The sequence below is a fragment of the Saccopteryx bilineata genome, chromosome 5, assembly GCF_036850765.1.
Source record: "Saccopteryx bilineata isolate mSacBil1 chromosome 5, mSacBil1_pri_phased_curated, whole genome shotgun sequence".
Taxonomy (NCBI): domain Eukaryota; kingdom Metazoa; phylum Chordata; class Mammalia; order Chiroptera; family Emballonuridae; genus Saccopteryx; species Saccopteryx bilineata.
Window position 1 is genome coordinate 53,633,856 of NC_089494.1, and position 240,248 is coordinate 53,874,103.

Sequence of the window (240,248 nt, forward strand, 5' to 3'; positions counted from 1 at the left end):
GTATCAGAACATCAGGGATAAGCTCAGCAGTATTAAAGTTAGAACACCCACATGTTTGCAAACTTCAATGTCAATAAAAAGAAAAATCTCTGTAAAATAAATGCTTGTTTTTAGTTGTGGGTGATACGGAACAATCTGTACTTCGTTCTAAAGTTCAATCAAGGAGGCTTTCCGGGAGGTATATTACTAGTACTGTATGAGTGTAGAAAGCAGAGGTGGAGAGTGCTTCTGATAGTCAAGCAGCGGCATCCCAGGGTTATTCAGAAAAGTTCATAGTTCAGTTATTCCCAAGAAGCCTTCTTGCTGCAGACCCATAATTAATGGTCCCATGGCTCTTCTCTTTCCTTGACGCTTTCTTCTTCTTCAGGGACTGCTGATTCATTCTGGCCTTTCAGATGTTTAACCCCTGAAATTATAAAAATTATGCTCAATTAAGTGAAATTTATCCTGACAGGTCCACTGATTTAACTGCTAGAGATAAAGAAAACGAGTGAAAGTTTTCACTGGTATATATGTGTTTTCTCTAGGAATTTCAATAATCTAATCTTATGTAAACATTTTAATTCACCAGGGAATATAAACATACCCAGCCAAATTTCTATTAGAGGAAGGCTGTCTTTTATAATTTAATTTTTCTCCATGAAAAATTGCATCACAGCCTGTTAAAACCGGTTAAAAGTCTACTTACAGGCTCTTATTATAATTCTGATATATCATTTTAGTTCAAATATTTCTTTTGGCATCCCTGAACGCTATTATGACGAGAACACCGAAACCCCTAGGAACAAAATTGTTCGTGTTTGCCGTTTCTGTAACTTGTAAAGAGCAAAAGAATAATAATATTGTTACTGGGAATAAGAACATACCCAGATGATTATGAAACTTCTGTATTCAATATCCTTCAATAATTCTCCCCACCACCTACAGAGAAAAAGGAACATTGCCATACCTTCGCCTGCTGTACAGGCTTAAATGATCTGGCCTCTCTATTTATTTGCCTCATTTCTCACTGGCCCTTCCTGCTTCTGCCTTTCACAGTAACACACTCTTTAACAATAAAACCTACTCTTCTACGACCCTTGACCATCCCAAGCTCCTTCAAGCCTCCATGCTTTTCTCATTTTAGTCTCTGACAAATAGTGTCTTCCTCAGAGGCGGACTTAGGTTGGTTGAGGCCCCGGGCACAGAAGAAAATATTAGGCCCCTTTAAAAAAAAAAGAGAGAGAGACAGGGAAAATAAAAATACATGTTAACCATATTTTTAAATAAATAAAAAATATTATGTACTATTAATATTAAAATTGCACATATGAAACCAAACTTGGTGTTATTACAAAAAAACGTGTAAAGTTGGGGTTTTGCGGGGCCCTTCAGAAGTCAGGGCCCAGGGCGCGCACCTGGTGCGCCAGCGTTAAACCCGCCTCTGGTCTTCCTACTCACACACCTGATAATCTCCCACTCACCCTTCTTGTGTGGGCTTGTGTCCGCTGTGGAGGCTTCCTAATTTGCCAAATAGAATTATTTTCTCTTATTTCTCTACTGCTCTTGGATCACTTTCTCTTGTAACAATCACCATATAGAACTGTATTTGTTTACATATCTTTCTCATTAGAGCAAACCTGATGTCAGGATTATGTAGTTTCACCTTAGGGTGCCTGGCAAACAGTAGGTGCTCGTTAATATTTATTGCACAGATGGTTGATGGAATTAATGAAGTAGTAAACAATGTGATATATGTTTTTGGCTATTCCACAATAATGTATACTTTAATTTTTTTCCAAAATAATTAAAATTTCGAATATAAACCAGAAGACAACTACTAAAACCATGTTCAATCTACAAAACTATTTTTAATTTCACTTGGGTTTTTCTGTTAAAACTTTATACTAGTTATCTTTGAATATATGTATCCTGATTTATTGATGTCACCTCATTAAAAAAATAAAATTATTAAAAGAAAAAAAACTTTATACTAGCTGATACTCTGTGCATTTGGGAAGTTTTATATATTTTTTATATTTTAGAAAGTTGGTTTATGAGATTTTTGTGTTAGTGAAAAATGTACCAGTTAAGAATTGATAAATGAAAGAAAGTCACTACTCATACTTCCTATGAAACAAAGAAACTAAAAAAAAAAAAAAATAGTGTGGATTTTCATGTACTGCAATCAGCAGACCTCAGAGTGCTGTTTGGCAAAGAATGACGTCCTTGGGCTTTGTGGATTATCTTGAAAAATATTTGATCAGTTGTAATAATATTTAAATACTTTAATTTTATCTGTAAACACAGATCACTCAAAATTCCTGTTGACCCAAGACTGTAGAAAGATATTGGTTATTAACAAATGGAACTTATTTCATATTATTTAAAATTACGTGGTAAAAAATAAATAGGTCTAAATGCTAAGGAGAAGGAAAGGAGTTCAAGAGCATCCAGTTAATCACTGCTAGGTTCTTCCATGCCGGAGTCACTAAGCTCACAATAACACCGTGAGATAAATACTTGGATGCTGAAATTTAAAGTCTGAGAAGATAAAATTTGTTCAAGGTTATAAAGATAATGTAGTTCTAAGAGAAGTTCAGATACATCATAGTCCCTCGGTGTATACTGATTGAGTGGCTGACTGGCTGAGACATAAAATTCCACTGTCAGGAGACTCCAACTTATCTTCACCTTTAGTTTTTTGGAGGCTGACCAGACATTCTTAACATTCTCTAGGATTTATTGTAGGGTTACAGTATCTATTAACCTAGCTCAGGTGATCTCGGGATCCACTCTGAAATGTAAAGCACAGTAGTTGCTCAGCTGTCTGCCATTCTCTCTCCTCAGCTGAAATTGCTTGGACCTCCCTGGGTTTGCAAAGGTTCTAAGGTTTTCAGAGCACCTCTCTTTGCTAGTATTCTGTGCAAGATAACTACAGAGTAATATAGTTGTGTTCAAGGCAATATTCTTTAAATTAGGGTTAAAAACTTAATGCCAGCATTGATTTGTCTATATTAGGGTGTTAAACGTTTAAAAAATCAGTAATAAAAATATCCAACTTATTAAACCATTAATCAACTGTCAATCAATTTCTCATACTTGAGTATAAGTCTGCTTGTTTACCTTGATCCACATTTAATTTCTTTTACAATACTACTGATCACAAAGTTATGTAAGTAAGCCTTTTTAAAAGTACAGTCACTCACTTGGCAAATGTTGGAAGGTGCCTTTCTTAGCCTTATTTGAGTGTGACATTAACTATTTCTAGGTAAAAGGCTTTGATGAAGCAAGAATTGGTGACATATCCCAGAGCTGCTCTGTAGAACATTTCTACAAAACCACAAATTTTGGGGCTCCCAAAGCAGTTTATACCATCATCTTTCCATTGGATAATGGATGGTTGGCAAAGTTATACTTTGAATCTTTTTTTTCCCCTAACAGCATTATTTATTTGCTTATAGGTACAATAATGCTGAGATTAAAGTGTGAAGTCTGTGAGGATTATCCAATAATTTCTTTCTCCCTACCCCCTCCTCCCATTTCCAAACATGCATATACTCTGTTTATAAATTTTCTTTAAATTTGCATTTGGTATTTGAGTGGAGGAGGTGGTAGAGGTAGAGGAGAATAACTTGATCTGGGGATGTTGATGAAATTCTCAGAGCCTCCTCCTCTGCCAAGTGCTAACAAGTATGGAGGAAACAGCTCACCTGCATGGGGCTGACTCTCGGCATGGGCAAAGGGCCTGCCAGGGCCAACACAGACTCAGCCAGGCCTGCACCCAGGCAGAAGACAAAGGGCTCCCAAAAAACACAGCGTACGTTCGTTCTTTTCTCCTTAGCAAAGGGAGCACATGGGAAAGGAGACCAGGTATAAAAGCGGGATATGCAGTAGGAATACATGAAGGAATGAAAGAAAATAGAGTTTGAGGAAAGAAAGGAGGCCAAGTAAATAGAAGGAAAAGAAATAAGCAATGCCCCCAAACAGGACATAATAATCACGGTCTTCACTTTGTAGCTCAGGAGGTTAATGTGAGTTGGATGAGGTTTTGAAGAGGTGACTGAGTGAAGAATTATAAATAATGAATCCATAGAGGGAGGCTTATTTATGGCAAACCACAGCTCAATATGTTTCCCAATAAATTTAGAGGGAAAAAAAAGGCAGGTTTATTACATTTATAGATGAAACAAAACTTGAGAGAAAAGATGATGTAATGAATGACAATATCTATGGTATTTCAAAAATTTTCTAAGCTGGAAAGATGGCCTAAACAACTATGGTAGAGGTCAATAGGGAGTTTTGTTTCTAGACAGGTTATTTTTATTCTAAAATATGGAGAATGAGGGCGACCTAGATTGATTATAGTTAGGGGTTTCAGGTGACCACAATTGCAGAATGCTCCATTAGAATCACCTGTTTCTAGGAACAGAGCTCTTGGTGGTATTGGCGGCCTTCCTGACAGCGGAGTCAGCAGTTTGAGAGAAGGAACTACTCTCTAACCACATGTTAGTCAGAACTTTCCTGCATCATGGTGCCTAATTCTTGGCTGAGTTTCAGGAGTTCCATTGAAGAAGGTAATTGGGATTAAAAGTAATATTATAAAATCACTTTTCTAGAAGAATATATACCTGTATATAACTAGAATGTTTAAGTATGGAGGGAATAAGGGATAAAAGAGGCTGTCACTAAATTCCTAACAGATGGGAGAAAGAAAATTTACTTGTGAAGTAGCTCCTGAGAACAGAAATGGGATCAATGACTGAAATTTACATGGTGAGGGCCAATTACAGCCCAATATAAAGCAGAAAATTTCTGAACTCTTTTCGTTTACCCATCAATAAACATGTGAGTCAAAGCTGTGTTTTGATCTCTGAGTGAGTTATAGAAGGAACCCTGCATTGAGTACTAGGGTAGACTAACAACTTTACTTACTCTTAAATATTATTTATGCACAAAGGTGATTTTTTTAACTAAAAAATTTGCCTGCTGTGAGTACTCTAAGTTACAAAAAATAATTATAATGTCAAATGACATAAGTGGCGCAAATCCACATTTTAAAACTAATTCACAACAGGAGTAGCACATATAATGGATTTTATTTTTATGCCCGCATACTTCAGACCTTAGAAATCATCTTAAAGCCCTCTAAAGAATCTGTGGGTGGATTACAGAGAGCCTCTGACACCTCTAGGAATTCTATTTATAGTTGTATTTGTGGCTTTCGGGGAAGAAGATCCCTAGTTTTCAGCAGAATGTTTGAGGGATCTCTGACACACAAGTAATTGTGAATATGAATCCTACTCTCATCTCTTCAGTTTAAAGATACCCTCATCTAATAATTTCAGATAGAAAAATGACTTAATTTCACAGAACAACCATTGGCTGAGTTGGGGCACAAACTAGGATCTTTAATTGCTATTGGGGTCTGTTCATCTGAGTCACCGGGACACAGTCTTCCACTGTCATTGATCTTTTTTCCAGTTAAACCTTGAAGGAAAAGTTGGTACCTCAAGATCATAAGGCCCTTTCTATTTCCAAATTGTTTCAAAAGACGTTACATAGCTGATAAATTAGATGTAACTTTTCAGTCTTTGTTGTTGTCATTGTTTTTTGTTTTGGTTTTTTGGGGTGTTTTTTTTTGCATTTTTTCTGAAGCTGGAAACAGGGAGAGACAGTCAGACAGACTCCCGCATGCGCCCGACCGGGATCCACCCGGCACGCCCACCAGGGGCGACGCTCTGCCCACCAGGGGGCGATGCTCTGCCCATCCTGGGTGTCGCCATGTTGTGACCAGAGCCACTCTAGCGCCTGAGGCAGAGGCCACAGAGCCATCCCCAGCGCCCAGGCCATCTTTGCTCCAATGGAGCCTTGGCTGCGGGAGGGGAAGAGAGAGACAGAGAGGAAAGTACGGCGGAGGGGTGGAGAAGCAAATGGGCGCTTCTCCTGTGTGCCCTGGCCGGGAATAGAACCCGGGTCCTCCGCACGCTAGGCCGATGCTCTACCGCTGAGCCAACTGGCCAGGGCCGTTGTCATTGTTTTTAATAGAATTTGGAGTTAGGAAATATAGAATTTAATATTCCAGGAATGTTCCCAGAATAAAACCAAGATAAAAATAACTTTCAGGTCAGTAGAAAAGAAGCCGCCTTTCTCTCTGCTGTGTTCAAACCTGGGACTAGACTCTGGGAGACAGAAATTATATCACGGATCATGTCTAGTCTGGGAGATGAGATATAGTAGCCAACAAACAATATGAATTCATATAAAAAAGAAGCCTACCTCCCTCTGTGTGTTAAACATGAGAGAGACACAACTACAGATCAGATGGGGATGTATGTCATGGTATGCACATAAATGCCATGACTCTCCTGTAGATGAGTATGCACATAAATGAAGTTAATTCAGTGAAGATATGTTATGAACTAGTAGGACAAATAATACATTTGGAGAGTTCTGATATGAAAATGAAGAGCTCCAACTCAGAATATAATTTTGACAGCCACTCATTGAGCAGTACACTAGTTAGATTAAGAGAAAAAGCAAATCTGATTTCTATATGGAAAAACTATTAAAAAGTGGATTAATTTTCTGAAAGCCTACTATATACAAAAGAGTGATTTCAGTGGCCCTAGAGAACAGTTTTCTAATAGTTCCTTGTGTATTGACCCTTCAAATTTTATCAAAATAATCATGCTAAATATACTTGAGAAATAGAATTTAATCTATAATATGGTACAGCAAAACTCCTCAATAAAGGCCCAATGTCTCACAGATGAAAAATGGGCTCTAAATTTCCCAAAATGCTTTCACATATATTTTATTTAATCTTTTTGTCACTCATTTATAATGAATAGCTATACATCAATACACTGAAGTTCACAGAGATCAAATGATATTGATGTTATTCTAAAGCTGAACACATATCATGTCCTGAACTCACCTTAAATCTCTCTCTTTCTATTTTAATTGAAGTAAAATATATATACACAGCACAGTTAATCTCTGTTTTAATATGATGACTGGTTAGTTAAGATAAACTGAAGATAAACACACAATTATTTCACTTAACTCCCTATTACTTAGGGAAATATTTTTTCTATGGGAGAGTCAATGTGTAATATGCTTCTCTCTTCGTAAGATATAGGAACAGAACAGCATGTTTATTTGATTTTCATAAATATTCTATATTTTATGTATATTTTAACCTATCATACATTTTACCAAAGCTAGTGCACAAGAGTAAAGCCATAGTGAAAGATTTAGCAGTAAATTCTGAGGAGAGGGTGCGGGAGAAGGTACACTTATATACTGTTGTTCGAAGAGTGGATTCAAATAAAATCTCTGGAGAGTAATCTTGTTCACTTACCAAAATGTAAAATGTCTGCATCTTTATCAGTAAGTCTGAGGTTGGGGCCAGGCAAAAATATATACATATAAATTTTGCAAGAATCATGCTACTCCACCTAGGATAAGAATCACTTGATAGACTGAGTGCCTCTTTTGCCCTCTACAGTCAAGTGTCCTTCTAATACCCCTTTTGTCTTCTAAGCTAATGCATTCCCCATGAACTCAGAAGTAGAGTTCAATTTTTATGCCTTCACATAATGGAGCTACATTGTGTTGGGCAATTTCACTTTAGGAAGAGACAGAATGACTCCCTAGCTTGTAAGACTTGACTGCCATTGATCGAACACAATAGCATATCTAAAATAAAGAATGCATCAACAAGCAAAAGTCAGTGGTTAGCCTTGAAAGCACTAAAAATAAAATAATGAAGGGAGAGTTGCATTTCCAACCAGGAAAGCAAATGCTGTTTGTGTTTCTTAAGCGTATCCACAGGAGGATGTCCTCTGCTGGTATTTTTAAAGGCTGTCTTCCAGTCAGGGTTATTCTTATTGAAGAAATGGTTACTAGGTGGTACCACAGCCTGATGCCAGTAGGTGCCCAATCACATAACCAAATTATCCAGTTCTGGTTCTAGGTTCACAGAGAGACCTTCTGATAACAACCAGGATTGCTTGTGAGAAGAAAAGACCTTGACTAGACTTAAAGATAGCTAATGGATCTAGCTGAGAGAAAAGACCATTCCAGGAAGATGGAACAAGAATTGCAAAGGCTTGAAGTTTAGAGCATGCCTCACAAGGTCAAAGAAGAGCAGTGAATAAGCCTGGAGTGTCAGGAATGAGGTGAATGAGGGAGATAAGGTAAGCTTAGAGACATAAATGCAGGCAGAGAGGAGGAGGAGCCTGACTATGAAGGACCATATAAGAAATTATAAGCATTTTGGCGGTTTTTCTGGGGAGCCACTGGCAGAATTTTCTTGGTATAAAATCATGATCTAATCTACATTTTTAAAGAATTACTCTAGGGTCTGGGATGTAAGGAACTTAGAAGCCACCACTCTGTTCTAACAAGTAAAAGCTGAACAAACTGCCTGACCTGTGGTGGTGCAGTGGATAAAGCGTCGACCTGGAAATGCTGAGGTTGCCAGTTTGAAACCCTGGGCTTGCCTGGTCAAGGCACATATGGAGTTGATGCTTCCTGCTCCTCCCCCCTTCTTTCTCTGTCTCTCTCTCTCCTCTATAAAATTAATAAATAAAATAAAAAAAAAACTGAACAAACTGAAAAAAGCAAAAACAACAATAACGAAAAACAACTCTTAGGTCCATTAGAGAAGCAAGGTCACAGGGAAAATCACTGCCCAAACATGCCAAAATATAGAAAGAGAGACAGAAGAATATGAACACAACTGACTAGAGTAGAAACATATGCAGTGACCAGTGCCAGGGTAAGAAAACCTAAACTGTAATTGTTGAATGGCTGGAGGCTCAGTGTGGATAAGACTAAGTGACTAAAACTTTGTGTGGGGCATAAGACATGGTCAACCATAAGGGGACATCACACTTTTATAACTTTTACCTCTCAGAGCTCTATTGGTTTCTCACAATAAAGCATCAAAGAAAAAATTCCTCATGCTTCTGACAGGGAAGAGATACAGTGGCCATTGTTTTATTTTTTAAGTGAGAAGAGGGGAAACAGACCGACTCCTGCATGAGACCAGGATCCACCCAGTAAGCTCCCTACTGGTGATACTCTGCCCATCTAGGGCCCTTGCTCCACAACTGAGCTATTTTTAGCACCTAAGGCAGAAGCTGTACAGAATCATTTTCAGCCACTGGAGCCAACTTGTTGGAACTAATTGAGTCATGGTTGCAGGAGGGGAATAGAGAGAGAGAGAGTGAGAGAGAGAAGAGGGAAGGGTGGAAAAGCAGATGTTCACTTCTCCTATGTGGGTGGAGTGCAGAGCGCATTCCTAGCAGCTGTGGCTGATACAATGCTGTGAGAATACTCCAGCTCCCAGAAACCTCCTGGGCATACCCAGGAAGGGAGCTCACCTGCTATAAGGAAGTGACTTAGTGCCAACCATGCAGCTCCCTGATCTTCTCAGCCATTGGCTATGAAGGACACACTGTAACATCCTATTGGATGAATGCATGTATATAAGCTAGCTTACTTCCTGAATAAAGTGGATCTGTGTCACTGAACTTGGTCCCCGGAGTCAGGTTTTTGTGTCTCCATAGTCCTCAACCCCAGCAGGACTTGTCCACACTCCTGTGTGCCCTGACCAGGAATCAAACCCAGGACATCCACATGCCAGGCTGATGCATTATCACTGAGCCAACCAGCCAGGGCCAGTGTCCATTTTTAAAAACAGAGAACAAACTCTGTTCTTATTTTTTAATTTAATTTTTATTTTTTACTTCGTTCACCTATTTAGCATCCAAATTAGGGAAAAGCAAGCACACACTATGTGCATGGTTGGCTTTAACCAAATTCTTTCCTCAGTGACATAATATCAGCCCTCATAAGTTAAGTCTCATCATTATAGAAGAAAAGGAAGGAGGCAGGGAGAGTTATATGTTATTTAATGAAGACTGGCTCTTTTAAAATTTTTTTATTAATTGTAATTTATTGTGTTAACATGAATTCAAGTGTCCCACTCAATATAACTCCCTCATCCCCACTCTTTGCTCCCCATAGTCCCCCTCCCCCTTAGAACTCTGTTCTTCCTAACAAGGTCTGGCTTCAGGAGAAACTATGGCTTAACCTTCTGTGGTTTTATCAGAGACCAACCTACCTGGAAGAAGGAAATACCAATTCAACTCTTTGCTAGTCATTTTGTGTCACCTAATGGGGGAGGGGGAGACTGAGAAGCATTGGTGAAGTTCATAGTTCAGAGGCACAGGCTTCCCACAAGTCTGAGACCTGATTATAAACTATAGAATACTTCTTCCCCACACCTTATCAATATGTTACTAAAAATCTACTTACCAGTCTCTTACCCAATACATCATGTTTACTTTTCCACAGAACAATCGCAAGGCATACTATAGGCATGATGCACAGTTTGAAGAGACTGAATAAGCACAGAACCAGAGTCATATATGGTAGGAATATTGGAATTATCAGACCGAGATTTTTATTTAACTATGATCAATATGTTAAAGACTTTAATGAAAAAAAAAACATATACAATATGCAAGAACAGATGGATAATATAAGCAGAGAAATGGAAATGCTGAGGGAGAATAAAAAAGAAACACTAGGGATCAAAAAGACTATAATAAAAGTAAAAAATATCTTTGATAGGCTCTTTTAGTAGACTGGACTTGGATGAGGAAAGAATATTTGAATTTGAAGATATGACACTAGAAACTTCCAAAACTAAAAAGCAAAGAATTAAAATACAAAAATACAAAACAGATGTGCAGGAGCTGTGGAAAAACTACAAAAGTTATAACACAATTGTAATGGGAATATCAAAAGAAGAAAGAAGAGAAAGAATCGGAGGTAATACTTAAAGCCACAATGAGTGAGAATTTCTAATTAATGTCAGAAACCAAACCACAGAGCCAGGAAGCTCAGGACAAATGCCAAAATAACTACAGCTAGGCACATTATTTTCAAACTACAAAAAATCAAATATAAAGGAAAAATAACTCCTGAAATAAACTAAAAGAATAATCTTACCTTGAAAGGAACAAAGATAAGAGTTACAAACAACTTCTTCTTAGAAATCATGCAAGGAAGAAGAGAATGACCAGAAGTATTTAAAATGTTAAGAGAAAAAAAACCCCCACCAACCTAGAAATCAGTACCCTTTTAAATTGTCTTTCAAAAGTCAATTGACTTTCTCAAATAAAAATATAAGAAATGTTTTTCTAGGAGGTCTGTCCTGCAAGACAGGGTGAAAGAAGTTCTTCAGAGAATAGAGACAGATGGATGAGGCAGAAACTTGGATCTACATAAAAAAAAAGAAAAAGCATCAATAAGGGAATAAAGGTAAAATTAAAACTTTAACTTTTCTTATTCTTTATTGATCTAACACAAGGCAGTTGTTTAAAATAATAGCAATATATTCAATTATGTGTGCTAATATATATGTGAAAATGTATATATTCACAAGTATATATGCCTATATGAAAGTAAATGAAATTATAGTAATGATACCAGGGACAGGAGAAAGGAATAGAATTAATTTGTTATTTTAAGGTATTCGCACTACCTCTGAGGTAGTCTAGTGTATTTAAAAGTAAACTTGAATTAGTTGTAAAATATATATATTGCCATTTCTAAGACAACCACTAAAAACAGTAAAAAATAAAAGTATCATCGATATACTAAGAGAGAAAATGGAATCATGTAAAATGCTGAATTAAAACTACAAAAGACAAAAAAAAGGAATTGAAGACAAAAAATAGGAGCAAGAATAGGGGCAAAAAAATTAAAAAATGGTAATAATCCAACTACATCAGTAATTACTTTGAAAATCAGTAATCTAAAGGAACCAAGTAAAAGACATTGTGAAAGTGGATAAAAAAATAAGACTTAATAGATTATCCACAAGGAATTTACTTTAAATATTAAGACATGTAGATTAAGAGTAAAATATACTTTGCTAATGTTAATTTTAAAAAGCAGGAGTAGCTATATTACTTTCAGAAAAAAAACAGACTTCAAAATAAGGAATGGTTTCAGAGATAAAGATCATCACACCTGACAAAACTACAATTGCTATGAAACCCAGTTTTCTATAATTCCTGAACTCTAGGCATGTATAGACAAAATGGCTGCTTTCACATGAAATTGTTAACATTTGCCATGTGGGCTTCAACATTTCCTAAAAGATCTTTATTTTCGCAGTCATTTCTAAATCACTTTACTCCTCAAATTTCCAAAAACCTCATACCCTCTTCACACTCAGTTGATTTTACAGAGAACATTGAAGCAATTGTTAATAAATTGACATCAGCATGACCAAATCTACCAATATATCTGGATCTGTACCCATCTCTGGCTTTTCTTATAAAAATCACCTTTTTAAAAAAATTCTCATTTTTCACAGTATCCTATTACCTTTCAAGGAATGCTCAAAAAATTATAATCTTCCCAATTGTTTTCATCCCATAACAATATTCCCATAACCACAAAAACATGTTTTAATATCTCCTATTTCAAGAAACCCCTTTAGCCACTGCTCCATCTCTCTCTGCTTCTTTATAGCAAAATTCTTTATACTACAGTAAAGAGACAGTGCCACTTGATAATTCCTACTTAACACACTTCAATCAGACTTTTATGCTCACTACTATTTTTGAAAGTTCTTGTCAAGTTTTCCAACAGACTCCATCTGGGGAAATCCAGTGGTTAGCTTCACACCAATTTTAGATAAAATCTTGGCAATGTTCAGCACAATTAGTCACTTCTCTGTTGAATCACTAATTTGACCTCAAGATGATAACACTCCTATTTTCCTACCAACCTCATTGGCTACTCCTTCTTGGTCTTTTCTGCTAGCCAGTTCTATGCATTTTTACCCCAACAATGCCATTCAAATTCAGGATTTGTTTATTGAATATCTTTCCCATTTACACTCACTCCCTAGGTAATCTCATTCAATACTACTGCTTTAAATATAATCTATAAATTCAAGACTTCCAATTGTATATCATCAGTTGCAACCCCTAATCTGAGCTCAGATTCATATAACCAACAGCCTAACTGTGCTCTGCATTTTAAATGCTTAATAGGCATTTGTTGGTCAAATAAGTTTGTAAATATGATATATAGGTTTGCTCACTTATAGTTTGCATTGGGTGTGGGGAACAGGCTGTAAGCAGGCAGGGTCAATATACCCTAAGGCTTAGTTTAAACTAAGTCTTTCCCACCCTAAGTGACTTTATATCAGAGACTTCCTTGTTTGTATATTGGATTAAAGGTTTTGATTTAAACTATAAAATAGGGCAGACCGGGAGCTTGCTTTCTCTTGGTTCCTGAGATTAGCATTAGAGAGAGGAGCAGAGAAAGATCAGGCGGAGGAGAGGAGAAGAAGCCAAAATGGTGGAGTGCTGAAGAAGAAGCCAGTTAGTGCAGTTAGTGCAGAGAGAAGGAGATGGGGAACAGAGGTGAATAAGGCTGGTGAGATAGAAACCTTTGATTCTAGAAACTCGGATAAGTCAGTAGCTTTTTGAGTGCTGAATGAGTGGGTTTTGGAGCCCAGTGTGTGTTTTTACTTGCCTGCCAGGTGCAAGCTAGGATTAAAGATAATGGCCCACCAGTTCTTGGCTCCATTGTTTCATTACCATCAGAATCAAAGGTGAACCTGCACGGGCCAGGTGGCTGTGATAGTAGCTGTGGCTATTGGCTTTACATTTGGCGTAGTCTGTGGCAGGATTTGGACATGAGTATGGAGCCACCACCCTTGAGATGCATGGTAGAGGACTGGTTGGTGTTATGGTTCCCCATGGCTGTTCTTTTGGGGGCTGTAGGCTGGCTGACTTTTACAGTCATGTGTGAGGAAACCAAGAGCTCTGTGGAACAGGCTTCCTGAGACCTGTAAACTGAGCAGTGGAAAGAGCTGGAGCAAATGTGGGCGAAAGAGATGCAGACCCTGGAGCTGAAGCAAGCACATGAGAAGGAGGCCAACCAGGTTCTCAAGATTTGCTTGGAAATGGAGCAGCTGCTGGCGAAGGAATCACAGATTCGTGAATTGGAGATTGCCCTGGATGTTGTGGAGAATCAACAGCAGCGGGAGGCTGGGGCTGAGGCTGGAGCTGGGGCTGCAAGGTCCGCAGAGCAGAAGGTGGCGGCGGCCCAGGGCTTAAGCCCGGCAGCAGGAGCTGATGTTTTTAGTTCCTCTTTGGAGAATGAGGAGAATCAGGCTGAAATTGTAATCCGCAGCCTCCAGAAGGTGAGACCCCAGCATCAAGGAGTACCTACTATGCCCCAGGTAGGTCTGCAATTTTGGGACATAGGAGTGAATGCTATCATGCTCTCCAGAGCAGAGATGGAAATGCTGCCTGCTATTGCCACGTGGTCCTTTTTAAGACAATGTAAAACCTGCCAGGACAGCAGGGATGAGGGTGGTGGCTGAGGCCCCATGTGCGTAGACTGATTCCTGGACTATGACCGGAGTGGGCACTGGCTCCTTTGTTGGATGGACTTATGGATTTTGGACAATGTGAAATACCCTGATGGGAATGGGGGGCAGCTTTGCTGGAATCACTCCCTTGCCCCAAGAAGCTTTTCAAATGGCTAGAAAGAAGGCCAAGGACATTTTGTGCTTTTGGCAAAGTGCTCAGAGACTGGTGAAATGTACCTTTGTAATTGTTGAAACTGTATGATTTGTGCTGTCTTTGTAATTTGTGTAATGTACTTAATTTTCTTGTACCAGAATACCTGTGCTTTAGATTGTGAAGTGAGCAAAAGGGGTGGAATCTTGGTCAAATAAGTTTGTAAATATGATACATAGGTTTGCTCACTTATAGTTTGCATTGGGTGTGGGAGACAGGCTGTAAGCAGGCAGGGTCATTATACCCTAAGGCTTAGTTTTAAGACTAAGCCTTTCCCACCCTAAGTGACTTTGTATCAGAGATTGCCTTGTTTGTATATTAGATTAAAGGTTTTGATTTCTAAACTACAAAATGGGGCAAACCGGGAACTTGCTCTCTCTCAGTTCCTTAGATTAGCATTAGAGAGAAGAGCAGAGAAAGACCACATGGAGGAGAGGAGAAGTAGCTAAGATGGCAGAGTGCTGAAGGAGAAGCCAGTTAGTGCAGTTTGTGCAGAGAGGAGATGGGGAACAGAGGTGAATAAGGCTGGTGAGGTAGACACCTTTGATTCTAGGAAACTTGGATAAGTCAGTAGCTTTTTAAGCACTGAGTGAGTGGGTTTTGGAGCCCAGTGTGTGTTTTTACTTGCCCGCCCGGTGCAAGCTAGAATTAAAAATAATGGCCCACCAGTTCTTGGCTCCATTGTTTCATTACTATCTGTTCAAATCAAATGTAAACCTACAAGGGCCAGGTGGCTGTGATAGTGGCCGTGGCTACTGGCTTTACAGCATTCTAAACTTAATATATCCAAAATCTGACCTTGATTCTGGCCTCAATCTTCTTTTTTTTTAAATTTAATCTATTGTGTTTATATGGATTCTAGTGTCGCCCGAATGCAATCTTTAAACATACAAATATAAGCCAGCATCTGCCTTCCACCAAACAACTTTTTTTCAAATCTTTCTCATCTTTGTTAATATTTTTTTTACGCCAAGTGTATTCTTGGCCTCTTCTTGTTCATTTCATACTCTGCTTCCAATGCTTGGCCAAATTTTGAAGGGTCAACATTCAAAATGGTATGCAAAATCTAATAATTTCTCATCAATTCCAGCACTGTCACTTTTTTTTTAATAATTTTATTTTTTAATGGGGTGACATCAATAAATCAGGATACATATATTCAAAGATAACAAGTCCAGGTTATCTTGTCGTTCAATTATGTTGCATACCCATCACCCAAAGTCAGATTGTCCTCTGTCACCTTCTATCTTGTTTTCTTTGTGCCCCTCCCCACCCCCTTTCCCTCTCCCATTCCCCCCTCCCCCCGTAACCACCACACTCTTATCAATGTCTCTTAGTCTCACTTTTATGTCCCACCTACGTATGGAATAATGCAGTTCCTGGTTTTTTCTGATTTACTTATTTCGCTTCATATCATGTTATCAAGATCCCACCATTTTGCTGTAAATGTTCCGATGTCATCATTTCTTATGGCTGAGTAGTATTCCATAGTGTATATGTGCCACATCTTCTTTATCCAGTCATCTATTGATGGGATTTTTGGTTGTTTCCATGTCCTGGCCACTGTGAACAATGCTGCAATAAACATGGGGCTGCATGTGTTTTTACGTATCAATGTTTCTGAGGTTTTGGGATATATACCCAGTAGAGGAATTGCTGGGTCATAAGGTAGTTCTATTTTCAGTTTTTTGAGGAACCACCATACTTTCTTCCATACTGGTTGTACTACTTTACATTCCCACCAACAGTGTATGAAGGTTCCTTTTTCTCCACATCCTCTCCAACATTTGCTATTACCTGTCTTGCTAATAATAGCTAATCTAACAGGTGTGAGGTGGTATCTCATTGCCGTTTTGATTTGCATTTCTCTAATAGCTAAAGAAGATGAGCATCTTTTCATATATCTGTTGGCCATTTGTATTTCTTCCTGGGAGAAGTGTCTATTCATATCCTCTTCCCATTTTTTTATTGGATTGTTTGTTTGTTGTTGAGTTTTATGAGTTCTTTGTATATTTTGGATATTAGGCCCTTATCTGAGCTGTTGTTTGAAAATATCATTTCCCATTTAGTTGGCTTTCTGTTTATTTTGTTATCAGTTTCTCTTCCAGCACTGTCACTTTATCCAATCCATCACTAGTCTCTATCAAGAGGACCTCTATAGCATTCTAGTGGTGTCCTCACTTTCTTTCCTTTCATCCGATAGTTGATTCCCCAAACAATTTAAAGAATAATCTTTTTAAAGTCAAATCAAATTACATCATTCCTCTGATGAAAATGTTTGGTGACTTCTCATTATCTTCAGAATGAAATTCCAACACCTTATGATCATTATGATCCTTCATGATTAAGTCCTGACTTCTGACCTTAACTCCCTCCAACCTTCTTCTCCCTTGCTTAGCCACATTGGTCTGTTTTTACACACAGACATTATACAGACTAAGAGCCTTGTCCTCCTCTGCTCTCTCCGCTGGATTCTTCCTCCTCTGAGACACCCCTGGTGACTTTTCCTTCACCTCATTTGGGCCATCAGGTCTGTGCCCAGATGTCATCATTTCAGAGAAGCCTTCACTGACCATTCTATCTAAAATACCTCATGGTTCTTAGCCTTACTTTCTATCCATTTACTGTGATTTATCTATTTTTTTTCTTTAGAGCAGTGATTTTCAATCTTTTTCGTCTCATGGCACACATAAACTAATTACTAAAATTCTGCAGCACACCAAAAATGTATTCTATTTTTTGCCAATCTGACAAAAAAATATAGGTATAATTTTGATTTATTTACATCAGATGGCTATTGTGTTGGCTGTTGTCATTTTTTAATTTGACAATCTAAGGGAAAAGAGCTCAGTGCCTCTGATTAAATAGTACTACATGTTTTAAAAGTTCTTGTGGCACGCTGGTTGAAAATTGCTGCTTTTGAGCATTTATCAATCCCTGGTGTCATATTTATTTATGGACTTGTGGTATGTCTTTCCCACGATAATGTTAGCACCATGAAATCAGAACCAATATATTGTTTTATTCACTGATTGACCTGCAGAGCCTAGACAATGCCTGAACATCGTGGATGCTCAATGCATTTTCAGTGAAAAAAAAATTAGCTACTTCAATCTCACTTTCATTAAAAGTATTTCCTATTCAAAGTACCTAGTCATATTTTTTTCAGATGAGGGAACTTCTGCCCTATCGATTTACATCACATTTCCTATGATAAATAGAAATGGTACAATGTTTGGAGCTAGTTTGTTCTTGCCAGTTTCCTATACTATAATATTTTAGATTACCAACTTAGACTCACTTAGCAATTATCACTTTGAAATTCCATCTACTTGAAGAAAATGTGCAGTAAATCTTAAAGATAAAAACAAGAAGTGGTACTTTCCCAGTATAGTATGATGCTCTGATCACCACACAATTAATCCCATTTGGATATATGAGAAAACCTAAGTAATGTAAATGAATTTGACCAAATATTTTGTTCTCCTCAGTGATTCTCTCTTCCCTTCATGTTTTTTAAATTGGAAAGTGCTAACCCTGATGAATTGATAGTTGTATCCAGCCTCAGCCCAGTGCTCTCCATACCCTGAGGCTGTTTCCCTCTGCTTTTTCTGTGGAGGGCCTGAGCTTGCTTGGCTTGTCCTTACCGACTTGCTTCTCAAAAACAGCCTCTGTTCTGCCCCTCAGCCTCTGCCTGACCCAGGGACATGGAGTTCACACTCTGTGCCTTGCAACTCTTGCTCTGACCCTGCTTTTATGTTCCATTTCCCATTGTTTTTACAGGCATTCTTGTTCACAGGCAGTTTTATTCTCTGACCACTCTTTTAAATAATAGTAATTCACCATATTACTGTGGGGCTCACGGGCCTACTTTCTTTGATTCACTGACCCACAGTTGGTCTACTTGTCCACATGGAAGATTGCAGTCTATCTTCATTTTACACATACCTTTAACAAACTTTTCTTGGCTGAGCTGATACCATTTTTTTTATTTCTGGTTATTTCTTTTCAAATTTTACTAAGAATACTTGATGCAAAGAAGTAGTGATATACTGAAATTCTACAAGGAGTAGCCATTTTTATATAGTTTACATGAAGGAGAAAAATATTAATATAAATTTTTACTTAAAATGATATTTTTCTATTATTTGTACCCTAGAGTATTCAAATGTAGTAACTGGAAGGGAGAATTATTTACTTGCCTAATTTACATAGTTTTTTAACACATGAGTATTACTTACTTGGAAAATTATTTTTTAATATCAAAATTGAAAATTGAAAACCCCCTTACCCTCTCAGACATTATAATTTTTTTTTTTTTTTTTTTTTTTTTTTTTTAGTGAGAGTAGGGGAGATTCAGAGACAGGCTTTCCTAAAAGTGGCCACTGGCTCACTTCTGAAAGGGAGACAATGAAAAGCTGATGTATACTCAGTATGAGTGGATAGTGTTTTTTGACTTGTGGGCTTCAGTAGGAGGTAACTAGGCCATCTAATTAGGTGATTGTAAAATGCCAGTGTCTGTAGATCTTTTCTCTGGAACTACTTATTTTCTATATTGGAAAATAATCTAATCTTCTATCTAGGATGTAAACTCTTTTTGCCTCCATTCCAGAACTGAGTGAGCAAAGGAGTTGGGGTTATATCATGCATGATTAAATTTTTGCTTAGTTTCTTTATTTAATTAATTAATTTATTTATTTTTTCTTCTTTTCCAGGTGAGAGGAAGGCAGATAGACAGATTCCCACATAAGCTCCGACCGGGTTATACCTGGCAACCTGTCTGGGGCTGATGCTCTGCCTGCTTATCTGGGGCCATGCTTGCAACTGAGCTATTTTTAGCACCTGAGGTGAAGGCTTCATGAGCCATCCTCAGTTCCTGGGGCTGATATGCTTGAATCAATCAAGCCATGGCTGAAGGAGGGGAAGAGAGAAAGAGTGAGAGAGAGAATAAGGAGGGGCAGGAATAGAAGTCAATGGTTGCCTCTCCTGTGTGTCTTGACCAGGAATCAAACCTGGGACTTCCACACACTGAGGTGACACTCTACCAATGAGCCAGCCAGCCAGGGCTCAGACATTATAAATCAATTGCTCTAAAATCATGACTTTTGGCTGAGTAGTATTCCATAGTATATATGTACCAAAGCTTTTTAATCCACTCGTCCTCTGACAGACACTTGGGCTGTTTCCAGATCTTCGCTATTGTGAACAATGCTGCCACAAACATGGGGGTGCATTTCTCCTTTTGGAGCCGTTCTATGGTGTCCTTGGGGTATATTCCTAAAAGTGGGATAGCTGGGTCAAAAGGCAGTTCGATTTTCAGTTTTTTGAGGAATCTCCATACTGTTTTCCACAGTGGCTGCACCAGTCTGCATTCCTACCAGCAGTGCAGGAGGGTTCCCTTTTCTCCACATCCTCGCCAGCACTTATTCTGTGTTGTTTTGTTGATGAGCGCCATTCTGGCTGGTGTGAGGTGATATCTCACTGTGGTTTTAATTTGCATTTCTCTAATGATTAGTGATGTTGAGCATTTTTTCATATGCCTATTGGCCATCTGTATGTCCTCTTTGGAGAAGTGTCTATTCATCTCTTTTGCCCATTTTTGGATTGGATTCTTTGTCTTCCTGGTGTTGAGATTTACAAGTTCTTTATAAATTTTGGTTATTAACCCCTTTTCAGACTTATTGTCAAATATGTTCTTCCATTGTGTAGTTTGTCTTTTTAATCTGTTCTTGTTGTCGATGACATCGGATCATTTACAATAACATGGATGGACCTTGATAACATTATACGGAGTGAAATAAGTAAATCAGAAAAAAAACTAAGAACTATATAAATCCATACATAGAAGGGACATAAAAATGAGACTCAGAGACATGAACAAGAATGTGATGGCGGTCAGAGTAATGGCAGGGTAGGAAGCGATACCGATAAATCTCCCCCAAAACTCAACAAGATCTTCAACCAGAAACAGAAAAACCTATACTTGGAGCTTCCAGATGCTTCGCAATACACCCAAAGGTATGATTGAGTGAAAAATTGGCTAAATATATAACCAAACCCCGAAGGAAAAAGGGAGTAAGAAATGCTCCGCCTTCCTCACTAACCTAAACAGGGCGGCTTTCTCTGGTAACTGTGAATATAGAAACTGAGGCGGGCAAAGGGGGTGAATAGATCCAGGCCGCCGCGGCACAAACGGCTGAACCAGGCTGTGGCACACAGATCCAAGCCGAGGAAAATCTGATCCTGTGGCAACCCGGGCAATACAAGCTAACACTCACACCAAACCCAAACAAAGAAAGACAAGCGGCGTGGCCATTTTAACCGGTCTCCTGGTCGGTGCGCAGTTAGTGGGCGAGAATTTCTTCCTAGGCCCCGAGAGTGGGTGCCCGTGTTGCCCCACAGAGAGGCAGGGTCAGAGGCCTTTCTGTGGGCCGAGGACAGAGTCTCTGGGCAGCCCCAGCACCCTGGGAAAGCCACGCATGGGAGGGAGTGAGAACTACTTCCAACGGTGGAGATTTTCCGTGCTGGTGAGGGTTTCACTCAGAGGGAACTGCGGCCGGCCTCATATCCTGGTGTGCGCGCGCAGATAAGGAGTGAGCGATTCCTCCGAGTGCCTCCGCAGTGCGCGCCCGTGTTATCGCAGAGAGGGGCAGAGTCAGGGGCCTTTGTGTGGGCCAAAGCGGAATCTCGGGCCGCCCCAGCGCCTTGCAAAAGCCGCGCACGGGGACGGAGCGAGACTCAATTCCAACGCTGCAACTTTTCCCTGCGGTTGGGGGTTTCACTCAGAGCGTGAGACTGCTGGCTGGATATCCTGGTCGCAGACAGTGAGTGAGAGTTTCCTCCAAGCGCCCCCCAGAAGTGGGCGCCCGCTTGTGTTACCGGACAGAGTGGCAGAGCCAGTGGTCTTTGAGTGGGCGAAAAGCCCGCCTGATTATGCTAGCAGCTCTGACTGACTGAGCCTTACCCAGAGCCCTGTGCTGAGTGGAAATAGAGTGGGGAGTTGCCAGCTCTTTGAGCCTCTTACTATCCAGGCAGAGGCAGCAGCAACCCCATAGCTGGATTATCAGGCTACTAATTGAGGAAGGAAAGACTAGGAGAAAGGCTCCAGGAACACGGACTCTCTCACTGTCGGAGCCTATAAATGCTAATGAGCCTCGACTCCCACGAGACTAAAGCACAATACATGACATTGCCATAGAGACTTATCAACTGCAAGCCTCTACCTGAGCGTGCCAAAGGGGCAGAACCCGGGGTACAGAGTCACCGACCAGGAAGAGGGAGAGAAAAGAAAAAGCAAGAAGATAACCTCTCAAAATCAAGAATAATCTGCAGACTTTATAACCTATCCCATTTTATTATATTTGTTCGTTTGTTTCTCTTATCTTCATTCTTGATACTTTTTTTTCTTCCTCCAATTTGGCCGATTAACTCTCTACTGGTCTTACTCTCTCCTCTCCTTGAACTACACTACCCATAAGTGTTACATCTCCCATTATCTTTTCTCTTCTCTTCCTTTCTCTCTATGAGGGTTGCACTCCAAAACCCTTAACTCTCTCTCTCTCTCCTTTCTTTTTTCTTCTTTTAGTGGTTCCCTCTTTTTTTTCTCTCTCTCTCTTTCTTTTCTCCCTCTATATTAGTTTCTTCCTTTCTCCTTTACATCTCCTCTCATTCAAACCTCAATAACAAACAAATTATCTTATCTGGGACTCAAACCTATGTTTGTGGCATTTTGGGGGGTTTTTACTTCACCTTTTTAACTCACTAGCAGTGCTCCCATCCCTGGCTCTCCATATTATCTAGTTCTTGTTCCACTAAATACAATAGTAAGTTTTTAATTTGTCCCCCCATTTTTCCATTTTCCTCTTATTCCTCTCATCATAACTCTTAGACAACCAACACCTAAAAGCAAATCATTTTATTCTTGACCCAAATTTTTTCCTTATTTGCTTTTTGTGGGTCCATACGCTCTTTTTTTTTCCTTTTTTTTTTTTCTTTTTTTCTTTTTTGCCCCTTTATTACTTTTCCCCAATTCAGGCCCTTCATCACAGGCATTGTTTGTTATAACTCACAGTCCACCACAAGATTTTCTCAAGAAAGAGAGGAGAGGAGAGGAGAGGAAAAAAGGAGGGGGGGAATAATTTCCTTTTTTTTTTAATTTTTATTTTATTTTATTTTTCTTTATTTCATTATTAATTTTTTAAAAAAAACAACTCTTTTCGATTTTTTATTTTTTTTTATTTTTTTTAACTTTTTATTCTTTATTAAATCTCATTAATACTATCAACAAAACCACCCTCAGATGCCATTAAGGAAGAGAAAATTGAATATCATGGATACAAAAGAAAGAGAGGTAACACAGCTAGATGAGGAAAAATCTATGGAGAAAAAATTTAATATATTGGAAACCTTGGAGCTAAATGACAGAGAATTCAAGATAGAAATCCTAAAAATCCTCCGAGATATACAAGAAAACACAGAAAGGCAATATAGGGAGCTCAGAAAACAACTCAATGAACACAAAGAATATATGTCCAAGGAAATTGAAACTATAAAAACAAATCAAACAGAGATGAAAAACTCAATTCACGAGCTGAAAAACGAAGTAACAAGCTTAGCTAATAGAACAGGTCAGATAGAAGAGAGGATTAGTGAAATAGAAGACAAGCAACTTGAGGCACAACAGAGAGAAGAAGAAAGAGACTCAAAAATTAAAAAAAATGAGATAGCCCTACAAGAATTATCTGACTCCATCAAAAAGAATAATATAAGAATAATAGGTATATCAGAGGGAGAAGAGAGAGAAAATGGAATGGAGAACATACTCAAACAAATAATAGATGAGAACTTCCCAAGCCTGTGGAAAGAACTAAAGCCTCAAGTTCAAGAAGCAAACAGAACTCTGAGTTTTCTTAACCCCAACAAACCTACTCCAAGGCATATCATAATGAAATTGACACAAACCAACAGCAAAGAAAAAATTCTCAAGGCAGCCAGGGAAAAGAAGAATACAACATATAAAGGAAGGCCCATTAGATTATCATCAGATTTCTCAGCAGAAACTCTACAAGCTAGAAGAGAGTGGACCCCAATATTTAAAGTCCTGAAAGAGAGGAACTTTCAGCCACGAATACTATACCCATCAAAGCTATCCTTCAAATACGAAGGAGAAATAAAAACATTCACGGATACAGAAAAGATGAGGGAATTTATCATGAGAAAACCCCCACTCCAGGAATTACTAAAGGGGGTTCTCCAATCAGATACAAAGAACAAAAAAAAAAACAGAGCCACAAGTAAAAGCTCCAAGAAGAACACAATAAAACCAAATTTAAACTGTGACAACAACAAAAAGAAAGAGGGGGAGAAGACGGAGATTAACAGTAGCAAAGGACGATGGAGTGCAAAAGTACTCACAAAATAGTTCGCTACAATGAACAGGGTAGGGACCCTTTTCATTACTCAAAGGTAACCACCATTGAAAAAACCACCACAGAAGCACATGAGATAAAAAAGATAGCAATAGAGGAAAGATGTATGGAATACAACCAAATAAAAACAAAAGATAGAAAAACGAAAGAGAAGGATCAAACAAGACACAAAACTAACAGAAAGCAAGATATAAAATGGCAATAGGGAACTCACAAGTATCAATAATTACACTAAATGTAAACGGATTAAACTCACCAATAAAAAGGCACAGAGTAGCAGAATGGATTAAAAAAGAAAATCCAACTGTATGCTGCCTACAGGAAACTCATCTAAGTAACAAGGATAAAAACAAATTCAAAGTGAAAGGCTGGAAAACAATACTCCAAGCAAATAACATCCAAAAAAAAAGCAGGTGTAGCAATACTCATATCGGATAATGCTGACTACAAGACAGGAAAAGTACTCAGAGACAAAAATGGCCATTTCATAATGGCTAAGGGGACACTGAATCAAGAAGACATAACAATTCTTAATATATATGCACCAAACCAAGGAGCACCAAAATATATAAGACAGCTACTTATTGATCTTAAAACAAAAACTGACAAAAATACAATCATACTTGGAGACCTCAATACACTGCTGACGGCTCTAGATCGGTCATCCAAACAGAGAATCAACAAAGACATAGTGGCCTTAAACAAAACACTAGAGCACCTGGATATGATAGACATCTACAGGACATTTCATCCCAAAGTGACTGAGTATACATTTTTCTCCAGTGTACATGGATCATTCTCAAGAATTGACCATATGTTGGGCCACAAAAACAACATCAGCAAATTCAGGAAAATTGAAGTTGTACCAAGCATATTTTCTGATCATAAAGCCTTGAAACTAGAATTCAACTGCAAAAAAGAGGAAAAAAATCCCACAAAAATGTGGAAACTAAACAACATACTTTTAAAAAATGAATGGGTCAAAGAAGAAATAAGTGCAGAGATCAAAAGATATATACAGACTAATGAAAATGACAATACGACATATCAGAATCTATGGGATGCAGCAAAAGCAGTGATAAGAGGGAAGTTCATATCGCTTCAGGCATATATGAACAAACAAGAGAGAGCCCAAGTGAACCACTTAACTTCCCACCTTAAGGAACTAGATAAAGAAGAACAAAGACAACCCAAAACCAGCCGAAGAAAGGAAATAATAAAAATCAGAGCAGAAATAAATGAATTAGAGAACAGAAAAACTATAGAAAAAATTAATAGAACAAGGAGCTGGTTCTTTGAAAAGATCAACAAAATTGACAAACCCTTGGCAAGACTTACCAAGGAAAAAAGAGAAAGAACTCATATAAACAAAATCCAAAATGAAAGAGGAGAAATCACCACGGACAATGTAGATATAAAAAGAATTATTGTAGAATACTATGAAAAACTTTATGCCACTAAATTCAACAACCTAGAAGAAATGGATAAATTCCTAGAAAAATACAACCTTCCTAGACTGAGTCAAGAAGAAGCAGAAAGCCTAAACAGACCTATCAGTAGAGAAGAAATAGAAAAAACCATTAAAAACCTCCCCAAAAATAAAAGTCCAGGCCCTGACGGCTATACCAGCGAATTTTATCAAACATTCAAAGAAGACTTGGTTCCTATTCTATTCAAAGTCTTCCAAAAAATTGAAGATGAAGCAATACTTCCAAACACATTTTATGAGGCCAACATAACCCTCATCCCAAAACCAGGCAAGGATGGCACAAAAAAAGAAAACTACAGACCAATATCTTTAATGAATACAGATGCTAAAATACTAAACAAAATACTAGCAAATCGAATACAACAACATATTAAAAAAATAATACATCATGATCAAGTGGGATTCATCCCAGAATCTCAAGGATGGTTCAACATACGTAAAACGGTTAATGTAATACACCATATCAACAAAACAAAGAACAAAAACCACATGATCTTATCAATAGATGCAGAAAAGGCTTTCGATAAAATACAACACAATTTTATGTTTAAGACTCTCAACAAAATGGGTATGGAAGGAAAATATCTCAACATGATAAAGGCCATATATGATAAACCATCAGCTAACATCATATTAAATGGCACTAAACTGAAGGCTTTCCCCCTTAAATCAGGAACAAGACAGGGTTGTCCACTCTCTCCACTCTTATTTAATGTGGTACTAGAGGTTCTCCCCACACCAATCAGACAAGACAAAGAAATAAAAGGCATCCATATCGGAAAAGAAGAAGTAAAGGTATCACTTTTTGCAGATGATATGATCCTATACATCGAAAACCCCAAAGAATCCACAAAAAGACTACTAGAAACAATAAGCCAATACAGTAAGGTCGCAGGATACAAAATTAACATACAGAAGTCAATAGCCTTTCTATATGCCAACAATGAAACAACTGAGAAGGAACTCAAAAGAATAATCCCCTTCACGATTGCAACAAAAAAAATAAAATACTTAGGAATAAACATAACAAAGAATGTAAAGGACTTATATAATGAAAACTATAAACCATTGTTAAGGGAAATCGAAAAAGATATAATGAGATGGAAGAATATACCTTGTTCTTGGCTAGGAAGAATAAATATAATCAAGATGGCTATATTACCCAAAGCAATATACAAATTTAATGCAATTCCCATCAAACTTCCAATGACGTTTTTTAAAGAAATAGAGCAAAAAATCATCAGATTTATATGGAACTATAAAAAACCCCGAATAGCCAAAGCAATCCTAAAGAAAAAGAATGAAGCTGGGGGCATAACAATACCTGACTTCAAACTCTATTATAGGGCCACGACAATCAAAACAGCATGGTATTGGCAGAAAAATAGACACTCAGACCAATGGAACAGAATAGAAAGTCCAGAAATAAAACCACATATATATAGTCAAATAATTTTTGATAAAGGGGCCAACAACACACAATGGAGAAAAGAAAGCCTCTTCAATAAATGGTGCTGGGAAAACTGGAAAGCCACATGCAAAAGAATGAAACTTGACTACAGTCTCTCTCCCTGTACAAAAGTTAACTCAAAATGGATCAAAGATCTAAACATAAGACCTGAAACAATTAAGTACATAGAAGAAGACATAGGTACTCAACTCATGGACCTGGGTTTTAAAGAGTATTTTATGAATTTGACTCCAATGGCAAGAGAAGTGAAGGCAAAAATTAATGAATGGGACTACATCAGACTAAGAAGTTTTTGCTCAGCAAGAGAAACTGATAACAAAATAAACAGAAAGCCAACTAAATGGGAAATGATATTTTCAAACAACAGCTCAGATAAGGGCCTAATATCCAAAATATACAAAGAACTCATAAAACTCAACAACAAACAAACAAACAATCCAATAAAAAAATGGGAAGAGGATATGAATAGACACTTCTCCCAGGAAGAAATACAAATGGCCAACAGATATATGAAAAGATGCTCATCTTCTTTAGCTATTAGAGAAATGCAAATCAAAACGGCAATGAGATACCACCTCACACCTGTTCGATTAGCTGTTATTAGCAAGTCAGGTAATAGCAAATGTTGGAGAGGCTGTGGAGAAAAAGGAACCCTCATACACTGTTGGTGGGAATGTAAAGTAGTACAACCATTATGGAAGAAAGTATGGTGGTTCCTCAAAAAACTGAAAATAGAACTACCTTATGACCCAGCAATCCCTCTACTGGGTATATATCCCCAAAACTCAGAAACATTGATACGTAAAGACACATGCAGCCCCATGTTTATTGCAGCATTGTTCACAGTGGCCAGGACATGGAAACAACCAAAAATCCCATCAATAGATGACTGGATAAAGAAGATGTGGCACATATACACTATGGAATACTACTCAGCCATAAGAAATGATGACATCGGAACATTTACAGCAAAATGGTGGGATCTTGATAACATGATACGAAGCGAAATAAGTAAATCAGAAAAAACCAGGAACTGTATTATTCCATACGTAGGTGGGACATAATACTGAAACTAAGAGACATTGACAAGAGTGTGGTGGTTACGGGGGGGAGGGGGGAATGGGAGAGGGATAGGGGGTGGGGAGGGGCACAAAGAAAACAAGATAGAAGGTGACAGAGGACAATCTGACTTTGGGTGGTGGGTATGCAACATAATTGAACGACAAGATAACCTGGACTTGTTATCTTTGAATATATGTATCCTGATTTATTGATGTCACCCCATTAAAAAAATAAAATTATAAAAAAAAAACAAAAAAAAAAGAAAAAAAAAAAACTAAAAAGCTTTGCACAGCTAAATACACCATTAACAAAATAAAAAGACAGCCCACACAATGAGAGAACATATTCACCAATATGTCTGATAAGGCGTTAATAATCGAAATTTAAAAAGAACTTGTAAAACTCAACATCAGGAAGATAAATAATCCAATCAAAATGGGCAAAAGAAATGAATAGACACTTCTCCACAGAGGACATACAGATGGCCAATAGGCATATGAAAAAATGTTCAACATTACTAATCATTAGAGAAATGCAAATTGAAACCACAATGAGATAGCACCTCACACCTATCAGAATGGCGCTCATTAGCAAAACAACACAAAGTAAGTGCTGGTGAGGATGTGGAGAAAAGGGAACCCTCCTGCATTGCTGGTGGGAATGCAGACTGGTACAGCCACTGTAAAAACAGTATGGAGATTCCTCAAAAAATTAAAAATGGACTGCCTTTTGACTCAGCTATCCCACTTTTAGGAATATGTCCTATGAATATCAAATCACTGATTCAAAAGAAGAAATGTATCCCTATGTTTATGGCAGCATTGTTTACAATAGCCAAGATCTGGAAATAGCCCAAGTGTCCTTCAGTGGATGAGTGATTAAAAAGCAGTGGCACATATACAACAATGGAATACACGGCTGTCAGGAAGAAGGAAATCTTACTTTTTGTGACAACATGGATAGACCTGGAAACTATCATGCTAGGTGAAATAAGCCAGCAGAGAAAGAAAAATATCATATGACCTCACTCATTTGAGGAATCCAATGAACAATGTGAACTGAGGAATGGAATAGAGGCAGAAACAGGATCAAAGGGACCAGAGGGAAAGCGGTCAGAGGGAAAGTGGAAGAGAAGATGGAATCAGAGAAGGGAAAGAGATTAGTGAAATTATATACACATAACACAGCATTATAGAGAACCGGACAGCAAATCCTGGAGAGAAGGGGGAAAGGCATTGAGGGGAGGGGGCAAAAGGGAGGCTGAGGGGAACACGGGGGTGGGGGATATATATTCGGTGGGACACTTGAATCTATGTAAACACAATAAATTAAAATCATAAATAAAATTTAAAAAAAAAAAAAAAAGAATGTGATGGCAAGAGGGGTGGGGGATGGGGGGAGGGGGGAGGGGGGATGGGGCAAAGAAGGAGAGAGGGGTTGGGGAAGGAGAGGGGCACAAAGAAAACCAGACAGAAGGTGACAGAAGACAATTTAACTTTGGGGGAGGGGTATACAGCACAATCAAACGTCAAAATAATCTAGAGATGTTTTCTCTCAACATATGTACCGTGATTTATCAATGTCACTGCATTAAATTTAATAAATAAATTAAAAAAACAAAAAATAAATAAATAAAATCATGACTTTTGAAATTTCAAGTTTCTTTCTTGAAAGAGAAACAATCTTTTTTGGGGGTGTATATAAACTGTATTCAATATACAAAAAATTTACAATTTTTGTATTAGAAAATTTCTATAATTATTAATAAAAATTAAAGTGATATTTTTCAAAATCCTGTGTTGAATTTTATTTAATTCCATAGTTTGAGAGCAAGGATTCTGTTAAAGTATGTTTATACATTATCAAAGATTTAAAATCATTCCATGTGTTCTCCAAACTTACTGTGTATCTAATTTACATACCTTTTCTTAGAAAGTTACTCTATTTCTCCCTTAGTAATAGAAACTCCTTTGAGAAAAATATACTATGTTGAGAAAAAGAAATTATACTTTATATATAAACATAAATATATATATGATAAGATAAATAATCAGGATTTTAGTGGTACAATGAAATAATTGAGAATGAACAGCACTATTATTTTGGTTTGATACACTGGAAAGAATTTCCAATTTACTAAATAGACTCAGTCTCCCATTTACTTACACAAGGAAGCAGGACTTCACACATTTGATGCAAAACTGGCCAAATGAATTTATATATACAACAAAGGATATATTTATTGACAATATTTTCTTAAAGTATCTCTCATAAAACATCACACTTCCTCTGATTATTTGACCAAATTAGCTGGACTATATCATGAATGGTTCCTCTTTCTTTCTTTCTTTCTTTCTTTCTTTCTTTCTTTCTTTCTTTCTTTCTTTCTTTCTTTCTTTCTTTCTTTCTTTCTTTTCTTTTCTTTTATAAGTATGGATAGTTTACCGATCTCACATTGTAAAGTTTGTTTTGTCAGATGAAAGTACTGGCAACTTCATCAATTTTGCAATCTTGTTTTGGAATTTCTTCATTTGTTAAAATAGGGAAATTCAAAAAACGAGTGTGGTCAGACTCTCTGCTTTACTTCCAGAAGGCCTTAGTAAAGAAGTTCTATGGAAGGGGTATAGCCTGTGTTACCGCTCTTGCCCTTCTAGTCTCTTTCACCCATAACTATTAGCCTAAAGGGCTGCCTTCTTGTAAGCAGCTACAGTGCTTGGGTAAGTGCTTTTTCTCAATCTTGGAAGCATGACCTTTTACAGTTGAAACACCTTTAAAAGATAGTATTGAATTTAAATGGCAGTCCAGCTGCCTCCCAGCACACAGACATGCATGCCCACCACCACCACTGCCATTATATTTAGATGTGAAAACCAAGGCCTGCTTTCTGAAGAAACACTGCAAGATTCAGTAACTCAGTCTAGAACGTTATTTGTCAGTCTTTTATTTCATATTCTTTATATCGTACCACAGCAGACAGAGAGTGAATAAACTTCTGGCTCCTGGAGTCCCAGCAGAGTTCACTTTCCTGTCTTCTCTTCCCTAACCACGACCTGGTTGTCTGATGTCAGTGCAAAACCACTAAGAGGTAAAATGTATTAGATAGCATGTGGAAGCTGGACTCTTTAGAACGATACTCTAATGGATCTTTTGTGACATGCAAATGGATTATTAGTATAATAATGGAAGCATAGTACTAATTCTGATTCTATAACTTGACTTGAAAAAAATACCACTAGTAGTATTGATTCTGCGTGTTTTCATCCTAAATCCCTTACAAGTCAATTTTCATCACACAATCCATTTTTATAATTGGAGGCTGCATGTTCTAGAAATTTACCAATAGTACTACCAGATTAAAATTAGGAGGCAGAAATATAAGTGTTGGGCAGATAAAATATATTATGCTCACTTTGTTAAAGATGGCACTGCCCACGTGGAAGCCCGTGGTTGCCCAGGTAATATTAATATGTTTTGGGGGTGGGCTGAGGGCAGGCAGGATCCTTGTAGCCTGGTGGTTGGTTTTAGGACTAAGCCTTTCCCACCCTTTTTGTGGTGGAGTGGTACAATCCCATCATGCCTCAGAGAAATGACTTTGTATTAGAGACTTCCCTATTTTGTATATTGGATTAAAGGTTTTGATTTCTGCACTATAAAGTGGGGCAGACCGGGAGCTTGCTCTCTCTCGGTTCCTGAGATTAGCATTAGAAGAGAGAGCAGAGAGGACAGCAGAGAGAGGCCACATGGAGAACACCAGGAGAAGCAGCCAAGATGGCAGAGTGTTGAAGGAGAAGCCAGTTTGTGCTGAGTTTGTGCAGAAAAGAGGAGGTGGGAAACAGGTGAATAAGGCTGGAGAGCTAGAAACCTTTGATTCTTGGAAACTCAGATAAGTCAGTAGCTTTGTGAGCACTGAATGAGTGGGTTTTGGAGCCCTGTGTGTGTTTTTACTTGCCTGCTGGGTGCAAGCTAGGATTAAAGCTAATGGCCCACCAGTTCTTGGCTCCATTGTTTCATTACCATCTGTCCAAATCTAATGTGAACCTGCACGGGCCAGGCAGCTGTGATGGTGGTCCTTGATACTGGCTTCACAATAAGGTATAATGTTCTAAGGAAGATTTACTAATTTCTCAACAAGTAACATTATCCCCCAGATATTCTTATTTGTTCTTTATCTATTGTTTAGTCCTTTGGGCAACACTCTCTACCTTCCCCTTCCTGTAGTGAATGACTGTTTTCCTCACCTTTCTTCAAGAACCACTCTTCCCCACACTACAAACATGGCATAACAATGAACACTGCCTTCTCTGTTCTCACATCACCCTACTGTCTGGCCATTAGGTGTACCTGACCTATGCTGGGCCGATCATAACTCTTCCCCTATGATCTTGCTGTCTGAAACCAAATTATCAGGAGAGAGCTTTTAAATGATAAACAGTTTAGAATATTAAATTTGTTTGCTCTTGATAATCTTGTTTCCTACTTAAGAAGACAGCCTGTCTGCAGGGGACTGTGGGGAGGAGGAAGTTGACAGGCAAAATGAATGAAATGGAAGAGTTGGCAGCTTCATTTGATTCTCTTTGTTTCCTGAGGCTGACTGCTTTCCTAGTGGATTGTTTTCCCTTAATAATATAAAGAAGTCAGGCAATCTAAACTGATTAGGGATCATTATTTTTATTTTTTATTAAGTAAGAGGCATAAGGCAGGGAGGCAGAGACAGACTCTCACATGTTCCCTGACCGAGACCCACCTGGCAAGCCCTCTACAGGGTGATGCTCTGCCCAATTTGGGCCACTGCTCTGTTCCTTGGCAACTAAGCTATTTTCAGTGCCTGAGGCTAGGCCAAGGAGCCATTCTTAGTGCCTGGGGCCAAATTGCCAGAACCATTTGAGCTATGCTGTGGGAGGGGAAGAGAGAGAGAGAAAGAAAAAGAAGAGGGAGGGGGAGGGGTGAGAAGCAGATGGTGGGTTCTCCTGTATAACCTGACCAGGAATCGAACCCAGGACTTCCACATGCCAGCTGACACTCTACCACTAAGCCAACTGGCCAGGTCCAGGGATAGTTTTTGACATGTGAAACCCAAAGTGTCCTGAATAGTCTATTCTATCTGTCATTTATCTTTTATGGAATCTCCTTTTGGTATGAAAGACAGAAGGGGAAATGAAAGGCAGCTGGTGTATTCCTTTTTGTTTTCTTTCTTTTTTTTTCTTTGTCTTTCTCTTTTCTTTCTTTCTTTCTCCCTTTATTTCTCGCTTTCTCTCTCTTCTTCTATTTCTTCCTCCCTTCTCTCTTTTCTTTCTTTTAATCTTTTTTTTAAATTTTATTTATTCATTTTAGAAAGGAGAGAGAGAGAGAGAGACAGAGACAGAGAAGGGGAGAGGAACAGGAAGCATCAACTCCCATATGTGCCTTGACCAGGCAAGCCCAGGGTTTCGAACCGGCGACCTCAGCATTTCCAGGTCGACGCTTTATCCACTGCGCCACCACAGGTCAGGCTCTCTTTTCTTTCTTTCTCTCTCTTTCTTCTTTCTTTCTTTCTCTCTCTCTCTCTTTCTTCTTTCTTTCTTTCTTTCTTTCTTTCTTTCTTTCTTTCTTTCTTTCTTTCTTTTTCTCTCTTTTTTCCCTTCCTTCCTTCCTTCCTTCCTTCCTTCCTTCCTTCCTTCCTTTCTTCCTTCCTTCCTTCCTTCCTTCTTTCCTTCCTTATTTCTTTCTTTCTTTCTTTCTTTCTTTCTTTCTTTCTTTCTTTCTTTCTTTCTTTCTTTCTTTCTTTCTTTCTTTCTTTCTCTTTCTTTCTCTCCAGCTTTGAATGAGATTTATGCTGAGCTGAGAACCAGACAATGATGAAAAATGTTTCATTGTACTCAGGAGTATCTTTCAAGTAACATCTAAACCTTAGACTCATTACTGAAATTAAAGGAACAGAGAAAATTTAAGACACTATTTTCATAAAATCACTAATTGTCTCTTTATACGCCAAGAATTTTTTGAAGGATAAGCATTATAAACTTGAAGAACAGAGGTCAAAACTATCACAACTGATTTCATGCCTTCCTTCGTTCCAAGGCAATAATTTTATTACTACAAAACCTTGTGTGTTTATGATTAGTTCTTGTTGTATGGATTTTTAAATAACCTGATAAAATAATTTGAGTGATTTTAAAAGACATGTTTTATCAAGAAGTGTCACAATTTAGGTTTATAATTTGTCAGTTTTCTCAGAGTAAACATTTACTTTAAAAAATATGGAAACAGTAGATCAGCTATTGATGCTAAAGACTCTAGAAAAACAGCAAAAAAATTTTTTTTAATTCTCTAGTGAATTCACACTTGTGCTTCTACCTTACCATATTTCAATATGGCTTTGAAAATACAAGTAAACAGCGTCTATATTCTTGTGCCATGCTTTTTTGTTCACATATATATTTTCCCACTCAATTTATACTTGTTTATGGTCACAGCCATTTCTAGGTAAAAGCAAACTTCAGTGTAAGCACAGCTCACCCCAACTTCCTCCTGGGGCATCCAATCCCTGTTAGTGCGTAGTATTGTTTTGGAAGTTTCTTTCTCTGACCTTGCTTTATGTCTTCATTCTCTATAGTCAATAGTTACAGTTATCACTAGCTAACCTGATCTGAGGCTCCCTCTGCTGTCCATATTATTTTTCTGATCTAATTCTATCATCTTGTTTAATAATAGCAATATCTTATATTATTATAGCACTTTACAATTTTTTAAAGGGAAAAATGCATATCATTTTATCCTTCGCATAACATGGTAAAGTCAGAAGGGTTATTTCTATGATCCTCATTTCACAGTTGGAGATACTGGGAGATTGCCAGTAATGAAATGAGTCACCCAAGATGCCTTTTCAAGTCAATATCAAAACATAGCACCAGAACTCAAATTCCTGAATTCTAATCTAGTTCATTTCCCAGTATGGGATTTAATTTTTCATTCCCTTTGGGTCAAGATATCATTCTTCTAGTCACTAACTCTTCCTAATTAAGAATCTTTCTTCATTCCTTTGCAATATACTATGGTGAACATTTTAATCATTTTTTTCCAGAAGAATATACATTTATTTATTGTATTTTTTTAAAAAGGTTCAAGTAATGGCAATTTTAATATCGGTGTCAAGAAAAACCATGCTAGGCGGAGATGTTTCAGAAAATTAGGACTTTTACATAAAGATCATATTTAGATAGGTTTCTTTTCTCTGTCTATTTGTAGGACTGATGAAATTTAGGAATGAGGCAGATAGTAATTTCAAATATTCTGAATTGCTTTTCTCATAAATTATGGAAATGTCCTAGTAACTCCAACATCTCCTAAACTACTTTCTACACCAATATTACTGCAACATTGTAAATGACCTTTGTCCTGATTTTTTTTCCTAGAAATTATCATCACCAAAAGAATGTAGAGAGACAAATTACATCTGTTAAAGAGTCAACTACTCGAATCAAATTTTTCAGTGTTTTTCCAACAAAGTTATTTTAGGGAGCATATTATGATGTCCCAATTATTTTTAGATATTTGTTCTTAGATTAATATTCTGTACACAAATAACAGTTGATTAGTGTGTGTAGAGACAGTACAGCTTGTACCTTTTTGTTACATACCAGATATCATCGTAAGAAGCCACATCCATCATATTTGACAAAAACCCAACAGTTTCTGTGTGTGTGATCGTGCAGGAATACTTTATTATTTATTTTATAAAAATAGCATGTGACTTTTGTTGGAAACCCAGTAAAGTATAAAGTAGACAATAGATCATCCATGATCCTTCTACTTAGTGAAAAATACTGTTTTTACTATTTCCCCTCAGAGTTTTTTCTATACATTTTTATCATGTTAGATCAAAATGCAATTATCTTTCTTACTTTCTTCGTTTAATATTACATCATAAAATTTCTCCTTAATATAATATAATGAGTTATTAAGAACTATTTGTAGCCTGAACAGGTAGTGGCACAGTAAATAGAGTGTTGGCCTGGGATGCAGAGGACCCAGGTTTGAAACCCTTAGGTTCTTGGCTTGAGCCCAAAGGTCGCTGGCTTGAAGCCAAAGGTTGCTGGCTTGAGCAAGAGGGCACTGGCTCAGCTAAAGCCCCCAGTCAAGGCATATGAGAAAGCAATCAATGAACAAATAAAGTGCCACAACAAAGATTTGATACTTCTTATCTCTCTCCCTCTTGTCTGTCTATCCCTATCTGTCTCTCTCACTAAAAACAAAAAACAAAACACAAAACTACTTTATAAATAAATACTTATTAATGGTTTTGTGGAGTACTCTTGTTTGAATGTACTATATTTTATTTTATATTATTGAGTTTCTTTGAAAAATTAATTTTATTTTTAATTGAATTTATTGGGTGACATTGGTTAATAGAATTATATGTTTCAGGTGTAGAATTCTATAATACATCATCTGTACATTGAATTGTGTGTTCACCACCCCAAGTGAAGTCTCATTCTGTCAACATTTATCCTCTCCTTTATCCTCTTCTACCTCCCCCTGTTGCCAACAGCAATCAAGGCTCAACCAGGATAGTACATGCAGCCCACACAGGAGTACACCTGGAGCATCCAGTTTGGATGACTGGGCATGGGGGGCTGTGCCACTGAACCCTACAGTAATCGCCATACTGTTGTCTGCATTCATGAGGGTTTTTTTCTTAATCCCTTCATCTTTTATACCCAGCCTCCCAAACTTACTCCCCCCTGACAGGTGTTAGTCTGTTCTCTGTTTATATGAGTTTGTTTCTATTTTGTTTGTGAGTTTATTTTTTTCATTAGATTCCACATATAAGTGAAATCGTATGGTCTTGTTTTTCTCTGACTGGCTTATTTCACTTAGCATAATAAGTCCAGGTCCATTCATGCTGTTGCAAAAGATAAGATTTCTTTCTTTTTTATGGCCATGTAATATTCTATTGTATAAATGTACCACAGTGGGGTTTTTTGGTGTTTTTTTTTTTTTTGTATTTTTCCAAAGCTGGAAACAGGGAGGCAGCCAGACAGACTCCCGCATGCACCCAACTAGGATCAACCTGGTATGGCCACCAGGGGGCGATGCTCTGCCCATCTGGGGCGTCGCTCTGCTGCAACCAGAGTCATTCTAGCACGTGAGGCAGAGGCCATGGAGCCATCCTCAGCGCCCGGGCCATCTTTGCTCCAATGGAGCCTTGGCTGCAGGAGGGGAAGAGAGAGACAGAGAGGAAGGGGAGGGGGAGGAGTGGAGAAGCAGATGGGTGCTTCTCCTGTGTGCCGTGGCCAGGAATCGAACCTGGGACTCCTGCACGCCAGGCCAATGCTCTACCACTGAGCCAACTGGCCAGGGCCAATGTACCCCAGTTTTTTATCCACTCAGCTACTGATGAACACATGGCTGCTTTCAAATCCTGGCTATTCTACTGTAAGTAATGCTGCAATGAACAAAGGGTTTGCATATGTTCTTTCAAATTAGTGTTTTGGGTTTCTTTGGATATATTTTCAGAAGTGGACTCACTGGATTATCAATCACTTCAATTTTTAACTTTTTGAGGTAACTCCATACTGCTTTCCACAGTGGTTGCATTGATCTGCATTCCAACCAACAGTGCATGAAGGTTTTCTTTTCTCCACATCCTCATCAACACGTTTGTTGATTTTATTGATGATTTCCATTTTAACAGCTGTGAGGTGATATCTTATTGTGGTTTTAATTTGCATTTTTAAATGATTAATGACATTGAAAATCTTTTCTTATGTCTGTATGTCTTTTTTGGAGAGTTATCTATTCAGGTTCTTTAACCATTTTTGATTAGTTTATTTTTTGGTATTGAGTTTTATAAGTTCTTTATACATTTTGGATATTAACCACATGTATTATTGCCAAGTATGTTTCCCATTCAGTGGGTTGTTTTTTTCATTTTGTTGATGGTTTCCTTTGCTGTGGTAAAACTTGTTAGTTTGATGCAGTCCTATTTATTTATTACTGTTTGTTTGTTTCCCTGGCCTGAAGGGATATATCAGAAAAGCTGTTGTTATAAGAAATGTACAAGATTCTACTGCCTAAGTTTTCTTCTAAGATTTTTATAGTTTTGAGCCTAACATTTAAGTCTTTAATATATTTTGAGTTTATTTTTTGGGTGGTCATCATAAGAAGCCACATCCATCACAGTTGACAAAGATCCAAAATTAATAAAATTAATGAGCATGTTTCCTTATTTCCAGTACTTAAGACCTCTCTAACTTAAGAAGAGATTGTGTTCCAAAATGTATTTTGCTAGTTGTTTGGAACTCAATCATTTTTTCTGTAAGAACATAAGTAACAATGTGAGATAATTATTTTTATTTCTTTAGGTTGCTGGCATACAAATCCTTCAGAGGAAAACACTGACACATGTTCTTTTGATAAACTCATTGTGGAAGCTGGAGTTTTGGGGTCTGGGCAATCACTTGGTTTCTAGGATTCAGAGTAAATGATAGGGTTGTTATATATGTAAAAGAAAAGAAATACTAATGTTTTTGGAAGAGAAGAAGGGAAGGATGCCACAGGAGCTGGACAGCTTTGAGAGAAGAGGAAGAGAAGACATCTATAATATTTAATCGTGTGTGAGGCAACAGAGACCTGAAAAAAGAGTGCTGTCTCATGAGAGATTTAAGAGTCTGGGACATCCCCTTGCCTGGGGTGCTGGTGGAACTGTCCAGGGAGCACGTTTAATATGGTGGCATAGGTAAACACAGCACTTGAATCCTCCCACGAACATATCAGAATTACAACTACACTACAGAAAAACCATCATTCAGAACTGTCTGAAATCTGGCTGAATGGAAGTCCTACAACTAGAGATTTAAAGAAGCCACATCAAGACTGAGCCAGCAGGCAAACGCCATATCCGAGTTTCCATCCACCTGACTCACATTTTTTTTTTACCCCACTGAAGTGATTTCCTGGGACTTTGCCCCACACAACTTCTGGGTCCACTCAAGGTGTTTACAGTGGCTTTTCATACGAATGGCTTCTCTTGCCTCATGCTTAAGACTTTCCTAAAATCTCTCAAATAAGCAGCATCTGCATCTCTTACTAAGGCCCCAGAATTGGCACTAGCAAGAGCTGGCCTTGGGTCACAGCTTGGCCTCTCCTGGGCACCTCCAGGTCCATCTGCACAATGCTCTGTAGCTCATGCCAGGTGACCTCAGGCAGGGCACAGGTAGTGGCTGACTTTGTACCTCATGGGCGACCCCAGAGCCAAATCAAGGATGACTTGGTTTCTGTGACCAAATACATTTCGAGTTACAAGAGGTACCAGAAAATTTTCCTTAAATTCCATGTGAACCATAAAGAGTAAATGGCATTCTTAGTCCAGTAGCAAACTAACTTTCTAGTCTGTCAGGTCACTCAAAATTGGTATGTACAGAGGGTGCACAGTGAAGAGAGATTCACAGTCATTTATCTTATGTGTGAGAGATTCTCTAATTGTTATGTTTTTCTATGATTTACTTTAAAACACATCAGAATAGAGAATATGGTAGGTGTGAGTATATGTGTATCAGAGTGAGTGTGTGTTAATTTTATCTCTCTCTTAGGGATGTTTGATTAATATTTCAAGAACATTAATAAGAACTAATAGTTCATTAGCGCTTGAAAGATTCTAATGGAAAACTTACATCAGAGGAAAATCATGTGTAACTCCAATCAATACCAGAAAGTTTATTAATTAACATATAATGTGTTAGTAATATTTTTTCTTCAGGAAACTAAGTGGTGTTCAAGATATTGGGTAGATACATTAAAGGAGTAACTTTGCATTTGCATAAATAGGGTTTTAAAATCTAGTAAACCGAACAGCATGCATTCTTCAAAGTGAAACATATTCTTGTGGTTGCAATCTGTTCTGTGTGCAATCTTCATCATCTGATCCTGACTAGGAGTTTAAATTAATTCTGCCATTAGGAAATTGTCTCCTGCCTGACCTGTGGTGGTGCAGTGGATAAAGTGTTGACTTGGAACACTGAGGTCACCAGTTCAAAAACCTGGGCTTGCTTGGTCAAGGCACATATGGGAGTTGATGCTTCCTGCTTCTCCCCCTTCTCTCTTTCTCTCTCTCTTTCTCCTCTTTAAAATGAATGAATGAATAAATAAATAAATAATCTTAAAAAAAAGAGATAGTCTTCTTTGTCTTGAGTAAACTTTTCATGGAAGGTCTCTGTTGGAAAACTTAAAAAGAGAGAGGGTGTAGATACATTGAGGTTTCAGAATATCTTGTGTGGCTTTGAGGGAAGGAGCTGTTTTTTAATAAAGGCTTGCATGTGCATCAGAATTAGAAGCCAGCCATGCTGATTATCTAAAGGAAAGAAATTGCAGCCAAGAAAACTAAAGATATAAAAGCACAGAGGCTGGTGGGAGTTTGACATACTCAAGAAAAAGGAGGAAGGCATTGAAGACCAAAAATAGGAGTGCATTTAAAGTCAAGTGGAGAGTTGTGAAGGGAGGTCAGCAGATAAGAGTAGATAAATTATGTAGGGCCTGATTAGTCATGATGAAGGTTTTAATCTACAGGCATACCTCAGAGATATGGTGGGTTCAGTTCAAGATTACTAGAATAAAGCCGGTATTGCAATAAGAGTCATAATCCTTTTGCTGGAAGATCTTGCCTTTTATTTGTAAAAAAATTATAACATCTGTGAAGCACAATAAATGAGGTGTGCCTGTGTTTCTAAGGATAGCAGAAAACCCCACTGGAACAAAAATTATTTGTTAGTCAAATACTATTAATATCATGGACTGTAATCACATCTGATTAAAGGAGCCAGAAAAGTAACATAAATGGATAAATGGATACAGAAGCACTATGATAAAAAACAATAACTCAAGTTCAATAATAAATGACAACTGACAAGAGACTTAACTTGTTAGGGCTGCTACAGTGAATGGTGAAGACTTTGGCAAATGAAGATCACGTGCTTTATCCTGTGAGCCTAGGTGCTGGGGGGGAGGCAGGGAGGGAACAGCCTCAAAATCAGATCCAGACAACTGTTATCATACCAAGATGTGAATCAAGTGTTGCCCCATACTCTTGCTTTCTAAGATAAGCTATACACCTGAACCTTTGCATTAAATCTATGTCTAAATGATGAAAGTTAATAATAAGGAAAAACGGTTATATGGGATAAACAAATCATGAATTTATTTATTTATTTATTTATTTATTTATTTATTTATTTATTTTTGTATTTTTCTGAAGCTGGAAACCGGGAGAGACAGTCAGACAGCCTCCCGCATGAGCCCGACCGGGATCCACCCGGCATGCCCACCAGGGGCGACACTCTGCCCACCAGGGGGCAATGCTCTGCCCATCCGGGTATCACTCTGTTGCGACCAGAGCCACTCTAGCGCCTGGGGCAGAGGCCAAGGAGCCATCCCCAGCGCCCGGGGCCATCTTTGCTCCAATGGAGCCTCAGCTGCGGGAGGGGAAGAAAGAGACAGAGAGGAAGGAGAGGGGGAATGGTGGAGAAGCAAATGGGTGCTTCTCCTGTGTGCCCTGGCCAGGAATCGAACCCGGGACTTCTGCACGCCAGGCCGACGCTCTACTACTGAGCCCACCGGCCAGGGCCCAAATCAGGAATTTAAATGAAGCTATGGGCTTCCACAAATAATCTCTGATCTATAGAGTAAATGTTTAGTTTTTAGTATGCATTACATCTCTCTTCCACTTTCTTATAAATTGCAGATTATTTATTAATTATTTCTACTTTGCTTGTTGAAAAGGAAATCTTTCAGGCTAATCCCGACACTTTTTTTATTCTACATTCCAATAGTTCTTCATTCAACAAGTATTTATTGAGTTTCCACCATGTTCTATATACTTGAAATATATAAATAAGCAAAACATAAAGATCTCTGCCCCTGTACACTTTATAAAGCCCTGGGATGATAAAGGACAAGAGGGAATAGTAGAAAACAAAAAGATCACAGAAGAGATTAAGGATGGAGAGGTAGAGAAAATGAAGTGATAAATGTAATAAATACATAAGTTATTTGGTATCATAAAAGGTTATCAATGCTATAGGAAAAGAAATATAGAGCAAGTAAAGAGGAATTGGAAAGCTGGTGGTTTTGAGAGGATTTCTACACACATCCCCAACTCCAGTCTCCTCTGGGACATGCTTCTGCTATCTTTCTAAAAGTTCATTCTATCCTCTTTCTATTGCATTCTTCCTTTAGTTAAAAAAAAATACTCCTGTGTTCTCTATCCAAAAACACATGAGCAAACAAAAGCCTACTTTAATCACACATATTCTTCTTGCTATGTCTCATCTGTTAAGAAAGAAGATGTCTACACTGCTGGTCCCACTTTCTCAATTCCTGTACTCTCAACCATGAATTGCAATATGACTTGCACTCCAAATCTCTTTACAAAATCTGTTTATAGATGACCTTTGATTGGCCAAATCCAATTGGCTTTTATTAAGCTTTAATCTTATTTCACCATTCCTAAGCCTTGCTATTGTTAAATGTTCACTCCTTTTTTTCTTTTTTTTTCTACAGAGACAGAGAGAGAGTCAGAGAGAGGGATAGATAGGGACAGACAGACAGGAATGGAGAGAGATGTGAAGCATCAATCAGCAGTTATTTTTCATTGCTACACCTTAGTTGTTCACTGATTGCTTTCTCATATGTGCCCTGACCATGGGCCTTCAGCAGACTGAGTAACCCCTTGCTCGAGCCAGCGACCTTGTGAGCTTTGCTTAAACTAAATGAACCCATGCTCAAGCTGGCGACCTCGGGGTCTCAAACCTGGGTCCTCTGCATCCCAGTCCGATGCTCTATCCACTGTGCCACCGCCTGGTCAGGCAAATGTTCACTCCTTCTTGAGGATTCAACTTCTCCTGCCCTCTGAGATACAATTCTACTGGTGGTTTTCCTATTGCATTTAATTAATTATTTTGTCTCCTCTGTATTCTACTTTTCTGTTTTTACTATCTTCTTAAATATTAGTATTCCCCAGGGTAATTGATTACTTAAGATTAGAAAAACATCCTTCACAAATACAGGCACTATAAACTCAACATATCTAAACTATACACTCATTTATTCTATTTTAATCCTGATTTTAGCAAACTGTTTTGAGTATTTTTCTCTGGGAAAGAAAGCTCAAACTTTTGGATAATTTCATCTACTCTGGGAAACAGATTGTGTATTACTATTTTCAAATTTTCAAATTTTCATTTTTTTCTCCATTATTTCTTGAGAGAGAAGGAAAAACATCAGCTCATTGTTCCACTTGGTTGTGCACCTACTAATCATTTCTCATACGTTCCCTGCCCAGAGCACAAACTGGAGACCCTGAGATCAAGCTGGACAGTCTGGGATTGAGCCAACAACCCAAGTATGGAACTGGCGACCTCAGCGCTCCAGAACAACACTGTATCCACTGCACTACCAGCCAGGGCCTACAGTTTTTTTTTTTAATTTTTATTTATTTATTTATTTATTTTTAGAGAGGAGAGGGAGGGAGAGAGAGAGAGAGACAGAGAGAGAGGAGAGACACAGAGAGAGAAGGGGGGAGGAGCTGGAAGCATCCCATATGTGCCTTGACCAGGCAAGCCCAGAGTTTTGAACTGGCGACCTCAGCATTTCCAGGTCAACGCTTTATCCACTGTGCCACCACAGGTCAGGCCAGGGCCTACAGTTTTTATTTTTAAAATGTAACTGTGAAGACAGTGCATGTATGAATAAAGAATTGGGGTATCAAAAATTTAGTTTGCAACTTTACATGTTATGAGAAACTTACCAATTATTATCTAAAAGCATCTGACATTTAAAACCTGGCATATTGCCTAAATTTATTCTTAGAGTAATTAAGATCATATTATCATTTCTGGAAGATTACACTTGGGATGTTTTCATCTATTAATCCTAGACTATCTTTTCAAATAAGATTCAGTATAAATATTAAAAAAAAGCATTTAGAGAAACTGAGTTTATCTAGTTATCAGAAGTTAGAGCAGAAAGAAATTCTCATCTGGTTTTTATCTACTATAAATAGCAAATGTCACACAATTTACCACTTGTTTAAAGTTGAAAACACACCCTTCACCAATTAACTCTCTGTAGCCTTAGTTTAAGAAGATATATTCAACTGAATATCTTTATCTCACACACGTGCAAATCACAAACTTATTGTCCAAGAGAATTGCTTTACAGTAAGATGACATAACATCTGGTGGCAAAATAAATTTTGCCTATGGTTCGAAAGTGTTACCCAATCATAGCTAGCACATATCTTTTTTTCTTCTTCTTTTTTGTGAGAGAGAGAAATAGACAAGAATAGACAGGAAGGGAGAGAGATGAGAAGCATCAACTCGTAGTTATAGCACTTTACTTATTCATTGATTGCTTCTAATTCGTGCCTTAATCAGGGAACTCCAGCCAAGTAGTGACCCCTTGCTCAAGCCAGAGACCTTGGGCTTTAAGCCAGCGATCTTTGATTTCAAGCCAGTGACCATGGAATCAGGTCGATGATCCCACACTCAAGCTGGTGACCCTATGCTGAAGCTGGGGAGCCTGCGCTCAAGCCAGATGAGCCCACGCTCAAGCCAGCGACCTTGGGGTTTCGAATCTGAGACCCAGGTTGATGTTCTATCCACTGTGCCACCACCAGTCAGGCCAGAATTAGCATATATTTTTATACAAAATATTTTTATTCATTAGGTTTGTTAAGTTTCCATAGACAAGAATGTCCAAATGAAACATATAGCACATACACTAAAGGAAAATAAATCCATTTCTTCTTGAGAGGTTAAATATTTACACTTGAAATAATTTGCTGTTGTTCAAACAAAAACCAAATTCAAATGTATAATATACAAATATGTGAGTATTGAGATAGTATACTACAAGTGTGTGTTAAATGGCAGTATGATTTATATTAATTTTATATTTTAATTTATATTAAACAAATTGTTTTAAAAAATGTTTGCTATTGAAAGATAATTCTGGACACAAAGTGAAACTGAGGAGACTTATTTACTAGAGAACAAAATTATTCAATCTAATTTTCAGAAATTATATATACTATTATTTATTTTAGTAGTAGAAAAGTGTATGATGACTAAGGCAGATTACTATCAAGTTACATAGCATTGTAGTGATGACTATTATTGTCAAAGGAAATTATCATCTGGTTATCTACCATGCTACTCTTGGAATATTTGTTTATGCTTTCAGTAATACATGCTTTATGCTGTGTAGTAAAAATGAGATTTTATGTATAGATATATCTATATTTGGTTGCATTTATTAAAAGGCAGAAAAGCTAAATGTGAAACAAAGTACACAATCCACAAGCAATTATAATACATGAAACATTTATCTCAAAACTGGCAAATTTTTAAATTTTCTGGAAAAAGGCTAGCTTTTCCAGCTCAGAAGTACACACAGTTAACAAATGAGTATGCTCAGGTTTGAAACAAGTTAAGATATCCAGAGATTTGTGGTAGTTGGGCCAGTTAAAATCACAAGCAAGAATTAATCTGTTCCTCTTACTACCCTTCCAAGCTACTGTTGAGTGGTAATGGTCTTTATGGATTAGGCTTTCTATATACCTAAAACTTTGAGCAAGAATTTACTACTGATTTTCCTTTTTTATGGCAATATTTAGTTGTTCTTGGGTTGAGATCATCTAAACAGCTGGGATCTCTTTCAGAGCTGTCTGGCTCCAGCTGGACATGCTTTTGAAAAAAAAATACTCTTGTTCATAGCTGGATCTTCACTGTAATCACAGAATTCAGTTTACATAACTAAGACATAAATGGTGTTTTTGCCCAGGACTGGTTGACCCAGTTGTCTAGAGAGAAGAAAGCCCAACTGCTTATTCTTCTTTTCTAGCATTTAAGATCATCTCACTTTATTAAAAAGGCCTAGGGATCTAGTTCCTATTGGTATTTTGCTAAGATAGTGTAAATTAATTTAAAAGGCGAAAGATTTATGCGATCTGAAGAGAAACGAGAGCATTAGTGTAAATTAATTTAAATAAAAAATGTATGCACCAAAGAATAAGTGTTATTCATTTAAATGACATGTTTATAGCATACTTGCTAGTAGTGACTCTATTAGTGAATTTGTTTGTCTTAGTCTTGATTACATTAAACCAAACATGTAGAGCTAAGAAAAGAACACATTACTAAAGAGAAGAGAAAGGAAAAGAAAAGAAAAAGAAAAGAATGAATTTAGTTGAAATATCTACACAATTTTTCAGCACAAGAGGGATGAAGTGATAAGAAAACTGTCAAAACCTCAGACAGCCTTGGCCTGATTGTCAGTTTCAGCCTTGTCAGGGGAAATCATCTATTCCCTGGTTAGAGCTTTGCTTGATATCCCCATCACCTTTATTGTTACCCATGAGTTCTGATGACCAATTAGACAGATAAATACCACTTATGGGGCTGCTATGGATGAACATCAACAGCCCTCGTCCAAATGTCACTAAACAGTGCTTTTCAGTTTAGTGACAGTTGAGAAGTTTCTTGAAACTCAATTGTGGACTAGAAAATTTCTATACAAAGAGTCCTCCAAACATGTGTAAAGAATTTGTTTTTAATAGTCTAAATCATGGTGATCAGAATCTACTGGAAGTAAAGTCTGCGAGTAGGAAATGAGGAGTTGTTACAAGGTTTGCTTGTATTATTATTAGTTACCCCAGGAAACCACAGATAAAAAATGTTCAAGGCATTTGTAAAAAGGATTTTTCTGTAAAGCTTTAAATGTTCCATGTGATGTCTGTCTACAGTTAAGGAATGCATGAAGACTTTTAAGATTTTCAAAATAAAAGTTAGGGAGAAACCCTTACAAAAGTTAAAAGCAACTACTGAAAACTACTAGAAAATATTGTATCACTTAAAAGATAGCCAACAAGAGGCCCTGGCCTGTTGGCTCAGTGGTAGAGCGTCGGCCTGGTGTGCAGAAGTCCCAGGTTCGATTTCCGGCCAGGGCACACAGGAGAAGTGCCCATCTGCTTCTCCACCCCTCCCCCTCTCCTTCCTCTCTGTCTCTCTCTTCCCCTCCCGCAGCCGAGGCTCCATTGGAGCAAAGATGGCCCCGGGCGCTGGGGATGGCTCCTTGGCCTCTGCCCCAGGCACTAGAGTGGCTCTGGTCGCAACAGAGCGATACCTGGATGGGCAGAGAATCGCCCCCTGGTGGGCAGAGCATTGCCCCCTGGTGGGCATGCCAGGTGGATCCCGGTCGGGTGCATGCGGGAGTCTGTCTGACTGTCTCTCCCCATTTCCAGCTTCAGAAAAATCCAAAAAAAAGAAAGGCAAAAGAGATCACTCTTATCCTTGAGGATGGTGTTAGCATTTGGACCAGTCATTTAATGACATCATTTGCAGCCATTTATTACCACTGTTCCGTTTCTTAGTCTGTGATTACATCTATGGGGGCTCATTGAATACTTACTAACTTTGTGTAGTTTATAAAGCTTTGTAAGTATAAATATTTCTAATTTTGAGCAACAAAAACAAATATATGTTATCATAAACTATGAACTTGTGACCAAAAGTTGTGTCATGATTGATAAATTCACTTCTTATTCTCATTCCTTTAGCAAATCTTTATACAGTACATTGAGTGCTAAACAGTGTACTAAGCTGTGGGGATCCAATAATGACCAACATAGACATTATTACTGTTTCATGTAGCTTATAGTCATTTAGAGTCCATTAAAATTAACTCAACAAATACTTCCTGAGTATGTTCTATATGCCAAGCATTCTTCTATGTACTATAAAATGCAAGTAAACAAAGAAAAAATTCCTGACCTTGGTGAGTTTATTTTTAATGGGAAAGTTTTAATAATCACAAAACATAAATAAATGATAAAATATGCTGAAAAGATAAAAATATTATGGGAAAATATAGAACAAGGGAACAGGACTCAGGTATTCAGTTCAGTCTGTAATTTTAAGTAGGGTAGTTCACGTAACTTTTATCAAGAAGGTGACACATTTGAAAAACAGCTTGATGGAACTAGGGAATTAATTGGTCATGGAGATATATAGAGGAAAGAAGTTCTAAGGTAGGGGGAACAGACAGTGCAAAGACCTGAAGGCAAAGGGATTGCTGGCATTGTCAAAGAACAAAAGGGAAGCCACTGTGCTCTATCAGAAGGATCTAACGGGAAAGTAGTAAGCAAAGAAGGCAGAGAAGCAATAGGATCCAGATTCCAGGCCTTGTAGACCTTATGAGGACTATAAAGAATCACTCTGGTTGATGTATTAAGAGTAGGCTGTGTTGTACAAAGGAAAAAAAACAGGCTCATGAATAGGTTATTTCATTAATCCAGATGAAAACTATTGATAGTTCAAACTAGAGTGATAATAATAGGGGCTGGGAGAAGTGGTTAAATATCTTTTGTGAGTAGAGTTAATGGAATTCCCTAACAGACTGGATATGAAATGTGAGAGCAAAAATGAAGTCAAGGAGACTTTGGTCTGATCAACTGGACTGGAGATGTCATTAACTGAGAGGAAGAAGTTCGCAAGAGGAGTATGTTTTGTTTGTTTGTTATTCCTTGATAAGATAGTTGGTAGGGAAAAGGAGAAGATCAGGGTTTCCTAAGAACATATTAAGTTTGATATGTTTGCTATGTATTCGTGTTAATATCCTTTATATTGCCAAGATAGTTTGATATGTGAATATGGAATTTAAAGGATATAAATTTGGAAATCATCTGCATATAAAAGGATTTGGAGCCACTAGAATGGATGAGATTAGCAAGAGGGTGAATTGTATATGGATAGATATGAGGACCCAGACTAATCGTTAAGTCACACCACCATTGAGAAGAGCACGGAAGAAACAAAAGGAACTGAGAAGAAGCAGCCAGTGACGTGGTAGATGTGGTGCATAGAAGCTAAGGAAAGTACTTTATGGAGAAGAAAGTTATCAGCTGTGTCCAATCCTGCCAAGTAAATCTTGTGGTAAGAATAGTAGGAGAAAAATCATTAAAAATATGATTAAATTTACAAGAAATCATTTTTAATAGACCTTCTCAGTGATACCAGTGATATACAGTTGCTATTAACCAGCTAGTAATAAATTTTCTTCTAATTCTACAAATACTAACGCATGGTATTAATGGTGACATTTCTCTCTCATTGCTTCAGATATAAATTTTAAAAGCTTAATCTTAATTTGGAACATATAGTGTTAAATATAGAAATATTTAAGTTAATGTAATCTAAACTCACCTCAATAGAGGGAGAAATTCTTCATATAATTTTTGTATCACTATAGACCAGGGGTCCCCAAACTACGGCCCGTGGGCCACATGTGGCCCCCTGAGGCCATTTATCCGGCCCCCGCCGCACTTCCGGAAGGGGCACCTCTTTCATTGGTGGTCAGTGAAAGGAGCATAGTTCCCATTGAAATACTGGTCAGTTTGTTTATTTAGATTTACTAGTTCTTTATTTTAAATATTGTATTTGTTCCCATTTTGTTTTTTTACTTTAAAATAAGATATGTGCAGTGTGCCTAGGGATTTTGTTCATAGTTTTTTTATAGTCCGGCCCTCCAATGGTCTGAGGGACAGTGAACTGGCCCCCTGTATAAAAAGTTTGGGGACCCCTGCTATAGACCATCCAATTTATTTAGACTATATTCTTTACCTGACAAGAAAAATAGAGAAAATTTACTCCTTAAAAATCATCTTATTCCTCATAAATTATGTGTCATATTGTAGGTCTTATACAGTTACTAGTAAAGTTATATTTGTATAATATCATGGAGATATATGTATAGATAGGCATAGATATAGTCATTAATATGGCATCCATATGTACTGATAGAACCTTATTGTTTTAATCCTTTAGTTCCTATCTTGATTTAAAACAGTCTCTTATGCTGGTAACCATTGTTAATACTGTATTTTCTTCCATTTTCACTATGAAATTGATATCATACAAAGGAAAAAACAAGTCTCATTGTAAATCTAGCTTCTTTCATTTACTGTTTTATGATGGTTAATTTACCCATCTCATAAGCATTGAATTCTGTAATAAAAGGTTGGAACATTTCTTTTATTTCTTGCAAAAGTGGTATCAATTTACATTGTAATAACAGTGTATGAAGGTTTCCTTTCCCATGCTCTCCCAAATCTTGGATACTCTCTTTTTAAAGAGAATTCTAAATGCATAAGTCATTTTATTTTTATTTCTTCAATTATAAAAGAGATTTAGCTTTTTTGTTTGTTTGGAGGCACTAATATTTTTCTATAAAGCATTCACATTTTTAATTCATTTTAAAAAGTATTAACATGTTTCTTTTTGATTTCTAAGAGCTTTTGATATAATGATGATGACACTTTGTTTGCCATGTTTTCCAGCCAGTCAGTTATTTCTTAGTAATGATCTGGCTTTCAGAAATTTTTTTTCTATTCATTTCTATAGGCTTTGTTCTCAATTTTTTTTTGGTAAATTTCTAACTTTTCTTTTATGTCTTAGATATATTTTGTAAGTATATTTCATGTTATCAACATTGTTTTCTAGGTTATTTTATACCATTATTTACATTTTTTAAATCTGTGAACCATCTGAGTTCATTTTTTTATGTATTTATCAATACACTTTCATTTGATCAAAACACTAAAATATACTGCAGGGCAAGTAGACCAAGAATGCGGGTCATATGATCAGCTTTCTTTTCTGTTCCTTTCCTACTTTAAAATCGTTCCCTTTGCAGTATGTTGTAGTGTAGTTTATTCATTGAAGAAAACACCTCATGTTTGAACTTCGACAAATATAACTGAGGCCAATTCTGTCAGAGAGTCAGAGTAGACAGTTGCTTTGGGCAGAAAAATCATTTCATGTAGCAGATTTTTTAGGGTTTTTTTTAGTGTGAGAAGTTAAAGGCAATAAAATACAAGACATTTCCCATTTTGTCTAAAGTGAATTGAATGAGAACTTACTTATCTCTTAGCAGTACCATGTTTGCACCCATATTCACATTTATAATCCTTTTGGGACTAGAGAATGAAGCTATATAAATTCCTAATGGATCTTTCAGAAAATGTTTTGGTTTTTTTTGTAGCTACACATATTGTACAATGAAGGATAAATATTCAGAATATTTTACTTTTATTGGATTAAGATGTGTGGCTATCTTAGTGGAGATAAGTGTGTATAAGAGAAAACTTGCAAAATAAAATTGATAACAAAAAATTAATTTTATATTTCATCCGGTTATTCAACTCTATCAATTAGAAGATTTAAGCCAAAAACTTATAAAGAATTGGAAATATGAAAATTTAGTTTTGATTTTTTTTTCTAGACTTTAGCAACCTAAGAAGCTAATGGGATCATAAAATCAGTAATTCTTGAAATCTTTCTGACTCTTGAACCCACCAAATCCACCCTGCCCTGGTCCTGTCCCAGGCATTCAGGACTTTTCAGGGTGTAAGGATGTAACCACGTTCCCACCTAAATGTATTCCAGTTGCACTGCACTGATTCAGTCCTATCAAGTACTGTGGTCTCCCACTGGGTGTCACCAGACTCCACTCAGTAGAGCAGCTCCCCATCAGGTACATCGTTGCTTCGTCAAGTGTTGCTAACCAAGGTTCTCCTGACACCAAGGGAGATCGTCTGGGGCAAAGTAGGACTATCCTTTCTCTTTTCATTTTGCAGTCGATTAGAGGTCCCTCTAGTAATATTGCTTAGCTCTTCAATGTCCAATAATGTCTTTACTAAAACAACTCTTTCAATTTCTTAGTTTATCTTATCTGCTTTAGTCTCTCATATTATTTCTAATGCTAGCAGAGTCAACATATATTGAGTATTTATATTCTTCTAGGACTCAGACATAAGGCCAATAAAGAGAGCAGGAAACAAGTGTGAGTGACAGAATGGACCCTGTGCTCAGAATCAGCCCCTCAAAGACTAAGGCTCTCTTGCCAAGTCAAGCAGAAACTCAGTGAGCCTTTGTTCTTCAGAGTAATTTTCCAACTTAGTTTTCTATGCCGAACACATGCAAATATTCTTTAGAGACAATGCATCATGATGTTGTCAGACATAAACAGGATCGTTCTTAAAAACTGGGTGAAACCTTTGCTACAAAATACTTTTGTAACACTACTCCCTCTGATCACCTTGCTAAGTGTTATCATTTTAAAAGCAAATGACTCCCAGTATCACAGGCATACATTCATCTGTTGATTTATGAGTGTATTTCTGTCCTTTGTATGGGTGCAGTGAGGATTTCTAACCCACACAAGAGCTTCTTATGAGCAAACAAATGTCAGAGTAGTAGTTAAAGAGTAATGTATAATAACCCTGCATAAATTTCAATGTGTTTGTGTCTGCTTTGTCAAAGTAATAGCTCTGTGTCTATTTCTTAAAGCTACTAAAAAAAAGAAAGAAAAAAAGGCATTGAAAAAAGGATGTGTGTGTATGTAGTTAGAACTTGTTTTAGCATTTATTTTCCCATAAACTACAAAGGTTCTGCATAGGTGGCTTCTTTCCAAAACATTTATGACAACATGTGGGATATTGGTACTGTGCACAATAAGATACGCAGTTACAGTGAGATGAGCACTGCCTTACATGGGATTTGAGGTGTATGTGGCGAATCCTAACCACTAGACCACCAGGGAACGCTGTGATTTGAGGTGTATGTGAAGAGCTGTCTGAGTAGCTTTACAACCATACACATTAGACCCAGTTAGTGTAATTGCTGCTAAGTACAGTTTTTATTGATGGCATAATATTTTTAAAAGAAGCCATCCACATGGCTTTTAAAATAAACCAAATAAAAGCTCACCTCTATTTTAACCCTGCTAATTGTTTCTCAAAATTAAGACCCTCTGATTCACTGTATCAAGTGATCATTTTCATCTGTTCCAACATTCTTCAGAATCAAACTTTTAATAGTTGCTGAATTCATGTGAATTATTCTAGCATTAGAAATATAAGTATTTTAAGAATTTCTATCACAATGGTCAAATGTTTTTTTGTCCAGATATCTCATATAACCGCTGTACCATAATGGGTTGCACTCAATGATACATAAAATTTGAGACAGGAAAAGGAACTTCTAAAATACTGACAGCCACTATTTATTGAATGCTTACTATTTGCTATTTATTTCCTGTAATATATCTCACCTTCCATTTACAGATAGGACACCAGAGAACACTAGGCTCAGAAAGAGTACAGCTCTTGCCTAAGGAGTTGTCTAACAGCAGCTGATGACTCAGAAGCCGGATTCTTCCTAAAGTTGCACACACAGCACTCAAACCACATCGCCTTGCAAAAATGCAACAGCATCTTCACAAACCAGCAAAGAAATGGATGCAAAAATTTTAGAGAATTAATGTCTACATGATTCTACAATTATATCTAATAGCTAACATTTATTGAGCATGTATTAGGGAATTAGTACTATTCTGAAACATTTTAAATATAGTTTGCTCATTTAATTTTTATAACCTTAGGGGCAAATATAAACTCAATTTACACATCATAGAAAATTATCTATAGCAGGGGTCGGGAACCATTTTGGCTGAGAGAGCCATGAACACCACATATTTTAAAATGTAATTCCATGAGAGCCATACAACAACCCGTGTACGTTACGCATTATCCAATAAAAATTTAGTGTTGTCCCGGAGGACAGCTGTGATTGGCTCTAGCCACCTGCAACCATGAACATGAGTGGTAGGAAATGAATGAATTGTAATACATGAGAATGTTTTATATTTTTAACATTATTATTTTTTTATTAAAGATTTGTCTGCGAGCCAGATGCAGTCATCAAAAGAGCCATATCTGGCCAGCAAGCCATAGGTTTCCAATCCCTGATCTATAGTATTAGGAAATTTAAATAACTTTGTCAAGGTCACATTTTACTAATCAGGAAACTGAGGCCAGAGCTATAAAATGTCCGGAAAAAATCCATTCCAGATCTCCATGCCTGTGTTTACATTTTACTGTGTGCACACACACACTATATACACCCCCCATGCTTCTCTTTTCTTGATAATAGTTTACAAAGTGAGCCACTAAGTAAGGTTGCCTTGTTGTATATTATATTCCATATTTTCTCATTAAATCATAAATTAGACCTAGTCTCTGAATGAAAGAAAATGTAGTTATTTTTCTCCTCTTTGAAACATAAATGTGTATGTATACATTTGTGTGTATTCACTGTGATTCACGGTGTGACCATAATGCACTATTTCTCATCTGAGTGAACGTTAAAGAAGGGCTGGCCTGGGAAGGGAGAAGTAAGACTATAACAGTGAATTGCTCTCCAGGCACACTCTATAGGACCAAATGGTAGATTAGATAAGACAACAAGGAGGAATTACAAATGCTGTTGAGGCTTTAAATCTTGGAAATGAGTGATGGGCAAATGCAGCTAGTAATGCCACTTACAAGAATTAGGGAAGCCAGTGGTTCTCACTTGGCAGTGAAAATGTAGGCAATTTTAAATGGCTTGAATTTAAAGTACAGTGACATTGGGAGAACTTATCTAGCAGATATTCTTAATTGGTCACCTGTAACTTTGGTGAAATTGCCTAAACTTTATAAAATTTTAGAAGTCACCTTAGCTAACACATCTGTGATAGGCATTGTTCTGTGTTTTAAACTCCAGTAACTCATTTAATCGTCAAAAGTACCCTATGACTAGGTTGAATAGTGACCTCCTAAAATTCATGTCCCTTTGGAAACCTTAAAATGTGACCTTATGTTACAAAGAAATAGGATCTTTGCAGATGTAACAAATATGAGGTCATAATGGATTAGGTATCTGATATCTTCAATGCAATGATCAGTATCCTCACAAGAAAAAGACAGGACACACAGAGACTCGGTGAGCAGGCCATGTGAAGATGGGGGCAGAGATGAAAGTCATGCTGCCACATGTCAAGGAACATCTGGGGCCACCAGAACTGTGAGAAATAGAAGGCTTTTTCCCTAGAGCTTTTGATGAGAACATGGTCTTACTGATAACTTGACTTCAGACTTCTTGCCTTCCAAACTGAAAGAAAATAAATTCATCATTTTGAGCCATCAAGTGTTTGGTAATTTGTTAAGGCAGCCTTGGAAACTGGTACAAGCTGTATGCTTTTATAGCATCGTTTTACAAGTGAAGAAAGTGAAGCAGAGACGCAGAGTTCCATGCACTCTCTCGAGGTCAGGCAACTAAGAGAGCTAGAATTCAAACCCAGATTATCTAGCTTCAGACTTTTGCACTTAGCCACTACTTTTTTTTATAACCTGATTATAAAGAGTGACATAGACTGTGTACATAGAACTAGAGACAAGCACAGCATTCTCTGGAGGCAAACTGTCACTCAGAATATATAAATATTAGGCTCAAATCACTTTTCCCTATCTAGCTATTTGATTATAAAACCATTGTTTGCTATGCTATAAAAACCTAATATGCTGAAATACACACATTTAATATGCATAGCCAAAGAGTTATTAACAACATGAATTTATGTGCAATAATCTATAACAACATTTATAACTATTTAAATCTTCCTCATCAGAATATATTATTTACCTAGCTTCTTTATAGCTCAATTTAATAGGTTTTTGGGACTTACAATTCTGTAGATTCAACTAAATTTCTGATCTTGTCTCCATATCAATAAATTAATATGTTGAAACTTTTATAATTCTATTAACCACTGTCACCCTAATAAGTTTAATAAAAATAAATAATATAAATAAATATGATTGGCTTGTAGATTGTGTAACTATGGTGAAGTCAAATCATAGCAATTTCTTTCAATAAAAACTGAATGTTTTAGCCTGACCTGTGGTGACGCAGTAGCTCAAGTGTCAACCTGGAACACAGAGGTCGCCGGTTTGAAACTCTGGGCTTGCCTGGTCAAGGCACATACAGGAAGCAACTACTATGAGTTGATACTTCCTTCTTCTCCCCACCTCTCTTTCCTTCTCTCTCCTCTCTCCTCTCTCTAAAAATCAATAAATAAAATCTAAAAAATAAACTATGCTTTATATGACTGAACATGTATTGCACTTTCAGAATTCTGGGAAATAAGTTATTTTTTTCTTGGTACTCTTTGGCTCATTTGGATGGTTGGAACAGAACCCCAGATTTCCCAGGAACAGTGTTCACTACAGTTTATATGCATCTGCCACATGCGAGGCGTTACACATACATTACTTTATTTAACCCTCACCTTTGAGAAGTTTATCTCCAAATTATAGATATAAACAAGAAAGAACAGACAGGATAAACAACTTGAAGAAGATGACACAGATTTTGTCAGAGTTGGAATTCAAAGCCATGCTTCTCCACCCTTCTCTTTTTCAGCTGCTTTGGCGATACCAAATAAGGATGGTCACTAGTGCCATACAGATGAGATGCACAGGATTGCAACTGATTAGTTGTAAAAAGACATTTACTTCTTTACACCTTCTATTTGCCAGCCCTGTAGATGGAGTAGAGGAACCTGGTGCCTCTATGAATAACCTCTTGCCTCATGGAAGAATGTCTATTCAAGTGGAGCTCATAGACTCATGAAACTTACTTTGGTTGACATTGTCCAGAAAAATTACTTGCTCAATGTTCCAGAGCCTGCATTTTTTTTTCTTGCAAAAGTAAGACAATACAGGCACACGTCATGGTGAAATGATTGAAGACAATAAGGAAAGTGGCTCACAACTTAAACATTAAAATGAGAAGCCTTTCTGTTGTTTATTTCTTCAGTTTCACCTCATTGCCTACCTAAAATGACCCATTTTTCTCCTGAGTTCTTAGTTCATAAGCATTATTTCTATTTGTATTTTTCTAACTCTATGAACCAGGAGAGGAAGCTAAACAGTCACAATTTGTTTGAGAATGATGTAATAATTATTGGATGTGAAGCTTTTCATTCTGATTCCACTGGCAATAAAGAAAATACACACACTCTTCACCTTTGCCCATGTAATGTTTATTTAGAGAATCAAAACATTCCTGGGGGATCTGCTAGCCAATTACCAGGGGCAGAACAGAACATGTTTACACTGCACACAGTGGAGTGGCTCCATAAGATCTGTTCTGCTCTATTGACTAATTATCTAATTATGTAAAAAAGTATATCTCAGAGATTGGAAGAAATTAAAATGCCTATCTGTAAAATGAAGGATGCTGATATATATGCAAAGGATTATTTAGTTTAGTTTCTCAAGTGATTCAGCAATTAATAAGATGAAAGAAAATTTTGACTTTGACAAGGCTTTGTGGATTTAATTTTGGAATATTTTTATTGCTGATTTTAAAAAACTGATATGTTATTTAAATCGATTTGCATTAAAATAAAGACTATGCTTTTCTTTTTTATCTTGGTTCAGCTCTTACAAAAAGTCATTTAAGTTCTGTGATATTTCAAATTATTTCAAAACAAATATGGTAGCAATATTTAAGTTATATTTGGGGTTCTTTGAGATCATAAAAACGTTTTAGTTTTAATTTGTCAAGTATGTATTGATGTTTGTACTTCTTTTAAAATTTATAAATAGACTATTTTTTAAAACTTTTCTCTACTTCTAGAATGCATCTGCATGTCCAAGTAATTATAGAAGATCTATTAAATAATAATTAAATGACACTTTGCCTACTATCTTCTATGATAGCCCAAAGTAAAATTAATTCTATTATTATTAGTTTTTGCAATGATTAGATGAGTAAGATTGCTACAAAGAAGTATGCAGAGATCCACACTGTCAAATAGATTAAGAATCTTTGACAAACCGATCTCTTTCTCCTATTTCTTCATGTTATGATTTATTCAAAATCCAATAATTTTGGATTAATAGAAGAAAGAATATAACATTGAAAAAAATAGCATAAGTAAAATTCTATAGGCATACATATTTGAGAAAGATCAATAGAAAAATATTTTGGTGAAGATTATTGCACAGTGCTAATTAATTTATTATAAAGAGGAGAAAGTCTGTCAAGAAGGAATGGTAAGGTTAGAAGATTTAGGAAAGAGTGGATCAACTTCATTAAATACTTTGTAGGGGATGGAAGAAATCTTGCAAGTTGGTCATTCCCTTTTTGTTTCTGAGAAATATTTTAACCAACATTTATGTTTCATTCAAGAGGTAAGGTGTTGACCAAAGCAAAATTGCTATGTAGACCAACTTTGTTTTCATAGCCCTCCTAATGTCCTGGAATGAATAGAATACCAGGACATTATGAGTTACTGAGCTCAAGACCTCTCCCATTTCCTATTGTTTCACACCCTCACTAACTGAGTGGCCACTGTAGATCATAAGGGTAGGTACCAAGTCTTCAGAAAAAGAAAAAATGAGAGGGCATGAGCACTTGTGTTTTCATATAATGAGCAGTACATATCACACTGAGTATAGAAACCCTAAAAAAAAAGTGGAATTTTAAATCTCTTATTGGTACTTTTACTTTCCTGCCCTATAAAGTACACATTATAATAAAAATAGTAAAACTTTTTTTCTGAGTGACTCATGGTCATTGTTTTGATTATCTTTGGTTTAAACCGTGTTGTAGTATAAATTTGAACTGTTTCTGCTTCTTCCCTCAGACAGCCAGCTCTTGCATCTCCTGTAGTCATTTTACTTGTTACTTCACTGCTTGTTCCTTTTCTTCATTACCTCTGGATTGCCAGGGTCTAGGAGAACCAATAAGCTCAGCCTCAGATTTAGAAGATGCAAGTGCCATTTCCAATTCTCAAAGTCCTTTATCAATTTCAGTCCAGCTGGATTTAAAGCTGACGATGTCTTTTGGTGTTTATAGTGAGGAAAACATGTGAATATTTTGCTTTACAGCAACTCAGTGGAAGTCAGTAAGAAAATATTGTTTCATTTTGAGAACAAAATTTTTAAAAGTTGTTTGAGTGTGCAGTGAATAACATTTTTGTTAAAAAACCAAAAAGGATAGTTTCAGCATACCTGTGAGGGATAAGAAAAGCCCAGGATGGCTCCAATTGGCAATCACAGAAAAAAGAAAGGGATGCAGAATACTGACCATAAAGGCAATGTTTATCAATTTTTTCTTGGGAGCCTAGTCATTCCTGAAACAAAACTTTGGACACTCTTCTACTTGGTATTTTGTCTTTTTTATGGAAAAAATACCCCAAATTGTAAACCTTCCTCAAATTTGACCTAGGGTATTTTAAAACTTGATAACTCACTGTTTAAAATAACAATAGCTCAGAGCCTTGCTCAGAATTTGAGTTTCATAAATATTTGTATATTGATTGACAGCAATGCTGACACTTTTATTAAACCATAATAAACACTCTACAGAAAGAGGGCAACCTGCTCTGAAAACTAAAATGTGGGATATTTTGTCATGAGGACCTGCAGGGAAAGAAATGAATGAAACTCTTCTTAACACTATCTTGCAAATTAAACGTTATTTTGAGATTCAACAAGAAGACATAGTTTAAAAGGAAAGAATATTTAGAAAATTTTTATAGATCAACACAAGTTTATAAAGAATGTAATCCTGGCCCTGGCTGGTTGGCTCAGTGGTAGAGTGTCGGCCTGGCGTGCAGGAGTCCCGGGTTCGATTCCCGGCCAGGGCACACAGGAGAAGCGCCCATCTGCTTCTCCACCCCTCCCCCTCTCCTTCCTCTCTGTCTCTCTCTTCCCCGCCCGCCCGCAGCCAAGGCTCCACTGGAGCAAAGTTTGCCCGGGCACAGAGGATGGTTCTGCGGCCTCTGCCTCAGGCGCTAGAATGGCTCTGATTGCGGCAGAGCGATGCCCCAAGATGGGCAGAGCATTGCCCCTGTGGCATGCCGGTGGGATCCCGTCGGGCGCATGCGGGAGTCTGTCTGACTGCCTCCCGGTTTCCAGCTTCGGAAAAATAAAAAAAAAAAAAAAAAAAAAAAAAAAAAAGGATGTAATCCTATCTTAAATTTGCTCCACTAAAAACCAATTCTTTAGTTTATCTTGATATTTATATAACATTTTCCTAATTAGATTTTCTTTAGTTTATTTTGGAAGATAATATATTGATTTATTTCAACTTTGCATAAGTCATAAATATTATTTAGAAGGTCTAAATACATTAAAGAGAAAAATAGGGCTGACACTAGCAGTAGTCATTCTTTTATAAATAAGAGCATCAGAAACAGGCAGAAAAATGAGGCAAATAAAATCTAAAGTAGACAAACCCTTAAGAGTTAATTCTGTAAATCAATTTTGTTGTCCCTTTCTCCTTCCCCCATTTTTTTAAAGCATTCAAGAGGAAACCGTAACATACTGAATAATCTTAAAAATTGTCTAAAAGTTCTCCGGATAAAATTCCAACTTCTGAGCACACGACACACAGACTTGGTCCAGTGTTCTCTCCTCTACAAGCTCTACCCGAGCCTCTCCCTGTTCTGGATTGACATGCCTTTCACGTTCTGCACCTCTGCATCTGCTCAACCGTTCACTTGAAATCCACCCTTCAGCCTTCTCTGAAAATCTTACTCATCCCTCAACTGACAGATGTTTATTTCTTTACTCTGTGATAAAGAGAACTAGTGATTTCCATCTCTGCATTCAAATATCTTTGACCACATTGATCTTATAGAACATATTTTCTTACAAAACTATTTTTTTCCATTTGACTACATTTTTTCTATGGACAAAGGCTGCTTTTTATCTTATCTGTTTTGAAATTATTTTTTAAAGATTTTATTTATCCATTTTAGAGAGGAGAGAGAGGCGGGGGGAGGAAAGGGGGGAAGCAGAAAGAATCAACTCCCATATGTGCCTTGACCAGGCAAGCCCAGGGTCTTGAACTAGTGACCTCAGTGTTCCAGGTCGATGATTTATGCACTGCACCACCACAGGTCAGGCAATTTTATCTCATCTTAAAGTAAAAGAGCCTAATACATGGTCTGGTAGATAGCAAGCATTTTATAAATGTTTGTAGAATGAGTGAGTGACCAAATAAATGAGAGAATAAAATCTACACCTGGGATTATATATATATGGCTAAATTAAGTCATTCAATTAACATTTTTAAAGCAGAAATATTATTCCCTCATTGATTCAGCACTTACTAAAAGCCTTCTGCAATTAAAATAGAAGACAAATATGAATACTCCTAGAAGACAAAGAAGACATTGGCCCTCTCCTCTGGGAATTCAATTTATTTAAAAGGGATGACAGATACACAGTGGGTGGGCAGGTGGGGGTGCAGAGCAAAACACAATTTTTGGGATATTGGTTATTTTAAGCAAGTTATTTTTAAGACATGAAAGACTCGGGAAAATTCTTTGACATTCCCAAGAAGTTAGAGGACCTGCTCCAGGAAGGGAGATATCATCATAAAGAACTATAGTTTAACATGAACGAGTGTGTTATGGATACTGAGGAACCTATCAAGGCCCATTTGATTTGGAACTCTCTGTGTCCCGTTGGTAAGATGGCCTAGTTAACATGTGTTTCCAAACAGTTGCTTTGCCATCTGCATGAAAATTGCCTGTCTGATTTTGAAGTTTCAAACTACAACTCACCCACACCCTTGTCCTTAGCTCATGATGACATATGAACCTCAACTCCCAGATTAGTTCCAGGGTGCCCTGTTCTTATGGAACCACCATATGTACATATATATTAAATTTAGTAATTTTACCCTGTTAACCTGTCTCATGTTAATTTTATTAAATGGGACCATCCAGAAGAATTTAGAAGACTAGAAGAAAAATTATTTATCTCCCCCACAACACAAAGACATACGTATAATAAATTCCAAATCTCACAGTAGCACAGCTCAAGGGATTTACACAAAGAAAGGACCTCTATTTAAATTTGGACAGAGAAAGGGCCTCTATTTAAATAAAGCTGTAGGACAAATGTGCAGGCTAGAGAAGAAATGTTATTTTCAAAGAACTAAATACAATTCAGCTTGCTGCGTCATGAAATAAAAGGAGGCTGGGGCAGGAGGTGAGGCTAGACAGATATGAGGGAACCAGATTGTAATCAGCCCAGCACATTATTTCCAGGGCCTTATTTTAAAGGAATTGGTGCACATTTGAAGGGCTGTAAAACAAAGAGACACTGGGTCAGAATTGTGTGGTTGGCTGTCAGGGTAGTGGGAAGGCTGATTGGAGAGAGACATGATTAAGGGCAAGCTTGGTTTGAGCACAAAGTTTTTATTACATATAGGTCTATATGGTCAGTTTAATATACAAAAATATTTAAAAAATGAAGGTACTGAGCATTTTATAGAAACTATGGTATAAAATATCTTGTAAAAAATTTTCATTAAGTTATGAGGTTGAAGGATCTTTGGATTTCAAAGGGCAAACAGCATAGAGGGATAAACAGAAAATAAAGAGCCCTAATGCTATTTCAATAGGAAGGGAAAGCAAAAAAAAAAAAAAAAAAAAAAGCTCATGTCACAATTTAACCTTGTAAAGTTGTAAAGGAGAGTGGCATTTAACATGAAAACTCTGTTCTTCTGTGAGCTTCAATTTCCTTTAAAATAAGATATCCTACTTAACTCTAGATATTCGTTTGTGAAAAAAATTACACAAAACACATTGCTTTTGTTGAAGCATGACACAAATATAAGGTAATATAAACATTACTCCTTCTAATCTCGAATTTAAGTAAATCAAGCAGCCATTCTCCAAGAAGGCTGTATGCCTATTACTAATTCTGTATCTATAAAGGGGCAATACATATCTCATCCCAGCAATCGGGAAAACCGTATTAAAGGTAGGGAGGCAAGCCTATAAAGACAACATCTGACTAGTCTATTAGGCATTGTTTTTTTCTTTCTGGAACTCCCATTAGCATTAATAAAAGTGGAGTATGCACATCTTAACATGGTAATAGAGTAGCATTACCCCTCCTAGGCACTAACAGATATGATGCACATACATTTCTGCAGAGCAAGAGAGAGATTTTTCTATTTTTAATAACTATATACTGATGCAACCATATATTTTACAATATACTGACTCAAATAGAAATTGAAATTGTACTTTGAAGGCTCCTTGAATAAATGGCTGATTCTAAGAAAATATATAAATGAGCCATAAGTATCTTTTAGTACCATAAAGTAAGCCTATGCTAAGACAAATAAAAACCCTACAATAATGGGTATGTCAAAGGGACACAAAATCAAGTGGAAAAGCTCCCAGTAGCCAAAGCTAGAACTACTTGAGCAACAGAATAAAGTAGTATAGGGTTAAACCCCAAAGTGTAAAATAAGTATCCATGAGTTCAAACTAATAAAATGAATAAACAGGAGAGAAGAGGCAGTTCTCCTGTGTAGAATTCCAAATAATTCATGTAGATACATATCCTTCGAGGAAGTGGAGCATAACTTTCCACCTTTAAACATGAGTTACACATGGTAACTTCTTTCCAAAGAGCACCATATGGAAAGGGGGTAAAAAGAGGAGTGACTCTGTTGTAGAGAATCCTGACAAACACTACCTCAGCCGGGTGATCAAGATCCACATTTACAGTAATAAGTCCTGTGGATAGTATATGTCCTTCATAGCACGGGATGGAAAGGTCACTTCGCCTCTACAGTCTTTTTACACAAAACCCAAAACTTCAGACTCATCACGAGAAAAACATCAGACAAATACCAAAAGAGAAAAATTCTAGAAAATACCTGCTTAGCACTTCCCCAAACTGTCAAGTTCATCAAGAATAAAAAATGAAAAGCCAGGCAGAGGAAAAAAAATCATATGATCTCACATATATGTGGAATCTAATGAACAAAGTGAACTGAGGAACAGAATAGAGGCAGAGGTGGGGTCACAGGGACCAGAGGGACAGCTGTCAGAGGGAAGGGGGATGAGGGGATGGGATCAGAGTAGGTAAAGGGATTAGTGAAACTATATATACATAACACAGAGATATAGATAACAGGACAGCAAATTCTAGAGGGAAGGGGGGAGGGAGTTAAGGAGAGGGGGGGCAAAAGGGGTATAAAAAGGAACACAGGGGTGGGGTGAGGGAGTTATATTCAGTGAGACACTTGAATCCATGTAAACACAATAAATTAAAAATTGATACAAATTTAAAAAAAAGAATGATGACAAATTGTCACAACCAAGAGGAGCCTAAAGAGACATGATACTAAATGTAATGTAGCATCCTGGATGGATTCCTAAAACAGAAAAAGGTGAAACTAAACAAATACAAATAAAATATGGACTTCAGTTAATAGTAAAATATCAATATTGACTTATTAATGGTAACAAATATACCATACTAATATATGATATAATCACTGGAGAAACGGACTGCAGGGTATATGCAAACTCTCTATACCATTGGTTTTCAGCCTTTTTATACTTGGAGACCAGTGAAAATAGGAAAATTATTTTGGAGACCAGTAAGGAAGAAATCACCCTGACCATAAGCAAATTCAACTAAGATCATTGAGTCTATAATATTCATACAACATTAGGGTGGTTGACTCTTTCATGGGCTTGCATGAAATTTCTGGCGGACAGATCCACAGACCAGCGGATAAAAAACACTGTTCTACACTATCGTCAACATGATTTGTTTATTCTTTTTATAAAACTAAACTTCTAAAATTTAAAGTTTATTTGTAAAAGTATTATTTGAGCTGTTTTAAAAATAATATTATTAAGAGTAAAGACAAAGTTGTGAACCAGACACAAAGACAAAGTTTACAACCAGAACTAAATGTAATCAAATATATGAATTTTCCAAATGCTTCAGAGCATGATGTCTACATAGTCCATTAGTGGGACCTATTTAGATTTTGCATGGCAGCAAAGATCTTTATGATGATCCTTGTAAGATTTAACTGTCTACAGTATGTGTCATTTTAAATGCTTTGCAAGTTATTATAAGCAAGAGGATTAGAAATAGTGAGCTGTGTATTCCACTTTTCCATGACGACTTATTGTACTCTGCAGACACAGGTGTAAACATGACTGCTCCTTCTGTGATCAGAAAGTGGCCTCACTCCCTTGCCCCCCAGGACTAGTGTGTTTCCTCACATCTCCTGATAACTGTGCCAAATCCTTACTCAAAGATTTATGGTGAGCTCTACCTGTCGTCTTGCATGTTGCTTTGTCTAGATGAGTCTTCCAGAGGGCGGGGACTTCATCCCTGCAGCCACACCAGTCCACTGCAGCACTGGGCACACAGTGGAGAATCACTTGTGATTTGTAGCAGTATATTATTTTACGCAACTGAATTTTGCTAATTGCATGTTAGGGAAAGACTTAAAGACACTGTTTAAACCAAATACAGAAGTTCATCTCTTCCCCTGCTTCCAAGGTAGGAAGCAATTTTAAAAATTGTATATTATTTATACAGAGTGATGCAAATTTAAAAGACTAATTTTGAAATAGGTAAATGCATAGACACATGAATGGAACTATATTAACAAATAATGGTCTCTATTTTAAAATGTAAGTGGCCAGAGGTGGATTTAATGGTGGGCACACCAGGCACGCACTCTGGGCCCCAACTTCTGAGGGGCCCCGCAAAACCCCAACTTTACACTTTTTTCTAATATAAGGGGCCCAATATTTTTTTCTGTGCCCGGGGCCTCAACTGACCTTAATCCACCTCTGTAAGTGGCACTACATGTGATTAAGTTTCTTGTCTCAAATTTCAAATTTGCAATTTAATTCATCTCAAGATCCTGTAGCCATTTCAGCCTAATAATCCTTGAAAACTTATATAAAATATAAAATCCACTCTTACTTGCTGACATTTTTCTTCTCATTTCACCTTCAATGTTTATCTTAAAATAAAAAGACCTCTTAGTGACTTTCAAGAAGGTACATTCATTCTCAGACCAGGTCTCCAAACTGGCCCTGCCTTCTGCATTCAAAGATTGGAGGAAAGATGAACATCAAATTCAGTGGAAGAAATTAAACAGAAGTGAAGGAAGTAAATCTGGAAACAGAAGCATGTTTGTTTGTTTGTTTTAATGACTACGATTTGTATATATTTAGAATGTTCTTTGTTATCTAAAAGTCTGTTAAAATGTGTCTCCAGTTGCAAATAAGCCCCACCCTACACAGTAAATAAACTGAGCCAGTACAAACAAACAAAAAGGACATGATTTAGAGAGGCAAATGTGATGACCTGGAGAACACCCAATGAGAGAAACATTTAAAAAAAGAATGCAATGTGGAGAAGGCCTGATGAGAAGCCAAGAGATCTTTCTACCTGCTCTCCTTGATTTCAACTTTCAATGTGTAAAGAGTGATGGTAACAAGCTGGTCTATTCCTTTTGAATATATATATATATATATATATATATACACACACACACACACACATACATATATATATATATTAGACACAATTATAGGAGGCTTAAATTCAGAAAGAGTAAAATGGTCAGAATTTGATATAATCATTAATTTACTTACATTGTTTAATTACAAGGTGAATTTATGTGACATGATTTCCTGCTTATCTCTCTGGATAGAAATATTTATTGTAAAATTTTTAGTATCCCCAAATTCACCAATAAGCATCATTTTGTTCCTAATTTTTTTTTTTGAAAAAGAAGATTTATTTATTCAAACATCAACACTTCTGAAAGGGCTATTAGTTATCTGGGAAGTGAGGGACACTGTGTTGGAGGGGAGGGGTCAGGTGAAATGAAGCCAAAGCCAGATTCCGTTAAAACAGAAGTGACAAAGAAAAGATTAAAGCCACAAATCCACCTGAGGCTGGTGCACATAAAGGTGAAGTACATGTTGCCAGGCTTGGTAATCCACATTCTTATCAGAACCAGGCACCTCTAAACTTGAATTCTCAATTCCCCCTGGAATGACAGCAAAGCTCCATCAGATATTTCATTCTCCTTTAAGTCCTTTCATTCTTCCTTGGTCTCTTCCCCAGGCTTCTGCCCCCATTCTGCCAGGTTCAGTGGAAATGGAGGAGTGGATTGCCAGGGTTTAAATAATATTTAAATTATTTCCTACATATTGCCTGCCTGTCTAACCATTCTCTCCACATACACATTTTTTCCTGACAGCAATCCTGGGTGGTAGGTATTATCTTCTTTTTTACGGATGAGAGAAGAGAGCAAGTTAAACTTGCTGACTTACTGAGGTAGAAAAGCTAATAAGTGGTGATGCTGAGGTTTGAACCCTGATCATTTGCCCCTCATAGTCTATAGTTGTTTTATGTCAATTCTCATAAAATCATGTTCATAGCCTTCCCTGATTTGAAAATTATCCTTTATTTAATATTACAAGTCACATCCTTGCCACTGTCCACTTCTTACTGGACCAGTTTAAATTTTTCCAATTTAAACAACCTCCTTGGGTTGTTTCTTCTTTGAATTTATTGCTTTATTATGAAAAAAAGCTAAATGGAGATAAAATATATAGATCATAACTATCCTTGAAGAAAAAAATGTAGAAGTTGCAACACTACAAGCATTCAAAGAACAACCTCTGAACACGGAAGTAGCTAAACTGTCCTGTTAAAGAAATAATGAAGAATGAGACGAAGAAAGTGCTTTCCAGAAGTACAAGAAAAAAATATGACTTGCTATGCATTTAAGAATGGTAACATAATATGAAGAGGTTATGCTATACAAAGCCATTTTCCAATCAGCAGCTTTGTTTCATGTTCAGATTTTCTTTCAAATCAATAGCACTTGCTCTGCTTCCCTCAACTTGAAGGCAAATGCATTCCAGTAAAACAACATAAACACAAAATGGGGGTGGAAATGAGTCAGTCATTTCCTGTTCCAAGATTAAAACCTACTTTACTTTTCTGAAAACATGCTACAAGCTATCCAACAATAATTTAATTGGCTGTTCTGTAAATTACAGGGTTGACCACCACATAAACACCAGGGAAGTGCACATGGGTATTCAGAAGTCAACTATCATTTTTTTGATAACCTTCAGAACTTTCTACTTATATAATTATAAAGCACTATGCTGGAGAAATGAGTAGTGGGGAAGTGAGTCTGTTTTCTTTTTCTTTTTTTAAGAGAGAGGAAGAGAGAGAGAGTAAGAGATAAGCATCAACTCATTGTTCCATTTAGTTGTGCATTGATTGCTTCTCGCACGTGCCTTAACAGAGGTATCAAATTGGTGACCTCATGGTCTAGCTGGAGACTTCAGCTCAAGCCAGCAACCTCAATGTTCCAGGTCAACACTCTCTCTATGCCACCACGGGTCAAGTACTTTTTTTCATTCTGTTTTCTATGCAAAGCAACTTCTGTCATTTTATACTAATATACATCATAAATTTATGACTCATTTGTTTAGATGAAAAATATGCTCAGCACAAGATATCTGAAGGACAACAATGTATCTAACAAGAGCATTCATAATATCCTCTGGATTTAAGGGATAAGATCCCATATAATATGTTTAATTGATAACTGGTTAAATGGTGGCATTTGTGGAGATCAATGTCAACTAGAGGGAGATGTGTGTTGCAGGTCCTTCTCTGCCCTTTTCTATTTGTTATGTTTATTACACATGTGGATCAAAATACCAAAGACAAGGTATCTTATCCATGAATAGGTAACACACAACTGAGATAATAGAGAACAGAATGGATAATAGAATCATGATAAAAATATGACATGTTCACATGAAAACTGCATTTTAACAAGAGGGAAAAAATTGTTTTTTGGTTAAAAAAACAATTTGTAAAGGGGGAATGCAAGGTAAGCAATGTGTCTTAAAAACAATACATTAAAAAGACTTAAAAGTTTTGAATTTATAGTAAGCTCATTATTTGTCACCAATGTATATGGCTGCCAGAAAAAGTTAATATGATTTTGGGTTGCATTAATAGAATTAAATGATCTGGGATGAAGGAGGTGACAGGCTTAATTGAAGTCAACACTCTGGTCTGGTCAGACCACACCTTAAATATTAGGTTAGTTTTGAATGATGTACTTCTAGAATAACATAGGCAAAGATGAGCTTATTAGGAGATCAAGTCTGACACAATAGAATACTACTTGGCTGTAAAAAAGGAAACCTTACCTTTTGTGACAGCACAGATGGACTTGGAGAGTTTCATACTGAGTGAAATAAGCAAGTCAGAGAAAGACAACTACCATATGATCTCACTTATATGTGGAATCTAATGAACAAGATAAATCTATGAACAAAATAGAAAAAGAGGCATGGACATATGGAACAGACTGACAGTTGTCAGAGGGGTAGAAAACTAGATAAAAGAAGGTGAAGGGATTAACCAAAAACATATACATAACACATAGCTACAGACAATAGTGAGGTGATAGCTGGAGAGGAAGCGGGTTGAGGAATAGGTGGAAGTGGGAAAAATGAGGGGAAATAGGGATAGAAAGAGACTTTGCTTAGAACAAAGGACACAGGATGCAATATGCCGATGAGGTTTTAGTGAGTTGTACACTTGAAACTTATATGGTTTTGGAAGCCAATGTAATCCCAATAAATTTAATTTTTTTAAAAAGAATGAGTATGAAAGGACTAACTAGAAAGCATAATCAACTTTTAGATATTCAACCTGGAGAGAAGAAATTTAAGAATGAGGCAAGAACTTGATAGATGTCTTGAAATGCGTAAATGGTTGTCATTTTAAAATTTGCCACAAATAGCAACATGATATAGAACAAGAATCCAAGATTACAGTTTATAGGGACCGTATTTGAGAGGAGCTCTTTCTAATAGATTAGAGAGAAGGTGGCTTTCCTACAAAAATAATTCATTCACCAACACCAGTGTTGAGTATATTTTTAAAACTTATTGAAAATATATGTGTAAGCATGGTTTATGTCTCAAGCATATGTTAAACCCTGAAGATATGGTAGAGGGCAAAATAGACAGTCATTGCTGCCAAAATGATCACTCACATAGATAATTTCTGGTCTAGCCAGAGAGACAGACACTAAAAAATTAGACATTGTGGGCTATGTGGATAGAGCATTGGTGGGCATGTGGATATCCCCAGTTCAATTCCCGGTCAGAGAAGACATGAGAAGTGACCATCTGCTTCTCTTCCCCTCTTTCTCCCCTTTATCTTTCTCTTCCCCTCGTGCAGCCAGTGATTCAGGTGGTTCAAGAGTTGGCCCCAGACACTGAGGATAGCTCGGTTGGCCTGAGCATCAGCTCCAGACAGGGGTTGCTGGATGAATCTCAGTTGGGGTGCATGTGGGTGTCTGTCTCTCTATATCCCTCCTCTCACTTAAAAAAATTTAGACGTTGTGATTATTTGCAGTGAAAGAACTATAGGGAATTTATAGCTATCACTAGGAGCATAGCTATAGAGAATTTAGAATGGAAAGTTAGGAAAGGCTCCTTTCAGAAATTGACCTTTAAGGGAAGGTCCTGTATAATGAGTAGGAATTAGCCAAATAAAGGCATGATGACAAGAAGTAGTAGGCCAGGAAAAACATCCTAGGGGTAGGGAGAAATGTGCAAGTTCTCCCCAGATAGACAAAGAGATTGGTGCATCCTGCAGCTGGCAAAACACTAACATGGCTGTGACCTAGTGGGTGTGGGGACTTAGTAAGCTTTCAAAATTTTGCTCTGGAACAGAGATTTTATCTAATAGTAATGAGGAGTTATTAAAGAGTTTGAACTGGAAGGTAGTATAAGCATTTTTGTGTGTTAAAAGTCCACTTTGTAAATAATCTGATGTCATCATTTCTTATGGCTGAGTAGTATTCCATAGTATATATGTACCAAAGCTTGTACCAAATGATGACATTGGATCATTTACAATAACATGGATGGACCTTGATAACATTATACTGAGTGAAATAAGTAAATCAGAAAAAACTAAGAACTGTATGATTCCATACATAGATGGGACATAAAATTGAGACTCAGAGACATGGACAAGAATGTGATGGTAACTGGGGCGGGGGAGGAAGAGAGGGGGTGGGAATGAGGGGAAGAGCACAAAGAAAACCAGATAGAAGGTGACAGAAGACAATTTGACTTTGGGAGAGGGGTATGCAACATAATCAAATGTCAAAATAATCTGAAGATGTTTTCTCTGAACATATGTACCCTGATTTATCAATGTCACCCCATTAAAATTAATTAAAAAATATTAGATACTTTAAAAAAAAGTCTACTTTGGCTACAGTGTAGAAAATTAATAGGAGGTAAAAAGAGAAAAACTAGGAGAGAGTAACCAATTATATTTGGGCAAAGGGATGATTGTGACTCAAAATACAGTGGTGGCCCTGGAGATAGAAGAAGAGGGACAGTGGAGAGATACTAATGGAGTTGAATCCACAAGACCTGGAAGAGAGTTCCTGGAGACTCCCAGAACTCAGGAAAACACTTAGCAAGATGAAAATTCCATTTCCTGAGAAGGGAAAGAGTGGAGGACAAATCAATCTGTTGTGGAAAAGATCAAAAGGTCAGTTTTGAACATGTTAATTTTGATCTTATGATCTCTTTGATCTCCATGAGATATCTACCTATGACACAAGAAAGACATGTTAGGTAGGCGATTAGATAGTTGAGTCTGGTAAATCTTTAGCTTTGTTACTGTAGAATCACTTTAAATCTTTCATTATCTGACTCTACCCAGGCCTAATATATTAGAATCTTCAAGAGAACATAACTAATATAATACCTTGAGGTTAAATACTGTGAAAATATTTAGTCATCACTAGAAAGTTGGACCAGTTAAATTTTAAGCTCCCTGACATTGTTGAAATCCCACAAATTTATGAACAGAAAGATGGCCTGAATGAGTATTAAATCTATTGTTACTTTTTAGGCATAAATGTGCTGGACAAGCCATGAAACACCCTGAAGAAGGAAAGCCATCTCTAGATCCTTCTATTTACTTTTCTATGTTTGTGTCCAACGGCATTGTCATCTTGGCTGTAAACTAATTGATCCAGGAACCAGGCTCTAGCCAAAGGCAACCACCTAAATGTTCCAGTGGTCTGTGAGATAACCCTTCTTAAGAATACAGTCCAATCTTGCATCATTTTGGATGGTAACTAATTTACCAAATCAGATTTTATCTTTGAACAGAGGAGAGGGGTGAGGGAAAAAGTATGCCAGAAGAACAAAAGCATTAAATAGTAGGAACACAAAAGCTAAGGGAAAACCTGGCAGAGCAAGAAGCAAAGAGAAACAGAAGCAGTCACCAGTATGACAGTTAGTAGAACAAAGCTCAAGAGATAATGGCTTCTGATCAAATGACAATGTGGCTGGATTCCCCAGTTCATTACAGTTGAATACAAATAGTATTAAGTACCTACTAAGTGCCTGGCATGGTTTTAGGTGCTAGGCATACGCAAATGAACAAAACTGTTGTCACAGACACCTCATCTAGGTACATCATATTGAGTGCCATGGAAAAAAATAAAGCCGTGTGTAAGAACATAGACAGTGTAGATGGAGGGGCAATTACCAGGAAAAGGAGGTGTTATAATAAACATAAAATCAAATTAACATAAAATGTAAAAAGGAAACTAAGAGTGAGTTAGGTGTAACCAGCCACACCCTTTTGAGATAACTCCATACATTCCAACTGCATGTGAGAATTAATGTGATTGACTATATTTTATGGAAAAGCCCACTAAGTAAGAACCAATTGCCAAGGTGTAACAGGTTTACTCCCTTTTCTGATAACTCCATCTTTCAACCTTATCGTGACAAGTGGCCAAATCAGATAAAAGTAGCTGTAGTGAAGATCAAGGCAGTCTCCTGAGACTCCAGTGCAGACTCCACATCACCTGCCGAGACCCCTTGGCAACTGCCGCGAAGCACTCTGCCTCTCCAAGCAAGTTCGTTTGGGTCCCCACCAAAGCAAGGACGTAGGCTTAGCTGGCCACTTGTCTTAACTGTGAGTGAATTAAAGTCTATGTTATTTAGCTTGTTATGAGTGTCTTTGCCTATTCAAGTGACTCCTAATTACTTTCATTTTATGTCATGAATTACCTAATGAACCCAGCTATAACTTAATTATAAACAACTCAATAGTTCATCATGGCAGGAGACCTCTCTGAGGAGGTAACATTAGCTGCACCATCTCTCAGGCCACAGGGTAAAAAGCATTCCATGAAGAAAAAAATTGAAAGTACAAGTGCTTTAAAATGCAAGTCTGTTTGGCATGTTTAAAAACAGCAAAGAAGTCCATAATGATGAATGTCAATGAATAAGGGCAGCAGGAAAGGAAATGAGGTGAGAGAGGGAGGCCAATGCAACTCATTCAGGAACCTGTAAACCATGGTTGAAGTCTTCCTTTTGTGCTGAATGTAACAGAAAGTCACTGAGGATTTTGATCAAGAGGATGGCATGATCACATTTGTGAGTTAGAGTAATTTACTCTGGCTTTTATACCGAGATTGTAGAGGTGCAGAAGTGAAATCGGGCAGACCAGTAAGAAAGCTATTCCAGAAGCCCACACAAAAAAGAATGGTGGCTTGCACAGAGTAGTGACAGTGAGAAATACAGCAACTAGTTAGGTAAGGAATGCATTTTGAATTAGAGCTAATAAGTGTAGACCATGGGTTGGGGAAAGGAGAAGTACCTAAGGTTACACAAAGGTTTTTGTTTTCAACAAAATACAATTTCAATACAATTTACTAGAAGGAAAAAAATAAAAGTGACAAGAAGTTTGGTTTTGGACATATTAAATTTGAGAAACCTGCCTGACCTGTGGTGGCGCAGTGGATAAAGCGTCGACCTGGAAATGCTGAGGTCGCTGGTTCAAAACCCTGGGCTTGCCTGGTCAAGGCACATATGGGAGTTGATGCTTCCAGCTCCTCCCCACCTTCTATCTCTGTCTCTCTCTCTCTTCTCTCTCTCCCTTTCTCTCTCCTCTCTAAAATGAATTTAAAAAAATAAATAAATAAAATAAAATAAAATAAAAAAAAATTTGAGAAACCTAATAACATTCAAGGGCAGAAATTTGGTACCTAATTGGAAATGGGAGTCTGAATTTCAAAAGATATGTTAGAACCGCAAATATAAATTAAAGCATCATCGCCTGACCAGGCGGTGGCGCAGTGGATAGAGAGTCTAACTGGGATGCAGAGGACCTGGGTTCAAAACCCGAGGTCACTGGCTTGAACTCGGGCTCACCAGCTTGAGCAAGGGGTCACTGGCTTGAGCATGGGATTATAGACATGACCCCATGGTTGCTGGCTTTAGTCCAAAAGTAGCTGGCTTGAGCAAGGGGCCACTTGCTCTGCTGTAGCCCCCCCCGCCCCCCCACCCCCCGTCAAGGCACATATGAGAAAGCAATCAATGAACAACTAAGGAGCTACAGTGAAGAATTGATGCTTCTCATCTCTCTCACTTCCTGCCTGTCTGTTCCTATCTGTCCCTCTCTCTGACAATCTCTCTCTCTGTAAATAAATAAATAAATAAATAAATAAATAAATAAATTTGAGAGTCATCAGCATATCCATCCTGATAGTGTGCCTATTAAAAGTTCTTCCTCTTCGCTACTGCTCCCCTGCACCTTCATATAAAATTCTCGTTATGAGAGGCTGGACATATCTCTGACCTGAAACCTGGCGGATCCGTCAGGACCATAACAATTTAAAGAGGGAAAAATAAATAAATATAAGTGATAGGAGAACTACCTGTCAAGTTCTCATTTGATTCTGAATATAACAGGAAGTCACTGAAGATTTTGATTAAGGGGATGGCATGATCACATTTGTGAGTTAGAGCAATTTACTCTGAAAAGGTCTCATATCCAGGCAGAATACAGAGTGGGAAATTTTATTTTCATTACTTGAAATGGCAATAGGTGGGATGTAGTATCTTTTCCTGCTATTTTGGCATCTGTAGCCTATAACTTTTCATAACTTAATAAGAGAGGAGAATAAAGGAGTCTTGCTAATTTATTTTTGTTTTGTTTTACTAAGTAATTACTCACTGGGTCCTCCATAAATACTTAGTTGGCCGTTTGGTCCAAGTGATATTTTTTTTCAGAACACTTAATCATCTCTGTTGCTGCTTTGCCGTCTCAGCAAATGTTTTTTTTTACACTCAATAATTGCATGTTCCAATGCAATTTGAAGAAGTATACATTTCAGAGCAATTGTATTATTGCATTTAGCATCTCAATAACATTTCCTTTGCTTATTCACCTTTCTTATGGTTGAAATTTTGCAGTGTGCACCCTATGTTACCATTGCTTAATTTTGTCTTGAAATATTTATTTCTTGTTCTTCAGACAGGTGGACTAAATAAAACACGTGGATTTAGCTTTCTCTTCTCTTCCATCAGAAACAAGGCACTTACCTAAGTATTTACTAGTCATAAATGAGGGTCTTTCTAAGTGGCTTCTAATAACACCCTGATAGTCTCCTGAAAGAATTACTTTGCTTTCTCAAGCCTTTAACTCACTACCAAAAATAAATATCACTGGATGACCATCTTGGAGGGCTTAACAGGAGTAAGATTTTACATGAAAATATGCTATATGAATTAAATTTTCTAAATGTTAGAACCCTTATGAGAGCTAGATATAATGAAAACCATAAGCCCTTGGGGCCTTGGTTTTAAAAAATCCCTTTAAAAATAGTACTATTATTTTCTGAGGACATGAGAACAGTATTACTTTATTTAGTCAAGCTAACCAAAAATAGAACAGAGGAAATCATTAAATGAGTGAACATATATCTCATTGTTGCCCATTCATGCCAAAATTAATATATCTTGAAAGTACATGATGACTTACAATAAGGAAACTATCTCCAAAATGATACATATTATCTTCAGAGGAAAATGCCTGATAGTCTCAATAATTACCCTGGCATAAACTACAATGCTGGATTATTTACTACCGTCTCATGAACAAGCAAAAATGGTGTTTTATAACTACACAGGAAGAAAGTTTATTGAAAGTAGCTCTTAATGTCTTCATTTATAGCCCACCTCCCTGAAAAGGCCCCAAATCTAGAGAGGATACAGATTTTTAGTGGAAAATTTCACTCTCAATTTAGACATCTCTCCAGACTCCAGAGGAAGATGCTCAGCTGGCCTCTCCTGTAGTTGAAACCAAGCTGGATAAACCTCTGGGCCAGTGGCCCAAGCGCCAGGCAGGAACATGAGCTACTACTGGATTGGACACACTCTGCCTTATGTCAGGAACATTTTGGTGAGAGAAATAAAAGAAGCCTTTCCTGGAACAGATGCTAGTCAAAATTTTGATACACTTAGATGTTCTTTTAGCAGTTCCAATTTTGGGAGAAACTCTGGGAAAAAGTCAGAATCCGAGTTAGCGTTCTTAGTTGTTATTCCAACAGCTGTTATATGTAGAGCTAAGAGTTGTTTGATTGGGTTCTTAGAGCTGCTCCTGACACCCGGCCATGAGACAACACCTTACATTAAATATTCCCAAAATTCTTGGTTTAAGCCAAGAAAAAAATAATCATCTGTCAATATTAGCATTAGTCATTAAGGATTCTAGAAAAATATCTTCAAGGAAAATATGTGAAGAAGTGTTAAAGAGAAACCTTTCTCATTGTTTTTTAAAAATATGAATTTTCAGACAGATTCTGAGACTTCTATAGTTACCCCTTCTTCAACCATCTATTTTACTGTTGATGAAACCAAGTTTTAAATTGATAATCTTACTAAAATTTACATTACTAAATTGTAGAGCTGAGACTAGATCTAGCTTAGTACCAAGCATATGGTCCTTGAGAACAGACAGCCTGCCAGTGGCCTCAACACTCAACAACCCGAAGCGGCACCTGAACAGTACCTTTCATGGTGGGTGGTGTGTACACACTCTGCTTCCTTTGTTTAGGGGATGCGTTCTGTGACTGTGGATAAAAAGGAAAAGTCTTATATTTAGATCAAAAGACAATGCCATCAGCCCTGTGAGGGAAATAAACACTGTGCTGTATTTCAAAGAGTTGGTGATTTCCCCAGCATGAAATACAACTCTAATCAATAAGAAATTATATACATGTTCACTAATATGCAATCTTAAAAGATATATGAAGCTATGGGGTATATTTTATCATATAACTCCTCATCCATTGCAGTCTTAAAATTGCTTTTAATTTTTTCAGAGAGAGAGAGAGAGAGAGAGAGAGAGAGAGAGAGAAACAAACACGAATCCTTTCCACTTGAAAGAAGAGCAAAGGGGTCGGGGAAAATATACTCCAAAAGCTACGTCCATGGGATAATTTTCCTGTTCATAGGATTGTCAAATGGTTCTACTTGGAATTACAATGTAAAAAAAAATACTTATTTTATGTTGAAAAGATAAATCCTTTTCTAACAAAACTGCTATTTAACACTCCTCCCTATGCACACCGATCAGGAGTTCTTTTTCTCAGATGACCCTTTAACAAAGCAGGGGTTATGGACCCCGAAGTCCCACCCAGTTGACTTGAGTCCCGCAAAATTTACCTACAGTCAGCCCTTCATATAAGCAGATTCAGCCAACTACTTAAGGAAAGAAGTATTTCAATCCACAGTGGGGAATCTGGAGTTTGGAAACTGAGATTGGGAATGAGAAAATACTACTTTCAATTCACAGTTGGTTGAATCTGTGTACGCAAAATCCATGGACTGAAAGGGCCAACTGTATTTATTGAAGAAAAACCACATATAAGTGGGCCAGTGGACCATATATATATATGGTCTATTCTCAAAGCAGATTATGTCAAAGACTCCTTTATAATAGTGTGTCAATTTGTATTTTGATATGCCAAAGGTAAAGGTTTTAGCATCTGGAGCAATCACTTTTGCTTTGCTCAAGGATAAGTAGTTACAATATACTTTGGAAAATTTATTCTAGGTTTCTCATGTATATTAGGAAGAACATAATGTATAGTCTAAAAAAACTCTAAAAACTGTTTCACAAAATTGTAAATGAAAATTAAGGCACTTTTCTGGTACATACTAAAGCTTAATTGTCCTCATAGTATCATCCAGATGTTGGTGTTTACCTGATGCAAAACATTCTATTAAAAAGTAAAAAATTTTATTGGTTAATCAAAGTGTAAGGTATCAGTAAATTTTACTTATTAAAATTCAATAAATTAATAAACTTAATAAAATATTTTAAAATATTTTGTCACTGCAAGATATATTTGAATTGAAATATTGAAAATAAAAATTTATTGAAACTAAAATCTATTAAAAATAAAGGAAAAATATTAAAAAATAATGTTTTAACATAAAAATTTATTTAGCAATTTAAATAAATCTTAAGTAAATACTAGTAATATTTATAAAAAGTAAAAAGATTCAAACAAGTAATTGCTACATTCATATCAACCAAGTAAATGGTACAAGCAAACTTCTCCAGAATAGAATGTTTTGGTACCAGTCCATTATGCACAAGTGCAGGCAGGGTGACTCTACATTAGTGTAAACATGTGAATGACTGATATTTCTGGTGTACTTCTACTATATTTGGTCATACCTAGTTGATTTTAAAAGCAATCTCTTCCAGGATTTTTTTATACATATAATTTTACACACGTATTTAAAAGTCAAGTAGAAAATTAACTCTTCAGAAAAGTTTGGGTGTTTTTTTGTAACAGTAGTAAAACTTAAGTAATAAAAACTATACTTATGTGAGAGTTTGTTTCCAAAATATTTCCATACATAACAGTCTCATTAAATTTGATATATGTGTACTTATACAGCCATTGAAACTGATTACTAAGTCTGCATTGCAACTTATTACATACTTGTTTTAATTTTGGGTGCAAGTTTACTCACTTCCTTGTATTTTATGTGTTCTCTATTACCAGTTCCGCTAGCCTCCTCCAGTTCCTGTTCTCTATCTAAACTCCTACATGTGTATTTGGAGACTCTGGCCTTATGATCTACTCTTGCCTCCACACAACAGAACCCTTTAAGAGGTGTCTGTCCCCCATCCATTAGCTCCAGAATTCCATCATTGGTTATCCGCAGCCTGTGATAGTCATAGGCCAGCAGTCACCAAATTGAAATTATAATACCACTTCTTGCCACTTAAACATGGTTTACTTTAGAACTTTTTTAAAGGATTTGCATTTCATAGGTAACCTACAGGCAGAGACTGAATGGCACATTTTTTGTATGTTCAGTTAGAAAAAGTGAACTAAATAGTTTTACATCACAGTTGAATATCTATTTATAAGAAATTATAAGAAAACTTACCTCTGCTTGTGTGTTGGTCACCCTCTTGTCATCTATTTCTGCAAGAGAAGTAGATGTAATTTATTAGAAAGGTGATATTCTTTCTTATAATATTAATATTTTCAATAATGGTCAAATGATTTAATAATTGCCTATGCTTTATAACATTTGTGGCTTAGTCTAAAGACTGAGAAAGAAAGGTGAGTAGAAAGGGGTGGTTTCTTTCTCCCAAAGTTTTTAAAAAGGCAATAAAAAAAATCCCTCCTGAAATCCCAAATTGCCCACCTTTCAGTAGTCCAGAAAGAAGACCAGGGAAATGACCCTTAGAACCACTACTGATGTCATCAACCTGAGGGTTTAAAGGAATAAACAACCTCCTCTTCTCATGGATTTTGTTACCACTGTCTATAGACTGTAGTTTGTGTCAAGTTTCCTTTAAGCAGAGCAAACCTCCTTTTTCATTCAGTTCAAGTCCTCTGACACTATGAGAGTCAACACTCTCTGGAAAGAATCAGTTACTTGATCAGAAATATTTCTTATGACAGTCTTAGGGCAACTTCTACATAGTCTGTGTAAAAATGTTGTGAGGAAAGAGAAAGAGGAGAAGAAGGTGCTCACGTGTGCCTTTTTCACAAAGGGAGGATGTTCCAGGCTGGGCTTCTTTCCTACCTCATCACCTATTTTACATGGATTCTGTTTCTAGGCTTCTAAAGCCACTTGCTATTTCCTGACAGTTAGGTTAGACCTGAAGCCGAGAGACTGATCCAAAAAACTGAAGGAGGAGTTCATCAAAGAATATATGCTTAACTATTGATCTGTATTTATTGACATAAAAATGTGTGCTATGTAGATGAAAACAATTTGGAAAATATATTATGGCATTTTTATTTTATAAAGCATTGAGAGAATATGGATGTAGAGATGATAGAGAAATTCACCCATATGCAAAGGATATATACCAATATGTTAAATATAGTTATCTGGGTAATTGGATAACATATTTTGTCTTATCTTTATCTGTATTGCTTGCTTTTCTTCTTACAGTAAACATGCATTAGTTTTATAATAAAAAATAATTTATATGTATGTACAATATATATATATATATACATATATATGGTAAATTCTTTATGTCTACAATACAAAGTTGATCTTCATGTATTAATAAACTAAAATAGCCAAGCAAATAGAATGAATAATATGTATAAATATTGTTTATTTGAATATTATCTTGATTACTAGATATAAAAAATTTATGGAACCTTCTAATAATTTTAACTCTTGTATAGGAGAAGGCAGACAAAGAAGGAAACTATTGGTTGAGGACTGCATTCATAATTGTTTAATGTAATCACTAAAAGTACTTGGCTCTGTATCAGTTAGTTATCAATATACTGAATTTAAAGTTCTATCTACTAATGTGAATTTTTTGCTATCATCTTTTAAGTTAATATCAAATATGATCCACCCTAACAATGCACATGTTATGATCCATTGAATTATTAAATGTCAATGGAATTTCTTAAAATTTTGTTATGCCTTAGCAGTTTTTAATATTGAACTTAGAATTCATAAATTATTGTTTAGCAACAAAATAAAGTCCAATAATTTAGCTTTGCTTATTTTCTAGTCTGATTATGAGACATAACACACACTAAGTGTCTTTCTAAGGTAATTTTGTGGGTTTCACTTATTGTATAATTCAATTAAAAAAAGGTTTTAATTCTTGCTGAATTTAATTGACCTAAAGCAACTATTTTTGCCATAAAGACAAGGATCAAGGAAATTCAGCCCTGTGTTCCTGAAACTGAGAAGTGAAAATTACATGGTTTCAAGTCAAAGCAACTCAGACAAAAATACAAGTCAAGTCAAGAATAGACCATGGATGTTTCTGTGATGCACTGATGTAAGTACATTTCCATTTTCCTTAATAGATTGTTATTTAGTTGGGAAGGTTCATGTTTTCTGCCTTCCAACCACCTCATATAAACACATATACACACACACATTCTATGTGCTCATACAACACTAATATACAGGAACAACATACAGACCAAACACAACGTTCTCTCTAATTTGTAACCAAGGAGGTTGTAACTGAAAGAGGAGACCCCCAAAAATATATATGCATACTTCTCCAGCTCTTGATTCTATACAAAAACATTAAAATGAAGTTTATAATATCTTCATGTTTTCTTCAGGGCCTCAACTGTGATTCCCTGGCCAATACCAAAAATATTTAGGAAACCCAAGTTATCAATGAAATGTTAAGAATATATTTCTATCTTCAAATACTGTTTAGATTTCTCATCAAATAAAAAAAATACTATATTTACTAGGATGGGACATAATCAGGAAATATGTGAGAGGTTTGTTAGCTGATCATCCATAATCTAAAATGACAAAAACTCTGAAATAAGCTGTTGTATTTATTTTAGCTTTATCTTATATATATATTTTTTTCTTTCTAAAGGGTCATTTGGTCTGAAAGAAGAAATTCCTTGCTTTGCGAGACAAAAGAAAAGTCTTCATGCATAATGTTTCAAAGAATATTGTCGTTGTTGAAGATGAAGATGGGGATAGAAATGGTCTAGAAAGGTTTGAGCATTGATTAGTTAGAATGCTCTTAAGACGTTTAAACTCATGAAAGGAATAGGACAAACCGAAATCAAAGAAATACAGACAAAAAGTACAAAGCAAGACAAGAATAAATCATGGGTTTCATTTTTTTTTAGATTTACTAATATAAGTACATTTCCATTTTCTGCAATAGGTTGTTATTAAATTGAGAAGGTTATGTGGATATGCACATAAACTACAAACCCAGTTGTCTGATTACTTTAGAAATATCAATGCAATTTCATCAGATTTTGGGAGAACTCTAAAAGTAAGGAAAGCCTAGAGAGTCTTGACTGTACTGTCTGAGAAATTTGTTTCTTGAAGAAAGCACTGGAGAGTGCACATAATTCCTAATATGATTCTTCTACTTTTCTGTCATGACTCTAGACAAGTCACTTAATTTTCATGAACTTTGGCATTTTTCCTATATGTAAAATGGGTTTAGAAAAGCATAATAATTCTCTACTTTCCTCATTTTATCCTAAACTTGTTTTTAGGAATGAAGAAATTGAAAAAATGGGAGCAACACTCTCCACTCCTTAACTATGGAGTGCACATAGTGAATATTTTTTTATATTTGTTTATATTTTTCAGTTACAGTTGACATACAACATTATATTAGTTTTAGGTGTACAAGATAGTAATTAGACATTGATGGAATATGAAATGATCATGCAAATCAATCTAGTACCCATCAGACATCACAGTGAATTCCTTTTAAAGAGTAGAATATGAAAGGGGGCACATAAATACTAATACTTTTTAGTGGAGAAACCTGATAAGCATTATCTCAGCCAAGGTCATTATCAAGGTCAACAACAATTGTCATAATTCATGTTAACAGTATGAAAACTTGATGCAATATGATAACGATGGCACTTTCCCCTCAGTGATTTGCTTTCTAAAAACCCACAACCTCAGTCTACTCATGAGAAAAAATCAGACAAATCTGTTTTTGACAGAGACAGAGAGAGAGGGGCAGAGTGAGGGACAGATACGGACAGACAGACAGGATGGGAAAGAGATTAGAAACAACAATTATTTGTTGTGGCTCCTTACTTTTGATTGATTACTTTCTCATATATGCCTGGATAGGGATGGGGGATACAGCAGAATGAGTGACCCCTTGCTCAAGCCAGTGACCTTGGGCTTAAGCCAGAGAACTTAGGCTTCAAGCCAGTGACCTTTGGGCTCAAGCTAGTAACCATGATTCCACGCTCAAGCCAGTGACCCCATGCTCAAGCTGGTGAGCCCATGCTCAAGCCAGATGAGACTGCGCTCAAGACAGTGACCTTTAGGTTTCGAACTTGGGTCCTCCATGTACCAGTCTGACACTTTATCCACTGCACCACTGCCTGGTCAGGCCAGAAAAATATTAATAGAAAAGTGATGTTGCAAAGATAGTTGAGTAGGAAGCCTCAGGAATAGGTACATCAAGAATAATTGAATTGGAAGAATCTATTTGATATAACTATTTTGGTATTCTAGAGATTGTTGAAGAATTTCAACTTCCAAGGGAAGACTCGGATTGTAAATTTTGATTACTTTTAGTCAATTTTCCTTTCCCTCACTCCCTAACCCCATGGAAGGCAGCTTACAAGAGAAGCTTGCACACTTTGTGGGAGCCAGGGTAAATAAAGAGGATCCTGTTCTCCAAATATCAGAGATCTGTGCTCTGATCACTAACTGCTGCTTCTGATACCAGAGGTGAAAGGAGATAAGGGGATGAGCAGCCATTGTTGTTGCACTCCCTCCCCCCCATTGTTACAAGTTCTTCAACCTCAGGATGAAATGACTTCTGGGGGATTTGAAGGGTTAGTGCCAGTGGTGGGATTCAGCCTGTTCACACTGGTTTGGCAGAACCAATACCTAACAAGCAAACCAGTTATTAAAATGGCACTTGTAATCAGGGTTCTCTTTAAGGTGGGTGCCTGTGCAGCCGCCCAATGTGAAAATCACAAATTTACATTCATTACTTTTTTTTTAATGTTCATCTATACAACAGCATATTCTAAGCACCCATAGTAATGTTCATTCCATCCATAGGTGAAAAAAATTTCACAGAATTATACTTGTAATATTTATTTATTTATTTCATGAAACTCATCATATCTTTGATGAAATACTACATTTTAATCCCCTCACGTGTGGTACTTCAGTAAGCAAACATCTAAGGGAAAGAGAAAAAGTGCCAAACAACCAGGGGGCTGTCAAGCTGTCATTTGTTTCAGTTTTGTGTTATGCCCCAAATCCCTCCAAGATATTATGAGTGCACTGGTGTTCACTATACGGAGAAACCAATAGGAAGCTAGGATACAATGAACCAATATAAATACATATGTCAAGGGTTATCTTATCGGCCATTTTGGAAGCTGTGGAAGAAAACTCACACTGTCCCATGACAAATAGATTTTTCATGCATATTATTTGATCATTTTTAATCTACATATCCTATGCCATTTATTAATCAGCCTAGAAATTTTCACTTAGTATTGATAAAATAAACATATGTTTTGATTGATGTTTATCAATAGTATGAGCACAGTGCTTTGTTTATAAAAGTTTATGATATGACCACAGGTGGACAAAATATTTTCTCACAGGTTTGAAGACAGACATCTTAGAGCAAACAATGTAATAATTTTTTAATTTTTGGGAATCACCACATCAAACAGAGAGTGCTGAACAAGTAAAATCATTGCTCTCTAAGGTTGATTCCATCAATGTATCCAAAATTACAGGTCATAAACTGGGTAAACCATCCACAAAAAAAATATATCTCATAAAGGTTGAGCTGAAATGCCCTACAGATGCACTGCACATTCAAGGCATTGTTAACAAAAGCATCAAGGTGTTTGCTTTTGTTTAACACTTCATGAAGGATTTTTGTAACATTAATGTGCCAAGAATCCAGTACTGTCCCCTATTTCGATCTACCTTGGAATTTAATTCAACAGATTGTAACCCAGATTACAAAAATATGAAAATAGCATTGAAAGAGTACAACACAAGTTCTTAAAATTAATATCCTATAAACGTGGCCATGTTACTTACGATGTACCTGATGATGATGTTATGAAACCCAACAACATTCCTGCACAGGAGGAAGGTCACTGAGTTAAATTTCATGTACAAACTATGTAATCATCTTGTTGAGTTTCCTGCTCTCCTTGAGAACCTGTGTTTCAATGTTTCTAAAGTCATAACAAGAGGAAGCAAGATTTTTAATGTGAGTGCCTCTAGAAGAAATTATGCTTACATTAGTTCTATAAAGAACATGATGAGGAAATGTAAGAAACTGTCTCTTACTTATCAAGATAAATAACTTATGCAGCTTTTATAATATTTGTTATCACTTTGTTATTTTCTGTGTAATGCCTTGATAATTTTTACTCTTTTATTGCCTATATTTAAATTTAATTCCAATTGTGATTCTATGTATGTGTTGCCATGCAACTTCCATTGTTGGTACTTTGTATTTTTTCTATTTTTTTCTTTTCTTTCCATGCTCTGTGATTATATATTCTTTTGTTCCCTTATATATTTGTCTTTTATTCTTGACATACCTTATTTCTAAATACTGATATTGATATAGTTTATACATATTGCTTGAATCACGATATTTTTCTACTTGAGCAATACCAGCTTATTTTTGTGATATTTTTGTTTTGTACCATCTATTGGTTTATCTTTTATAATTTTTTCTTTTTTTAATACTAATTATTGCCTACTCTTTATTCTATACTTTCCTCTGGTAATTGTAGTATGTTATAAAACTTCGTACTCTTTATTACATGTCCTTACTTGGTTTTTGACGCATATATTTTTCAATGAGGTTTTATACAACATCTTGTAACTTCAATAAAGGGTATCAATGTCTGGAAATAAATGTTATTATTAAAATATATTAAAATAAAACATTAAAAAAATTTTTTTGCAGTAGCCCTTAAAAGGATGAAAAGGCAACAGTGTTTGGCAAATCTCTTTTAATAAGAAACCAAAATCGGAATCTACTAAATTAGAATTGGCCCTGGATGATACAAAACAGTCACAAGCACAACCACTCCAACTTGAAGAAAGCAGCAGTCAGTTATTGAAATAAAAAATGATAATTCCAAAATTGAATATAGTCTTCTGGAATGCTAGATATGTGTAACAATATAACAATTTTAAAGAAAAATATGATGGGCTGGTAATTTATAACAAAATATTAGATTGTGAATATTGTGTAAAATATGACTTTATGAAAGAGAAAAGTGTTCATGTGTCAAAAGAATGGAAATGTTTTCAGATTGAGGCATCAGGGGAAAATAAAGAGGTACAACAAGCTTCTCTAAGGAAAAAAATGAAAGAACAGTTTCCATCAAAAGCTCATAACATTTGTAAAGGGAACTTAAAAAAAATGTGAGCAGGATTCAATAACAAAAGTAATAACAATAAATGAAAAATATTTAAGTACCACTTGTAGAGTAATTATTACAGTTTACAGCCTGGCAAAAAAGATGTAAACTGTTCTTAGACATAAAAGATGAGATAAAAATGCAAATTAACAGAATAGGATTGCATTCACATAAAACTGCTGTGAAAGTAGTTCATTTCATTGCAAAGGAAATTTAAAAAGAAATATTTAGCAAAATTATTGAAAATAATCCAAAAATATGTTTGATTATTGATGATGCTTTAAGGATATCTTGCAAACCAGTTATTATTCTTTTCTTAAAAGTTGAGGATCTTGTTATATCACCAAAATTGTTCATTGAGCTAGCTGAAGTGGAAAAACAAGATGCAGAGACAATACGTTCTTCAGTTATAGAAAGTTGAAATAATGTTGGGCTTACTAAGAACTACCTAGAAAAAAACTTAATAGGATTTTGCTCTGATGGTACCAGTGTTATCCTTGGGAGACAATCTGTAGTGAGCTCTAGTATAGCAAAAGAGTTTGCAAACATAATAATATGGCACTGTTTAAACCATCGCCTCCATCTTGTTTTAGATAATTTGATGAAGGAAATAAAGCAAGTAATCATTTAAAAATACTTATTGATAAGATATATACTATTTTTCTTCAATTCAATAAGAAACAAACTGAATTGACCAAAATACAAACAACTTGGAATTGAAATGATAAAGACTGGTAGAGTTTTGGGACCCAGATGGGCTGCTGACAGTTTAAGGTCAACCCTAGCTGTGTGGCATGCTTATCCAGCTCTACGTCACTATTTTTATTCAAATAAAAAGTATGTAAGTATGGCAGTTTGTCTTGAAAATATATATTTTATGACTGATTTGGCATTGATAATTGATATTTTAAATATAATTTCTCTTCTTTCAAATGCACTGCAAGCAAGAAATAGGGACATAATAAAGGCTGAAAATCATGTGATAAGATCTATTAAAGTATTTCAAATGCTTGGAAGGAATAAGGATTCATACAAAAAAATTGATGAATTAATTACTCCAGAAATCTTCAAAAATATAAAATTTGTAGAAAATCATTAATTTGATTAGCTTCCTTGGGAAAGACTTTTAGAAACATCATAACCAATTTGAAAAAAAGACTAATAAAAGCACATTACAGCCGATTTCAAGATAGGAAAAATTTACAATTTCTCAATTTTTTGTAGCCAGATTACAGAAATGTTGAAGAAGTACTAGTTCCACAGAAAGCAGCTGAAGAACAATGGCTCATATTTAATGATGTTTTAAATTACCAAATTGATATTAATAATTATTGAGATTCTGTGGAAAATGTTTTTTTTTAAATCCCAGAACACTGCAATTCCTGAAAGTGTTCAAAGTGCAAAAAATATTATCAGGACTATTGCTGTAAGTTCAGCAAAAGTGAAAAGGGCCTTTTCAAAGATGAACATAATGTGTTCAGAGAAGAGAAGTCACCTGTTTCTAATATATCAAACACAATGACTATTAGTCTAATCCGCCTACCTCTAAAGAAATGGGATCCTACTACTACAGTGAAAAGATGGTTAAGAATAAATCACACAGCTGATGATGCTTGGATAAAAGTGAAAAAAAAATGCAAGTGAGGACGCCAATCAAGAAGCAATATGGAAATAGCTTAAAAAAGTTTTTGTCAGGTATTATTTAATATATTTTCATTAATATTTTAAAACTCTTTCTTACAACATAATCTATTTTTGTGTACTACTTTTATTGTTGTTATTTAAGTATTAAATGTATGCGATAATAAAGTACCTTTTGGTATATCAGATTTTTATACTTAAGATGGTCATTAGGGCAGAGAACCATTTCTTAAATTATTTGAATCCCACCACTGGTTAGTGCCTTTTTCCTCCCCTTCATTTTTTTATTTTTCCCCTTTTGTGAGCCAGATTTTAAAGTAAATGAAATTCATTATTGCTTTATCTCCTGAAATAACCTTTAAATAAATGAGGATTATTATCCTGCGTGTTTGATTTTTCCACAGCTCTTAGCACAGTAGCGCAGCTGACATATAATAGCAGATTGTCAAACAAATATGTCTTTTTTGTGTGTGTGTGGCAGAGACAGAGAGAGTCAGAGAGAGGGACAGTTAGGGACACACAGATGGGAAGGGAGAGAGATGAGAAACATCAATTCTTCATTGCAGCTCTTTAGTTGTTCATTGTTTTCTCATATGTGCCTTGACCGGGGGGCTACAGCAGACTGGACCCCATGCTCGAGCCAGCAACCTTGGGCTCAAGCTGGTGAGCCTTGCTCAAACCAGATGAGCCTGCGCTCAAGCTGGCAACCTCAGGGTCTTGAACCTGGGTCCTCCACATCCCAGTCCGACACTCTATCCACTGTGCCACCACCTGGTCAGGCCAAATATGTCTTAAAGCCTATGTCTCATAAAACAAAACCTTATGTTTGCTGCTTCTCTATATTACAAAATACAATAGTGCAATTAGTTACTCATACACAAGTGCTGAATAGTTTTAACAAATACATATTTAAAGTCTAACCACTATGTTTTACACTAGAAACTAATGCAAATTAATATTGAATGTAAATAGTAATTGAAAAAATACACAAATAAATAAAAACAAGTAAATATTTGATTTGCAAACTTGTTAAACAGAGGTCATGACTTCTATTCTTTTAAATCAGTTTACGAGGTCCAAGGTAATGGCACAGGCACTCTTATCTTGTAACTATTGCCCAAGTCACTTAAAAAGAAATCAAGGAGGAAAAACAGAATATATATATTTTGCTTTGTTGATTTTTAGAGATTGGAAGATATCCGGGACAAGGACAATATCTATCATAAGAGAAATTAGAAATAAATTAATGGTAGATAAATTCAAATTTATATGCTATTTTATTAATATGAACCTCAGACAATAACTAAAACTGAACTGTGAAAATGCATTATTTATTTATTCAGACTATTGGCTGCAGAAGAGCACTGGTCCATATACAGAATGCTTTTGTAAGGAGAGGTTTAGTTTCTTAGCATAAAACCAAAAGATACAGACTTCTGACGAATTTAGATAACAGAGAGCCATTTGAACCTTTATTTTAGGCAATTGTTTTGGAAATGCAAAAAAAAAAGTCAGTTTAGAGGAAATTATAGTACTTCCAATAAAAAGAGTGCTGTAAGTTTCTGCTTTGAAGATTCCTCTGCTCAAATACAGTAACAATGACAAATTATATATAAAAACAGATGACCAAAGTGATACAAACACAGTCCAAGTTTAGTCAAATATCTCTATGGGCCATAAACATAAAAAAGATAAAATGTAATATGCAAGTGAAAAGGCATGGGCCTGAAATACTTTAGCTCTTGAAGCAGGCAGAGACAGCTGAGGGTTCTTTTCCTGAGTAAAGGGATTGACGTCATGAGAAGGAGTGGACAAAAGCCAGACTTGCTGACTGAAACCAGAAGCAAGTTCTATCACCTATGCTGAAAAAAGGCACTGATCTCTGTATCTAGGACAATGGGAGAAAGCAGGCAACTTGGGACAAGTCACCATGGGCTCAGTGACTACATCTGCTCTATTTCTAAAATCACTATGGAACAGGAGAACTGAGATCCATTCTAGATGGATCTGATTCTAGATGAAAAGTCTATAATACTGAATGGAGAAAGACTCAAGAATATTACCAAGGAAAAGTGAGGACAGGTGGTGAGGGATGGGATTCTCAATCATGATAGGCTGAAAATTAAAACCTCAAAACATAAGAAGAAAAAGGATATTTAAGAATGACTTCCATAAAAGCAATTAGAAGATGAATTTCCTCCAGATGAAATGAAAACTTTAAAGCAATGTAAAAATGTCTTCAAAATCAGTATATTTGGGACCCAAGAAAAAATGAAAGTATAGTCTTTTTATTTTCTTTTTTTATTCAGTGAGAAAAGTGAAGGCAGAGGGACTCCCACATGCACCCTGACCGAGATCCACCCGGCAAGCCCACTAGGGAGCAATGCTCTGCCCATCTGGAGCGTTGCTCCATTGTTTATCAATAAAGCTCTTCTTAGCGCCTGAGGCAGAGGCTATGGAAACATCCTCAGCTCCTGAGGCAAACTCACTCCAACCAAGCCATGACTGCAGAAAGAGAGAAGCAAGAGGGGGAGGGGTGGAGAAGCAGATAGGTGCCCTCTCCTGTGTGCCCTGACCAAGAATCAAACCGAGGACATCCACATAACAGGCTGACTGACGCTCTACCACTAAGCCAACCAGCAAGGGCCATATTCATGTTTTAAAAATCACAAAATATTGAAACAGAATTAAGCTAAGTAAATACAGAACAGGTGAATATAAAAAGAAATGATTAGAAATACAAAATTTAATTATAGATATAAGAAATTCAAAAAAGGTGAACATCTCTAGAATGGAGTAAGTATGGCTTTAACATCTTGGGTATTATGTATAAACACATATGTGTTTTTATATAATAGTTTATTTATATTTATAATCATAGACATGATTATAAAAGTATACTTAATAAACATAAGGACTCTGGGTGAAAAAAGTGAAAGGATTAAGCATAGAAAAGAAAAATCACAGACACAGGCCACAGTGTGGAGGAGAGGGGGTAGGGGAAGGTAGAGGAGGTAAAGGGGATAGATGGTGATGGAAGGGGATTTCACTTGGGGTGATAAGACTATACTTTCAGGGATCATTTCTATAGTTTGTAACTTGGGGTGGTGAACACACAGTATATGTACAGATGACATGTTATAGAATTGTGCACCTCAAATCTCTAGTTTTAATAACCGACGTCACCCAATAAATACAATTAATTTTTTTAAACTATAGTTAAATCAAACTGTAGTTATAAAAAAATGTTTAAGTAACCTACAGGAGGGAGGAAAAGAAAAACCAAAACAATAGCAAGGAGAAAAACCAAACACATAAAACAAAAAGGCATTTTATTAAAAGACAGAGATTGGCATGGTGGACTGAGCTGTGACTGTTTATGTAACAGTAACAAAAACCCGAGTGAAAACTGACTTCAGGCTTCTTAATTTTCTGCCAGTTAAATTTTTTATTGTGTGTGGAAGTAAGCATTTAATTCATTCACTTATAACATTTTCCATAATTATTATGTTTTTACTAATAACTGAAATACTGATGGCTACCATACCATGTTAAGAATCTAGGACAGTGCTTTGGCAGACACGTCCTGCTCAAGACAGTGAGCACAATAGCACAGTTCACGGAGACTTACACTGTATTCAGCACCATCCATTGAAACAAATCCTGAGACAGAGTAGACAAATTTCCCAAATGATCTTGAACTATAAAGGAGAAAAAAACCTAAAATTTTCATTTATATTGTTAACATGTTTGTTAGATACAGTGCCATTTATACAGATACCCTTTCTACAAGATTTATCATTATCAACCTAAAGTTGATAATGATAGAGAGGCAGATAAAAACTTGGTACTTCCAAGTTTTTAAAAAAATATAATGAAAATATTTAGTATGAATCATTGCATTATCAGGTTTTTAAAATTTTTATAAAATATTAATCATTCATCTTTACTAAACCTGAATCACCTTATATACATACAAAAATAAATATTTTAAATATATTTGAAGAGTGGGAATAAATATGTAGAGGTCATTATTTACCAGTGAATTCTATATGCCAGTCAAACTTTTTATTAAATAAATATTTTCTAAGTGTTTTCTTAGGCAGTGAGAATTACCTAGTATAGCTGTAAGAATTCCATATGCTTTCACACTAAATTTGAATTGAAATATTGAGATCATGTAAGTTTACAAAGCATGGTGACAAAATAATAATTACTTAACTGTTTTGATTTTTTTGTAAATGTCCATCAATAGAAATACTGAAATTGATGTGGAAATATTTAGTTACCAAGAAGACTATGACTAATGCTTATGAATATTACCACTTTCCCCTGTACAGCTCTGCATTAAAAAAACTCCCTTGTTAAAACACAATATTCCAGCTGCCACAATATTACTACAGTTTGATTCTTCACCCTATCACCTCCTTTAACCTACTAACAAGAGAGTAAACACAATTTCACAGACTTTTATACAATAGCCATTCTATAAGTTATTTTCCTTTTCTTCAAGAGACTCTAATACATTTTGCACAGCAAATAAAATTGCAGAATAAGTCTCAATCACACAAATATTCTTTCCCCATTTCTTTTTCTATCCTGTTGAGCTAGTGCTTGGAACAAAGCTGCATCTTTCTGCATCAGTTTTCTCAGTAAAATTCAAAACATGCAGGCAAGGGCGGGTTATTTTCCCATACAACCTGTGTGTTGCACTGAATTATAAAAGGGTAACTGTGGTTTTGGTTTTGTTTAAAAGCAGTATGTTCTCTATCTTCATGGGCAGTTTCTCTGAAAAATTCAGAGAGAATGTTTTAGATTTCTTTCTTTTTAAAATTAGCCAGGAGAAGCTCTGGCCTGGAGACTCAGTGGATACAGCATCGTAGGGACACGCCCGAGGGGGCAGGTTCCATACCTGGTCAGGGCACATATAAAAAGCAACCAGTGAGTGCACAACTAAATTGAAAAACTAAGTGGAATGAGAAGTTGATGCTTTTCTTTTTCTTTTTCCTTCCTCCTTACCCTTCTTCTTGCTCTTACTCTCAAATCAATGTAAAAGTTAAAAATAAATTAGTCAAGAGAAAATGTGTGACTGCTATAATGCAATTTGATTAAAATTTCAGTCAAATGTATTCTGGGACTCGCACTCTAAAAAATATATGCAAAGCACACCCAAATTAATAAATAAAGTGGGAAAAAATCTTCTACATTAATTTTTTTGTTGTTGTTTTGAAACTTTCAATTTTACCTTTGTTTTATAATTTACTTTATTGTAAAAATAAGCACTGGTTCATGGATGACAGGTAGGCAGATCCAACTAAGCGAAACAAGGTTAGTATTTATTTTGGCAAAGATCTGAGAGAATAAAATAATTAAACAAGGCTGTGGAACAAATGCGTACCTATTGTCAGTGTGACACTACATACAACCAAAGAACCATGTGAGAGTAGCCTCCAGGCAGGTGGTCCTGAGCTGCTAGTCAGAGCTAACACATGCACAAGCAGAAGTTGCAGGGAGGGGAGTGGACGGTAGATGCAGCCGTGTTGAATTCAAAAGACCAAACTGAAACAAAGTCAGTGGGTAGAATGGAGTTTGGAGAGGCAATTCAGTCCTAGAGACCAGAATTCAGATCTCAAGGTATATAGTACATGCTCAAAGCCATCATAATTAGGTGATAAAGATCAGCTTGATGAAATCAAGCATTGAGACCAGGGGCGCAGACACTGACACCCCAGGGCCTAGGCTGTGAGAGAACAGTTACTAAGAGACTGACTGAGAAGGTCCACGGGATAATCACAGAACTGGAAAACTGAACAGAAAATAGAAACGTCCTTCAAATTAAATTTTAAGGTTATGCTTGTAGTAGCATGCACTCATTCACAGTAGGCCAATGACAGCACTTACCAGAACTAGAAAAAACAAGATAAATTACAGAAGGCAGCGAGACTTGCAGAGAGAAGAAAACTACAGACGTGAGACAATTTCAGAGTGAGAGGCTGACAAGTCATGTTTGGCCCTTGGCAGAGGACAACTGCAGGAGAACAGAGAATCCAGAAGAGATTGTATTTGGTGACTGTAGGACTAAAGTAACAAAATTGAAGAGCTGGGGGGCTTCAAACATACAACGTGTCTCCCCCTGAAAACATTTGAGAGATTCTGAAGGGTAGGTGAATAAATAATTCAAAAGCATCTTTAAAGCAGAACATAAATTCCAAGGAGACAAAGATATGCAGGTTCTTATTTTAAAGATTAGAACTGATGCAAAACATAGGTAAACTGAGTCATAGGAAAACTGAAATCTGACTTCACCCTAGCACAGTTTATAATTGGGTTAGGTAATTAGTACCCTACTCTGTCTTGCAGATAAAAAGACAAAACAGCCCTGGCCAGTTAGCTCAGTTGGTTAGAGTGTTGTTTCGATAAGCAAAGACTGCCGGTTCAATCTTTGATCAGGGTATATACAGGAATATTTCTGTCTCTTTCTCTCTCTCTCTCTCTTCTTCTCTCTCTAAAATCAATAAATAAAAATTTAAAAAATGGTAAATTCTTTAAACACTTGAAAAATTTGTGTAATATTTTGGAGCCTCTAAAATTTTTTAAACACAAATGTCCAGCATTCAATGCAAATTACAAAGTACAAAAGGACAGGACTGATAACTAAGAGAAAGAAAAACATACAAGCAGACAGGTGATTCAGCTACTAAAGTTAGCTAGCAAAGACTATCACTAATATGTTCAATAAAAGAAAGAGAAACATTAACAAAACAGACTTACAGAGAAATAATTTTATCAGAGAAATATAACCCATGAAAAGAAACAACGTGATGAATTTCAAAAGACAAGATCTTAATTTAAGAATTCAATGAATGGTTGAAAGGCATATTAGACTTAGTAGAAGATACAAATAAGCTAATGAACTCGTACACAGACCAGTAGAACTGTTCAAATGAAATACACAGAGAAAAAAATGAATTGAAAAGGCAGAACAGAGAATAACAGGTATTTGACACAGAGTCAGGAGGTATAAACTAAAAGTAATTGTAGTCCCATTAGTAGAAAAAGAAGAGATAGATGATGGCCAAGAATTAAAAATAAAAAATGAAATATCAGGTGATACATATTTAAGAAGTTTAATAAATCTCAAATAGGAACAAGAAAAAAATAGGATAAAATATAAAATTACATATAGGTATATCATAGCAAAACTTCTGAAGGCTAAAGATAAAAGAGAAAATATAAAAAGCAGCCAATTAAAAAAATTATCTTCAAAAGCAGTAATAAAATGGACAAAACAATGGAATCCCAAAGACAATGAGATAACATTTAAAATACTAAAAGAAAATCTGTCAACTTCAAAATTCATATGCAATAAAATTATTCTTCCAAAATAAATAGAAATATCAAATCATGCCTGCTCTAAGACAGATTTTTTTTATATTTTTTTCTTTGACTCAAAACTCAAGTAGTGAAGCTCCTGTGTAAGTTCTAATTTTAAAATATTGACTCATACCTCTTTTAAGAAAAGGTGGTTTTTATCTATTTCCTTCATCGAATCACAACTGAATTTGTAAATCCCCTTGTCTATTTTCTTTTTCCTTTTTAAAATTTCTAGCAGGTATTCATCAACTTTATTTATTTATTTATCTTAAATTAATCAATTTATTGGGATGACACTGGCGCACAAAATCATACAGGTTTCAAATGCACAACCCAACGAAACACTATCTGCACACTGGATCGTGCATCTGCTCCAATCTCCTTGTCAACTTCCTGATTTAAAAACACGGCTGCTAGTTTTTTCTTTTCATCAACATATATCTCTCTTTACCCACTCCCAAGAGCTGTACTTGGGGACTAGCCTGAAAATGTTTGTTCTTTCGAGAACTAAGAGAAATTCCAGGAAGTGAACCCAAGTAGAGACACAGACACCTACAGAGGCTATACCTGCATGTTATCTGGACCACAGCACATTTCATGGTCACCCTGTAACTCTAATGACTCTCTGAGTGTGCTTATGACAATATAATCCCTGACATATTTCTGATAAGAAAAGTTTGTTGTAACTTTATTTGAATAACACCTTTAAGAATGCTCAGTGTATCTTCCAGTTAATTATGTTCCACTCCTCTGTCTAATCAATGGGATTTTTTACTTTGGCAGCAAATGGAGATACTCTCCTAAGTCCTTAGTGTATTTTTATTCAGCTTTTCTTTTTAATCTTTTCTAGCTCTACTTTGAAGGGGGGAAAAAAACAACTATGTTCTATAGAGGAATAATAACAGAAAAAATCAATTTATAGTTCTCTTTTGTAGGTCCTAGAGATTTAAATGCAAGAACTTTGGCTCCATCCTTGACCCTCTCAGAAGAAACTTACCATCAGCTTTTTGAAAACTGCAGTGAAATTTAAATTAATTGCATTTCAGCTGACTTTCTATTTTAGTGCCAAATATATCTGAAGATAGAACATCTTTCTTTCCAGAGACCCTTGGGTCACAACCATGGGCTTTGGGTTTATCAGTTCAAGAATAATCACTGACCTACAAGCTACAGAACTGAAGTGTGGTGAGTGCTGGGAGGGAGCTGGAGGAGGAGCGTCCAGGAACATAAATGGTGTGAGACGGAGACTTGACTTGGGCGCAATGCAGTGTACAGAGATGTGTTGTGAAATTGGGCATTTGAAACTGGTATAATTATGTTAACTAGTGTCACTCTAATAAATTCAATTTAAAAAAAATCAAATATAGGTACAAATAAAAGAATTTGCTGTGCATAGTAGCTCAGCTCTGCACTTTGCATGTAAATTTGACATTGGCTTGTGGTTTTAGCATGCCAGCATAGAATCAGTCAGTTTCAAGTGCCAGAGAAACCTACCATATCTTTAATGTTTCTTATTAGCAGGGCTATGCAAATATCCTAAAACAGCTACATGAGAGCCCCTCTTTTTAACTTATTATCAAACTCTCTGTTTTTCCAAAATGAGCTCTAGTCATCTGCCTTTTTGCTGAAAGCCTGCTCGGCTCTGTTGGAGGCCTATCATTTGGGGCTGTGAGTTAAGCCACCTAGCAGTGGTTTCAGCTGTGTTTTTCTTTGAGCTCTTCGGGTTAGTCATAATGGGGGCCCAAGTGAAACCACCAGAGCCATGAATTTATATGCACTGAAAAGGGACATGGGAAGAGGAAGCAAACAGTGGGACTAGATTCACCCTGATGTGCCAATATTCACACAGCTGTATTTTTCTTATGATATTATTTATAGCTTTCCACTTTTAATTGATGATAGTAAAGACATAACCCCAATAATAAATAGATATAGATCTCTCAAAATTCCCTATACCTGGTTTGCTTTAATGGCAGTCAATAAGAGTGAGGTGCAAAGTCTTTTATGTGGAAATATTGAAGGAGATACAAGAAATGCACAAGATAAATCATATTGGTTTATTAAGAAAAAACTCTCAACCAGTAATTGTCTTGTGATAGAGATTAAATATCTTCCAAACTACCTTAATATGCTATTTTATAATTTCTGATGCTACTTCCAAACACAGTAAAAGAAGAACAGAAAAATCAGATTATTTAAAACCTGCTTTTCATTAGTATTCGCAATTTTTATAAACTTAGTTTCTCCTATAAAACCTATTTTATCCCACCACAGAACCAGTTTTTATGAGGGCCAAAGAACTGTTGCATCATCTTACAAGTCATAATTTTCAATCATCAGTAAGGGTTTTTCTGCCTATTTGGAGTTTAAATTTCCCACACTTTCTCCAAGAAAAATAGATTAATTTATTTAATACATTGGTTTTATTTTGGGATAACATCAGTTTAAACAGCCACACTTACCAAGAATTTAAATTTTAAAAATTCCACCTCCTTTTCATAGACTTACCTAAGAACTGATTATAAATAACATTTTACATCAATTTTATAGATTTAATTAAAATATCAGCCGTTTCAGGCAATGTTGACAACCAATCAAATAATTATTTAATGAGCATTTATTATTTTTGCAACAATGTGCTCTATCTATGTCAGTGGTCCCCAACCTCCGGGCCACGGACCGGTACTGGTCTGTGGGCCATTTGGTACTGGTCCGCAGAGAAAGAATAAATAATTTACATTATTTCGTTTTATTTATATTTAAGTCTGAACGATGTTTTATTTTTTAAAAATGACCAGATTCCCTCTATTACATCCGTCTAAGACTCACTCTTGATGCTTGTCTCAGTCACGTGATACATTTATTCGTCCCACCTTAAAGGCCGGTCCGTGAAAATATTTTCTGACATTAAACTGGTCCGTGGCCCAAAAAAGGTTGGGGACCACTGCTCTATGTCATTTTGACCTAATAAACCTATTTCCTTTAATAGTTGGAAATTTGAATAATTTAGGTTTTAACTAATTTAAAACAATAACATTTCATTATCCTACTACACAGGATATCACAAAGATAGTCTTAGCAAAGTCCTCAAATGAAGTCTCATAACCATGTGCCTTTAGGTCAGAGTCAGGGAAAACTGAATGTAGCATAAGAAAATTAATCGAAGGTTATCATTTGAATGATTACAATAGGGAATTTTGAGAACATCTACTTTAGAGGTGGGTTTGCAAGGCGTTGGAATTAGAATAGAACTACCTGCTTACCAATATTTGGACTGCTTTCTCTTTTTGCACACTGGCTGCTAACATTGACAATGATTTATTAAATCTGCTTTACAATTTGCATCCGTCAACCAGAGGAAACATAATAGTTTTTATTTCTAAAAAAGACACTGGAACATAAAGGTGAACTTCTAAATGTTTCTTTACATATCATAAGTTTAATTATTAATGATTGTTCAACTTGAAATCATGATCAGTGTATTTCTAATTTGAATTATTGGTCAATGTAGAGGGAATGCATTTTGACAAAAACTGGAAAACAGAGATAAGATTAAATTTAGGATTCAGTGTATTCTTATGAAGATAAATATGTGTGAACATTTGATCATTTGGAGCTTCCCTACCTTAATCTAACTATTAAATTAAAGCATTTCTTTTTTAAATTATATTCTTATTTCTTAACCATATTATTTGACATTCTCTACTGAACTATAATTTCCTACCAAATCCTTTGTATCTTGGACTTTATAGACATACCATTATAAATTTCAGAATAATTTCATCTGAGTGTCTCTATTCTGAGTAAACCTTTGTAAAATGGCATAAAATAAAGCAATGACCTCTCAAAAAAAAAACAACAAATTTCTCCTTTTTTGATACCAATGGACAGTACATTTATTCCAAAAAGTCACAAGGGGTTACTCTACACATTAACAACAGATGGGTACTTATAATCAACATAGTAAAATTTTTATGGCTTAAGCAGCTGGGGGTATCATATCAACAATGGTAAATATATTGTGTTAGTAAAAGAAGAAATACATTAATGATAATTTGAAGTTGACCAATCATTACTAATTAAGTTTATGATATATAAAGAAACATTTTTTTTTAATAAATTTTTATTAATGGTAATGGGATGACATTAATAAATCAGGGTACATATATTCAAAGAAAACATGTCTAGGTTATTTTGTCATCAAATTATGTTGCAAACCCCTGGCCCAAAGTCAGATTGTCCTCCGTCACCCTCTATCTAGTTCTCTGTGCCCCTCCCCCTCCCCCTAACTCTCTCCCTCCCTCCCTCCCATGTCCTCCCTCCCCCCCCACCCTTGGTAACCACCACACTCTTGTCCATGTCTCTTAGTCTCATTTTTATGTTCCACCAATGTATGGAATCATGTAGTTCTTGTTTTTTTCTGATTTACTTATTTCACTCCTTATAATGTTATCAAGATCCCACCATTTTGCTGTAAATGATCTGATAGTCATCATTTCTTATGGCTGAGTAGTATTCCATAGTGTATATGTGCCACATCTTCTTTATCCAGTCTTCTATTGAAGGGCTTTTTGGTTGTTTCCATGTCTTGGCCACTGTGAACAGTGCTGCTATGAACATGGGGCTACATGTGTGTGTCTTCACGTATCAATGTTTCTGAGGTTTTGGGGTATATACCCAGTAGAGGGATTGCTGGGTCATAAGGTAGTTCTATTTGCAGTTTTTTGAGGAACCACCATACTTTCCTCCATAATGGTTGTACTACTTTACAGTCCCACCAACAGTGAATGAGGGTTCCTTTTTCTCCACAGCCTCTCCAACATTTGCTATTACCCGTCTTGTTGATAATAGCTAATCTAACAGGAGTGAGGTGGTATCTCATTGTAGTTTTGATTTGCATTTCTCTAATAACTAATGAAGCTGAGCATCTTTTCATATATCTGTTGGCCATTTGTATCTCTTCCTGGGAGAAGTGTCTGTTCATGTCCTCTTCCCATTTTTTTATTGGATTGTTTGTTTGTTTGTTGTTGAGTTTTATGAGTTCTTTGTAAATTTTGGATATTAGGCCCTTATCTGAGCTGTCGTTTGAAAATATCAGTTCCCATATAGTTGGCTGTCTGTTTATTTTGATATCAGTTTCTCTTGCTGAGCAAAAACTTTTAATTCTGATGTAGTCCCATTCATTTATCTTTGCCTTCACTTCTCTTGCCATTGGAGTCAAGTTCATAAAATGTTCTTTAAAACCCAGGTCCATGATTTTAGTACCTATGTCTTCTTCTATGTACTTTATTGTTTCAGGTCTTATATTTAGGTCTTTGATCCATTTTGAATTAATTTTAGTACACGGGGACAGGCTGTAGTCGAGTTTCATTCTTTTGCATGTGGCTTTCCAGTTTTCCCAACACCATTTGTTGAAGAGGCTTTCTTTTCTCCATTGTGTGTTGTTGGCCCCTTTATCAAAGATTATTTGACCATATATATGTGGTTTTATTTCTGGGCTTTCTATTCTGTTCCATTGGTCTGAGTGTCTATTTTTCTGCCAATACCATGCTGTTTTGATTATCATGGCCCTATAATATAGTTTAAAGTCAGGTATTGTAATGCCCCCAGCTTCATTCTTTTTCCTTAGGATTGTTTTGGCTATTCGGGGTTTTTTAGAGTTCCATATAAATCTGATGATTTTTTGTTCCATTTCTTTAAAAAATCTCATAGGGATTTTGATGGGAATTGCATTAAATTTGTATATTGCTTTGGGTAATATGGCCATTTTGATTATATTTATTCTTCCTATCCAAGAACAAGGAATATTTTTCCATCTCATTGTATCTTTTTCGATTTCCCTTAACAATGCTTTGTAATTTTCATTATAGAGGTCCTTTACGTTCTTTGTTATGTTTATTCCTAGGTATTTTATTTTTTTTGTTGCAATCGTGAAGGGGATTATTTTTTTGAGTTTGTTTTCTAATATTTCATTGTTGGCATATAGAAAGGCTATGGACTTTTGTATGTTAATTTTGTATCCTGCGACCTTACTGTATTGGTTTATTGTTTCTAATAATCTTTTTGTGGAGTCCTTTGGGTTTTCGATGTATAGGATCATATCATCAGCAAAAAGTGATAGCTTTACTTCTTCTTTTCTGATATGGATGCCTTTTATTTCTTTGTCTTGTCTGATTGCTCTGGCCAGAACTTCTAGCACCACGTTGAATAAGAGTGGAGAGAGTGGACAACCCTGTCTTGTTCCTGATTTAAGGTAGAAAGTCCTCAGTTTTATGCCGTTTAATAGGATGTTGGCTGATGGTTTATCATATATGGCCTTTATCATGTTGAGATATTTTCCTTCTATACCCATTTTGTTGAGAGTCTTAAACATAAAATTGTGTTGTATTTTATCGAAAGCCTTTTCTGCATCTATTGATAAGATCATGTGGTTTTTGTTCTTTGTTTTGTTGATATGGTGTATTACGTTAACCGTTTTGCGTATGTTGAACCATCCTTGAGATTCTGGGATGAATCCCACTTGATCATGATGTATTATTTTTTTAATATGTTGTTGTATTCGGTTTGCCAGTATTTTGTTTAGTATTTTAGCATCTGTATTCATTAGAGATATTGGTCTGTAGTTTTCTTTCTTTGTGCCATCTTTGCCAGGTTTTGGTATGAGGGTTATGTTGGCCTCATAAAATGTGTTTGGAAGTATTGCTTCTTCTTCAATTTTTTGGAAGACTTTGAGTAGAATAGGAACCAAGTCTTCTTTGAATGTTTGATAGAATTCACTAGTATAACTGTCTGGGCCTGGACTTTTATTTTTGGGGAGATTTTTAATAGTTTTTTCTATTTCCTCCCTGCTGATTGGTCTGTTTCGGCTTTCTGCTTCTTCATGACTCAGTCTAGGAAGGTTGTATTGTTCTAGGAATTTATCCATTTCTTCTAGATTGTTGTATTTGGTGGCATATAATTTTCATAGTATTCTACAATAATTCTTTGTATTTCTATGATGTCTGTGGTGATCTCTCCTCTTTCATTTTGGATTTTATTTATTTGAGTCCTGTGTCTCTTTTCCTTGGTGAGTCTTGCCAAGGGTTTGTCAATTTTGTTGATCTTTTCAAAGAACCAGCTCCTTGTTTTATTGATTTTTTCTATAGTTTTTCTGTTCTCTATTTCATTTATTTCTGCTCTGATTTTTATTATCTCCTTTCTTCGGTTGGTTTTGGGTTGTCTTTGTTCTTCTTTTTCTAGTTCCTTAAGGTGTGAAGTTAAGTGGTTTACTTCGGCTCTCTCTTGTTTGTTCATATAGGCCTGAAGTGATATGAACTTCCCTCTTATTACTGCTTTTGCTGCATCCCAGAGATTCTGATATGTCATATTTTCATTTTCATTTGTCTGTATATATCTTTTGATTTCTGCGCTTATTTCTTCTTTGACCCATTCATTTTTTTAGAAGTATGTTGTTTAGTTTCCACATTTTTGTGGGTTTTTCCCCCTCTTTTTTGCAGTTGAATTCTAGTTTCAAGGCTTTATGATCAGAAAATATGCTTGGTACAATTTCAATTTTTCTAAATTTGCTGATATTGTCTTTGTGGCCCAACATATGGTCAATTCTTGAGAATGCTCCATGTACACTAGAGAAAAATGTATACTCTGTCGCTTTGGGATGAAGTGTCCTGTAGATGTCTATCATATCCAGGTGTTCTAGTATTTCATTTAAGGCCACTATATCTTTATTGATTCTCTGTTTGGATGACCGATCTAGAGCCGTCAGCGGTGTATTGAGGTCTCCAAGTATGATTGTATTTTTGTTAGTTTTTGTTTTAAGGTCAATAAGTAGCTGTCTTATATATTTTGGTGCTCCTTGGTTTGGTGCATATATATTAAGGATTGTTATGTCTTCTTGATTCAACTTCCCCTTAATCATTATGAAATGACCATTTTTGTCTCTGAGTACTTTTTCTGTCTTGTAGTCAGCATTATTAGATAGGAGTATTGCTACGCCTGCTTTTTTTTTGGGTGTTGTTTGCTTGGAGTATTGTTTTCCAGCCTTTCACTTTGAATTTGTTTTTATCCTTGTTGCTTAGATGTGTTTCTTGTAGGCAGCATATAGTTGGATTTTCTTTTTTAATCCATTCTGCTACTCTGTGTCTTTTTATTGGTAAGTTTAATCCATTTACATTTAGTGTAATTATTGACACTTGTGGGTTCCCTACTGCCATTTTATAAATTGCTTTCTGTTAGTTTTGTATCTAGTTTAATTCTTCTCTTTTGTTTTTCTATCATTTGTTTTTGTTTGTTTGTGTTCCATACTTCTTTCCTCTGTTGCTACCTTTTTTAAGTCAAGTGTTTTTGTGGTGGTTTTTTTAAGGGTGGTTACCATTAAGTAATGAAAAGGGTACCTACCATATTCATTGTAGTACCCTATCTTATAAGTATTTCTGCACTTCATCATCCTTTGCTACTCTTAATCTCCATCCTCTCCCCCCTTTTTTTCCTTTGTTGTCACAGTTTAAGTTTGGTTTTATTGTGTTCTTGGTGGAGCTGTTACTTGTGGTGTTGTTTTCTTTTGTTCTTTGAATGTGGTTGGAAAATCCCCTTTAGTATTTCCTGGAGTGGGGGCTTTCTGTTGATAAATTCTCTCATCTTTTCTGTATTTGTGAATGTTTTTATATCTCCTTCATACTTGAAGGATAGCTTTGATGGGTATAGTATTCTTGGCTGAAAGTTCCTCTCTTTCAGGGCTTTAAATATTGGGGTCCACTCTCTTCTAGCTTGTAGAGTTTCTGCTGAGAAATCTGATGATAATCTAATAGGCCTTCCTTTATATGTTGTACTCTTCTTTTCCCTGGCTGCCTTGAGAATTTTTTCTTTGTCATTGGTTTGTGTCATCTTTATTATGATGTGCCTTGGAGTGGGTTTGTTGGGGTTAAGAAAACTTGGTGTTCTGTTTGCTTCTTGAATTTGAGGCTTTAGTTCCTTCCACAGGCTTGGGAAGTTCTCGTCTATTATTTGTTTGAGTATATTCTCCATTCCATTTTCTTTCTCTTCTCCCTCTGATATACCTATTATTCTTATGTTATTCTTTCTGATGGAGTCAGACAATTCCTGTAGGGCTTTCTCATTTTTTATTATTTTTGAGTCTCTTTCTTCTTTTCTCTGTTGTGCCTCAAGTTGTTTGTCTTCTATTTCACTAATCCTATCTTCAATCTGGGCTGTTCTGTTAGCTAAGCTTGTTACCTTGTTTTTCAGCTCGTGAATTGAGTTTTTCATTTCTGTTTGATTTGTTTTTATAGTTTCAATTTCCTTGGTAATATATTCTTTGTGTTCATTGAGTTGTTTTCTGATCTCCCTATATTGCCTTTCTGTGTTTTCTTGTATCTCTCTGAGTATTTTTAAGATTTCTATTTTAAATTCTCTGTCATTTAGCTCCAAGGCTTCCGATATGTTAAGTCTTTTCTCCATAGATTTTTCCACATCTATTTGTGTTACCTCTCTTTCTTTTGTATCCATAATGTTCGATTTCCTCTTTCTTATCGGCATCTGAGGGTGGTCTTATTGATAGCACTAATTAGAATTAATAAAGAGTAAAAAGAAAAAAAAAAAGGGTAAAACACCCCACAAAAAAAAACAGTAATAATTTATTATTTCCCCCTTTTTTTCTCTCTTCTCTTTCCCTCCTCTCCCCTCCTCAGGGAAATATCGTGCTTATAATGGAGGGCCTGATTTGGGGTGAAGAGTTCAAGGGGCAAAAAAAAGGGAGTAGGGACCTACTAAATGCAAAAAAAAAAAAGGAAGAAAATCTTAGACAAGCATAAGATGATTTGCTTGTAAGTGATGGTCAACTAAGAGATATAATGAGAGGGATAAGAGGGAATCAGAAAAAAGGACCAAAAAAGAATAATAAAGAAGAAAAAATAAAAATAATAAGTAAAAATCTGTTGTATTAAGTGGAGCGAAGACTAAATACAATGGAGACCTTGGGTTGGGAGGACCCAAAATGCCACAAAAATAAACAAACAAGAGAAAAAAAAATAAAAACAAAAGCAAAAAGGAGAAATAAAGCCAAAAAAAAGCCTTGAGTCACAAATTAACTAATTTGTTCGTGATTGAGGATTATATGGGAGGAAAGTAAAATGAGAAAAGAAAAAACGAATAGAAAGGAAAAAATAAGAAAAAGAGAAAAACGAAGGAAGAAATAAAATAGGAGGAGAAAAAAACAAAATAAAGCGAGACAAAAAAAAAAAAAAAAAAAAACAAAAGAGGAGAGAGTGAGAGTTAAGTGTTTTGGAGTATAACCGTAAAGGAGGGTGAGGATGAAGAAGAAAAATAAAATGCAACACTCATGGGTAGTGTAGTTCAAGAAAGGGGAAGCATAAGATGGGCAGAGAATAGAAGGACCGAGGTGGAGGAAATAAAGGCAAAAAGATAGAAGAAACAAACAACAACAACAACAACAAAAAATTAGTGGATCAAGTTGTAAAGTCTGTGGGTTTTTCTTGATTTTGAGAGGTTAACTTCTTCCTTTTTCTTTTCTCTCCCTCTTCCTAGTCGGTGACTCTGTACCCCAGGCTCTGCCCCTGTGTCACTCTTAGGTAGGGATTTGCAGTTGATGGGATTCTATGGCAATGTCATATAATTGGCTTTAGTCTTGCTGGAAGTAAAGGCTTGTTGGCGTTTGCAGGGTCCAACGATGAGAGAGTTTGCTTTCCTGGATTCTCTCTTCTAGTCCCCCCTTTCTGAATTAGCAGCCTGGTGATCCAGCTATAAGGCTGCAACTGCTTCTGCCTGGGGAGTAAGAGGCTCAAAGAGCTGGGAAATCCCCACTCTATCCCCACTCAGTGCAAGGCTTTGGGAAAGGCTCTGAGAGTCAGGGCCTCCAGTGTAATCAGGCGGGGGTGGGAGTCAATTGTTGTCAAGGTGACTGTTCAGCGCCTATCATTTAGTTGGACCTCTCAACCCAGGCTTTCCACACTTTGTAGCCTGTTTTTGCAGGGAAGAAGAGGCACTAGTCTCTGCTTACGACTAGTGTAGTATAGATCTTATTATCTGCCAAGTCCCTCTTGTTAGCGTTTATCCCTGAATATGGAGGCTCTATCAATCAGAAGTTGCCCCCGCCCCTTTAGCGAGAGGCACTTAAAAATATCACGCCTCTTGTCTTGGATCGCTGAACTGAGAGAGATCTTATCAATTAGAACCGAGGGTGCGCAGATTTTATGGGTTAAGCTAAGTTCAGTGACTGGGTCGCAGCTGTGCTTCCGAAGGTATTTTAGGCTACCTGCGCGCGCCCCTCCCCCAACGCTTGATTGTTTGCTTGAATGGCTGGGTGAGGTGCCCCGCCCACGGAGAGAATCTCCCAAGCCTCTCCCGCTCTCCCCGTGGCTGGCGGCTGGACCGCACCAAGCGCAGGATAATGGAGCCCCCTGGGTGTGCGGGCCAGCAGGGCGCCCTGGGCACGTGGAATGCCCAAGGCACGTGCGCGAATGGGGCGCTCCGGGCACCGGTGGCCAGCGACCCCCACTCGCAGTGTGCGGGCCGCTGGGAACGTCAGCGGTGCTCAACCGGACCGGGCGCGCGCGTGCGCGGCTGCTCGCTGCGGCTCCTGGCGGCTCTCGGGGGCTCACGGCGGCTCGCAGTGGCGGCTCGCGGTTCCCAAGTATATGGGCTGACTCACCGCAGGTGCACTCCCTCGCGGCTTGAATGAGCGTCACTGCGGTAGCTTTCTCCACACCCTCGTCTCTCAGATTCAAGTGATAACAGTCCTTTCGCTATCAGTTTGTGTGGAACTCCGGAATGCTCCAAGGATAAATTTTTCTGTTTCTAGTTGATAAATTTGTTGTGATTTAGGGGAGAGCTGTCGGATGCACTTCTCACGGCACCATTTCCGTGACGTCACTCCATAAAGAAACATTTTAGTTTACTTTTATATCCCAATATCTTTTCTAGAAATAAAAACTATTGCATTTTCTCTGACTGACTGATGCAAATTGCAAAGAAGATTTAATAAGTCACTGTCAATTTTAAAATCCTACTCTACTTTACATAACTTTTGGTAGGCTTAAATAATAAGGATGAGAGTGCCTAGGAAGAGAGTGGCAAACTAGGCACTCTTAGTAATTGTAGCAGTTAAGGAACAAGCTAAGGAAGAGAGACCTGTAAGTAGACAAAAAAACTTAGCCAAGAGGAGGTGTGTGTGTGTGTGTGTGTGTGTGTGTGTTGGTGAGGGGTGGGGGGAATGCATCTGACTTAAGTCATTCTTCAGAGTGAGCATAAATTTGTCCTGGGTTATCCACACTCTATTTAAGTAAATGACACATATATAAACTGCTTATACACTGTAGAGGCCCTAAATAGGAACATAGAACAGGGATAGAGTTCAGTGCCCTGAGGTGTAAGTCACAGTGGCTTCACTGACAAAAGTACTAACTGCAGCACTGTGCTGCACACAACACAGTAGGGATAGAATTAGCCATCCTAATTAATCAGTAGTTGGGAACACTTGAGCTACTCCCCTCCCCTTTCATCCTCTAAAAAAGTTCCTCTTTCTGACTTCTTCATTCTCTCCTCTGCTTCCTGACTTTCTCATTCCTGTTCCTGCTACTCTTTGTGGGTATCAATAAATACCCAAAAGGACTGGGAGTCAGGGCCGTCTCATGAAACCTGTGTACGGGATTGCAAGGCAGTCTCCTCTAGGTCCCTCGTGCACTCCCTCTGGTCTCGGAGTAGTCTTTGTCTCCGCCACAATACATGGCTTACTCTCCAGATAGATTATTTGTACGCTTTCTCTGAACATATACAGTAAAAAATCGATACTGTGCAGCTCTTTCTTCTTTTATATGTTTTATGCTTGATTTCAATGTGGATGGCATTGTGGCATATAAATCATAAAATCTTTTGCTTATTTTAGTTTTTAAAACAACCATATATATGAGAAGGTTTGTTAAAACAGCCATATTTCAGACTTTCGGAGCAGATTTGGCAGGGGGTTGGGGATGTCATGAGACTCTTTGGAAATCGGTTCTTGTAAAATAAAATGTTGGTGGTTTAAGAACATAATTCAGGAACAGATGGATCAAATTTACTTCCACACACATAAATTTAAGTATGAGTGGTTGACCAAATGTATTTTGCCCTTGTCTAAACATAACAACCATGAGTACTGAATTGAATAAATGCTGAACTGTGTGTTCTTTGGCTCTTCTAATATTTGGCCATTATCCTTTACTAGTCAATTCTTTCTTTGATTTCTCTGGTGGCTCATTATTTGAAGTAGCATACATAATTTTAAGGTTAAAAGGAAAGTTTTAAAATAATTTCTTGCTAAGATTTCCTTAAAGATTGACAGCTGCGGCAGATGCTTCAGCAGCACGGCCTCTCACCACCTCCACTTACCCCTGGTTTCAGTTGTGGCTGCAGTCAAGTGCCAGAGATGCTCAGAGTCACGTCCAGCTGACTGAACCTATTTTTTTTCTCCTATTCCCATTTATAGCGAATACCTTCAGCTTCCTTAGTGTTTATAGCGAATACCTTCAGCTTCCTTAGTGTTTTTCCATATGACTTGGTTTCCATAACATATGTTATCCTGTTTGTTTTCACCGCGCAATGCCCTCTCTTAAAAGCTGGTGTGCAGAACTGAGCATAACATTCCAGGTCAAGGCACAAGACATTATAATGCTATTATTGTACTAAAGGCCTATAATGCTCTTGCTCTCTGCATCCCATCTCAAACACGCATGTCATGTTTATTTTTCCTCTTTCTCCCTTGGGTTTTCTCTAGGAGAACCACCAGCTGGTGAAGTTAATGCTCCCGGGAACAATGTATAACCACTAGAGGACTAAAACAGTGGGTGCAAGCTCTAGTTTCTTGTTCTTGAGGTGGGCATCTCTAGAAAGGCATCCTATGTGCTTCTCAAGAGATCCCAACACTATTAAGCCCTCATTTCACAGCAATGACCTGGCTAATGAGTCTTTTCCTTCTTCCTTCCCTGCCCTGCCTTCTCATTCATTCTTGTTTTCTGAGATTACATTTCAGCTAAAGTACTTTTGTATAAATCTTTTTCTCAGGCTCTGCATTCCAGAGAATCCAAACTAAGCTATCTATATTTAGCATTTTATCTGTGACATGGAATAGTACATACTTGGACTTAATTAAACAAAGATCAAGAAGTAGACCAAACCTGTAGAAAATTTGAGTATATTTTTAAATTCTATGTCAGCAATTTCTTTTCAGTGAGTATGACCATAGTCCAACTGAACATAAGTAAAATGGATTAAGTACAGTATATGCTCACAGGCAGGTGGAAGAGAAAGAAACTCACAATAGGGGGAGAAAAAGATAACACCTTCGACTCCTTTCGCCTTTGTCACTTCTGTCTCATAGCCAGTCCCACGTCCTGTTCATTCTTTCTTTTAAACATCTCCCTACCTGATTCAAATGATCATTTCCTGTCACCTGAATTACTGCGGTGCCTTTCTGACTGAACCAGCTATATCCATATGGACTTCTCCAATTCAATTAGCCACACAATTCTTAGAACAATCCTTTTTAAGCGAAATATGATCTTCTTTCTTTTGGCTTAAAACCTGTCAGTGATTTCCTGTCACTTTTAGAATAAAGTTCAAACTTCTTCATATAGCCACAAAGCCTTAAATAACCCAGCTTTTTCTTAAGTCTGCAACTTTTTTTCTGAACTTACCCCTGGAATTCTGTGATACAAATATTTAAGTTATTTTTCAGTTTTGAAAAAATTGTCATTCACTCTCACACCTCGGAGACAGTCCCACTAGCTGTTTCTTCTGATGAAAATCACAACTACACTGTCCCATCAACTTCCTTTAGCCCATCTACCTTTCTTGGTCCTGTCAGCTTAAGTATCCTTTCCTTCAAGTTCCTTTCAGATTCTGCCGAGGCTAAGTTAGATGCTCTTGACTTGTGCTTCTACTTCTGTTTGTGTTGCCTCTGTTACAGTCCTAATTTATCACACTGTACTATGGCTGTTACTTTAGTTGCTTATAACTTTCAACAGAGTGTAAACTCCCTGGAGACTGTGATCTATGTATATACATATATACAATAATGTATTGTTCTATATTATAGTACTGAGATTCAAATAATTTAACAAACAGTTCTCTTCCCTAATGAACATTTTAAGTATAAAAAAATGATATACCAAAAGGTAGTTTATTTCATGCATTTAATACTTAATTAAGAATAAAAAGGTACACAAAACTAGGTTATGTTATGAGTTTTAAAATATTAATAAAAAACATTAAATAAAACCTGACAAAAAACAATAAAACTGTTATTTAAGATATTTCCATGTTGCTTTTTTCATTTTTTATTTTTTTCTGAAGTGAGAAGCAGGGAGGCAGAGAGACAGACTCCTGCGTGTGTTCAACAGGGATCCACCTGGCAAGCCCACCAGGGAGCCATGTTATGCCCGTCTGGTGTATTGCTCCATTACAACCAGAGCCATTCTAGTGCCTGAGGCGAAGACCATGGAGTCATCTTCAGCACCCAGGGTAACTCTGCTCCAGTGGAGCCTTTTCGGTGAGAGGGGAAGAGAGAGATAGAGAGAAGGGACGGGGGGGGGGGGGAGAGTGAAGAAGCAGATGGGTGCTTCTTTTGTGTGCCCTGGCCAGGAATTGAACCTGGGACTTCCACAGGCAGAGCCAACGCTTTACCACTGAGCCAACTGGCCAGGGCCTCCTCCATATTGCTTCTTGATTGGCATTGTCACTTAAAATTTTTTTCACCTATGGGCTGAATGAACATTTCTACAGGTGCTTAGAATATACTGTTGTGCAGATGAATGTTAAAAAAGAGTAAGGAATATAAATTTGTGCCTGACCTGTGGTGGCGCAGTGGATAAAGCGTCAACCTGGAATGCTGAGGTCGCCGGTTCGAAACCTGCACTTGTCTGGTCAAGGCACATATGGGAGTTGATGCTTCCTGCTCCTCCCCCCCCTCTCCTCTCTAGAATATAAATTTGTGATTTCCACATTGAGTGGCTGCCCAGGCACCCACCTTAGAGAGAACCCTGATTACAAGTGCCATTTTAACAAGCGGTTCGCCGAACTCAACAAAATATTAGGTATTAGTTCTACCAAACTATGTGAACCAGTTGAATCCTACCACTGTATATATATCTACTATACATAGATATACATATATACATATATACATATATCTCCTATAAATAAGCATTTTTAAAAAACGCATTGTGCAACCTTCAAGTAAATTACATTTGAGACAAGAAAATTGAGAAATTGCATGAAGGTTATTCAATAAAATGTAAGGAAATTCTGCCATTTGTTACAACATGGATCGACCTTGAGAGTATTATGCTTAATTAAGTGAAATAATTCAGATAGAGAAAGACAATTAAGGTATCATGTCACTTATATGTGGGATCTAAAAAAGCTAAACTTATACAAATTTATTATGTTTAAGTGAAATAAGTCAGAAAAAGGTAAATGTGATATTATCTCATATGTGGAACATAAACAAGCCAAAATTATGGAAACAGAGAGAAGACTGGTAGTTTTCAGGGGTTGGGAGTAGGGGGAATGGGGAGATGGTTAAAGGGTACAAATTTTCAGTTGCATGATGAAAGAGTTCTGGGGATCTAATGTACATCACAATGACTATAGTTAACAATTCTATATTATATACTTGAAAGTTATACTAAAAAAACAGGCATTACATGTTCTTTACACACACACACACACACACACACACACACACGGTAGTTATGTGCCATAATAGATTACCTTACTTTGATAATAATTTTGCAATACATAACTGTATCAAATCATCAGAATGTACACTTTAAACTCACATAATGTTGTATGTCAATTATATCTCAATAAAGCTGGAGAAAATTTTTCTACTCAAAGCAAGAATTCTTTCTGCAGGTTCCAACACACTTTTTCAATATTAGCTTCAACAGTTTTAGTTAAAGGTAGTGAATTAAGAAAATTTATACAATACATTATAAAATCTAACCGTTAGAAAATTATTTTCTGTTATAAGTTAAAATCTACCATTCTAGAGATTCAGTCCACATAATTAATTCTCTTGCCAGTTGATGACCTTCTTAAAAGCTAAGTTTTAGAACTAAGTGCTACATTCCGAATGAGAGTATATTATAGTTCTCTTCATGTTGCAAAAGACTATATTAACTGCCATACACGACAGGTTCACAAAGTCTATGGTCCTTTTAAATCCATGGATTTGATTCACATAATCTCTTTTTCTTTCTTCTCTGTGTATTTGACTTTAAATCATTAAATATAGGATCTTACATTCTTCTCTGATATATTTAATCTTAAAAGCTTTCAATCCATCTAAATACCTTGACAGGATGTCTTTGACTTTGCCATCCAAATCCTCCATGTATGTCTCCAGTTTTGAAGCATTAGCAAGACTTAATTTAGAGTAATTAAGTAAAAATATCAAGCAAATGGCTCAATAGGTGGCAAATAATAAGATAGTTTACTCCAGACTCACATATATTGACTGATCAGTAGGTATGTTTTGTTAAAAAATTATGAATTTTCACAATGCATTAAAATCCATTTTTCATCCTATATATGTATATCAGGAGGTATTTGTCAGCTATCATGTTGACATACATATGGTTTCAGCACTCTGTTTTCTCTCGATCTATCAATGTAATAATCTAATAAAAAAGTAAAAATAAAGTTGTAGGACATGATTTGTTTTTATGAACCTACTTGTGTTTCTAAGAATCAACATTTTAGATTACTCAGACATCTGTAATGAGTTTTGCTTCAGATTAAGTTTAGATTAAGAATTCACAGTTTCTAAACTATAATATTTCTCAATCATAAACATCAGGACTCCTACAGTCTTCTTGGTTTCTCATTTATTTTACTCCCATCTTTAAATGTTGATATTATTAGCTCTTTGGTCATATTTGCTATTATTTTATTTTCTTGTGGTATACTTTATTCTGAGCCTTAGAACCTGCACTTAAAGTAACAAAAAGCTCTTTTCTAGTTATAGTAAGCTTATCTTCAAGTCTCTTTTAATAACGTTCACAGTACATTCTTGCTTGAGGGAAAATTTGTCTTGTAGAAAAAGATGAGAGAAATATATGTCAAAGACTTCTGTCTTTGTTTGCCTTTGTTTTTAAGTTAAGAATACAATATCTGAACAAAACAACCAGGATCCTCCTATTACTTGCTCCTAAAAGGAACTAAAAGTTGTTTCATGTTTATGTTTCAAGGCGTTTATTTTTAATCCTCCACTTGTTCTGATGTTTAGCCTCTCTAACTTAATTCTTACAAATCCACAAAACCCTTTGACATTATGTGTTGCTATGTTCTTTTTAAAAATCTTTATGTTGTTTCTAATAATAAAACATATAAGGATTTATTCTTATTAAAACATGCTAACAACAGAATGACAGGATGTATATCCAGACTTATAGTGAGTTTACCTTGAAAATGCAACTTATAAAGTAAGTACTTCTGAATGTGTCATTTGATACTTTTAGATGTATACACACATAGTGATAGTATTTTTAAAACAATGTTTTATAATATACATTATGAGTCTATGTCAAATACTTTTCCAGTGTAGGTTATATTTATTGTCTTTATTTTCAATAAATTTAGAATTATGAAATGTTGATAATGGCATGCTTAGAAATATCTTAAGGATTATCTTCTAGATAAATATGTTCTAGTTGATTATTACAAATGTCCAAATACTAAAAATTATATTTATACTGAGAAACAAAATTAAGTATTAGTATGCCTGTATAATTATTTCATGTTTAAAATGTTTGTGAATTTTAAATATACATATAGAAGTAAATGATAAATGGTAATAATCCAATAACTGCTATTTAATGAGCACTTACTTTGTATCAGGACTGTGCTAAACCTTTTAACAAATGTTATCTTATTTAGTTCTTTCAACAACTATTGAGTAGTTTTCATTGTCCTCAATTTTCAGGCAATAAAAGAGACAAACAAATAGTGAATGGTGAAATTAGGATTTCAAACAAGGTCTGGGGAAACCTCCGAGTCTTTAAGAGAAGAAATTGTCTAGACTTACAGAGACTATAAAAGAAATAAGAGGATTTTGTGTTACTAAATAAATTTTAACCCAATTTACATTGAATTTGTAACTCCTGCCTCTAAACCTTTTTCTTGAAGAGACTTGTTTTGGAGAATCTATTTTCCCTTCTATTTAGCCACACTCATTATATATGAATAAGCAAAAAAAAAAAAATGTGTTGGAAAGCAGAGTGAAATTAGTGAATAAAGAATAGGTCTCTGCCCCCCCCCCCCCCGCCCCCGTGAGGGCATTTACATTTGGCAGCAAGAATGACAAGAATAAACTCTATGCCAAATAAAATTATACTTTATTACTCCTGACAATTATTTTTATAGCTAAGGCACTTAAATGACTATTCAGAGGTTTATTCTTCCAAAGTAAGATTAAGTTAAGCAGTTATAAAAAACTGATGAAATAGTGTTAAAATATTTCACTTAGGTATTTGATTTTACACTCTTAGACAAAAGTCCAAGAAATTATAGCTATTTGACTTTAAAACCTAGCTTGGTATTATAACAACCATTTCTTCATTCATTCATTCATGCAATAAACTTCATAAATCAGGTACTCTGCTCCATGCTAAGGATAGACAGAAGCAACATGATGTAATGATGAAGAGCCCACATTCTCAGACTATTGAGCTATTTAACAAATACATACATGGACATACAGTCACTTCTTATTCCCTTTCCAAGTACTTATTGAGCAACAACCAGATGCCAAGCACTAGGCTAGGTACAAAATAACATCTAATGCAATTCATTTTCTCAAGGTGACACAGACCAAAACATTACAGTATAGTGCAATAATTAGTAAGGTAATTATTGCCTAAGGGGCCATTGGAGTACATTTTAATACAACAAGCTTTTCATTGCATTCCTAATCTGTACCAAGAGCCACAGTAATTGATATGAACAGTCACTGATTCTGTTGGACAAAATATCATTTTCTTTTCCAACAGCAACCTAGTAAATTTTGAGGACTTATATCTTTTCTCTTTGGATAAATGTGGAGAGATTGCAATTTGCCTACTAGTCCTGAGGACCTACTTGAATCCTGCCAATTTATTGACATTTCCATCATATCTGTGACTTCCTTATAATCTTCCAATTTAAATGTTTTATTTAAATTGCCAGAACTGGTTTCTGTCACTTATAATTAAAGGACTCCAATAAGTATGCATGATTAAAAGATCAATCAGACCAGTTCTGTCCTCAAAACATAGTCCATCTATAAAGAAAAGTGTCAGCATATAGTGAACATTTAATATTACGACACTTTTCTTGTCCAATCTCTGCTCTCCAAACTCAATAGCATTTTTTTAGTTTGCCCAAAGAACTATTCTATTTTCCAATCCAGTCTTTCTAACGTGTTAATAGTTCTTTGGGCAAACTAAAAAATGCCTTTCTCCCACTTAAAAAAATTTACAGCCTAACTAGTGGTGGTGCAGTGGATTGAGCATTGGTCCAGAACGCTGAAGGCCCTGTTGGAAACCCCAAGATTGCCAGCTTGGGAGTGGGGTCACTGGCTTGAGCGCAGGATCAACATGATCCCAAGGTCACTGGCTTGAGCCCAAAGGTCGCTGGTTTGAGCCCAAGGTCGCTGGCTTGAAGCCCAAGGTTTCTGGCTTAAGCCCAAGGTCACTGGCTTGAGTAAGGTATCAGAGGCTAAGCTTGAGTACCCTAGTCAAGGTACATATGAGAAGAAATCAATAAGCAACTAAAGTGAAGCAACTACACTCTATATCCTTCTCATTTTATGTTTCAAATATTAACCCTATAAACAAGGCCCCTTTGACTCTCTGACTAGGCTACATCTATGTCTTGTTATACACTCTAATGGCACCATTTAATTCTCTCTAGCACTTACCATGATTATAAACTAAGCATTTGTATTCTGATTTATTTAATATTTGTCTTCTGTTCCTAAACAGCCCACTTTATAAGGAAAGGAAGTTGGCCTCTATCCTAAGTAGAACAATTTCTTAGACATAGTAGGCTCTCAAAATGTTTCACTACATGAAAAGATCAATGGTTAAGTATATTATGATGTGTACACATTGTCAAAGAAACCCAAAAAAAACGCATACTCTAGCTTAGAGTAAAAAAAAGTTCCTGATTCCAAATCTGAATCTTGACAAAAGAGAAGGAGTGGACCACTAAAAAAAGATTAGAAGAGCCTTTCAGGAATGGAAAACACTATGAAAAATTGACACAGCCTGACCTGTGGTTGCACAGTGGATAGCACCTTGACCTGGAACTTTGAAGTCACCAGTTCAAACCCCTGAGCTTGCCTGGTCAAGATACATACAAGAAGCAAGTTGGTGCTTCCCATTCCACACTACCCCTCTTTCTCTCTGTCTCTCTTTTTCTCTTCTCTTTCTAAAATCAGTAAATGAAATCTTAAAAAAAAGAAAGAAAAATGAACACAGTTGTAAAATAGTAAGCTGTGTCCTGGTACTAGAAGTGGTTTAGAATGTTTTAAAGTAGGAATGAGAATGAAAAGATCAGCAGAATTCTTATCAACTCTTTAAAGATAACTCTAACATTATGAAAAAGAGGTAATAAGAACATTATTTTAATGAATACTTCTAGTTATTATTAAATGACTATGCTATAAAAAATAAAGATATTAATTAGTACTTTATGTTTAGTCAAACTTCTCCCCTAAGTCCTGAATTTATTGGTTCCAATTCTTATATTTCAGGACTTATAATACTGTATTCATATTCACTTCTAAAACATAATTGTTTAACCTAGATTGTAAGACTATTGTAAGATTCTCACAATGAAAAACAGTTTCTTAATCCTGAATATTTTTTTGTTTGAATTTCCCTTTGGGTTAGCAAAATATCTTTTTTCAGAATGCCTCGTGGAAACTCTTCTGAATACTTACATGTTTGAGAATATACGTACTTTGATTTACAAAAGTTATTCTAGTGTAAATACATTGGGTTACACTCTTCTTTAGAACTATGTAGATAAGGCCCCTAACATTATCTGTAATTTAGCGTTGTGGGAAAGAGCAATTTGCTTTCTGTGCCTGTATATTTATAAAATAATATAAATATTAAATTTTAATAATAAATTATTTTATCCCAGTCATACTACAAAAGCTTTTTTGGCTCATTAGATGCCCTTTCACTCTTCAGTAATTTCTTTCATTATTATAATAAAAATTTGCTGCTATAACTTTGGGTTTCTTGCCTGACCAAGTGGTGGCACACTGGAAAGAGTGTCAACCTGGGATGCTGAAGACCCAGTTTCAAAACCTTGAGGTCATCAGCTTGAGTGCAAGCTCATCATGCGTGAGCATGGGCTCACCAGCTTGAGCGCAGGGTCACTGACTTGAGCATGGGATTATAGATATAGACCCATGGTCATTGGCTTGAGCCGAAAGGTCACTGGCTTGAAGCCCAAGGTGGCTACTTGAGCAAGGGGTCACTGGCTCAGCTAGAGCCTCTGAGTCACGGCACATATGAGAAATTAACCAATGAACAATTAAAGTGCTGCAATTATGAGTTGATGCTTCTCATTTCTCTCCCTTCCTCTCTCCCTGTCTGTCCTTCTCTCTCTCTCTCACCATCTCTCTCATGTTAAAACAAACAAACAAACAAAAATTTAAGTTTCCTTTTATTTGTTTGTTTTCTTTTGGTGGAGGGATGGGGGAACAAATTGTTCTTAATTGGGCTGTCTTTGCTCTAACTTTTGTCTAGTTGTTTTAATCTGTCTTTCCCCTCTGCATTAATACTAATTATTTTTTATATCAGTAATTTTACATTTAGATAGCTTATTATGTTTTATTTCCATTTGTAATTTATTCATCAATTCTATGTTGGTGTCTTTTGGTCTACAGTTTTCCATTTATTTTATTCCTTCTCATCTTCTCAAGTTTTAGTTTTGGAAACACAATATTTATGTTGTTACTAATTATATTTGTATCATTAGGTACTGATAAGTAATATCTTTTTCTGTCTCTTACATAATATATTCTTCCATACTGACTTCTTTGTCTATATTTAGCAAGATGTATTGTATTGTGGTATTTACTTTTTCTCTGTGTTATGTTAACAAAATTGCCATTCTATTTTATTTTTTTTTATGTGATAAACTGTGGATTATTCTTCTTTATACAATTTCCACTTTATATTTGACTGATTTACCTTCTTGCCAAATTATAATTAAGGAATGAGTATTTTTACATCCACTTTTATATAACCTAAGGATTTAGTAAGGAAGGAATGAGGAGGGAACACCCCATAGGTACTGGCTTTGCCAATAAGATTCAACATCTTATTAAATGTCCTACATTTGAGTTGACTCTGCCAGTTAGAAATGTATATTATTCATCAGAGGGATACTTATATTCTTCACTTTAAGTATGGAAGTGTGGATATGATGATCTCTAATGGAGTTTCAAGCTTTTACTGAGATCCTATGACTTTTTAGTGGTGATGAAGAGCTTCTACTCCTTAGGGTTTCATTCCACCTCCCAATTTTATAGGATATTCTTAAGCAAAGAACTCTCTAACCTGAAGGTTTTAAATAAAAATTCACAGGATATATTGTACTGCTTTTGGGGTGGAAGTGAGGATGGAGGAGGAGTAAGAAGCTTCTCTGAGATGGGAAAGAATTTATTTCTTTCTTTGACTTCCACTTTTTGAAATTTATGGCATGTGATTTTACCCTTTTACCACTTCTGGTGCTGCTAATTTTTATCTTGTCATTTTTCTTCCTGGTTTAACTTTTAAAAAAATATTATGAAGAACTGAGGAGGGAGAATCTGTAATACAGTTCCATTAAATTCTCTTTATTCAGATTTATGACTTATGCTTTATGTCAGATTTCTCCCTAGAGCATAGCACAGTGGTTCAAAATATCTTTTGAATTTAATTGAAAATGTGAATTAACTTGAGTATAAAAATTGTATTAACCAAAAAGTTTTCGGTTAAAAAACAAAAGCCAATTTGTTTTCTACAATATGTGGTGGAAATTTCTTTAATTAAATTATTTGTCTAATTCGGTGATTTCAACCTTTTACACTTGGAGACTGGTAAAAACAGGAGAATTATTTCAGAGATGACTAAGGCAGAAATCATCCTGAGCATAAGTGATTTCCACTAGGATCATTGGGTCTATAATCATACACAGGGTGGTTAACTCTTCTGCAAACTTTCAGAAAATTTCTGGAGGACCAGTATTCAGACAGGAGGTTGAAAACCACTGATCTAATTTAAATAATAGCATATAAGTTAACTAAACATTGACTATTAATTCTGCTTAACATTTCCTTTAAAAAATGCAATTTAGAGCAAGGCTGAAAGAAATATTTACTTATAAATTATTCATTAACAAATCATTATAGAGTCTGTCTTGTCATCTAACCCTGACTGTATGGATATTAATTTATGGCTTTTCATCTGTGGTCTCTTCTCTTTTTGTTATTTCTATCTCATTTACAGATAATTATTGATCACTTACAATGTGCCAGGAAAGTAGCTTTTTTTTTTAATTTTTATTTTATTTATTCATTTTAGAGAGGAGAGAGAGAGAGACAGGGGGGAGGAGCTGGAAGCATCAACTCCCATATGTGCCTTGACCAGGCAAGCCCAGGGTTTTGAACCAGCGACCTCAGTATTTCCAGGTCAACACTTTATCCACTGCGCCACTACAGGTCAAGCAAAAGTAGCTCTTGTATCTAAAGTTTTGGTCCAATTGTTCGCAATGACCACTTTTTTTTTTTTTCTGGGAATGGTTAAATATCTTCTTTATACTTTCAAGAATTTACCAACTGCCTTTTTATCTGACTTTCTTTTTACCTCATTATCTCCCTTCTGCCAAAGTGTTCTTACCAGTAGAAGTTTTAAAAAGTCAAAGAGAGATGAATAACATCTGCTTTTCTATATTAGAGATTCTAAAATCTTAGGAAAATAACAAGCATTCATCACTAGATAAGGTTAGATGACTTGGGCCATATTAATAAATTCTTAGAAGAAACTTCTAAAGAGTCTGACTCCATCCTTTTTTTTAAACAATGGAGGCCTCTTTTTTCCACATCTCTGAGAAATGATTGTCTAGATCTTGCTTGAGTTACAGAAAATTCATTTACATTACATTTTATCTACCACATGGTGGAGACTTTGATTGTTATAGTGTAATGCTTTATGTTTTATTAATATATGTGTTCCTATAACCTCAACTCATATGGGTTTGCATTAAAATTATGTATTTTTCTTACTCTATTATAAATTACACAAATTTTGGATTATTTGGAAGAGCACTCTTCTGCATTTAAAAAATATTCCTTCTGTTTTCTTATTCTAGGTTCACTGCTAGTTTTTACTGTGCTTTTTCTTTAAGACACTTGACTTTAAACAATTGGAAAGTGATGAGATTATGCTGATTTTATTAGAACAAAATCTTTACTGTCACTATCAGAAAATTGTCTAAATAAATATACAGCTGTATGACATCTACAATGTAAATTGCTCAGGAGGCTGTTTTTAAAATTTTATTTCAAAAATATGTTGTGAGTATCTATGAGTTTGGGGCACCATTCAAGTTTAAGCATATCTCTCAGCCAAAAATTTTCCAGAAAAAAAATTAGAAGTAATAAAAACAATTAGAGTGATAAGTTTTTATTTGTAAATCCTAGATTAAAAAAACTCTAAGTACAAAATATGCTTAGAAAGTTCAGGTAGCTTAATAACTAACATTATTTTAAGTAGAAAAACAGTAAACAAACTAGCTCTCTGCCATACAGAGAGCAATCTCATCCTATAAATCTATTTACTGAAGTGTACAAAATAGACTGTCATGAAACGACCTGTGGAAAATTATAAAGCAAAGCAACATATCCATGTCCCAGAATAATAAATAGAGAGAAAAGTTGATTTGGGATCAGAACACTTGAGTTTGAAAGCAAACAGGAAAATTTGTTTAGAACTGGTTTCCTTATCTCTAAAATAGAAATTATAAGAACACATGATTTATCTACCTAAAGGCACTGTTAAGAAAAACAAATGAGATTATGAATATAGAAGTGCTTTGCGTGCAAATGCAAATTAAAAGGAAGACTCTTGGGAAAGTATGAGTAATATAAGATGTGCAGTTAGATAAACTTAAGTTTAATTCACAGACCTTGGATTGTGCTCTCTGAACATCAGTACATGAATCTACAAAACAAGTATTAAGACACCTTAGGGAATAGTTGTAAATTTAATAAATCTAAAAACATACATATTTATTTGTATTATAATATTAAAGATAATTGTTATATAAATCAGTAAATCCTGAAGGGAGGTAACGTAACTATGAAAAGGTAGCTGACTGACATGCAGTTGGTGACACTAATTCTGAGTAAGGAAGAACAGCTGAACTCTGGAAAACCATCACTCATTGATTGTAGCGGGGACAAGGAGCCACCAAGCAACAAGACTGGGAAAGAGAAGTCATCTTGACTGAGGGAATAAAAGGGCAGGAAATCATCACAAAAGCCAACAGTGGAGAGAATGTTAAGAAGGGAATTGTTAGCAGTTTTATAAGCAGCTGACAAATCAAGAAAGATAAGCATAGAAAGGAAACAAGTTTGTTTCCATAAAGTGACCTTTAAGAGAGGAGGTTTAGTGAAAGCCAAATTGAAGTGGGTTGAATGACTAATAAGAATCTAATAGTAAGGACAGGCTAACCTTAGAAAAACTGAGTCATAAATAGCAGAGAGAAATTAAGTAGCATTATAGAAGGGGTCAGTGAAGGTCAGGACATGGGTTTGCTTCTTTTTCTTCTTAAAATATAGGTTCTGGGAAGCAACCAATGAATGTACAACTGAGTGGAACAAGAAATGAATGTTGGCCCTGGCCAGTTGGCTCAGCGGTAGAGTGTCAGCCCAGCATGTGGAAGTCCACAGTTTGATTCCCAGTCAGGGCACACAGGAGAAGCGCCCATCTACTTCTCCACCTTTTCTTCTCTCTTTCCTCTCTATCTCTCTCTTCCCCTCCCACAGCCAAGGCTCCACTGGACAAAGTTGGCCCTGGCACTGAGGATGGCTCCATGGCCTCCACCTCAGGTGCTATCCTGTTGCAACAGAGCAATGCCTCAGATGGGCGAAGCATCACCCCCTAGTGTGTATACTGGGTGGATCCCAGTTGGGCACATGCAGAAGTCTGTCTCTCTGCCTCCCTGCTTCTCACTTCAGAAAAATAAATTTTTTAAAAAAAGAAAAAGAAATGTATATTTTCCTTACTCCTCCCCTCTCTTTCTTTTCCGCTTCCCCCTCTTTCTCCATCTCTAAAATAAATAAATAAATAAATAAATAAATAAATAAATAAATAAATAAATAAAAATGAAAACTTACCCTTAGATACTTCATAGTCAAGAAGAACTCATATGGTTCTCAGAGAGAAAAAGAAAAGTACAGGTTGTATGTTCACATTCTTTAAATCCCAAATCCAGAACTCATATCATGTCTAATAATGTTTTATTACCTAAGGTATTACTTTCCTGTCTTCTAATTCTATGTAATAATGATATGGAAATTAAAACATAAGCTGCTTACCTCAGATTTTTTCTATCAAGACTCACATTATGAATATTTATAAGCACATTAAAATGATTTATCAAATCAAAGTGCTTTTTTCATTTAAATACATATAGGGTATTGTATTCCTTTTAATATTTCCTTCAGTTGTCTTGTAATTTCATGCTGTGATGAAGAATTAATTATGTTTCTAATGAGTCTCCAATATTAAATGTCAAACAAACATCTAACTTGCTTAAACCAATTTCAACATGCTCTTATTTCCAGGATATGAACTTTTTTAAACATCTCAATTATTTAACATTTTTAAGCTGCTGGTATAGAAACATACCCTTTTGCAACTGCCTACTTTATAGAAAATGTCACCAACTTAGTTACTAAGCTTTGCCTCAGTTCAGAGATGTCTGTTTCTGTCTTACTAATTTAATAAGATAATGGCTCTGATCCTCAGAGTTTGTTTCAATGCTATCTTATGAAATTGCATGACAGTCATAATTATTTTCTTTAAAAAACTCTGTGTTTAGGAGTACAGAGTTCACCATCAGCTAGATCTAAGTTTGAATTCCATCTCTGTCACTGATTTACCATATGGTATTTTGGCACATTACTTAATCTCTCTAAACCCAATTCCTCATCCCCCCTCCCCCCCCCAAAAAAAAATGGAGAAAGGAGCTGTAAGTAAAACCTCCATATTCTGTAATAAACTTACTCTGAAGTATTTTGGGTCCCCACTGATAGGTTAATACCAACAAGAGAGAGCCATTTTTGCCCAGCCAAACATGATGTGACTGAGTTACCGAGAGGCTCAGGGCTGAAGGTGGCTACAGACTGGAAAATGATGTGCCTGGTGGTTGAAACAGCTCAGAGTATTAGCAGCTGTGCCCAATGGAGCAGTAAAAATAATGAGAAGTGGTACAAATGTGATACTTCACCCAAGAGAAAATGTTTGATTAGAAAAAGCAATTTGAATCAGGCTGGAAGACCCACATTAGTAAGGAATAGCTGTCATACCAGGGAACTTTAGGAATCATTATAAATAAGATTATATCTATATCTATAGGTTGGCAAGGTCTACAACGCTTTAAGTTGTATCCATGATGATATGAACTTCCACTCTTTCAAAAAAACTATCAATTTTAAATAGAGCTGTCATTTGATTTTATTTTTGAAGTTGGGTTTTTGTATAAGCAAGTTGTCAAGGTATAAATATGGTTATAACTATAATATATGTAAAGTAATATTTCAGTATCATATATGCTTATATACAACATGAATTTGTTTAATGTGTTATTAGGTAGTTACATAACCATTACTTTTACAGTTATACTAACTTCATTTTACCAGAAAATTCCCTTTTCCTGGTTTCCCAAGCCCCCTATTACTCATTCTGCTTTACTCTCTTAGCTTCTTCATCTCATACCCGTTCAGGCACTAGATGACTCTGGCAATAAATTGATTCATTCTTCTCAATTTCTCACACATTTGTGCTTTATAATCCATTACTTTGCCACCACAGAGTTTAGATTCTTAACACTCGTTCCTCAACTATCCCATTGATCTTCCAACTGACCTCACTACCGGTCCACATTCAACACCACATTTTGCAAGACTGAGCTTCATTTGATCTCATCATACTCTAGCTCAAATGATGTCAGTAATTTCTACTTGGTAAAACAAATTCAAACTTTCTCATTCTTATCCCTCCACACATTGGTTCCCACACACAGAAATTCCCATTGATGTTTCATGTTAATTAACCATCTGCTCCAGTCTGATCGACCTGAGCAATTAACTTTGCCTGACCTACCTCTATGATTTTCCACAAGCTGTGCCTGGAATGAAACTCCACCTTCTTTATAAAGTCAACTCTAAAACCACCAATATTGAGAGTTCTCACTCTTCTGAACTCTTACAGCATTTACTGTTGATTTCATTCATTAAATAATGAATCATCTGTCTTACTGAGTTATGGTGTTCTTTGCCTCTATTTACTGTTCTCATTTCCTTGTCTTGTTTCCTAAAAGTAGTTTAGTTTATAAGCTCACAAATTAGATTCTTGCAATCTATTTTATCTAGCACACCTAGCACAGAAATTGGATTCAGTAATCAATATTTCTACTTTGTCTTAATTTGGATAGATCATTACAGTTCAGAGCTGTACAGTGTGAATTCATTTTTCATATTACTGTTTATTTATTTTTTAAAAAATATTTAAGAAGATAAGATCACAAGATAAAATTTGAGAGAAATCAATAGAAATGGTCATTATTGATCAGCCTAAATGGACATAAAGTTTCTAAACCTTGAGCTATAACCATGTTCTTTTAGCTGACAATAATTTAGAATAATGTCGATTTATCAACATAAACAGCACATTATTTACAGTGCGAAACAACAGAGCATGATTTTTTTCCCTTTGTTTCTCCCAGAAATCTAGAGCTTTATAACATCACACATCTATTCTGAGATGACAAAGTGTTTGCAGTATGACAGTTTTAATGAGAACTGTAATAAACTACTATTAAATACATGATGAGTGAATGTATTTTGCTAAATACAGCACAAGTCACATATTATAACTTACTATTTCTCTAATTTGACAGAAACATTCATGTTGGGGATAAGAAATTAGTTATTAATGACTCCTTCTCCCAGCAGTTCCCATTAGAATGTGTACATCAAAAGAATGATGACTTTATTTTCTTCACCACTGCATCTCCAGGTGCCTAGAACATATATTTAATGCTCAAAGCTTATTAATTTATTGAGTATGTCCAACCTGGGTTGTGCAGTGGTAAAGTGTTGACCTGAAATGTTGAGGTCGCCAGTTTGAAACCCCTAGCTTGCCCAGTTAAGGCACATATGAGAAACAACTACTATGAGTCAATGTTTCCTGTCTCTCACCTCTTTTTTTCTCTTGCTCTCCTCTCCTAAAATCAGTAAATAAAATCTTTTAAAAATTTATTGAATAAACAAACAAATAAAAAATTATTTTAGTTCAATTCAATTGTCTTCAAATGTTAACATTCTAATGTGCAAGTGCTGTACTAGACTCTGTGAATAACATATACAAAGGTGAGTAAGACACAAAACTACAATGTGTCCATAAAGTCATGGTGTACTTTTGACCGGTCACAGGAAAGCAACAAAAGACGATAGAAATATGAAATCTGCACCAAATAAAAGGAAAACTCTCCCAGTTTCATACCTATTCAGTTCAGTTTGATGTGGGCTCACGCACGGATTTTTTAGGGCTCTAAAATTTCTTTCTTCCTTTCATTCCACCTCTTAAATATGAATGGCCATAGGTGCCCACACATGCACACTCATGTACAGACATGAATGTTTTACCCTTGATTCCAGATTTGAGGTTTTGCTTTCTCTCCTCTCTGACTTTGGTCATACTTTAAATCTGTTCCATTGAACAAAGTTCCAGTACATTCCTCACACTCATCTAAAACCTAAACCTAGCCAGACTGATTTGGACTTAGTCTTGTTTCTGAAAACCTACACTGTCTCTTCTCCTCAAAGGGAATAGATAGGTGACTCCTTCATTTTATGCATCAACAATCCAAATGTCTAGGAAGGTTTATTAACCTGCAAACCAACATAGTAAAGTAGAAACAGACTTAGACTAGAACCCCATTAACTGTATTGTCCACAAAATACAAATTATTAACTCCAAATTGTATTGACATATCTTGATTATATACATTTATATATGTACATTTATGTGTACATAATTCTTTTAAAATTGTTTATTAATTTCTTGCTAAATTTATACTTAATAAGTAAATAAATAAACATCCTAAAGATGTAGTTGATTCATTTGGAAAGTCTACTGTTAGCAGAAAATTATAAAACCTGTTGGCCTACCAAGTATTTGGCAAAGACTTCAAAGATGGGCAGACTAGACACTATCATGTATTTGCAATGACAAGGAAACTCTCCTTTTGGATCATGGATGAAAGTGAGATTAAAACTTTGGTTCTGTAATTGGAAATTTGGCTATGAAACACACAAACAATATTTTAGAGCCTAGCTTATAAAATGAACAAAAACTAAATAAAAGTCTAGCCACTTTTAAGTAGTTAATAGAGGGATAAGTGTGTTGACCCTATAATCAGGAACCCAAACTCTTATAGTTATTTATCAAAAACAAAGACAAAATTAGATACTTAATCTGGCTAAATGATGCCTATTGGTTAAAGAAACTGAAATGGTAACATGTTTTAGCTGTAAGGAATCAGAATCAGTTTCTTTTTCAAAAATATACATAATTATTTCTAAAAAATGCCAACTTTTATGTTCAAAATGAAAAGAGCTAACATTTCATTAAGAAACTATCACATAGTGCCAATAATTGTATTATTTCCTTTAGCCCCCATTTAATATTCATATGAGGTGAATAGCATGTATTATTTTCTAAGTGAAGAAACTGGGTCTCAAGAAAATTGTATGACTTTTGTGATCCCTTAAATGCTAAGTAGTAAAACTAAGATAAAAACCCACATTTATCTTACCCCCAAAAGCCTTATCTTTGCTCTCCTATTTCAAAGGTAAAAGTTATCACAAAAAACACATTTTCTAAGTTTTCTTTGATTGAAACCATTAAAAAAATATAATAAAAGCATTAAAAAAAAGTGAACATGTAAAATGTTCAAGATGAAATTATCCTTTTTAAGTATTGAGTCCCTCCCTCTTACCAATGTGTCCTTGTCAAAGGCATAGGTAGTGAAACGAAGGGGCCTAGCTTATATCATATTAAGCAGCACAATGCACTTATAATCTTACATTAAACACCATTTATTCATAACTACATTCTTTGAATTTCAAATAACTGCCTGACATATTTTTGTGTGTGTGTGTGACAGAGACAGAGAGACAAACAGGAAGGGAGAGAGATAAGACGCATCAATTCTTCACTGTGGCACCTTAGTTGTTCATTGATTACTTTCTCATATGTGCTTTGACTGGGGGGGAGGGTGGCTACAGCAGAGCAGTGACCCCTTGTTCAAGCCAGCAACCTTGGGCTAAAGCCAGTGATCTTGGGCTTCAAGCCAGTGACCTTTGGGCTCAAGCCATTGACCATGGGGTAATTTCTATGATCCCACACTCAAGCCAGCTACCTCTCACTCAAGCTGGCAACCTTGGAGTTTCAAATTTGGGTCCTCCATGTCCCAGTCCAGTGTTCTAACCACTGCGCAACTGCCTGGTTAGGCCTGTCTGACATAGTTTATAGATTATTTATATAAAACATTGATTGCATTTTGAAGTATTTTTTTTATTTATTCATTTTAGAGAGGAGAGGGAGAGACAGAGAGAGAGAGAGAGAGAGAGAGAAGGGGGGAGGAGCTGGAAGCATCAACTCCTATATGTGCCTTGACCAGGCAAGCCCAGGGTTTCGAACCGGCGACCTCAGCATTTCCAGGTCGACACTTTATCCACTGTACCACCACAGGTCAGGCGCAAAGTTCACTTAAAATTTTCAAGCCTTATGCTTCTCAATAGGTACAGTAAAACTCATAGTCCTTAGGTAATATGTCTTTATTGATTTATGGGGGGAAATGGCACTATGAAAAGAAAGGCAAAGTACCTTACGTAGGTTACTTAATAGTTGTCAGGACAGGAGACCCTTTGATCTGTATTTTTGTTCTTTTTTTTGTTTTAATTTCACCATCACATGTCTCAATACAGCATTATTTCCCAAAGCATAGACTTCTGCATAACATAGGACATACATGACAGGTTTGGGGGGGTCTATGTTCAAGTGGTCTCCCCTATGAAGGTCAGGTTTTGAGTAGAATTTCTGTTAGACATTAAATAACATTTAGATTTAAAATGAAATGTGATGAAGTTGTTAGTAGTATTAGTAATGGTTTGGGCATTTTATAAAATAAAAAAGCCATAATACACAGTCATAGGATGATGGGACATCCTGAGCCATCAATTATACAGTGTGTTTGAAGGTTGTATGTATGCACGCACATGTATCTTTGTATATATCCAATAATAACCATAAACTATTAAATTTCAATACAGAGAAAGGATTTAAAATCTTATCTCATCAAATCTTTTCATTTCATAAACCCAAAAAATGAAACTCAAAGACATGATTAACCCTTTTGTATAGATAGGTCATGGCAGACTTAAACTAAAATGCAGAATTCTTGACGACCAGAACACAGGCTATTGTTTTTATTTTTAATTATATTTATGTTGCTGCCACAAACACTTTCCATAGATAAAACATGATAATATGACTATAATCTAATCAGTATTCCTTTTAAACAAGAAAATTCCTACCCTACATCCTCATTTTGAAGACCACTAACAAGTGAAGAAGCCAGGTTAACCATTTTAAATCTTGATGTTGCAATCTTTCTTCAGTCCATCATTTTAACTTCGATCATTGCTCAAAACTTTAAGCTTTTTGCTGTTTTGTAATATCTCAAATATTTCAATAATGGCTCATGTAGAGTTGGGTTTTAACTTCTTTGTGTTTCACTAATAATGGCACATAGCTTTCATATGCATGTTTGAACACACTTCTATAAGAGGAAACTATTTAAAACCCATGGCTACTGTTAACAAAAAAAAAAGATTAGGCAGAAAATATTTCAGGAAATTTTAAAGACAATTTTTAATTAGTTCATGTAATTTTGCTCATAACTGTAATCACATTCAACAATAACATTTATTCTTCAGTCTTGAGTGTCACCAGCAGATATAAAAAAACAACTGGCTAATGTATCACTTCAAAAAAAAATCTGTTTATTCCATCAACAATCTATATCATTTGTGCAGACCTTATTTACTTGAAATCCACTTTTAGTCTCCCTCATCTAATCTTTATTTTCTGACTAAGAAATTGAAAGACAATTTTTTAAGTTCTCAGAAAGTTTCGGAAAAGAAAAAATCTTTTATGACCAAACTCTTACTTCCAAATATCATTGTTTTTATGATGTTTAGTAAAATCCTAGGCAATAATAAAAGACAGTAGTTTAAACCTGCTTTCAATGATTTTTCAGTTGACCATTCCTTACTTTCAACCAGTGGTCTCTGGAAACACTTCATCTTACAACTGATAAAATGACCATCAAATAAAGCAAGTGCAGTGACTAGATTGGCTGCATTTCCAGTTGAGGAAAAAGGAAAGAATTATTCTTGCTTCAATAATTTCCAAATGATTGTTTTCCTCTTATTGCTATTGACTCTAAAACTGTGATGCTATATTGTCCAATATTTTCATTTGTAATTTTTACCTTCAAAACAATTCTGAGGTAAGATTGTTCATTATATTTTATATGTGAACAAACTGAAACTCAAAGAGGATGAGTAACTTGCTTAAAGTCACAGAGCTAGTAAGTGACAGAGTTGGGATTCAGTCCTAGGTCTTTCTGTTTCCAAAGGTTACAACTTTTGATTTTCCCATACCTCTAGAACATCTAAGATTGAGGTAGAAGGAACTGACAAAATAGATAGTGTAGTCAGCCATTTATTGTACACCTGAAAATAATGCTATGAGTAATATAAGTGGTAGATAACATGGGTGTTTATATGAGGTATAACAAATGTCCTTAGTTACAGATTGAAACAATGTGCTCCTTCTGACTTTACAAATTTTCAAAACTTCCAAGATCCATACTTAGATAACTTGTCTAGCCATACATGCTCACTTTGCTAAACTTTGAAAATTAGAAAGATATAAAATTCATCAAAAACAAACAAAAATATTGCTCTAGTTACACTTGAATTTATACAGACATATTGCATTGAGGTCATATGACTCTCAATTAGCTAACTATTCCTTGAGACCATGTTTTTGAAACATCTGTCAGAGGTAAAATAACACTCATGCACCAGGCTGTCTGGCAGCATGTTTGTGATTCGGTAGGGATGTAGAGGTGAATAGATAATCTTAATTGCTTGGCTACTTATGTATGAGTCTAACTGGAACTCTTTAATGATTAAGAGCAATAATGGTTTTTCAGGTAGTTGTACTGAGTCTATTATAGACAAATTACCAATATTATTAAGGTAATCATTACTAGGTAAACATTTTCTTTTTATAAGCACATTGTACTTATTTTCTTTTTAGTGGGAGAGATAGAGAGAGGGACAGATAAGGAGAGACAGGCAAAAAGGGAGAGAGATGAGAGGAATCAATTCTTTGTTGTGGCATCTTCATTGTTCATTGATTGCTTTCTCATATGTGCTTTGACTTGGGGGCTCCAGCACTTTGCACTTACTTTTAAAAGGCTCTAGTAAATTGATTTTTAATACCAGTGGCTCCATTGTTGAAGCATTACTTCCAGGAAGGTTTTAAATATTTCATACAAAATTAAATTAAAATGAGAAAGATTTTATCCATTATATCTAAAGTAATGTGCTTAATTCTGAACTCATCACCATTCTCCACTCTTCTCCAAATGTGCTCTGCCTTCTTAGTAAAGGTGCTAGTACTTGTAGCCTTAACTCAAACATTTTTTAATCACCATCTCTCATCTGCCATCCAATTAACTAAGTCCACTGAATTGCCATAAACTCAGACTTTCTCCTCTCATTTATTACTTTTGGTGGCCACAGGGACATTTTTATTATAGAATTAAGTGTGAACCCCCCTGCTTGAAACCATTTGGTGGTTCCTAATCATAACTCCTATAAAATGTTTATGATGTCTTGCAACATGGTGCCCGCCTAATCTCCACCCCAACTTGATGCACTCCATGTTGTATCATATTTGAACTATTCACAGTTCCTCAAATCAGCAGTGCCTTGCACTACTTCTGACACTTTGTCTTGTTTTTTACTGTAATCTTGAATAATCTTGCTTAACTTTTTCTTCAGGTTTCAACACAACTTCCTCCCTCCATTAAGCCTTCACGGACTGGATTATGTATGTGCCATTATTGTGTGCATCTAAAGTATCCAATATTTCTGCTACTACAAACCTCATCATCTTTCAGTGTAATCTTCCATTACCTGACCTAAAGTAGGTATTAAATAACTAACTGTTCAATAAGTGAATGATACTTAGGTACTAAGATGAAAAAGATGAGTGTCACTGAGGAGCAGAATGGTGAAATTTCTGAAAATGATATCACAATTGTAAAGCTAAGTGTAACTGAAAATTTTGATGAGAACAGAAGGCCAAAGAAATATCTATCTGAAATATATATAAAGGGTTTCCATGGAAGAAGTATTACACCTTTTCTGATATCCTTTCGATGGATATATCAAGATCAGCAACTGAAAGACTCAAGAAGGATATTTCAATTACAAATAAGACAGGATTTTCTAACAATCAGAGCTGTCCAACCATAATCATGATGCTTCAAAAAAAAAAGCTAAATTCTTCATCATGAAATGGTTAAGTGCAATCTGATTAATCATCAGTTGGGATTCCTGGAGAAAGTAATCATGTAAAGTTGAGACCAAAATAGAACCAATACTATTATATATTTTATTAATTTTATTGCATGCTTCCTTTGCTTGTCAAAAATATCCTTTTACATACCAAATTAGAGAAAAAGAATAGTTTTAGTGGATGGTAAGGTGAATACTGAGCTTTTTTTTCCAATAGGTAATTACATTTGTGCCAAGATCAAATAGTAAAGTTCTGTTTCAGGGGAAAACAATGGTAGTTCAACTATCCTTTAACTCTTGAATTTGTTAGGTTTTAGATGCTACGGGACTGAATTAATGTCCACCTGCAGTAAAACATAAGAAACCTGTGGATTTAAGTCACTAACTGTACTCCACTTGGTAGTATTTTTCCAGTCTGAGCTGCTGGAAGACATATTTCTGATACATATTCAAGTACGAAAAATTCCTGTTCAAGTAAACAGACTTAAAGTGGCCTGACCAGGTAGTGGCACAGTGGATAGAGCTTTGGACTGGGATGTGGGGGCCTCAAGTTTGAAACCCTGAGGTTGCTAGCTTGCACACAAGCTCATACGGCTTGAGAGCCAGCTCACCAGCTTAAGCACAGGGTTGCTGGTTTGAGCGTGGGACCATAGACATGACTTCATGGTTGCTTGCTTGAGCCCAAAGGTCTCTGGCTTGAGCCCAAGGTTACTGGCCTGAGCAAGGGGTCACTTGCTCTGCTGTAGCTACACACACCCCAGGTCAAGGCACATATAAAAAAGCAATCAATAAACAACTAAGGTGCTGCAACAAACAATTGATGCTTTTCATCTCTCTCCCTTCCTCTGTCTATTCCTGTCTGTCCCATTCTCTGACTCTCCGTCTCTGTCTCTGTCAAAAAAACAAAAAACAGGCCCTGGCCGGTTGGCTCAGTGGTAGAGCGTCGGCTTGGCGTGCAGAAGTCCTGGGTTCGATTCTCAGCCAGGGCACACAGGAGAAGCGCCCATCTGCTTCTCCACCCCTCCCCCTCTCCTTCCTCTCTGTCTCTCTCTTCCCCTCCCGCAGCCAAGGCTCCACTGGAGCAAAGATGGCCCAGGTGCTGGGGATGGCTCCTTGGCCTCTGCCCCAGGCGCTAGAGTGGCTCTGGTCGTGGCAGAGCATCGCCCCCTGGTGGGCGTGCCGGGTGGGTCCCAGTTGGGCGCATGCGGAAGTCTGTCTGACTGTCTCTCCCCATTTCTAGCTTCAGAAAAATACAAAAAACAAAACAAAAAAACAAAAAACAAAGTGGAATTGGTTAGAGAAGTAGCCAGTCTGACCGGAGATGCAGTTTCAGTCCTGGGGACAAAAGAAGAGTGGGAGAATTTGTCTTGACCCAAACAGTCAAGGATCTTGGATGTCAGACTAAGGAATCTAAATGTTAATCCATAAGAGATGAAAGAGAGTATAGGTAGTGAACTATAAGAGTACTAATTGGAAAAGATGAGGCAAGAATATATAGACTAGATCTCAAATGTAAGTACAAATTACAGATGCCTTTATTACAATAGTGTAACAATTTATCCCTCCCTTTATAATCTTGACACATTGATAGTTGTCATGATGTTATTAACCATCACCACTATCCCTCACTAAAGGAAGCTCCTTGTTATTTGCTTGCTGTGAAAGAACACACAGATTAATGCTGTCCTAATAGGATGATTGAGGGCTGTTTGCAGAGAAAGGTTGTTTTTGTTTTTTACCATGGATCTGCACAGAATAGTTCTACAAGTTATAGAACAAGGTGACAATTTCAATATACAGATATATGACATGATGTTAAAAATGCTTTATTTTCATATATGTTTTGTGATACCAAATGTTTGGGGACAATTAGCATGAATATTATTGTATTTGTAATTTAATTTAGAGTGTTTAAAACAAAAAAGTCTAGATCAGAGAGCATATTAATAAACTGTTGAAAGCCAATAATATTTTATATTTCAGTTCTTTGAAATATTATTTTAGTGCTTTTTGTCTTAGTCATTGTTTTCCTTCATCAAAATATTCAACCAAAATTGTTCATAAAAAGTAAAACTAAAATAGGAAATTCCTTTTCCTATTTTAAGAAAAGGAATCTTACTCATTATTATATAATTATATAAAAATATAAATCTGATGACTTATATACAAATAATATTTTAAATTGTGGGTTTTTTACTTTTTCTTGTCTTATTTCAGTTTGTATATATGCCTTAGAATGTAAAAGTTAGAGTATGAAGTCATATTCTATTGTTTCTCGATTTATTTTATGTCAAAGGTTCAAGTTTATTTCATACCTAAGGAAGGTATTTTCTCATTAGGAGTTTGACAATAACATATAGGAACAGATGTTACTGTCTCTCTCTTACTCTCTCCCTTTTACTCTCTAAAGTCAATAACATAAACATTTTTTTTTAAATGTAGGCTCTAAAAACAAAGAGGTCAATTTTAAATACAAGCTGTTGCACAGAAAAATTTAATATTGAAATGGGAGGAAATTACAATAGAAAGTAGATTATGGTATGTCCGGAAAAATTGTCAAGAAAAATGTCAAGCTAAGTTAGAAATAAGAAAATGGAGCTGATGCCTGCAATGAGCTCATTTTTATGTAATATGCCAGCAGTCTGCCCACACTGATAGCTATATTAATAAGAATCCAGGACAGAAATACATGGAAAATAATCTTATCTCAGTCTAAAAAAAGAATAAAATAGATGGAGTGTTATAATATAAAACTATGTGTTTCAATATGCTTGCAAATAATTCACAGGAACCAAAGTAAGTTGTTTCTATGGTTTCCTTATGTAAAAGCTATGAATGAAAGGAAGGATAAGGAACAAAGTTCACTCTGAAATTATTTTTCTTATAATCATTAGGTTCCACTTATGTTGAAATCTTACACATAAACCAAATAGATTTTTGGATGAAGTGTGTAATTTTAAATGCTTTTGATAAGTCAGGAACTGTTTGATTTTTAATATGAACTGCAAGTTACTAACTATTCCTTGATAGTTTATTACAAAGAAATACAAAGTTCAAGAGCATTACTGGGTAAAATGTTTACTTCATAATTCTAAGAAAATGAAAAAGAAAATGACCCTTATTTATCTGAGCCCATATACTAGTCAACTTAGAAGAAAAATAAATGACCATTAGTGGGATAGATACTGCTGCTATATGATGGTATTGAATTGAACTCTTTAACTCCTATGTTAAAGGAGTTATGTAGCCAAATTGATTATATGTCCAGCTTTCTACTATCACCATTTTAATGACTTTTTAAAAACAAATTCAAATAGTTTAAGGAGAGCAAAAGAATAAAATTGATCATTGGACAAACATACTCAGTCTTTGGGACCTAAGTCTCAAATTCATCGTTGTGCAAAATTGTCTATCTCCAGTCACTAGTTGGCTGCGGTGCTGATTCCGAACATGTCCATACTGAAACAGTGGAACAGCCAGCTCCAGTCCTCAACTGCTAAAATTTATCTTTGTTGAGATGATTGCAAGAACTTTTCTCATTTTGTGTATGTACTGCAAAAGCCACTTGAAATTACTCATAAATATTTAATTTAAGAGCTCCTGAGGATTCAGTGGGTTATCATTTGCAGGTACTTGTGAAATGTGAGGGCAAAGATAAACTTTCTGAAATAATCAGGTTAGTTTCAGGTGGTCTCTGTTTTCCTTCCAGAGTAAGGGTTCTTCTTATTCACTCTCTCAGATGTCCAGAACCCTAATCTGCAGTCCTGCTACCCAAAGAAGACTTAACTTAAGCCTGACACACGTGGAAGGGTCTGGTGACACAACATTTCTTCCTACTCACCTGAAATTTAATAATTCTATAATCTATTCCTTCAGGACATTACAAGGTGACAGAAATGTATTGACAATCAGTTGGAGCAAATGAGTTAATAGATCCAGTGACCTGTTATTCCAACTGGAGTAAAGTATTCCAGCTGGAGTGATCAGTGAAAGGTTCGTAAAGAAAGGGGGATCTGATCTGAACCTAGGAGGATAAAAAGAACTACAGCAGCCCGGAAGGGAAGATGACATCTCAGAATGAGTACAAACGTCATATTGGTCAAACAGCATCCAAATGAAATTGTTAGCTTTTCAACTAATGTTTTAAGTCCAAACAATGATTGTTTTAATATGTGTAGGTATATAAGTAGGCAAACAGATATAAATTAATAACAGGGTCTAACTTTAAGAATGAAATAGTGCATGAGATTTTTTTTTGGTTTGGTTGTCTGATTTTCCACTTATATAATTAAAAAATCTAGTATAATAAGTCTAAAGTTATCTTATTTAATGAATTATCAAGGGAAAGAAAAAGATATAGGGTTGCCACTCTAAAACAACATCACTTACATTGGAATAGAAAAAAAGTACATTCTAGTATCACATTAAACAGAACCTCACGTGGCCAGGTTACAATGAAAAACTTGATTATAATTACTTTCATGAGGAAGATAAAAATAAAATAGCAAGAGTATGATATGATGTAGCTTATTTGTAGAAAAAATATTATTAATATAGTAGATTGACCTTGGATAGACAACTTATGTTTAAATTTCACACCTACTGACTTACTACTTCCTTTGACCATGTGAAGCTCACCTATCACCTTCTTTCTGCAAAATGAAGGTAATAATATTCATCTCACAGCATTTCTGAGGACATATAAGTTTTCAAACTATAAGACTATAAAAGGTAAGATACATCACTATTGACCTTCTGAAATTTTCCTTCCAGTTAATTTTTAAATTGTTTTATTTGTAACATAGAGGTATTTTGTCTTTAAGATCCTAAATTTGCCTGACCAGGCGGTGGCGCAGTGGATAGAGCGTCGGACTGGGATGTGGAAGGACCCAGGTTCGAGACCCCGAGGTCACCAGCTTGAGCATGGGCTCATCTGGCTTGAGCAAAGAGCTCACCAGCATGGACCCAAGGTCGCTGGCTCCAGCAGGGGGTTACTCGGTCTGCTGAAGGCCCGCGGTCAAGGCACATGTGAGAAAGCAATCAATGAACAACTAAGAAGTCGCAACGCGCAACGAGAAACTGATGATTGATGCTTCTCATCTCTCTTCGTTCCTGTCTGTCTGTCCCTGTCTATCTCTGCCTCTGTAAAAAAAAAAAAAAAAAAAAATCCTAAATTTACCTCAAAATATATTTTTAATATGTTCCTTCTGTTGGAACTGTCCATATAAACAGTCAAAACAGTACAGCTGGTGTTGGCCTTGACTCCAACTATGGCTGTGAACCATAGAGTTATGGCATTAAAATATATTTGACTGTCTCCAGGACCTTGAGCAAAAAGTGTCCTTTATTGGCTTAGTGAAGCAGGAATTCTGGGTTATTCACCAAGTAAAATGACCTGTGGTAAAATTTGAGATGAGCCATTTTAGTTAAATCATTCAATAGATTTTTCTTCACTGAAATGTGATGGTGAGTAGGTCTCTGGCATTATTTCTTAAAAATCTTTTAATCGTTGGGGGAAGTGGACAGTGCTTAATATCCAGGAAAGAAGAGTGGATAATCCTTGGAGTGCTTTGAAAAGCAAACCGAGTCTGAGTCTGTCCTGCTTGACCTAATGCCTCTGAATGCATGGAAAAATTACTTTCAATAAGAAATTACCAATGGCAAATCAGCAAGGTTTTTGTATTCAGCTTTAGAACCCTCAGCCGAATATAATATAAAGGAGAAAATAGAAAAGAAATAATAAAGCAGTAGTATCAACCATAATCTAACACAATTATTTTTCTTTGCTCTGTTTATTTCTTTCTTTTAATTAAATCTCAGCTGTAGTACAGTTAACAAGTTGTGCAATAAAGTTTCCATAGACTATAAAAGAAATGACTGAGTGACTTTAAACAAGAAATACAAATGATGTGCATATTGTGATGATATATATGAGCTCTTCATGAAAAGACCTCATGTGCCTTATCATTATTACTTGAAAGCTAACAGGTAAATTACAGGATACAAATTAAAAGTCATACCAAACCAATTATAAAAAGTATATCTTGCCTAGTCAATCATCCATTATAATTAAGTCTGCCTATCTCTTATACAAACCAGAATAGGGCAAGAGCAGATCCACTATAAATAGTGTTGTTAGCATACACCATCTTGCTTGATTCTAGCAGCGGAATTAGTGCTGGAGTTACCATGATTTGTGCTTCACGGGACTGGACATTAAAGCTCAGAGATTAACCATCATGCCTTGTTCATTAATTTTAAAGTTAGGACTCTTAGTTCTACACAAAACCACCTCCCAATGTTAAAGTCATGGAAAAGCAGTTTGGAAGTTACTATATGATTTTGGACTGAAGCAGTAGTGTCCTAGACTAAACTGCCAATAAAAATATAGAAGAGTAGATTCAACCTCTATAATAGAATTAGTAGAAAAGACATTGATAGATTTGAGAAATAAGAAAAAGAGGAGTCAGAGGTGATCCCAAGATTGTGTGATTAAACAATTAAAGGAATGAGAATATCAATAACATAAAAGCTGAGGTCAAGAGTTAAAACACTGATTTCAAATTAGAAAACACATTTCAGTTAAACATTGACTTTCAGGTGGAAAGGAGAAATTCACTTTCTATATAATTATAATACTTCTCATACTCATGAATTATGAAAATGGGCATATGAAACCCACCCAAATGAGAAACTAGCCTTAAAACAATTAATAATTAATAAATTTAACTTGTATTTTAAATATACTTCTGATTTAAAATATAATTTAATAAATCTCATCACTTGAATCCATGCGAGTAATATCAATGTTTTTATTTGTGATTTTTCAAATTATTTAATTAGTTTTTGATCTATTGGTCTTAAATTCAAAGGGTTAGAAATTTATATTACTGTTATTATTAGTTTTATTATGTTTATAACCCAAATCACAAAACTTTCCTAGATATTTTTAATGTCCTAGACTTATTGTAACTCAGGTCACTTAATGGAAGTAGATTTTATTATACTGAGAGCTAACCTGTGATGTTTTTACACATAGTTGGGTATTTGAATTATATATACATGTGTACATGTGTTTGTGCATATAGATATGTGTATATGTTTTCTAATAGTCTGTTTCTTCATTAGACAAGGAAAACACAAAATAATGTTTCATTGAGAGAAATTATTCCAAAAACTGGATTCCAAATAATTGTTGTTCTTATTCTTCTATTTTGTGTAGTCAGTTCTATTTTTACAAGCAGATCAATATGTATTTACATGTAAAGAGTGAGATTCTGAAAATTGTTTCCCATAATGATGGAATGAAATGTTCTCAGACAATGAAAAATAGAAAGGTTACAAATTTCCTAGATTTTCTTAGTTTTCTCAGTACATTTTCCTCAGCATTATTGCCAAGGTTGAACTGTAATTATATTCTAACCAGACTGTCAATTTATCTCACTTTGATGATGCAGATTTTGGCAATTTATTTCATAAACAGCTTTGTTAAGCACTATAATTGTCTTTATATCAAATTACCCTAAGTGATACAAAGTCATTGAGTTAACTTCAAAGACATTACACCCATAGTACAAAGAAGACTCATAGGTACAAATGTAACATTTTTCAGCATGTGTTCCGTGCCCCTAGACCATGAGGAAAGATCTGAAAGGGACAGAGCATGGAGAAGGAAGAGACAGCAAACAGACTGGGAGGGAAGAGATCATTCTGAGGTCCCTAACCTTCCCAGCTGGGACATTTGCTCTAGGACGTTCCTCTCCCTCCACCTCAGACTTTCAAGGTTCCTTCTGAGCTCCACATAGACCATTTCTCTAAATTATCAGGGACAACATGTTCCATCTGGTCAGGGTACTTGTATTTTAGAAGATAGCATAGGCCATAGAGAACAATTTACGAATTTGACCCCAAAGGCATGGAAAGTAAAGGCAAAAATAAATGAATGGGACTATACCAAACTAAAAAAGCTTTTGCACAGCAAAAGACACTGAGAACAAAACAAATAGGCAGCCAATGAAATGAGAGATGATATTTGCAAACAACAGCTCTGATAAGGGGTTAATATCCAAAATATATAAAGAACTCACCAATCTCAGCAACAAACAAATCCAATTAAAAAATGGGGAGAATATCTGAAAAGACACTTCTCCCAAGAGGACATACAAATGGCCAACAGATATATGAAAAAATGCCCATCTTCACTAGATATTTGAGAAATGCAAATCAAAACTACAAAGAGATAGCATCTCACACCTGTTAGATTGGGTATTATCAACAAGTCAGGTAATAACAAGTATTGGAGAGGCTGTGTAGAAAAAGGAACCTTCATTCACTACTGGTGGGAATGCAAATTAGTACAACCATTATGAAAGAAAGTATGGTGGTTCTTCAAAAAACTAAGATGAGAACTGCCATATGACCCTGTAATCCTTCTACCCCCAAAATTGAAAATCACTGGTACGTAAAGACACATGCACCCCCATGTTCACCACAGCATTATTCACAGTGGCCAAGACATGGAAACAACAAAAGTGTCCCTTGATAGGGAATTGGATTAAAAAAAGATGTGGTATTATATACAATGGAATACAACTCAGCCATAAAAATTATGACATAGTGCCATTTACAACAGGAATGGAACTTGAGAACATTATACTGAGTGAAATAAGTAAATCAGAGAAAGCTAAGAACTGTATTATTTCACACATAAGTGGGATATAAAACTGAGACTCGTGGACATAGATAAAAGTGGTGGAGCAGGTGGGGGAAGAACATAAAGAGGGACAGATATAAGGTGATGGAAAATAATTTGACTTTGGGTGATAGATATACAACATAATCAACAGTTCAAATGCTATAGAAATGTTTACGTGAAACTCATGTACTCTTATGGATCAATATCACCCTGTTAAATTTAATTTTCTAATGAAAATTTTTAAAAATAATTTTTTTAAAAATTAGGTTTTTCTGATATTCCTTAGAAATCCTTACCAGTTGACACTTGAATAGTCTTAAACATTGTTATTTCTCTGTTTTGCACTGTCTTTAATACTGAGAAGGCAAAATAAAAGCTGAACAATCAACAGAAATTATGGATCAGAATAAATTACAATCTCATTCCCAGAAAAGATGAGAAACATGGAATGAAACAAAACTGTCTGGACTATGTTTCTAGTGCAGCTCTTACTTAAATACATTTGATTGGAGGTCCCTGGGAGTGACAAGCGTCTCCAGGCCTGGGTTGATGATGTCTTACCCATCCTCAAGTATTCCAGGAAAATTTTAGTGTAATCTCTAGAGTCTAGAGCTTGCACTCAAGATACCCATTACCTTTTTTTTAAGGATATTTTTTTATTATTATTAATTTTAATGGGGTGACATTAATAAATCAGGGTACATATGTTCAGAGAAAACTACCCACTACCTTTTGATCACAAATAATATATTTATTTATTTTGTTACATAGAAGATCCCCATGAAAATAGATTATGTGCATATGAATGCTCTAATATCAAAAATACTGCTCCACTTTAACATTATTGACCTTTCAAACTTCCCATCACCAGAAATTCCTAGAGCCTTTGTTTTTTGATCAACTCAGTCTGAGTCTAGCAATATTTTCTAGCTATCATTCAATGTCTGAGGATTATAAATGCAGAGGTTTTTAAACTTCACTGGTTAACTTAGTGTCAGAGTCCTAAAATGCAAGCTTCATTTAGAAACTCGTATGTATAAACTGTAGATATTTTTCAGTTTGTAGAGCTGAATACCATAATCAATTGGAAAGCCCAGGTCTTTATACTGACTGGACTCATTATCATGGTGCTTTTTGCTTTATTCCTCATTTCTAAGAATATTTGGAGCGCAAAGTGTCAAAGAGAAAGTTAATTTCACAGCCCAAAATTGGGCTGTGATAGAAAATTCAATAAATATGATGATCTCAAAACTATTCTACGTTTTAGTTCTGGTCCTAATTTTTAGATGTACAACAAGGTTGTAAATGATGCCAAAACTTCTGGGTACTTACCCAAATCTTCACTAAGCTCTAGGCCTCTTTTGGTTCACTCATGTTTAACAGGCATCAATCAGGTCCATTAAATTTAATTGTAACCATATTGTCTCTGCTTAACCATACATGGAAAAGAATGATGCCAAAAACTTTGCTATTTGGAAGGCCTGGTCTAGGCTGGCTTTTTACTGGAAAATTGTGTACAGTTCTGGGTTGTAAAGGCCAACAGACAAGGAGAATTTAGAGACATTTCATTAAAGCCTGAAAACATTCATCCAGAAAAGGAAATCATAAAGAATATTTTTAATGTATTTAGAAAGGTGAGTAAATAAGCTCTTATTGAACGGAGTAAACAAAGAGAATAAAGTGTGGCATTACTCAGGTTGGTAAGAAACTGCGTTTTCTAACATCTAAAACTATTGGATCTGGGTTGAAAACTATAAATCCTTCTCTGAGATATATAAAATGGAGTGAGTTTCTGGGACTTGGGTTGATTTTTGTATCTTTCATGAAGTTGTATGGTTAGATAAAGTATTTTCTGAAGTTCTTTTACACTTCTTGATTTCTAATACTGGTAATCAAATATATAGTTCCTCATATGTCTACGTAAAGACAAGTATGTTTAAGCAACTCTAGAAATGTGATGGAAAAAATTGCAGAAAGTGGTATTGTCATTTATTTCTAAATAGAGAAGGTGTATGTGAAGTCATCCCTCTAAATAAAAATATAGAAGCCAAACAGTTAACTACAGATTATACAAGAGGAAAAGTAAAGAGTATAAGAATAGACAATGAGATTCTACTGTAATAGCCTCCAAGAGCTTATCATAAATTGAGTCTTACCAGAAAATGAACTGAAAATAAAGCAAAAATAAGCAGTGTTCTACACGGTCACTCACATGGTTAGCCCCAGAAAACATTTTTAAAAGATGAAAGTTTTCTTTTGTGTTTCTCTACCTCCACATCTCAAGTGTCCAGTATGTTTTTACTGCCTCTGGCTGTTTGAAGTTATTCCTAGGAACAAACACATAGTTCTTGCCTTCTCCACCCTAAACACACATCCTTTGCTATGAAGTTTTTTTAGGTCTGATGTCTTTAATTCAAAATGTTTAGTTCTGTTTCCCATCATTTTGAGTTAAATTGACTAATCTATGCCAGGGAGTGATATATCCTGAACAAGTTACTTAGGTATCTGTTTCTGTAGCGTTTCTACTGCTGAGCATTCTAGGCTGCTGGTTAGAAAGGGATTGATGGGACATTTGGCTGCCCCTGGAATCCCACCAATCAGCTGCCTGCCTCATCTTTGTGTTCTGACCAGCATAGATGAACTAGCAAACATTCTGAATTTCTGTGCTGAAATATCTTTCTCCTCTATCACATATAAACAGAATGCATATTTATGTCTAAGTTTAAAATTAAATTATTCTTTCAAATATTATTTTATAATTGACTATTTCTGCAAACTCTTGAAAGGGTTAAAAAAAATAAGCTATGTATAACTTATTTAACAGTGATTGCAATGCACCGATATAATTATATGAATTAAAAGGGTTTGTTAATTACATCTCTGTATGGAAAATTTCACTTCCTTAGCTTCATTAATTGAAAAAAAAAAAGGTGTTTTTTTTTTCAGAGATTTTAAACAACATTAAAGATAGGTGATTCCAAGAACACTTACTTGTTTCCTGGGCAATTTCAATAAATTAGAGATGTGTTTAGCTTGCCAGGATCTAAAGCTGCAATCAATTTTTATTGTCAAAGAACACATTGCATTTGAAAGCTGGAAAAAGCAATTGCATTAAAAAGGCCTTTTAACACTTAACAAGAGTTTTTTATTGTTGCTGTTATCTATCTTGTTGTGTTTGATAGAGTATTCAGATAATATTTGGAACATAAAGAATTGTTGGATAGGGCAGAAACATTTAGTACAAATGATATTTTGAAGAATCTGTTTTACTTTTTTATATCTTAACTATTAAATATCCTGTGTATTCCAGAACATATAAGCTAATAACACTCAATATCTGGTGCACTTTGCAATTTTTAAAGTGTGTTTACATTAATTCTTTCAATCATTACAACAACTAGGTGAAGTAGAAAAGATGGAATTTATAATCTCTATTTTATAAATAACAAAATAAAGCTTGGAGTTATTGTTCCTTATCCAATAACACATGGCTATAAAAACCAGTAGCTAGGGTTGGTTAAATTTAGTATGGTGCTCTTTTGCTGCTGTTTGTTTGTTATATCCTTAGATTTATTTCCTTGGTAATCATAGTTCTAGATCATTTTTACTGAAAAAAAATTATATGAACATTTGGGCTTTTTACTGGAAGAACCACACTAGTCCACAAATCTGATTGCCATACACACTGCTATACACAGACAAAGCTGACCAGTCCCTTGTAAACTATCCTGATTTCCAAAAGGAAGAAGAAGATGCAGGGAGATATTCTAAAACCACATAGTTCTCTGTGAGAAGCTATTTGCATCCAAGTTCTTCCCAAAGGTGCTTTAAAAATAGAAAATGACAGAGTCAATAAGGGAAATAGCACAAGGCCATCTAGCGATTAGAAAGTCTGGTAAGAAAAGGTTTCTAGAGAAAATCTAAATTTTGTTCACAAGAATATTAAAATATCATATAATTCCTAATCTAATAAGATAAGTGGTCTAGGAAAAGGACTTATTTAAAGTTTGGGTTTGCTTGTGAATAGGACTTCAATATCTAATCACATTTACAGAGCTTTCACTATGTAATGCTAACTGAAATTTGCAGGGCCAGGATCATGCCATAGGACATGCAGGGGCTCTAGAATCAGAACTATCTCTGTTTGTGTATGCAATCTGTCACTTCTAGTGGAAGAACTTTTGCAAAAATGACTTCACCTCTCTGATATTCACTTTTCACATCTCTAAATGCCAAATATTTTGCATTCAGAAGCAATAGTTACTAGTTTGGGAGCTCTAATGAGAGTCATATGGGATTAAAGAACTTTCACTATGTTTGAACTGTAATGTCTACAGAATTCTGAAAACTGCTCTTTAATTGTCAGAGAACACCTAGAAATCAAGTTGGGCAATCCTTTTCAAGGTTGGCATAGGGAGGTAAGTTCCAGGACATTGGGGGAAAGTCTACCACTATGAGCAAGGACAGTAATGAAAAGTATCTATAAAATTATCTCAAATTTAAGATTTCATTATTATATTTTCTTATATTTATTTGTAAACTATATGTCCATACCATTTACATCTCTTAATCAGCCAAATAAAAATTAATATTTTTAAATGAGATAATATATTTTGAAATGATTTTAAAAATGTTACAGCCTTTTAAAGATATAAGATAAAATTTTAATTCTTGGTTTTCAACTGGAATTAAATTTGCTTATTTTCTTTCTATCAGATAAACACTTTCCTATATTTGAGGTCAATTATAAATATTCTACTAAAATTTTCTTTTCTTTTTTTATGTATGTTTCTCTAATAAGAAATAAATCTGAAAAAGTCAGATTATTTTGCCCTAGTATTCTTAAAATGGCTCATTTACTACAGCCCATACTTAGACTTGTAGTTCCACTCTTTAGACTCCTTTTGCATACCCTTATTGTTTATACCTACAAAAATCCAATACCAAGTCCTGCCTGGTTATAAATTGATACCATAACCTTTGATGTCTTATTTTACTTTTATCTAGAAACAGCACTTAAATGAAAGATTAAAATTACCTCCATTCAATAAGTAAATAATGTCTGCCTATTGCAGATTATAGTCTTTTATCAGGAATAATAATCAGCTTTACTTTTTACAGGAAATGGAAAACAAAACCTCAACAAATGGATGCAGTCCCTCAGAATGGCTCTCAAATGGAAAATGATGAAAATTGATCTAGTTACTTGTCAATTGCATTATTCAGAGATGACATCAGCAGCAAAGCTATAGCCAATGCTGGGCTCATTGCTCGTCCCATGACAACGTTTTATAAATAAAAAACCTATTCTGTAAAGATATAAGCATATCAAGAGCTGTAATTTGAGCTTTGAAACCTAATTAAACAACTTCCCCCCAGCCTTATGAGTACGCACTGAACCAAACACCTGAACACCTGACAGCAAATGCTAGCAGAACATTTATTTCATAGCATATCAGCACCAGTGTGTCATTTTAGAGGAAAAGCAAGCAGACTGTTGGCTTAGACAGGTCTTATAATATTTATTTCTGGTTTTGTTTATGATCCATTGTATAGACTAATTTGTTAAATTAATGCTAATTGAATTCGGGAATTGAAATATTTTGGCAATGATATGCTCTTCGATGCTCTCCTAACAATTCCGTCCCATCAGTGTGAAACACAAGATGCTTCTTTACCTGGGGGGTTATGTTCATTGAGAATCACAAGTGATGCCGGTGTGGGTCTCCTTTTCCTGATCTGTGAACAAAAGCCCAGTTGAGGTCAATGAGAGTTAGACACTGCTCCAGGGTACCCTACCACACACAAAGCTGTCCCATCCTTATCTTTCCCAACATACAATAGCACATATTTGGAGGGCACATGGTAGGTGCTCACTAATTTTATTTTTATATATAGAAAGTCAGAGAGAAGAACTGTCATATATCAGTATAGCCTTTGTTGACCAAAAAGCTACATTTCTACAGAAAAAGAAGTAGTTGTATATAATCAAATGATGCCACCTAAAATTAATATGCATTGAAAGTACTTGGGATGACTTGCTAATTTTAATGGCTCTCTTTGAGCCTCATAATACTGATGATGCTTTCAAGATTCATTACCCTTATTTCTAAATGAGAAAAGTTTTGAAAACTTAAATTTCTATCAAGTTAAATTTATTAGCATGACTTTTTAATTTTAATATTATATGCATTTCTTATTTTTTAGTATAGTATTTAGAATAAATCAACAAACAATAAATATGGCTTTTATGAGAGTATATAATTCATTTAAAACTGGTATGTTTGGTGTGGAATTTTTTCTTAAGAGTTATAGGGGCATATTATTTTTTAGAATTTTTAATGTATTCTTGATTTTTTAAACATGTAAGTAAATTCATAAACTGTATGTTAGTAGGATACTAAATAAATTTACCAGACATTTTGTCCAACTTGAACCAATACCCCATTCAACATAAATACATGTTCAAGGTTGTATTTATCTGTCCTGAATCTGGGTGAATCTACTTCAGATTATCAAAACATCTAAAAAACTATGAGTCTCAGATTTAATAATTATTTTTAAAACTTGGTATATAATATTTAGAAAAAAATCACGGATAATTTAGGTTTTAAGAAATTAATGAATTAGATTGATGACCCTGTACATTTCTTTGCTATTACCTCTTTACTGTTATAATATAACCATAAATGATCTTTTAAGTGGTTCCACTGCACTGAGAGTCTAAATAAATCTGTTATCTGAAAGGTAATAAAGATGGAAATCAATCACACATGAGAGAGACAGAGAGAAGGAGAGGTACAAATATATAGACACATGGAAAAGGAACCCAGGAAATGTTAAAATACTATTTTTAATATCGGATAAATGTTCCTTAAATTATACATATACCTAAAAATCTTAATTATCATATATTACATATACTTATAATTACTGCTCTGGATACACAATGAAAAACATTTAAATGGAATGTTAAGTCTATAATCTAAAATTATTCTATGATTTGATGCTTCCATTGTTAAATAAATCTTTTTATTTTAAAATAATGAAATGAAAAATTGTTAATTTTAAAATTCTTTTGAAGTTTCTCTAAATGTTGAACCTGTTATTTTAATAAGCAAAAACAGATTTTTGGGTCCAAATCTGAATTGCTAATCTTACCATTATTCATTCACAGGTGCTAATTTTGTATCACATGAAGTGCCGCATTTTAATGAACAGTTTCCCCAGTGCAACTCAAAGGAAATCAAGTGCGTAAGGAAATCAATTTATTTCTCATTCTCATATTCTGGAAAACCACAAAGGTAGGCTAATTCAAGAGGTAGAGAAGCCTTCAATTAATAACAAGAATGTATGTCCGTGTTACTTCATATCCAATAACTGATTCCCACCCAATTCCACTTACCTGCTCTGCTGCTTCGGGAGCAATCTGACTCTGGAATAAAGGCACAGCAAATTGTATCTTTTTGGGACTGTTGGGCTCCATGGTAATGGTGAGAATTAGTTAGAGACAGACGTGAAGAGCTCAGTAAGACTAACCCCAGGTGGTGTCTGGTATGTGTTTCCTCAGGCGCACTCCACCCAGCCACATAGAGCGCTTCGTAATAAATAGCTGTTATTCCAGAGTGAGCAAGTGAAGATGCTGAGGTCTGAGTAACTCCCTCTTCAATTTCCACAGTGATGTCTAGCTTGACTGTTCCCTCACCAATCCCTTGAATCTTCTTAGCACAATACAGAAAAGAGTGATAAGTTAATTTTGTGCCTCTTCACTAATACACATACCAAACATTCACTTAGCAGCTAATTGCAAATGCAGTGCTAGCCGTTGAAAGATTCACTGCCCTGGGATTTAAAAGAAAGGCTCTATCCACCGTACATTACTAATCGGCTGCTCAAAAGTGCAACGTAAGCTCCCTCTGAGTATTGCAGGGATGGGCCATTCATTATTGATGAACATAAAGCAGGAAGTTTTTAGAGTTGGGGGCAGGGTTGAGAATGGAGTCATTTTATTTCTCTTGCAGCAACTTATATTTCAGACACCCTTGCTATTTTATATTCAGCCACCAAGTAGATGAATGGCCACAGAGGGTAAGCCACAACCTATAATATCTGCTATATCTGGTTAATTGAGAATGATCAGAGTAGGGAGAGCACCTGTGGTGTACTGAACACAGAATTGCCACCAGCTGAAAAGATCTTAGTTCAAGTTCCATCTCATCTATAACAAGTTCTGTGGCCTCAAGCAAATCACAGGCTGTGTCTAGGCCTCCATATCATCATCAGAAAAACACGAGACCGGACTCAATGACCTTTAAGGTCCTGTTCTGTTTCAACACTCTGTAATTGTAGTTCACAGTTTTCATTAGAGTGGAAATTATTGAACAGCTAAATTTAGCAATCAGCTTGGAAGTCACGGCTGCTGCAATGACCTCTACTTTATTTTCTGGCGGAGCTGGTTATATCCTTTGATTTGGAAGAATACAGAAGTGCCTAGAAAATATTAGTGCAAATTTAATGGGATCAAATGTTGTGTTTTGTTGCCAATAGTGGGGATATGTATAAAGATAAAAAAATGATTTTAAAGAAAACGAATAAAAGGGGTAATCTTCAGTATGATAGAGGATGATGGTCATATTTATTGGTCAGTGGTGAAGGCAGAGAGAAAGGGGAACCTGCCTGATCCTCACATCCGTGAATGTTAAGGAGAGGCAATAACATAGTCAGAGACCTTTATACCTTTGGCTCCTTTTGTGAAGAAGGCCTGAAAATCAAGCAGCTTTAATGGAGAAAAGAACTAGAGTTTTCTACTTCTTTATTGGAAATACATTGTTTAACGAATATTAGATTTCTTATATGCTTTTGGATTTACATAATAAACTTTAACATTGACTACTATTCCAGTTATAAACAAATGCTTTTTTTTTAATTCTGAATCCATACCAGGAATCCATCTTAATGATTTACGTATGCAACATTCTGTTGAAAGAATATAGAAAGTAATATGCATTATTCAAGTAGATTAATATACTCACTAGGGAAGAAAGCAAATGACGATGAGGATGTGAAAGCACTTTCAGTTAGAAAAGAGTGCTGACCGGCAAGAAATTTTGTAATGGGTTCATTCTTATAGTGTCGAAAAAATTGTAAATTATATTATGTGTAACAGCTTACTTAGAAAGATCTTAAAAGAAAACCTGAATTAATATCATCAATAAGGTTACTTCTCCAAATAATTTTTTTTCAAATTGTATAAAAGGAGCCTAACCAGGTAGTGGCGTACTGGATAGAGCATCGGACTGGGATGTGCAGGACCCAGGTTCGAAACCCCAAGGCTGCTGGCTTGAGCACGGGCTTATCCAGCTTGAGCACAGGCTCACCAGCTTGAGCACAGGATTGCTGGCTTGAGCATGGGATCATAGACATGACCCCATGGTCGTTGGTTTGAGCCCAAAGGTTGCTAGCTTGAAACCCAAGGTTGCTGGCTTGAGCCCAAGGTCGCTGGTTTGAGCAAAGAGTCACTCACTCTGCTGTAGCCCCCCAACCCCCATTCAAGGCACATATGAGAAAGCAATTAATGAACAACTAAGTTGCTGCAAAGAAGAATTGATGCTTCTCATCAATTCTTCTGTCTGTCTGTCCCTCTCTCTGACTCTCTCTGTCTCTATCAAAAAATAAAAATAAATTACATAAAAAGGAAAACAGGAAAGTATTTCTCATGAGGAATTAATTCAAAACTTCATTTCATATAGTAATTAAGAATATGATGCACTTGGTAGCCTTGAGTTCAAACCCTGACTCTGCTACTTATTCAGTTTTTCAACATAGGCAGTAATAGAAATTTCTACTTGTGAGGTTTAGATGAATTAATTTTTTAAAAGAATGTATTACAAGTCTAGCACATGATAACCACTCAGTAAAAGATAGTTATTATTTTTCCTTCAGCTAGACCTTTCAAAAGGCATGAAAAAATATTTTTTAAATCTTAGTCTCTACCTATTTAGAATAATTAGATATCAGGGTAATGGGTGATAAAGTGAAATTCTGTTATATGTATGCATTATAGTATAAATAGTAAAAAAATGATTTTATTAACTAATTGCTCTATTTTGAATAGTTTGACCAGACATAATATATTATAAAAGGATTACCTAGACCCTTTAAGCTTCTTCTTCACCAGGTCAACTTCTGTGTATCCTTCAGAACTCAGATGAGTATTATCCGCTCTAAGAGGTTTTTATAGGTTTTTTTCATACATGTCCTGGGTTTAGACACACCTCTTCTATGTTCCCCAAACACCCAGCATACCTCCACTTAGTACAATAACTATCTATCTGTCTTTTAACAAGTTAGCATTTTGAAATGCCACTTACTCATACAGCAAATATTTGCTGAGTCGACTCCACAGTCTCCTCTGTGCCAGGCCTTTTGCTATGCATTAGAAAAGAGACTGTGTTCAGAAGTGTTTGAGGCGTTTTTAAAGCTAAATTCTTATTCTAAAATCCACTTAAAATGCAACTTTAATTGAAAATAACCTAAAATTTTTAATGTGCTTCTATGGAGAGTATAATTATACTAAATATTAGGTGCACATTTTTCTCCCTGTCACAGATAAGAGTAACAGCTAGCCTTTATTTGACATTTATGTGCCAGGCACTATTATAAATGCTTTACCTGAGTTAATTTATTTAATACTCATAACAACCCTTTGAGATAGATATCCTTAATTTAAAATGAAAAAACTGAGAATCAAAAAGTTTAAGGTATTTGCCCAAGGTCTTCTAGGTAATATATAGCAGACTCACGATTCAAACCCAGGCAATTTTTTCTAGAACCTAAGCTTTTAGTCATAATGGCTACTATAATATAAGGGCCTATAACAAAGTCAATGAAAGGTACCAGAACCTCCACAGTGGTTAAATGTTCAGACCACAGGAGCTCTATGTTAAAAAATATTAAGTTGACATGTTATATCAATAAAAGGGGAGAAAGTAGCATGGTTACAAGATACTAGTAAACAAAAATTCTTACATTTCAAAGTAGCTATCAATATTGAGTAAAAGACTTAGAGTTGGGTATTATGTCTCCAAACTAACTTAAAGTAAGGTAGCTTTTCTTTTCTCTTTCTTTTTTTTTAAATAATGGATTCTATTATTAAAGACTAAAAATGCCTCTAGAACAAGAAATATCTACAGTCTGTCTTCAAGGTAGGTGATACTGTGATTACCCTATAATAATATCTATCTGACCCTATTTTCAACAGCTCCTGAAGACTGCCATACAGGCCATACTCTGCCCCACGGCCAGCTTTTCTGTGGCTTCTTCTACCTTCCCAAAAGCTTTCCTGCCTTCTCTCCTTTTACCCAAATTGGATTCCTCCTCTAATCCCACCACCTTTGAAAGGTACACTCAGATTCTACAGACAAGATGAATCATTCCCTATTTTCCTTTCTTGGTATTTAATTATATATAGTTTTATTTTTTAATTTAGTTATTGATTTTAGAGAGAGATGAAGGATGAGAGACATAGAAACATCAATCTGTTACTGTATGTGCCCTGACCAGGGATTTAACAGGCTGTATGTGCCCTGACCAGGGATTTAACAGGCAACTTCTGTGTATCAGGATGATGCTCTAACCAACCAAGCTATCCAGCTATGGCATTTTATGTTTTTTTATAATATTTTTTTATGTATTCCTTTTACCTCCACCCCTAGGCTGAAAATCCTTTCTGTTCTATCTTAAACGTAAAAAGAACAAGCAAGATGTGGGCTACCTAATAGCTACTAAATATCTCTATTTTGGTTTCATCTCTCTGATTTTGTCAGAAATTGTAAGGTGTTTCAATAGACTGAACCCCCCTCCAAACTGCTGCTCATCTTCTTAAGCACCACAACTCACTTTTATTTTAATATTTTAATGGACACTTAAAGTATATTTTATATTCTCATGTCTTGTAAAAAAGTTATATCAAACACATTCTGTCTTTCTACCTTACTTTGTAGCATTTATATAAACATCAATTATTGTACTGTCATAGACAAAGATGCCATTCAAAGCTATTGAAATTTCTTACTACCCCAACTGGCTTTGTATTCCCTCAAACATAGTTCTGATAACTGTTATGTAGTTTTTCTTTATTTGATGATTGCCAGTAATCATTTTTTAATTGTCATTTGGCTTACTCTTTTCAGGTTGCTATAACAAAATACCAGAGGCCAATGACTTATAAACAACAAATTATTTTTCACACATCGGTAATCTGGGAAGTCCAAGATCATGGTGCCAACACATTTGGTGTCTGGTAAGACCTTGGTTCCTAGACAGCCATCTTTTTGCTGTAATCTCACATGGCAGAAGGAGCAATGGATCTCTCTGGAATCTCTTACATAAGGGCACTAATCTCATTCATAAGGGCTCTGCCCTCATGACCTCATCACCTTCCAAAGGCTCCACCTTCTAATACCATCACATTGGGGATTAGGATTACAATTTATATATTTGGGGATGGAGAAAACCATAAGCATTCAGTGTAACATATTCACCTGATATATAAGTGATTTATTTGTGGAAAGAGGAAAGAGAAGGGGGAAAAGAGAGAACAAAAGGAAAGGGAAGGAAAAGAAAGGGGAGGGGAGGGAAGGGAAAGAAAAGGAAAAAAAAGTTTGCTAAGAAAATCAGATTTTTTTTTTTTGCTCTTTAATGTAGCTCTTACTTAAAGCTGTGTTTTAAATATCTTGAGTTTCCAACTCTTGAAAAATATATGACTATATGCAATACTACTTTGTTTAACATTTGGTTAGCTAAGTGCATATCATCAAAAATCATAACAAATATTTATTAAGCCTGCCTACAAATATGTAGGACTAAATTAAATGCTGGCAATACCATAATGGACAAAAACAGACACCATATGATAGTATCTAGATACATGTCAGTTTAAAAGGTTTCTAACCCTAATACAATTGTTTTCAACTTCCTGTGTTCAACACTCCAATGATGGCAGTCATAAATCAGACAAATTTCCTTTCAGCCCTTCTTCAATTCCAGGTATAACTTTATTTTCCCCATTAAAGAAAACTGATCAGAAGTGAAGGAAGAATGACATTGTTATTTGGATTGTGTAAAATAGTCTCAATTATTTTTATGGTAATCGTTAGAGAACTCTAAAACTTTCATTATTAGTATTAACAAGTTATTAGTGAACCACCAATACCTAATTGAAACCAAGAGGTATATCTTTAAAATATGACTGAGTACCACTAATCTAAGGGAAATGAACCACTGTCTCCCAGTACCCATTTAAATTAAATTTCTCCAGAAAAATCATTAACCATATAATATTTTTATTTTTTACTATATTAATTTTTTTCAGAATATCTTCTAAGTTCATCTATGCCATTTTAAATCTTATATTTTTCAAACTCTCAAACTCTATACTTATAAAAAGCCTTCTAAGACTAAGCTTACTAAATTATAATCTTCAATAAAGTCTAAACCCTCACAACCCTTAAGTATAAAAGTATACTTGAAGTCACTATCATACTTAAATGTTGACATCATTGATTCATTTATTAATTTATGCATACCATATCCTTTTAAATTGTTTCTTAATTTTTTGTGACTTCATATTCTTGATCTTCACTAACTCAAACAACTTTGATTTACCCTAGGATCCCCATATCAATTAATGCTGTGTTTATAATGTCTGTTGAACTGAAGAATTACTACTGTGTTATATAAATACTCAGGATTTTTTTTTCCTTCTAACTATGGACATGTTGTTTTGTTTAATCTATAATATTTTTCTGGATCATCACTCAATGATGTTTAATCTTTATTTCTTGGGGAGGTAGGCTCACAAAGAAACTAGAAAACTTTGAAGGGTTTACAGAAAGTTCATATAATCAATAGCTAGAGCAATAAGTTCACATCAGAGAGAGGGAACTGCAGGGACTTGTTGAGCTGGAGCCTTCTTTGAGGGACCTTTGGCACTGTGGGACTTTGTGATGCCACCTTTGGAGAAGTAGTTCATTGGACAGTCCAAGCAGGAGAATGTCATGACTCTGTCTGACTCTATGGAGACAGAATCAATCACAATCTAGTATGGACCAGGAGCCTTTGAAATTTTAGACCATGTGGACTCTTGATAAGATTTTTAACTCAAATCCAGCAAAGGTACAAGAGTAATGGGAAGAAGATGTGAGATTTATTCCTTACCCATCCCTGTTTTCATTTGTTTTGATACCTTTCAATTTTATTCATCCTCATCATTTAATTTTAGGCTTTCTCTGCCTTTTAGTTGAAAGAAAGAATCATTATCTGAAATATAGAAATTGTCATTAGTTAGTACATAAAGTATATTAGTTTATTTAAAGTAAATACTTTCATAAATATTATTCATTCATCCAACGAATATTTACTGAGCATCCCATTCTATGCCAAGCACTGGGATATAAACATGAACTAAATAAAGTCCCAACCTTCAAATAATTTACCATTAAGATAAGAAGGAAGAATCCTAAACAAGTAAGCATCACAGAACTAGAAATGCTATAATAGAAAGTGGTGATAAAAAATAGAAAGGGGAGTGACGTCACGGAAATGGCGCCGTGAGGAGCGTGTCCGACAGCTCTCCCCTAAATCACAACAAATTTATCAACTAGAAACAGAAAAATTTATCCTCGGAGCATTCCGGAGTTCCACAAAAACTGATAGCGAAAGGACTGTTATCACTTGAATCTGAGAGACGAGGGTGTGGAGGAATCGACCACAGGGACGTTCTTTCAAACCGCAAGGAAGTGCGCCTGTGGTGAGTCAGCCCATATACTTGGGAACCGCGAGCCGCCGCGAGCGGCCTGTCGCGAGCCGCCACCGCGAGCCCCCGCGAGTCCCCGCCAGCCACCGCCGCGAGCGGCCACCGCGAACCGCCGCTGCGAGCCGCCGCGAGCAGCCGCAAGCGCGCCCGGTCCGGTTGAGCACCGCTGACGTTCCCAGCGGCCCGCACACTGCGAGTGGGGGTCGCCGGCCACCGGTGCCCGGAGCGCCCCATTTGCGCGCGTGCCTTGGGCATTCCACGCGCCCAGGGCGCCCTGCTGGCCCGCACACCCAGGGGGCTCCATTATCCTGCGCCTGGTGCGGTCCAGCCGCCAGCGGCGGGGCGAGCGGGAGAGGCTTGGGAGATTCTCTCCGTGGGAAGGGCACCTCACCCAGCCATTCAAGCTAACAATCAAGCGTTGGGGGAGGGGCGCACGCAGGCAGCCTAAAATACCTTCGGAAGCACAGCTGCGACCCAATCACTGAAATTAGCTTAACCCATGAAATCTGTGCACCCTCAGTTCTATTTGATAAGATCTCTCTCAGTTCAGCGATCCAAAACAAGAGGCGTGATATTTTTTAGTGCCTCTCGCTAAAGTGGCGGGGGCAACTTCTAATTGATAGACCCTCCATATTCAGGGATAAATGCTAACAAGAAGGACTTGGCAGATAATAAGGTCTATACTACACTAGTCGTAAGCAGAGACTAGTACCTCTTCTTCCCTGCAAAAACAGGCTACAAAGTGTGGAAAGCCTGGGTTGAGAGGTCCAACTAAATGATAGGCGCTGAACAGTCACCTTGACAACAATTGACTCCCACCCCCGCCTGATTACACTGGAGGCCCTGACTCTCAGAGCCTTTCCCAAAGCCTTGCACTGAGTGGGGATAGAGTGGGGATTTCCCAGCTCTTTGAGCCTCTTACTCCCCAGGCAGAAGCAGTTGCAGCCTTATAGCTGGATCACCAGGCTGCTAATTCAGAAAGGGGGGACTAGGAGAGAGAATCCAGGAAAGCAAACTCTCTCATCGTTGGACCCTGCAAACGCCAACAAGCCTTTACTTCCAGCAAGACTAAAGCCAATTATATGACATTGCCATAGAATCCCATCAACTGCAAATCCCTACCTAAGAGTGACACAGGGGCAGAGCCTGGGGTACAGAGTCACCGACCAGGAAGAGGGAGAGAAAAGAAAAAGGAAGAAATTAACCTCTCAAAATCAAGAAAAACCCACAGACTTTACAACTTGATCCACTAATTTTTTTTTGTTGTTGTTGTTGTTTGTTTCTTCTATCTTTTTGCCTTTATATCCTCCACCTCGGTCCTTCTATTCTCTGCCCATCTCATGCTTCCCCTTTCTTGAACTACACTACCCATGAGTGTTGCATTTTATTTTTCTTCTTCATCCTCACCCTCCTTTAAGGTTATACTCCAAAACACTTAACTCTCACTCTCTCCTCTTTTGTTTTTTTGTTTTTTTTGTCTTGCTTTCTTTTGTTTTTTTCTCCTCCTATTTTATTTCTTCCTTCGTTTTTCTCTTTTTCTTATTTTTTTCTTTCTATTCGTTTTTTCTTTTCTCACTTTACTTTCATCCCATATAATCCTCAATCACGAACAAATAAGTTAATTTGGGACAAGGCTTTTTTTTGGCTTTATTTCTCTTTTTTGCTTTTGTTTTTATTTTTTTTTCATTTTTCTTGTTTGTTTATTTTTGTGGCATTTTGGGTCCTCCCAACCCAAGGTCTCCATTGTATTTAGTCTTCGCTCCACTTAATAAAACAGATTTTTACTTATTATTTTTATTTTTTCTTCTTTATTATTCTTTTTTGGTACTTTTTTCTGGTTCCCTCTTATCCAACTCATTATATCTCTTAGTTGACTATCACTTACAAGCAAATCATCTTATGCTTGTCTAAAATTTTCTTCCTTTTTTTTTTTTTTTGCATTTAGTAGGCCCCTACTTCCTTTTTTTTGCCCCTTGAACTCTTCACCCCAAATCAGGCCCTCCATTATAGGCACGATATTTCCCTGAGGAGGGGAGAGGAGGGAAAGAGAAGAGAGAAAAAAAGGGGGAAATAATAAATTATTACTGGGTTTTTTTTGTGGGGTGTTTTACCTTTTTTTTTTTTTTTTATTACTTTTTACACTTTATTAATTCTAATTAGTGCTATCAATAAGACCACCCTCAGATGCCGATAAGAAAGAGGAAATAGAATATTATGGATACAAAAGAAAGAGAGGTAACACAAATAGATGTGGAAAAATCTATGGAGAAAAGACTTAACATATTGGAAGCCTTGGAGCTAAATGACAGAGAATTTAAAATAGAAATCTTAAAAATACTCAGAGAGATACAAGAAAACACAGAAAGGCAATATAGGGAGATCAGAAAACAACTCAATGAACACAAAGAATATATTACCAAGGAAATTGAAACTATAAAAACAAATCAAACAGAAATGAAAAACTCAATTCACGAGCTGAAAAACGAGGTAACAAGCTTAGCTAACAGAACAGCCCAGATTGAAGATAGGATTAGTGAAATAGAAGACAAGCAACTTGAGGCACAACAGAGAGAAGAAGAAAGAGACTCAAAAATAATAAAAAATGAGAAAGCCCTACAGGAATTTTCTGACTCCATCAGAAAGAATAACATAAGAATAATAGGTATATCAGAGGGAGAAGAGAAAGAAAATGAAATGGAGAATATACTCAAACAAATAATAGACGAGAACTTCCCAAGCCTGTGGAAGGAACTAAAGCCTCAAATTCAAGAAGCAAACAGAACACCAAGTTTTCTTAACCCCAACAAACTCACTCCAAGGCACATCATAATAAAGATGACACAAACCAATGACAAAGAAAAAATTCTCAAGGCAGCCAGGGAAAAGAAGAGTACAACATATAAAGGAAGGCCTATTAGATTATCATCAGATTTCTCAGCAGAAACTCTACAAGCTAGAAGAGAGTGGACCCCAATATTTAAAGCCCTGAAAGAGAGGAACTTTCAGCCAAGAATACTATACCCATCAAAGCTATCCTTCAAGTATGAAGGAGATATAAAAATATTCACAAATACAGAAAAGATGAGAGAATTTATCAACAGAAAGCCCCCACTCCAGGAAATACTAAAGGGGGTTTTCCAACCACATTCAAAGAACAAAAGAAAACAACACCACAAGTAACAGCTCCACCAAGAACACAATAAAACCAAACTTAAACTGTGACAACAAAGGAAAAAAAGGGGGGAGAGGATGGAGATTAACAGTAGCAAAGGATGAAGAAGTGCAGAAATACTTATAAGATAGGGTACTACAATGAATATGGTAGGTACCCTTTTCATTACTTAATGGTAACCACCCTTAAAAAAACCACCACAAAAACACTTGACATAAAAAAGGTAGCAACAGAGGAAAGAAGTATGGAACACAAACAAACAAAAACAAATGATAGAAAAACAAAAGAGAAGAATCAAACTAGATACAAAACTAACAGAAAGCAATTTATAAAATGGCAGTAGGGAACCCACAAGTGTCAATAATTACACTAAATGTAAATGGATTAAACTTACCAATAAAAAGACACAGAGTAGCAGAATGGATTAAAAAAGAAAATCCAACTATATGCTGCCTACAAGAAACACATCTAAGCAACAAGGATAAAAACAAATTCAAAGTGAAAGGCTGGAAAACAATACTCCAAGCAAACAACACCCAAAAAAAAGCAGGCGTAGCAATACTCATATCTAATAATGCTGACTACAAGACAGAAAAAGTACTCAGAGACAAAAATGGTCATTTCATAATGATTAAGGGGAAGTTGAATCAAGAAGACATAATAATCCTTAATATATATGCACCAAACCAAGGAGCACCAAAATATATAAGACAGCTACTTATTGACCTTAAAACAAAAACTAACAAAAATACAATCATACTTGGAGACCTTAATACACCGCTGACAGCTCTAGATCGGTCATCCAAACAGAGAATCAATAAAGATATAGTGGCCTTAAACGAAATACTAGAACACCTGGATATGATAGACATCTACAGGACACTTCATCCCAAAGCGACAGAGTATACATTTTTCTCTAGTGTACATGGAACATTCTCAAGAATTGACCATATGTTGGGCCACAAAGACAATATCAGCAAATTTAGAAAAATTGAAATTGTACCAAGCATATTTTCTGATCATAAAGCCTTGAAACTAGAATTCAACTGCAAAAAAGAGAGGGAAAAACCCACAAAAATGTGGAAACTAAACAACATACTTCTAAAAAATGAATGGGTCAAAGAAGAAATAAGCGCAGAGATAAAAAGATATATACAGACAAATGAAAATGAAAATACGACATAGCAGAATCTCTGGGATGCAGCAAAAGCAGTAATAAGAGGAAAGTTCATATCACTTCAGGCCTATATGAACAAACAAGAGAGAGCCGAAGTAAACCACTTAACTTCACACCTTAAGGAACTAGAAAAAGAAGAACAAAGACAACCCAAAACCAGCCGAAGAAAGGAGATAATAAAAATCAGAGCAGAAATAAATGAAATAGAGAACAGAAAAACTATAGAAAAAATCAATAAAACAAGGAGCTGGTTCTTTGAAAAGATCAACAAAATTGACAAACCCTTGGCAAGACTCACCAAGGAAAAAAGACACAGGACTCAAATAAATAAAATCCAAAATGAAAGAGGAGAGATCACCACAGACATCATAGATATACAAAGAATTATTGTAGAATACTATGAAAAATTATATGCCACCAAATACAACAATCTAGAAGAAATGGATAAATTCCTAGAACAATACAACCTTCCTAGACTGAGTCATGAAGAAGCAGAAAGCCGAAACAGACCAATCAGCAGGGAGGAAATAGAAAAAACTATTAAAAATCTCCCCAAAAATAAAAGTCCAGGCCCAGACGGTTATACTAGTGAATTCTATCAAACATTCAAAGAAGACTTGGTTCCTATTCTACTCAAAGTCTTCCAAAAAATTGAAGAAGAAGCAATACTTCCAAACACATTTTATGAGGCCAACATAACCCTCATACCAAAACCTGGCAAGGATGGCACAAAGAAAGAAAACTACAGACCAATATCTCTAATGAATACAGATGCTAAAATACTAAACAAAATACTGGCAAACCGAATACAACAACATATTAAAAAAATAATACATCATGATCAAGTGGGATTCATCCCAGAATCTCAAGGATGGTTCAACATACCCAAAACGATTAACGTAATACACCATATCAACAAAACAAAGAACAAAAACCACATGATCTTATCAATAGATGCAGAAAAGGCTTTTGATAAAATACAACACAATTTTATGTTTAAGACTCTCAACAAAATGGGTATAGAAGGAAAATATCTCAACATGATAAAGGCCATATATGATAAACCATCAGCCAACATCCTATTAAACGGCATAAAACTGAGGACTTTCTATCTTAAATCAGGAACAAGACAGGGTTGTCCACTCTCTCCACTCTTATTCAACGTGGTGCTAGAAGTTCTGGCCAGAGCAATCAGACAAGACAAAGAAATAAAAGGCATCCATATCGGAAAAGAAGAAGTAAAGCTATCACTTTTTGCTGATGATATGATCCTATACATCGAAAACCCGAAGGACTCCACAAAAAGATTATTAGAAACAATAAACCAATACAGTAAGGTCGCAGGATACAAAATTAACATACAAAAGTCCATAGCCTTTCTATATGCCAACAATGAAATATTAGAAAACGAAGTCAAAAAAATAATCCCCTTCACGATTGCAACAAAAAAAATAAAATACCTAGGAATAAACATAACAAAGAACGTAAAGGACCTATATAATGAAAATTACAAAGCATTGTTAAGGGAAATCGAAAAAGATACAATGAGATGGAAAAATATTCCTTGTTCTTGGATAGGAAGAATAAATATAATCAAAATGGCCATATTACCCAAAGCAATATACAAATTTAATGCAATTCCCATCAAAATCCCTATGAGATTTTTTAAAGAAATGGAACAAAAAATCATCAGATTTATATGGAACTATAAAAAACCCCGAATAGCCAAAACAATCCTAAGGAAAAAGAATGAAGCTGGGGGCATTACAATACCTGACTTTAAACTATATTATAGGGCCACGATAATCAAAACAGCATGGTATTGGCAGAAAAATAGACACTCAGACCAATGGAACAGAATAGAAAGCCCAGAAATAAAACCACATATATATGGTCAAATAATCTTTGATAAAGGGGCCAACAACACACAATGGAGAAAAGAAAGCCTCTTCAACAAATGGTGTTGGGAAAACTGGAAAGCCACATGCAAAAGAATGAAACTCGACTACAGCCTGTCCCCGTGTACTAAAATTAATTCAAAATGGATCAAAGACCTAAATATAAGACCTGAAACAATAAAGTACATAGAAGAAGACATAGGTACTAAAATCATGGACCTGGGTTTTAAAGAACATTTTATGAACTTGACTCCAATGGCAAGAGAAGTGAAGGCAAAGATAAATGAATGGGACTACATCAGAATTAAAAGTTTTTGCTCAGCAAGAGAAACTGATATCAAAATAAACAGACAGCCAACTATATGGGAACTGATATTTTCAAACGACAGCTCAGATAAGGGCCTAATATCCAAAATTTACAAAGAACTCATAAAACTCAACAACAAACAAACAAACAATCCAATAAAAAAATGGGAAGAGGACATGAACAGACACTTCTCCCAGGAAGAGATACAAATGGCCAACAGATATATGAAAAGATGCTCAGCTTCATTAGTTATTAGAGAAATGCAAATCAAAACTACAATGAGATACCACCTCACTCCTGTTAGATTAGCTCTTATCAACAAGACGGGTAATAGCAAATGTTGGAGAGGCTGTGGAGAAAAAGGAACCCTCATTCACTGTTGGTGGGACTGTAAAGTAGTACAACCATTATGGAGGAAAGTATGGTGGTTCCTCAAAAAACTGCAAATAGAACTACCTTATGACCCAGCAATCCCTTTACTGGGTATATACCTCAAAACCTCAGAAACATTGATACGTGAAGACACATGTAGCCCCATGTTCATAGCAGCACTGTTCACAGTGGCCAAGACATGGAAACAACCAAAAAGCCCTTCAATAAAAGACTGGATAAAGAAGATGTGGCACATATACACTATGGAATACTACTCAGCCATAAGAAATGATGACATCAGATCATTTACAGCAAAATGGTGGGATCTTGATAACATTATAAGGAGTGAAATAAGTAAATCAGAAAAAAACAAGAACTACATGATTCCATACATTGGTGGAACATAAAAATGAGACTAAGAGACATGGACAAGAGTGTGGTGGTTACCAAGGGTGGGGGGGGAGGGAGGACATGGGAGGGAGGGAGGGAGGGAGAGAGTTAGGGGGAGGGGGAGGGGCACAGAGAACTAGATGGAGGGTGACGGAGGACAATCTGACTTTGGGCGAGGGGTTTGCAACATAATTTGATGACAAAATAACCTAGACATGTTTTCTTTGAATATATGTACCCTGATTTATTAATGTCATCCCATTACCATTAATAAAAATTTATTAAAAAAAAAAAAAAAAGAAAAAATAGAAAGGGGTGGTCCTGGCCGGTTGGCTCAGTGGTAGAGCGTCGGCCTGGTATGCAGGAGTCCCGGGTTCAATTCCCAGCCAGGGCACACAGGAGAAACACCCATCTGCTTCTCCACCCCTCCCCCTCTCCTTCCTCTCTGTCTCTCTCTTCCCCTCCCGTAGCCAAGGCTCCACTGGAGCAAAGTTGGCCTGGGCGCTGAGGATGGCTCTATGGCCTCTGCCTCAGGCGCTAGAGTGGCTCTAGATGCAACAGATCAGCGCCGCAGATTAGCAGAGCATTGCCCCCTGGTGGGCATGCCGGGTGGATCCCGGTCGGGTGCATGTGGGAGTCTGTCTGACTGCCTCCCCGTTTCCAACTTCAGAAAATACAAAAAAAAAAAAAATAGAAAGGGGCCTTGGAGTGAAGGTGATGGCTGACTCTGGACCACAGACCCTTTTTGTTTGAGTGCACAGCATTTTTTAAAATTGAGATGACATTTTAAAACTAATAAAAAATAAAGACATCCCACTTCTCTTACTAAAATAGAAGGGCTGGAAAACCTGGGTTCTCATATCTATGAAGTCACCTTCAACTCCACCTCTAACACTGTGTGCATGGTATTTATACCCAGCTAGCTCCAGTCAATCCCTGAGTGAGAAGAAGACATGCATGACAACATTATATATCATGCTAAAGAAATGTAAGACTTACAATGAAGGAAACAAGTAAAACTAAAGAGATTTAAATAAGAGAATATAGTAATGGATTTGAGTCCTAAATGGTCACTGTTATGCCTGTTTGGAGCATTGATTTGAAGGAGTCATAATCAGAGTCAAAAGCCTCTGAGGACACTACAATAATCTACTCAAGAGATGACAAACCTTTAGCTAAAGTAGCAGCAGTGAAGATGGAGAGAGGGAGATGAACAGAATAGTTATTTAATGGAATTGGATGATGATAAGGCAAGAAAGAGAGTGAGTTAAAGTGAGTAATATTTCAGATTTAGCAGCTTAGCATACGAAGGTATCACTTACTAAGAGAGAAAATGTGAGGATGACAAGATATAAAGCAATACATCAATTCTAGCCTGACTAGGCAGTGGTACAGTAGATAGAGAATTGTCCTGGAATGTTTCAGACCAAGGTTCAAAACCTGAGGTCACTGTCTTGAGCATAGGCTCATTTTGCTCAAGAAGGGAAAGGGGGTCACTGGCTTGAGCATGGGATTATAGACATAACCCGATGGTCATTGGCTTAAAGCCCAATGTCCCAGGCTTGTGTTCAAGGTTGCTGGCTTGAGGAAGAGGTCACTCAAGGCATATATGAGAAAGCAATCAAAGAACAACAAAGAAACCGCAAAAAAATTTTTTTAAATTGATGCTTCTCATCTCTCTCCATTCCTGCTTGTCCCTGTCTGTCTCTGTCTCTCTCTCTGTCTCTCTCTCTCTTGCTAAAATAAATAAATAGATAAATAAATAAATAAATAAATAAATAAATTCTATTTTATTTAGATTTGTGTTGGTGCCAGTGAGCCCTAAAAATGATCATGTTTCTTCATTTTATCATCATTAAAATTAGTGAAAATTAAATTTTAAATAAGGATGATAATTATAACCATTTCATAGGGTGCATATGAGCAATCAGAGTCATAATTCATGGAAAGTGTTTATCACATAGCCTGATTGGGGGCTATTTAGCAAAGATAATTAAAACATCTCCCATTCCACATAGTCTTCTATAATATGTTCTTACTACTCATTTACCAAAAGGTGGAGTCAAACTCTTCTCCTATTGTTGACTCATCAGTAACCAATAGAATACTGAAAAAGTGATGCCACATGACTGCCAAGGATAAGTCATAAAAGGCCACAACAATTTTACTTAGTTATCTTGCAACAATTTACTCTTTAGTCCCTCCATCTGGAAATGCTCCCTCTTGGAAACCAACCACCACCATGTAAAAGCCCAAGCCACATGAAAGATGTTTGTAAGACTTTTGTCTCCTAGCTTTGGAGTCATTTTTACAATGATGTCAGATATGTAAGTTAAGAAGACCCCCAGAGCATTCTAGTTCTTAAGTGGCCAAGTCATCCCAGCTGATTGTGTCTTCAGAGCTTGCAACATAAAAATGCAAAAAAAAAAAAAAGGTATTCTTGCTCTGCCTTGTCTGCTTACATTCCAGGTGCTTGCTCTTGGGACACTTTCTTTCAGAACCCCAGTGCAGTGAGAAGTCCAAGTGACAAGAAGAGGTCATATGTTGACCTCAGACAACAGCACCAGTAAAGTCTAGCCTTTGAGTCATCACAGCCATCCCATGAGACAAGTGACTGAAGAAGCATACAGATGATTCCAGCCCTCAGCCTTGTGAATCACCTCCAGCTGCTTGTGGATTCCAGCTGAGGCCCCAGACATCATGGAGCTATCCTTACTTTATGCTGTCTGATTCTTTGTAGAGGTCCTGAATAAGAACATAGAACAGGGACACAGTTCAGTACCTCAAGGAAAAAGCCACAGTGGCATCACTAAAAAGTGTACTGAGCATAGTACTGTGCTAAACACAGCATAATAAGGATAGAATTTTAGTAATTCTGATTAATCAATAGGTGGAGTAAATATAGCAAAAGTGAGCTACTTAACCTTGCCCTTTTTCTACTCTAAAGAAGTTCTCCTTCCAGACTTCCTCATTTTCATCTCTGCTTTTTGACTTCCTCATTTTTGTCTCTGCTTCTATTTGTGTGTATCAGTAAATACCCATAGAGACTGGGGGTCGAGGCTATTCTCATGAAACCTGTATAGGAGATTGTGAGGTAGTCTCCCCTAGGTTCCTTGATGTACTCCATCTGGTCTCCAAGTAGTTATTGTCTCTGTGACAATTCTTGACCTACAGAATTTGGCAACATGTTAATTCAGGGGTTGGGAACCTATGGCTCGCGAGCAAGATGTGGCTCTTTTGATGGCTGCATCTGGCTCACAGACAAATCTTTAATATAAAAAAAATAATAATGGTAAAAATATAAAACATTCTCATGTAATACAATCCATTCATCTTCTACTGCTCATGTTCATGGTTGCAGGTGGCTGGAACCAATCACAGCTGTCCTCTGGGACAACACCAAATTTTTATTGGATAATGTGTAATGTATAAGGGTCATTGTATGGCTCTCATGGAATTACATTTTAGAGTTTTGTTTTGTTGGGTTTTTTTTCATATTTTTCTGAAGTTGGAAACGGGGAGGCATTCAGACAGACTCCCGCATGCACCTCACCGGGATCCACCCAGCATGCCCACCAGGGGCTCCATTAGGATGAGAGAGACAGAGAGGAAGGAGAGGGGGATGGGTGGAGAAGCAGATGGGCGCTTCTCCTGTGTGCCCTGGCTGGGAATCGAACCTGGGACTCCTGCATGCCAGGCCGATGCTCTACCACTGAGCAAACCGGCCAGGGCTCTGAATTACATTTTAAAATATGTGGCATTCATGGCTCTCTCAGACAAAATGGTTCCTGACCCTTGTGTTAATTGATTGTTGTTTACACCACTAAGTTTTGGACAGGCAAATATAGTCAAGACTCAGTAATTGTTGGCTACTTTTAAAATTATAACTATTTTTATAACAGCTGGCCATTTTATACATTAGTTTATAACTGAGAAGAGACATGTGTCTTGAAAATATGTGCATAAATATGAGTCATTGTCAAATAAGCATTTGAAGATGTGGGAGTAAATAAATTAATACACATACTATGTAAGATGCAAAGAGAAGGGGGTATGGGTTTTTAAGAAACCTGAAGATTAGATTTAAGGAGAAGGTTGAAGACATAATGGAAACAAATAAAAACTAGTCAGAGATGTAGACAGACAAGGAAAAAATGGCAACATGGAAACTGAGGTTAAAATAATCAGTATTAAACAAACAAACAAAATAACCCAAAAACATTTGTGAAGATATATGCAACCCTATGTTCTATGAAGCATTATTTATTCATAGTGGCAAAGATGTGGAGACAACCAAAGTGCCTTTCTATGAAGGATTCGATAAAAAAAAGATGTGGTAGATATATACTATGGAATACAGTACTGCTCCATCAAAGGATAAGATTAAATACTGCCATTTGTGACAACATGGGTGAATCTTGACAATGTTATGCTAATGGATAAGGCAATCAGAAAAACTAAGTACCGCCTAACCAGGCAGTGGTGCAGTGAATAGAGTGTCAGACTGGGATGCAGATGACCCAGGTTCAAAACCCTGAGGTCACCAGCTTGAGCGTGGGTTCATCTGGTTTGAGCAAGGCTTGCTAACTTGAGCCCAAGGTCACCGGCTTGAGCAAGGGGTCACTTGGTCTTCTGTAGCCCCCCAGTCAAGGTACATATGAGAAAGCCATCAATGAACAACTAAGGTGGCACAACAAAGAAGCGATGCTTCTCATCTCTCTCCCTTCATGTCTGTCCCTGTCTGTCCCTCTCTTTGTCTCTCTCTGGCTCTGTCACAAAAAAAAAAGAAAGAAAAATGAAATACCATTTGATTCCAGTCATATGTGGAATACAGAACTGAAACTCAGAGACACAGTCAACAGAATGGTGATTACCAGAGGGAAGGAGCCTGGGGAAGGTATTAAAGGGTAAAGAATGCCAAATATGGGGTGACAGAAAATGATTTGACTTTGGGTGGTGGGGACAAAATGCAATGTACAGATCATGTATCATAGAAATGTATACTTGAGACCTAACTGATCTTATTAACCAATATCACCCCAATAAATTTAAAAAATAAAACCAAACCATTGGACCTCCAAAAAACATACATACATACATACCATATATAAATAAGTAAAAACATAATGTAACCAGTTGTTTGTAAATTAAAAAAAAAACAAAATTGTAAAATATGCCAAATTTTACTTTATTTCTAAGAGAACTAATTTGATAGATTTGGGTAGATAGATATATAATATATAATAATGAAGTGTGTTTTCTGTGGATGACTGCAGTGGTTCAACATAATTCTATTTTATTTCTTCTATTTTATATGAAGAAGCATATATTCCAGCTACTTTGTGAAGCTATCTTTACATAAGCAATTGTACTAAAAAATAATGAGCTTAATAAAAATTTCACTGAAATTTTTAAAAAGAAATGTAAATATAGTTTTTTTTAACTGAGGACAATAAAGTGTAGGTAATTTATTTCAGATTATACATCCATTTTCTGTGTTGAAATTACTATTCTGGGTTCCTGAGTAGTAAGACAGTCTTCTTTGTAGATACAACAAGGGTGCTTCTCTTTCTTAAAAGTATAAATAAACTAATGAATAAGTAATTCATTTGTAAAACTATTCACATTTTACCAATTTTTGATAATACGATAAACTGTTATAATGGCATTTTATTGGGTTTGGATTTGGAATAACTTCTAAAATCTCACCCCTGGTTGTTGGTTTAGTTTTTAAATAATTTAAGTTTTTTTTCACAGTATATAAACTACAGCTACATTTAAAAAGGTAGGTTATAAACAGTAGGTCTAATGTAATTTGACTGCATATTTTTATGAATACACACACAAACTCATCCATAAAACACATGCTGACATACTCGTATACACATAGTTAACATTTTTGTATATGATATGTGTAAAGCCAGCAGCCAGGGCCAGGGCTACCAATACAGCAGCCTGGCCCATGCAGGTTCGCATTGGATTCGGACAGTCAGTAAAGAAACAATGGAGCCAAAAACTGATAAGCCATTTTCTTTCATTCTAGCTTGCACCCAGCGGGCAAGTAAAAACACACACTGGGCTCCAAAACCCACTCACATTCAGTGCTCACAAAGCCACTGACTTATCTGAGTTTCCTAGAATCAAAGGTTTCTAGCTCACCAGCCTTATTCTCCTCAGTTCCCCATCTCCTTCCTTATCCCAGATACAAACTCTGCACAAACTGGCATCTCACTCAGCACTCTGCCATCTTGGCTGCTTCTCCTGGCCTCCTCCACGTGGCCCTTCTCTGCTGTCTTCTCTGTTCTGCTCCCTCTGCTCTCTCATGCTAATCATCCCAGGAACCAAGAGAGCAAGCTCCTATTCTGCCGCTATTTTATAGTGTAGCTTCACAACCTTTAATCCAATATACAAAATAGGGAAGTCTCTAATACAAAGTCACTTCTCTGAGTCATGATGGGATTGTACCACCCCACATCAAAACGGGTGGGAAAGGCTTAATCCCAAAACCAAGCCCCAGGCTACAAGGATTCTGCCTGCCCACAGAGACACATTAATATCACCTGGGCAATGGCCTCCACGTGGGCAGCACCACTTTAACAAAGTGAGCATAATACATTTTATCTGCCCAACAATGTGATAAAACTACTTAAAAGAACCTGTTTTGAGATTCTACTAGGGATTATCTGTGGGTGGTGAGATTACAGGTTATGTTTTTGCTCTCTTTTCTTTTCTATTTTATACAATGAGCAAGTGTTAATTTTGTAATAAAAAATTAACTTCCAGAAAAACAAAGATAAGTTTTTAAATAATAATTTCTATAAATGGTTTTAATTCCCATCCATAAAAAGACAGTCCTGGGGCTGCAAGATGGCAATGGAGTAGGCAGACATACCAACTTCCACCTCCCAGAATCAAAGTGGATTACAACTTAGTTTTAAGAACAATCATCTGGAAAAAGCAACTTTGGACTAAACTAAGAGGACTCTTTAACCAAGGATCACTGAAGAAGCCACATTGAAACTGGTAGAGAAACTAGAAATGCGTAGAAGGCTTCTCAACTCCCAGGAGCAAGCAGCAGCTGGAAAGACTCTTGTGGTGGGAGGTGAGTTTAGTGGCAAGGAGAGGGTCCAGGGCCACAGGAAAAAAGCCCCAGCTTGCAGCCCCAGAGCCTAGAAGAGGCTTATGGACAGTATTTAGCTGTGAAACAAGCCAGCATACTGTTTGTAAGAAAGAGGCAGATTTCTCAGACCCAGAATTTTTAAGGGTCTGCACAGAAAACTTCTTTTACAACCACTCACCCGGGGCTCTGGGGGACAGGGAGAACTGAGAGGACCTGGGTAGCAAAAAGAGAGAGTAATCTAGGAGGTGCAGGGAGAAACACTTTGAGGGACAGCCACCCTAACCCCTGGTTTGAGTCACTCCCCAAATCTAAATTGAATATTTTTCCTGGAACCAGCAATTCCAGCAAAGGGAAGCAGGTTACCAGCCAAAGAGAAGCTCTCCTGCTGAAGTCAGAGCAGAGAATCACTTAGAAGCAGGGAGCCATCAGGGATACAGTATTTAGTGCTAAGATCTGAGCTGCATCACCACCCACACACTGCTGAGTACTCACCAAAGGGCAGGCGGTGGCAGGACGCAGAAGCATGGTCCTATCAGAGGGGGTGGAAGCCAGGGGCTGGCCGAGGCTGTGGCCCCGAGTGCAAGTGCAGTCCTGTCTGCAAGGGTGAAAGCCAGGGCCGGGCATGATTGAGGCCACATAAGCACAGTCTCCTCTGGCAGGGGTGGAGGCCGGGGGCAGCTGTGGCAGCAGAAGAGGCACATGTAAGCAGTCCAACCTGTGGCTGTGGGCAGAGCATGTGGGCTCATGAGAGTCGTCCCAGCTGCAGTCCCGTCTGCATGGGCAAGGCAAAAACCAGGAATTGGCTGAGACTTGCGCTGGGTGCAAGAGTGCAGCCCCACCAACAGGGGCGTGGTAAAGGTGGGGGGCTGGCAAAGGCTTGCTGCCCAGATGCAGTGGCGCAGTCCCACCCACAGGAGTGGAGCAGAGGAAAGGGGCCAGCCAGGGCTTGAAGCTCAAACATGTGAACACAGTCCCACCCATAGGGTGGAGCAAAGGCCGGGGGACCAAGGCACACAAACACAGTCCCACCAACAGAGGCTAGGCAGAAGCCGCTGCAGCTGGCTGGCACCAGCAACGCCTGTGGACGAATTCCCAAGGCAGCAGCAGAGGGGGTGGCAGGCCTGCAGAAAGAACACACGTAGGGAACACAGAGGCCACACCCATCAAATTCCGGTGGCCAAACCGTTCTTATACACAGACAAAATGGGAAGGCAAAGAAATATAATCCAAATGAGTCAACAAAAGAAATCCCCAGAAAAAGATTTGAGATAAAATAACCAAATTACCAGATGCAGAATATAAAATAATGATTGTTAGGATGCTCAAAGATCTTAGAGCAATAATGGATGGACATAATGAGCACGTAAATAAAGAGATAGCAAGTATAAAAGAGGACATTGAAATAATAAAAAAGAATCAGTCAGAAATGACAAATACAATATAAGAAATGAAGACCACACTGGGAGGAATTAAGAGCAGGATGGATGAAACTGAGGATAGAATCAGTGAGTTACAGGACAAGAAAAACAAAAGCATGGAAGCAGAGTAGCAAAATGAAAGAGGCTCAAAAAGTCTGAGGAAACTCTAAGAGAGCTCTGTCACAACATGAAGAGAAACAACATCTGCATCATAGAGATTTCTGAAAGAGAAGAGAAAGAACAAGGGATAGAGAACCTGATTGAATAAATCAAAGCTGAAAACTCACCTAAATTGAAGAAGGAAAAAGTCAAACAAGTTTAAGAAGCACAGAAAGTTTCATTAAGGATGATCCAAAAAGGCCAACACCAAGACATATCATAATTAAAATACAAAAATTAAGAGATAAAGAAAGAATACTAAAAGTTGTAAGACAAAAGCAGTCTATTACCTAGAGAGAAGCCCCCATAAGGATGGCATCTGACTTCTCAACAGAAACATTAGAGGCCAGAAGGGAATGGCAAGAAATATTCAAAGTAATGCAAAACAAGAGCCTACAACCAAGACTGCTCTATCCAGCAAGGCTATTGTTTAAAATTGAAGGAGAAATAAAAAGCTTCCTAGACAAAAAAAACAACAACAAACAACCCCCCCAAAAAAAACAACAAGAATTCATTACAACTAAATCAATGCTACAAGAAATGTTAAGGGGACTGCTGTAAACAGAACAAAGGGGAGGGGGGAAATCTAGTAAAACAGAAATGTAGATTTAAAGAATAAAATCGCAATAAACAACTACATATCAATAATTACCTTAAATGTAAATAGATTAAATACTCCAATCAAAAGACACAGGGTAGCAGCATGGATAAGAAAACAGGACCAGTACATATGCTGTCTACAAGAGACCCACCTCAAAAAAAAAAAATACACATAGACTAAAAGTAAAGGGATGGAAGAAAATATTTCATGCAAATGGAAGTGGAAAAAAAGCTGGGGTAGCAATACTTATATCTGACAAAATCGACTTTAAAACAAAGGCTTTATAGTAAGGAATAAAGAAGGTCACTACATAATGATAAAGGGAGCAATCCAACAGGAATATATTACCATTATAAATATCTATGCACCTAATACAGGAGCACCTAAATATATAAAACAGATTTTGATGGGCATAAAGAGCAAGATCAATAGTGATACTATAATAGTAGGGGATTTCAATAACCCACTAACATCACTGGATAGATCCTCAAGAAACAAAATTAACAAAGAAACAGCAGACTTAAAGGACACACTAGATCAACTGGATTTAATAGACATCTTCAGAACCTTTTACTCCAAAACAGCAGAATATACATTCTTTTCAAGTGCTTATGGTACATTCTCTAGGATAAACCACATACTAGGACACAAAACGGGACTAAACAAATTTAAGAAGATTGAAATCATATCAAGCATCTTCTCAAATCACAATGGCATGAAACTAAAAATCAACTACAATAGAATAACTGAAAAACACTAAAACACTTAGAAACTAAACATAAAATTATTAAATAATGAATGGGTTAACAATAAGATCAAGGAAGAAATCAAAAATTTCCTTGAAACAAATGAAAACGAACATACAACAACTCAAAATCTATCGGACACAGCAAAAGCAGTCCTGAGAGGGAAGTTCATAGAACTACCGGCATACTATAAGAAGCTAGAAAAAGCTCAAATAAACAATTTAACCCTGCATCTAAGAGAACTAGAAAAGGAACAGCAAGTAAAACCCAGAGGAAGTAGAAGGAAGGAAATAATAAAGATCAGAGCAGAAGTAAATGACGTAGAGGCTAAAAAAAATAATACAGAGGATTGCCTGACCAGGCAGTGGTGCAGTGGATGGAGCGTCAGATTGGGATGTGGAGAACCCAGGTTCGAGACCCCGAGGTCACCAGCTTGAGCATAGGCTTATCTGGATTGAGCAAAGCTTACCAGCTTGGACCCAAGGTCGCTGGCTTGAGCAAGGGGTTACTCGGTCTACTGTAGCCCCATGGTCAAGGCACGTATGAGAAAGCAATCAATGAACAACTAAGGTGTCGCAACAAAAAAATGATGATTGATGCTTCTCATCTTTCTCTGTTCCTGTGTGTCTGTCCCTATTTATCCCTCTCTCTGACTCTCTATCTGTAAAAAACAAATAAATACATAAATAAAAATAAAAATAAAAAAAATAATAATACAGAGGATCAATGAAACCAAGAGCTGGTTCTTTGAAAAGGTAAACAAGTTAGATGAACCTTTAACCAAACTCACCAAGAAAAAAAGAGAGAGGACTCAAATAAATAAAATTAGAAATAAGCAAGAAGTAACAACTGACACAGCAGAAATACAAAGGATTGTAAGAAAATACTATGAAGAACTGTGTGCTATAAAATCAGACAACCTAGGTGAAATGGACGAATTCCTCAAAACATAATCTTTGAAAAATCAATATAGAAGAATCATAACCTAAACAAACTGATTTCATCAAATGAGATTGAAACAGTAATCAAAAAACTCCCAACAAATTTTAACAAATTTTCAAAGAACTAACTCCTATTCTTCTCAAGCTATTTCAAAAAATTCAAGAGGAGGGACTTCCAAACTCCTTTTATGAGGTGAGTATAATACTGACTACAAAACCAGACAAAGACACTACAAAGAAAGAAAAGATTTGACCAATATCCCTGATGAACTTAGATGCTAAAATTCTCAACAAAATATTAGCAAACTGAATCCAGTAATACATGAAAAAAATCATACAGCATGATCAATTGGGATTTATTTTGGGGAGGCAAGGCTGATACAATATTTGCAAATCAATCAATGTGATTCAACACATAAACAAAAGGATAAAAATCACATGATAATATCAATAGATGCAGAAAGAGCATTTGATGAAATCCAGCACCCATTTATGATCAAAACTCTAAGCAAAGTGGGGATAAAGAGATCATATCTCAACATGATAAAAACGATCTATGACAAACCCAAAGCCAACATTATAATCAAAGGGCAAAAATTAAAAGAAATTCCCTTAAGATCAGGAACAAGGCAGGGGTGCCCCCATTTTATCACTCTTCTTCAACATAGCTCTGGAAGTCCCAACCACAGCAATCTGACAAGAAAAAGAGATTAAAGGCATTCAAATTGGAAAAGAAGAAGTAAAACTATCATTACTTGCTGATGATATGATACTGTACATAGAAAACCCTAAAGCAGGGGTCGAGAACCTATGGCTCACAAGCCAGATGTGGCTCTTTTGATGGCTGCATCTGGCTCACAGACAAATCTTTAATAAAAAGAAATAATAATGTTAAAAACATAAAACATTCTTATGTATTACAATCCATTCATTTCCTACTGCTCATGTTCATGGTTGTGGGTGGCTGGAGCCAATCACAGCTGTCCTCTGGGACAACACCAAATTTTTATTGGATAATGCGTAATGTACAGGGGTCATTCTATGGCTCTCACGGAATTACATTTTAAAACGTGGCGTTCATGGCTTTTTCAGACAAAAAGTTTCCCAACCCCGCCCTAAAATCTCAGTCAAAAAACTACTGGACCTGATAAATGAACTCAGCAAGGTGGCAGAATATAAAATCAATATTCAGAAATCAGTGGCATTTTTACATACCAACAATGAACTGTCTGAAAGAGAAATTAAGAAAACAGTCCTCTTTGCTACTGCAACAAAAAAATAAAATCCCTAGGAGTAAATTTAACCAAAGAGGTTAAAGACTTGTACTCAGAAAATTATAAGACATTGATAAAGAAAATCAAGGAAGATACAAAAAAGTGGAAGCATATATCATGTTTATGGTTAGGAAGAATAAACATCATTAAAATGTCTATATTACCCAAAGCAATCTATAAATTCAATGCAGTTCCTATTAAAATACCAATGACATACTTCATAGATATAGAACGAATATTCCAAAAATTCATATGGAACAAAAAAAGAACATGAATAGCCTCAGCAATCCTGAAAAAGAATAAAGTGGGGGGTATCACACCTCTTGATATCAAGTTATACTATAGGCCATCATACTCAAAACACCTTGGTACTGGCATAAGAACAGGCATACAGATCAATGGAACAGTACAAAAAACCCAGAAAGAAACCCACACCTTTATGGACAATTGATATTTGACAAAGGAGGTAAGAGAATACAATGGAGTGAAGACAGTCACTTTAACAAATGGTGTTGGGGAAAATTGGGCAGGTACTTGCAAAAAAATAAAACTGAATCACCAACTTACACCATTTACAAAAGTAAACTCAAAATGGATATAAGTCATGAAACCATAAAAATCTTGGAAGAGAACATAGGCAGTAAACTCTCCGATATTTCTTGTAGCAATATTTATCCTGATTTATCTCCATGGGCAAGTGCAATAAAGAACAGGATGAACAAATAGGACTATATGAAACTAAAAAGCTTTTGCACAGCAAAAAACACCATTAACAAAATAAAGAGACAACCCATACAATGGAAGAATATATTTGCCAATACATTTGATAAGGGGTCAATAACTAAAATTTATAAAGAACTTGTAAAACTCAAAACCAGGAAGGTGAACAATCCAATCCAAAATGGGCAAAAGAAATGAACAGACACTTCTCCAAAGAGGACATACAGATGGCCAATAGGCAGATGAAAAAATGTTCAACATCAGTAATCATTAGAGAAATGCAAATTAAAACCACAATGAGATACCACCTCACACCAGTCAGAATGGCGCTTATTAACAAAACAACACCTAATAAGTGCTGGCAAGGATGTGGAGAAAAGGGAACCCTCCTGCACTGCTGGTTGGAATGCAGACTGGTGCAGCCACTGTGGAAAACATTATGGAGATTCCTCAAAAAATTAAAAATCAAACTGCCCTTTTGACCCAGCTGTTACATCCCAGGAGATGGGTTCCAGCAGACACAAAGTGAATTTTATAAGTTTTATTGCAAACCTGCACAGGGACTGCAGGCAACCCACGCAAGGGAGCACTGCAGCCCCCCAAACCTGCACAGGGACTGCAGGCAACCCACGCAGGGGAACACTGCAGCCACCCCCAAACCTGCACAGGGACTGCAGGCAACCCACGCAAGGGGTTTCAACCCACAGCACTGCAGCCCCGAGCTTCTAAAATGGCTCCTTTTTATAGGGTGGCTATCTAGGTTGAGCAAGCATTATACAGAAGCTGATGTGGCTGTTAGCTATTGGCTAGGGAGGTCGTGCGCAATTACGGGGTGGGGGGGTATTGCTCAGTGGAGAATTTCAAACATAAACTTCTGATAAGGGTCTCTGACTCATCTGAACTCTTTGCTCTCGGCGTCACAGGGGCCCTATCAGCACTCCCTGTTCCTTCAATAGTTACACTCTTGGCAGCCCCAGCATATCAGCACTCCCTGAATCTAACACCAGCCACTCCCCTTTTAGGAATATATCCTGTGAATACCAAATCACTGATTCAAAAGAAGAAATGCACCTCTATGTTTATTGCAGCATTGTTTACAATAGCCTAGATCTGGAAACAGTCCAAGTGTCCATCAGTGGACGAGTGGATTAAAAAGCAGTGGTATATATACACAATGGAATACTATGTGGCCGTGAGGAAGAAGGAAATCTTACTTTTCGCGACAACGTACATGGACCTTGAAACTATCATGCTAAGTGAAATAAGCCAGGCAGAGAAAGAAAAATATCATATGACCTCACTCATTTGAGGAATCCAATGAACAATGTGAACTGAGCAATGGAACAGAGGCAGAGGCGGGAACAAAGAGAGACCAGAGGGAAAGCGGACAGAGGGAAAGTAAAAGAAAAGATGGGATCAGAGTAGGGAAAGAGATTAATGAAATTATATATACATAACACACCATTATAGAGAACAAGACAAGAAATCCTGGATGAAAAGGGGGGAGGCATTGGGGGGAGGGAGTATGGGGTGACCGAGGGAAATAAAGGGTGGGGAGAGATATATTCAGTGGAGCACTTGAATCTATGTAAACACAAATTAAAATCATAAATAAATAAAAATTTTAAATAAAAAAAACTGTTGTCACACTTTCCCTTAAATCAAAGAAATAAAAATAGAGCATTTTTTTAAAAAATACATTTTTTTAATTTATACGGTCATTATTTCCAAAACATAGTGACTTCACCTTACCTATTAAATACAAAATAACACTGTTCACAACACTGTTATATACATATTTTTAATTTTAATTAATTTTAATTTATTGTGTTTACATAGATTCAAGTGTCCCACCAACTACATCCCCCACCCCTGTATTCCCCTCAACATCTCCCTTGCCCCCTCTCCCAACACCTTTACCCCTTCCCTCCAGGATTTGCTTACCTGCTCTCTGTAACACTGTGTTATGTATATATAATTTCACTAATCTCTTTCCCTTCTCTGATCCCATCCTCTCATCCCCTTTCCCTCTGTTCGTTTTGCATCTGGTCCCTTTAATCCCACCTCTGCCTCTATTCCACTCCTCAGTTCACATTGTTTATTAGATTACTAATATGAGTGAGGTCATGTGATATTTTTCTTTCTCTGCCTGGCTTATTTCACTTAGCATGATAGTTTCCAGGTCCATCCATGTTGTCACAAAAGGTAAGATTTTCTTCTTTTTCACAACTGCATAGTATTCCATTGTGTATATATACCACTGCTTTTTAATCCACTTGTCCACTGATGGACACTTGGGCTGCTTCCAGATCTTTGCTATTGTGAACAATGCTGCAATAAACATGGGGTGCATTTCTTCTTTTGAATCAGTGATTTGGTATTCTTAGGATATATTCCTAAAAGGGGAATGGCTGGGTCAAAAGGCAGTTCTATTTATAATTTTTTGAGGAATCTTCATAATATTTTCCACAGTGGCTGCACCAGTCTGCAATCCAACCAGCAGTGCAGGAGGGTTCCCTTTTCTCCACATCCTTACCAGCACTTATTATGTGTTGTTTTGTTCATAAGCGCCATTCTGACTGGTGTGATGTGGGATCTCACTGTGGTTTTAATTTGCATTTATTTGATAATTAGTGATGTTGAACATTTTTTCATCTGCCTATTGGCCATCTGTATGTCCTCTTTGGAGAAGTGTTTATTTATTTATTTTGCCCAATTTTTAATTGGATTGTTTAACTTTCTGGTGTTGAGTTTTACAAGTTTTTTATAAATTTTGGTTATTGACCCCTTATCAGACATATTGGCGAATATATTCTCCCATTCTGTGAGTTGTCTTTTTATTTTGTTAATGGTGTCTTTTACTGTGCAGAAGCTTTTTAGTTTCATATAGTTCCGTTTGTTCATCCTGTCTTTTATTGCACTTGCCCATGGAGATAAATCAGGATAAATATTGCTACAAGAAATATTGGAGAGTTTACTGCCTATGTTCTCTTCCAAGATTTTTATGGTTCATGACTTACATTTAAGTCTTTTATCCATTTTGAATTTATTTTTGTGAATAGTGTAAGTTGGTGACCCAGTTTTATTTTTTTGCAAGTACCTGTCCAATTTTCCCAACACCGTTTGTTAAAATGACTGTCTTCACTCCATTGTATGCTTTTACCTCCTTTGTCAAATATCAATTGTCCATAAATGTGTGGATAGATTTCTGGGTTTTCTGTTCTTTTCCATTGATCTGTGTGCCTGTTCTTATGCCAATACCAAGCTCTTTTGAGTACAATGGTCTTTTAGTATAACTTGATATCAGGAAGTTTGATACCACCCACTTTATTCTTCATTTTCAAGATTGCTGAGGCTATTCATGTTTTGTGTTTTTTTGTTGTTGTTGTTTCATATAAATTTTTGGAATACTTGTTCCATATCTTTGAAGTATGTCATTGGTATTTTAATAGGAATTGCATTAAATTTATGAGTTGCTTTGACAATATAGACATTTTAATAATGTTTATTCTTCCTATCCATGAACACAGTATATGCTTCCACTTGTTTGTATCTTCCTTGATTTATCAATGTTTTATAATTTTCTGAGTACTAGTCTTTAACCTCTTTGGTTAAATTTACTCTTAGGTACTTTATTCTTTTTGTTGCAATAGTGAAGGGGATTGTTTTCTTAATTTCTCTTTCAGACAGTTGGTGTAAAAAAATGCCTCTGATTTGTGAATATAAATTTTATATCCTACAACATTGCTAAATTCATTTATTAGGTCCAGTAGTTTTTTGACTGAGACTTTAGGGTTTTCTATGTACAGAATCATATCATCAGCAAATAATGATAATTTTACTTCTTCTTTTCCAATTTGGATGCCTCAGCAATCTTGAATCTCTTCTTCTTGTCAGATTGCTGTGGCTAGGACTTCCAGAACTATGTTGAATATGAGTGTAGAGAGGGGCACCCCTGCCTTGTTCCTAATCTTAAGGGGATCTTTTTAAAATTTTGCCCATTTATTATGATGTTGGCTTTGGGTTTGTCATAGATGACATTTATCTTATTGAGTTATGTTCTCTGTATTCCCACTTTGCTGAGCGTTTTGATTATAAATGGGTGCTGGATTTTATCGGATGTTTTTTCTGCATCTATCAATATTATCATGTGGTTTTTCTCCTTCATTTTGATATGATGAATCACATTGATTGATTTGCGAATGTTGTACTAGCCTTGTCTCCCCAGAATAAATCCCACATGGTCATGACGTATGATTTTTTTCTTATAGTGCTGGATCCAGTTTGTTAATATTTTGTTAAGAATTTTAGCATCCAAATTCAGCAGGGATATTGGCCTACAGTTTTCTTTTTTTGTATTGTCTTTGCCTGGTTTTGGAATGAGAAATATGCATGAATCATGAAAGGTGCTTGGAATTCGTTTCTCCTCTTAAATTTTTTGAAATAGCTTAAGAATAGAAGTTAGTTCTTCTTTGAATATTTTAGAGAATTCACTTGTGAAGCCATCTGGCCCAAGACTTCTATTTTGGGGGAGTTTTTTGATAACTGTTTCATTCTCATTTCTGCAATCGGTCTGTTTAGGTTTTCTGATTCATCCAGATTGATTTTTTTGAAATATTATATGTATCAAGAAATTTGTCTATTTCACCTAGGTTGTCTAATTTGGGGGCATACAGTTCTTTAAAGTATTTTTTACAATCCTTTGTGTTTCCGTGGTGTCAGTTGTTAATTCTCCACTCTCATTTCTAATTTTATTTATTTGAATTGTCCATCTTTTTTTCTTAATGGGTCTGGTTAAAGTTTCATCAATCTTGTTTACCTTTTCAAAGAACCAACTTTTGATTTCATTGATCTTCTCTGTATTGTTTTTTTAGCCTCTATATCATTTATTTCTTCTCTGATCTTTATTATTTCCTTTCTTCTACTTCCTCTGGGCTTTATTTGCTATTCTTTATCTAGTTCTTTTAGATGCAGGGTTAAGTTTTTATTTGATCTTTTTCTTGCTTCCTAAGGTATTCCTGTAATGCTATGAACTTCCCTCTCAGGACTGCTTTTGCTGTGTCCTTTAAATTTTGAGTTGTATGTTCATTTTTATGTGTTTCAAGGAAGTTTTTTATTTTTTTCTTGATCTCATTGTTAACCCATTCATTATTTAATAACATGCTATTTAGTTTCCAAGTGTTTTAATGTTTTTCAGTTTTCTATTTTAGTTGATTTTTAGTTTCATGTCATTGTGATTTGAGAAGATGCTTGATATGATTTCAATCTTCTTAAATTTTTTTAGTCCCGTTTTGTGTCCTAATATGTGGTTTATCCTAGAGAATGTACCATGAGCACTTGAAAAGAATGTATATTCTGCTGCTTTGGGGTAAAAGGTTCTGAAGATGTCTATTAAATCCAGTTGATCTAGTGTGTCCTTTAAGTCTGCTGTTTCTTTGTTAATTTTGTTTCTTGAGGATCTATCCAGTGATGTTAGTGGGGTATTGAAATCCCCTACTATTATAGTATCGCTGTTGATTTCACCCTTTATGCCTATCAAAATCTGCTTTATAAATTTAGGTGCTCCTATATTAGGCACATAGATATTTATAATGGTAATATATTCCTGTTGGATTGCTCCCTTTATCATTATGTAGTGACCTTTTTTATCCCTTACTATAAAGCCTTTATTTTAAAGTTGATTTTGTCAGATGTAAGTCTTACTACCTCAGCTTTTTTTTTTTTCATTTCTATTTGCATAAAATAATTTTTTCCACCTCTTTACTTTTATGTGTATCTCTTTCTTTCTTGAGGTGGGTCTCTTGTAGACAGCATATGTATGGGTCCTGTTTTCTTATCCATGCAGCAACCTTATGTCTTTTGATTCAAACATTTAATCCATTTATACTTAAGGTTGTTATTGATATGTAGTTGTTTATTGTCATTTTATTCCTTAAATCTACATTTCTCTTTTACTAGATTCCCCCCCCCCTTTGTTCTGTTTACAACAGGCCCCTTAACATTTCTTGTAGCATTGGTTTGGTTGTAATGGATTCCTTTAGGTTGTTGGGGTTTTTTTTTGTTTTTGTTTGGTTTTTTTTTTTTGTCTGGGAAGCTTTTTATTTCTCCTTCAATTTTTTTTTTTCCGAAGCTGGAAATGGGGATGCAGTCAGATAGACTCCCACATGCGCCCAACCGGGATCCACTCAGCATGCCCACCAGGGGGCGATGCTCTGCCCCTCTGGGGCGTCGCTCTGTTGTATCCAGAGCCATTCTAACACCTGAGGCAGAGGCCACAGAGCCATCCTCAGTGCCCAGGCCATCTTTGCTCCAATGGAGCCTCGCTGCAGGAGGGGAAAAGAGAGACAGAGAGGAAGGAGAGGGGGATGTGTGGAGAAGCAGATGGGCACTTCTCCTATGTGCCCTGGCTGGGAATTGAACCCAGGACTCCTGCATGCCAGGCAGACGCTTTACCGCTGAGCCAACCAGCCAGGGCTCTCTTTCAATTTTAAAGCTAGCCTTGCTGGATAGAGAAGCCTTGATTGTAGACTCTTTCCTGTATTACTTTGAATATTTCTTACCATTCCCTCTGGCCTCAATGGTTTCTATAGAAAAGTCAAATGTCATTCTTATGGGAGCTCCTTTGTAGGTGATTGATTGCTTTTCTCTTGCAGCTTTTAATATTCTTTTTTTAATCTCTTAGCTTTGGTATTTTAATTATGATGTGTCTTGGTGTAGGTCTCTTTGGGTTTCTTTTTAGTCAGAAGTCATTATTCTAAACTCTGTATCTGGCCTCTTGATTATTTCCATCTTATTTAGTTCTTTTTCTGGGGATTTCTCTTGTTGATTCATTTGAATTGCATTTCTCTGTCTGCCTATTTTGTCTCTGTACAGACTGTTTCTTTGAATGTACTGCTTGTGTAGATAGATGAGTATAGAGTTGGTGTTGTCTGCCTCCAGCTTTCAATTGTGTTGTTTTTATATCTTCTTGGGTTGGCCTCAGCTGTAGTTTGTAATGCGGTGTGGTCTGTCTGCTGGCCTGCCACTGCCACCTCCTCCTTGGGCACTTCCATAGCAGCACTACCACCAACACTGCCAGGCACTTGAGAGTGCAGGCTGAATGTGCAGGCTACCTCACCCGACCCTGCCCCCCACAGGCATGCAGGATGCCTTGTTAGGCCCCACTCCCCCCCCCCTGCAGGCACAGGGGACACCTCACCTCTCCGGAATCTGACCCCCATAGGCGTGCAGGACGCCCACCAGGCTGTGTCTCCGCAGGTGCAGAGGATGCCTCTCCTGGCTGGGCTCCACCCCCTGCCACTGCACAGGTCCAACGCTGCAGTTGCTGCTGCAGATAGGCCCTCTCACCCGTTAGAGGTTACTCAGCACTTTGGGGGGGCAGTCTAGCCCAGACCTCAGCATTCAAAACCTGTGTCCCTGATATGCCTCCTGCTTTTAAGTGACTCTTTGCACTGCCTGGAGAAGAAGAGGCTCTGGTGAGCAGGGTAATTGCTTCCCCTTCTGGCAGTTGTTCTTCCAGGAAAAATGGCCACTTTAGGTTTGGGGAGTGACTCAGTATAGGGGTCAGGGTGGCTGTCCCCCACAGTCTCTCCCTGCTCCTGAGACTACACTGTCTTCTCACAACTCCAGTCCTCTCAGCACTCCCCGCTACCAGAGCTCTGAATAAGTGGCTGTGAACGATGTTTTCTGTGCAGTCACTTTAAGACAGAGCCTGGGTCAGAGAATTCTTTCTCCCTCTCACAAACAGTAACCCAGCTCTTTTTTCAGCTAAATACTGTTCATACACCTCCTCTAGTCTCTGGGGCTCCAGGCTGAGGCTCCAGTCCTGGGGCTGTGGATTCCCAACTCTCCAGGCAAACCACCCAACTGTGAGAGACCCTCTGGGCTGCCTCTCGCTCCTGGGAGTGGTGCTGCCCTTTCCGTGTCTCTACCATTTCTACCAGTCTCAGTCTGGTTTCTTCAGTGATGCTTGGTTATAGATTCCTCTTAGTTTAGTCCAATGTTGGTTTTTCAAGATGATTGTTCCTAAGTTAAGTTTTAATCCACTTTGGTTCTGGGAGGTGGGAGTTGTAACATCTGCCTACTTTGTCGCCATTTTTTCTCCTCCAACACTCTTACATATACCTGTAAGAGCAACATTATAGGATAAACTGTGGGTACATAGAAGGCCTTTCAATATACTTGCTGAGATATGCAATATGATGTACACAAGCGACTATAATTGGAATTTCCTGTTTTCTTGTAATTTGTTTTCTCAAAGTTTCCTCAAAAACAGCCATCATTTTCTTAGCTGTGTTGATTGTTTCTGTAAACTATGCAAAACAAATGAAACATGTTCATACTTTTACTGGCACATAGTTAAAACAATGTGAATGTTTGTGTTTGCATGTGTGTGTCTGTGTGTGTGTGAGAGAGAGAGAGTGAGAGAGAGAGAGAGAGAGAATTAACAGGGCAGAATATGAAGCTCTTTAAGGAGACACTTTAAGTCTTTTACTTAGAAAAAAATTTCAAAATATAACCGGTATTACATGCCACAAAAATGTGATCAGGCAAAATGTGAAATATATTCTGGTAATACTCTTCAGCCAGAGTAGACTTGAAGGAACAAGTTCTCTCTAAGTTTTGCCTAGTCTTAATTTAATTTTTAGATATCTTGCAAAAGAGAAACTTAAATACACAAAATATTCTGAAGAAAACAAAAGGGGCAGCAAATGACTCCTCAGCTAGTATAATATCTTCAGTTTTAGTCTTGAAAACATATTATCAAATGCCAGCTCTAGAGCATTCAATTTGTAACCATGCAGAAATCTTCCTTTCTCTAATCTTGCCTTTTATTTACTGATTGATTGATTGATTGATTTGACTCACACTGGCCTCACCCAGTGCCCTGACTCACCTACCTCCTTCTCCCTTGCTTAATCATTAAGCCCTCAGGACAGTGAGGTTCTGATTAGCATTTAGTTGTCTTAGAATCAAAGTATTGAGTTTATTGACTATTGAGACAGTTTTCAATCAAACTAAGCATAATATCTTGACCTCAATTGTGTCTTAGCTCCAAACCCCAAAAAAGCAGACTGATCCCACACATACAAAAAAAAAATCTTGCAAAATTGGACAAAACAATTTTATGGCTAACATCAGGACTGAATGCAATGATTAATTACTCCCTACCATAACACCAACCAATCAGTAGAGAACATGACTCTATATAACTCACTCCTTTAAAGCCATTAGGAAGCCAAGTCTTTAGGCATTAATTATATGTGACCTCAGGCAAAGCACCATGTCCTTAATAAATCCTTAACTTTCTTGGCTGCAAACTCCTTTTCATGTCTTATTGGGCTTTTATGCACACAGAGAAACAGACTCCATCAGTCTGGTAACAAGCCTCAATTATTTTTAAGACTTTTAAGTGTATAATTTTTTATGGCTGGGTTTTGTGAGTCACCTAAGATCTATGCCTTGTAACCTCATAAGACTGATGTCAGGAACAATTTTGTTAGTCATCAAAATTTGGTAGACTCTTAAATCTTTTTATTCACTTTCCAAATATCAGGTAAAGTATTTTGTGTACTACCTTTACTACAGACTATTTTAAATGTTTGAAGAAGACAGGAGAAGACCAGATTCCTGACAGGGTGAGGCACTTTACTTTAAAATACATGCAGCATTTTAAAGGGTACTCAGCTGTAACTAGTGGGAGATCAGGTAAATTCCAGCCTAATTCTGCCCTCTGGGGACAAGTGAGAATTCTGATTTGTGGTTTTCAGATTAGGAGGGTCTTCCAAACACAAACTGTCCTTCTGCTGGTGCTTTGGTCCATCTCCCACTTTAACCCTTCATGCTTGGACAATCTCAAACAGTTTCTTACAACCCTGGGGCACAACCAGAAAATTTCCCCACAACTAGAAAAGTTCCCCAGAGAAATTTCAGGAAAGGCCCATCCTGTGTGTAGGGTTGTGATTGAGATGCTTCGGGTTTTTCTTAATTCTGGAGAAATTCCCTTTCAGAGTAGATACCAAATTTTTATGCAAGGGGCATGGCTACAGTCTTCTTCCATTCCAGCTTCCAACAAGAACAGAATCTAAACTCTTCTGTATGTTATTTTATTTGATATTCACAATCATTTTTCAGATTTCTATGGGAAAGAGAGATAAATAGCATATACACGATTTAAATCAATTCTAGAAACTGATTCCAATTTCTCTCCCTCACTTAATGGTGTTTTAACCTAAACTCTCTCTATACATGTATAAAGTTATACATACATGTATGTATGCATGTATGTATATCTTTGATCTGATATATATATATATATATATCTGTATATATATATATATATATATATATATCTTGTATTAGAAATACTCTAAGGTGGTATAATTGACTGATTTAAGTTTTATCTCCTATTCCTAAATCTTCCTGCCATGGGTAAAATGCTAATACTTAAGCGATTGCCTAAAGACAAGATGGAGGGAAGAAAAGATTGAAGGCAAATGTTTGCATAAATCACAAATTAATTTATCAGTCCCCAGAAACAGAAAGTTGGTGCTTTTATAATAATTGATCTGATAAGCTTCTCAAAATCTTTTTATGGAAACAAAATATAAATTCAAATTAAGTATACATGTGATTAGAAAAAGTTCATACAATATTGATGTGAGGCTATAGCATTATATGAATTTATGCTATATTTAGATTATATTTTTCAAGAAATATATTTTTTAGAATATCTCTGTAGAAAGATGCCAATCGTTTTCTGGACTCTCATTGACAGAGAAAGGTTTGCTTTGCCAAAAATTCCTTTCTTCTAACTTATACATCAAGAAATGATTAGCTTAAATTGGTACTTGAACACACATCATTATGCTTTATTATTATTATTTATTATTATAAAACTTGATGGTCATGTTCTCTCTCTTACTCTTTCTGCTCCTCTCCATTTCTACTATGTGAATGGTATTTACACGTTGAATACATTGTGTATGTTTTCTTTGTTCTAACTTCCATTTAAATGATCAAACTTCTTTATAAAATGATTCCAACTTTTGACTTCATGCTGTTGTAATTTAGCAATCTTCTGGTTTTGAGTGAACTTTAAAAGGAACGAGATAGTTATTCTTGATTGTTTGCCTATGTTTCCATGTGAAACATAAACTTATTTATATCCACAAATAATCTTAAGTAATGGAACATTAAAAATAGTTTACTGATTAGGATGAGTCACTGGGTATAAGCAAGCTTCTTAGTAAGAGCATGAAACCTCTGTTGAATATCTAAGAGTGTTTGCCATTGTTTCTTGTTCATGTTGGCCTGTAGTGACTCTGGGCTGGTCTCTAAGACAGAGTTGCTTATTGATCACATTTATTTCACAGCAACCAGTTATGAGTTTCGTCAGTGTTATTCCATAGCCTGTCTCTTGAAAGTTTAATATATTATAAACCTTTTTTTATGATTCCTTAGCCAACTACTTTTAAATGTTTAATTAACATATGACTCATTAGATTGCTTGTATAATACATGCATGATGAGATTGGAAAAAATAGATTATTCTTAATTTAGAAAGAACATAAAATTTCTAGGAGGTTGTCATGTGCTGAGCCTTATTTTCCAGTGCAAATAATGAGTCATGAAGCAAATCAATGACAGTAGTAAATAGTTAAGAAACTATGATAAGGAAGTTAATTAGACCATCACCTGGCCCTTCAGAGAAGAAAGAAACTTAAAAACCTTATTTTCTACACATATTAACCCCTGTAACCCAGTAGCCACCATTGGACTTTTCATTTAATTTTGAATAATCCAAGCCCTAACACAAAGCTGCATCCATTGTACATTTGGAAATTTTGCTCAGACATTCCTCTCCCTCACTTTTGTTAGTTGACCAACACCTCCTCCTCTAGGATGGAGTTCAAAAGCACCCTCTTCTGAAATATCTTCCTTGAATTCTCTGGGTTTCACAAGACTTTGTTTATACATTGTTTTCTGCTCTATTAAAAATTAATTATGATAATAATTAATGTAGTAGATGAATAACTTCATTGTCTACATCTGGCTTCTCCCCCAAATAAAAAGCTTAGCATATTACCTTCCCCAGTCTTTACTCACCTGACCTGGTGAAATTATCTTTTATTTTAATATCAGGGTTTTTGTTCTTTACCATATGTTTTAACTAAACTGCTCACAAAAATTAGGGGATATTTCAAAATGAATATGAAGCTATAAAATATCCCCTAATTTTTGTGAGCAGTGTATTTTATTTCACTGGTTTATTTGCCCACTGTTATTCCTATACCTCACTTCTTTGTCTTGGATTAATTCTCTGTTTTACTGAACTGTGTTCTTTGGTAATTTTTTAAAAAATAATTCATAGGCAGTGAATTTTCTAAGTTGTTGCATATTTTAAAATGCAAATCTTTATTTCATGCTGCCTCATGATTAAGTTTGGCTGGATAAGGAACTCGAGTTAATTTCTTTTTTTTTTTCAGAATGTTGGTAATACTATTCCATCAACAACTTGTATCCAGTGTTACTGATTTTAATTGGGAGAGAATCTCTTTCATAAGCCATCTGATTTTTCTACTGAGAAACATTTAGGATTTTATCTTTATGTTTGGCACTCTGAAATTACATTAGAGTGTGTTTAAATGTGGGCAGTTTTACTATTATTATTTATGTCACTCAGAAACTTTTTGAATACTTTCACTATTTTGAATAACTCACTTCATGGTTAAGCTTGGAGTCACTATTTATATTTATGGTTGGGCATCTATCAAAAAGGATTGCTGAAGTGTATTTTATCAGATCAAATGAAAACTTCTTTTACTGTCAATGACTTTAAATTCTGAATATAGAAGACTACTTTGGATGTTTGGGAGGAGAGTCAGGTTTGAAAATTTTGCAAACTACACAAATAATTTGTATTTTTTTTTTTTTGTATTTTTCTGAAGCTGGTAATGGGGAGAGACAGTCAGACAGACTCCTGCATGCGCCTGACCGGGATCCACCTGGCACGCCCACCAGGGGGCGATGCTCTGCCCCTCCGGGGCGTCGCTCTGTTGCGACCAGAGTCACTCCAGCGCCTGGGGCAGAGGCCAAGGAGCCATCCCCAGCGCCCAGGCCATCTTTGCTCCAACGGAGCCTCGCTGTGGGAGGGGAAGAGAGAGACAGAGAGGAAGGAGAGGGGGAGGGGTGGAGAAGCAGACGGGCACTTCTCCTGTGTGCCCTGGCCGGGAATCGAACTCAGGACTTCTGCATGCCAAGCCGATGCTCTACCACTGAGCCAACTGGCCAGGGCCAAAAATAATTTGTATTTAAGGTCTGAGGGCTCCCCAATGTATACAGCAAAGTCAAAATGGGCTTTTTGGACAACTTTGACAATCCAATATGTAGTCACTGTCAGATATGACAGTTATATCAATTACTATGTCAAGAATGGGGTATTAGGGTATAAAGGAATGCCCCAAGGAGGAGCCCAGGAGGCCCAAAACCACAAGTCTGGACACTTAAATAAGGACTCAGTATGGACACCAATATGAGTGGGCCCTCTAGCATTTGTGGGTTATAAGAACTCAGAGCTTTAAGCACCAACTCAAGCTGTACCAGGTCACACGGGAACCCTTGCCAGATCTCCCACTTGGAGGCAACCCCATCACTGTAGCCATCTGGCTTGAGACAAATGCCTGCCTCTCCATTTCAGGACACAAGCAGTTATAGGGACTTCATGCCCCATGCTCATTCTGCTCACTTCTATCACAGATGCCCCTTTTCTGTGTGTAATCTGCATGTGACTCTACTGGTTTATTGGGAGGTCTTCCCTAATAAACCTGGCTTTATGGAAAGATACAAACGTGTGTGACTGACTCCTTTCTGGGATTCTTCCTTGCTCACAACACCAATTCTACTGGTTGTTGCGTGTTCCCATTTCAGAACTCCTATTTCAGGATGTCCCACTCTCAAATTTATTCTGTGGACAACGGGTACAGTGGAACTCTCTCCTTTGCCCTCTTTGCTTTGGATTTGGAAGTTCCAAGTTAGCTCAGGCTCTGTTTCCCTTAATCTCCAGCCCCAACTTTGATACACGGGACTCTCCCAGGGAAGTAACCCATACTGTATATAAAACACTTCTCCAGGGTTTTATACTGAGGCAAAAACTGCTGCTATCAATTGTGTTTGCACAGAGGATAGAAGGTGGAGTGAGGAGCAGACCAGCTGGCCTAGTATTCAAATGTAGCCTTTAATTAATTGCCCTAACTGCCCCCAAGGGTTCCTCCCTCTCTTTGCTTTGTTCAATCAGTGAGTGATGTCTCTCCTAGCTTCTTTAGGAAATGCTAAGACACTGTAGAGCTTTCTCCAGCAACAGCTTTTATGTTATGGTTCTCTCTCTTCCGATTTCTTCAGCAAGAAGATCCTGTCTGCTTTTTACCATCAATGAATTCCACAAAACTGGTGTGTTAAATTCATTATTTTACTTAGGATACATTGTAAATTTCTTAACTATGAAAATATTTTTTATCATTTTAATAGAATTTCTGCAATTTCAATAGGCACAGCAGGGGAACATGTTTTGATTTATAATTTTTATGAATATATTGCATTTTACACTGGAGTAATTGTGCTCTGTTTACATGTCTCCCTGCTCAAAATTGACTCTTGGATGACAGGAGCAATGTCTTGATAATCCCATTGCCTAGCCCAGTTGTCTGTAAATGAAGAGACTACACGAATAAGGGTATAGACAATTTTCTTTTTAATGCAAGGACTTGAGGAAGAGAGAATTATGATTTTTCTGTGAATGAAAAACAATAGAAAATGGTGAGAGGTCTGACCAGGAGGTGGCGCAGTGGATAGAGCATCAGACTTGGACACGGAAGACCCTCATTCCAAATCCCAAGGTCGCAGGCTTGAGCGCAGGCTCATCTGGTTTGAGCAAGGCTCACCAACCAGAACCCACCACTGGCTTGAGCAAGGGGTCACTTGGTCTGCTCTAGTCCCCCCACACCCCCATCAAGGCACATATGAGAAAGTGATCAATCAACAACTAAGGTGCCGCAACAAAGAATTGATACTTCTCATCTCTCTCCCTTCCTGTCTGTCTGTCCCTATCTGTCCCTTTCTATGTCTCTGTCATAAAAAAATAAAAAGAAACTTTTGAGGGGAGATAGAAGAGAGAGGTGGTGGGTAGTAGAGATGTCTTTGAAGCAAATCAAGCTCTAACGATGGAAAATGTTTGTATGATATTAATGTTGTCCTTGACCATTTTTCCCAGTTCTTCTACTTGGGAAAAGGAACGCGGCTACAAGATGGCCTAGATTCTTTTCCTGTTTAATCACTGTGTAATTCTATGAATTAGATATTGAAAGTAATAGACCTTACCAGATCACTGATCTCCCAGTGCCCGCCAGATGAAAGCCATATGATTTGCACTCATCTTACAGTGAGTAGGACAAAGCTTCAGCAAAACAGTGAAGAAATTATTCTTTTTCTTCTTTTTTGTGATTTATGAGCAGCTCTCTTTTTACTCTTATCCTTGGTTTTCTCTTCTTCAGCCATCATCTCCCAATGATTTGTTTTGTGGTTGATTTTACTAATCTTTGTTAAGGCATTAACTGATTTTTTTTTAAAGGTAGCTGCTAAGGACTGAGGACAGTTATATACAGTCACACAGTGCATAACAACTGCATATATGAGGGTGGTCCCATATAATTATATTGGAGCTGAAAATTATTGATTGCTCAGTGAGGATGTAGCTGTCGTAATTCTGTATCCTTGGTAAAAATCGTAGTTGTAAAATCACAACCGTCAAAATGTCAAGCTGTAGTAATGTCTGCTGCATGATGCTTTACTCACAGCTACTGATATAAAGTAAGGATATAAAGAAAAAAAATAGTTTTGTATAGCTGTCCAATATGTTTGTGTTTTAAGCTAAGCATTAATATAAAAATTTACAAGTTTTAAAAAAATTCAGAGTTTATAAAGTAAAAATGTTATAGGAAGCTAAAGTTAATTTATTTTTTTGCTTAGCATAATATTCTCAGTATCCATCCACATTGTCACAAATGGCAGTATTTCATATTTTCTTATGACTCAGTAGTATTTCACAGTATATAGTATATATGTACCACATCTTCTTTATCCAATCTTCTATTAAAAGACACTTTGGTTGGCCACTGAATAATGCTGCAGTGAACATAAGGATGCATATATCTTTGAGAACAAATGTTTTTGAGTTTTTTGGGTAGTTACCCAGAAGAGGGATTGCCAGTTCATACGGTAACGCTATTCTTATTTTTTGAGGAACTGCCACACTGTTTTTCATAGTGGCTGTACCATTTGCATTCCCACCAGCAGGAAATGAGGGTTCCTTCTTCTCCACAGCCCCTCCAGCACTTGTTGTTGTTGTTGTTGTTATTATTATTGTAACAGAGAGAGAGACAGAAAGAGGGACAAAAAGGGACAGACAGTAAGAGAGAGAGATGAGAAGCATCAATTCTTTGTTGCAGCTCTGTAGTCTCCTTAGTTATTCATTGGTTGCTTTCTCATATGTGCCTTGACAGAGGAGAGGGGGCTACAGTAGAGCAAATGACCCCTTGGTCAAGCCAGTGACCTCTCAAGCCAGTGAACTTTGGGCTCAAGGCAGCGACCTTTGGGCTCAAGCCAGCTACCATGAAGTCATGTCTATGATCCCACGCTCAAACCAGTGATTCTGCACTCAAGCTGATGAGCTAGAGTTCAAGCCAGATGAACTCGTGCTCAAGTCAGCAACTTCAGGATTCAAACCTGGGTCCTCCACGCCCCAGTCCAAAGCTCTATTCACTGTGTCACTGCCTGATCAGGCCACTTTAAGACTTTGGACAGAAATTTTTTCTTACTTAGATATGTATCAGAAATATGTCCTTCAGAAGCTCAGAGCTGGAAAAATACTACCAAGTAGAGTAGAGTTAGTGTACTCCAGCCAGATGAACCCATGCTCAAGCTGGTGACCTTGGGGTTTTGAACCTGGGTCCTCTGGGTCCCAGTCTGATGCTTTATCCACTGTGCCATCACCTGGTCAGGCTCCAAAACTTGTTATTACCTGTCTTGGTGATGATAGCCATTCTAACAGATGTAAAATGGTATCTCATTATAGTTTTGAATTGCAGTTCCCTGGTAGTTAATGAAGTTGAGCATCTTTTCATATATCTTTTGGCCATTTGTATGTCTTCTTGAGAAAGGTGTCTGTTCAGGTCCTCTCCCCATTTTTAAACAGGACTCTTTGTTAGGTGTTGACTATTATGAGTTCTTTATATATTTTATATATTAACTCCTTGTCAAAGCTGTTATTTGCAAATATCATCTTCTATTAAGTTAGTTGCTTTTCTATTTTGTTTCAATTTCTTTTGCTGTGAGGAAGCTTTTTGGTTTGATATAGTTCTCATTTGTTTATTTACTTTATTTCCCTTGACTTTGGGTCAGATTCATAAAATGTTCTCTAAGACCAAGGTCCATAAGTTTAATACCTATGTTTTCTTTATGTAATTCATTGCAGATCTTATATTTAGGTCATTGATCAATTTTGAATTATTTTTTGTACAGGGGGACAAACTGTAATCTAGTTTCATTCTTTTGCATATGGCTTTCCAATTTTCACAGCATCATTTATTAAAGAGACTTTCTTTTCTTCGTTGTGTATTTTTTGGCTCCTTTGTCAAAACTTGTTTGCCCATGTACGTGTAGTTTTATATCTGGGCTCTCAATTCTGTTTCATTGGTCTATGTGTCTGCTTTTCTTCCAATATAATGCTGTTTAGATTATCATAGCTCTGTAGTATAACTTGAAGTCAAATATATTGATACCTTGAGCTTCAATTTTTTTTCCCTTAGGATTGCTTTGATGGGTCTTTTGCAGTTCTATCCAAATCTCATGATTTTTTTAAAATTGATATTGGAATTTTGATGGGGATTTCATTAAATTTGTATATTGCTTTGGGTAATATGACCATTTAAACTATGCTGATTCTTTCAATCTGTGAACACAGAATATTATTGCATTTCATTCTGTCTTTTCAATCTCTTTTAATAATGCATTGCAGTTTTCAGTAAATGAATTCTTCATAGCCTTTGCTAAGTTTATTCCTAGGTATTTTATTCTTTTGGTTGCAATTGCAAAAGGAATTGCTTTTTTTTAACTTCTATTTCAGAAGTTTTATTGTTAGCATATAGGAAAGGAAATTTTTGTACACTGACTTTGTGTCCTGCAACTTGACTGTATTTGCTTATTGTTTGTAACAGTATTATGGTGGAGCTTCTAGGGTTTTCTACATATAGAATCATGTTATCTATAAAAGGTGACACTTTCACTTCTTCTTTTGTAATTTGGATCACTTTTATTTCTTTCTCTTGCCTGGTTAATCTGGCTAAGACTTCCAGACTATGTTAATATGAGTGGTGAGAAAGGGTACCCTTGTCTTATTCTTGATTTTAAAGGAAAAGCTTTTTAGTTTTTTAACACTGAGTATGATATTGACTGACGGTTTATTTAGATAGGTTTACATACACAAATACATACCATTGTGTTAAAATTGCCTACAATATTCAGTCCAGTAACATACTGTACAGCTTTGTAGCCTAGGAGCAATAGGCTATACCACATAGCCTAGGTATGTAGTGGTTATACTATCTAGGTTTGTGCAAGTGCTCTATGATGTTCTCATAATGACAGAATTATCTAAGATAAATTTCTCAGAGCAGGCCCTGGCCAGTTGGCTCAGTGGTAGAGCATTGGCCTGGTGTGCAGAAGTCCCAGGTTTGATTCCCGGCCAGGGCACACAGGAGAAGTGCCCATCTGCTTCTCCACCCCTCCCCCTCTCCTTCCTCTCTGTCTCTCTCTTCCCCTCCTGCAGCCGAGGCTCCACTGGAGCAAAGATGGCCCGGGCGCTGGGGATGACTCCTTGGCCTCTGCCCCAGGCGCTAGAGTGGCTCTGGTTGCAACAGAGTGACACCCCAGAGGGGCAGAGCATCGCCCCCTGGTGGGCGTGCCGGGTGGATCCCGGTCAGGCGCATGCGGGAGTATGTCTGACTGTCTCTCCCCATTTCCGGCTTCAGAAAAATACAGAAAAAAAATTTTTTTCTCAGAGCATACTCTCATTACTAAATGGTACATGATGGTACAATTTTCTTAGACAAAATTTTAAAAATAGCATTATCATTTATTTTTCTATATATTTTTAGTTGTGAGGAGAAAAATTAACATAAGTCATGTGATTGGACAAATCTGCTATCAAAGGCCAATATATATTTAATATTGTAAAATATAAAGGTTATTCTATAGCATGATTAAATAAATTAAAAATATAATTAATTAGCTGCTACAGAAGTCTTAAAACACTTAAACACTTAAAAAGATAAAGCCATACTAATAATATGAGACCTAGTGACACTAATATTTAAAGACAGGCATACTGCTCAAAGCTTTCTCAAATTATAGTCCATAGTCAGCCAACCACCTCTCTCTTGCTTGCTATCAGATTTCAGTCAATAAAAAATTAACACTTTTTTAAAGTTTTACAATTCTTCATCAAAAATAATTTTTTTCTAATTGATAATTTTTTTCTTATTTCCAATTCTTTATATTCAACAGGTATCAAAATGTGTCCACATACTTCTTATAGGGTGCCTCAATCTTAAATTAAAGCTAGAAAGACCTAGGCTGAAAATTAACCAACATAAAAAACAGGGAGAGACAGTCAGACAGACTTCCGCATGCGCCCGACCAGGATCCACCCGGCACGCCCACCAGGGGCGACGCTCTGCCCACCAGGGGGCGATGCTCTGCCCATCCTGGGCGTCACCATGTTGCGACCAGAGCCACTCTAGCGCCTGGGGCAGAGGCCACAGAGCCATCCCCAGCGCCCGGGCCATCTCTGCTCCAATGGAGCCTTGGTTGCGGGAGGGGAAGAGAGAGACAGAGAGGGAAAGTGCGGCAGAGGGGTGGAGAAGCAAATGGGCGCTTCTCCTGTGTGCCCTGGCCGGAAATCAAACCCAGGTCCTCCGCACGCTAGGCCGACGCTCTACCGCTGAGCCAACCAGCCAGGGCTAAAATATTCTTTTTGTAAAAGATATGTAGCCAGTGATTGACCAGTATGGAAGAGTGAAAGCCCAAATCCTTTCCCTAAGGATTAGACAAACTTTGAAATGTAATTTCCTCTACACAACACCTTGTAGTAATATCAGGTTGAGGTTGGGACTTGACCTAACCCTGCTCCTTTGCTTAGCTTCTTTCCCTTCTCTAGCCAGCTTCCTTCATGCCTCTACTGACTTTTCTTGGGGTATTGCCTTAACAGATCTTTTGCTCACAGATTCACAAGCCATCCTCTGAGAATCAGACACAAAACAGCCACATCGGAAGCCCTATATAACATGGATATAGCTTCCTTTCCCTCTATACTCTTTTTTCCTTATTGCCTAGAGTTGATACCCCAAAGAGTTCCTCTTAGGGATTAAGTCTTGAAAGGTTTCCATTAATTATATAGAAGGCATGACTTCTTGGAGGCATTTATCAATGATTTGCATTTAAGCTGAATGCAATTAGCAATACAGTTGTCTGACAAGACACTTAGCCACCAGAAGACTCACCACTGGCTGGTGATTATTTCAACAAGGAATGATGTTTATGAAAGGTCCACAGCACAAGCCTTGCCTGGGAGGGGAGCAGAGTAAGGCATGAAGCAACTTTCCTCGGAATATAAGCAGCAATATCAGATTTTGTACATAGACTTTGGTCATTGGAAAGGAATGAAGAAGACACAAAACAGAAACAATTTTGAGCAGAAGACAATCTAATTTCATGAATTTTGTCTAGGACTATCCCTTAACTCATTAATATTTATTAATTCTATTTATAAACAATAGAATGAATGCATGTTATGATTTAATCAGTCAGAGGGACTTATTTTCAAGTGGTTGAGAATGGGAAAATTAATACTTGTCAGAGATAAAACCCAGGCTTTACAAATTGAGATTTCAAGAGGCAGCTTGATAACAGCACAGTTATTCAGTGAGAAAGCACATCAATACTACTTACTCCAATTCAAAAGCTGATCAATTCAAACAGATTATTTTTTGGCCAATATTCACTTTAAGTTTTAACAATATGAACACCTGATGGCATGAGCATTAGAATTACAGAGTCAATAAACATAAAACCATCTAACATTTCAGATGCAAATTTAAAATATATATATTAGAAATCTATACTTCACAACTTCAATTTACTTGTATTGACAATTATCTTAAATTGGCTTTTGTAAACAACTTGTGCAAAAAGAAAGGTATTAAATATTATATAATTGATTAAATTGGAGTGAATAGTGTTCAATTACCCAAGAAAACTGTGACATGAGTTGAATAAAATAAAAAAATGTGTATAACATAAAAATATGCATGGGGGTTCAAAGATGGCCATGGAGTAGGCAGACACACCAACTCCCACTTCCCAAAACCAAAGTGGATTACAACTTAAATCTGAGAACACTCATTGTGAAAGACAAATTTTGGGCTAAACTAGGAGGATTCAACAACCAAAGACCACCAAAAAACCCACAAGGAGTATGGTAGGAGGGGCGGAGACTACTCCGCTTCCAGTATGGTGAGCAGGGAATGAGGAGCAGTGCCCAAGAAGAATTTTCACAAAGGGGAGGGCTGTCCAGTGAGTAGCAGGTCATTATCCCCAAAACCGGAACCTCAGCCTAGAGCCCTGGAACCAGGAAGGGACTGACTGACTATATTTGGCTGAGAAAAAAGCCTGGACACAGTTTGAGAGAAGGAGGCAGGACTCTCAGACCCAGGCTCTGTATTAAAGTAACCACACGGAGAACTTCATTCACAGCCACTTTCCCAGGGCTCCAGGAGGACATGCAAACCGAGGGGTCGGGAACCTTTTTGACTGAGAGAGCCATGAATGCCACATATTTTAAAATGAAATTCTGTGAGAACCATACAACAACCTGTGTACATTATGCATTATCCAATAAAAATTTGGTGTTGTCCCAGAGGACAGCTGTGATTGGCTCCAGCTACCTGCAACCATGAACATGAGCAGTAGGAAATGAATGGATTGTAATATATGAGAATGTTTTATATTTTTAACATTATTTTTTTATTTGTCTGCGAGCCAGATATAGCCATCAAAAGAGCCACATCTGGCTCACGAGCCATAGTTTCCTGACCCCTGCCCTAACCCCTGAGCTGAGTCACTCTCCAGATTTAAGGTGAACTAGCATCACCAGCAAAGGAGAGAAAGTGCCCCATCCACCAGAGGCTTCCCTACCCTCGCTAGAACAAAGGTGCTTAGCACCAGGTGCCATGTTAGAGACACAAATAAGGAGTACAGAAGTCTAAGCTACACCACCCACCACACTGCTGAGTGCTGGCCCAGGGCAGACAGGCCAAAGGCATCAGGGAGCAGCTGCAAAGCCCGGGACCGCCATAGCTGGTGGGAAGCCTGGGCTCACATACCCCCCTGCTTCCTGAGTGGCTCACCCTAGGTGAACGTGAAGGCCTGAGAATCAACAGAGGGGTAACACGCGGGCACTCGTGAGCCCGACAGTGAAAGCAGAAGTCACCTGGCAGCCGCAGGGAGCCAGACAGGATCGCAAACTGGCCAGGGGTTGGGCACACTCTTGGCAGTGATCTAAGCAGAGACAGAGCCCTAGTGGAGAAGTGCAGGTGTGCGTGCGAGTTCGCCAGTGACGACGGAAGTCCTGCTGGCTACAGCAAAAACCCTGGTAGTTCACAAAGCTGTTCAAGGTGCAGATAGGCACTCAGCAGTAATGTAGCACTGGCTACCTTGGCAGAGATCTGAGAGGGCACATGCGACCCCCAAGGCAGCTGCTGAGATCTGAGCCGACAGAGATAGTCCTGGAAACGGTCCAAACAGGTGTGCACGCATGCGTGAGCTCAACCAGGGCAGCCACAGTCACGGAGGTGGGCTGGAGACAGCAGCACCTGAACCCAAAAGCCCTGGACAGCAACAGCGGCGGTAGCCTGGTAGAGAGACCACAAGACGGGAGCTAAAATGTCTAGATAGAAAAACACCTGGAGCCAAGAAGTAGGCCACATCTAATACCGTACCTAATTACTGAATTACAGTACTGAGCCCAACAAGTAGCCAGCAGTAAAAGACAACAGAAAGCGGATTTTAGGGAAGCTTGAACTTTTAAAGTAACTTCTCCGAGGCCAAGAGTAGATAAAAGCAGCCTATAAAAGCAAGCCTAGGAGTGCAACTGATATTTACAATGGCACCTGGACCCAGCACAGGCAGCCACAAGATCTGGATAAACTGTAGCTCCCAAAAAATGGATAAGAAAAAGTTACAGGCAGTGACTCCCACTGACCTGACCCAGGCTCTAAACAGGCAAGCCCAGGACAACAAAGATAAAATGGGAAGACAGAGAAGTGCAATCCAAATGACTCAAAAAGAGCTGAGAGAGATGGATATAAGCAAACTACAAGAGGCAGAGTTTAGAATAATGGTTATTAGAATGCTGAAAGATCTTAGAACAATGGATGGTCACAGTGAGTACATAAATAAAGAAATAACAAATATTAAAAAGGACATTGAAATAATAAAGAAGAACAAGTCAGAAATGACAAATACAATATCTGAAATGAAGACTACACTAGAAGCAATTAATAACAGGCTGGATGAAGCAGAGGATCGAATCAGCAATTTAGAAGACAAGATAAATGAAAACACAGAAGTGGAGCAGCAAAAAGAAAAGAGCATGAAAAAATCTGAAGAAACTCTAAGAGAGCTCTGTGACAATCTAAAGAAAAACAACATCCGCATCATAGGAGATCTTGAAAAAGAAGAGAAAGAAAAAGGGAGAGAAACTTTGTACAATCAAATCATAGCTGAACACTTCCCAAAATTGATGCAGGAAAAAGTCACACAAGTTCAAGAAGCATAGAGAACTCCATTAAAGAGAAACACAAAGAAATCCACACCAAGACACATCATAATTAAAATACCAAAGCTAAGAGATAAAGAGAAAATATTAAAAGCTGCTAGAGAAAAAAGGCTATCACCTACAAAGGAGCCCCCATAAGGATGACATCTGACTTCTCAACAGAAACACTTGAGGCCAGAAGGGAATGGCAAGAAATATTCAAAGTAATGCAGAACAAGAGCCTACAATCAAGACTACTTTATCCAGCAAGGCTATCACTCAAAACTGAAGGAGAAACAAAAAGCACCCAGACCAAAACAAAATCAAGGAATTCATTACAGTCAAACCAAGGCTACAAGCAATGTTAAGGGGCCTGTTGTAAACAGAACAAAGGGGTAAAAGAATACAGCAAAAGAAGAATATAGCTTTAAAGAACAAAATGGCAATAAACTGCATATCAATAATAAAATTAAATGTAAATGAATTAAATGATCCAATCAAAAGACATAGAGTAGCTGCATGGATAAGAAAACAGGTCCCACATATGCTGTCTACAAGAGAAACACCTCAAAACAAAGATACAGAAGACTAAAGTTAAAAAGATGAAAAAAAAATATTTCTTGCAAATGGAAATGAAAAAAAAGCTGGGGTAGCAATACTTATATCAGACAAAATGAACTTTAAAACAAAGGCTATAGTAAGAGATAAAGAAGGTCATAACATAATGATAAAGAGAGCAATCCAACAGGAATATATAACCATCATGAATATCTACATACCTAATATGAGAGCACCTAAATATATAAAGTAGACTTTGATGGATATAAAGGGCAAGATCAACAGCATTACTATGATAGTAGGAGATTTCAATACCCCACTAACATCACTAGATAGATCCTCAAGAAAGAAAATCAACAAAGAAACAGAAGACTTAAAGGACACACTAGATCAACTCGATTTAATAGATATCTTTAGATCCTTTCACCCTAAAGCAGCAAAATATACATTCTTTTCAAGTGCTTATGGTACATTCTCTAGGATAGACCACATGTTAGGGCACAAAGCAGTCTCAACAAATACAGTGTGTCCGTAAAGTCATGGTGCATTTTTGACCAGTCACAGGAAAGCAACAAAAGACGATAGTAATGTGAAATCTGCACCAAATAAAAGGAAAACCCTTCCAGTTTCTGTAGGATGATGTGGCAGCATGTGTGCATGTGCAGATGATGATGTAACACCAAGTATAGAGCAGAGCAGCCCACGGCCATGCCAGTCAAGATGTGGACGGTACGGAGGAAAGTTCAGTGTGATCTGTGGCTAGCTAAATTTGAATCCGTGACCAAAGTGCAACATGAATATCGGAGCGTTTATAACAAAGCACCACCACATAGGAATAACATTACTTGGTGGGATAAGCAGTTGAAGGAAACCGGCAGTTTGTTGGAGAAACTCTGTTCTGGTAGGCTTTCAGTCAGTGACGAGTCTGCAGAGGCTATACGGGATAGCTACCTAAGGAGCCCTAAAAAATCTTTGCGTGAGCTCACATCAAACTGCACTGAATAGGTATGAAACTGGGAGAGTTATCCTTTTATTTGGTGCAGATTTCACATTTCTATTATCTTTTGTTGCTTTCTTGTGATCGGTCAAAAGTGCACCATGACTTTATGGACACACTGTATAAGAAGATTGAAATCATATCAAGCATTTTCTCTGATCACAATGGCATGAAATTAGAAATCAACCACAATAGAAAAACTAAAAAATACTCATATCATGGACACAAAATAGCATGTTATTAAATAACAAATGGGTTAACAATGAAATCAAAGAGATAAAAAAAATTCCTAGAAATAAATGATGATGAACATACAACAACTTTAAATCTATGGGACACAGCAGTCCTGAGAGGGAAGTTCATAGTACTACAGGCATTCCTTAAGAAGTTTGAAAAAGCTCAAATAAACAACCTAACCCTTCATTTAAAAGAACTAGAAAAGGAACAGCAAGAAAAGCCTAGAGGTAGTAGAAGGATGGAAGTAATAAAAATCAGAGCAGAAATAAATGATATAGAGGCTAAAGAAATAATACAGAGTATCAATGAAACCAAGAGCTGGCTCTTTGAAAGGGTAAACAAGATCAATGAACCTTTAACAAGACTCACCAAGAAAAAAAGCGAGAACTCCAATAAATAAAATTAGAAATGAGAGTGGGAAAATAACAAGTGACACACAGAAATACAAAATATTGTAAGAAAATACTATGAAGACCTGTACGCCAAAAATTAAGCAACCTAAGTGAAATATACAAATTTCTTGAAACATATAATCTTCCAAAAATCAATCTGGAAGAATCAGAAAACCTAAACAGACCGATTACAACAAATGAGATTAAAACAGTTATCAAAAAACTCCCAAAAAACAAAAGCCCTGGGACTAATGGCTTCACTGGTGAATTCTACCAAATATTCAAATAAGAACTAATTTCTATCCTTCTCAAGCTATTTCAAAAAATTCAAGAGGAAGGAACACTTCCAAGTTTCTTTTATGAAGTGAGCATAATTCTGATTCCAAAACCAGGCAAAGACAACACAAAGAAAGAAAATTATAGGCCAATATCCCTGATGAATTTAGATGCTAAAATCCTCAACAAAATATTAGCAAACTGGATCCAGCAATACATAAAAAAAATCATAATCAAGTGGGATTTATTCTAGGGAAGCAAGGATGGTACAACATTTGTAAATCAATCAATGTGATCCACCACATAAACAAAAGGAAGCAGAAAAACCACATGACAATTTCAATAGATGCAGAAAAAGCATTTTATAAAATCCAGCACCATTTATGTTCAAAACTCTTACCAAAGTAGAAATACAGGGAAGATACTTTTCAGCATTATAAAGGCCATCTATGACAAATCCACAAGCAATATCATAATTAATGGACAAAAACCGAAAGCAATGCCCCTAAAAGTAGGAATAAGGCAGGGGTGCCCCCTTTCACCACTCTTATTCAATATGGTACTGGAAGTCCTAGTCACAGCAATCAGACAACAAGAAGAAATAAAAGGCATCCAAACTGGAAAAGAAGTAAAACTATCATTATTTGTAGATGATATGATACTGTGTATAGAAAACCCTAATGTCTCAGTCAAAACACTACTGGATCTGATAAATGAATTCAGCAAGGTGGCAGGATAGAAAACTAATACACAGAAATCAGAAGCATTTTTATACATGAACAATGAAACGTCTGAAAGAGAAATTAAGGAAACAATTCCCTTCACTATTGCAACAAAAATAATAAAGTACCTAGGGGTAAATTTAACCAAGGAGGTTAAAGACTTGTACTCACAAAATTATAAAACATTGATAAAAAAAAATCAAGGAAGACACAAACAAGTGGAAGCATATACCATGTTCATGGTTAGGAAGAATAAACATCATTAAAATGTCTATATTACTCAAAGCAATTTATAAATTCAATGCAATACCAATTAAAATACCAATAACATACTTCAAAGATATAGAATACATATTTCAAAAATTTATATGGAACCAGAAAAGAACACAAATAGCCTCAGCAATCATGAAAAAGAAGAATAAAGTGGGAGGTATCACACTCCCTGATATCAAGTTATACTACAAGGCCATTTTACTCAAAACAGCTTGGTACTGGCATAAGAACAGGCATATAGATCAATGAAACAGAACAGAGAACCCAGAAATAAACCACATCTTTATGGACAACTGATATTTGACAAAGGAAGTAAGAGCATACAATGGAGTAAAGACAGTCTCTTTAACAAATAGTTTTGGGACAACTGGACAGCTACCTACAAAAAAATGAAACTTGACCACCAATTTACACCATGTACAAAAATAACTTCAAAGTGAATAACAGACTTAAATGTAAGTTGTGAAACCGTAAGCATCTTAGAAGAAAACATAGGCAGTAAGCTCACCAACATATCTCGCAGCAATATATTTGCTGATTTATCTCCACAGCAAGTGAAATAAAAGACAGGATAAACAAGTAGGACTATATCAAACTAAAAAGCTTTTGCACAGCTAAAGATAATATGAACAGAAGAAAAAGACAAACATAATGGGAGAACATATTCGACAATACATCTGATAAGGGGTTAATAACCAAAATTTATAAAGAACTTGTAAAACTCAACACCAGGAAGACAAATAATCCAATCAAAAATGGGCACAAGAAATGAATAGACACTTCTCCAAAGAGGATATACAAATGGCCAATAGACAGATGAAAAAATGTTCAAAATCACTAATCATTAGAGAAATGCAAATTAAAACCACAATGAGATGCCACCTCACACCAGTCAGAATGGTGCTCATTAACAGAACAACACACGATAGGTGCTCATGAGGATCTGGAGAAAGGGGAACCCTCCTACGCCGCTGGTGGGAATGCAGACTGGTGTAGCCACTGTGGAAAACAGTATGGAGATTCCTCAAAAAATTAGAAATGAAAGTGCCCTTTGACCCAGCCATCCCACTTATAGGAATATATCCCAAGGACACCATATCACCGACTGAAAAAAAGAAATGCACCCCCATGTTTATGGCAGCATTGTTCACAATAGCGAAGATCTGGAAACAGCCCAAGTATCCGTCAGTGGACAAGTGGATTAAAAAGCAGTGATACATATATGCAATGGAATACTATGTGGCTATGAAAAAGAAGGAAATAATACATTTTGCAACAATATGGATGGACCTGGAAACTATTATCTTGAGTGAAGTAAGCCAGGCAGAGAAAGAAAAATATCATATGACCTCACTCATTTGAGAAATCCAAGGAACAATGTGAACTGAGGAATGGAATTAAACCTGAAGAGAAGGGGGCAGGGAGCTGTTGGGAGGAGGGTAAGGGAGATGTTGAGGGTAATATGGGGGAGGGGGATGTTTTTGGGGAGACACTAGAATCTATGTAAACACAATAAATAGATAAATAAATTAAAAAAATACAAGCATGGATGAAAGGCTGGACTGAAGCACATCGATATTTTGATAATATTTATCTCTGTGTGCTAGGATTGAGGACATTTTATTTTCTTTATCAGGAAAAGTGCTGCTTATGAAGAAGAGAATGAAAAAGATCTTCCCTATAATTCTAAGTTTTCTCAAATAAAGGTATAGTGGGTGAATATCACCTGAGCATAGGAATATTATGAAAGTACATTATCATACAAACACATGTGAATTATGTAGAGATTTACTTTGATCTCTTTGAATTACCATATATATGTACTGCCTAGAAAACATTTTAATATAAAGAGTGTTACAGACCAAAATAGAACTGTTTTTTGTTGGTAGCGGTGAGACTAAACAATCAAACACTTTCCTACCATCTATTTCCTTGGTGGACAAATACTGAAAGAGAAGGGATGTACACATTTAAATACTCATACATGACCTTTACTTTTATAAAAAGAAACTATATTTGTGCAAGTGTCCCCTAAGTAATTGTCCAATGATTTAAACCAATTTGAAGGTATGGTAAAGGGGAAAGATAAAAGAAACAAGTGTAAGAGGAAAGGCACCGCTGATGAGAACAGGATTCTGATAAAGGGGTTTTTCAAAAATCAAGTTTCTATTACATTGAAAAGGATTAGCTGTGAATTTGCGGGACAGTTTATCTCATACTTGGCACTTCCTATGAGTCACACCTTTCATCTGAACATCTCAGAATATTTTATAAACAAAACAAAACAAAAAACCCTCAATAGCATCTGCTTATTTTCTTTGTTTAATATCAATAAATGGACTATTTGTCATCAAAGAGCTTGTAAAGTTGACAAGAGTTCATCTATGTTAAGACTGATTCCAAAGCCACATTTCTCATGGTCCTCAGTTAGCAGTTTGAGAACACCACAGCTTCCACTAACATATTCTGTAACATGAAACCAATATCTTTAACTTTTTAAAAATAATTTTTAAAGAATTCTCTAGGGAAAAAAAATCTATATGCATGTACAGATAAATATCATCCACAGATACAGATAGAAAGATATACATAGAAAGAATTTATAATAAAGTAGAATTCAATAAAGTAGCAGTAAACTGATCACAGGCAAGAAATTGGAGTTTGGCTGCTGACCATGGATATCTGCCTTTGTTTACATAGCTGAGAACAGAATGGGGAAGTGTGAAGGCAATAAATAAAAGGGTGGAGTATTCACAATTTTTTGTTTTTGTTAACGTCTCTGTGAATTGTGATCTTTCTGACGTCTGTTAATATTGTTCAAAGGTTCTTAAACTTTCTTGGTTAATGGCTTTCTGAGGTCTCAGTAAATTTTTCACAGTACCCCCAGGCCAAAAGAAATACCTATAGTTCCGCTTATGAAGTTACTAGGTCCAAACAACTTATTAGCAGTTGGCATGATTTCCAACAGATGGCGCTGTGCTTGCTCTCCACAGTTTAAAACACTCCTGCGGTGCTGCAGAGAGTTCGCTGCCGAGTTCGCCGCCAGTACGCCGGGGCACGTGGGCTCAGTTCGCGAACCAAGGCGCTAAGTCATGCGTGAACAAAATGGCGTGAGCAGCAGAACTGGCCTTGTTAGAAGGAGTTTGAGAACAGATGAAAGGGATTCCATGGAGGTGTCTTTCATTATAGAAACTCCAGAAAGGTATCTGGTTTTATAAAAATGCTGAATTGCCACCCTTTCAACCTAATGACCACTGTGCTCACACCAGTAAAGTGGGGCCACAGATGGTCTCTCCCACATAGAACAAACAGAAAGCTTATTGGTGTATCCGATTTAGCTCTTTTCTAGACAAAAACCTCCAACATTACAAACCATCAAAGTTGATTCATTCTATTCAACAATTAACTTTTTCATTGGCTGTGAATTATTCTCCAGTCCACATAGCCTTAAAGGAAACAATACAAATAAAATCAGTCTCCTTATCTGAATCACACCGAAAGACATAAACAAAATTTTTGTAAATACTGAAATTGTGTTTGGGACAACCAAACTAAGACATAAACATAAATGGAAAAGTAATTTTTTTTCCTGGTATCCTGAATGGGTGCTCTGAAGAAACAGGCAGTCCTCTGACCATCTCTGAACTTTGATACATCTGTACGTTTGCAAGTTGGAGGAGGAGAGGTGATGGATGCAGTAGATGACCTCGAAAAAGGAAATGGTTTTAAATGAATCTGCAGATGAGAAAGTACAAGAGTAGGATGCTTTATATTGCAGGCATTGAGTAGCAGTGGACCTGCTTCTCACACAGACAACTGCTTGAAGCATGTACAGTATCTGGAAGAAGAGCAGCAAAGATTTTTTTTTTTCTTTCTTTCTTTAACCAGTGATTAGTGATCCACTCCATTTTACACCTTGGAGGAAACAGAGGAGGTGTCCAGGCAAGTCACTTTCCTCTCTGACCTCAATTTACTCTTTTTAAATGAGAGAGTTGGACTTTGTGATCTCTAAGCTTTAATGTTCTGATTCTAGCACCCAATGAAGTTCACTTCAAAGTCAGTGAAAGAGTTACAGCCACCTAGATAGACCTCTGGGTATAAACACTACATTATCCAAACGGAAAATAAAGATGACAGACTACATGTTTTAAAATAAACTTACTGTGGTTTTTAATTTTCAACTCCAACCTGGAGTTTTATGAGTATTGATTTCCTAAGAAAAGAAAGCCTACAACTGCTACCTTCCTTAAGTAGCTTTCTATTCATTTTAAATAAAGCCATTAAACAATCTCAAATTCAATATATATAACTTTTAGTTTAATTGTCCTTTTTACCCTTACCAAAAGGACATTTCTTATGTAACTAAAATAAAACGTTTGATTTTGGACACAAAGAAAGTTAAACTTGATACTGAGCATTTATAAGAAAACAATATCTTGCTGTGCCTTAAAGACAATCTCAAGGGTGATATACTTTAAATGTTGACAGGAGGTGTTATTGCTGACACAATGGAAAGGGAAAACTGAGGGACAAGACCTAAGATGCCAGTGATTGACTTAAAATCACAAAGTTATTTTATATACCTGCCTTCTTTTCATCTTATTTTATTCATCCATCACAGTAGTCCTGTGGAATGATCTCCTGCTCTACAGACAAGGAAATTGAGTTTGAGAAATACTATGTCCTTACAATAATAATAGGTTTGAAACTATGTCTACCTATCTTTCAATTTCCCCCTATACCTTGTGGGATCTAGCACATAACCCTGACTTTCCAAATTGTACATTCTCACACTGGTCAAATGGAATGGATACTTTTCTTTTCCTTTAGAGAATGAAAAGGAGGCAATTGTAGAGAGAGATACGAGGTAAGAGTTATGTTAAAGAACTGCCACTCTACTATTCTAAAAGGTTTCTAGATATATCTTACCCTAACCTTGCCCAAAGCTTATATTTTACCCAAATTAAACTACCACAGTTCTTGGAATACACTCTATTCAGAATCAGTTTCTTGATTCTTTTCTCTCCTAGAATTCCCTTTCTCTCATCTCTGCTCACTGAAAACCCAGTCCTCCTTTTAAAGTCCATTTCATGAGACACTCCCCTTCATGATGCTTTTTGAGTCTCAGTTTCCTCAGTTACAGAGTGGAAACAAGGATTCCTGCTGAGATAATCATACCCACCTTGCAGAATCATTAAAATGATTATGTGACATCCCAGTCAGTAATAAAATGTAAATGATAAAATTGTTAAAGATAAAACTTTTGTAGGCCTATAGCTTTTATATTCACTCTTAGATAATGTTTTGGCATTAAAAGTTCCAATTGCAAAACTAGAGTCATGTGTAGTAAAGAAATAATGTATCTAACTCTCATTTGGTGTCAAGCTTTCCCTGGGTGTCAAATCCCAGGGTGGTGGCTCAGGGTGAAGAGTAGAGAGAGCCATGGTTGGCTGGTTAACCAGTTCCTTCTCTGTGTCCTTTCCTCCTGTGTAAACCATGGTTCTGGGCTGTAGGAAGTCAGCCAGGAAGCAAAGGACTAGAAGAAAGAGCACAGTCTCCATGGCTGGTCTAGTGTAATGGGGCCTCAGCACCCTCTGGACTGAAGCATTGCTGACTCTTTGTTGTAGTAATATAAGGTTATAGTAATTAAATATATAGAAATATAAAAATATGGAAGACATATAAAAGTAATTAAAAGGATATTTAAAATAATTATTAAAATTAAGTAAAGTTATGCCAATTGGATAGGAATTAATATAGTGGCTTAGTGCCATAACTCTGTAATGAGATAAACAGACTCTGACTTACAAGCAGAGCCCAGTTAGTATGTGTGTGAAGTTATACATAGATAAGAAGTAACTTGGTGCCATAACTCTGTAATGTGATAGACTCTGACTTTCAAGCAGAGCCCAGTTAGTATGTGTGTGAAGTTATACATAAATAAGAAGTGGCTTGGTGTTATTTACATTAACTTTGTAAATTAATGAAAATAAGAACATCTTAAAAATAGTTTAATGTAAACATTTTAGTAGATTGACATAAAAGGGGTTCCCTGTGAGGAACTCCCAAAAAGGTGGTTTGAGGTGATAATCTTGTAGATTGACACTTGTTAGAAGGGATTGGCCAGAAAGAGTACTAAAGCTGAGGAGCCCCCTGCTGCAGTAGTCGCCCAGACTCCAACGTTGATGTGGACTGTCTCCACGCTGCTCTGAGCTCTGACTAAAGCCAGCCAAGAGGAGCATGCCGATGGGGCCCCCTTAAGCTGTACCCAGGCACACCAAAAGGATTTGTGAGTAATAAATTGCCTGTGTGATTATTGCAACTCATATGTGTCGGTCGTGTTTTTCCTCTGGTGGCACTTAACAGTAGCATCCTCATAGCCGCCTCAAGAGTAGTCTCGAACAGGCTGCCAGCCCTGCCAATAAGCAGGAGTGTCCCACTGCACAGGGAAGTCAAATCAGGGACGCCTGATCGACGTACAGCTTGGGCTCTACTGGGACATTCTTCCACCATTAAACACTCTTGTTGATTCTTTGGAGATGTTCACTCAGGATCCCCGGTGAGGCTTGCACCCCTAACAGTGCCCTCTTCTGGGAAGCCCTGTTCCGAGCATCTAGCAACAAAGCAACAGCTCTCCATTTCTTTGTGTATCACAACCCACTGAGGCTGTCCTTTTGGAATAGATTTCCTTTTAAGATGACCCAGGTCAGTTCACTTTTGGAAAATGTCTCCTTTTCTCCCTGTGAGCCAATTTGAGTAGAAGTACATGCGACACCAGTGGGTTGTCTTTGCACCTCTTAACTCCAGACTTCTCAGACTTAAGTCAAACACTATTGTCTACAACCCTCACTTTCCAGGGCACCAATATCAAACTCCCCTCATAGTTTTCACTCATTGGCTTGAACTGAAGATAAAATATCCTTCTATTCCCAAGAGGAGGGAGCAGAGAATACTACATAAAGCTCACACAAAAAACATGTCTTCAATCTCCAACTATTTTTTCTTATACCACCTGGGGTACTTAATCAAGGTGAATGATGCTTTATCCCCTAAGAAATCATACTAAAGTAAAGTGCTTGGAGCATTGGGTGATGTTCTCTGGAATCCATTATATTGTATTTTGTCATTGGGTTCCATTTTGACAACTTGTTGCAGAGATTATGGGCATAAGGTGTAGCTGAATATAAAGGTCATTGGAAACCAGGGACACTTTTTTCTATCTTTCCCTCTCTGGGGCCAAACAACTACCTTAACTGTGCTTCTCTCTGCTCAGAATCTACTCTTTTTTTTCTCCTCCCTCTCCTCAGACTGGCTCTTTCTCAAGGCACACACATCAACGGCCACTCACAGCTTCCAGCATCATATGTTTGCTCCCACAGACCAGAAGAGACTAGTTTGAATTCACTAGAAAATTCCCAGAGAAAGAAGCAGTGGTGGGATTCAAATATAATATTTTAATAACCAGTTCTCTGCCCTAATGACCATTTTAAGTATAAAAAACCATATACCAAAAGGTAGTTTATTATTTAATGTATTTAATACTTAAATAAGAACAATAAAAAGTATACAAAACTAGATTATAAGAGTTTTAAAATAAATGATACCTGACAAAAAACAATAAAACTGTTATTTAAGATATTTCCATATTGCTCCTTGATTGGCATCCTCACTTGCAATTTTTTTCACCTATAGATAGAATGAATATTCACTCCGGGTGCTTACAATATGTTGTTATGCAGATGAATGATGAATTTTTTAAAAAAAGTAAGAAATGTAAATTTGTAATTTTCACATTGGGCAACTGCCCAGGTGCCCATCTTTGATAAAACCCTGATTACAAGTGCCATTTTAACAACTGGTTTGCCGAACTCAACAAAATATTAAGTATCGGTTCTGCTGAACCAGTGCAAACCAGCTGAATCCCACTGCTGGAAAGAAGACAGTTGGCCTAATCTCTAACAGGTGTCTAAGAAACATACTATCAGAGACCAACCCTGAAGGCAGGGAAATGCTTAAAGAAAGAAGGCTAAAGCCTGGGCAGATATTCTCCAACAGTGCCAGGAACATACATATTGCTTGGCACAAAGCTGAGCATTAGTCAGTACACAGTATGTTTCCCCTTACTTCCAAGATATTTATTATCTTCTGAGTAGTTAGACATACTGGGCATTGTGGTTACTCTCCACACTCTCCCTTTCCTTAGTCCTACCTACATTTTAATTCAGATATTTTCACCTTCTTTGAGCATATCACACTAGCATTGGGGAAAGTGACTGAAACCCAAACTAATGAATATAATCTTTCTCCTTGGTCACAGTTATTTGTTCCAGGATGACTAATGGCAGGCTGATGAGATCAAAGGAAAGGTATTTTTTGTGGTTTCAGGGAAAAATGTTGCCCTCCTTCTTCGAAGAACACTCTTGGGAATGCTTCTTTCTTCCTCCACTAGATGTGCATGGAGAAGCACATGGCCTTGGGAGTGGACACAGCCATCAAAGCAGACCACAGAGTAGAACCAGGCTTAAGAAAAAAGCTGAGCCTACGAGAGACGGAGAAAAGATAAAAGGAAACTGGATCTTTGAAGACATGACTGAACAGCTGACTCAAACCAACCCTGAAGCCAGCTCATAAGTCAACGTCAGGTTATATAAGCCAATAAAACTTCTCTGCCATTTTTAATAGCCTTGGTTGGATTCCAGAAAGACCTGAGTTGCATATTAACCCAAAAGTCTAACATGTTAGTACATACATTTGCAGAAGATTGTGATGTTCCCTGAGGGGAAGTTGTAAATAGACTCTAAGAAAAAAGGGAATTAAAATTTTCCCAAAAAAGATTAGGATAAAAGCAACCTTAAAACCTCTCAGGGAATAGAAAAGATATGTTAAAAACTCAGGGAAAGGAATAAGAAAATGTTTGAATTGAATCATAGGAAAATGACTGATTTTGTACTAACAGGTGTTATTTCAAGGTGACCTCATGTGATGCCATATGGATTGTCCTCTGACTCTGACCATAGAGGATACTGTTCTAAATCTTCCAAGAAATTGAATAAAACATCAAGCAGTACATAACACCTGGAGTCACCTGAGAAAATAAGAAAGACTACTCTACATAGAAACCACATAAAATAATCATATTGTGGGGGATGGCATAGGTTTTAATCAGCCCAAGCTAGAGAAGTCCTCAGACACCAAGACCCTGAAGTAAGAGGAGATAGGGAGACCTCAGTAGATGCCAGAGTTACACTCCAAGGTGAGACATGGAAAATGTCAGATAGGCAGCAATCCTGAGACCAGTGTAGGGGCCCAGTATGTACTGCTATAGAGCTTCATAGCAGAGACCCTGCTGAAGAAGAAGAGAAGTTTGTTACCTGAGTTCTAGTTGTACCATGGGATAGAGAGAAGGAAGAGTACAGCTAATAAGAGAATACTACTTAAAAAAAACAAAACATTATTGTTACCTAGTTTTTCTCAATTATTATTTTATGCATGGATAGACAACCTTGTTTTATACTCGTGTGATGAAATAATATTTTGAAATACATGATTATGCTTTTCATTTTGGCACTTCCTTGTTTTTTTGTTTTGTTTTTTTTAATCTTATTTCTCTTTAACTAGAGCTCTTCATTACCTCTAGAGGGGGTTAAGACATATATAATTCAAAAGGAGAAAGAATCAGAGGTCAGAGTTTGGCTTTTGGATTCTAAAATTAGGTTCTGAAGATCAGTTTTAGTAAGAACCGACTTGAATTTAGTTTTCAATTTTAAGAGCCAGACAAGAGATTGAGATAAAGAAGTTATTGCTTTGTTTTTGTTTTTAATTTCACAATCTTTCCTTTAAATGTCAAGAAACAAAGTCTGGAAGGCTGAGAATAGTTTTTACTAAAATATATATAAATAAGAAGAATATAGGAGATGACAGGAGGCATTTTCTAGCCCCAAAAAAGGAAACAAAAATATGACAAAAGCTTCCTTAGGTTTGGTGTCTTAGACTGCTGGGGTTACAGTAACAAAATACTGCAGACAGGGTGGCTAAACAACAGAACAGAAATCTATTTCTCACAGTTGTCAGGCTGGAAAGTCCAAGATCAAGGTGTCAGTCGATTAAGTTCCTGGTGAGGACTTTCCTCTTGGCTTGCAGATGGTTGCCTTCTCTCTATGTCCTCACTTGGTGGGGGGTGAGGGTGGGGTTTGGGGGGGCAAGACCCTCCACCAGCAAAATAATTATGACTCACTTTATTGTGATACTTTTTTTTTTTTTTTTTGCAGTGCTCTGAAACTGAACTTGCAATATCTCTGAGGTCTACCTGTACTCCTTTACTCCAAACATAGCTACACTGAGGGGTAGGGCAGGGGTCCCCAAACTTTTTACACAGGGGGCCAGTTCACTGGCCCTCAGACCGTTGGAGGGCTGGACTAAAAAAAACTATGAAAATCTCTATGCACACCGCACACATCTTATTTTAAAGTAAAAAAACAAAACAAAAACAAATACAATATTTAAAATAAAGAACAAGTAAATTTTAATCAACAAACTTACCAACATTTCAATGGAAACTATGGGCTTGCTTTTGGCTAATCAGATAGTCAATGTCCGGTTCCATATTTGTCACTGCTAGCCACAACAAATGATGCAAGTGTTCATCAGTTAGTCTAGATCGGGTTGGACATTTTAAATTTTTCATCCTAGAAAATGTCTGTTTGCAGACATAAGTGCTGCCAAAAATTGTTGACATTTTAAGAGCATGGTTCCTGATATTAGAATATGTCTCTGATGAGAGAGAGGCATAAAAATTAGGCAAGTTGTTTGACTTGAATGCGTCTTTCAGAGAGTCACAATTCTGCAGTTCAGCCAGTTCCATTTGGTAAATTGAATCCACATTTTCAATGTCAATAGAAAATGGGTTACGGAAAAGCTGAATGTCCTGTTCATGGAGATGAAGCTCTTTAAATCTAAATTGGAACTCCTGCCCTGGCCGGTTGGCTCAGCGGTAGAGCGTCGGCCTAGCGTGCGGAGGACCCGGGTTCGATTCCCGGCCAGGGCACATAGGAGAAGCGCCCATTTGCTTCTCCACCCCTCCGCCGCGCCTTCCTCTCTGTCTCTCTCTTCCCCTCCCGCAGCCAAGGCTCCATTGGAGCAAAGATGGCCCGGGCGCTGGGGATGGCTCTGTGGCCTCTGCCCCAGGCGCTAGAGTGGCTCTGGTCGCAACATGGCGACACCCAGGAGGGTCGCAACATGGCGACGCCCAGGATGGGCAGAGCATCGCCCCCTGGTGGGCAGAGCGTCGCCCCCTGGTGGGCGTGCCGGGTGGATCCCGGTCGGGCGCATGCGGGAGTCTGTCTGACTGTCTCTCCCTGTTTCCAGCTTCAGAAAAATGAAAAAAAAAAACCAAAATAAATTGGAACTCCTTTTGCAACTTTTCCAGTGAATCCACACATACTTCTTTTGGGAATGCAATCAAGGGTTTTTCCGCTAACAGATTTTGAGTTAAGGGGAGATGGCAGAAATTTTCCTCCTTCACTTGTTTAATAAGGAGGCCTAATTTTACTTCAAATGCTTTTACATGTGATTGCATATCACAGATGAGCTTCCCTTTTCCTTGAAGTTGCACATTGAAACTGTTGAGTAGCTCTGTTACATCTGTCAGAAAGGCGAGGTGCCATTTCCATTCTGCATCATTGAGCTCTGGTACTTCTTTGTTTTTTGAAAGCATAAAAGCTGTAATCTGTGGAAGTAAGTCATAGAAATGTCTCAAAACTCTCCCTCGACTCAGCCAATGGACTTCGGTGTAGTACAGAACATCTTCATAGGCCACATTTAGCTCAGACAGAAATTCCTGAAATTGCCTGTGGTTTAGTGCATTAGTTCTAATGAAGTTAACACAATGTACCACAATTTTCATAACAGAGTCCCACTTCAGTGATTTACTACATAATGCTTGTTGGTGGATGAGGCAGTGTATGGCTATTAGGTGAGAATGGTTAAGTTTGTCCATCTCTGGGTTAATGCGAGCAATTACTCCTTTCTTAGGCCCCACCATAATAGGCGCACCATCAGTTGTCACACTGGATAGTTTAGCCCAGTCCAGCTCCAAATCCTTCACAGTTTGGGAAACCTTTTCATAGATATCGTCTCTCGTAGTTGTTCCTTTGATGCTTTGCAGTGCAGCAAGCTCTTCTGTGACTTCAAAATTGTCATTCATCCCATGAATAAAAATTAGAAGTTGTGCAGAATCACGAACAGCATTGCTCTCGTCGAGTGCCAAGGAAAAATAAGAAAGTTTTCTCGCAGAGTTTTGCAAATGCTGATGCAAATTGTTCCCCATTTCTTCAATCCTTCGTGTTATTGTAGATCCTGAAAGACTAACTGTACTAAATAAGTCTGCCTTTTCTGGACACATCTCTTTGGCAACAGAAAGAAGGCACTCTTTAACAAATTCTCCCTCCACGAATAGTCTGCCAGTGCATGCTATTAGCTTGGCAACTTGAAAACTTGCTCACAGTGATGAAATATTTAGCTGCTTCTGCTTCACAAAAGTATTTTGCTGAGTTGACAATGAATTTTTCAGTTTTAATATTTTATCTTTTCTCACTTCTCCAACCAAACAATCATATTTATCTTTATGTTGAGTTTGATAGTGTCGACGCAAATTATACTCTTTGAACACAGACACTATATTCTGACATATCAAACACACAGCTCTTTCCTTGTACTGCATGAAAAAGTAATCATAAGTCCACTGTTCTTTGAATAGGAACTCTGAGTCAATTTTTCTCTTTCTTGACGTCATTGTTTCCTAGGGATTCCAAATTGATAATAGTTAAATACCAATATATATATATGCTCTCTGCCCCTCCATATAGGTCCCATGCTCTCTGCCCTTCATGTAGGTCCAGGCCTCTGCCTCCCATGTAGGTCCAGGTTTCTGCCCACAATGTAGGTCCATGCCCTCTGCCCCCCCATGTAGGTCCATGCCCTCTGCCCCCCCATGTAGGTCCATGCCCTCTGCCCCCCATGTAGGTCCAGGTCTCTGCCCTCATGTAGATCCAGGTCTCTGCCTCCCATGTAGGTCCATGCCCTCTGCCCCTCATGTAGGTCCATGCCCTCTGCCCCCTATGTAGGTCCATGCCCTCTGTCCCCATATAGGTCCAGGTCTCTGCCCCCCCATGTAGATCCAGGTCTCTGCCCCCCATGTAGATCCAGGTCTCTGCCCCCCCATGTAGATCTAGGTCTCTGCCCCTCATGTTGGTCCAGGTCTCTGCCCCCCATGTAGATCCAGGTCTCTGCCTCCCATGTAGGTCCAGGTCTCTGCCCACAATGTAGGTCCATTTTTAAAATCCAATTAAAAAATAAATAAAAAATATACTTACCTAGTGTGGCAGCTGCTGCCGCGCTGTGGACCCGGAGCCTCAGTCTTCAGTCTGTCAGGCCTAGATACGCACGTCGCGTGCTACAACGTCGCGATGTGATCATCTAGGTAGGACAGTGAGCGCCGAGCGCAATACAGGAAAGAGAGTTCCTGTATAGCGGTGGGCGCATTATTTCAATTGTAAGCACCAGAGCGCTTACAACTGAAATGAATCAGGGAACCAGCTGAATCCCCGTAAGTGTGACGGGGGCCGGGTAAAAGGCTGTCGCGGGCCGTAGTTTGGGGACCCCTGGGGTAGGGGGTGTTAGGGCTTCAACATACCAAGTTGAGGGGAAAACAATTCAGTGTAAAGCTTGTGGATAGAATCCTGAAGGTGAGTAGAGCGAGTAAGTGAGCCATAGATTTTCAGAGAGGCCTCCACTCTGCCTTTTCTCCAAGTATACGAGAGGGCCAGTGAGACACTAAACTAGATGGCAAAAACTTGTAAATAGCTCAGTTCTATGGACAGAAGGAACTTTTACTTGTTGATGGCCTGGAATTCTAATTGGAGGCAGCCTCGAAAAGTGTTTCATGCCATACTGGCATGGGTGCCAGAGTAGAAGGCAATAGAGCCTATTCAATCTGAGAAGACCTATGATAGCACCCTGAGTATAGCTCCTTCATCTCCAGCTGGAGAAATTTCTGCATGCTCCAGTTGGAGTTGCTGCAGCCCTTAGCAGAGGCCTGTAAGGAAGAAGCTCCTAAATTAGATGTGGAATGGGAATGTTAATCCTAATCCGGAGGGACCCGAAACATTGAAGACACGAACAAGGTGTGTCGGTCACACATCAAAGCTTTATTGTCTAGCTTGGCCAAGCGGCAGCAACTCCGACAGAGGTCTGAGGGAGAGTGCGCCAGCCCTTTGTTCTACTTAGTTTTTATAGTTTTGTAAGTGGGAAGTACAGAAGCAAAAATTGTAATTAAGAGCCCTTTACCACTATTGGTTATAGTCATATGTCCTTGAACATGATAGGACCATGTTCAATTTGCAAGCCATACATCCTTTTGGAGAAAACAAAATTTACAAGTCAACACAATGGCAGAAAGATATCTTTTACATATTAAAAGGCATTCCTATATTATCTAGTGTTCATCTACTATCTCTCTGTCCAGAGTCACACGTATTAACCACATGCATTTACATAGGAGAGGTAGTTTCTGTGGGGACAAATGCCCACAAATGGCTCATTGCTATAAGAAAAGGTTTATTTTGGCTTTTCTCTCCCTGCACCTGGCTAGCCATTCACCCCTTTCCCCACAGGTGTGGTGGAATGTCTGGGGATCCATGTTTTCCTCCCCTTTGCATTTACAATACAATGCCAAGGGTCATCCTGGTTATGCCAATCACACAGTACAGAGACTATTCTCACAATTTCTCTGCACACCTTAACCCAAATTAATAAAATGTTCTCCAAGCCTCCCAAAATATTAATATGAATTCTGTAGCTTTTGGTACTTTACAACACCTGCGAGTGAAGTGGCTCAGTGGCTCCTCAGGAATTACAGAAAATCTCACTGCATCTGAAACACTAGCAAGAGCTGATGTGGGGGCTCTATTGTCTCACTTGTTGGCATTCTTACTATTCCAAGAAACCATGCTATACTTAAGTAAGAAAACACAGTATTTTTGTTGGTATAGTATTGTTACTCTGGATATTTTTTAATTGATGCATCCCTTTGTGAAAGTACAACTGCTTACAGAACTCACCCTCATCCTGTAAGCAACTATATAGAAAACTGAAAACTGTACAAAATAGATGAAACAACTGTGTTTATGAGGAGCCACTGCACCACTTCACCCGCAGGTGTTGTAAAGTACCAAAAGCTACAGAATTAATATTAATATTTTAAGAGGCTTGAAGAACATTTAATTAATTTGGGTTAAAGTGTGCAGAGAACTTTTGAGAATAATTTCTGTACTGTGTGATTGGCATAAAATCAGGATGGCCCTTGGCATTGTATTGTAAATGCAAAGGGAAGGAAAACATGGATTCCCAGACATTCCACCACACCTGTGGGGAAAGGGGTGAATGGCTAGCCAGGTGCAGGAAGAGAAAAGGCAAAATAAACCTTTTCTTATAGTAATAAGCCATTTGTGGGCATTTGTCCCCACGGAAACTACCTCTCCTATGTAAATGCATGTGGTTAATAGCTGTGACTCTGAACAGAGAGATGGCAGATAAACACTAGAAAATATAGGAATGCCTTTTAATATGTAAAGAGACTTCTTCTTACCATTGTGTTGACTTATAAATTTTGTTTTCTCCAAAAAGATGTATGGCTTGCAAATTGAACATGGTCCTATCATGTTCAAGGACATATGACTATAACCAATAGTGGTAAAGGACACCTAATTGCAATTTTTGCTTCTGTACTTCCCACTTACAAACATATAAAAACTAGGTAGAACAAAGGGCCAGCGCACTCTCCCTCAGATTTCTGTTGGAGTTGCTGCCGCTTGGCCAAGCTAGACAATAAAGCTTTGATGTGTAATCGACGGATTTTGTTCATGTCTTCAACATGTCAAGTCCTTCCGGATTAGGCTTAACATTTATATATTAAATAACTGCATTCTCTGAGGGAAGGGAACCAAACCTTCTGGTTGCTCTAGCAATTGCCAGACTGCAGCACAGGGAGGACATCCTAATAGTTACAGTAAGTTGAGAAGACAGAGCTCAGACATGAGGGAGCCTGAGGCAGCTGGAATTTGCAGTGATGATTACAAAAGAGGAGCAAGCTATGCAAAGTACAAGCTCTAGAAATCTTTATAAAGGTCATTAGTAGAATACCAGTCTTGGTGAGTAAGGTGAAATTTAAAATGGCCAGATAAAAAAAAAATCCTGGGAGAAAAAAATTACTAAGGGTCCTGGCCAGGTAGCTCAGTTGGTTAGAGCATAATGCCAATACACCAAAGTTGCAGGTTAGATTCCTGGTCAGGGCACATACAGAAATCAACCAGTGAATGCATAGGTAAGTGAAACAACAAATTGATGTTCTTCTCTCTCTCCCTTCCTCTCTCACTAAAATCAACAAAAAATTTAAAAAGAAATAAAAGAGTTACTAGGGGGCTATAAACTAAACTATACCCAAAAATCATGTAAATCTGGAAATACTTTGAGTTTGTGTCCAAGTGGAGAAATATTGTCAAACACACATTGTATGGCCTGACCTGTGGTGGCGCAGTGGATAAAGTGTCAACCTGGAAATGCTGAGGTCGCCGGTTCGAAACCCTGGGCTTGCCTGGTCAAGGCACATAAGGCACATATGGGAGTTGATGCGTTGATGCTTCCAGCTCCTCCCCCCTTCTCTCTCTCTGTTTCTCCCTCTCTTCTCTAAAATGAATAAATTAAAAAAACAAAAATAAAAAAACCACACATTGTAGTAAGGTACCAAAAAGCTGAAAATTAATATTGATATTTTAGGAAGAAAGGTCAGGCTTTCCTGTCCTGTCCTTCCTTTGCATTGTGGATAAAGAAGAATGTAGAAGTTTCTGGCTTGCAAGAAAAATGGGTCACTTAAATCTAAAAGAAAGGTTAACCGAGAAACTTCTCTTTCAATGAGAGACAGAATTTACCTACCACCTTGCATTGATTGTAGTTCCTCCCCCTTTCTGGAATCTTGAAAGTAAATTACCTCTAGGCTAATGAGGGAAGATGAACCCTAAAAGATTTGTAAACATCTTTGATTGTGTTACCCTAAAACAAATGTTGTCAGCTTGTGCCATGATGTCATGCTCTCCCCCGCACGTGTGATCAAGGGTATATAAAACAGCTCCTGACATATTTTGGGGGCTGGCACACGATTTGGGTCTGCTGCCCTGTGTCAGCCATATGCAGCCAGCATATTTAATAAATCTCCTCCTTTAATAAAACTCTTCAAAATTCATCTGGACTTGGTGTCTCTACGTAAACCCGATGGAGTAAGGTATGGTGCCTTTCAGAATCTGGGGTACGGTACTTTATAACAACATGGCATTCATAAGAAACACCAGAAATTTCACGGTTCGTTATTGGATTAAAGGTTTGTAGACCGTATGAAAAATACAAAGGCAAGCCTCAAAAGGATCAAGCTGTTTTGCAAGCATTTTACCCTAGCAGAGTAGTATCCTCTTTAAAGGAATACCATAAAATTTAGCACTCAATGCTATAAAATCATAATTTAAAATAGCACTGGCCAGCCTGACCAGGTAGTGGTGCAGTGGATAGAGCATTGGGCTGGGACATGGAGGACCCAGGTTCGAAGCCCCGAGGTTGCCGACTTGAACATGAGCTCATCCAGTTTGAGCAGGGGCTCACCATCTTGAGCACAGGGTCCCTTGCATGAGCATGGGATCATAGACATGTCCTCATGGTCACTGGCTTGAGCCCAAGGCCACTGGCTTGAACAAAGGGTCACTCACTCTGTTGTAACCCCTCCCCCTGGTCAAGGCACATATGAGAAAGCAATCAATGAACAAATAAGGAGCTGCAACAAAAAATTGATGCTTCTCATCTCTCTCCCTTTCTGCCTGTCTGTCCCTATCTGTCTTTCTCTCTGTCTCTCTCTCTCTGTCTGTCACAAAAAAACAAAAAAACAAACAAAAAAAACCCCACCATTACTGGTTATATGATGAAGCATGGGAATATATCTCATAACCAAAAACTAAATTAGTTAATAGAAACAGTCCTAAAATAACAGACATGATAGAATTAGCAAAGACTTAAAGCAGCTATCATAAGTAATGTAAATAGGTTCAAAGATTCAAAGAAGAACAAAAACACAGTAAAGAGGAAAATGGAAGATATAAAATAAACAAATGGAAATTCTAGAGATAAAAGTATATGTAATATTGGAATTTAACATTGTATTGAATATTATTAACAGCAAATTAGCTACTATACGGAAAAATATCTATAAACTTGAAGACATAGAAATAGAAATATCCAAAATGAAGCATAGTATGGTGATGAAGGAAGAACAGAACCACAGTGACCTGAAGACTAACAGAATAATATATTATAATATATGGAAAGGAGGGGTAGAAAGACAAAAAAAATTTTGAAGAAATAATGACTAAAAAATTTCTAAATCTGATGATAGTATAAACCTACAGATCCTAGAATGTCATTCAAGAAACTCAAATTACAGCAAGATAAATTGTTTTTAAATTGCTAAAAACCATTATTAAAGAGGAAATCTTAAAAGCAGTCAGTACTAAGGGGAAGGAAATGGAACTGATATCATTTCTATCTTGAGATATTCCCAAAGAGTCCTGATACTCCTTTAAAATTTTGTATTGGGCCCTGGCAGGTTGGCTTGGTGGGGTAAAGCATCATCCCAATATATAAAGTGTAAAGCCACCTGGCCCATGCAGGTTCGCATTACATTCAGACAGCCGGTAATGAAACAATGGAGCCAAGAACTGGTGGGCCATTACCTTTAATCTTAGCTTGCACACAGCAGGCAAGTAAAAACACATACTGGGCTTCAAAACCCACTCATTCAGTGCTCACAAAGCTACTGACTTATCCGAGTTTCCTAAAATCAAAGGTTTCTAGCTCACCAGCCTTATTCACCTCTGTTCCCTATCTCTTTTTCTCTGCACTAACTGGCTTCTCCTTCAGCATTCCTCCATCTTGGCTGCCTCTCCTCTCCTCCACGTGGCCTTACTCTACTCTGCTACAGCATGGGCTCCTCAAAGAATGTAATCCCTCTTCTCACCAAACAACGTAATCTCTCTTCCTTTTAAAACCTTTTGGAGCGAAAGCCCTCCCCCAACACACATCAATACAATCACGCCCATCCCAAGCAATCACCTGGGTGATGGGCTTCCACATGGGCAGCGCCATCTTTAATAAACTGAGAATAATATATTTTATCTGCACAACACAGGGTTTGTAGGTTTGATCCCTGGTCAGGGCACATACAGGAAAAGATCAATGTTCTGTCTCTCTCTCCATCCCTTCCCCCTTTCTCTCTTTTAAAATCAATAAATGAATTAAAATAAATAAAAAATATAACTTTGATTAAGCAATAGTGTCTTCATTTAGAAAGCATCTTTTTACATCACAGAACAACCCTCAGTTTAGAGTTAACACTTAACATTATTGTGTCTAATTAAAAGCCAAAAAGCCCTCTTCAGTATCTGTAAGAATCTACACAAAAGGAGCCTTGTGTATAACTATTCCAGTATTCAAGAGTTTATTTTCCTTAATTGTAATTAAAAATTAAATATTATTTCTTATGATTAATTAAACTTTAAGTATTTCAATGTTTTTGATATAATTTTTATTTTTTGTATCTATAGTATCTTTTAATCTATAGTAGAGTGACAAAATGTGTAACAAATTTATTTTAAATTTATGATTTGTAATATTTTCATAACTTTTATATTTAAATTTATTAATCATTTTGTTTCATTGACTATTTCATTTTGACTTCCAAACACACTTTTAAAATAAACAAAAACCATCAATACTAGTTTTTAGTTTTGCATAAAATATATACCAAAATATTTGTATCATATTTTCTCTCACTCATTGAAATCAAGACTTAGAAGGAATTGCTCTATATTTTCTATGTTGAGAGAAAATAGACTTAATATCATTACAGAAAAAAAAAATCCCAAATTGGAAATAGGCAAAAGATTATTTAACAGTATTTAGTTTTCTTTTGACTTACTATTTCCATTAATTAGAGTATCTACAACTATAAAAACTTAATAACTTATAGAAAACTGATAATTCAAATTATTTTTTTGTATGTTAGCATTGCAAGTGAATTTTATTCTGTAGATGTATAAATGGTTTCTGTATGTTCAAAAAAGATTAAAACAAAATTTTAATATTTAACAATCTTATTCTGTTTTTTAAATTATAATACTTCTGCCTGTTGTAAGGCCAGTTGCCGCGGCCACCATCACAGCTGCCTGGCCCTCGCAGGTTCACATTGGATTTGGACAGATGGTAATGAAACAACAAAGCCAAAAACTGGTGGGCCATCATCTTTAATCCTAGCTTGCACCTGGCGGGCAAGTACAAACACACACTGGGCTCCAAAACCCACTGTAAAGCCAGAAGCCAGGGCTACCATCACAGCAGCCCGGCCTATGCAGGTTCACATTGGATTCAGACAGTCGGTAAAGAAACAACGGAGTCACAAACTGGTGGGCCATATTCTTTAATCCTAGCTTGCATCCGGCAGGCAAGTAAAAACATACACTGGGCTCCAAAACCCACTCACATTCAGTGCTCACAAAGCCACTGACTTATCCGAGTTTCCTAGAATCAAAGGTTTCTAGCTCACCAGCCTTATTCTCCTCAGTTCCGCATCTCCTTCCTTCTCCCAGATACAAACTCGGCACAAACTGGCATCTCACTCAGCACTCCGCCATCTTGGCTGCTTCTCCTGGCCACATGGCCTCTTTCTGCTCTCTGCTCTGCTCCCTCTGCTCTCTCATGCTAGTCATCCAGGAACCAAAAGAGCAAGCTCCCGCTCCATCCCCATTTTATAGTGTAGCTTCACAACCTTTAATCCAATATACAAAATAGGGAAGTCTCTAATACAAAGTCACTTCTCTGAGGCATGATTGGATTGTACCACCCCACATCAAAAAGGGTGGGAAAGGCTTAATCCCAAAACCAAGCCCCAGGCTACAACGATCCTGCCTGCCCCCAACACACATTAATATCACCTGAGCGACGGCCTCCACGTGGGCAGCATTATCTTTTACAAAGTGAGCATAATACATTTTATCTGCCCAACACCCACTCATTCAGTGCTCACAAAGCTACTGACTTATCCAAGTTTCCTAGAATCAAAGGTTTCTAGCCTGACCTGTGGTGGTGCAGTGGATAAAGCTTCAACCTGGAAATGCTGAGGTTGCCGGTTCGAAGCCCTGCGCTTGCCTGGTCAAGGCACATATGGGAGTTGATGCTTCCAGCTCCTCCCCCCTGTCTCTCTCTCTCTGTCTCTCTCTCTCTCCTCTCTAAAATGAATAAATAAAAAATTTAAAAAAAACTAAAAAAAAAACCTTCTTAAAAAAAAAAAAAAAGGTTTCTAGCTCACTAGTCTCATTCTTCTTTGTTCCCCATCTCCTTCTTTCTACACAAACTCTGCACTAACTGGCTTCTCTTTCAGCACTCCACCATCTTGGCTGCTTCTCCTGGCCTCCTCCATCTGGCCTTTCTCTGCTCTCCTCTCTGTTCTCTCCTCTAATGCTAATCTCAGGAGCCAAGAGAGCAAGTTCCTGGTCTGCCCCACTTTATAGTGCAGAAATCAAAACCTTTAATCCAATATACAAAATAGGGACGTCTCTAATACAAAGTCACTTTCTGAGGCATGATGGAATTGCAACACCCAACATCAAAAAGGATAGGAAAGGCTTAGTCCTAAAACCAAGCCCCAGGCTACAAGGATCCTGCCTGCCCACAGCCCGCCCCCAACACACATTAATATCACCTGGGGGATGGCTTCCATGTGGGCAGCGCCATCTTTAACAAAGTGAGCATAATATATTTTATCTGCCCAACACCTGTCCAGTATATTTTTAAATTAGCTTTATTATTTCTTTGGTTCCCTCAGTAATTGACTAAATCAATTCTTGAAACTTGCCAATTTTAGCCTGACCAGGTGGTGGTGCAGTGGATAGAGCGTCGAACTGGGATGCGGAAGGACCCAGGTTCGAGACCCCGAGGTCGCCAGCTTGAGCGCGGGCTCATCTGGCTTGAGCAAAGAGCTCACCAGCTTGGACCCAAGGTTGCTGGCTCCAGCAGGGGGTTACTCGGTCTGCTGAAGGCCCACGGTCAAGGCACATGTGAGAAAGCAATCAATGAACAACTAAGAAGTCGCAACGAGAAACTGATGATTGATGCTTCTCATCTCTCTCCGTTCCTGTCTGTCTGTCCCTGTCTATCTCTGCCTCTGTAAAAAAAAAAAAAAAGTAGTTGATTTTAAAAAAAAAAAAAAAGAAACTTGCCAATTTTATATTTGTAGAAGAATCGTTTTTGTTTTTGTTTTCCAAGTGACAGGAAGGGAGATAGTGTGATAAAGTCCTGCATATACCCAGACTAGGATCCACCTGGAAAACCCCATTTTGGCTCTCCAAACCAAGCTATTGTTAGGACTTGAGGCTGGGGCGGACCAACCTCACCATCCTCAGTGCCTGGGGCCACACAGGAACCAATGGAGCCATTGGCTGCAAGTGGGAAAGAGGAAGAGAAGGAGAAGAGAAGCTGCTGGTCACTTCTTTTGTGTGCCCTGACTGGGGAATCAAATCCAGGATGTCTATACACTGGGCTGACACCCGATCCACTGAGCAAACCTGCTAGGGCCAGAATTATGTTTTTAGTATTTTTAAAATTATAATTTGATAAGCATCAAGTTTGAAGAGATGGTGAGCATACACAGTTTTAAAGAAATAAAAATCTTTATTTTTACACATTTAATTCACAATAAACTAAAAAATTTCTTTATGACCCTGGCTGGTTGCTCAGTTGATTAGTGTCATCCCAAAATGACAGGTTTGAACCTGTCATTGAACCAGGTTGCAGGTTCAATCCCCAGTCAGAGTACATACAAGAGACAGACAATAATGGCTGTAAAGCCAGTAGCCACGGCCAGGGCCACCATCACAGCAGCTGCCCGGCCCATGCAGGTTCGCATTGGATTCGGACAGTCGGCAAAGAAACAACGGAGCCACAAACTGATGGGCCATAGTCTTTAATTCTAGCTTGCACCCGGCGGGCAAGTAAAAACACACACTAGGCTCCAAAACCCAGTCACATTCAGTGCTCACAAAGCCACTGATTTATCCGAGTTTCCTAGAATCAAAGGTTTCTAGCTCACCAGCCTTATTCTCCTCAGTTCCCCATCTCCTTCTGTAAAGCCAGGAGCCGTCATCGTGACCATTCACATGCAGGTTCCCATTGGATTCGGGCAGGTGATAAAGAAATGGCGGAGTCAGAGGATGGGGGGCCATCCTATTTATTGGTGTCTCACCAAGACAGGCAAACCACAAAAGAAGACAAGGGAAAAGCAGAAAACCAGCTCTTCCCATGAAGGGCAAGGGATCAGGGGAGCCCCTGCAATTGTGATAGCAGGAACTGTGTGTCTGAGCTCCTGGTCTGTCCCACTTTATAGTGTAGAAAACCAAAATCCCTTAATCCAATATACAAACAAGGAAGTCTCCAATACAAAGTCACTTATCCAAGGCATAATTGGATTTCTCATGAGAGTGCACCACCCAGATCATACAATCAGTCAAGGGTGTGGGGAAAAGCTTAGTCCCAAAACCAAACCTCAGGCTACAACAACCTGGCCTGCTTATAGCCTGTCCCCCACACCCATTATAAGTCATAAGCGAGCAAACATATATATCATGTTTACAAACTTATTTGACCAACACCTTCCTTCTCCAGCGTCAAACTGCACAAACTGGCATCTCACTCAGCCCTCTGCCATCTTGGCTGCTTTTCCTGGCCTACTCCACGTGGCCTCCTTCTGCTTTCTCTCTCCTCTAATCATCCCAGGAACCAAAAGCCAAGTCCCATTCTGCCCCCATTTTATAGTGTAGCTTCACAACCTCTAATCCAATATACAAAATAGGGAAGTCTCTATACAAAGTCACTTCTCTGAGGCATGATTGGATTGTACCGCCCCACAGCAAAAAGGGTAGGAAAGGCTTAATCCCAAAACCAAGGCCCAGGCTACAAGTATTCTGCCTGCCTTTAGCCCACCCCAACACACATTAATATCACCTGGGGACGGCCTCCTCTTGTTATCTTTAACAAAGTGAGCATAATACATTTTATCTGCCCAACAATGGCATAAATGGGTGGAACAAAAAATTAATGTTTCTTTCTCTTTCTCTGTCTCTGTCTCTCTCCCTCTCTCTCTCTCAAGAAAAAGAAAAAAAGAATTTACCTCTTTTGTGTCACAGGATTAGTCAACCTGCATAGGAATTTCTACTTTCAAGAGATCATTGTCTTGTTCACATTGTCCCTTAATCTTATCTCCCAAGAATGTCTAAATGCTAGATACAATCTTATCAGCTAATCCTCAAGAGAGTACACAGATTTTTTTTTTTTGTGGGTTATAGATGTTTATTTTAGGAAAACAGATGAACATAAATAAATGAGAAAACTACAAACTTAAGAAATTCCCAATTTCGTTTGCCCATTATCATTTTTTTAGAATCTCCAATTTCTTTCTTACCTAGTTATAGTAAGTTCTATTAAACTGTTTATAAACATTTAAGTTCACAAGTTATTCCTAGACAAAAGACAAAGGCTATCTTGTCTTCTTTCTACTGGAAGTCCTTCTATAAAAGTCCATGTTCTATGCATATCATCATGTATAGAACATGATGACAATAGAGTTGAACAGTTGGTGTCTGGTCTGAGATTACCCACCCTGCACCAGGGACTCTGACATGGAATGGCTATACAGGGGCCCTTGGGTTACAACACAGTTCTGTTCCTACAACAGTGATGAAGTCAAAAAACACCCTAGCCTAAGTCACTTACCTATCCTAACACAGTTGTAAAATCATAATCTAGAACAGGGGTCCCCAAACTTTTTACACAGGGGGCCAGTTCACTGTCCCTTAGACCATTGGAGGGCCAGACTATAAAAAAAACTATGAACAAATTCCTATGCACACTGCATGTAAAGCCAGGAGCCAAGGCCAGGGGCACTATCACAGCAACCTTCCAGCCCATGCAGGTTCACATTGGATTCGGACAGTCGGCAAAGAAACAGCGGAGCCAAAAACTGGTGGGCCATAGTCTTTAATTCTAGCTTTGCACCCGGCGGGCAAGTAAAAATACACACTGGGCTCCAAAACCTACTCACATTCAGTGCTCACAAAGCTACTGACTTATCCGAGTTTCCTAGAATCAAAGGTTTCTAGCTCACCAGACTTATTCACCTCTGTTCCCCATCTCCTTTCCTTATCCCAGATACAAACTCTACACAAACTGGCATCTCACTCAGCACTCCGCCATCTTGGCTGCTTCTCCTGGCCTCCTCCACGTGGCCTTACTCTGCTCTCCTCTGCTCTCTCTTCTAATCTCAGGAACCAAGAGCCCAAACTCCAGTTTTGCCCCCACTTTATACTGTAGCTTCACAACCTCTAATCCAATATACAAAGTAGGGAAGTCTCTAATACAAAGTCACTTCTCTGAGGCATGATTGGATTGTACCACCCCTCATCAAAAAGGGTGGGAAAGGCTTAATCCCAAAACCAAGCCTCATGCTACAACAATTCTCAACACACATTAATATCACCTGGGCAACGGCCTCTTTAACAAAGTGAGCATAATACATTTTATCTGCCCAACACTGCACATATCTTATTTTAAAGTAAAAAAACAAAACGGGAACAAATACAATATTTAAAATAAAGAACAAGTAAATTTAAATCAACAAATTGACCAGTATTTCAATGGGAACTATGCTCCTTGTTACATCCAGGAGACAGGCTACAGCAGACACAAAGTAAATTTTATAAGTTTTATTGCAGACCTGCGCAGGGACTGCAGGCAACCCACGCCTCCGAAGAGACTGGAGCACTGCAGCCCCCCAAACCTGCGCAGGGATGCAGGTAACCCACACAGGGGAACACTGCAGCCCCCCAAACCTGCGCAGGGACTGCAGGCAACCCACGCCTCTGAAGAGACTGGAGCACTGCAGCCACGAGCTTCTAAAATGGCTCCTTTTTATAGGGTGGCTATCTAGGATGAGCAAGCATCATACAGAAGCTGATGTGGCTGTTAGCTATTGGCTAGGGAGGTCGTGCGCAGTTACGGGGGGGGGGGGGTATTGCTCAGTGGAGAATTTCAAACATAAACTTCTGATAAGGGTCTCTGACTCAATGCAGGATGTTGCTGAACTCTTTGTTCTCAGCACAAAGAGACCTTGTACACTCTTGGCAGCCCCAGCATGTCAGTACTCCCTGAATCTAACACTCCTCTCACTGACCACCAATGAAAGAGATACCAGAAGATTTCCAGAAGGGCAGCGCGGGCCGGATAAATGGCCTAAGGGGGCCACATGTGGCCCACGGGCCATAGTTTGGGGACCCCTGATCGAGAACATAAAAACACAACTAAGCCACAGGGGGGAAAAAAGGATATAAATATACCATACTGTATTAACAGAAAAAATGAGTGTAAAAAAAAAATTCCTAACCTTTATTCCTGTGGCTGGCTTGCACACTGGAAGGGGCATTGCAAGGTGGGAGAGAGTAACCTATTGAGAAGAGGAAGCTGGAGAGGCAGGAGAACCTGCAGAAGGCGCTGGAGATACTGGGTCAGGTGAATCAGGATTGCCTAAGGAACATGCGGGAGATGCTGGAGATGATTCTACCTGTACTACAGGTGTTTCATCTCGAGAAGCAGCTGATGTGGAGGGTACAGGATATATTGCAGGTCGCTCTCCCTTCTAAAAGAATAGTTCCAGGCTAGCCTGAAACTAGTTCACCCATGTAGTCTATAAGTACGATGCTAACAGAGTAAGCCAAAACGCTCAATTTTATATATTTTTTAAAATTTATTTATTTTAATTTATTGTGTTTACATAGATTCAAGTGTCCCACCGAGTACATCCCCCACCTATGTACATTTCCCTCAATTTTCCCCTTGCCCCCCTCCCCCCAATGCCCTCCTCCCTTCCCTCCAGGATTTGCTTTCCTGCTCTCTATAACTCTGTGTTATGTATATATAATTCCACCAATCTCTTTCCCTTCTCTGATTAAAATACTCAGTTTTTTAAAGTTTTTATGGGAGTAATTGTCGTAAACTGGAAGTGTCATATGTCGAGACTGTCATAACACAAAGACCCACCTGTTGCTATCATATGGTGGTAGTGAATTTTCTCCCGAAACAGTCAAGAGATGAGGGCCAAAGGGGAGTGCACCGAGTGCGGAGTCCAGGACAGCTGCCTCTCCTTCTTTCGTTCATAGGATCAGCCTTGCATCACAACTCTGAAGCAAGGACGTGTAAATCTTGGCTAGTGTCTTCTTATTGGAGTGAGAAAAATACCAAGGAAATGAGCATAAATTAATATGAAAAAATTGTCCTGCCAGAGTTAACCAGAAATAAAAATCTAACAGACATTGACTCTCTTAAATGATATAAAACTGGACTAATCAAATGACAGACAACTAAGAAATGGAATTCCATCATCACTCAACATTAGGTCTTAGATTAGCAATTTGATCAAATTGGGTTTGCTTCTTTGAAAGGAAATGATTTCAAATGCAGAAAACAGTGATTAGTTGTTGAAACAGTAGAAAGCCATTTGTATAGAACTTGCATGGAAATGCTAACTCACTGGGTTGAATTCCATATATGTCCCTAGGAAGCTTGGGAAACACAAGGGAAGCTCATTCGCATATTTAGGTTTCCATAAACAAGGTGACAAAGAAAAGGATGAGCTGCTACTGTTTTTCCACTTCATCCTGTGAGCATTTAACCCTGGAAATTATCACCCGGCTAAGGTCTTTGGATTCATTATAATTAGATTGTTTCCCAAGGAATGCTACATAGCTGGTGCTTACTTAGTTACTGTTGACATGGAGGAGGAGGATGCAGGCTGCACAGGGAAAAACATACTTCACATCGAGGCTGAGACAATCCCAAATATGCACTTGCTGTAACACCAGCTTCCAATCCCAAAAAGCCAAATCCAAAGGGAAATATTTCAGATACATTTTGTGATAAGGTACCAAAGAATAGAAAATTAATATTAATATTTTAAGGAAAATAGGTTTCTTATCCTCTCCTTCCTGTAAAGAATAAAGAGAAAGAAATGTGAAAGTTTCCCAGTTTGCAGAAACATACTGTGTAGGAAACCCCTCTTTTTTACTAGGAAGCTTAAAGGGCATTTTATAATTTGGGCTAAGCATACAAAGAGATTTTGTTAATATGATTTTTATACTTGTGTGTGATTTGCATCCAACTCAGGATAGACAACAACATTGTATTGTAAAGAGATTTTATGCTGGGTAGACTTACATTTCCCGTCCCCCACCTCTGTGAGAAGACAGGGTAAACACCTAGCCAGGTGTGGAGAGGAGAGGGAGAGATTAAGCGAATCTTTTCCTCTCCTCTTCTTCTTTCTTTAATGGGCCATTTACAAAAGCTTATTCCCTGGTGCCATGTAGGCTTCCCACCCCATCCTGAAAGCATATAGTTAATGCATATACCTCTAGACAAAGGAGTAGCAAATAAACACTGAAAAATTTGAAAATGTCTTTTAATATGAAAAGCGACATTTTCGCTAATGTGTTACCTTGTAAGTTTTGATATATAGGAATATTTTTATAAATCCTATAGACAAGCTTATATATAAGCTTGCTAATAAATTGTGTCATCGCCCCCCCCTCCCTATTTTCCCATCAACCTGTGTGTGATCAAAGGTATATAACCTGCCTCAAGGGCTGTGTGCAGTGCACATGATTTGGGTCAGCTATGCCCCGTGTTAGTCATATGCAGCTGGCATATTAAATTTCCTCCTTTTAATAAAACTCCTTAAAATTCATTTGGACTTGGTGTCTCTATGTAAACCCAGTGAAACGGTACTTTACAGCAATTTAAACTCTGGTTCACCTCCTTACACATAGCATAATTGAAGTGAATACAGGTAAAAGTTAACACCTGGAATAATCCTCTATGACTATTCAAACAGGATTCTGTCAATATTTACTGTTTCTGCTGGCCATATATGATATATTTGCATCCCACTTCATTTCCCATAATCCATGCACTGTTCCTAATAGAGGCAGTTAACACTGTAATCCCCTTGTTTTTGAATTTATGACTAAAGATAGTCATGTAATTTTTCAATCACACCAAATTTACTAAGACAGTTAGCATCTGTATGATCACCAAAAAGAGTATTGTGTGTTTGCCATCAAATATTTAGAGTAGAACACCCTTAATCTTAGAAGCCCTATTGTTTAACTGAAATGAGGTGGCCAGGTAGGCATTAAGGTTTTTATATTTTTATTTTTTCTTCTTTTCAAAGTGAGAGGAAGGGAGATAGAAAGACAAACTCCCACTTGTACCCAACTGGGATTCACCTGGCAACCCCATATATGGCCGATGCTCTGCCCATCTTGGACCATGCTTGCAATGGAGCTATTTTCAGCACCTGAGGCAGAGGCTCAACACTCATCCTCAGTGCCTGGGCTCTTGTGCTCAAGCCAATTGAACCATGGCTGCAGGAGGGGAATTGAGAGAAAGCAAGAGAGAGAGAGAGAGAGAGAGAGAGAGAGAGAGAGAGAGAGAGAGAGAGAGAAGAGAGGTAGAGGGGTGGAGAAGCAGAAGTTCACTCCTCCTGTGTGCCCTTACTGGAAATCGAATCCAGGACATCCACACACCAGGTCGACGCTCTACTACTGAGCCAACCAGCAGGGCCACATTATGGTTTTTAAAGAATCTTTTCTTTAAAATGTTTTATAAACAACAGTCCTAAATCCTCCTGAGCTATTAGCAAACAGCTTAGAGAGTTATCCTGGATTTGATCTTTTTTAGAAGCCATTTTTTGATTTAGTCATTGTTTTAGACAATTACTAAAGGTAATTTTATTTCAAACCTTGAAAGTTTTGACTCTTTTATATTTAGTGATTTATTCTTTAGGTCATCTCTCTCTCTCTCTCTCTCTCTCTCTCCTATTTTATTATAGACAATGAGAAAAAAAATCAGGTGGTATTGTTAATATTCTGCTTGGAAATCTTAGTTACATCATTGAGTTTATTAGGTACACTTCCTTTTTGCACATTACCACAGACAACTATTTTGACAAACTTCTCTGCCATCACCTACTTAGGGTCCCTTGCCTTCAGTTTTCAATGATATTTTCCTTGAAGGCTTTGCTGACAGCCTTCTCAAGGTATTTAGGCTTCCAATAACACTCTCCTTGAGACCTTCTTGCTTTCACAGTCTCAACACCATTCCAACTTTTTCCCCACAGTACAGTTCCAAAGCCAATGTCACAAGTTTAGTTTTTTTGTCATGGCAATATTTCTATTTCTAGGTACCAAAATTAGTAGCAATTACCTACTGATATATACACCAACCCCCAAATTTAGTGGCTTAAAGCAACAATCATTATTTATTTTGTTCATGAATCTGTAATTTGGGCAGGGCTTAGCAAGGACAACTTTTCTCAACTCTACATGGCACTATCTGGTGTGGCTTGACTGGCAACTGGAACACTCACATTTAGGGGTAACTCACTCACGTGACTGGCAATTTGATACTCTTCATTGGATGGAAATTCTGCCAGAACCAAAGGCTAAAAGTTTCTGTTCTTCTCCACATAGGCCTCTACTTCCTAGGTGTTTTGATCTTCCTGACAGCATGGTGGCTGGGTTCTGAGATCAAGCATCAGGAAAGAACTAAATGGTAGTGCATGGCATTTTTTATATTTTAACCTTGAAAGCCACAGGTAAGTACTTCTACTACACTCTATAGTTTGAAGCACCCATAAAGTTTCAATCAGTTGCAAGGAGAAGAGATATAGGCTCCAGTTTTTGATGGGGGTAGTCGCAAGGTTTTAGAATATGTTGGATGAGACATACTATTGGACTTTTTCGAAAATTAATCTGTTAAACTAAGTAAAAAAGATTGCATAAAGAAATTAATATTTAGGGGAACATTCCTATCACTGATAGAAATATAAATAGGAGACTAACTCAAAAACAATGGGAAGTCATTGGAAGTCTTTGAGCAATAGAGATAAAAGGACTATAGAATCAAATTTGCATGAAGAATACTGTGACAATATGGGGAATGAGGACTTCAGATGAACTACTATAGGCAGGAAAACCTCGGTGGAAAATAGTACCATAACTCAGGCAAGAAGTAAGAGGGCCTGAACTAAGATATCAGCAGTGAAGATATTAGACATGAAGGAATTAGACTATCAGAACTTGGTGGAAAACAGCAAGTACCTGGCATAAAAAAAGACAATAAATTTGCTGAGCAGAACTGGAAGTGTGGTAGGGCTATTACTTAGCTATTTTAGCAAGGGAAAAATATAAAAGTAATCTATGGCTGTTTCAAATGGCATAATCCTTGCATATAACATTCCCTTGAAGGGAAAAAAATAACATGGCACAATTTTTAAAATTCATTATGTATTTAGAAATTAAATTTAATGGGGTGACACTGTTCAATAAGAAAACATAAGTTTCAGAAGAACATCTCTACAGCATTTGAACTCTTGTGTTGTGTGCCCATCACCCAAAGTCATATCATTTTCTGTCACCATATATTTGTCCCTCTTTACTCCCCTCCCCATGCACAATATATAAATGTATTTTTATGTGCTTAGAATCTATAAGTTTAAAAAAAGAGAGAAAAAACTTTAAGTATATAAAATTGGTCACACAATTCTTTTTTGAGCAGAAGTCAAATATGTATTTTAATAATTACCTAACAACCAAAGCAGGGCTTACTATGAATATTATGTTCCTTTTAGAATTACTTCTATAGATCAGTATCATCATTAATTAGAAGTCCTTTAATTTTTTTTTTTAAAGAGACAACTACAAAGTTTTATACCAGCAACCATAAAAATAGGTGGGTTGGAAAGAGGCTCCTTCTGCATAGGAGATGTTTTTCTAGCATTGTATCAAAATATTTTAGAAATGTCTAAATGTTTGTTTAAAGAAGAAACTAGAAAGTTGTCAGTAGCCATCACTTCTCCAAAGTGCCTCTTCTTTTTCTTGCCTATAATGAGATATCTAGGTCATAAAATATTTGACGTACATGCTTTCTGATTTTCAGTTTCTAAGATACACAACTTATGGTTCAGTGTTACTCTCTTAGCAGTCCTCATGACCCAGAGCAGTAAATTCTTCCCGCTAGAGAGATGCCTACTGCTCCATTATAGTGCCTTAAAATATTGTTGTACAAATTATTTGCAATTTCTACCAGTTGAATATCTATTTAACTTTAGGTTGTCTTTCAGAATTACAAGAACTTGAAAATCATCTGCCTAATATCTCTATCAATTAGAACTCTAAAACTGTATTCTGCATAGAAGAACCCCCTCAGAAGTAACATTTCTATGTTGATAATAAATTGGCTTAATTTGTTAGCCAATATCTTCTCAACTCTTTAATCCATACCCCACCAGTTCACATCGCCTAAAAGATGGTTTAGGATTATACCTGACAGAATTGTGATGTTATTGGTGTTCTGCTTTTGGCTTCCTAGAAAGCAAATGAAAGGTAACAAAAACCACAACAAAATAAATTGCACCAAATAAAAACTGTCTTTTCTGAATAATAAAAAACTTGACTCAAATGCTAATAATTAGCAAATAATAAAATAAGGTCATAAGAATATTAACTTTGTGGCCAAGACATGGAAACAACCAAAAAGCCCTTCAATAGAAGACTGGATAAAGAAGATGTGGCACATATACACTATGGAATACTACTCAGCCATAAGAAATGATGACATCAGATCATTTACAGCAAAATGGTGGGATCTTGATAACATTATAAGGAGTGAAATAAGCAAATCAGAAAAAAACAAGAACTACATGATTCCATACATTGGTGGAACATAAAAATGAGACTAAGAGACATGGACAAGAGTGTGGTGGTTACCAAGGGTGGGGGGGGAGGGAGGACATGGGAGGGAGGGAGGGAGAGAGTTAGGGGGAGGGGGAGGGGCACAGAGAACTAGATAGAGGGTGACGGAGGACAATCTGCCTTTGGGCGAGGGGTTTGCAACATAATTTGATGACAAAATAACCTAGACATGTTTTCTTTGAATATATGTACCCTGATTTATTAATGTCATCCCATTACCATTAATAAAAATTTATTAAAAAAAAAAAAAAAGAATATTAACTTTGTCATTAATGCTTTGCACTTAACAATTGTTCATTAAATATATGTTGAATTAATTGAATTATGGTAAGATTTCAGAATAGAAATTAATAAAATACAAATGCTCAATATTTGTCATTAAAATACCTGCTTGTGCCTACACAGTGTTCATGCAAAAGAGTCAGGCAGGGTTGGCTTGCAGTAGTTGGTATGCAGGAGACTGTTTGGGCAAAGGGCAAGAGAGCTTGTCAGTGCTTGAGAAGACGGGGTGGAAAGGACTGCAAAGTGTCCATTCCAGGTGCCTTTACCCATAGACAAGCCCATGGGGATAAAACTGAAAACACAAATGACCATCGATGCATTCGCAAAAGATTCTTGAGACGAAGATGGGTTATAAGCAGCTGCTTTGCTGCCAAAATAGAAAGTAGATATAGCAAGAGAAGCTCTCTCTCTGCTTCCATTTATACAATGTGTCTGTAAAGTCATGGTGCACTTTTGACCAGTCACAGGAAAGCAACAAAAGATGATAGAAATGTGAAATCTACACCAAATTAAAGGAAAACTCTCCCAGTTTCATACCTATTCAGTGCAGTTCAATGTGGGCTCAAGCACAGATTTTTTAGGGCTCCTTAGGTAGCTATCCTGTATATCCTCTACAGACTCATCACTGACTGATGGCCTACCAGAACAGGGTTTCTCCACCAAACTGCCAGTTTCTTTCAACTGCTTATCCCACCGAATAATGTTATTCCTATGTGGTGGTGCTTTGTTATAAACGCGCTGATATTCATGTTGCACTTTGGTCACAGATTCGAATTTAGCGAGCCACAGAACATACTGAACTTTCCTCTGTACCGTCCACATCTCGACCGGCATGGCTGTGGGCTGCTCTGCTGTATACACGGTGTTACGTCATCATCTGCACATGCGCACATGCTGCCACATCATCCTACAGAAACTGGGAGGGTTTTCCTTTTATTTGGTGCAGATTTCACATTTCTATTGTCTTTTGGGGCTTTCCTGTGACCAGACAAAAGTGCACCATGACTTTATGGACACACTGTATTATCTTAATGTGGTCAATTGAGGGCCCCAGTGGAAGAGCAGACCAGCTCTATGGATCTCAACAGAGAGAAAAAGAAGAAGAAAAGAAATCACTTGCAATCAATAGATTAGAACAGCTGTAAAGATAGATGAATAATTCTTGGGGATATTCCCCCCAATATAAAATTATGAAATTTGGTAGAGGATATACCTCAGCAGGTGATGGAAAAGATTTTAAAATTTGTTTATATCATAAGTGCAATCCCGTATGTCCTCACAGGCTGATGAGACTTGGGTAAACACATTTTTTTATTTAAGTGCTTTTAAGAGTAAGGTTATTTTACATATCTCAATAGGTTAATACTCTGTAATGGCATAAGTACTTTCTTACTGAACAAATCAAAATGTTCAAAACTGAGATTTATCTGGTAACCCCTTGTGATTCAAGATTGTAATAAATGTGAATTGACTCATCAGATAATACCTGCTTTGCAATATCTCAAGGGATTATTATTTCCACCTTGGGACTAGAGAAATAAGGAATTATTTGTGATGTACTGAAACAAAATATGAATGGTCTGTGGGTGGATGCACTAAACAATTAACTCAAGAACACAAATAACTTATATATATTACAACATGTTCAACACAAGTATAAGCATTTTTAGTCACCAATCCCTGCCCCAAAGGAATGGTAGGCAACTCCAAACACCAATGACTAAAACAAATCGCACATCTTACAGCTGATCTGCAGCAACTCCAGAGCAGCTTCTTTCCTTTTCTGGCCTCATTCTTGTTCTTGACTGCTTGATGGTAGAAGCACACAGACTGCCTTTGTGTTTTCTCAATGTCCTGTCAACACAGTATAAAGACTTACTACCTGCTACCATAACAACAAAATAGCTCTTTGCTCCTGCTCTTATTGCTGTCATACAGGCTCTCAACCACTGTACATTTCCATGAGGACTTAGGAAGTTCCCCTTACGGTCTCCTTCCTGTGTTGTTGTGCTTACATTTCTTCTTTATTTTGAACTTTGGGCTATAATAAAAAGTTTCCTCTAAGGCAGGCATGGCCAACAGTTTTTACCCCCAGGCCAGATTAGAAAGAAAACTTTTTTCACTGGCTGGATAAAATATTAAAATTAAAAAATTTTAAATACAAAATTGATTCATTTAAGTAAACAAAACTTTATTATGTAATTTGTTTATGAATAAATGTGGGTGGAAAAAATTTTAATATACAATATTATTTTAATAAAAATAAAATTACATACCGTATAAATATCCAAACTGTATTGCAATCAAAACAATATTTAATCAATAGAATGAGCTTGAAGGGGGTATATCAAAAATAAAATAATTATTTTGTTTTACAAACAGCCTAGACATGTTTTCAGTTATTAACTGCAGCTATTGTCTATGCTACAATGCCACTTGTTTCAGCATACTTGATCACAAAAATAATACATTATTTGACCTTGGGTGCACACTGGCAAACTCCGCCTAAAAGAATGTGGGTTTCACATCGCCGCTGAATGTCAAACAGTTCATATCGAGCACAGATGAGTACAAAAGTTGTAAGTCTTTTTTTTTTTTTTTTTTTACAGAGACAAAGAGAGTCAGAGAGAGGGATAGACAGGAACAGACAGACAGGAACAGAGAGATGAGAAGCATCAATCAATAGTTTTTCATTGCGCATTGTGACACCTTAGTTCAGTGGTTCTCAACCTTTCTAATGCCATGACCCCGAAATACAGTTCCTCATGTTGTGGTGACCCCAAACCAAAAAATAATTTTGGTGGCTACTTCATAACTGTAATTTTGCTACAGTTATGATTTGGAATGTAAATACCTGATATGCATTATGTATTTTCCGATGGCTTTAGGCGACCCCGCTGGGGTCGCGACCCACAGGTTGAGAACCGCTGCCTTAGTTGCTCATTGATTGCTTTCTCATATGTGCCTTGACCGTGGGCCTTCAGCAGACCAAATAACCCCTTGCTCGAGCCAGCGACCTTGAGTCCAAGCTGGTGAGCTTTTGCTCAAACCAGATGAGCCCACGCTCAAGCTGGAGACCCTGGCGTCTCGAACCTGGGTCCTCGGCATCCCACTCTATTCACTGTGTCACTGCCTGGTCAGGCAAAAAGTTGTAAGTCTTTATAATTGAATTTTTTTTTTTTTAATTAAAGAAATATCGTGAATCCATTCGACCAATTATTGGAAGTTAACCCTAGATTAGTCATACGCGGAATTCTTTTACACGTATCACTATCTTCTTAAATACAGTGGTAACTTGAGATATAAATTTAATTCCTTCTATCAAAGCTCACAAGTCAGTCAACTCGTATATCAAACTGCCGATACCCGTGCGCCAACGTGCCAATTAGTGGCAACGTCCAGAATCATGGTATTTTGGAATTTCGTTCGGATCTCGAACAAAAATAGACTGAGTCACAGCTCGTATCTTAAAAAAAAGTATGTTGGTCTGTTCATATCTCAAGGTACCACTGTATCTCGATTTCTAATAATCAAAGACGCTTCCACTTCTGAGTAGCTGAGATTTTAAAGTAGCCGAGAATATTAAAAATTTAATCGCGGGCTGCATAAACTCATTACATGGGCCGGATTTGGCCTGTGGGCCATC

At 37.0% G+C, this 240,248-nt stretch overlaps 1 protein-coding gene and 1 pseudogene across 1 annotated transcript; one reads left to right on the forward strand and one right to left on the reverse strand.

Annotated features, from left to right (window-relative positions):
• Positions 1 to 310: 310 nt before the first annotated feature.
• On the reverse strand, positions 311 to 148,316 carry PPP1R1C (protein phosphatase 1 regulatory inhibitor subunit 1C). The gene is made up of 5 exons (XM_066278698.1): positions 148,236 to 148,316; positions 146,509 to 146,569; positions 79,138 to 79,175; positions 76,736 to 76,796; positions 311 to 406 (listed from the first exon to the last, which is right to left on the reverse strand). The coding sequence occupies exons 1-5, from the start codon at positions 148,314 to 148,316 to the stop codon at positions 318 to 320; spliced, it is 330 nt and encodes a 109-aa protein (XP_066134795.1). The 3' UTR covers positions 311 to 317.
• On the forward strand, positions 90,837 to 90,921 carry LOC136307044 (small nucleolar RNA U3; annotated as a pseudogene).
• Positions 148,317 to 240,248: the final 91,932 nt, after the last annotated feature.

Excerpts from the sequence above, each read along its gene's own strand:
- PPP1R1C (XM_066278698.1), bottom strand. The coding sequence starts at position 148,316 with ATGGAGCCCAACAGTCCCAAAAAGATACAATTTGCTGTGCCTTTATTC. Across the intron at positions 76,797-79,137 it reads TGACCAACACACAAGCAGAG|TCACAGAACGCATCCCCTAA; the intron begins GTAAGTTTTCTT and ends TTTTATCCACAG. Across the intron at positions 407-76,735 it reads CACACCACCCACCATGAAAG|GGGTTAAACATCTGAAAGGC; the intron begins GTACTGTTCAGG and ends TTATAATTTCAG.